The sequence below is a fragment of the Dipteris shenzhenensis genome, chromosome 7 (assembly GCF_047967505.1).
Source record: "Dipteris shenzhenensis isolate YYH24624 ecotype China chromosome 7, Dip_SZ_1.0, whole genome shotgun sequence".
In the NCBI taxonomy this organism is placed as follows: Eukaryota; Viridiplantae; Streptophyta; class Polypodiopsida; order Gleicheniales; family Dipteridaceae; genus Dipteris; species Dipteris shenzhenensis.
The window spans coordinates 861,677-1,094,108 of record NC_141602.1 but is presented as its reverse complement, the minus strand read 5'-3'; the positions used below and the strand labels follow the sequence as shown (position 1 = coordinate 1,094,108).

Sequence of the window (232,432 nt, the reverse complement as noted above, 5' to 3'; positions counted from 1 at the left end):
CCTCTCTTTATAGATCAATTCATAGTCAGGTTTGTGTCTAGGCTGCTAAAAGAGCCACCTTCATATTTTTAGATCGGTCTAGTAGGGATATCTTCTTGCTCTTCTTTTGTGGTAGAGGCCATGAGTCTCTATCTTAGATCCTAGTTTTATGTCCTTGTTTGAGACTATCCTTACACATCCGGATGTCTTTTTGGATGCCTTCACAAATATCGAGATGCCTTCTTTGAAGCCCCAAATCTTTGGTGTTGCACATCATGCGAAAGAAGCACGAGCAAGGAGAGAATCCCACCCAGGAGAGAGACATGAAAAGATGCGCCATGGGGGGCTATGGAGAGGAGGGGACAAATCGGTGCACTATCAGGCTGAAGCTCAACAGGTTGTAGCCACAGGTTGAATCTTAGTGGGCCATAGTAGCAGCAAGGCTACTGTTCCACTTGCAATACTTGTCCACATGAGATGCATAGCCCCTCTTTAGATGTTTTAGTTTGATGATATTTAATCTCTAGATGATGTTTCCCCTTCTGCTTACAAACGTGCACATGCCTTGATGGATACTTTTTGGGAGATCTTAGCTAGCATTTCAACGTGGCATATATGGAGATCCACATGCAGAGATGCACTCGATGGCTCAAAGTCCATCGATCGCACACTTGGGCCTGTATTTGGATAAGACACTATACACACTCTGATGGCCATTTGGTTGAGCATGCATGGGTCTTCCCAAGTGGCCTCTATTAGGAGGACTATCTTCCTCAAGGAGTGGAGAGGCTCCCCTTTTTTGTTGACCATAGGTTTGAGGCAGCACTTTGAGCGTCAACCTTGGAGCTTTACTAGTTCTTCTTGATGAGCAAGTTTGTGACCCACTCAAGGTATTTTGTCTTTCATGCTATGCATGATGTACTCTTGCCATGAGCATTTGTACTTACGGGCCTTTTCCCTACTTAATAGAAATCTTTTCATTGGAAAAAAGAAAGATTCTTTACCACTTATGGATGCCATTGTGAGAGTTTGTGCAATTTTAGGGATTCAATATGGAGGATTCTCTACATTCCGTAGGATGAGATTGATAGACAACTAACTATGCGGAAGGAATCTATATTAGATGATCATGGTAGACCTCATGGTGTCTATGTACAATGGTTGAGAATGGGAGATAGGTCATGCTTCTTCTGTGGGATCTTAGAAGGCTTTTAAGAACCGTCTTGAATCTACTTTTCTATAGTACAAACCTACACATGCATCAGTGGACGCAAATTGGGTCTATCACTGCCCAAGTCCACCCAGCTCATACCATGGCTATAGCATCTAGACAAAATTATGCGTACCTTGATGGCCATTTGGTTAAGGATGTAGGGGACTTTTGGGTGTGCTTCATCCAAAAGGAAAATTTTTCTTAGAGAGTAGACCGCTAGTCCTTTCTTCTTTCAGTTTATTACTAGCATGGTGCATGGTGTGGCACTTTCGAGTGGTTTCTCTTAGTATTTGCATATGTTTAGATATTATGAGTGGTATTTTACTAGTTTTTCTTATGCTTAGCGTGATGTATTTCTGTCTAGAGTGCGTTGAGCTTAGTCGTTTTCTTCATACTTGAAAGAAGTCTACCTAGTTGCCAATGTTATTGTCATCCAATTTGCTATTTTGTTCAAGAAACATTACATTATGATAATTGACATCTTAAATTGAATTGAAATTCATTAAATTAGTGTGTGAAAATGAGTTGGCAATAATATTGAAGTACTTTGAAAAATGGACTTTGGTGTTAAAACTTCATATGAAATCCCATCAGAAAGCTCAAGTTATGACCTCGAGTTGATTTCAAAAATGACTAGTGTTGACTATTATTGTGAGATATAGTTTGAGTACATGATTTAAACTTGCAAAAAAGTTGATAGGATGGTTTCAATTTTTAAGTGTACCACACTTGAGATTAAAAAGTTATCAAAAAATGGCCATATAGAACTAAAACTCTGTCTCTCTAAAGTTTGTAGAGATTTCAACCTTTGAAGAGGATGAAAATTGACTGAATGTTCGATTCTATGAAACTATGGCAAATATATATGATACAAAAAATATTCTTTAAATTTGAAGAGGATCCAAATAGATGATTTTCTTGAACCTAGTTGTGATATTAACTCATTTACTTGAGTTGAAGTTGATATAGAAAATTTTGCTTTTGAACTCACAATCTTACATGTGTGATAAATTGAGTACATGCTAGATTTATAGCTCATAAATAAATTACCTTTCCAAATATCTTGTATGTTGATCAAACTTTATGCAAATTGATACAATTGTTTGATTTGCATGACAAGGTGTGAAGAGATCTCTTGGCAGATACTTGGGACACCACTTACAAGCTAGAGGGATGACCAAATCGACTACGTGTTTGATTTGCGATGAAGATCAAATAAGAAATGTTCTTGTACTAAATAAATGAGCCAATTTGGAGGCTTGATTGAGGAATCAATTAGATATGAGATTAGTGATGGTTTCAAAAATTAAACTTTAGATGGTGATAATAAGACAATACATGTCAATCGATTGTTGATCTTCTCCAAAGCTCTATTTGGCTCATTGCTTTCATTCAACCTGAAAAACCATTAGAAATGAAGCTCTTACCACAAAGACAACACTCCTAATGCCTTTTGCTTGCATTATGCTTCTAGATTATAGGTTTAAGGTGAACAAAAGCTCTAAAGGCTAAAAAGAAATTGGATACATGAATTGTGAGCACCTTCCTTATGATGGCATTGACCTTTCAAACTAAAGGAAATCCATTGGAGTGTTTGGCATCTGCCATTTTTTAGAGATGGAGTCCAGCTCTTAAAAAGAGAGATTATGTCAAGATGGATAATGTAGTTGAATTATCTTCAAAGTCCCATCATATTTGTAACATCCCTAATACGGATGCAATCTAACTAAGGTGAGGGTAACCTAAGGTTGAGATTGGAGCTAACATAATGAGATTTAGATCCCATGGATGGAGCTAATCCAAGTAAAGCAAGGCTGATTAGGAAAAGTGAGGCTATATGGAGAAGCAAGCTATTTAGGATATCATTTACATGTCAGAGTCAAATGTTAAGGGGTATACCTATTAATACAAGGTAGAGGTTAGTTCATGGGTGTCTTGGGAGGAGTATCCAGCGACCAAAGATCTATTGGACTAAGGTCGACCTCCCCACTAGTAACTCTCTCTCTCCAGCTCCCTCATTTCCAAAATAGCGGCATATTTGTCTCTATATCCTCCTCGTTGGGCTTCCTTTTTTATCTCTTAACATTGGATATGTCCAAAGAAAATACAGCCAACAACAACCTTACCTGTTTCCTATCATGTGTGCCATCTTTGCCAGCATTGACCCTCAACCACATGAATCTCCAAGTCAAAATCTCATTGTTGTACTTGTGAGTAGCTTTTTGCATTCGGAGGAGCACATACAAGTGGACGGAATCCATGCCTAGCATGATCTATGCTCCTTTTGGAGTTTTTCCTAGACGTAGGAAGAAAACACAAGCAACAGATTGATTATTCAGACCTGTAGGTTGTTTATTGTCTCTTTAGTGCCACTCTCATCTACCTTTGGAAAATTAAGTAGCTGTTGCAATATGTTTTTGAAGAAGCGATAGTATCTTTAATCTATATGTTTGCTTTGTCAACAGAACGTGTGCATGCTAGTGATGCTGTCAATTGTTCTTGTGTTAACACCAGAGTTTGTTGAATATTTTTCATAGCTTCGAACATCATCTAAGTGCTCATGTTCTTAATCTTTGCCTCCTACAAGTGTGTAGAGACATATTGCATGTGTGAGCTTGCCTTAGAAAACACATTTTCAATGCATTGCACCTTATCCAAGACCAGTTCTTTTTTTTTAAAACACTCCACAATCAACATTCTAGGAATTGTGCTCGGTCGAAATCATCCGATATTTCATCACATTTTTCCAAGGCCTCTTGCATGTCCCCATAGATTGGCAAATGGTTTTCTTCATTATTGGCCTTCCACTTTAGCATTTAGCACAATAATTAGCCTTTTTCTTGTAGGTCTTAGACATGGTGCTTGTTGGCACATATCCCATGTGATACATTCTTGTGCCTTCTCCTCATGCTTTTGGTTAGCTCCACACTTTTCCAGCACATAGGCTCCAACGAATGTTGTTTGTGCACATGCAACCTCTTATACACCATGTGATGGAAGAGCATCATGTCTTGATAGACATCTTTGTTGATAGAGCTGCACTTCACTCTATGGTGGGAGGTATCCCTCAGGTGTTTGAAAGCAGTCAACCATTGACATTTAGTGAAGCTCTCATCCTTGTGGGTATGTGGATCTAGTCCCTTGAAACTAATCTTGAATTCACCATGGAAATTTGATAAATTTATGTAGAGTTTTTTTTGCTTCGATTATTTGATCTGTGGTATCTTCTAATGGCCTGCAAAAAAAGAAAAGCAATTCACAAGGCAACTACAACATGCATTGATTGCAAAAATTGCATGAAATAATAAACAAACACACGCGCACGCACGCATGCACACACACATATATATAAATAAATAAATAAATATAAATAAATAAAATAACACACACACACACACACACGCACACACACACACACACACACACACACACACACACACACACACATATAGAGGGGGAGAGAGAGAGAGAGAGAGAGCTACATTAGAAGATCATGTAATTGATTATGGCTTACATGAAGGAGACATTTTCTCAATGTGTCTTCTCTTCTTCATATGTTGTGTGAATGGCTTGATCTTCTTTGCATGTGGTGGCAATGGTGGTCTACTCATTCCATTTTTCTCATCATTGAATGTGATGGCCATAGGCCCATAGATCTTTTGTTGTTTCCTTGATGATTACCTCACACAGTGTGTACTTCAAATGGTGAAATGATGCACTAATTTCCTTTGTCCTTTTGTACATTACAATTTGAACTTTATGTTTGTCACTTCATTAGCTTTTTAAATATCACCCTCCAGATCACCAAATTTAAAAAACATAAAAAGGAGGTTCCATTATGCTTTGATGGTACTAACAAGTCACCACCTTGTAATACTAGTAGTGTAGCATGCTAGCATGCTTACATGCAGAGATCATGGGCTATTGATTGACATGATTCCATGAAGGTAGAATGGAGACAAGTTATGGATTTCTTTCTACTATCCACTCCATGAGTGGATAGTTGACGTGATGAGATATATTAGGCTCTTGAAGGTAGAGTAGAGACAATTTAAGGATTGCTCCCTACTAAATACTCTCATACTATCTAATCCATGAGATCTTGATAGACTTGGTGGTGAGTCCATAAAATGTATGGAATTTTGCCATACTATCTATGTAAATATGGGCTCTTAACGGAATGCGCTTGTGAAAGCAGAATGGAGGTAAGATTGCTCTCCACCAGATATCTACTCCATGTTCTCTCTAGTTTCTAATGTTGACATCGATCATTTGTACATATTCATCGCATAAGGCAATTTTGGTGATTGCAACTTCTATAGTGAGGGTATTTATGGTTTCTTATGCTTTTTTGGTTCTTAAAAGTATTTATTCGTTCAATTTCTTTTGTTAGCATTGCCCTGCTAGGGGCAAGCTATAGCAACATGAAAGTAGTTGTTTTAGGGTGCATCTAAAGCAGACTTGCTAAGGTGAATTTTTATATTGTTTTCAAGACTTTCCAAAAAGAAAAGGTTAATTGGGATGATCCCTCTCTTCCTCTCTTCTTTTGGCTATGAGGGTCCATTCTCGTTTCTTTTGACATCCCATCTCCTGCAGGTGCTTCCTCTTGTTTCTTTTGACATCATCATCATCATCGTCGTCATCCTCCTTCCCCAGCTTGCAAGGGCAGTGCCCTCGACATCCTATGCCTCTTGTTGAATTTTGTATTAGGTTACATGTGAGTCTTCATCATGGTTTGATCGGTCTTCTTCATCTTTCCTTGATTGCTTTTGGTGGAGTTGCCTTTGTCTTCTTCATCTTCTTGGTTAACTACCCCTAATAGGTTATTATACATCAACCTTTTTGTTATTTTGTCTATTATTTATCTTCTTCTTTTCATCAATAGTTGATTCCTTTTTTTAATTTGGCTCTATTGGATTTATGGTTCCTTATGATTGTGTGACCACATTTGTTTTGGCCTTTGCCAGCACCAATCCCATTGATGGGGCATTGTCATCTTTGTCACATGATTTTTGAAACATTTTCATATTCTTCTTCTAGAGACAACACACTCTTCATGTGTCCTTTTTGCCATAGAGCTACTCAGTTATTCTCTTTGGTCTTTCATTTCTTTGTGTCTTCTTTGTCTATGTGGATTATTTCCATATCTTGTTGTTTTTATTAAAAGAAAAATCATTTGTATAATGTATCACATACCTTGCAATATGCATACCATGGAATTTGTGTCCATAGTTTGAACACCACATCCCACTTTTCCCCAGTGTACTATTGCTTTTATTTTAAGAGTTTTTGGAGCCCTTCCTTGTCAACTTTGAGTAACTCCTTTTTGGTAGTTAGTACCAATTCGTGTTATTTTCTTTTAAATAAAGACTATATTTTCTTTCTTTTTAGAGTTTTTATCGCTCCTTTTTCCAATGCTATCACCTTGTGTAATAGTCATACTTGGTTGTCCAATTGGTGATTCCTATATTTTGCAACTATGGTTCATTTTTCAACTCACTCAGCAGCCATGGATAATGTGCTATGTCACATGGGGTTGATGAGAGTTTGTTCTTCAAATCTCTCTTTACAGAGAAAAATCATACATTTTCACCTATTTGTTGCTTTAGCTTGTTTAGGTTAAATTATTCAACATCTTCTTTAGTGAATTCATATTGGAATATCTTTTGGCCACATCTTTGAATGTTTTAATGAGTATCGATCAAACCATTCCCAAGAATTTAGGAAAAGATGGTGGGAAAATGCATCAAATGCATGCATTTATGTAGAAATTCTATATCTCACACTGTTGTTAAGACTTCACAGTTGCAATTGAGGGTTTTTGCCTTTTGTACCTAAACACGTTTGGACTTGGAACTTTAATTTTATTATGGCCATGTTTGGTTTTCTATCATCTGCTTCTTTGTGGATGGTGGCTCAAGAGTTAATATCATCTCGAAGGAGGTGGCCAAGCAATTGAAGCTTAAATACTTGAAACCTTATCCCTTTGGAGTATGTATGCTTGATCAGTGGTTGAGCCCAAGGTATGGCAGATCAATAGGTATGGATGATCAATGATCAGTTGAGCCAAAGGTATGCTCGAAGATGTCACATCACCATTAGAGGAATAAATTACACAGTAAGTTTGATTGGCAGTTATTTGGAGATGAACACCTATCCAATTTTATTGGGTAGACCTTGGTTGAAAATTGCCAAAGTATTGCATGATTTGGGATATGATACTATGATAGTCAAAATTATGGATACCGAGGTGAAAATCCCAACCAATCCAAGTAAGGTACCAAGTAGTTGCCCACCCAAGGACTTAGAGATCAAAGATCAGTTTCCATAGGATGTTGAATCTCGGCTGATGAGAATGCAAATCTTATCTATGGGAGAGATCGACGTATTCCACATGGCTACCAACCTTAAGTGAAATATGAAGGATGAAAAGCTAGCCGAGAAATTAAATCTTCTAGCTATGTAATGCCAAGTTAGGGCCACTCAAGACCAATCTCAAACTTGGATGGAATGGACCCAGGCTAGCAAGGTCTTTAGCAATAGTCATAGATCTACAAGGGTTATACTTGAGCTCTTCAATGAAAGCCGAGTACAGCTATACCGAGCATCTACTTGCTTTGTTATAGTGTACAAGCCGGTGGTGTTGCCATGTGGAGAAAAAGCTCTTAAGGGAGCCTTAACTAGTCATCATGATAAAGTGGACATGGAGTTCACTCTAGGTTAGGTGTCATGTGCAATAATCAATTTGACAGTGCATTTTCCTAAAATATATGTTGATGCATGGGGACTAAAAGAGCATTTTATATTGTATTGCCTTACACATTTTAGTGCACTTTCTCATTTTTAATGTCCCCACTCCCTTATTGCACCTTCAAGCTTCTATCATCTCGATCGCCCTTATCTAGACTTTGCCATGGCTTCATCCTGCCCCAAGCTTTAAAGAACGACCTACCCTAGCCTAGGTGATGATCTCCAGCTTGAGTCTTCAAGAGGACGTCAATAGAAATGAGCAAGTCTCTTCCTCCATCAAGATAAACTACATCATTCGATGCCGGAAGGTATAGTAGGTAAAAAACACGTAGGTTGCGAGAGGAATGTGATCGGGCTGCAGGCAGGTTTGTCAAAGTGGCTCTGATACTCACATGATGGAAACAAATATGGGGCACATAACAACTTAGTGTACACCAACAAGAGCAATTCGCCAACGTAGACAGCTTAGGCGATGATCTCCAGCTTGAGTCTTCAAGAGAACGTCAATAGAAATAAGCAAGTCTCTTCCTCCATGAAAATAAACTACATCATTCGATGTAGGAAGGTATAGTAGATCAAAAACATGTAGGTTGCGAGAGGAATGCGATTGGGCTGTAGGCAGGAGTTTCAAAGTGGCTCTGATACCACATGAAGGAACTAGGGAGCAATCACATGGATGGAAATAGATATCGAGCACATAACAACTTGATGTGATTGCTAGATGACATGAAGTACAATGCCCATTTTATAGGCTGCGAAGCCTCATCTTTTGACATCACACGTGAGATCACTAGCCTCCACCTCACACACCTAACTCACTTAACTCTAGGAGGTGGCACTTATTGCTCACCTACTAGACACATTCACACCCACACAACTGTAGGACACCCTCACACTTGACTTCATGTTCTAACAGAACCAACTTGCCTCTCCATTTATTCTTAAGCTTGTTGAGCCTGTCATACTGCCTTCTAAGCCAGTTTTGCCTACTCTCGAGCCAACCAAGCTAGTCCCCCTTGTTAAAAAGCCAATGAAGATCCTCCAAGAGTAAAATTTATTTTCAAATTAGTCCAAACTCTATCCTTATCTCATACCAATTCTTCTCTACTTGGTTATGAGTAGGCTAAACCCTTGGTTGGGAAATGCTTAATGGAAAGGGGGATCCTCCCTAAATTACTAGAAAGAATTCAATTGGGTGGGTTTCACTCACTTACTCTCTATCCCCACTCTTTTTAATGACATTGAAGAGCCTCCCTCCTTCCTCTCCCCTCCTTCTCCAGCTGCCCTACTCCCTCTCCTCTGCTCCTCCCTCCTGCAGCAGCTCTCCCCTTCTCCTCCCTCCTGTAGTCGCTCTCCCCTCCTCCGCGCTTCCCTCCCTTCTACACTAGTCACCCTACTCTCCTCCTCCTCTTCCTCGCTACTCTCTCCCTCTCACTGCTCCATCTTTGCCAGTGCTCCCCTGCATTTGAGCCTGCATCACTGATACCTCTCCTTGAGTACTCAAGGCCCATTTGAGGACATATCCAACAAGTACCATGTGAACTTACAACTGGAGGTTGAATATGCATGCACACGCCGTTTGGGATTTAGTGGAACTCCTCAAAGTGTGCTCCACAATCTTCGATTGTAAGGAAAGAAGCATCTTGACCTTTGGGTGGATGGAACCTTGTATCCTTTAGAACCTGCTACCCAAAAGAGCCCTCCTTTTCATACAGTGCATGATGCCATTCGGTTTGTTGGCAACGGACATGCTGGATTGCTTAGTTATTACAATCGATTGAACTATTCTCAGACATTGGCTATGGAAGCAAGCGAGGTGCAGAGAGACCAAGCAGAAGAACTAGCACATTTGGGAAATATTACTATTGTGGCAATGCATAGTAGTATGCAGGATCTCCAATTGCAAAACAAGGAGCTCATTGACAAAGCACGTGCACTGCACTTAGAGCGACAAGAATTGGAAGAATCAATCCATAAGCTCGCTGAAAGCAAACAAGATTTGGAAAGGTCTATCTATGACCAAGTTCAATGTGATGTGGAGAACATTAGGAGAAAGAGTTTCTTGCAATAAATTTTCCTTCTCATTACTCAGACCTTTGTATTGACATCCTCTGTCCCTTCTGCAGCTTGAGCATATTTTTGGATCTCAACCACATTGTGTGTTAGGAGTAAGTTTGCATTAATGTGTCATTCACGATCGCCAATTTTGGTCCAAAATTGTGTGAGAATAACATTATCACATTGGCAACTTGGAAAAATCACCAATGAATTGGATAAATATATTGGTAGAAATATCCTTAATATCGAGCTTTAAGAACCCAACTACTCTTCATTCGGCAAGATTATAGTCCATAGTTGTTGCACCTAGCATGGTGGGGTAATGTGAATCATAGTTTTGTCATGATTGGAAGAGGGTGAGGGGAGAGAGTGTTCATTGTTCTTGTGGAAGCAGTCGACTTCTTTGATATCCAGCATATGTGAGGGAGGGTCAACCATAACTTCAAGCCAATGAATGTGAGAGATTATGTGATGTAGTGATATCTACAAGAGGTTATTTTTCTCCAATCTTTTGAATTGGGGAGATGGTGCAACTTGCCTTTTTATTATGTGAAGTGCCCATTCTCTTTAGAGAGATTATATTGATGCGCGTTTATGCATTTGAACTCTTTGTTTGAAAACCAAATTTGCATTTGGTGCCACTTTTATTGTGTTCTATTTACTATGTTTCCAATAGCCCCCACCCGAAGCTAAAAGTTGCATTCTAACATGATGCATGATGATGCAACATGATATGATGCATGATAATGCTACATTCAACATTTGCAAACTTCAGGAAAGCAAACTCAATAGGCTTACAAATGAGACTCAAAAAGTGATATTTATTACATTATTGTAATAAATGGATATACAAAGATGCCTTTGATTATAATTTACTACTCTGCAAGCCTTAGAGCACCATTCATCTCTTCAATAGACTGCATAGCCAACTCCCCATCATAAAAAAACATGTGGTCCAGGAGTTCTTGCATTGCATCTTCACGGATAAGCCTAATCGATGGAATTTTTGTCATCATCTTACAATATCGCTCTTTTTGTGCAAAAACCCACAACTTTGGTGCAAATCAATGTTTTTGAGCATGTCTTGCTCACAATGCAAAATCCATCGTTGCCAATCTTCTGAGTTGGCTTTCTGAAACCGCTTCATCTTTCTAAAAGCCTTTTCTACACTCCTTTAAAATATCTTATGTCTTTTTCCAATCAATGATTTCAACACGACATGCACCATTTGGAGCAAGATATCCAGGGTGTAATTCCATGTGGAACTATTTGGCCTAATGCAATTTTGTTACTCTAGCTAAGAGATCATAGATAAGATGACGCACATTGGCACAAAAAAAGGTAATTCTCTATAGCATGTCCATTAGGGGAGAATTAGGGTCTCCAAAGGGCCCCCAATTAATGTTTCCTGATTTCAAGGGATTAGTGAGGTATTTGAGGTGTGCCAATGGGAGTGCTCCTTTTTGTGGGGCAATGACATGTTGAGGTGGAGGGTGGGCAGACCTGCAAACAGCCCCTATTGGCTACTGCTCTTACACCATGGACCACTCAAACCATCCCCCCCCCTCAACCCTCCTCCCATATGCACCTTCCCCAAATAATCCTACAAGTCTTTCAAGAGGTGGTGGGCCATTCTGGGCAAAATTTTCCCCCCTCTCAGCTTGTTGCAAGCCTACCCCCTCCTCTTGTCCATTCTCCCTTCATTTTTCAAATGTGGGAACTCATTTGGCAACTTCTCCACCCCCTCCTGCTTTGGTCCACTGTCTTTCTCCCTCTCCAGCACCTTCTGTAGCAGCTGCTCGTTCTCTCTCCATTCCTAGCTATAGCACCTCCTATAGCAGCTGCTCATCCCCCTCTGCTCTTTCTCCCTCTATTCCTAGCTACAGTTTCTCCTGTAGTGGTTGCTCATCCCCCTTTGTTCTTTCTCCTCCATTCCTAGCTAACAACACCTTCTAGAGCACCTGTTGTTGATCCCCCTCTACTCTTTCTCCCTCCATTCCTAGCTACAACACCTCTTGGAGGTGCACTCTAGTGCCACTTTTATCCTTCCTGCAATATTGAAGATGGTAAACAATGTGGGGTGGAACAATTGTGGATTTTGACATTTTCCAATTCATAGTGGTGCAATTAATTTTGATGTTTTGAATGGTTTTGTTTCATGTCAATATCAAGTTTTGCCCCAAAAAATATAATTCATTTTATTATTTTTATTTAGAACATTTGGGTATATATAGGCTATAAAGTTACTTTAGTTTCAAAGTTTCACTATCATAGCCATAGTTCTCATAGCTACCAAACTGCCATGGATTCTGCTAGGTTTGCCTTCCACAATTTCATCTCTTGTACTCCATTAGTTGATAGAGAGGAGGAGTTATTTTTAGTCTTTTATAAGAGCATAGATGTCGTAGGCACCTACTTGGGAGCCCAAGACAATTTTAAATACCTCATCAAGCACATGCAAGACCACATCGCGAGTTTTGCATATCAACTTGATGAGTCTACAAAAAGATGGGTCCCAATTGATTATTTGAAGTACTTGTTCAATCAAGAACCTAGGTTCGTGAAGCATTTAGATCTCTTTCGATCCCAACTCACACCCCTAGGGTTTAGGGAGGTGGACACTTATGACGTCCTAGCATGTGGAGTCGTCGAAAACATAGGAAATAGGTTCCTATCCTGGGAAATGACCTTTATATTCCTTCTCCAAGAGGGACAAATGGAAGAGGAGGCCTCAACCTCAAGCCCTGGCTCTGCCCTACCCTTGCTGATCCTCTTATTTCTGTAAATGAGCCCAACATCTACAATGAAGAGCCCATTGATAAAGAAGATGAGGAGTGGGAAGCTGCGTTGGCCCTGGAAGTGCTCCAGAGACGTCTTGAACCCCATTCTACTTCTCAAATTCCATCCACCTCGAGCACCACCTTTGTTGACCCCGCAACAGTGATATGGTTTCTTGCTCCCCTTCTTGTCGATGGAGAATAGTACCTCTTTCTCCATGACATCGAGGTTATGTTTGGTCTCCAAGAGGACGAAGATCTTGGTGTCCTGTGTGGATACGAGGTGGACACGACTATGCAAGAACCTGGGTTTTTGGGAGCAGATGATTCAACAGAAGAGGTTCTTGCTTTCACACTCGTCAAAATCAAAGATGCAGACAAATTGATCCACTCCGACCTACCTGATGTTCCAGAAGAAGCCTCCACATCTCACTCTAGATAGTAGGAGGCCTCTGGATCCATACTCATTGACAAAGAGAAAGGGATTGAGCATGACGACTCGTGGTAAGAAACTATGAGCTTTAAATAATTTTGCTTTATCGGCATTCTAATGTATTGTTGGACTATTGCAGGAGGCATTTGAGGTCGACCCCTTCTAATCTTGGCAATGCCTTGTTCACAGTAGCTTCGGTCGAGATCACTCACTGGCACATTACCTTGGCCAAGGAAAAGGGCACTTTGTGGTTATCCAGAAAAAGTTTTTGCCACAAGGAACTGATGACCTCTTGAACTGCAAGGCCTTGTCATGAGTGATTGGTCATACTGACATCAATCGGAATGTTGACAAGGTCATTTTGGTGAACCATATGGCTGCCCTCAATGCTTTTGGAACCAATTTTCAAGGTATGGCATTGACGACAGCTGCAGCCATGTCCCTGGCCAGCAAATGACAATAGCGTTGACAATCTATTAACTAGGTTTAGAGCTAGGAGTCTATTTGGGAAGTCAAAGCTTGATATGCTCAATGTTTTAGAGAAGAGAGAAAGGCTGTGAAGCCTTATTGTACATAACTTTTATTTTATATGAATACAAATATACTTTTCCTGCAGTGTCCCATTTTGTGTTCTTTTAGAAAATGTATTTTATACTATCATTGGAGTTTGTAACTTTAATTGTTGTTGGCATTAATATTTTCATTCACTATTTTGTTCAAAAGCATGCTATCAGATAACTTTTTATGCTATAATGGTCATTTTTGAGAGCAATCCAGTAAGAACCTCACCCTGGTGCAGAAGGGGAAAGTGTTCAGCATCACGTTGGAAGCCCAGAAAGGTCAAAACCCTCTATGACGCATTATTTGACTTGGTCAAACAGGCTCCATATGTGCCATAGAGGGTTGTGATCTTTTTGGGCTCCCCGCACGATGGTGAAGACTTTTCCCTTCTGCACCACGTCAAAAAAACATCATTTGACCACTCAAATTCAAACCAAACTTGCATAAAATGATGGAAAGCAGTACATAACATGTATAATAACATGGAAGCAATAATAGAACATAAAAATATCTTTTATTCATTGGTCTCAAATGGCAGAGATTTACAAAGTGATTCAAATTACACCAAGTGAACCTAAACAACATCTAGGGCCTAAGGGGGGGATCGAAGCGGGTGCGCTTGGCGAGTGCAAGGTCCTTGTCCATCACTACTACTCTTTTGGTGTGGATTGCGCATAAGTTCACATCTTTAAAAAGACCTACTGCCATCTACTTTGTCGCCTCCTGAATTGCTCCCATAGCATGTGAAGTGGAATGCACATCATCCTTGTAATGCTGTGCTATTTCACGTATAACACGCTGGAAGGGTGCACGGGGAATGAGATTGTCCACAGTGGTCTAGAACTTGCGGATCTCTTGAAGTGCCTTCACGCCTGATTTCTTGCATCTCTTAATCTTGGGGGGACCCTACACAGGCCTCTGGACATGGCTCCATGGCCGTTTGTTTGCTTTGAACTTCTTTCACCTCTCCTCCCGTGCAACCTCCTCTTCAGGCTCCTCTTCAGGCTCCTCTTCCTGTGTCTGGTGGGTCTGTTGAGGTGGCCTCTCGCACCTAGGGCCCTGCTTTGTCCTTGTTCCCTTTCCCTTTTGATGAGGATGTGAGTCAAGCTGAGCCTCTTGCTTAGCTCGTACTAGAGGCTCCTCATATGTGATAATCTCAAGGCACAGAGGGTTGATGGTGCTCTTTTGTGCGGTCTGCTTGGTTAGAGGATTGGGGCCAAGGTTCATGATATCTGTGAGCTCGCCAAATACTTCCTCTTGTTGTGGCCCCTTTAATCTCTCCATCTCCTCGCTTTGCCTTTCTTGCTCCCCTTGTTGGTGTAGATGCTCCATGCCAAGACCCCACAGAGGAGGGAGGGGCAATTGATTGGACTATTTTGTCCCTCTTGGGAGATGTCTCTACTTCCACAGTTAGTTGTGTGGAAGGATTGAGAGGAACCCTAATCGTGCTAGGATCCCTCATCGTGCTGGGACCCCTCATCATGTTGAGATCCCTAGGATCCCCTATGAGAGTCGAATGGTGGGGACTTGCATTGCTAGGATCCTAATGATGAGAACCGCATTTAGATCCTTGTTGATCATTGCCCTGTTAGCCACTGGGGCTCGCAGTGTGTTCGGAGGAAATGGAGTTGTGAGGAGGAGAGTGGGTAACATCTAAACGGCATCCAGTGGGTCTAGCAATTTGTTTAACTTGTACCATAGAAATGAGGGATTTTAGGGTTTTGAAGTGATTTATATAGTCTTTTGTAAAGCACTTTAGGATTTTTATTTGTAGGACCTTCTAAATTAGTGTTTTTTGAGTGCACCTCCTCCTCCCCCCTCGTCTTTCATCTCGATAATGCTAGATCTTCACCACCCTCCCTTCCAACCCACCCACCCCTCCACCCTGCGATGTGCATGCAACTTTGCAATTTCCAAACAAATCTGTGAATTTTGGAATCTATAATTGACTCAAAATAGTGTTAACTTTATTCATCAAACATTTTACATTTGGGGTTCTCTTAGGACCCAATGCCTCCCTTGTCTGACTCTACGTTGCAACCAAAGTGCAACCGCTTAACTCCCTGTTGAGAAATTCCAAGCAACATATCTCCTCCGTCTTCTTGACATGTTGAACCGCTTTGGCAAGACTTGAGAGCTCTACCCATGCTCTTTGGGGCATTGTGTTGAGTTCTACTTTGGTATTCCAAGCAATTGTCTCAAGTGTCCATGCTTCCTTGCACTCCACGTCCAAAAGCAAGTTTTAACCTTGCAACTCCTCCTCCCCTCTCCTCCAACCTTGCAACCCATCCTCTCCCTCTCCTCCTCCCTCCTCCTCCTCCTCCTCCTCCCTCCTCCTCCTCCTCCTCCTCCTCCTCCTTCTCCCTCCTCCCTCCTCCTCCCTTCTCCTCCTCCCTCTTCCTCCTCCTCCTCCTCCTCCTTCTCCCTCCTCCTCCTCCTCCTCTCTCTTCTTTCCCCCATGCTCTTACACCTTCTCTCTCTCCCACTCCTATTCTCCCCCTAATGCCTTAGTTCCTCAACCCTTAACCTCCATGATCTACGAGGGAGACGAATTCTCAACCATGTACTCTACCCTGAACCTTCAATACTCCTTCTAACCCTGGAACCTCTTCTAAACTCTGGAACCTCCTTTAGACTCTGGAACCTCTCTCTAAACCTTGGACCCTCCTTCTAAACCTTGGACCTCCTTCTAAATGCTGAAACCTCCTTCTAAACCTTGAAACCTTCTTCTAAACCCTGAACTTCCCTCCAACCCTTAAACTCCTCCTCGCGCTCCTATTTATGGTTTTGTTGAATTGGACTCTGTCCAATGTTTCTAAGCAGCACAGCTTGGACTTTAGATTCTTTTAGTGGTCTTGGCATTGCTATGGGGACACTGCCACTTGTGTAATTCTTGAAGTACTCCAGCACTTCTTGAAGATCAGCCTTTGATGGTGTTGAACTAGCTTGACATGTGCCATGTGTACGGCGTGACATAGTATTATAACCAATTTGTTTGGCTCTTGGAGACCTTTTTTCTTTTCTTTTCTTTTCTTTTTTCTTTTTTTCTTTGGGGTGAATTCTCTTGATCGATCATATGCACATGTGGCTTATACTTTCTAAACTTCTTAGGCTAGGAACTGTGGGGTAACTTTTCCATTGGTAAGGTGTTCCCAAGTAAGGGTTCATTTGCTGCACATACTCCTTCCAGTCCCTCAAGGGACCATTCAAGAGGTAGTGGCTCAAATTTTGAGGGAGCTAGCTTTGCAAGATACAATTCGACAATCCTTGTTTGGACTCGTTCAAATTCATTAAAGTATTCGGGCTTGGTTTTTCTACGATTTCCTCCTTCAGATTTTTTGCGGGACCTTCTGCTACCAGGTTCAACTTTTGGGAGCTCGACTACCATTAGGGCATGCAGAATGGCTAAGTCATTATCAAAGATTTGATGTTCAATTTCAGCATTCTCAGCCTCAGTTTCAAGGTCCCAAGGAAAATTTGAGTCATCATTGGTATTGGTACCTTCTTCACGTTCATTATACCACTCGAGGTCAACCATAAAGGATGGCACCTTTAGATCGATTGGTTCTTCATGTGTGAGTGGAGGATCTACTTGTAGCACCTTAGCATCTATTTGTGAGAAGATGGGGTCTAATGAATGGCAGTTGTCGATGGTTGCCGATATTTGTATCCAGTTATTGACATTGCTTTATGAATCGCCCGCTATGGTATGCTGTTGCAAGGGAGCTGATTTGCTTGAGATTGTCGTTGAAGATGTGTCATCTAATGCTCTAGGCACAATTGGTTTTATAGCTCCTGTCCCCACATTCACCCTGACTACGGTGTCACGATTTTGGATTGTCAGTCTATCAGTTCCCCAGTCATGGAGGACTGATGCTTCACGTAACCAAGGATGTCCCAATAAGATTTGATAGATTTTTTTGGGAGATCCAAGATTGTGAATTGAAGGGAAAAGCGGACTCTTGCGACCTTTGTGGACACGCCATTCACTATTCCCAAGGGTTTAGCCCATGAATCATCAGCAAGGTGTATGTTGAAATTAGCCTTTTGCATTGGTGGGAGACCCCATTCATCGTAGAGCTCCTTTGATAGGACATTTACACCTGCTCCACCATCCACTATGGCTTGGACTTCATTATATGCCTTGTGGATCAAAGGCATAGTAATGCATGAGTAGCACTAAATGTTTCATATCTGCTAATCTTTTTCATATCCTTTCGGATTTTTTTCCTTAGTCCTGTAATGAACTAGGCCGTGAGGTACTTTGCATCGGGGCGTGGGTCACATTTGGCGATTAATCTTTTCATCTTGCCTAGGTACGTGCGTACATCTTCTCGACGGCCTTGTTCGATCTTGCTTAGTTAGAGAGCGGGATCATCTTGTACCCTCTCCGTTTGAAAGTGTCTTTTAAATTCTGCTTGAAGCAGGTCCCATGTGGCTCGCTCTTCCTCTAGAAGGTCTAGGTACCATTCAGATGCTTCATCAGTTAAGGCCATGGGAAACCAGGCTACCTTAGTTTCATGGGATTGATCTCCACCTGCTCGGCATGCGGCATCAAAATGCTAGAGGAATCGGGCTAGATCTCCCCTACCATTATATTTGGGAAGTTCTAGTTTTCCCAAGGGGTGCTTGCCTTGATTGTTATTATATCTGTGATTAAAGAAATTGTCAGCCTCTGCATCGAGGTCAATATCTCCATCATCGTCGTTGCGACGGCATCCAGCCATGTTGTGGTGTGGAGGAGTTAAATGGATTTCCTGAATTTTAGGGGGGGTATCGGGGTAGAGGATTATCGGAGGTGGTGGTTGTAGCGGAGTTGTATGCAGATTTGGCAAGCATTGGATTTGGAGGCGTTGAAAATTTTGAAGTTTGGTTGAATCAAGAATTGTTTGAATTGTAGCTAAACAAAGATTTAAACCTAGGAGAGCATATGAATTGCATGCAAGCCATAATGCCACACTTTAATACTCTTGGGGCCAAGATTGATGAGGATGATGCCAAACTAATCCTACTTTTTGAGTCTACAACATAATGTGTAGATGTATTGAGCATTGAATGTAGGGAACAAAGAATATCAGGCAACATATGCGATTATCATTGAGGTTTGATAGTCAAGAAAAGTTGATAGAGATTTATGGATGTGAAGCTTTTGTGGCCAAAAATGTCATGTAAAGAACAAGTGATTCAAGAAGGTCTATGATGCACACTAGAACAAATACATGCAACCAAGTAATCATTCAAAGTACACTACATGAGTTTCTCCTTGACCAAAGGACACACCTAATTGAGAACCTTACATGTGTTTTAAGCTAAAAAAGATGCTCATGGCTTCAACCACACGAATAAGTACAAGAGAGTGGATGCCATATTTCTTCTTAATATTTTGTCTAAAGGCAACTCCACCATGTAGAAGTCACATCCAATAATCCATGAGTTTGCAATTGGGGCCCTACAAGTAGTTCCTTCCAAAAAAGGACATTTTTACTCTACTATGGGGGTGTAAAGGTTGATAAGGCCAACCTTACATCCACCAATATGAGCTAAAATCCATTGTGCACTAGAGGGTGTGATCACCTAGTTCCCAACGAGGGAGACAAAAAAGCATCACCAAAATGTCAATGAGACCCCAAATGCCACCTACATGAAGCTTATTATGGATCAACTTACTTCAATTGAGATGAGAAACATTGCCAAGGCCCTAAATACTCTAGCTAGTAATCCTCATCGACTAGAAAACCTTACCCTAAACTAGTGGCAAAAACACTTCCCTCTTATGAAGTAGAACTTCTAGAGTAGTGGAGGGGAGGAAAGTTGATAGGGGAAAGGACTTACAAACCTGTGGAATGGGTGCTCTATCAATATGATCTAGAAGAATAGTGTTAAGGAACGTGGAGGGGCAAACCTTGCCAAGTCTCCACAGTTAACTAGAGGGGAGAAAGAGTTCATGTGAACCAAAAGCCCAACAAGGGACAACAGGTGGGGCTACACTAGGAGGATTCTTGGGGCTTTTCTTTTCCGTTGGAAATCGCTATCAAAATGCCCAAAGATCCTCCAAATTTGACATCTATCTTTGCCTGCTTGCAACCTCAACTTTGTGCCAAAAGAGAGAGTCAGCATGATGCTAGAGCATAAAAGACCCAATGGTGCAACACTCCATTTTGCACCTTGGCAATATAGCTAGCCACCAATAAAGGTATATTTCTAGGCTTTCAAAGCCAACTAGATCCACTTGTCTCAAGGAGTGTGTTCAAGTAATGTGCCGTGTGAGAACTATTGAAGCATTTCATCATACTTATAGCAGACAATTGGTCATTAGGGAGCTTAGTTTTCATTCCTTGTCTTTCATCTGAGGCAGGCAACTGTGACAAACAATTTTCTCCTACATGGGACTTTTTTTGGCTTGTAAATGATCTTGAAATTTTAATTCCTATAGCAATAGCATCCATCTCGCCAAACATCCAGAATAGTTGTTTTGTTAATTAGTTATAGTAAAGCGTGGTGATCCACATGGAAGGTAAATGGATTGCCAAGCAAATAGTGCCTAAATTTTTGGACAAGATAACCATCCCAAGACTTCATGCTTGGTAGTGTTGTAGTTGTACTAGGGTGGTTTCATCAACCAACTAGTATAATAGACTAGATAGTCCATTATGCCATCTAGAAGTGCCAAGATAATGCCAATTGTATAGCCTAATGCATCCACATGGATATGAAAAATCACATCCCACCTGGGTTGTTAGAGAATCGATGTCTTAGTTTCTTGTTTCTTCAAGTCATGAAACACTTTTGACAACTCCTCGGTCCATTGGAACTTGGTATCCTTCTCAATCATTTCATATAGCAGGGTTGCTATTTTAGCAAAATATTTCACAAACCTTCTAAGCTCTATAGAAGCTAATGAATCCAACAAAGAATCTAAGCTTTGCTAGATTCTATGGATTTGGCATTTTCTCAAGTGCTTGGATCTTACTTGGCTTGGTTCAAATGCCTTCCCTGGAAATCACATGGCCAAATAACACACCAATCTTTACATAAAAGAGAGAATTTGAGTTCAAAGAGATATTTGTCTACTTGCACCTTGTAAAAGCTTTTTCAAGGAAAGCCAAATGTATGGATACCAGTGAGTGTACACAAAAATCATCCAAGTATATGGCAATAAACTGGGTTAAAATCTTGGAAAGTCTCAACCATGAACCTCTAAAAATTTGATGGTGCATTCACAGACCAAATGACATGAATTTATAGACATATGTGCCCCCTTCTATAATAAATGGAGTCTTCTAGTGATCCTAGGGCACCAAAGAAATCTAGTTGTCCTTAGTCCTTAGGCTACTCATCTTCCATCATCATTGCATGTGTTCTTCCCATTCAACATGCCGGTGTCCTTACCAAGCTCTTGGTTGTTGATAGACTCAAGAAGGGTGTGAGACTCTTCTCCAGTGTCCTTACGCTTTGTCTCTTTCATTGGAGGAGGAGGAATGGCAATGTTTTCCTTGATCATAGGAGGAAGAAGAAAAGTGTGGTGATGAGAATTTGAAAATTTTTTATTTGGGCAAAGAAAATATTTATATTACTTTTATATGAAATATATTACAATCCAACTCCCAGTACAATCAACCCCCCATAAGTAAAGAGCTCCCAAATAAAAGAGTGAGTGCCAACATAGATTACTAAACTTCTCTTCTACCTCACAACGCTAGAGTGGGTTAGTGGTAACACCAGCACAGGACAAAAGAGACTAGTCATCAAAACCCTTAAACTTGACTTGAAAGAAACTATCATCCTGCTATGCCTCCAAGTATTTAGGACGTTGGGTGTATGGCTTGTCATGATCATCCTTTTCATTGTGTAACTAAAATAGTACTTCATTAAAGTTTACTTTATCCAGTTTCAACTATTCTTGGGCCTATTCAGAGCACACATATACCAAAGTAGCAAGAATAACGCTAAGTTAGATAAAATTATCATATAGCTAGCTGGTGTCTAAAAGGGAAAATCTGTTGAACCATTTCAGAAAAGCTTCCTAAGCACACATGATAAAACTATTAAATTGCTAGTTATTTCTTGAGATCCAAATATACCAAAGAGCATGAGCCTAACTTTAATCCAAGTGTCCTATTTTGTTTTAGTAGAGCCCCCTAAAAAAGTAGCTTTCCAATTGAATGGTTCTCCAACATGTAGCTGAACACACTTCCACACTTTTTTCCATGAGGGCAAGAGACAAACAAGTGAAAGATGTCTTCTTGTTGGTTTTGGCATCTCTTACATTTTCCATCTCCTTTGTCAATCACATCACCCCTACTATTAGTCCACATTACCTTATGAAGAATCAATCACAGCAAAGTTGAGTAGTCAACCTCTGAGTCCATATTTGCTTAAACCTCCTTTTCCAAACAAAATTTCTATTAGCAAGATTCCATCTTACAAAAGGAGGGGGAGGGGAGAGGAGGAAGGGAGGGAGATTCGAAATTTGAAATTCAAATATAAAAAAGTAGCCCCCTCCCCTCATTGATGGGGGAGCTTAACACACCTAAGTTAGGCCGATTAGGCCTCTTTGGGACCCTCAACCCACTAAGTATTCCCTAATCCATTCCTTATGAGGCCCTTTTGAGACTCCAATTATCCCTTAATGTTCTGAGCCTCTAATTATATCCTCTAGTTTTCCTTTTGCTTGCTACCCTCTTCTCTGCTATGCCTAAAGGGCCCTTCATTAAATGGCAACTAGAGAAAAAATTGTGGCAAGCTCCCACCAATGTGCATAAGCAGTAATAACTCTCATGAGGACAAGGTGTGCTCCTTGCGTTGACACCCCTCTTCGTGTCTCTTGTCTATGAGCACTAGCATTGTCCTTATACTACTTGCCAAATACCGACTTTGTTGTAAAACCTAGGACAACCTATTAGATGAATTTGATAGATGATTCCTATGCATTCTAAGTCTAATCTATTCACCTAGAAAGATCTCTTGCTTTAAATGATAAATGTCAGAAAAGTTGCATTTCTTATGTAACCAGCTCGTTGCTTTGCAACTTTGTGTGATACCATGAAGCATCCTTCTTGGAGTGCCTCCTTCCTCATCTTGCTTAGCTTACTCCTTTGTGATTTCAAACCTTAATTAAGGTTGACTCTTCTCCCAACACTTAACATTGTGGTTCTTCTTGTCTAATAGTAGGGCTTTACTTTTATGCACAACCCATAATGCATCCCATTGTTTCATTTGTAGTGCATACATTTGCACAAACCGTATGTGGACATTACTAGTTTAAAATTCAAGCCAAAGAAGTGTGGGCGTAATGTTTTAGCATCCTCTTTGTGTCCGATATAAAACTGGTCTTGAAATCATGCAACCTATCTTGAAGCTCTCTATGGTGGTCTCCATCTTCTTTTTCTTGTAAGTTATTTATTCTCTCTAGTAACTACTCTTAAAACGAGGCTAACTTGCTTGTTTTACGTGGTTATTAACTCCATCTTTAAAAAAAATGCACAAATCAAATATAATAGGTATTCAAAATCACTTGCATTATGAAAAATAATTTCTTGTTGAAATCATGTAAGGCATGGTGTATGGGAATACCAATGCTCTCCATGTGGTGGTAGTCCCAAGTCCCATTATGATGAGATTGCAGTGAATGCAAGTCGATTAGTTTCGTTTGGACAAGGCGGCGGAAAAGAATGAAAAGAGTAGGAAGAATGTACAAGGTTGATTCAGGAGGAGGAGAGGAAGCGGGTGAACCAGCGGGCGGAGGCCTTGGGATATCGCTTCAAATCGTGCGCGTAATCTACAAACACCAGCCCAAACCGCAGCGTGTACCCGAAGCTCCACTCGAAGTTGTCCAGCAGCGACCACACGAAGTAGCCTCTCACGTCCGATCCCGCTCTGCCAATCAAAGCAAACAACACCGCAGGCCTCAGCTGCTGCAGCTTTCGATCCACGCCTGGCAGCAGCTCATGCCTGCTTATTTTTGTATGCGTTTTGCGAGAAGCGAAGACAAGAGGAACTTAACTGGATCGCATCCCATACGCTGGACAAGTAGAGTCGATGGTAGTTGATCCTGGCGTCATCCTGCAGAGCCGTTTCTAGCGGTGCCGATCGATCGTTGTGATCCGGATACCCTGCGCACCTCTCAATTCAATACTTTACTTCTCAACTCGATTCTTCTTCTCATCAGCACTTGAGGACGACGTCTCACCGTTCTCTGTGACGAATACAGCCGGATTATTATAGCGCACCCGGATATAATCCAAAAGCTTCTTCATCCCCCATGGCACAACCTTCAGCCACATAGCCGGTGTCTGCAGCACAAGGGAAATTCCAATCTCGCCATCACAAGGGAGAGAAGCCCCTTTCCAAATCATAAGGTCCTCACTATTAGCGCCATACACTTACCGGGTCTCCGATCGGTTGTCCATGTCGCGACGCTGTAAATCCCGCATCGATTGCCGCGCCATAGCGCTCCACCGACGAGACAGGGCGATTTCAAATTAGCACAAACACGAAATCACAATGATTTAGACCCAGCCTTGCTTATCAGTTTAGTAAAGGAACCGGGGACCAATTTACATGGAGTGATGGTGCCTGAGTCTGGATTATCGTTAAAGAGAGCGGCGATGAAGGAAAAGTTGGAGGCGCGAGCATAATTGGTTGTGTAGTGATTGATTCCCACAAAGTCCAGCGAGCCCTTGATTGCATCTCGTTCCTCGATGGAAAATTTGGGCAGCCGATCCCCCACTCTGTTGCGCATAACCTCAGGGTACTCACCAAACATGATGGGATCTAAGAACCTGCGTTCACCACATCTTTTGTGAGCGCACCTGAGCTCCAACATTTGGGCACTAAAAACAGATTAAGGACTCACCAGCCCAGATCGAATTCGAGAACCCGCTGGGCCGCAGCCCTGTCGTTGGCGGAGTCTGAAAAAGGCTCGTACCACTTACAGTCCAGAGCTATACCAATGCAACCATTTTGTTCTACCTGCAATTCGGTCCGCAAGGCTAACATTATGGCTATTCCTCGCACCGTTTCTCGAATAACAAGTTTCTCGAGCCAAGAATTCACGAATTCTTAATTCACAACGGTGCACTGCTAAATTGTCTTCAATTGTGTTCGAATCGCTGGAGCCAGTTTGGGCCTAAAGTTTATCCAGAAATCAACTGGCAGCAAGCCAAAACCTGATACTTTTGTTTGTAGATGCCAACTGCGGCCGCATGAGCAAGCAACAAATTGTGTGCAACGATGTACGGTTCCCTTTTGGATCGCTCCCGGTTAAACAATAGCCCGGCACGTCTTCCGGGTGCAAGCACGCCAAAGCCCGAGTAGCCCTCCGAAGCGAATGTGTGCGGCTCGTTGATGGTTATCCAGTGCTGGATCCTGTCTCCGAACGCTTTGAAGCATGTCTCGGCAAACACTGCATAATCTTTCCTGCAAATCCAAATTGAGCAGCGATTTGGATGGGACCCAAAGAAGCATCCTTCACCATCGAATGGTAAATTTCAGAAGTAAATTTCAGAAATAATGCGACTACATAGGGTGCTACAATGGCCTTCTTACACGATCTCAGAGCCCAGCCATCCCTGATAAGCATCTTCAAGGGCCTGTGGCAAGTCCCAATGATAGATTGTCGCGTACGGCTGAATGCCTGCTCCTCAAGAATTAAGTAAAGAAGACTTAGAAGAGATCTGTTCAAGTAATGGGCTCGCACTTGAGATAAGTTACTAAGACACCGCCGTGGCCCGTTACCTTTGGCAAGCAGAGCATTAATTACGGAATTGTAGTGATCTATCCCTGCTTGATTGACAGTTCCGTTGCCCTCTGTATCGTCGGAATCAACCAGCAGTGATTAAAAATGTGCTAATCTGAATACAGCCCTGTTATCTTGAGTGTTTAAAAATGTGCTAATCTGAACATAGCCCTGTTATCTTGAGTGTGTGTGACTGTGTGAGGACTTTACCCGGATAAATGCGAGGCCATGAGATTGAGAACCTGTAAGCATCCATTCCCATATCTGCTAGCAGCTGTATATCCTCCTGCATTCTCAATTGGGCGTTAGCTTCAACACACCTAGTTGGACAAATTATATGTCGGGACTCTGCGTGATCTCACGTGACACGGATATCGTTTGTTTGGCCGGGGTATTCGTGAATAGTGCATGCAGACCTCGTAGCGGTAGTAATGATTGGTTGCAATGTCGCCATTGCTGAAGTCGATAATGCGCCCTGCAGTACGATTGTCGATAGCAGATTGGCCGCAAGTTTCTATGACAACTTAGGACTGAACATTGCAATACTCGTCACGTATAGATCGATGCATAAGGATGCAGAGAACGTTGCAAGTTCACTAACCGAGTCTATGGCAGAAGGTATCCCAAATGCTGAGTCCGCGTCCCTGCTCCTTGATTGCACCTTCGACCTGTGGATATGTAGCTGATATAATAAGAGATCCAGGCAGGACAGCAAGAGTAGCCTGATGGCGAGCCAGAACAGCACCATCGTAGGCTAGCCGATCTATGTGCTACAAACGATCTTGGTGGATCTAAACGTCTGGGCGGTGGGCAATTTTGTGGATCGAGATCCGAATATGGTGATTTTCGACCGATCTTGTTGAAGGGCGCGGACAGAGTTGTGTTTGTCCTAGAGGGGAGGAAGCGTGCATCTTCCTGGCTTATTAGGTTTTATGAGATCCGATCATAATAAAGGGGGGAAGGCGAGAATGCAAAGAACCTGATAAGCGGAGGTGGCAGCGCCAAATACAAATCCAGGAGGGAAGCTGTGTCTGGAGAAGAGAGGGGTACTACTGCCACCATCGTCGTCCATTGTGTGTGACTCCGGACTCCGGAGGATGGAGGGGAGGCCGAGGGGAGGTCTCGCAGGGGAAGTGGGAGTATTATTATTATTAGATTATTTGTATACAAGATGGGGAATGGATGGATGGTAGCTGGCTGATGACGACCATACCGTCCCTAACATCATCATGATTTAAATCTTCTCTCATCTCATCAGGCAGGTTGGTTGGCTGGTCTCCATCTTCACCCTCCTACTTCTATCTTGAAACATCCCCATCCAAAGTAAAGGTTCGTTGGTTGGTCCACATCTTCACCCTCCCACTTCTGTCTTTAAATATCCCCATGCAAACGAACCCCCAATCAACCTCCTCTTTCATCACGTGTCCTACCAGGTTTATAGTTGCCAAACCCCGGGCCCCCATCTCACAATGTTGCAACTTTGCCTCAATAATAAAATCCCGCGTGTTTTTATATCAAAGCTTTCCGTCATACTCATCCTTCTTGTGTATGTCACCATGCATAAACATTCTTGCCATGTCTCATCACCCAAGGGTTTCATCAACCACCACGTCATTCTTGTGTGTATCACTAACATCAAACATTGTGCCCAATCTCACATTTCCATCCCAACACCATTCTCAAAGGGCATGCTTCCACACCTGCTAGGTGCGATGGCAGTGCGAGCGCCTAGCCGAGGCAATTGGCGAAACCATCCAGGCCACATGGTAGCCAAGAAAATGTGGTGATTTGACAAAAGCAATTAATACTTCAGTGGCGGAAGAAGATTGGATGGAGGAGCTTGGCACGAGTGATGGAGACTGGCGCACTTGAAGTGCGAGGTTGAATCCACCCAAAAATTGTGGATTCATTCTCGCACCTAGTTGCTAGAAAGGCCACCGCACCCCAAATAATATGGTGCATGAGAACCAAATAAATGCCAGCACCCGCACCCAGATGCGTGCATCTGGGCTGCGAGGAAATAGGCCCAAAGAGCCTCCACTCCTTGACACCATTCCAAAGAGCCTCCACGCAAGACATTCAATCCCAACACCATTCCCAAAGAGACTCCATTTGAGATGTAATTAGTAGCTTACCACATAATCTTTATAAAAAATTCAATGGCATCTAACTAAATAAAAGGTGTTTTTAATGTGCATCATGCTACACTTCAATGGCACCATTCATCCTTTACATCATAATTATTTTGTACGCTTGCCAGAGTGTAAAGGAGACATCTAACTAAAAATGCAATATTGCCATGATGTGCCTCACTTCTCAGGGAATTGTTTTGTAATATGCATGCTCAAAATGTCAGAAAAATGCAAATGGGAGGTAAGTGGTGAGAAATAGGGCTAAGCTTTAGCCCATTAGGTTAAGGTGAAAAGGTGAATCCCTCATCTTCTCCTCTACCACACATTGGTCATGCTTCTCTTACTTAATGCAAATTTGTCTTATATAGTTGTGAGAGAGTCAAGAAGGGATTTCATCCTCCTCTCTATACCCTCATCTCCTACACTCTACTCATCTCCTTCCATCACCTTGTCCTTAGAATTGACAACTCCCATGTGCTGCTACATGGTTTTTTGTGCAACTTTGCTCTCATCCCTCTTTCTACATTGCATTCTATAATTCCCATGTTGAGCTATGAACTTTTGCGTAAGTGTGACCCAAAGATACATAGCTCCAAAAGTAATAAATTAGATCACTAAGCTTCACTCTTATCAAGCAAAAAGTATTTGGAGAGATGTGATTCTTTTCAATGGATGTTAGTAGTAAGCAATAACAAAATGCTATTAGAAAAGGATGGTCTAAAATAGGAATTAGAGACTAAGAGTCGCATCATATGCATTGTGTGAGTGAATTCAAATCCATAGCCCATTAAAGATCCATAACCTCATCCATTTGGCAAAGATTCTAGATATGTGATGGCATCCCATTACCTTTACTTGAATTCACCTTGTCAATGAGGAGATTCCCTAGCTTATACATGTTATTCAAATGATAATACTTTACTCTATTTCATTTAAATGTGAAGGGGTGTGATAAGAATTTCTTAGGAGAACTAGCACACATAATTTCATTGTTTTATATTATTGATGTACACATTCATTAGCTCTTATCAAATGGACGATCAAAACAAATTTTCATAGTTTACCATGATGAAATTGAGTAGCATTGTTAACCGCCACATCGGTTAACAATGAAAGTGGAAATGTAAGAGAGAGTGTGAGGAGCAGCAGGTGATAATTCCCTTGGAGACAAATGGGCCCAAGTGGTTGTAAAATGAGAGAAGAGAGATACAAGAGAGTGCAAGGGTTAGCCCTCCCTTCAAAAGGTGGATATGTATAGTTTGACTTTGGGGGAAGCGATGGAGGACGGTGATGGAGATGGTGATGGTGACCTGTGTCCCTCCCAATCTAGGCTCCCTCTCCTTCCTCTCAAACCCGAGTATGGATCCCTTCCCTCGACGTTTTTGTCGCACTCAACGTTCACTTCGCTGCATGCGACACTCATAGAGAATCCTTTGTTCCTCATACATGATGTGACAGTGTCCTCACCTCTTCAACCTTCTTTCGAAAAGGAATACAGGGGCCTTGACTTCTTGAAGGGTGGAGTCCTTGCTTCCTTCCCTCCACTAGTCGACAACTTTCCAGCTCCACCTCAGCAGCATGTCCACGACACCCGAAGCAGAGAAATTTGGTCAACTTTTGTTGATTCCCAAGGAACAACCATTGAACGATGTAACTCCTTTACCATCTCAGGTTGGGGAGGGAGCAGGTTGGGCAAGTCATCAGTAGGTCGTGGTGCTTTCCACACTGGAACACCAACTACTGGCCACGCTAGACAAGCTATAGCATTCGGCTCCTCGTATGTGGAGGCTCTTCAACAAAGCAGAGGGGGATTCTTCTCAGCTCCTTTCAGAGAACGACAAAACCTTCTAGCAACTCCCAGACAAGAGGGAGTACAAGAAGGAAAGCATGGTCCCAGACTAAACCTATGAAGCTAACCCAAGAAAATGGGGCATCGTCCTCCGAGAACTCCCACAGAGGCAACTTTGATGCCCCTACCTTCGATAGCCCAATGATTGGAGTCCAAATCCTTGAAGCTCCACGAGAATTTCAAGAGGCATGCTCAGGCCTTCTAGGAGAGAGGGCACCTGCTAAACCAGGTAAAGTTGTATTTGCACACGTTGATGAATGCCTTCTTGAAGAATCTGTTGAATGGCTTGAATCATATGCACTCATCAGATACCTGTGCAGTTTGCATCCTTCGGCTGATTATCACATGCACTCACCAGATACCTGTGCAGTCCACGTCCTTTGGCTGATTTCCTTGAGAACTAGTTTTGAACCAACTGGAGTAGGAGAGATCACATAGTCACCAATGTCTGCTTCCTTCGATGATGGTACTTCATTTTTATTTTTGAAAGAGCTGAGCTTTCACTCAGAGTTCTACTGTATGGTCTCTAGACAGCACGCAATCAACCACTGTATCTTGATAGATGGTCTCCATCCTTCAACCCAGATAATCCTACGTCCACTATTCTTTCGATCTAGGTAGAGTTGCCTAACTTGCCATTTTCATTGTGTAATCAAGCTGCATTAATATGCAGCAACTTAGGAGAAGTGGTAAGTGTGAAAAGAGAGTAGTTCATTAATCCTAGGGGGAACTACAAGTGCGCATCTAGCTAGATTTTGTGGAAGAGCTCCCTGAAACTATTGTAATCCTCAATCTCACGGGTGGAGTGATCAGAGAACAAAAAGTACTATATAAGAAATTGCCAAATTCTTGTTTTCTGTGTGGCCTTTCTGACCATACAGTTAAGAACTGTCCCTTGAAGAGAACCAAGCCCAAAGCGAACACTGAACCTCCTCAGCTTCCTAAGGAAAAGTGGATACCCAAATAGTCAGAAGCTCCTGAGCACCCAAGTAGTCCGTCTAAACCGAAAGATGTCAAAATCCCTCAATCCGAGCCCAAGCTTACTCCTGACATCCTGATGAAAAATGCCTTCGAGGCTTTGTCAGAGCCACTTCCTGAACCCAACCTCCAGCTCATTCCCAAGCATGAACCAGGAGAGGAATGGGCCAAGGATTTTGAAGATGAAGTCAACAAGAGCGATGATAAGTTGACTAAGGACTTTGGCAACTCTGAGGAAGATCTTCCTCTTCCTCCTCAAGCGGATAAAGATATAGCAGTCAAAGGTAAACCGATTGTCATGGCACACAGTAAGAGGAGCTTGTCGACAGCAAAAGGTCTTGCTCATGCAAGTAGCCCAAACCCCAGGTCTAAAATGAGGCAAAAAAGGGGCAAAAAAGGCATGGTAAGTAAACCCGTTTTCTTTCTGTGCCTGAACATATGTGGTCTCACGGACCCCAATAGGGCAGGTATTTTGGCCACTTGGCTAAGAGAAAACTCTCTTTCTCCTAAGTTTCTAGTTGTACAAGAGGTTAAAACTATAAGCGATGTTTTAGTCGCAAGACTCAGATGTATTGATAAGAGGAGGACATGGTATACCACTTCCCACGACGATGGTAGAGGAGGGAGTGCTATTAGAATTTTGTCGCACTACTCCCAGAGTGTTCTAGATGTTGTGGTTGACTCAGGCAATAGATGGATCGCATTGAAATGTCTTCTCAAAGGAATCAGGTTCTCTTCAGTGTTAGTTTATGCCCCCACAAGTTGTTATGAAAGAGGTACAACTTGGCTATCTTGTCTCTATGATGAGGTTGTAATGATAGGTGATTTTAACACGGTAGAAAGCAACATGGACAGATGGTTGGGAAAAGGGACTACGATAAGAGAATCTGAGCTCTAATCATGGAGCGACCTTAAAGAATCTCTTCAATTCGTTGAGATGAATTGTGCATGAGACCTAACATGGTCTAACAGGTAGATAGGGGAGCTAAGGAGACAAGCAAGGCTTGACAGAGCTTATCTCTTTCAGAATCTCTCCAAACCACCTTTAATTCTAGAGTTACTGTCTTTTCTACTCTTGCAATTTTTGACCACAAACCTCTACCGGTTACATGCAACTTTGGATCAGGAAGCAAGGCCTTGTCTTGGTTTAAGGCTACCCCAGTCTTTTCCAACTAGGAATTGTTCAAAGCAAAGTTAAAGAGCTATGGACGGTCGCCAGATGCACTGATGAAACAACAACAGAATTTTGGTTACAGAATGTTCTTGAAACTCAAGAAATTTTAAAATAGGCTAGAAAACTCAGATATAAAGTTTGCCACAAGAGGCTAGATGCTGTCAACAAGAGACTCAATGTTTTGGAGACGTGGGGATCTTCAAGCACAGACTGACCTTTGCCTTGCCAAGAGTGAGCTGGCCAGAGGCTAGAGCTCATAAAATACTCTTCAACTAGACTGTACACTAGAAGAGGGTGGGTAGGCAAACTGGATAGACATATGGGCATAGTCAAACACTGAAAACAATGATTTTATGTGTGATTATTTTAAGAAATTCATGTCCATTACTATACAGTCAAATGAAGAAGTGGTACGAAGGAGGAACAGATGCCAAGCTGCAAGACAAGAAGTAGTCACTAGTCTAGATCTTCATAGTTTGGAGGCCCCTCTCTCTGTCAAGGAACTCAAGTGGTGCTAGTCATGAAGGACGACAAAATCCCAGGAGAGGACAATCAATCTGTTGAGTTTTACAAATCGTTTTGGGATTGTATAGGCCCCTGACTCCTTGAGGTTTGGCAGGAAAGTGTATCTACCTTGTCTCTTCTTGAGCATATGAATAGTGGTATAATTAAGCTGATTACCAAAGAAGGCAGGAAGGATGTGATTAAAAATTGGAGACCTCTAACCATCCTTAACTGCAGCTACAAAATCTTTACCAAAGCTTTGGCCCTAAGGATTCAACACAAGATGGACGGATGGATCTTGTAGGAATAGAAGGGTTTTATAAAAGGGAGGCACCTCCTGGAGGCTATTGTCAACATCTAGGAAGGTTGTGAACACACTAGGGAGTCAGGTCAAGATATCTGTTTTATCAAAGTAGATTTTGATAAAGCCTATGACAAGCTTGATTTGGAATTCCTAACCCAATCCATGAGAGATATGGGACTTGGTCCAAATTTCATCTCTTCTATCAAACTTTTGCTTTCAATGCCTAAGCCAAGGTGTGCATCAATGGTGAGAGGTCTTCACCCTTCATGTTGAAAAGATCTATTAGACAAGGCTGCCCCATTGCCCCTCTCCTCTATGCCATTACTACTGGTGATGCTTTGGGTTGGTTGCTCATCCACAAAATGCGAGATGGCATGGTCAAAGGAATTGAAATGCCTTCTGGAAAGCAACTAGTCACGCAACAATTTATAGACGACACTAATCTCATGCCTAGGAAGACCTCTCAAGACATGCGAGAGGTAATGGAGTGTCTTGAAACTTACTGTTGTACAACTTCAGGCTCTCTCATCGACCACAACAAAACGAGATACTACACTTAGTGGAAGGTTACAAGATGGCCTAGAACGCCTAGGCTTGTCAGGTGATTCCTAAAGGCACGGCTTTCAGATTGTTAGGCATACCCATGGGTTTCGAAGTTTCCATGAAGGAATGGTGGGACTGGGTGTTAAACATATTCAGTGCCGCCAAGCTCGAGAAGTGGAGAGGATTTTAAGCCAACCTGGCTGGAAGGCAAATGGTTCTTAATCATTGCCTGTAGCCTATTACTATTTTTTACTTATCTTGTTGGCACCCAAGTCAGGCAAGGTTGGATAAACTGATCTCCACGTCCATATCATTTCTTTGGGGTGGAACAAACACGATCGCTAAAGTCAGATGGAGCTTCTGTTCTAGACCTAAGAGTGAAGGAGGACTAGGAATAGTGGACATCAAACAGGCAGGTGGCAAAATTGGCTGCAACTTGGATAATCAAAGTACTTCTAAGCCCTGATCTTGATTGGGCGATGCTACTAGCAAGGAATTTTAAACACATCAAACCAATCAAAGCCAAGGGGTGGAAAAGATACCTAATTCTATGTGCAATTTTTTGCCCAAAACCCTACTCTAGAAAGGGAAGTGCCATATGGAAATCTCTTTGGATTGCTCTCGATTCAATCAAAGCACAGCTCCAGTTTTTCGAGAAAGGTTCTTTTATGTGCCTTGATTCCATTTGGACCACCTCAATACAACGCTATACTAAGCAATGAAGACTTCCCCAGAGCTTGCTTTCTATTTAACAAGGGCCTACAATCTTAGGGATAGTTGTGGCGCAGTGATAACTTCATATGGTAAAGTATGCTCGAAATCAGAAGTGAATTCAGACTCACAAATTAAAATGCTATGTTCATCACTACTAGATTAGCTCTCTGGGAAGGAGACATACAGTGGAAGGGGGGGGTTCGGTTCTTAACTATGCCTTAGAGTTTAGTTGGAGCCTTTCCCCTCACCTGCTACCTGTACCTACCCCTTTTGAGGATATAGGAGACATGATCTCAATCTTGAATGCTCATTGGAATACCTCTGACTCCGCTTAGTGTTGGAAGCAGAGATTTATGTATATCTGGTCAAAAGCCATTCCGAAGAAGATGTCAACCCTACTCTAGCTTATCATGGATAAGGTGGTGTGGACCAATGTAGGGGGGCTAAGGATTGGAAAAGGTGACGACAAATGTAGGTGCTGCCCAGGGTCCCAAGAAGATGTCTTTCATCTATTCATGGCATGCCCATCTGCAAGGAAACTCTTGAAAAGGATGCAGATGCAACTAGGAGAGTCAATGAATTAGAAAGCAATTCTTTTGGGGATGCAACAAAAGTCAAACAATCACACTGGGCACTTGTTTGGGCATATGCCTTGTGGTTTGTTTGGATTTCAAAAAATGAATTTCAGTTTAACTCGAATATTACCAAGGCAGAATATATTTTTCCTAAATGGCTAGCAGGCCTCCCGGATCTATGATAGTGATTGATACGCTTCTTTTCAAAGATTCAAGATCACAAAAGGAGCACCTCAAGTCTTTTAATGAAGAATGCCAGTTCAAAGGGTCCATTTACTCAGGTTGATCTCTTCATCTCCTTTTGATAGTTATCTTGATGTTAGACTGCAATACTTCTGCCATAACTATATTTTTGGACATGATTGTATATCTTCTGAACCGTATACAATATAGTCACTTTTTTTTCTCAAAAAAGTTTGACTTTGGTCTTCATTGTGTACTTTAAGAATTGGAATAGAAGCTTCTTCTTATTCTCTTGTATTGAGTCTTCTTGTTGTTCTTTCTTATGAGTTGGTCTTGTGATTGCCACTATTCCCCTACCCCCATCTCCTCTCCCTCATGCTCTCATTCCCCTCTCCCTCCCTTCTCCCCTCTCTCCCCTCCCCTTGTGGAATCACTTGCACATGATCCGATAGACGCTGGAGTGACACAAGCAGATGATTTGCGCATACGAAGCTCCCACAAGGAGTTGTTCAAGAGTAGAGGCTTCCACGAAATCCCCCCAAGATCCCCATGACACTTGAGTCACCACCAAAGACTACACATTTTTGGCACTGCCACTGAGGAGTTCGAGGTATGCTTTCGTGTTGCACTAGCTTTCTATCCTTATCCACCCATTACACAATGCTTCTAGCTTATCTAGAGGTACTGTTGGTGGAGTATAGGCTGGTTTGGAAGGAGAAAGGTATGACTTTGGAGTAGAAGCTACCATTTCCATCCATAGAGTAAGTTTTGCTCATTTGAGCTTGTTTTTTGATGTTTTTTGTTGCCACATTGTAGGAGTAGCTAGTAGGGATGATTGCTAAGGTGTGTATGAAGTCACATTTCACTTGCAAACACCAAAAAATGAATTTGAATCAGTTCAACTTGGCACAGGAGTGTGTTCTTAGACACCACCTTAAAAAATCTTCATCTTGATGCTTTTAAGTTTTGTTTTTTGTGTTTTTTTGTTGGAGTAGGTAGAATAGGCAGTGTAGCTTCCATTTATGCTCACAAATTTTGAACAAAAGCTTCAAAATTCTCAGAGAGACCAAAACCAATCAGCGGATTGTGTTAGACTAGGTGTCGTTGCTATAAAATTAACGCAGCGACTTAGTCAGTCGTCGCTACTATATAAAGCAACTACTGACATGTGGACTACCAGTTGGCTGTCCACCCCACCTCAACTAACACCATGTGGTAGTTAATGACCTCACAACTGTCACTTCAAAGTTCAATCCCCGCTTTAATGCTGATGCAAAGATTTTTGACTCATTGCTTTATTGCTAACATAGCAACTTGGATTGAGAATTGTGGTGCCATGAGCACATGTAGAGCAAAGGTATGAGTAAAGGGCAAGCTGCCACATGGCATGGAGGAGATATCCCACATGTGAGCAAGCATATGGATGTAAGTACCCTCACCTATAAAAGGGAGGCTCATTTGAAGTAATATAAAAAAATCAAGCACTTTGCACTATCTCAAGATTCTCTTTATGACTCCAAGCTAATCTATCTTGGAGCCTAATTGACTTGAGGTACATGTCATGAGCACTCTCTTCATCATGTCTCCACATAGGTTCCATCCACCTTAGAGTGCTCCATAGATCCTGAGGCATGCATGTTTTGTCATGGTATCAGAGCCTAGGTCTAGTCTCCTAGATTAGTTATAGGTCTTAGGAGCTCATGTTTTTCTCCTAGGTTAGTTTTAGTTTTAGATTGAGAACAAATTTCCATCCCATGAGAGAGAAATTTTCGGTCCATCCATTTCATGAGAGATTCATTGTGAGCTTGAGTGTTCCTTATTGTGTGAGAGCAAGAGAGTCCCTTTAGTATTTTCTTTGAGAGTTTTCTGCCATTTGGAAACTCCATCACTTGGAGGCATTTCATGGGCCGAGGTTTCGATAGTCATTGAGGCCTCTCTTCCTGTGAAGCTAAAAATTCTGCATCTACATCCGCATCTGCTCGATTCTCATGGCTTGCTGAGCAAAATTGTGGCAAAGCTACAAAATTTCTTCGTAGAAGTCGAGGGGGGAGGAGAAGAGCACGGTCACTGAAGCATCTTCTTCTACATCAGGCTATGGCCCCAATGAAAGGTGGCCTCTCCAATAGAACCAACGCTTCACAACCAAGTGCTCAAAGTTGCAATCTTCTGCTCCAACCATTCATGACCTTCTGCAAAGCATCTTCCAAGTGGCTCACCTTCAATGCGAACTATAGCATCTCTCCAAACGCAGCCATTTGAGTTGTGAGATTCTCTCGGCTGAGTCGAGCTCCAAAGCCATCATCGAGAAGGCTCTTCCATAGCTTCAATGCCATCCAAGAGCCCTCGGGTCCCTATATCTCAAACGACTAGCCTACAAGGTGCACTCCTATCCATGACAACCACAACTCTAACGATGGGCATCCAACTATGACTTGCAACAACACGGACGACAACAGCTTACGAAGAAAGCAGAGGTGGCTCCCTCCAACAAAGACACTCGACTCCCCACCAACGTGATGGTCAACACGAAGGTAGCCGCAAGCAGCAAAAACAATCTCCGTGATGCAAAATTTGTAGAAGTAAGTAATACAAACTATCATCGCCTCACAGAGATGGTCACAGCAATGAAACAACCATCTGCGATCCCCCTCTTTCACACGAAGCTGCATCAAAATTACTTCATTGGACCATCATATCCAACTGCATCAAATCGTCCAGCAAGCAGAATCAAAGGTTCCAGCCAAGGTTCCCCTTCACTGACACATGTCAAGATTAGATGTGGTCAGGGTTAGGTTTGTTTAAACTTTGGGTTAACTCATTTGGTTAAAAGTATGCCACATGGCAGATAAAGCCTGACTCTAGTAACGTTAAACATAGCCATGGTTAGGTTAAGGGGTTAGTTAAAAGTGCCACATCACCCATAGTGCCACCTAAGCACACAGAAGCTCTTACTAAGCATAGTGTGGAATTCAGCATATGAATCCCTGTGCCACATCATCAAGCCCCCTCTTCTTCACAAAAACTTCAACAAGGCGTAACTTCCAATCCAGGAAGAATTTGGACACGCTCCAAAAAGAGAAAGTGATAATCTTTTTGAGCTCTACCTGCCTATCAGATCAAAATCATTATTAGTAATTAGACACTGCCATTGAAGTAAAACAAAGCTCATGGTAAGACCTTTGCAACAAATGACAAATCAAAGCATGAATGCACACATCATTGTCATAAGCATGCCAAAAGCACAAGTGCATGAGATGACCATAGCATAAAGCATGGCATCCATACATAAAGCATAAGGCACATGGAAGAACAAAGCACCATTGCAAGAAGCTGGGACACAAGGAAGAAGATTGCAGATTGGAGAACCAGCAGGCCAACTACATAGCATCGTCATCAAGCCATGAGCCAAAAGGTGACATCAATGGAATGTATTGAGAAACAAAAACCTTGCCAACCTTGCCTATATTTTGTAAATCAAACCTGACCACCTGAGAGTAGCTATGAAAGCGCCCAGGGGAGGATTTGATCTTGTAACTCACATCTGACCACCTTGCAGTAGCCAAAGAATCATGGCACCAAGGGGAGGTGTTGAGAGTTGTGGTGCCATGAGCACATGTAGAGAAAAGGTATGAGTAAAGGGCAAGCTGCCACATGGCATGGAGGAGATATCCCACATGTGAGCAAGCATATGGATGTAAGTACCTCACCTATAAAAGGAGGTTCATTTGAAGTAATATAAAAAAATCAAGCACTTTGCACTATCTCAAGATTCTCTTTATGAGTCCAAGCTAATCTATCTTGGAACCTAATTGTCTTGAGGTACATGTCATGAGCACTCTCTTCATCATGTCTCCACATAGGTTCCATCCACCTTAGAGTGCTCCATAGATCCTGAGGCATGCATGTTTTGTTAACTTGTGACCTGCTGCTTTAATCAATCGTTGCTATAACTACCCGCTACTTTAATCAGTCATCTGCTATAATCAGTTGTCACTACTTTATTCACTCATTGCGTTATTTAATCCCATCTTTAAGAGTCATTGCTATATTGCTAATGTAACTATCGTTGCTTTATTGTAACATAGCACTTACAATGCAGTGACTCATCAAGTCGTTACTTTAAGGTTAACGTAACAACTACTGCTTTAAGGGTCAGAAAGACACATAGACTGATTTTGATTGGGCAACTAGGTGGAGTACGCAATACATGCACCTAAGGTATGTGAGGGTGATACGTGTTGAATCCAAATCAGAGGATAGCGCTTCCAACAACATCCTAACTGGCATATATAGTGCCGTACTATCAAAACTATATGGGATCTCAAGTTTCAACCTTGAGCTCATATTTGGTATATGATCCCACATACACAAAGTCCTGAAGTTCAGAGGATGCTATGAGTTTTGATGCTGAAATGGGGAAAACTTGAAGTTGAATCTAGGAGCCTCCATGGTTCCCACAACTCTAGCTCTATAAGGCCCCAATCCCCCCCCTTCCACTATAGCCTTGCATTCGAGGGAGTCGTTCTCCAATCTCATGTGATAGTTTGGCTTGGTTGACCTCGACCAAATCAATCCATTTGCTAGGCAAAATAGGGTGGTTGGGGATTAGCAAGACCCACCACCATTTGCAGTATATGGTAATGCACCAAGCAACCCCGTGTCCGCATTAGTTGAGGGACCCTAAAGACCGCATGTATAGTTTTACAAGGGAGAACCATCCTTCACAAGGACTTATGAGCCCTGGGTACTCAAGTATTGGCCTCCTTGTCCCGAGGGACAAAGGACTGATCAGATGGACTTTGGGAATAATACCTTCCCACAATCAATGGTCCCTTGTCCCAATCTGTTCGCAACCTGTGGGGAGCTCCAAAGAGAACCTCCTTTCCCACGATTCCATTCTATAGGCCGGTTTGAAACGTGAACATACCCATACCAAGTCCCATACCATTAAGACTAGTAGACTCAATCCCACCGCGTATGCTGGCTCCAGGTCCCATGAGGCCAGGACCGTCCATCCCGATTCCTATCAGATCGATAAACTTGTATAATTGACCCTTAGGACTACCCATCTTTGGTATTGTGCCAATCCCTCAAGCACCTCCACCCATGCAACAAACAGTACTCACTGATGAGACAATGAAGATCCTAATGCAAGCGCTAGGAAGGGGGGTCGCAAAACAAGTAGTCATGGGGAGGGACACTGATGCCTCATGCAGTCACCCGCTCATCACTAAGTTCTTAGGTGAAGAAGATCTTGTCTCCCACATTGAAAGGTTTGAGTAGATCTGCAAGACCTTTGGAGACATTGGTGACATGGACAAAGTGAATGCATTTGGGCTTAGCCTTGATGGCAAGGCAAGCCAGTGGTATAGAGCCTTAGGGCTTGAACAAAAGATCAACTAGGAGAACTTAAGACTTTATAGTGGGATTTGCTCCATAGGCCCAAAGTGGAGTTCGATCAACTAGTTGTATGAAGTTAAGCAAAAGGAGCATGAAACCATTGCCAATATATTGCAAGAATCAAACATCTAAATTCCTGTTGTGAACCACACATGAGAATGAGTGATAAGTAGATGTTGCTGCTACTGTTGCCTTGATTCCTCATTAGATTTAGGATGCTAAGCTGCATGATCATCTATTCACCCTCAATCTCACATCCTTCGAGTTGTGTAGTAAGATTGCCATGCTCGTGGATGACAACATGAATGATAAGGCACATCCCGAGAAACCACATGTTGCCCCCTTAGTAGTGTCTCATTCAGACAAAACCATTAGCACTATTGAGGCCAAGGATGCCACCCAAGTGACTAAGGGCTCAAACATATTTGAGGTAGCCATTAAACCAAGTAGACCAATAGCAACTTAATGGTGGGTTGGGTAGGGAAGTCCCAAGTAACCTACACTTGTTTTCAAGGTGAGAAAACATGTGGTGTGGAATATGCACGGGCAACCCCCCAATGAATGTGTGTCCTCGCCTTTATGGATAGTGCAAGCGCTCTACTGCACCCATTATGCTAGGTGGGGAAATCATGAAACTTCACAATGTTGATACCCCAAGCCAATGCCCTCACCCATTTACCAACAAAGGTATCCATTGTCCTTGCCACCAGTGCCACCTAATCAATACAATCAAGGATAGTTAGACTTACAAGGAGCCCCATAGGTCAACCAAGGGCCATTACAGGCTCAAAATCTCTTCTAGTTCTAGGTCCACAACCCCCACCATTATGGATTACTCCCATAAATCAAGTAATCATCGAGGAGCCACCAAGTGAGAGGACCCTGACTATGCCTTACTGGCATCTAAGCCAATTCCCTATGAGAGCCCTATGTATAAAACCAGCCAGATTAGCCATTCATGATGTTGGACGAGTAGTACATTTTGATGTATCAGACAGCTCCTGCAATGTAATGAGAAAGAGACATGAACACCGTGAATCGCAAATCAGCCATTCAACGTTATACTTGCTAAGGTCTGCATTGTGCTAGTGAGTGTCCATACAAAGCAACTACCAACCAAGACATAGCCTATTATAAATGTCAAGGACCTTACTTTCTTAAAGACTACCCATGTAAGGATGATCAACCCGGACGCTGGCCTACCACAACCAATTCAAGCACTCCATTGTGTGCTAGTTGTGGGGTGGATCATCTGCATAAATATTGCCCATATAAGGATGATCAACCTGCACTTGGGCCTACCACAACTAATTCAAGCACTCCGTTGTGTTTCGGTTGTGGGGTGGATCATCTGTATAAATATTGCCCTATGAGAAGAACTCCTAGATCGGCTCTTGATTCAGCATTAACTTGTTGAGTATTGAGAAAGACTAGGTGTCCTCAGTATCATTGAATGTGATCACAAGGGCCCAAGCTAAGGCCATGAGTAAGGAGCTCTACAAACAAGCAAGCTAATAGGAAGAATGCAACCGCCTCCCAGTCCAAGGGCAAGCTAATAAGGAGAAGGCAACTGCCTCCCAGTCCAAGGGCAAAGGTCAAGCTAGTGCAGTTAAGGTAGGGAAAGGTTTCGGATTGGGTTGTCAACCAGAGTGGTTCAAATGAAGAGGCTGCAATGGTCTCCACCTCGACCATGCCATCGCCTAAGGATAAGGGTAGGGTAGGTGAAACATAGCACCATAGATGGGACATAAGCACACTCGGTCAAAATGAATACCCCAACCCAGCCATGGAAAAGCAATGCTTAGCAAAGGCATAGCAGTTAGTCTGAGAATGCCAGGAGAGATTTGAGTAGTAGCTTAGGACCAAAAAAGGCATGGATACTATCCACCCCAACCATCTCAATCTGAAAGGAACCTTAAAGCCCCTACCTACCCTGGATAAGGTGGATGAAATAGTCACAAATAGCACCTCATCGGGGAACTCCCTCCACTACATCATAAGATGTTTGACGAGGACCCTAGTTGGCAGAAGGAGGTTATATATGAGGACCTTGCATCCTTTTATGGGTTTAAGGAAGCCCAATTAGAAGGTCGAGAACCAATTTGCCAACCACAAGATGTCATCGAGTTGTGGCTACATTCTTATCCACATAGATAAAGATGCCCATAGCTACCCTACTAAGAGGAAATCCCATCCTTTGGAGAGATCTCTCCAATTGGATGAATGGGAAAATGGTCGACCCTAAAGAAGTGGACATTGAGGTCGTTGATGCTCCGCACAAGGAGGCAAATGTGCTAAATATACCAGCTAATAAGCTGGGCTAGTACTTTAAGAGCAGTGATATGAATGTTGTAATTCTCATATTTTGCCAAAAGAAGGAGGCCACAACTATCTTGGATGGCAAAGTGGATGTCAGCATCATCACAAAGCAATGGTGGGCAAAGTGGGTGAAGCCCGAAGTGGAAAGCACCAATCTGATTGTAAAATTAGGTGATGGTGCAACAACTCAGCCAATGGGAGTCCTAAAGGATATACAGATCAAAACCTTTGATCTCACCTATCATGTGTGGTTTGTGGTGATGGAATTCCCCAGGCAACCGGATGGCTAAGATGTAATCCTAAGCAAGCCTTTCATGCACGCCATAGGCCTAGTACATGACATCCAATAGAATTTAATTGCACAAGGGTGGGCACATTATAAGGGTCAAACTACAAACCTGGAAGGCACACCCCATGATTGGCAATCTATTCGCAGCTGAGTCGAACACTACTTAGAGAACCACTCCCGTGAATGTGTTCCAAGCCTGCAATGAAAAAGATAAATGTGAGGACCGGGATGAGCACTATATGTTGCGTTGCTAGAGCCTCTGAGTTCTCCTAGAATCAGATGCATATCTTGGCGACCATAGAGACGATCAAAAAGATAGGAACCAAGATGGCAACGTATGATCCCAAAGGGTCGGGTATAGTAGTTTCCCTTAACATGATAAATATCTAAAGCGCCCCAACGAAGGACCAAGGGGTAAGAAAAGTAAGGATGACATACCTTCACTGGCTAAGGTATGTGGGTGCCATGATGGTACATCATGAGTTCTCATTAAACTAGGGAGCTAGATTGAATATAATAAAGGCTCCCCTTGGTTCCCTTAAGGTAGAAGAGGCCTCTCCTATAGAGATGCCTCCTATGGAGGATAAACCACTCTAAAAGATCAGAGCATCCAAGGCCAAAGACACTAAGACCTCCTACAAGGGAGAAAAATTGCTCTAGAAGCTGTAGAAGATGATAGGGGCAAGGAAGAGACCGATCTGTGTCAAGTACCTAGCCTGTCCCTAGGAACTTTAAGGCTTACACAGTACAGGACCGTAGAGTCCTATTAGAACAGGCTGTTGAGAGATCATGCTCAACATCATGTGATCATATGTGCATAGCACTAACCCAATAGAGTGCTATAAAGGAAAGGGTTAGATGCCCTATCCCTAACCCTAAATGGGTTTGTATATATTCTACATTTTCAACTAAATCTAGTGTACACTTAGTCATTTGTGGTGTGCTCTCTAGCTATGCCCTCTCTTCTCATCTCCACTCTTCTCCTCTCTCCTCTTCATATTTTGTCATGGTATTAGAGTTCCCTTGCCTCTCGCTGAGGCATTACGATTCTTGAGAGTGCGAGAGAGATTGTGAGATTGAGAGTTCTTGAGTGTGCTCTTCCATAAGAGAATTTCCATCATCACTTTCTTGAGTGTTTGTGAAATATTTCTATTCTGCTGCAAGAGAATCTCGTTCTTGAGAGATTGAGAGATCTATGGTGAGAGAGAGTGTTCTTCTTCCTTTGTACTTCGAGTGAGAAAACAAAGATAGAGATAGGGAGAGTTTTGTGATATTTCTGAGAGGAAATATTTTCTTGAGAGACTCCTAAGAGAGAGAGCAAGCAACTATCTCCAACTACAAGTAGGCCCGGTCACATCAACACAAGGTAGTAAGCCATGCAAGATGTGACATAGTCAACAAGAAGACTACGAGCTCCTTCAAGCATGCCATAGCAAGTCTGCCTCAATGACTCCTCAACATGACCAACAAGCCAACATTGCAAGCTTTTCATGCAAATGCTCCAATAAGCCACAAGGCAACCTCCAACCTTGCAAGGCTAGCTCGGTGGGCTATGAGATCCCACTTATTTTTCTTCTACCACAGCAAACGTTCATAGTTATTCTAGCTGCATGCAAAGTGCTTGAGTATTGAAATGGCTCAGACCAAGCACTCCCACAGACGAACTCAACCACGGGAACCTCTACGATCATCTACACTACTCCAACTACTAGTCGAGCTACTGGCTCCATATTGCAGCCTCAAACCAACTCAATGACAAATGCGATAGCATCAAGACAGCTCTTCAATGACTCGGACACGCTCACCACCAGCTCCTTTGACCCACATAGATAGCACCTTATGCCAAGCCAAGTCTCCATTGCCAGCAATGAGCTCACGAGCTACAGAAATAGTCGCCGCCACCATCAATAGGCTGCTCCAAAGCTTGCAAGCCGACTACCAAAGAAGGTGCCCTACACTATTGACTTCGCATCAAAAATGCCATCCACCTTCACCGACGGACTGTGCAAGCTCACAGTCAAGCTTGCACTTAGCTCCACACATCTAAGGAGCTCACGGCTCCCTCCTCGATCAATGCCTTCTCCGCCTGCTCCAACCTACAGCTGTGCATCTAATGACCTCGCAGGCCAAGCTTGGAGACGCGTTGCTACGTCCCATCACTTAGCCCATAGTGCTATCGCCAGCAAGCTCCAAGCCTCGCCATCGTCAAACGACCTCTCTAGACCTCCCTCTGAGAGATTAACTGCCATGTGGCAGATAAGGCCACGTGGCTCTCCACAAACCACACCTAGGGGTGCGGTTAAGTCAGGACAATGTTGGCTTAAAAATTGACACGTGGTGCTCCATAGACCCTCAAAGGTGTGGATAAGGTTGGGTCAAACTGACCTAGGTAAGGTTACCCTAGGTCATTCTTTTGGATAGGGTTAGTTAGCCTTTTAACATGTGGCAAGTAAGATTTAACCTCGGTAAAGTGAAGGAGATCCAAGGTTAAGCGGTTGGTTAGTTTTTTGCCATGTGGTAGCCTCATCCATGTCATCACCTTCCACGTAGACACGTCTAGTCAGCACTACCACATCAGCATCCTAGTCAACAATGCCACATCATTAGACCAATCAGCTGCCACCTCATCAGTGCCTCATCAGTGCCAAGTGGCACTTTGACCCCCTACCAGACACACTTACCCCTTGCAAGGCACCCACAGCACCTTGCATGTGCACACAGGTGCCACCTCACACAATGCTCCACAGGCACTACCCCTTCATACGCATAGTTCATCATCACTACATGTGACTCCACTTGCCACATCATCACTGTGCATTTTCACTCTTTTTTGCCCCTCCACCTAGATCAATTCTTAATCCAAAAGGAATTTGAGGGTGCTATAAAAAGGTGAAACAATTGATTTTTTGTGCTATACGTGCTCGTCACATCATGTGCACATTTTGGTGCAAGTATCACTCACTTTTGAGCCTCATCGAGACAATTTACTTCCTACATGCACATCAGCCTCTACATCGATGCATCTGACCTAGCATATATAAAGAACCAAAGAAAAGAAATTATTTTCTGTTCTTTCATCGATCGATAGTTGGTATAGATCTAGATCAGAGTAGACTAGATCGCCATAGAGGGGATGCTTTAAATTTCCCTAAGTTGCCAATCTAAGCCATGCCCAAAATTCTTGACTAGTTCCTACTCGGAGTCAATCCATACGCTCACATATGGTTTCACATTATCACATTACCTGAGACCTGATGTTCATGAGTTCAGTGAGTAGACTTTAGATTGTTCAAAGGCATTGCCGATTGATCAGTGGTGGGTAGATAGCACATGATTTGATTTCACACACACATGCCATCATTGTAAAGCCTATTTGGCTATTTTCACAGCATTGTGCACATCATTTCAGCCTTGTAAAGCCTCTTGGCTATTCCCGACATCATTTGCCACAAGCCTTGTAATAGATCAGATGATATATATTGCAGTTCTACCCTCACCGACAGTTCAAATTTCACTTGCCACAGTCAATGTTTTGCTGTTGATTCAGATAGTGATTTTCACGACACTTTGAGTACATTTCTTGCACCATGTCTACGACTAGCAACCTCAATCTAGAGGCATTTGCTAAGCTAGACAACTCCAATTACGACACATGGAAATACCGAATGGAGACCATTCTTGTACTTCAAGACAAATGGGAGTATGTCAATGGATCTACACCTAGACCATTGGACGATTGAGCTAGTAGTAGCTCTACTCCACCTGTTGTCATAGCACCAGCAGTGGGATCTACAATGGGATCTCTAGCTAGACAAATAGTTTCTGCACCTGTAGCAGATCCTACCATTGCCTGAGCACATGCAGAATGGGATAAGAAAGATAAGTATGCATATCATTTGATCAAGCAAAATGTGCAAGATGTCATGCTAGGATAGCTAAACACCGTCAAGACATCAAAAGAAACAGGGATATGTTCGCAGCTCTATAGAGTCCCAGAACACTTCTAGGATTCTCACATTGAGAAAGCAAATCAACGAGAGTTTCCACAACAACAACGAAACCAGTCATGCTTATGTACTCTAGATCAAAGACTACAACAATCAACTTACAGCAGCAGCAGGAGAGACTATGAATCCAGTAGAAATGGTTCAAGTCATCCTGAATGGACTAGGAGAGGGATATGAGAATCTAGTCCACAGTATTACCATTCAACGATAAATACCAACACTGGAAGTACTTCAATCAGTGCTACTTGGTGAAGAGCTCAGGACGCAAGCCATTCATGCACACAAAGGTCATTCTAATGATCAAGCATTCACAACTTTAGACAGAAGCAGAGGCAGAGGCAGAGGCAGAGGTAGATCATTCCAGTGAAGTGGTCATCATCATCAGCAACAAAGGCATCAGCACAGTCAGCATCAACATCAGCATCATCCTCAGCAACATCAGAATCAGCAAAGAGGAAATCATTCCAATCGAGGAAGATTCCAAGGACGAGGGAATGCATCCACCAACGTGTCAAATATTCAGTGCAACTACTGTCATAAGTTTGGACACTATGAAAGAGATGTTAGATATCAATGCTCCACTCTCATGTAACTACGCGGGAACTAGCTAACTCTACTTATAAGCCACCCCATATGAGAAGAAGGTATTTGAGTAGCTCGGTTATCCGGTAGGTCCTGGTTTGGACACCAGATGGGGGCCATGTGTGGCCTAATGGCTGGACAGCTTTAGATAGAGTTGGCACACTGCTAACTAGGCTACATGCAAGTGCAAGAAGGCATCCCTTGACTAACCGCACTGAGGTTAGACGGAGCATTTCTCGGGGTAGCCCACTCTCAGGTTACGGGGCCCGTTTGGAGCCTCAGATGATCCCAGATGGCTCTGGGCTGAACGGTGACCATAGGTTGGTTGCTCTATTTTGTGCACCGGTTCTATCAGATGGTCGGTGGCCTATTTTGGGACCAACCCCCAGTCGACCGTTTTGGGTGGACTGGGTCGGTCACCCAATTAAGCCTAACTGACTACAACTGGTGGCTATATAAGAGCAAGCCCACGAAGCCCATTTCATCACTAGCTACAGCAACCCTGATTCCTCAGCATCCAGTCTCCTTCTTCTACTGTTTCCAGCACACCATCGAAGCTTCTTTCATAGGAGCACACGGTTGGGAGGCAGTGCCATCTATTGTATCAGTTCTACAGTAATTAAATTTTTTATTCTCCATACTATCTTGTTTTCTCTCTTGCGTACGAGATCTTGTTATCTGTTGAGCACAAACGTTGTATTATTTTCTTACATGGTATTAGAGCCTGGACTCTAGCAAGAAGATTTGGTGGTGTGTTTCTGTTTGCGAGCAGATTGTGAGAGATGGCCAAACCCGCAAGACTGCGAATCCCACTGTTCGATGAAAGCGAAAAGTTGGACGGCTCTAACTATCCACTCTGGAAGTTCAAGATGAAGGCCATCCTAAGTGCATACGAGCTTTGGGACACTAATACTGGGGTGGATGTGAGGCCGATTGCGAGATCGGATCCAGCCAATGCAGGATAACAAATAGTACCAGTTGCGGATGAGATTCTTGTGTGGACAAGAAGAAGTGCAGATGCACTATGTTCTATTGTCTGCAGTGTTAGTGATTCCATCATGGCATTAATTCAACATGTCACCATAGTGGAGGAGGCATGGACGGTCTTGAAAAATCAGTACGAGACCATGAATCAGATGCGGATTCAAAATCTAGAGACTCAACTCGCGAACGAGAAGTTGTTTGAGTCTGAAGCGGCAGAGAAGTTCATCACCGGGGTGAAGAATCTACGTGATTAGATGACTGCGATTGGCATCATCATCACCAGCAAGAATCTAGCACGAAGGTGCATACGGATTCTCCCACCAAAGTACGATGGTCTTGTTATAGCGCTGAATACGCAGAACAGAAATCCACCCCTCAACTTTGAGGATTTCAACGTGTTGCTTCTGGAGGAGGAGATGCGTCAAAAGACGAGGACTGTGGAGAAGATTCGGCTTTCTAGACCGGATCAAAGAAAGGTCAGGATAAGGACTCTAGTAACCCATCTTCTTCTGATGATAAAAAGAGAAAGAAGAAGATCAAGTGCTTCTATTACAACAAGGCAGGGCAAAGCAGAATGAGTGCTGAAAGAAGATTGCAGATGAGAAGAACGGAGTAAAGAAAGAGTCCAGCAATAGCGCGTAGGCAGTACCAATAGAGCTGTTCATCGCAATTGAGGAGATTTGCACAGAGGCAGTTCATGTACCTGCAGATGAACCGTGGATCATTGACAGTGGTGCATCATGCCACATGACCAGTCGAAAGGATTGGTATACCTCTCTAAAGCTAGTAGGGAATGACATCCTAGTAGCACTCAGCAATGATGCAAAATGTCTAGCAAAAGGAAAAGGTACGATTGCTCTCAAATCAGATGGAGTTGTAAAACAGTTATCCGATGTTCTTTATGTGCCAGATATCAAGAGGAACTTGTTGTTCATTTCTATGATCACGGATCGAGACCTCAAAGTTCAATTCGATAAGAATGGTGCACAGACCTTGGATCTTCAAGGAAAGGTCATTGGTAAAGGTACACAGGGCAACAACATTTACGAACTCTCAGCTTTGAGTGCTCAAGCGGATGTGAAGAACACTAAGCTGTGGCATGAGAGGTTTGGTCATCTAAACCTTAGTTCTTTGAAGGAGATGCATAAAAGTTGATTGTAGACCTACCAGAAATTTTAGATCTACCCGATGTATGTGAAGGTTGCATGATGGGCAAGCAGCATTGGTAGCCCTTTCCTAAAGAGGCCAGCAGGGCAAAGGCTCCTCTAGAGCTCGTTCACACGGACCTCTATGGAAAGATGGAGATGGAAGCCTTGGGTGGTTCCTAATACTTCATGACGCTGATCGACGACTACAGTAGAAGGATATGGATATACTTCCTGAAGACAAAAGACGAGACTTTCAGTAGGTTCAAGGAATGGCATGTAATGGTCGAGAAAGAATCGGGGAGGAAGGTGAAGAAGCTGAGATCAAACAAAGGTGGAGAGTTCACATCGACTGAATTCAAAAGTTAATACAAAAGTCGTGGGATCAAGAGGCAGAAACCCCCACCCCATACATCATAGCAAAATGGAGCAGCAGAATGCAAGATGCGCATCATCTATGAAATGGGCCTGAGTATGATGAAAGGGAAAGATTTGCCAAAGACTTTCTTGGCTGAAGCATGTAACACTGCAATTTACATCCTCAATCGTAGCTACACGAAGGCTGTGAATGGGATGACTCCACTACAAGCCTTTTCTGGTAAGAAACCTTCAGCTGCACATTTCAAAGTTTTTGGATGTGACTGTTTTGTGCATGTCCCTGATGCTACTAGGACCAAATGGGAACCGAAGAGCCGAAAGTGTATTTTCTTGGGCTATAGTGAAGAGGCAAAGGGTTACTGTCTCTATAACCCTATTACCAAGAAGGTAATTATAAGTCGTGATGTGGTCTTCTCAGAACAGCCGCATCAATTTGAAACGGCAATTCTCGAAGTGGGTAAAGCAGCTTTTTGATGGCAGAGAACCTCCAGCCATTGAGGAGGAACCATCTGAACACCACCGGTCCAAGAGAGTTAAGAGCAAGGGTGTGCTATCACCAAAAAGAGTGGAGCTCATGTGATCCTTGGCCAAATGCTGCTGTAGACCGAGGTCCAAGAAGAGGGGCATCGAAAGTAGTCCATCGCCAACCAGGAATGACAACTATGTAGCTTCACATCTACCAAGTTTTTCAAGCAGCCACCATGTCATGGTAGAAAAGTTGATAACCACAAATTCGACGTCCATTTCTTCGTAGTTCTCCTTGCTGAGACGTGAACCTTTCCTCTAGATTGTTATTATTGATATGGCAACATCGCCATTCAATCACAGCTTGTTTGGACCAAGCGCTTATTGTTATGTCTCATTTGCATTCTGCAAGTGACTTCTAGCATCCATCTCCAAAGAAATGGTCCTTGTTTTTTTCTTTATCTCAATCAACCTCCACTGCTTCAACTACCAACACATTTGAAACCAGGTCTTCTAATCATTGCTCCCATCTTGTAGCTACTTGTATGGAGTTAATTGATTCTCCATAAGTCTTGCTTTTAAGATTGGTTTGGCTTAAAGATTTTTGTTATGGATTTCCTGGAGCATTAAAGTAGGCAGAGAATCACCGAGTCAAGCTATTGACATACAATTAAAATCTCTGCATATCTCAATTCACCCTTGATTTTGGACAATAAGGCACCCTTTGAAGAGACAAAAATGACCAAACCAATTGACTCAAGGTGGCTTTGGATGAGGAGGATGAAGTGGATGAACATGGGTAGGATGGGGACTAGTGAGATGAAGGAGAGAGTGTATTTGAGGTAAAGTCTACGAAGCTCATAGGCTGGCACTAAAGGGAGGCAAGAGTTAGTAAGGTGAAATAAAGGCATCATCCTACCTCATTAAGGATGCATTTTCCTTAATGACAAAAGAGTTTCTCATGCAACATAAGAAGTCCATGACTTACTTTCCAAGAACAAATGGTCATGCCAATGAGTGCGATCACTAGTTGCATACAACAATTTGGACATACCAAACCGCATACAATGTCACAACGATGCATACTCCATTCCAACTCGCTTTTGTTCTCAAAGCAGTGGTACAACTCCTTATGCCGAGTTTATTTGTGGTGGTACAACACATGAATGGCCAAGAAGAAGCTATCAAAAAATGATTGGATGACTTTCCAAGATTAATGAAGGCAGCCTAGACACATGACATAATCCAACAAAGGAGGAAGGCATGGCATGATTGCCACATCAATAAGCTAGCATTTAAAGATGGCAAGTCAGTGCTGATCTACAATTCACCATTGGGAGCAACAAAACAAAACCTCCAGCATCGAGAATAGGTTGAACTCTAGCAAATTAAAAGATTCTTCAACAATAGAACAGTGACATTGGAAGACCTTGGAGGAACCCAATTCCCAAAGGCAACACCGAATCAAAGAATAGTGGACAATACAAGACAACAATTACAAGTCAAACCAAGATTAATGGATGGAATTGCATGCATGATTCAGAGGGTGCACAAAGTTTTAGAAGAGTGGAGTCTAAAAAGAGAGCAAATCTCTGAGAGAGGTGGCAATGGTGGCACAAACTGGCCATTAAGAGATGCCTTAATCAAGGGACAACCCTAAAAACAATGGTATATAAACACATTACTGACATTTTTTACAATGTATAAGAAGCCTCTAGCTCCCCATCCATCATCTCCATAGCCACCAAACCTTCTCCATCCTCGAAAAGCTTCACATCCTCAACCCTAACGGTGGCAGAGTAGAATAGAAGAAGAAGAGGAAGATAGAGATAATGACAATGAAGTTCAAGCACTTCAAAGTAGACAAGCCAAAGGGGCTAGGGCTAATTTCCCCCCAGATCAAGAGTACCGCTAGCGATAATGACATGGTTTTAGCACATGGGCTTGGTCAATTACCAAGCCTTCTCTTAGGTATAGTTCTATAATAGAGATCTGACAATTAAGGCCATCATCTTATATGTCCCAATGACAATAACATTTGAAGAAATAGAGAAAAAAATCATAGCCCCCAAAGGAAAGCAGCTTTAAAGTTGCCAAACCTGAAGTAGACAACCACGGATCCTTTTGTTGATGATTGCAAGGAGCTGTTTAGCAAGACCTGAACATGGGTATTTCACGAGCAAGGCAAATGACCCCGATGCCAATACTTTTTTAGAGTCCCTTTCTAAACGAGTGCAAATGGACACTTGCATGACCCAAAGGTAGCAAAGGGTGAGGGTATCAACTATGGAAGGACTGTCATTAGTGCCATCACTGAACAAGTCACAAAACTTCAGTGTGAGAGGATCAAGAGTGGATGAGTGGGGGAACAACAATGCATCCAAAACACTGACATCGTCTCACCCCAAGAGCATTATCAATGTTCTCTTTGATGAGTCATTGTAGCCCAAAGCATAGACATGAGACAATACCAACATCCACAAATCAATAAACATAAGAGTAAAAGGAAAGGAGATGAAGGTGAAGGAGCCAGAGTCGTAGGGGAAACCGACGCCCACACAAATGCCTGACGAGCACCAACATGAAAACCAAAGCCGATAAGAAAAGACAAGAGGACTAGTTTGGCCAGCCCCATGCAAATGTGGCAAGCCTACGATGTGCTATGCTTCATGGCATAAAACTTTGTCCCAAAAAAGGTGGCCAACTTGGGCAAATGAGAACGACCTGCTAAAAGCACAAATCGTGTCTCTAGAAGCTGACCAAAAAGAGGAGGCGGCAAAAACAACACAGCATTGTTTTGAGAACTCAAGTGGGCAAGTCACCACCACCAGGGACAAGGTCTCATTGTCAAAATCCAATGGAGGTGAGGATAACACAACAAGACTCAAAAATATTCAAGGGGATGCAAGTGCAGCAAGAACAATTGCAAGAACAAATTGAGAAACCAGTCCGAGAGCTCAACTGACCCCAGGACCCCAAAAGATTCAAGAAGAGGGACAAGGACAAGGATGATAATGACAAAGTCAACACAAGTACCAGAGTGGGACCTCATCAACCCCAAGTACGTCTAGATAGGTGACCTCGAAGCAAAGGAGGCAACATGCCCATTGAAGGACCAAGGAAATGGGAAGGACAAAGGAGGTGGAGGAGCACCCCTTCAAAAGCATTAAAAAAATGAAGCAAAGAGGAAGAAGAATAGCATCCAAAAGTAGGCATCCCACCAAACACCCATATGGCCAAAATGCAATTAGACATAAGTGAAGCAGATGAGAGAAGCACAAAACATACAAGGAGTTGAAAGTGGATGAAGACAAAGTGTCTCCCCGCCTCTATCGTGACCATTTATTGAGAGTATTAGAGGAGGGATTCAACATTAGACTCCAGTATCTCAAGAACAGAGGAGTCTCACATGTATTGAGGATCGCCATTGGACAGATGTCCCATCAGTTAAGGATTGAGAGAGAGAGAGTAGCATATATTCCAAGAGAGTAGAGGATCTAGTCACGACAGAGCTCATCTATGTAGTCACTCAATCCTCCTTCCTTGCCATGGAAAAACATTTTGCTAACTAAAGGCATGCCACTAGGAAGTCTAAACCAATGGCTCGGTCTAGAAACAAGGACAAATAGCGTATCCATTACCTGTAAGTCAAAAGCCCTTTTTCTCTTTGGATGATATAACTACATGATGTCCATCAAGGTGACTACTACTCATCAACTTTCCTACCTCCACATTCAAGAGACTGCTAGATCTCAAAAGTCTCACCCAAGCTTTGCTTTACATAATCTGCTCGTTGCAGTAGTGTAAAACCCCAATCATCTCGGTCAAAGTTTTTCCTTCTAAACAATCACTCCAAAAATATCTTCTCATGGTGGGGACAGGGCTTTCAATGCTCTACCATACTCTTATAGTATACTACCACCCCCCAATGGGCTCTTCCTACTCCTTGTTATCCCATTAGGTGGAATACTCTAAAAATCTTCCTTTCCTTTCCATGATTTTTTCATGGGCTTAATGTTCGATATGCCAACTCATGGCACCTTGCCATTATTGTTTTCCTCCATTTCCTTTCTCCTACCTTGATATCATGGTACTTACTAGCCATAGGGTGACATAGTAGTACTTGCTAGCCATTCCATCCATTTTTTCCTAGGGGTCACCGCAAGGGGATGCTTCTGTGTGTCTATGCAAAGTGTGTGCGTCCCTAACTAAACCCCATAAAGCATCCACTTGGACCCCCGCTGCGTTTGGTGCACTCCTATGGAATATTTTGCCATAGTCACACGACTAAGAGAAAATAATTTTCATAGCTAGAAATATTAGAAATACAATTCCATAGCATCCCTCTTGCTTAGATTGCAAGTGACCTCAGTTGTGTATATGACCTTCCGAGTCAACGAGTAGAGTTGTGAAGAGTACTCTCTTGGATATTATCAAGTATCATCATAGTTAAAAAATTTCTCCAAGAGATCTTAAGCTCTCATTAACCCTGAGACAATGAACTTAGCCAATTCGAAACTTATAAAAGATTATCTTTTTTCTTGTCCTGTACAAGAGAAAGTACTATACTACATCCATTCATTGCTTATGTTATTTTCGTACAAACCCAAGCATTATATTTGTCATATTCCTCAATATCTATACCATCCCATACTAGTATGATATTGAGAAATAATAACAAATACAAAGCATAATTCTTCTTCCTTATGATGCGAGTAGTAATAAGTGACATATACTATTCTGTAATCAGCAAAAGGGTACATGTATGTCACTGCCTAATCACATGTTAAAGTTTTTTATTTAACTTAGTAGCAATGATCCAATCTGTATTTTCTTCAATTGCTAGAAAATACATAGAAGATATTATCTGACAGACCAATTGTTTTTCATGATTTATAACATTAATTTCATAAAGAAATTACCAAAGAAAAAAAGCTTGCCCCAACGAACAATCATGCCTTCCCTCTTGCTTAGCAAAAATGCCATATCATTTTTCTTCTCTTTAATTTTCTCCAATTCAGCTCACTTTAGCCAAACACTTTATCGAAGCATACCACATGTATCACACAACAATAATAATTTTGTTATCTACAACTAAGCTAGGATTGGCAGATACTCAAGCAAGCTATGAGGATACAAGCCCTCTAAGTAATTGCATTTCTTATTTCATACATACCAAATGATATGTGTCTTCTCATCCTTATTAATGCACATAATCATGCTTATTTAATCATTAAAAAACCTCTTAGCTCACCTTATCATATTTTATTCTCCTTTTCATGATATTTTAATATGATCTATCACTCTTCTTCAGATTCAATTATTCCCTTCCATAGCCATACCATTTTTCTTGTCTCTATATGAGTACTTCTACGAGAGCAAGAAAATATAGGAAAATAAAAATATGGGAATAGATACATATCTCCGACATCCTTCCAAATCTTTGCTTGCTTGGTTGAGGCCCAATCAACTTTCTTTTTCTTCCTATTCAATCGTCGGTCTGATAACTTTGTGGTTCAAAAGAGATTCCTTGTAGAGCCTCTCTTTCATAGTGACCTCATCATATGCAACTTAAGAAAAGCAATTAAGTAAAAGGAAAGAAGGATAAAAGATGTATCTAGAGATGCCTTGGCCGTCTCTTCACAATGCTTGTATGCTTGATTGTGTCTACTAAGCTGACAACAGAAACTGCCAATTGTTGTTGAAACAATAACATGCATATAGTGCATCTATTTGTCCCTGTTTCATCTGCAGCTCTCAATTCTGGATTTAATCCTATTTCTTTCTTCCAAGTTAAATAGCCATGGTCTTTTGCTTAGGAAAGCGACATCCTTGTTGCGATTTTCATACAACTTCCATTCTTGAAATCACATGATGTTACTGTTTTTTCAAATATCATTCATAGATTGAGGAGCATAAATAGATGCAAATTCAAGTATTTCATCCTGAATTAGACACTGAATGATGATCCACCTGCCTTCTTTGTCATTTAAAGACACAATTGGGTGAAAAGCATGCTTGACAAGAAAAGAAACACCTGAAAAAGAGTGTTCTCTAGCATAGAAGATATCATAACTAGCATAATGAGTTATCCTTCCTACATACATATGTTGATTGTGCTCTTCTAAAGCCACTATATCAGGCTGCAACTAATTAACATATGCCCACACAAGCTTATATTTATGAGTGTTACACAAATTCCGTACAATGAAGGTCAAGCACTTGATTTGTTTAAGCATATTTATAGATGTTTTATACAGCTATATATAGCTGAGAATATTCTAAAAAAGAAAATACATTAAGTTTGCGTGTCCATCTCATGATCTAGGCCTTGTCCCTAAGGTTACACAACAGCATAATGAGAGAACAACTAACCAGCAACTTCTTCTTTTGGTGGAAACAGAGTACTACCCAGGTAATGCCAATTTGAGTATTCTATAGGAGTATACCATTGAAAGAACCACTATTCCATGTTCGAGGAGGTAAAGGTCTTCTAGTTGAGACTTGATCCTTTTCCTTATCCGGTGCTACAATTGCAAGTTTATTGCCTTTATTCTTGATCCCATAAGGCCCAGGGGCATCCTTATTTTGCATTGGAGAAAGCATTGCATCCGAGCGCATTTTATGCAAAACCAAGAGACATTGTGAAGCCATATGCCCAAATTTTTTGCACTCAAAGCATGCTCCTACAAAAAGACCCCATTTCAACCTATAAAAGACACTTCCCATAGCCACATCATTAGCTGTGACAGAGTAAGATTCTGGAGTGGACATACCCGTGTCCCAAAGAATGCAAAACTTGTTGGAATTTCCATGTGGTTAAGGTGGACATACCACCTTTTCTAATGGTGCTGCAATTGGCAAAAGTGAAGCCAAGCATTGGGGAAAATGTTACGGAATTGTATTTCTGATATTTTTTGCTATTGAAATTATTTTATTTTAGCCAAGTGTGACTATGGCAAAGTATTTCATAGGAGTGCACCAGACACGGTGGGAGTCCTAGTGGATGCTTTGTGGGGTTTAGTTGGCAAGGCCTAACTAGTTGTGTTTTGCTAGGCTATATGGTTAGTATTGTGGGTGCTTCCATGTTAATACTAATGTCACTAGTGTTATTGGTGTTATTGCAATTGGTTGCAAGGTGTGTATTTTGATGTCTGTATATCAAGCGTACAATTATGTTAGGATTAGTTGGTGTGATCATTCATCAATTGATTGTAACAACTAACACAATTGGTGGCTTGAGTATAGATGTCAATGAAGATGCTTAATTAAAAGAGTGGGCACGAGTGGAGCCTCATACTATCGAAGTCATTGCATTATGTCATTACTCAACAAGGAGTTAGGATGACAAGAAAATGTTTCCAAGTTATCAAGTCTAGATTAACAGGGACTTGTTTACAATTATTGAAAGATGAGGGCATCTGGATGCAATTCTTAGGAGGTATTGCAGATGACCATCGACCACTACTTTTTGCAATACCATGCTCCAAGATGAGCTCCAAGCCTTGAGTTGAAGAGGCTAGAGGGAAGATCTAGTACTACGTTGCTAGGTCCCACAGTAGTCAATACAAACAACTAGAACCTCACTTTACTAATGATGAGATGCTCGAGCTTGTAAGACCTCGCCAACATAGAATTGTTCGAGAGAGGATGGCCACACCCATATCTTCTTCTAACTCTTTTAAGACACTTGACCCCACTTTGACTTACTTTCAAGAGGATTTTCATGCAAGAACAAAGCAGTTGTTTGTAGCCCATGGCTGAATTGTCTTATCCCCAAAGGGAGGGATAGAGCCAATACATGACAATAATGCCCAATTCCACCCTTGCATACAACAATATGCTGCTAGTAAACATTTTGATTCTTCGACTTTGATCACGACTCCGACCAAATTCATGTTATGTAGGCATGTTTTCATCAAGAACTCAATATCCTTACAAATATCTCCATTTTTTGGGCGGCCACAGCACCACTCCAAGCCTCTCATAGTCCTCCTAGACTTCAATGAGGTTTACATCCCCTATCCAGGTCTGGTAAGCCCCAGACCCTAGTAAGGTAGAACTTCAACCCAAAGTCCTATCAAACCACGGGACGTACCTACATGCAACCCATAAGGGTTAGAGGTAGCAGCTCACCTCCCAGCTATAGGTTCAGTATGCCGGGCCACCCTTGAGCTAGAGGTCTAGACCACCTTAGAGAGCCAAGCATGAAGTAATCTAACTTTACTTTGCGGCCACGTTTTGCCAAGTACAGCTCAGCCATGCCTTGCTTTAGCAAGCTAGCTCTAGGTCTCACCCCTAGGTTATTCCTAACCTCGGGTTAGACCTTGTTCTAACCTTAGATCTGTTCCTAGATCCCAGACTAGTTAGGCTGAGGCTTTGATAAGCCTATACCCTAGTTAGTCCAGTCATGGACGTAGCATTCTCATTCCCTTAAAATAAGACTTATGCTGGCATAGATCGAGATAGGAGAGTTAAATCAATATTTCTTAGACTATACTTCTCAATCCTTCATTTAATTCCAAATGCTAGTATTGTAAGGTATCCCTTCAAAGGAATCTTGAAATAAGTCATTTTTAACATGCATGGTAAATGGAGAAATATCAGTTTCAAAAATTTCTAAATAATTTTAAAAATTATGAATTCACTAATCAATTCTCATCCGAGATTTGAGTACACTGCATTCAACATGAATCAATAGACAATTAGCATGAAATTTTTGCTCTATAATCAAGTAGTGTATATACATATAGCCTGGGTCCACACTTGCTGAGATGGTGTTAGAACCCTTGCAAGTATGTGAGGTGTTCCAAGCCTTGGGGAGGGAGTGGAGCAAAGAAACTTTCCAAATAGAGTGAAAGGGAGTAGAATTTAAAAGAAGCCTCAAAGGAAAACAATTGTCAAGATGAATAAATGATTACCTATGATGGAAGCCCGTGTATTCCTAGGAAAGTTCGAATGATTTGCAAACTCCGTGTGTGTGTGTGTGTGTGTGTGTGTTGAGAGAGAGAGGGTCTACTTCTGGCTCTACTTCTCAGTGCATTCTTAGGGGTCATCTATCCCAGTCATGGACATTGGGTAGATCAGTTAGACAGGGCTGCCCTCTTAGTGCCCTCTTCTATGCCATTGCGACCCATCCCCTCTTAATGTATCTTGATCATCTTACAACCACATGACAGATGACTGGTCTTAAAATCCCTGGGGCTACATCTTTTTTGGCACAAGCATATGCTGATGATTCCTTCTTTATGCCACAGAACTCTCCCCGAGAAGTTCACATGCTTATGACCACTCTATCATTGTATGGATTGGCAGTGGGATTGCATGTTAATTTTGACAAATCTAAATTGCTTCCCCTGAAACAATGTGGCTGGCATTCTATTCTCTAGGTCAGGTGGTGCATTCCAAAGATGTAGCCAGGCATTGGGATATCCTATAGGATGGCATATCACCAGGAAGCAGCAGTTAAAATGGATCTTCCAAAGACTTCAACATAAACTGGAATACTGGAAAATTTCTACTTGGCCACTTCATGTCAGAGTACAGTCCATTGTAATGTCCTATGTCCAGTTCTTTTTGCCGTTGCTGCATTGGTCCTCCAGAGATATTTCAACCTTTATGTCTTAAGCTATGGAGATGTTATGGAGGACAAAAACTGCTGTGAAAGCATTGAGACTGATGAAGATAGAAATGGTGTGCTCTCCTAGGATGCATGGTGGACTAAATATCCTCAATATAAGATATCATGTACTTGTAAGGAAGGCGAATATGCTCCATACTTTTTTCTGCCAACAGCAGCCATGGACTTGTATGATAGCATCCATGTCTGTCAACATGAGGACTTCTGCATATGGACATTGGATTATTGATCATTGGGAGATTTGTAGGAAAGATACCTGGCTGTTCTTTCTCTACTGCTCTGATACTTGATTGGAAACAAGTACTTTCTAAGATCAAATGGGCTCCTGATAATTGCTCAGCGACAAACTCAATGAGGAAAGAAAGTATTCATTGGAGTGCCATCTTTGACATTCCACTTGCTTTATAGGAACTTGTTCGGACATACAATCTTATGAAATTGGGAATCAGATACATACATGATGTGGTAGATAATCAGGGCTACGTTTTATCTTTTCCTCAAGCTACTGCTTCCTACGCATTGGAAATGCACCATAGGTCGATATGGAAGAAAATTGCTGATTTGTTACATCCTTTTCTACCTGTTCCCCCTGTGGCTGACACAGACAGGCTATTGGATTGGCAATTGCAACCCTCTTCTACATGCTCTCATCCTGTCTCCCCCTGCCTTGACCTCCATCAAAGTATACAGGCTTCTTCAGCCTACTCCATGGATTCAGCAATATGCTAATACTTTGTGGCATATCAGGAGCCCCTCTCATGGTGGCAGAAGAATCTCATGATATTATGGAAGTGTAAAATGCCTTTGAAACAAAGACTTTTTCTTTAGAGATGCATGACAGGCACATTGTCAGTGGGAGTCACACTTGCCAAACGTTGCATTGCACCTTCCACATGTCTAAGATGTCAGGCTCCTTCAGAGACTGGCGTCTCTCATTCGCTTTGGCAATTCGCTTTGGCACTGCCTGTGTTCTCGGAACCTCCTCGGGAGGATTTCAGATCATCTTCCGCTCCGTTTCCCGAGTCACAGTTTTGGGAAACATTTCTGGCTATTTGGCTGATTTATGAGGTCTTTGTCTCAATACTCACTATTTCTCTCTTGGGTGAGATATTGGGCTCTTTGGACAATCTGGAGTGAGCATAATTTGGCATACTTGGGTCGGCAGATTCACAAGTCGTATGAATCTTTCCGAGCCTCATTGCGACAATCCTTATATGATGCCTGCCATGAGGGTGATATAGATGCTTCTTGCATAGAGCTTTTCTTTTTATGTTTTTGATCTTTGGGATACTCTCCCTTTCTGGAGACTTCTCATCTTGTAAATTTATGAGCATATAAATACAACAGTGGATATTACTCTGAGAGAGAGAGAGAGAGAGAGAGAGAGAGATTCTTAAAAAAAGAAAGTGTGTGTGAATGAGTGTGTGTGAGAAAGAGAGAGAGAACCAAAATAGAAGGGGGCCACGTGGCAACAAAGTGTGTGGGACACTTTTTAACAAAAGTGTAACTAGAGCGCTGCCTGGAAGGCAGTGCTAAAAAACCCAATAGTGGTTACATGCACACAGCATTAGCTACACAAATGCACATTACTGTCTTGATACTTTCTGAACCACCATAAATTAAAACCAAGAAGGCCATTAAAGGGAAATTACGCAGACACAAACCCAAGCTTTTGATCATCTCACAAATAAGCGCAGATGCAACCATTGAATGCACACACAAAACTTGTTTCTATAGAAGAAATTGGGCCAAAGAGTCTTGAAGACTCCCTTTCATATTATCATTTAAGCTTCTTGGCAGACATTTTTTTGCTTGCATTGTGATCTTTACATGGGGCCTGCCATAGACCCCACAAGAGGCTCAAATGGCATAATAAGAGGACCAAGGATGAGGTAGCCGTTGATGGGAATACATTCCAACATAACTCTATGACTCCAAAAATAATCAACCTGCACATATAGGAACCATAAGCTCTGTACCAAACTCCAAATCAAATGAAAACAAGAGGAAAAAAAATCAACAGCTTCAAATCGCCAGAAATCAAAACAGCTCATTCAAACAATCCAATACTCCCACGTTTTCAATACACAAAACTTCTTCAATTCATTTTGTCCTTCCCAATTAACTATGCAACAAATCCATCACCCTACTTTGCTCGCAGATTGCTCCAAAACCTCTTCATCAATGCCTTCCATCATAACCCCAGAGCGCATAAGTTGGCTTTTCCTCCAAGGTCAGCTCTTTATACAATTCCATATGCCTTATTTTTCTCTAGTTTGGGTAAGGGTAAACTTCCTTCAATCAAAGTTCCATCATCTCATGTTACTGACTTCTTTTTTACTCACCTCCCGAAAATGCTTAAATCACAACTCTGTAAAACAAAATCGCAGGCATCTCAATCGTCTACCTAACCTTAGATACGAAGATCAGGAATTTTAGAATGGTGAGCATTATAATGCACAGTAGATGCTCTTCAATGCTGCATACCATCCAATACAAATCTTTAAATCATAGATAACTCAATTTCTCAGATGCTGTAAAGTTGGAAGCTGATTACTAATAGAGACAGTCGTCCAGACATTTTGTCTTTTGCATTGAGTGATGATACTCGATTATAGTTGTGAAGCCAGGGTGAGTCTGTCTACAAAGATTCAAGGACTAAAGAATCTGCACTAGACTTTTTTACCTTCCTTACATTACACTAAATAACAAAAAAATTATCATACATAACATGCTTACAACGATCTCCAGCATGAAGGTGCCAGGGCATACACCATATCTAGCTTCTACACAAGAAATACACCACTATATGATCACTTTCCACACAAATTCCCCTCAGTATCAAAATCTTGATGAATCAAAGCGATCAATAAAGGGCTACCCAAAAGAATTGCCAGCTTTAGTATCTTCAGATTGTACAGAGCTACCTTTAGCTCAGCAGTATAGAATATGGAGCATGGGGTCTTGAAAGCTATAGATGAGCCCTCTCCTAAGAAATCCACATATTGCAGCAATTTCCAATTTGTCATTGAGCCCCCTTAAACTGGAAATCGCATCACTACAAAACAGGCGATCTATTTCTTCCAGATTACGATCAGCCCACCTTTTCCAGCAAACAATCCTTCTTGAGATCAGAGTCCATCTTATCATTCTCATAACTCTTAGAAAGGGTCTTGATGAGACCAGCTAGTACCAACCTTTGAATTTCTTGCTCTTTCTTCCCCTTTTTGGAAAGATTAAGGACTATAAGCGAAAAACTGCTGCCTTGGTGGCACACACCTTGACTTCTATGGTGAAAGAAAACCTCAGGAGTAACCTTCCTTGGTTGGTATAGGTCCAAGCAACCTAAGGAACGAAAGCCTAGCCAAAATCAGACCTACAAGCATAATGTCCAGTAATACATCTCGAAGAGGGAAATCCATCTATGTCCACACAGTTCTAAGCCAGTTATCCTCAAACATCCACAATCGACAGCCATGTCCCCATGGCAAAATCTGTCTGCCTACCAATCTCAATCCTATAGCTTAAAAAATCAGAGGGTCAAAGGGATGTGCAACACCACAGAGAAGAAGAACAAGGAAAATAGTCTTTTGCAATGTGAAGAGTATGAGACAAGCAGATTGGTTAACCACTTGAGGCCAGAGATTCCTCGCAACTTATTAGTGAAGCCACCCAACCAGCTTCACACCTTGCATCAAAGAAGTTCTAGATTGTTTTTTGCTTTTTAGAAAGTGAAGCCTAGTCCATCCAATGCTGTTTGTTCGAAATAATGCAATAGGGCAAAAATTTCAGAGCTTTTTACCTTCATTCAACTCTTTTGTCCAGGCGAGGACGACAGGTGTGACAGTTGCAGTTTTCTGTCTCAGGGCCATGGCTAGGAGACCACAGCAAACCACGCATGCTTAATTAATGGCATCAGCGCTCTATCATGTATATTATGCCGCCGCAGAGCCTCTCTGACCGAGACCCTCTTATCCATTCTCATCTGCCACATGGACTTGGTTCCTCAAACAACATAAGAGGCCCACCATAGTAATGCCACACCACAGTTCCCATCCTCTCCATGGGCTCAAACACTTTGTCCTAGATGCTTATGTTTATGTTGTATTTGTCTTGGGTGCATATGCCTGCTTAGATGCTGCACCCATTCAGTTCATTGTATATGTTTTTTCAGTCTCGTAGACCCTTTGGTCTTTCAAAGACTTTAATAAACTCTCTCTCTCTCTCTCTCTCTCTCTCTCTCTGTCTCTCTCTCCCTCCCAGCATCCAAGCTGTGTTGCACGCTCTTTTACTCACCATATATTCGAGGCATGCTAAACAAAAATACATGAAGAAGGATGCATCTCTAGGTGTCAATTAAGTAAACTAAAGTCGGTAAATGCTTGAGGTAGCAGTTACAGCAGCCCAGTTTCCCAGTTTAAGAGAGAACTTGCGTAAGTAAAATTAAGGGTTGGGTCTCATGACGTAGAAACAGGGGATAATATAAGAAGATAGGAATCCAAAGATCTGCAGCATCAAAGAGGCTGAAACAAGGAATATGGTTTTTTCAATGCATGAAATTTTGGTGATCTAAGAAAGACAAAGAGATCATCTGAGACTACCAAAAACTGTTTTTCATCATTGTAGGGATGCATTAGAGAAAGAGAAAAGACAGAGCGGCAAATCACTTAATGTGCTGGTAAGAGACCTGGCAGTGGGCGACACCCCGATGGTGGATGCAAAGGCACTCATGACCAAGAGGGGTCAACCTCACCTTTGAGGCTGACGTACCTTTTTTTTTTTCCCAAAAAAGAGACTTCTATTAAGTATTAAAGAAAACCGTTAGAGCAAGCTCCATACGGAAATACGGGATACACCATGCAATGCATGAAAAGCTCAAGAGCCAAAAAGAAAGGATTGGGGCTGATAGTGCCATCTCAATCCGGTAGCAACCTCGGAGAAAAAGGGAGAACCCCTCCAAACTCGAAGAAATATAGTCCTCCTAGAAGAGGCTGCCCGTGAAGGGCCCTACATGTTAGCCCATATGGCTATCAAAGTGTGAACCGTGTCACTCCAAATACCCGTGAGCACCTGTGATGGGTGTATCTGGGTGCCATCCAAGGCCTCTGTGCATCTGGCTCTCCAAATGTGCCAAGAGGAAATGCTAGCCAAAATCTCCCAAGAGGTGTCCACTGAAACATGTGAAGCTCTGAAAGCAATATGTGGTACCTCCTGAACAGAGCAGGGCTCTATCACCTGTCGGCGGACCGAGAGTGCCCAAGAAGAAGGCTCACCCTCATAAAACACCTGGGGCCCAATAAGAGATAACCATGCGACCGAGCCCCAAGTCATGAAGAAAGGGGAAGTATGAAAAATGCTGAGTATCGGAGCAACTCCTTTCCAAACAATCCTCGCTTGATTGCAGTCCCAAAGGCAATGTCGCAGTGACTCCTCTGCAAAATGACAACGAGGGCAAGTGGAATCAGCCCCAAATCGTGATCTCCTCCTGGGTCCCACTGCAAGCACCTGATAGGTGCACCTCCATATAACCACAACCTCCAGGATCCTAGGGCCAAGAGCGGAGGGTCGGGGTCCAAGTACCACTGCAAACCCGCTCCATGGTCCACAAAACCAGCAATCTTGACAGGCTGAAAGGCAACCTCTAGAAGAATATCATCCGTGGATCTAGAGAGTATACCTCCATCCCCAACGTCAAAGACTAGAGCATCTTCCCCGAGACCTCGAAGAGCGATCACCTGTAGAGGAACTGCTGTCCTCGATAAAGCTCCCATCCAAGTGGTGGAAGTAATAGGCATCTCAACTGTCCATTCCACCGGGGTCCGGGATGGCTGCATCTATCTACTGAATCCTGCATGCTACCCCTCTGAGGTGACTCACGGACTGTAGCCTCTGATCCTCAGGTACCCTGATAAAAGCCTTCCAAGTGCCTACTGTGTAGGCGGGGCCTCTCTCCCATCCAGACCACTGCATATAATGGGAAGTGCCAAGAGGTCTGCCATGCTCATCAAGTATACTATCGTTCCAAATGATCGGCTGCCTATCAATCTCTTCAAGGGTAGAGGGCAGAACCCTTTGAAGAGTGTTCATGAAGCTCCCCCAAGCTTTTAGGATGGCAGTCATGAGAGGAGAGGCAGGAGACCTGAGAGGGGCGGAAGGAAAAATCCAGCGAGGGCTGTCCACCCAATCATCTCCTAAGGTAGGTGTGCAAGCCTGAATGCGTCCAAAAAAGAAATCCTTCCAAGGTTCCTGCCTAGGCATGAGTCCCCTCACCACCACCTTACAAAGCAATGCCCTGCACTGCAAGTCCGGGTCAATGATATTAAGGCCCCCTTCCCATGTAGGGAGAATAATGGTCTCCCAGGCCACCCTCACTGTAACATCTGCCGTGCCATCAAGTCCACTCCATAAAAAATTCCTGACTGGTCTAATTAGCTGAGTGATGCCAATCCCTAGACCGGCACCAGCAAGAACACACAAACCAGGCGGTGGCCAAGAGAACTTGGTTCACTACCACAACTCTAGAGGCGAGGTCGAGTTTGGCTGAGCTCCAAAAAAGGAGCTTTTTCCTTATACTTTCTAGTACTGTGGCAAACTGTTGTTCTGGAGAGATGCCCAATTCTACTTGGCATCCCAAATATCTGACAGGAACACCCCTGGGAATCGAAGAAAAGCCAATGTCAACTCCCCAGCCTAGAGTGTCCTCATCACTGATCCAAAAGCCAAAGGATTTATGCCAATTAATGTGTGGCCCTGCAGCAGAGCAAAAAATATCCAAGGCTGTCCGGAAAGAATCAAGTGACTGCGAAGAGGCCTCGATAAAAATAGCAGTGTCATCAGCCAACTCATAATTGAGAAGCTCCTGCTCCTGTCTCAAGGGCAATCTCAACCCATAAAGCTCAGCTTGAGATCTAAGGAAGATACTCATAGCTTCTGCCACAAAGAGAAAGAGGAAGGGGGCTAAAGGACATCCCTGACGAACTGATCTGGAAATCTGAAACCTGTCACCCCTTACCCCTCCAATCAAAACCTGGCTGTGGGCTGATCTGTAAAGGGAGGCCACCCCTCTAATCCATGCATCTGAAAATCCAAACTGTAGAAGAGTGCCCTCAAGAAAACCCCAATCTACTCTGTCATAGGCTTTCTCAAAGTCCAGGAGTAGAACTGCCAGCCTCTGCCCGCTCTGCATAGCCCACTCTGTGGCTTCCCAAAAGGAAAAAATATTATCAAATATGCTCCTGCCATGCACAAAGCCTGTCTGAGTATCATGGATGAGGTCTGGAAGAAGGGACTGCAACCGGATGCTGATCGCCTTGGCCAGGATTTTGTACAGAGTGCCCAAAAGAGTGATGGGTCTCCAATGGGATACAAAGTTCCTGTTGCCACCTTTCGGGATAAGGTGTATGAGTCCCTCGGTCAGTGAGTCAGGCATCTCACCCGAGTCCCAAATGCCCTGCACGGCTGAAGTAATATGATCACCTATCATCTCCCAAAAGGCTGTAAAAAAAGGAGTAAGACCATCGGAACCAGAGCATTTGCCCTTATGAAGGGCGAAGAGAGCACTCTTGAACTCTGTGTTGGTAAAGCGTGCATCAAGTGAGCATATCATCTCTGGTGTGACCAACACAGGTAAACTCTGCCAAACCTCATCTCTAGCCATATCTCTAGCCTGTGTGTCAGGATCTGCGAAAAGAAGGGAGACATAGAAAGTTGTTGCTAAGTGCATGACGGAATCCGGATGAGACTGCAAAACGCCGTCAAAATCAATAAGCTGCCTGACACTCTCTCTACTATGTCTGGGACCAAGTGTAGAGAAAAAGTGTTTATTGACTCTCCCTCCCATCTGTATCCAAAAGGACTCCCGTGCATGGAAGGCATACTTTTCTCTCTGATCAAGCAATGTCTGCAAGTGAGCCCTTGCCGTAGGAAGGCGCTCCTGTACCCAAGCATCAGATGGTCGTTTCTACTCCCTCTGCAAGGCTGCCAATTGCCGGCGGATACCAATCTCTCGCCTGAGTATCTCACCTCGCCGAGCACTAGCAACGGAGTGATAAAAGTCGCTGATATTGGCAAGTGCTGTGGCCACATGTGAAGGACCGGCCACCCCCCCTGCATGTGAGAAACCCAGATCTCCAAGACTGCCTCTGTGAGGGTCTCATCCGTGTATAAGCCATCGGCAATCCTGATACTGTGAGACCGCCGTCTTCTCAGATGGGGCTCTGAGATGGACAAAACAACCGAAAAATGGTCGGAAGTGGAAACACCAAGTGCAATGCAAACTGTCCCCCCTCTATCAAGAGCCCAGTCATCCACATAGAATCTGTCAATACGGGCATGGATAGGCATCTGCACCCTATGGTTCGACCAGAAAAACAAAAGTGACTGAGACTGAACATGAAATGCATCATCTGACCAAACATCTCTGCCACTGAATCTGAACAAGAAGGCATCCCAAGATGCTCTCTCGAGGGAATGAATACCACCTTCTCTGCCTCCTTGCTTATCAAAAGGTTTGAGGCACCTCCAATAATCCACGAATCTGCAATGTCAGCCCATGAGAGCAACTCTTTTCAAAATAGAACACGGTCTCCTCTGTTGTTCGGAGCATAGAGGTTGAGAAAACCAACCTTACGTCCGTCAATCAGAAGTAAAACCCACTGGGCCCTGGAGGGGGTTATGGTACCGTGTCCAATGATCAGAGGGAGAATAGAATCTGAAATAGATATGCATGTACCTCCTCTGGTTCCCAAGGCAGGAAGCCAAAAAGTTCAGCCAGAAAGTAGCTTACCTGACTTGGAGCAATCTCTGACATCCAGTTTGTGTTCCTGAAGAAAAAGCATGTCTAGGGAACCACATGAAACACCTGGATGGAGCTGATTCCTAATCAGCTGTCTGCGACGACAATGAGGGATGCCGCCCAATCCCTGTATATTCCAACTAGCTATCCTCATCGGTGGGAGGAAGCGGGTTGGAATACCTTACCCAACCTGGTGGCAGAAAAAGAACCTTCCACCGGAGCTGGCCTCCTACCATACACACGAGGTCCAAGGGGAGGAAAGTCCATAGGTGAGAGAGAGAGAAAGATCTCTCAAAAGGAATGCCGATAGCTGGCTCTCCGAAAGTGGAAGGTACCAAACCATCATCTAGGAGGTCAGAGAGATCCTCCAGAGCGAAAAAGGAGTTCCGCTGAGCCAGTCCTGGGGAGGGGGTACGAAGGATTCCTACCGAAGCAGGGAGAGAATGTAAGAACCCCTTCCCTCTATCCACAGAGAGAGGCACCTGTACTGAGTCATGATCAAGAAGTGCTACGGATGAGGTGCCAACAACTTGGGCTGCTGAGGAAGGTGCAGCCTGATCCTGGGGTGGAGTTGAACAAAGCTCCTGAACACTAGTCTCCTCCCGAGGCTCCAAGGGGGTAGCCTCCGAAGCGGTGGATGTGTGTCATATGAAATATTAGGGTCCTCAACAATGACCCTAATCCTGGGTACCCCATCCATTCTGACCGCCTCGGCAACCGAAGAGGGCTCGCCAGGAAGAGGGGGGATCTCTGCTACCACACCAAACCTCTCGCCAAGAACTAAAAGAAGCCGGTGATAAACTGAGGGGAGACCAGGAAACTTGATGAAAACAAAAACTCCCTGCTTGTCCTCTTCAACTGGGTCAAAGCCCAGTTGAAAGGGAAACAAAAAAATCCTCTTGTAGCCTAGAAATAGAAACCCGGCCTGTAGCAGGTCTCTCGTGACGTCCGGGGAATCTAGGCACACCTGACAGAAACCTCGTCCCAACAAATGAACATCCTTAAGGTGGGGGTCCTGGGGAAGTGCCGCAAGCATCTAATCTCTAGCTTGTGACCTGGAGGGGTGGGAGCCATGGATACGTGTGAAGAGAGTCATGGAACACTCATGCTCCAAATCCTTTTGCAATTGCTGTAGCTCATCTTTTGAAAAAGTGACGGTTCTCGCGGCCGGTGTGGGCGGTAATGGATTGACTGAGTGGGAGCCCATTCGTCAATTGAGGTGGAAAAGGCCGATTCAAACACAAGAAAGAACTCCATCCGCTTTCCTGAAGCCCAGGAGACCCCTAACAGAGAGTAGGGTACTCCAAATGAAGGGAGAGAGTGAAAGGAAGGAGGGAGAGAGAGGATGAGCAGAGGATAGGGGGGGCAGCAAGAGGAGAGGAGGGAGAGGAGAGGAGAGGGGTAGAGAGGAGAGGAGGAGTGAAGGAGAGGGAGGGGGGGGGAGGAGAGGAGGGGAGGATAGAGGAGAGGAGGAGTGGAGGAGAGGGGGGGAGCAGCAGGTAGGAGGGAGGGGAGGGGAGAGGCAGCGCGCGGGGGGAGGAGGCAGCGCGCAGGGGGGGGCTGCAACAGCGAGGGAGGGGAGTAGGGGGGGGAGTCGGGGGGAGCAGAAGAAGAAAGGAGGGGAGGGAGGAGCAGCAGGTAGGAGGGAGGGGAGGGGAGAGGCAGCGCGCAGGGAGGAGGCAGCACGCAGGGGGGGGCTGCAGCAGCACGAGGGGGCTGCAGCAGCATGAGAGAGGGGGGAGGGGAGGGGAGAGGCAGCACGTGGGGAGGAGGCAGCGCGCAGGGGGGGGGCTGCAGCAGCACGGGGGGGCTGCAGCAGCGAGGGAGGGGAGTAGGGGGGGGAGGCAGGGTGAGCAGAAGGTATGGGGGAGGGGAGAGAAAGCAAGGAGGGGAGGGAGGGGGCAGCAAGGAGGGGAGCAGGAAAGAGGGCAGCAGGAGCAGCGGGGAGCAGCAGCCGGCTGACGCACCTACAAGGCCACTGATTATTAAATTCAGGACTGCCATGGATAGATCCACTGTCATGAGTATGAGAGCCACGCTGAAAGGGACCGAAACATATCTCAATGATGATCTTACACTTTTGCAGCAGGAGCATCGAAGAGAAGGTATGACACATGTCATAGCAGCCAGAAAAGAAGGAAAGTGGGCTGTCTACAGAGATGGGAACACGATCATCTGGGAGTACCACCACCATTGTGCTGATACACAAAGCAGGAGATCGCATGGATACTGGGAACTACTACACCCTCACGTTTGGTCAACTCCTGCTTTGTAGACGTTCAGAAGGCCTTTGACACAGTCCCACGAGCTCGCATGATTAGACGACTACATGAGATGCAGATTCTAGATGTCATGATTTGGGGGGTGAGATGAGTCTATATGAGTCAGTGAGAGAGAGAGAGTACGTGCCCCTGGAGGCCTGTGAGGTTGGGTCGAGAGCACGATAGGGTGAAATGGTATTTTACTAAACCAGACAGGTGGTTAGAACATCATGTAGCTGTGGTTGATTCAGTTATTTGGGCTATATATTGATGAAAACACGACATTCATTGATCACCTAGGAGGTGAGGGATCACGACTGGCCGACTTGATGATACAGATATTATTGTATGCAGATGACAGTCCTTCTATCCTCCTCCACGGCAGGCAGTTAACCTTGGCATGACCAAGGTCATGGTTTTTAACACCTCACGGCTGGCACTTCATCAACACAGCTTCACCTACTGAGGAGAGCTAGTGGAGATTGTACAATCCTACAACTACTTAGGGACAGTCTTTCAGGGCGTCTTCACAATGACCCATGCAGCTAGGACACGTGGCAAGGAGCTCTAGCTCGACTAGAATGGCAGTGCTTTTAGGCACATTTTCAGGATCCCTGACGAAGGGTGGCTATTTGACACGGTAGTGAAGCTGACGGCCATGTACACATCACCATTCTAGGGGTGTGACCTGACTGTGACTGAGTAGCAACACTTCGAGCGGCTGCACGTGATCTAACTGTGACTGAGCGGCGACACTTCGAGAAGCTGAACGTAACTATAGAAAAAAGGATGATTAGGAGCAAGCCCTCCATCCCCAATAGATCATATAGGCATAGTTTGCCATGACACCGCTCGAGATTGATGCCATTTTTCAGGTGGTCACCTATCTTCACAAGGTTTGGTCTTTGCCTAGAGGGGCGGCTACCAAGGGTGGCACTGGTGTCATCCATACGACTAGTCAAGAGTGGTTTGCGTGGCCTGGTATGCACCATTTCCACATGGTTTGATACACAGAGTATCCAGATGGATCGTCTTCCTTCCTCTCAGTACAACTTGGTGGTCTTGATCCCTGGTCCCGCGAGATGAGATCAACCATATTATACGGTTGGACGTACTCTAGCTTTAGACGTCACGGCTTGGGGGAGAGGACCAGGAGCTCCCCACCAAGACCCACGGTTCCCCTGCGACCACTTCTTGAGATTGTTAGAGGATGGAGTGATCATCAGACCCCAGTATCTGGAGTCTCACATGCCCTCAAGATTGCCATTGGACAGATGCGGGTCCCATCCCATTAACTGAGGATTGAGACGGGGAGAGCCACAGGTACACCCAGGGAGCAGCGGATTTGCAGATTGTGCACTTTGGGGGAGCTAGAGACGGAGAAGCATTTCTTATGTACCTATCTGGTCTACTATGAGATCCGAGGACAATATCACTGCCTCTTCTGGGAGGGATATGGCTTCAGAGCTTTCTCTCGAGTGATTCACTTCTAGGACCAGGTCTGTGTTGGGCTCTATCTCATGGAGATGGGACAACATAGAAAGAACATTCTGCGTCAGCTCACAGAGCAAGAGAGGGCCGTGCCACAAGACACAGGGTAGATTGAGCCTAGCGACACATCACAGATTTCTACACATTTGAGTCTGCTCTTGGGCATGTCGGGATAGAGGAGGAGGAGATCGACAACATGAGAGCAGCATGGATCATTGAGATGGAGACGAGGACGAGGAGGGATGCAGCCAGACACAAGAGCCACACATGATACATCAAATGGACCAGAGCACGCAAGGTTCAATCCATCACAACTCTACTCAGTGGAGACCGTCCAACCACAGGCGTCGCTATCAATATGGTTCACAAGACACAGAGACCACACACCCCGCCACAGCGTGAGACGACTAGATAGACTCAAATATGAGACATTTTCACAGCTCACAGGAGAGCTACCATGGCACCTCACTATGTATTCTGACTCCCACTCTGAGTCTGTGTCTTGCTACATGTCCCTAGTTTTGGACTTCGAGTTTGCTTTCTATATATTTGGGTTTAGTTTAGTTTAGTCCAGCACTCAGCAAAGGGTCTTAGTGAGCCCTTTGCGTTGGCCCATAACGGGTTGTATAGCATGTGTCACACTCTGATATTGTACTTTGTCTCATAGGCCCGTGAGGGCCCATTGAAGACGTTAATACATTTTTCTTTCTTTCTTTCTTTCTCTCTCTCTACAATCAATCAATACCTCATACTCCCTCGTGCAATGCTAGCTCCCATGCTGAGCTGACTGAGAAAAGGCTATGCCACACTCGCCAAACTTGAGTAACTGTGTTTCTAGTCACACTTTCAGGTTCCATGAACTAAGTCTCTTCTCTTTGATTCTCTGGTTCATCCAACTAGTATAAAAGGTTGCCCCTTGTCGGGCTGACTTATCAGAGGCAAACTCCTCTTAGATAGAGAGGCTACTGTTAGATCTAGACCCTAGTACAATTAGTTATAGGATAGTTAGGTCAGTTACTAAATGTATGACTATCAGGATCTTTAGTTGTACCATATCCCTACACTAGGGTTAGCTATTACTCCAGCCCACCCTGTAATTCCCTGCTCAACTTCAAACGGTGAACGGTTTTGTACAGCGTGTGTGCGAAGTGAAAAAGACTCCTTTTGGCTTCAAGCAGTCACCCAAGGCAGGGTATGCTATAATAGATGTGCATTTTGTTCACACACGGTTCAAAACTCTATTACTTTGAAAAAGGAAATGGTCTGCTGCTTGTGATTTTGTATGTGGATGATATCCTGATTACTGGTAGCAATGATCCACTGTATTCAATGGTAAACTAAGATTGGCATCATTGGAAATATGACGAATTTCAATCTTGAAAACATAATATGACAAATTTCAATCTTGAAAACATAATATAGCTTAAGGTGTGATTCTCTTATCTTCTTTTTTAAAGTACCTCATGAAAGTGCACAAAAGTTACCTTGAAAGAGTCGAAAAAGGAGATTTCCACAAGAGATAAGGCAATGTGTAAAAATACCTGAAGTTGGACCAAAACCCTCTTCTTTAAGGGAGAACTTGAAACAATAATGAACCTTCTAAAAACTACCTATTATGTGTGATATTTAGGACGTACCAAGAGTAAAACTGGTAATGAAGAGAGCGTGCACAAAGAATGCCGATAAAATTCCCAGTAAAAAGCACCGTAGTAACGTCTGATACATTGGTTGATACGTGAAACATTAGCAACTGCACAGGCAAAGATGTTCATATGTATAGCACCAAATGACTAACAAAGTAGAAAGTATATAGCCGTACACTCGGGTTCCAACAACTGTTGGGTGTCATCTTCTTTTAAGAAGAGCTTCGGGGGGGAAAAACTCAAGAAATGCCTTAGTTGATGCAGCTTGAGCTTCAACTTCATTGCCTGAACCACACCACCTTCATGTCTGAACAAACAACGTTCAAAGCAAGGCCACATGATCATAAAGTGGAAAGCTGTTACATACATATAGAGAATTTGAAGTGAGAACTACTTTCTCCCCTTAAATTCATTGATTAAAACAAATGCATTCCTGTCAATTCCATTTCAATGCCTTTTTCTTCAATTTTTTGTCTATTGAAGGATTTCATTTTTCTCAGATCTGGGATCTTACAAGAAACAAAAGTGTTCAAATTTTGGTTAAATCAATAAAAGTGATGGCTTTACGAGGTGAAATGCAAATTCATACTTGCACCATTTATATTGTGCAAACAGAAAGAGCAAGCTTAGATGAACCAGTAGCAAAACCAATGCAAGTTTTTTGGACAGAAATATATCCTCCCGAATAAACTTGAAATTGACGGACCTGCAACACATCACAGCAAAAACTGCTCCGTGAATCCATGTCATTTGAATTCTTTATAAAAGTGGAATATCTAATTCTTAAAAACAAACATTAAAAGAATAGTTTTACTAATTCGACTATAAAGCATGGGGGCCCTCAAGCATATTGTAGAAAAAGAAAGCAAACTGAGGCACATGATGCATGAAACACAGCCTGCTATTGAAAAGGAAAGACAATAGGCATGATAGTAAAAAGAGCCAAAACATAGAAGTTCATTTTCTCTGTAAAAAAAGAAAAAAGACCCAAAACAACCATTTTTACTGATCGAGCCCCCCCCCCCCTCCCCCCCTTCTCCCCTTTCCCCCCTTTTTAAAAATAAATAAACAAACAACGTCACGACCACCACAACCAGAAATATTAGATTGAAGCCACAGCAGCAACTAATCTGTACTAGGTCTCACCATGCATTCAAAGGCGTCAAGGGCTAGCTTAAAAGAGTACTGTCCATCCTGAAAGAGAACTATCCTAAGCTCTCACTTCTGTGTAGCCCCAAAATCTACACTTTTATTTTGCGTAGGACACGCGAACAACTCCATTTAGTAGCTAAATCATATGTGGTGACTACAAACCATGGATGTTTGCAAACAAGCAAGTAAACCTCTAATCTTAAGAGCACTCTCAATGAATACTTTCAGTGCCTTGAATTATATCTACTCAAAACGGCCTGCTCCATGCACATATAGTAGTCACTAGTCATGTGAAGGGTTATACAGCATGTTACAAGGGATCCAGGCACATTGCAACACCTTGTATTTTTCAGAGTCGTTAAAAGGCATTCTGTTGGTAGCATCCCTTCCTTGCAAGGGGGAGGAGATATTCAAAATTAAACAAACACAAAACATAAACAAAAATAAAACGTTTGAAGTTAACATATGAACTTAAACTTGAAAAGTTCAGGCTTAACAGCCTGATAGCCAATAAACTATTCAAGCTTAACTAGATAGACCAAACTTGAATTGAAAAAGCAGAGATCTATATTAAATTTACTGAGCTGAAAATTGAAAAGCCAATGTCAAAAGGCCGAACCCACACACCTATATAGGTGATACTAAGACTCCAGTTCATTGAAGAACCAACTGAAAACGTGCAACTAAGGATATATATTTTGAGGTCTATGTCTAAATACAAACTGGAAAGTGTGTGTCTAAGGATAAATATATTGAGGTCTATGTCTACATACAAACTGGAAAGTCCCACATGGAGTCTCCACAACAAGTGCATGGGATCTTTCAAGTCTTCTAGTTGTGTACATGTTGGTTTTTCCCTGGTTGGAGCTCCTTTTCTCTTTTGTAAGGTTGGGGCCTTCAACAACATTCTTTGTTTCCTTGTAAACAAATCTCACTTTTCAACACATGCATGCAATGATCATTATGGCCTTGAGGCTTGATGTGCACTGGGTCATCAAGTATTTTAGTTGCACTATCGGGACCATTGTAGGGAACTGATTTTCAAGGTGAGCATGACTTACGCATGATGGTAATCAGTCTTCAAGTGGTTGAGAGGCCTGTGTTTGGCTAGCTTTGTATGTGCCTATTGGATTCTTAGCTAGCTTGCTCAATGTTTTCAAGACTTGTCAAGACGTGTCTTTAACTCAATTGTGTGCAGCTAGGGTTGTTGAGCAAGATTAAAATGAACCTGGGTATTTTTGTACAATAGAGTAATACAAAAGCATCATCCTTCACCATCATTCTTATGCATAGCTTGCAAATCCTCTCTTCTCAATTCTTGTTCCTTTTTGGGACAGCTTCAACTTAACTAGCCCATCATTTGTCTTTTGGGGTAATGAGCTAACAACCACAATGGATTGGGGATTGGACAATACCCACATGCATTGCAATACCGATTCAAAACTATGACTGGTGTTTACGATCCTAGTCTATTTTTGGCACCCTACATGTGGCAGTATGACACATGTCACTCTAGGAATTAATCTTAGTCCATTGTTTAGGATTTCCTACAAAACCTACATTGCTTCCCTTAGGAAATTGTCAGTGATAGAGATGCAAAATTTATGGGTCACTTTTGGCAGGAGTTATTCACAACAATGGGTACTCTCCTCACACCTAGCACTGCTTACCACCCTAAGACGGATGGACGGTCAGAAAAGGGTGAACAAATGGGTAGAGGAATACTTGAGGCACTTTTTCTTCTCCAAGGCAAGGGTCCTAGTGGATGCTTTCCATGGTTTACTTATGGACGCCTAACTAGACCTGTGTTTTTCCAAGCTAGATAGTTAGTATTGTGGGTGATTTCATGATACTAATGTCACTAGTGAATTGCAACTGGATCACTATTACTTTGATGTAGGTACTTGGGGAGCAATGTTGGGAAATCCCTCAATTGTGGATAAGGGATACATCTAGATGTACTATAGTGGCTCTTTGATTTTTCAAATATACAATTTGCTTTCCTAGGGCCCTTGGTCCCTTTGATCCCTTTGTCCATCGTTTTCTTTGTTTTTTTAAATCATGATTTAAGTGACTCATTAATTGTGGGTATGGTTAATCTTTTCTCAGTTTTCATAACATACAATCAAAAACTTTTTCTAAGTTTTAAAAGTTTAGAGCTATTGTAGAATTAGAAAGATTTGAGAGTTTAGCCCTATTGCAGAAGTAGAAAAATGAAAAATCTTTAAAAATGACAAAGAAGGTGAGAATAAAAGTAGGATTTCAAGTCATTACACAGCAAAAATGGAATCATGCCCTGCACTGCAAGTCCGGTTCAATGATATTAAGGCCCCCTTCCCATGTAGGGAGAAAAATGGTCTCCCAGGCCACCCTCGCTACAACATCTACCGTGCCATCAAGTCCACTCCATAAAAAATTCCTGACTGTTCTAATTAGCTGAGTGATGCAATCCCTAGACCGGCACCAGCAAGAACACACAAACTAGGCGGTGGCCAAGAGAACCTGGTTCACTACCACAACTCTAGAGGCAAGGTCGAGTTTGGCTGACCTCCAAAAAAGGAGCTTTTTCCTTATACTTTCTAGTACTGGGGCAAACTGCTCTCAATAGAGTGTGCTCTAGTTCTCCCCGCAAGTGGTCTCTGCGTCCCTCTCTCAATGATCCAGGCTGCCCGTATATCAGCTATCTCCTCCTCCTCCATCCTGTTGTGTCCTAGAGAGGACTCAAATGCAGAGAAGTCTGTGACGTGTCGCTGTGCTCTATCAGCCTCTATACCCAATGGTTTGGTCCCCTCCTACTGCCCTCTAATCTATCGTAGTAGGGTCTCCTTGGGTCGGCGCATCTCAAGTAGATATACGCCAACGTCATGGAAGTGGATCAATCATGAGAGTGGGCCAAAGCCGCTCCCCTCCTAGTAGAGGCAATGGTGGTATCGTCCCCTGCTCTCATAATAGGCTGGGCAGGCACATAGAAAATGCTCCTTTGTCTCAACCACTCCCAATGTGCATAGCATACAAATCTGCTACTCTCTAGGTATGCCTCTTGCTCTCCCCGTCTCAATCCTCAACTGATCAGATGAAACACGCATCTGTCCAATGGCAATCCTCAGTGCTTGCGAGACTCCTTTGTCCTCGAGATACTGGGGTCTAATGATGAATCCCTCCTCCGATACTCTTAGGAAGTAGTCGCGATAGAACTGGGACTTGGTGGGGAGCTCCTGGCGCCCCCCCCCCCCCCCCCCCGTCCGAGATGTATGGAGCTGGAGGAGATCTAGCCGTATCATACGGTTAGTCTCGTCTCGCGGGATCGACTCAAGGGGTGCGTCCATGCTGTACTAAAAAGGGGCCTTCGGTAGATCACTCCCTCAACAGGGTGCTGCATACGTGGCAATTAGTCACACTAGTGTGTTAAAGAGGCAGCTATTTGTCGGTGGGTCCTACAAGTGTGCCTGAAAGCACTGTCTCTCTAGCCGAGCCAAGTCCTCATGATCCTATGCTTTTCGATTGTGTAGTCATCATAGAGGGAACATGCAGATGTGTGCCACACATCTGGGTTAATGATGGGGATAGGTGGCTTCCCCTCCAATAGAAACCCCCACCCAGTAGTTGGGTCTCCTCCTCGAAAAGATCTGACAATCTCATCCATCCTGTGTGTGAGAAAGGCTCACCTCTTGCGGCATCTCAATCGTCGAAAGATCCTCTGCGCCTCAGATGACCCAAGGCTTGCACTCGTGTGAGGTGGGCTCTCGCCTCTCTGCACTCATTATTGAACCAAGGGTTTGGAGGCATCTTGCCATCTCGAACTTGCGTGGATCGGGTCTCATCGGAAAGGATTTGGTGTCAGCATCTTGTACCACTGAGAAAAGAGTATCCAAGGACTGATCGAGGTCTATATCATCACCGAGCAGGGCCGGAAGCGCCCTGGCTAAGTGACTCACATACAGTGAGTCAAGGAAGTGGATTTGGACACGTGCAGGCGCGGGGGGGGCTGTTCTGTGGTTGGCATAATAGTAGAGATATGGAAGGCCAGGTATGAGTGGTTGGATCCACAGGAGCGGGGGTACAACGAAGTCGTGTACCCGCGAGACAAAGGCTAGTGGGCCTAGTAGGTAGTCCACTATACTTGACCCACTGCCATGTGGGAAACAAGTGAGTCCTCCAGATAATGGCCATTTCTGACACACACACACACACACACATTTTTTGTGGAATCTCTGAGTCATTATATTACAAAAAAAAGCTATCCTAGAAAGGGAGAGCTATACATTAAGAGAAAATCTCATTGTAGGACAAATATACATCATCATCAAAGACACGAGATTATAAGCAATCAAAAAGCGATTGCTGCAAAGAAAGAAAGAAAGAAAGAAATTTTATTAGAGTCTTCGGAAGACCGATGGGTCTATGAGACTGAAAGAAAACCTGATACAAATCACAGTAAGGGTGGAGCTACTAAAACGAGCATCATCACCCGTGCTGAATCCTAAGTCTGATCATACATAATCAAATACATCTGGATATGACAATGAAAAGAAAAAAAGATTGGAGTGGAGCGGAATCTTCGGTATGTCATGTCGCCCTAGCTGGTGCATAGCCGGTGATGGGACGTTGGCGTCCGTCAAGGGGTCTTGTGCGTCTCGGTCTCCTGGAGGAGGCTCGACGTAAGACCAAAGCTACCGTGACTCCCGTGGGGCATATCCCGGGACGGGAGGTCCCCCAGAGTGATCTGTGTGTCCCCTCGATGTCTCGTGTGTCGTGTTGCGGTTATCGGGTTGGGGTCTCTGTCACATCTGCGGCTAGACACTGGACGATCAATGTCACTCGATGGAAAGAACTCTGTGATCCTGCTCTGAGAGGTGTTTGATGGTGTGGTCAAGCCCCGTCGCTAGATGCAATGAAGGAACCGGCTGAAAAGGCTGGAGCATCAAAGTAATCTTATGCCAAAGTGGACGATAATGCATTCCAAGGCCAAATATGGCAGCATCCAAAGGAAAAGAAAGGGGAATTCCAGCATCATCAACAACATCCTGAACCAAACAAATCCCCTTGAGACTCAGAAAATACAACGTCGAGGCTCCTGCAAAGCCAAAGGAAAGGCAAACACTCTGGACCAATGTGTATTTCAGCTCTGAAAGAGTTGCCCTGCAATGAATCACTGCCATGCCAATCCAAGTGAGAAAGGATATGTTTCCAATCCATTAACAAATGGGAAACCAAAGGACAGCCAGGGATTTTGCTTGTCATAGAACAAAAAAGAAACTCCCACTGGGAAAGCTGCCAATGACCAAAAGTTGGAGATTCAACATGCAAGAGTAAATGACCAATCATGGCAGCCCATGGTTGAGAACCTTGCAAAAACTGCAGCATGAGTTTCCCCTTATGAGCAAGAATGTGCAGATGGATATTAAGAATATTAAGACCTCCATGCATCTTTGGAGAACAAAGCTGCTGTACCGGAAGCAAACACGCTCTTTTTTTGCCATGGCGAGAACACCAGAAGATTTCCAGCACCTCAGACGTAAAAGAGGCAAGATCAGCCTTGCTGAACATAATAAGAGGCAAGTAGAATTGAATATACACCATCAGAATAGATTGCACAATTTGAAGACGAACATGCAGAGGCCAAGTTGCCAATTTCCAATACTCCAGCTTTTTCTTGAGAGCTGCAAGAATCCAATCAGATTGTTGACAAGGAGAAAGTGTCCAACTCAAAGAATAGCACGCACACACACACACATACATATATATAGAGAGAGAAAAGAAACTAGATACAATGAGCTTAATGGGTGGAGCCTCTAAGCGGGCATCTGCACCCAAGAAAAATACAAACACAAAAATACTGGTACAAATTATTTGAGCCCATGGAGAGGATGGGAATTGTGGTGGTATCACTATGGTGGTCCTCTGTATGCTGTTGCAGCTAAGAATGTAGAAGAGGGTCTTGATAGGAGAGAGGCTCTAGTGATGGTGGGTGTTGCAAAGGCATGCAACCCTTGATAGAGTGGTGACGTCGGTCGGTCCGCATGGTCCGCTGTAGTCTCCTAACCATGGCTCTCCGTCGGACAAGTGCCACTATCACCCTTGTTGGTTGAGCCCCTATTTTAGCAAACATGGAGTTAAGATCCCCGAGAGTAATCTCTGCATCAACACACTAACGGGTCTATCGTGTCTCTCGCTTCCAACCATTAACAATGCCATCTCCCTAGTGACTGCTGGTCCATGCTATCTGATTTGGAAAAACTCAATGATCACCCTCTATGTGCAATTTACCTGAGCACCCTAATCTCATTTGTGTCCTATGCAATTCATCTCTATATTGCATGGCCTCATGAACGAAGATCACCAAACGTTTCTAATCTAGGTGAATCAAGAGGCTAGAGAGAGATCCGAATACATCTCTGAAAAGACAGTGGTGCCAACCTTGGATCACATATTACACAGGGCATCTGAAAGCAAATTGCTCCTCTAACTCAATCTCTTCTAGATCACGTAAGTCGGTGTGAGGAAACAAGAAATTGCTCGATCGAGATTCTCAAAGAGTGAGGGAGGTAGATCCGTGTGTAGCCTAGCGGATCGATGAAGCCCTCCTCTGATATCCGTGAGCAATGATCTCTATAGAAGCTGAGCTTCATAGGAAGCTTGCTAGGGCCAAACCAAGTCTTGCATGCGTGTAGTTGATCCTCTTGGATAACCTAGTTAGCCTCGTGATAAGTGAGCAAGATAGAGGGGGCCTCAAGGATATACTGAAAAGGGGGAAATTTGTCCATGTGAAGTCCCAGGATCTCGAACCATTTGCATGTACGAGCATACCAACAACTTTGATCGCCATTGGCTGCTAATGTCATGGACCTAAGGTCAAGAAACCAAATTTCCTGACTCAATGAAGATATGTGCTTACCTAGAATGCTGCATCGAATTCGAGTGGGGGGACCCCAAACTTAGCCAAAATGATCGAGTATAAAGATGATGCTTAGAGAACCTAAAGCCTCTCCACTCAAGTTCAGTCTATCTCTGATAGATCGCCCCGGCAAGGATTGTCATCCATGCCTGTTGGACGGACAAAAGAGTAAAAAAGAAGAGACTCGGTCTGGGGTTCCTGAAAAATGAGAGTAAAAGCATTGCCGCTCAAGCCTAGCAACGCAGTATATCCATGTTCATTTGGGCTTGCATCAATGGTCTCATCCTAGAAATTGAGCCAAAGAAAAGATCTCCCAGGTATGTATAGGATGAGATGAAGATCGTAACCTTGGTTTTACCAAGGTTGACTGTGTCTTGCAGAAAATATGGAGTGCACCCAAGTGTTGCTAGAGGCCCTCAGCTAAAGAGGAGAGTAAGACCACATCGTCTACACAAAGGAGAATCTAATTCAAGGAGTATGCAAGAGAGGAGCCTTCCCCTCTTATTGTCCCGATGAAGGCCTCAAGCTTTGTGATGTCGAGGAGAATCGGAATCAAGGAGAAAATATGGAGTGCATCTACGTCTCATTAGAGGCACTCAGCTGAGGAAGAGAGTAAGACCACATCGTCTGCATAGAGGAGAATTTGTTCAAGGAGCCGCGGCGGCGGCGAGAGAGGAGCATGTCCCTCCTAGTGTCCCAATGAAAGTCTCAAGCTCCTCCAAACAGAGTTGGTGATAGTGGACTACCCTCTTTCAACCTAATAGTGCTCCTGATCTCCTCTGTCCACCCTTTAGCCATCCGAACCTTGCCAAAGACCCTCTCATAAAGATCCAATGAATGCCCAAATGATATCCTGATTGTACCCCCGATCTTGCAAGTGTCTAATGAGGCAAGCTCTCAGCACTATGTCAAAAGCCTTGCTGAAATTCACAAAGCAGCAGTAGACCCTCTATCTCTATGCTCTTGCCTCCTCAATGACACCTCAGGGTATAAAGATGTACTAAGAGTCGCATGATCAGCATGGAGGCCTACCTGTCCATCATCTCCAAGTCCCTAGATCTCTACAAATTGGCTGGCATGTGTATCAAGCACCGAGGCGTATACCTTGGACATGATGTTGCCTAGTTTTTCAAGCTCAAGCGATCCCTTCCCTTGTAACATGGGACTCATGATGTTATGTCAGCCAGGTGGCAACCATGTCTCAGCCAGGTGACAACCATGTGACCATTGACAACTATGACAACCATGTCACCCATGGTAACAACTATGTCAAGTGACCACAATCATGAGACAAATTGTGCCCCTTGCCAACTAGGAGGCACAAGCGCGAAGAGGTGTAGGTGGAGCAAAGAGAACAATCACGAGCTGCACATGGAGAAGTTAAGTCCGCACCAACTGGGAGTCAAAAGGCTAAGCGGTGCACATGCAGCAGTCAACCAACTGGAAGGTGCACATAGGGTAGTTATGTACCAACTGGGAGGAGGCTGGCGAGTCAGAAGTGGTTGAAGCCATCAAGAGTCAAAGCGGTGGAACAGCTAAGGGAGATAGAGACACCACCAATTGGGAGAAGGGAAGAAGATTCTCAGCAAGGAGAAGGGACCCTCCAGAGGTAGCAAAGGGGATGAAGGGGAGGGGAAGAAGGGGGATGGGTATTCGATGATTAAGGAAAGGAGAGTGGAAGGAAGGCTTGAGTCACAAGGTCGCCTAGTGTATCATGGTGGTGTCCTGTTGGTGTATTCTCTTTGTTCAGCTCTTATACACTATGCTTGAGTTCTATTTCATTCATGTTGAAGGTCCGGCTTTTAAGATTGCGCTCCTCTTTAGCATCTTGCTCATTTTCAGGTGCCCAGTATACTACGAGATCCGAGGTCGCTACCACTGCCTCTTCAGAGACGGCTCCGAGCTCCTTTCCAAATTACTCGCCTACCTAGATCATAGATGCCTCGCGGCCTTCATTCACGAGGGGGTCCGACACAGAGAGTCCTTACTCAAGCGACGGGGCTTGGCCACATCATCAGACACCTCTCAAAGCAGGATCACACAGTTCTTCCCATCGAGTGACATTGATCGTCCAGAGTCTCTAGCCGCAGACGTGACAGAGACCTCGACCCAACGACCGCAGCACGACACACGAGACATCAAGGGGACACACAGATCACTCTGGGTGACCTCCTGTCATTGTTTAGACCCGGGATACGCCCCACGGGAGTCACACTAGCTCTAGTCTTGTGTCAAGCCTCGTCCAGGAGACCGAGACGCACGACACCCCTTGATGGGCGCCAGCGTCCCATCACCGGCTATGCACCAGCCAGGGCGACATGACATACGGAGGATTCCGCTCCGCTCCAGTCCTTTTCTTTTCATTGTTACATCCAGATGTATTTGATTATGTATGATCAGACTTAGGGTTCAACACGGGTGATGATGCTCATTTCAGTAGCTCCACCCTTACTATGATTTGTATCAGGTTTTCTTTAAGTCTCATAGACCCATCGATCTTCCAAAGACTCTAATAAAATTTCTTTCTTTCTTTCTTTCTTGCACTCGTATCCTGCTCACACCATAGGTGACACCATCGTCCAACACTCGCACCATTGGTGACACCATCGTTCCCTGCTCGTTCCATGCTTTCATCAGGGAGAGGCGCATATGCACACTGTGTGACATGCAGGAGGTTGAGACAGGAGCATTTCATCTTCAGGTGTCCTGTTTACTATGAGATCCAAGGGCGTTTCTACTGCCTCTTCAAAGATAGTTATGGGGTTTTGGCCCATCTCCTCTCCTACCCAGACTAGCGGTGTTTGGCTGGTTTCATTCATGAGATGCTTAGACACCGTGAGAGGATACTCCGAGCACGGAGACAGGAGCAGACATCTTCCTCGATTGATACCTCTCAGAGCTCTATCACAGAGTTCTTTCAGCCACCGAGCCATCAGATACATGTGCTTAATAGTGATATTATTCAATGCTCTGTAATCTATACAGAGGCAAAAAGTATCATCTTTCTTCCTCTTTTATATCACTGGCGAAGCAAAAGGTGAAAAACTGGGTTGAATCTGCCCCAGCTTGAGGTATTCTTCCAGTTGTCTTCGCATCTCAGCTTCATCTGTAAAGCTTAATCTATAGGGAGGTCTATTTACAGGTTCTGCCCCCGGGATAAGCTCAATTTTATGCTGAACATTCCGCTCTGGAGGTAACCCATAAGGTAACTCATCCCTAAAACAATCAGAGAACTTCTCCGATATCTCTTTAGCCAACTCGGCCATTTCTCCATCTTGGGTAGCCTTAATGCTAGCCGATGCATCATCAATCGACTCTACCGATGCTATACACAGACACAGAAACTCTTTCGGAGTCTTCCGAATTTCCATGGCTGAAATCAATGGTCCTCAAGGTAAATCCTTTTCACCTCGCAAAACATATTCTACCCCGTTCATCTTGAACTGGTAAATATGCTTTTTCCAATCAATGGCTGGATTTTTCCAAAAATGCCAAGCCATACCTAGGGCTATATCTGCGTGAGCAAGCCTGGTCAAACTCAAAGTCCAGCTTCTCAAGATAGTCCTGAATTCGAAGTTCCAACTGGGTAACCCTCTGGTCCCATACTTCAGTTGAACTTCTGTCCACCATCCTGACCGTATAAGCATAGTCACACGGACTAGTTTTCAACTTGAGCCTCTTAATAAGCTTCGAGTTAATTACATTGTGCGTTGACGCTGAGTCAAACAACACAATCACATCATGATTGGCTACTTGCCCTTTCATTTTAATCAACTTGGACTCATCGAATACCGTATACCCCGTTGCTGCCGGCTTTGAAAGGATGTTATCAGGTGCACCGCTTACTAACTTAGTAACAGACACACTTAACAACACAGGTACTAACCTCTGAGAAGGTCCCGCCAATTGCATCTGCATATGTTCCGCATTGGGACTCTCCTGCATTTCCGCGTCGCATTCAGATATTATCATATTGGCCGTGTGACGGTCTTTGTTCAGTGGACAATCTTTCCACTGATGTCGCTGAAGGTAGCCGAAGCACGATCCTTCTTTTCTAGCTTTCTCTTTTTGCTCGGGGGTCAACGAGGACTTTGACCAAGCCCGAGCTGCCATTGGAGTTACTTTTCTTTTCACCCCAACAGTGGTACTTGTCTTTGCTTGTCCCTCAACCGACTTCACCTGCTTGGTTTGGCCACTTGGCTGCGAGACACTTGTCTTTGAAGTCCATTTCCTCTGAAATCCCCCTTTTCTCGGGTACTCATGCTGAGTCCCTGCCTGCACAAACCCACTAGGTCTGCCTCTGGCATCCTCATAGTTCAGGGCTACTGCAATAGATTCATCTAATGTAGTCACATATTTAGCCCGAACTTCCATTTTAATCTTGTCGTTCAGTCCATAAATATAGTCTTTCAATTGAACCGACATAGGGAGAGGGTCTGTTGTTTTCATAACACATTCCCTGAACTTGTCAGTGTACTCTGCCACCGACAAATTCCTCTGGCGAAGGTTTCTATAAGCATCCCAAGCTCGGGACTCTTCGTCAGGTGGAAGAAAGTGTTTCTTAAATTCAGCCTTAAACCCTTCCCAGGTGGTAAGGGCAACCTGATCTTTCTGTTGCTTTATCCACCACCTATCCGCTGCCTCAATAAACAAGTGAGTGGTCTCGCGGATTTTCTTTAGACCAGATCTGATTTCACAAATGGCGAAGGCTTCTTCCCACTTGTGTAACCAAACCTCGATCACATCAGAACTGCGCTCAGTCATCCGACCAGTGTACTTTTCCGGTCTATAATTAGCAATATTAGATACCTTGACCTTTGCACGTTCTGATGAGTGTATACCGGGCTCTGGCTCTGCCGGAGCTTTGCCCTTTTCATTTCTAGATGGTCTAGCAATGGTAGGGGCAACCTGATCTTTCTGTTGCTTTATCCACCACCTATCCGCTGCCTCAATAAACAGGTGAGTGGTCTCGCGGATTTTCTTTAGATCAGCTCTGATACCAAATGACACAATCGCTGACTAATCTCTCATTCTTTCCACCGATTCACAGACGAAATTCACAGGCGCTGGCATCCCGAATATCCTCCCAACCTATCTCATGGATGGCTTGCTCACAAAGATACGTAACTTTATTTCCTTCATGCCTACCCACAAGCCCTCAGTTCCCTAGATGGTTCCCTCTACCACATGTCATCATTCTAGACCTTTAGCTTGGTACACCATTTACCCCTCTCTTGGGGCACAATTAAAACATTTGCCCCTTGGCATTTTTACACATTTAGGTGCACCTAGGCCTGAGCACTCAGAACCACCTAGTCGATGCCAATACACCCTCACCTAGGACCTTGGCAGTTACTTCCCTTGACCATTTTATTTACGCACATAAAATATTACAAAAGTCGGTCATCTAAGAGAAAATGCCCACCGATCTTTCCGAGGTCACGCTATCTCGGCTAGAGCATAACAATCTCCCTGGAACATAGAGCGAAGAAGCATGTTTTGGATGTCAAACTAAAGGGAGAGTCAGTCCCTGTTGTATCTGCTTCAGCTATATGCTCAGTAATGAAACATCATTTTTTTGCATACTTAGTTTTTGCAAAGGATACTAAGTCTGATGATCCACAATTTGTAATCTCTAAGCTTGATAAAGAGCGGGCATGTTTCCTAAATCAGTTTAGGAGAAGTTTTTTTGACTCGTTGAGAGGCTTGAGGATCATGCAATTGATATAGTGCAATGCAGTAGTCCACCAAACAGGGCACCTTGTAGGGTGATTGCAGCTCAGCAAGAAGAAATCGTGAGCCAAGTGAAGGACCTTTTGGATAAGGGGCTGATTCAACCCAGGTCTTCCCCTTATTATTCACCGGTTTTGTTGGTGCAAAAGAGTGATGGTTCTTGGAGAATGTGCATTGATTATCATGCACTCAACAAGATAAACATAAAAACATATTTCCAATTCCAAGGATTGATGATATCATGGATAGATTGGAAGGGTCAGCCATTTTCAGTCGCATAGATCTTAAGAGTGGGTATCATCCGATACGCATTCATCCAGAGGATGTGTCCAAGACAGCTTTCAGAACTAGCTTTGGGTTGTATGAGTTCTTAATTATGCCATTTGGGCTTACGAATGCTCCTGCCACTTTTAATCCGATGATGGATAGAATCTTCCGTATGCATAGGACTTTTGTGGGCATTTTCTTTGATGACATGATTGTGTACTCAAAAGATGAGACAGAGCACAGGAAGCATCTGGCAATTGTGTTTGCAGAACTCAGCAAGCATAGGCTGATTGTAAATGCAAAGAAAACTGAATTCTTCATGCCTGAGATTCACTTTCTGGGGCACATTATTCTAAGGATGGAGTGCACATGGATCCCACAAAGATTGAAGCAATTCGCAGCTGGCCACAGCTTAAGAATTTGCATGAAGTACGAATCTTTTTGGGCTTGTGCTCGTACTACATGCGATTTATACGCGATTTTGCTGAAATTGCTTCACCACTCTATGCTATGCAAAAAAAGGGAGCATCCTTCGTGTGGGCTGAAAAACAAATTGCATCGTTTGAGATGCTAAAAGAAGGCGTGAGTTTTAATACTCGCATGTGGCCTCGACCCCGGAAATCAAGTGGTAAGGACATAGCATGTGGGTGTGCAAGTTCCCCCTAGGAAATTGTGCCTTGAGGGCAATTGAAAGGTTTAGGGGTTCAAGAGGGCCCCAAAAACCTTAGGGCTTTTAAGTTGGTCATTGGTGGGCTTTTAAAAAGGCTCCACTACAGGGGCCTGGGGGCAAATGAGGCCCTTGGGGGCAACCCAAGGCATGGACTGCCACGTGGCAAGCCCATGCAGCTCCCTTTTGGAAAGGAAGGCCAAGGAAGGCCTTGGGAAGAGATTGGACGGGAAAGAATGGAGCAAGGGGGCATAACGTAGGAAAGGAGGCGTCACGGAGGTTGGCGCCTACACAGAGAAGAGACGACGTTGTAGAGTGTCCATGTCCGTACAACAGTACAGATGGCTGCTCAGGAATAAATGCAACAGTATAGATGGCTGCATAGGCAACAGTACAGATGGCTGCGCAGGCAATAAATGCGACTGTACGGATGGGCTGCACAGACAATAAATGCTGGTATGGAACACTTTTTGGATGGGAGCCCTGGGTCCCTTATCAATCGACATGGTGGAGTTATGTCCCCCAAATGATTCTAAAGACCATTTTTTCAGTCCAAGGACACCTGCAAAAAGTAACCCATGAAGCATCTACTTCACCAACTTTAGGTGAACTAGTTTATGGAACAATGCCTTTTGGTCTCTGTAACAATCCCCACATGTATTGCAAGATGGTGGCTAAAAGTATCGGTCAAGGTGGTGGTCACGTCAACCGTGTGACTCAGGAAAATAACTAGGATGAGGCAATGGAGACACATGACATGGATAGTTCGAACTGAACTGAGGACCATCAGGCAACAAAGAGGAACAAGACACTGAGGGTGTCACGGAGTCAAGTGACCATTATGATCTCTATGATACAGAAGAGGAAGATGATCATAAAATACATATAGAGGGAGTGGACACCGAGAATACTAAAGGGGCAGCTAACCATAATGATCTCTATGTTACTGAAGAGGAGGATGACCACCCGATGACTAATGTCACCCGAGGACGGGTGGTGCACTAGATGTGACTACTGAAAGGACAACTGACACCATTGTGCAACCTGATGGCCTTAGAGGAAAACCAGGAGCAGACTGGACAACTAAGAATAGTAGTACACATCCGAACTGGAGTCATGGACCTTCATGCAATGGAGCAGACCACACCCCATATGAGAACGACCTATGGGGTGGACTACTGAGGAAGGTCCATAAAGGCAAAAAGAAAATGGCGTTGAGTGCGGCCTCTACATCTCAACCACTTCAACAAAACGCTCTCCGCAGTCATGGTTGAGGACAATGAAGGAGGATTTTCCTCTAGAATAATACTCCGGCACATGAAGGATTGGGAGCAGGGGAGGCAAGTAACCTCATATCAACACGCATGCCCCAAGTCAATCATGCACGGAACTAGCATCACCTCAACTTCGGGGCTGAGGACCAACCTTGGCATCTGAAGGTAGCTAGTTGGGTTAGGAAGCATGCTTATCTTCTTGCTCACGGTTGCTCACCGGCGTGGTCCTGTGTCGTCTCCTGGTCATAGATCTGTGTCTACCAAGGGCTATAGTGACCACTATGCTTATCTACAGCTTTCTTATGTTTCTCCTGAGATCTTTCTATTGATGTTTGGACTCCGGTGAATGCTGTCGAGAGATCTCTGATATATTGATCAGTTGCAAATATCTCATCTTTGGTCCTCAGGATTGGTGGTAGAATCACCTTTTCATATATGACATCAAATGGGGCTTTTTTTGTGGCACTACGAACTGTATTATTATATGCAAACTCCATGAGCAAAAGGTACTTTTCCCAATCTGATATCAGCCACATACCATTTCAAAATATCTAAGACAGTTGAATTTGCACCTCACGTTGACCATCTGTCTGGGGGTGGAAAGAAGAGAAATTCAGACTCGTCCCCATATTCTCGAATAAATCTCTCTAGAACACACTCGTTATTCTGGGGTCTCGGTCACTAACAATGGACTTTGGCATTCCATGGTGCTTAAAGATCTGGGCCATGAAAACTTTGGCCATATGGTCTGCCTTAATGGTCTTACACACTAGAATAAAATGGGCCTGTTTGCTGAATCTATCTATAATAGTCCAATATCCCATCATTCCCTGTATTTGATCATGGCAAATCAAAGATAAAGTCCATTGCTATACTCTCCCAAGGTACCTGGGATACACGAAGAAGCATAAGTAGGCCAGGTGCCTTCCATATGTCATATTTAACCTTCTGACAAGTAAGGCATTCTGTTATCCTTGCGTATGGCTGGCCAGTAAAAATACCTCTCCAAGGCTAGAGTAGTAGCTGCAATGTCTCTATGTCCAGATGCATGACGTTCTTCCAGAATTTTCTGTCTCGTGGCTCTTGTAATGGACACGCAGTCATCCTTCCTTATGTACCCATCTTTCATGGCATATTGACTTGTAGACTGCCCCTCCTGTTACAAAAAGAGAGAGTGAGAGAGCAGGAAGCAAGAGAGCTGAACGTAGTGACAAAACCTTATCCTTCACTAACCGTAGTTAGTGAACTAACTGTGGTTAGGGGGAAAAATCTCTAACTGAGGGAAAAGTGCCCCTAACCTACTTATTACATTACATTGGTCACTGCTGAATTATAATAATAATTCTAACACCCCCCTGCAGTGCCAATGTCATGTACAAGGAAATGATCAATCACCAAAAGGAGATAAGTTCAGGGCACTGCGAAATGCCTCAAACTTTTCACGTGGAAATGCTTTGGTGAAGATGTCTGCAACATTGTCATGTGTTGACACATAGATCATACTGATCTCTCCTGCATGCAACTTCTCTCTGACATAGAGATAGTGAACCTCAATGTGCTTCGTGCGAGCATGAAACACAGGATTCTTTGCCACTGCTATAGCACTCTGACTATAAGTGAGAATCAGAAAAGGACCATAAAATGAAAGATGAAGATCAGCAAATAAACGATGTAGCCAAACACATTCAACTGTCGCTGTGAAAGCTACCCTGTACTCAGCTTCACATGAGGAGGTAGCCACTGTAGACTGTTTCTTGCTCAACCAAGAAATGCAAGCATGTCCTAGAAAGAAACAATTCCCACTGGTGGACTGCCTAGTATCATAGTCTCCAGCCCAATCTGAGTCACTGTAAGCATGCATCTGCAAGTCACCCCCCCTGGGAAACATCAAGCCAAAAGACTTTGTACCTTGCAAGTAACGGAAGATGCATTTTACAGCCTGCCAATGCATAATCTTTGGGCTGTGCATAAACCTGCTCACCTGAGAAACTGAAAATTGAATATCAGGTCGTGTATTGCAGAGATAAATGAGGCATCCAACAGCCTGACTATAGAGTGTGACATCAATTGATTCACCCGCATCATGCATTGTAAGCTTCAGCCCCCGCTCCATGGGAGTGGACATAGGCTTGCAATCATGCATGTTGAATCTGTCCAAGAGCTTTTGAACATACTTGGACTGAGACATAACAATGCCACCTTTCTCTTGAATAAACTGGATCCCCAAAAAGAAATGTAACAAGCCCAAGTCTGACATCTCAAATGTAGCTTTCAATTGGGCCTTGAAATCTACAATTACTTCCTCATTTGATCCGGTGAGCAGCATGTCATCTACATAAAAAATGATGACCAGAATATCCCCCCCATCCTTCTTGATGTAGAGGGTGCTCTCAGTTGGACTATTGTGCAGCACCTTGCTGATCAGAAAGGCATCAATTTTGGCATACCATGCACGTGGGGCTTGTTTCAGCCCATACAAAGCTTTATTCAGCTTGCATACCTGAAGTGCATTTCCTGAAATTTCAAAGCCCGGAGGTTGTTTGACATAAACTTCTTCCAACAAGTCTCCATTAAGGAAAGCTGTTTTAATGTCCAACTGATGAACATTCCATTCAAAATTTGCAGCCATGGCTATAACTGACCTGATGGTTGTCATCCTGGATGTAGGAGCAAAAGTCTCCTCATAATCTATGCCCTTTTTCTGAGCATATCCTTTTGCAACCATCCTTGCCTTGTACTGATCAATGGACCCATCTGGTTTTCTTTTGACTTTGAAAACCCACCGTGTACCTATGGCATTCTTACCTGGTGGCAAATCCACAACATCCCAAGTCTGATTTTTATGAATGGACTGCAACTCATCGTGCATGGCATTCATCCGATGCACATTATCTTTTGCTTCTTCAAATGTCTCAGGCTCCTCCTCATCAAGAAGAGTACCTGCATAAGCTGATTCAACTGAATGAGCTCCCTCCATGTGCCTTGCTGCACTACGAGTTCTGCCAGGCAATGGAGCTTCAAGCCTACTCTCCCTGAGAGTCTAAAGCAACCGATGCGGGACTGTTTTGGCTGTGTGTATCTCTTGAATTTCTTGCCTGACAACTTAGTCCACACCCTAAGGTTGTACCAATTCAGCTAGGGGCTGAATCTGTACTTGTGGAGCTGGCGGAGGTTGCTGTAAATTCTGATTTTCAGCGGGGGAACCAAATGCTATAGGAAGCATCCCCTCAAACACATCATCTGAAGAGGCCGGAATCTGAAATTCAGCATTTGTATGTGCAGAATTTTCAGAGAATATGACATCTCTACTAACAAAAATCTTGCATGTAGCAGGATTGTAGAGATGATAGCCTTTGCTTTGTGAACTATATCCCACAAAAATGCATTTTCGTGCCTTATCTAACAACTTATGTCTGAACTCCACAAGCACGTGGGCATATGCAACACAACCAAAAACTCTGAAGTGATCCACTGAAGGCTTTCTCCCATGCCATGCCTCATAGGGAGTGATTGTCTTCAAAGCCTCTGTAGGAGCTCGATCTAAAATATAGTTTGCACACACAAGGCCTTCCAACCAAAACCTGTGAGGCAACTTCTTACTTGTGAGCATGCATCTATCCGTTTCCATGGTGGTGTGATTCTTCCGCTCAGCTTTTCTATTCTGTTGAGGTGTAAGCCTCACTGTAAGCTGATGCATAATGCCTTTTTCTTTCAGAAATGTCTCAAATTCATGAGACATGTACTCCCCCCCCTCGATCTGTGCGAAGTGTCTGCACCTTGAGTCCTGTCTCATTTTCAACCATAGCCACAAAGTGTTTGAAATGCATCTGATTTTGCCTTGAGACCATAAATCCAAGTGTAGTTGGTAAAGTCATCTATGAATGTAACAAAATAGAGATAACCGCCAAAAGCAGGTGTCCTCATGGGACCGCAGACATCACTCTGAATAAGCTGCAATTTTCTTGTAGCTTTCACTGCACCATCCTTTTTAAAGAAAAGCCTATGCATTTTGCCAAGAATGCAACCTTCACATGCATGAGGAGGAGGTGACTCCAAAGGAGGTAATGCATCAACCATATCATGCCTCTGAAGTGTCATTAAGCTGCCATAGCTCATGTGCCCATACCTGGCATGCCATAACTCCGCATTGTGCATCGTAGCAGTGGGAGTGCTAACTGATAATGCAAGATGGGATCTTTTTTCATATAAATCAAGCTGAAAAGGACCCCGATACAAAGTGCCAGACAACCTCAAAGCATATTCATTTTCTTTGTCTCTGACTGCACACTTGTCATCATCAGAAACAACCTGAAATCCTCCTCTATTGAGTGAGGAAACTGAAGGCAAATTCTTCTTTATACCTGGCACATAGAGTACATCTGATATTCTGAAATCTGTGCCATCAATGATGTGAGAATAATGTCTCCCACTCCACACACTGAATGAGAAGAATTATTTGCACAAGTTACCGTCTTCTTGGTGGGTGAAGAATGCAAAGTTACAAACAGATTTTTCTTGGAAGTGATGTGCTTTGAAGCACCACTATCAAAATACCAAGTATGTAGTGTCTCATCAACACTGAAAGAGCATTCATCCTTTGAAGCATCGTTACTGCAAGTCAAAAAAGCATATGGGTCATCATCATTAGTGGCTGTAGGATCTGAACTACCCACTAAAAAATCTGAAGTGCAAGTCAAAAAGGCATAGTGCTCTTCAACCAAGTTGGCTGCAACATCTCCTCCATCATGGCAATGTGGACCTGATGCATCTGATACAGCCATACCGGAATCCCTTTTCTTTTCTTTGGCTATGCGCTTCTTGCACTCTCCAATATAATGACCTGGCTTCTTGCAATAATGACAGATGCCCTTCTTTTTCTGCTTGTTTGTATCACCCTGTGCTTTATAAGAAGGCTGTCTAGAATCAGCTTTATGCTGATGTGTGGGCTGATGGACATGTGGCTTATGCTGCCCTTTACCCTTGGGCTTGAACTTAGAGAGCATAGCATGCTCGCCAGCCCGGGTTGCCATATTTTTGCGTGTTTGTTCCTCCTGCAACAGAAGTCCTACCAACTCGTGAAAGGAGAGAGGATTGCTGCCCCCCCTGGGTTTTGTCTAAGTGACAAAACCTTATCCTTCACTAACCGTAGTTAGTGAACTGACTGTGCTTAGGGTAAAAAACCTCTAACTGAGGGAAAAGTGCCCCTAACCTACTTATTACATTACATTGGTCACTGCTGAATTATAATACTAATTCTAACACCTCTTGCATTTGCGGCATTATTTCTTCAAAGTCTGAGTCATTGGCATATTGCTCTCTCATCTCTTCAATATCCCTATGGTAAGAAATGGTAACATTATTGACTTGGGGTCTTAGAGATAGGGCATCTGCCACTCTATTCTGAGCTCCCGTGTATGAACTATCTGAAAATGAAGCATGGACAGCAAATTTGCCTATTTTGTGTGCCTTTCTAAGAGAGTTGTCTATGTCAAGATAGCTCAGACTTAGGTGATCAGTTTTAACAATAGAATATGCACCCAAGGTAATATAAGTATTTATTTGTTGGTATCACTCCTTCATGACTAGAGCCACTCTATAACAATAATTTAGATCTTTGAAGGTTCCTATAATATCAATTAATCCTTGTATCTTGAAATTAGCATGAATTGCAACATAACCAACAATTAAAATAAGGTTTGAATTTGATGTCCTACATGATATTAGGTCCCCTAAAAACTCATACTACTCCATAATATCACATTGAAGAAACATACAAAGAATGGTTGAGTTTGAAACTTGTTATACATGTCGAAGTATAAGCTGACAACTAACTTGAAATTTCGGCTGACAGCTCGACCTTAAAATTTTAGATAAAACTCAAAGTCATAAGTGTGAATTACAATCCATAATAATTCCAAGTTTTTTTCAGCATATTAACTGATATTGTCAATAATCAAAACCCCAAAATACCTTATCAACATTAGAACAATTCTAGAAAGTGGCTAAGTTAACAGGACATGAAAGTGTCCTAGGACATTTTCATGTCTTGTTACCAAACTAATGTTAAGGAGCAAAGGGTCGAATAAATCTATGCATTTGCTAGGTCCTTCATTTCCATACTTGGGGTGTGGCCTTTTGTCTGTTACAAGTCCACCATCAAATGATAGACCATACCAATCTACTCCTTATCTTTTATGTAAAATAAACCTTTGCATAATTTTTGGCAAGCATACTAAATCTCACTATTTATACGAAATTACCAAGCCTATGGATAGATTTTGCAAAGACATGTGACAAAATGCCATTTAACCTAGTACATCAATTGTGCTCCTTGGCTTGTACGGCTCATTTGAGCCACCATGCCATTAATCTTAGGATTCGTCCTCTAAGCGTTTATTTGTGCAAACCTTAGGCCATGCAAATACACATTCATGTTGCAAATGGTGTTAAGAGTTTCTAAGAATAATGATTATACATCAAACCCACAACCTACTTTCCTTTTCTTGAAAAAGGTGATCTACTAAAGAAAAAATTATGCGTTCATAAAGGCTGAACTGAAAAGTACATAAGCCACATGATGCTAATGGATTCCAACAAGATGACCCCCACAAATTCACAAGGTCGGAATTATTTCAACCAAATTCAAAATAAACACCTAGTGTCTTGATTAATAGTCACCAGCAACATGTTAGATTTGAACCCGAAACCTAATAATAAAAGCATTCCACTAATTTTCACACAAGATATACATGATGTTCTACAAAGTCAACTTGCAATAAAGCATTCCTTATCCTCTTTGTCAGTGTAAAAGCCTAGTTGTTGGACGTTGGGTACAATCCTCTTGTTCAAGCAAAGTTTATATTGAGGCTCATTGATCTTCAAAAATCTCTAGCTCACTCATCTTCAAAAATCTTCAGCTCACAGACCACTCACGCTTTGAACTCGAATCAGTTGCAAAACAATCCTAATTTCGCAAAGGAAATTCCTAGCACTAAAGCTCTGCCCCCCTCTTTGCGCCTCACCAGCTCTCTCTCCTTCTCCCTCGCTCCGCCTCTCTCGCTCCCTCAATGCAATTAACCTATTAACCTAAGCTATACTAACCTATTAAGCTAATGGATAGGAAGAGTATCTAATGGCCGAAGAGGCTGCAAGATGGTGGAGTGAGTCACTGCTGCTCCTTCCGCTCCACCTCTCCGCCCTAAGCTTTGGAATCAATAGTGATGCTGATGCTGATGCTGCAAGGGCCCCAATCTTAACACCAACGAAGCAAGTTGGCACAAGGAAGTATTCGGGCACAAGGCTTGGCTATGGCGAAGGTTTGGGTGGGAGGATGATGATGATGATGATGATGATGGTTATGGTGATGCCGACGATGATGCTGAGATGGATATATATATAGTCGGGATATGACTATGTTGTACTTAGGACTTAGTACTGCCATTTTGTATTTTTTTGCATTTTGCATTGGTATGGATGCTCGTTTAGTAGCTCCACTACCACAGCTGATTGTATCAGGTTTTTCAATCTCATAGACCCATCGGTCTTCCGAAGACTTTAATAAACTTTCTTTCTTTCTTTCTTTCTTCCCCTCTCTACCTCCGCCTCTCCCTAGTCTCCTACCTCTCCCCCTCTCTCCCTTCGCCTTACCCCCTGCACCCTTGGGGCTTGCCCTCTCCAGTGCTTTATCCGTGCGTGAGGTGGTGGAGAAGCATCTAGAACGTGGCAAAGAAGATTTTCATTTCGTGATAGGATTTTGTCTCGCGTTCCTGTTTTTTGTGTGGTCTATATATTATCTTTTGCCATCGAATAGTCACGATTTTTCAACCAATAATGCTGATATATAAACTCACCAAAAATGTATAAATACGCGGCCAAGATCAAAAGCCCTTGACACATACTCGAATGGATAAGACAACAAAAACGGCATTCCGACAAGAATCTGCACAATATTAAACCACCAATAATTGTTTTAAAATTCATTCATCATAGCCCCATTTGCAGAAGAACTAATTCTAGAACTTACAAATTTCTAGGTTTTGTTAAGGTACAAAAACAAGAAGGATGGGACCTAGTGGAATCCCTCGAAACAAAAAGAAAATTTCTAATAACATAATTGCAAGAGATCTCAAAACAACTAAATAATAACATTGGGGACCAAAGTTTATGATCTCATACATGGCCAAATACAAGATGCTACATTAAATCAAGTTTGAAGTCTATTTAGTACACCTACACAATAACTTAAGAAACAAAGCCAATGGCATCTAATATCAAAACACACCCACACAAAAGAAACATTAAGAGATACAAGTTTATTTACGATTGCAAAAGTCAATACAATGCAATATGTGTATTTCCAAAATTGAAACGAGAGTTAAAAATTATGATGCAAAAGCAATACGATCAAGATCTCTAGTACAAAATCATGTCCTCATCTACTAAAGACAAAACTTGTTCGTGAGACTACCAATGTGCCACTTGGTATAATAAGATGTGTATACAAGGCTACAAGCATCCAAGATGGAGCCTAATATCATTGTCAAAAAACCTCTACAAGCCAATCCTCCTCAAATCTACATATCTTCCTATGCCAGAAACACTTATGCAAAAGCAAGAAAGGCAGGTGATATATTGGCTCAATGAAGATGGTCACATACTTGAAGGAAAGATGAGATACCCAAGTGGGACCAAACATCTCAACTAGATAGCAGCTGTATCTTAAGCAACAAGGTGACAATTTTTGTCTCATATGCCAAAAGAATTGTTGCTCTCGTGGGAGCCTTATAATCAATTAAAGGACGGCACACATCAGATTAATCATGCTTGTTGTGGCAAAGTAGAGCTATTGCTCACCTCCTACGCTTGTGTAGCTCCTTGGCTTGATACACAAACATTGAGAAACCTAAGAGCAATACAATCAGCACACGAGAGATGGGTCAAGCCATCTAGAACCTCAAATTTTCCCCTAAGGTGGAAGCTATCTAGGTCTTCCAACTTATTACCTCAAGTAGTTTGTGTCTGATCATTAGTGCTTGGAAGCAACATAATACCTGGGCATATCAGGCTTCAGCACATCATGTCCCCTTGGCAATAGCTCTATCTAACAACCTAACACACTAGCAAAAGAAGTCAGAAGCACCCCTCACCATATCACCAACCAAAATAGCTTATGCAGACAACTCAACATTTCAAAGGCTTTCCCAAGCTAAGCTGCCATCATCACAAACTTGCCCAACATAATCTCATATTGGATCCACACTTTTCCTCCTAATAAGATGACAAACAAGGAGAGATTAGTGTACAAGGAATAAGCAGACAAGGACTCATTGGAGAGTATCGTTGGATTGGTAGTTAGTGACTTTATTCTGAGAAGTGTAGCCACAATGGATGCAAAATGAGATAGGAAGACAGAGTTATGACAGTGTTGTGATCAAACACAGAGGTACTGTAGAGTCTTGTGTGTGTATACATCTCGTCTTCATCCAAAGCTAAGCCAACTCAGTTCCGAATCATCCAATATAGAATGAACACTAGCATTTGAAGTTTTCTGGGACATCAGATCTAGGTTTTGGTTTTTTTCAAGTTTCACAAAGGCGATTCTAGATAAGTGTTCCCATGATGGTTTGACTACTGAGAATTGAAGGGCATCTTCGAAAGGTTTACAATTACCTTAATGGAGTATCGAAGGTGCCACTAGCCACTAGTTTTGGTAATCTCAAAGTGCAACCAATCATTAACAATCTTCGTCCCCAAAATAGGGCTCGCATGCAATACGGCTTGCTTCACCAATGTATCAAAGAGATAGGATTTATCCTTAACACTAGCACATTCGCATTCTAGCATGAAGAGAGAGCATATCCCTTCCCTACTAAATACTCCAATCCAATTAAGCTACATGTCACAATCTGCACCTCCTATCCTTTAGAGAAGCAACCATATCACTAAAAAATTCACAAGATGTGTTGAAGTTATCAATAGAGGGCCCACTAGTGTTGCATAAAACTTTACAAATGTTCAAGTGTGCCTAAACAGTCAGTGAGGCAAAGATCATCATTATGTTATCCATAAAGGGGAGCGTGGGACCCTTGCCAAGGATCAAGAAGAAGCTTGAAAGTTGAGTATGAGTAGGTTGCTTGACGATTGCCACATCACACTAAAGCAATTATGAAATCAACAAAGATCCCAAGTTTTCTTCACAAAGTTAGCCAGTCAAAAGATGGGCCCCAAGCCTAAGTATGATGTGGCATATGATCGAGAATTTATTGTGACTAATATCTTAGAGCCCTCCTTCTTACTGGTGATGAAAGCCCTGGTATTGCAATGGATCAACCATCTATGCTCTTACCCTATTTAATTGATAGATAGCATACTTTGCATTTTCTTCTGAAGGAGCTTTCTTTGTAGGATTTCCAAAGATAGCATGCTCTTACCCTATTTAATTGATAGATAGCATACTTTGCGAGCATTGTAAGGGCTTGTGTGATGGAAGTGTCTTTGGCTTTTATTGAGGGAGAATGTAGATATCTACTTTACGAATAGATAGGTTAGCATTATAGATGATATAACATTATCAGTGTCTATAGAAGATTGGACAGTGTACAGTATAGATTAGTAGCGCAATAGTGTAGAGTACCTAGTGATTGGTGAGGGAGAGGAGGAAAGATCACCGAGTACGGATATTTACCAACTATGTAGTTTATCATTGTAGATCACAAGATGTGCTAGTGTAGAAAAAAGATTGATGTGCCATAGTGGTGGATGGCTTTTGTGATGGAGATGCATTTGAAAATGTAAGAAAATGATTGCTTTGCAGCACTTCGGATTGGTGTGATGGAGTTTGTTTTTGACTCTCATGAGACAAAGTCTATTCGCGAAAACTGTGAGAGTCACCATCAATGTAACACAATCAAAAGCTGGCTCGTGCTGCCTACGTGAACTGTCAAGATGTCTAGTATCCACGGTGGTCAAAAACCAAGTCTACTCATGGTGGCCTTCAAGAAATCCCACTCTACTCCATCCTAAGGCTTCTCAAAACCCAAGAGGAGGATTTCAAAAGGCTACAAAAGTTTAATAACCAACTAATGGCTTCCAAGAAAGTAAAATGTTGTCCAAGATGCTACGTTCTTTAATAAATCCGGTTTACATGTCATGGATCACATGTGGAAGGAGAGACCATAGGCATAGAGTCAGGAACTTGGCTAAGATCTTCAATAGAGTCATTGGATGCCACCAACAAATATCGAGGGGTATCGTCTTCCCCCACTTTAGGATAAAGCATTGTCACAAGGGTGTGCCATTGGGAAAACTAATTGGGCAGGGATGTGGGTGTGAAAAGTTTCCCCTAGAAATTGGTGCCTTGGGGGGTAAATTTGGGGATTGGTCCAAAGAGGTACAAAGTACCCTTAGAAATCAAGTTGGGCCATTGGTCCAATCCTAAAAATTGCCCTACTAGAGGGAGCAATGCGGGCAAATGAAGAGGGGGATGCCACGTGGCATTTCCCATGCCTTGGATGAAATTAGCATGGTTACCTGTGGAAGGTCCCAGAAAAATCCACGTAAGGCAAGCAGGCTGGTCGATGACGGGGAGTTCACAACGGATCTCCTATTGCGTGATCTATACGGACCGGTACGACTGAGTACGGGCTGGCTGTACACTTGTGTACGAAACTGCAAACTGGCTGCACAAATTGTGAGATTTTGTATGGACCTCCTACGGACAACTGGCATACGGGCTATTGTTGGAAAGGTCACCTCCCCATCTGTAAGCCCCCATACGAGGAGAGCATGGGGGGGGTGGACCTAGGTTCTGAGAGAAGGCACTTCGGCTGCCATGGGGGCAGAGATCAGAGAAAGAGAAGAGAAAATAAGGGTACCTGGCTGTTAGGTAGGATCTATAGGAGCATAACTTATAAGGCAAAGCAGAGCACAGCGGCAGGAACCCAAGAGCAGAGGCACTGAACTGACGATGACATCAGCCAGGTGTACGGACCTGTACGGAGGCTGGAGTATGGCTTGCAGGGCTGGATCAGATCCGCCGGGACAGAGGTGGACACATGGCAGGATGTGTAGGATGGATAGGCGCATATGTGGAGCAGGTTTTGGGCCTGTTTTGAGGCCCTAGATTAGGGCTGGACAGTGGGCACCCAGGTGGCCAGGAGCAGCAGCAAGTAGGGCTGCAAGGGACTGGCCCTGGGGACATATTTATAGCCCATACAAGTTGGCCAGGCAGGCCTGCATAGGGGCTAGACCTCTGCAATGAAATGAGGGCCAAAGGCTGTAGACATGGAGCACCAAGAGGAGCCAAACCAGTCAGCCAGGAGGGGAAATCGAACCGACCAGCAGTCGGCCATTTAGGATGCTGGGTCGGTGGGTCCTGCCAGCCCTTGGGCCTATATAAGAGGTCCATTGTAGCCTCATTACTCATCCAGCAGGTCAGTGCACAGGGGAGCAGAAGGAGCAGCCAGAGCAAAGGTGCTGCAGACTTGACTCCACGCAGGGCTAAACCCTGGGCTGTCTACAAGGGCAGCAAGGAACTGAGATCTGGACAGAGACTATACATACGCTCGAGGTGGAGCACGCGGGCTCAAGTCTAGAGATAGAAGATAGTAGAAGTATGTGGTGGTAAGATCAAAGGACCACGCTCTAGTAGGCCTTTGGATCTATCACTCATTTGTATTGTGTGCATAGCTTGGACAGAAATATATATTCTTTTGGTAGCTTCTATATCTGGCTGGTTCATTGTTTATTGATCAGTCTGCACATCTATTTGATGCACATTAAGTAAAGAAGTTTGAGATTCCACTCCCCACACACACTGTGTGAGATCCTGGGCTATTCTATCAGTCTTCCGCTGTGCGTACCCTCTGTTAGTCGATTTCTAACATGGTATCAAAGCCGAAGTAGGAGGCTCACAAGTGTGGGAGCCTAAAGGCAGGGACCTTGCTAAAGGACGACCATGATTCAAAGGCTCTTGGGAATCGACTTCCACGACTGGAGGACAGTGCCCTTCCGAGAAGGAGGGTGACTCAGGTTCAGTCAGGTGCGTACGGAATTCTGGTTCAGTCAGGTGCGTACAAAGTTCTAGTCTACAGAAGGTTGAGTTTGTTCAATTTTGTTGTGTGGTTTAGCAACTGAGATGTCGATGTCAGAAGACTCTTCAGCCCCTTCTCTCCCTTCCTTCTCCCCCAGATTTCTTTCTTTCCCATCCCTAACTTTGGAGTGTCTGGGAAACTCGATGGGACAAATTACCCTATTTGGAAGGTGAAGATCCGGAGTCATTTAGTGGCTTGGAAACTGTGGAACTGACAACGAAAGCTGAGACAAAGCTGGAGGATGTGATAGAAAAAAATGCGAGGATACTCATACCAATAGATGGAGAGGAGCTCGAAGCATGGGAAGACAGAGATGCCCACGCCTTGCATCGATCATAGGGACTACGGCAGACTCTATGCTTCCTAACATCCAAATGACCAACACATTAGTAGAGGCGTGAGCCATTCTGAAGGAGTTGTACGAGACAGATAGCACATCACGAATCTTGCTTCTTCAGCATCAGCTCTACAACATTGGAGATTCGGTGCATGACCAATGACGAAGGTCAAGGTGGTAAGGAATAAACTAGCATCGGTTGGTCAGACTCCTCCCATTTGGCCTTGATGGCACTGAGGAGGCTACCTCGGAGTTTCAAAAGCTTCGTTACGACTATGACAGCAGGAGAGAGGACCAAACCTCTAACTTATGAGGAGTTGGCTCCATTACTACTCCAGGAAGCTAGGGAGAAGCTCTACAACTGTGAAAACGATGACAAGGCGTTGCTGGCAAAGGATTACGCTGGCAAAGTAAAGGGCAAGCCTAATGGTGGCAAGCCCAAGAAGGATGACTCTAATGACGAGGACACTTCCAACAAGAGGAAGCATAAGAAGAAAGTGCTTCTATTGTGACACGCTAGGCCATTTTGCGAAGGATTGCAGAAAGAAGAATGCGGATCAGAAAACAAGAGTAAGGTATCCGACTCAAATTCAGAGGGTGACACAAAAGCCAAAGCTAATGTGGCAATCCGAGAACTGTTCTTGGTGACATCTCCATGTGTTACTGAGGTACGATATGCCGCCCTAGAAACCACAGTGATGATGTCTAACATTGAGGTGTGGGCCACTGGGAGTCAGAATCCTTTGTGAAGGACAGCATGGAGTGCTTGGAATCTTCCAAGTGTGTGGCTGTTGATACTGACACGACGGTGGATTCCATTGAGTGCCCTAGGGTTTCATGTTCAGATGGTGGTTGTAAAGGGGATAGTATAGGATTGCACAGGTTATTGGTATGTGCCTCAATATTTATAGCCCATACAAGTTGGCCAGGCAAGCTTGCATAGGGGCTAGGCCAAAGGCCGTAGATACGGAGCACCAGGAGGGGCCAAACCAGTCGGCCCCAGGAGGGGGAATTGAACCGACCAGCAATCGGCCATTTAGGATGCTAGGTCAATGGGTTCTGCCAGCCCTTGGGCCTATATAACAGGTCCATTGTGGACTCATTACTCATCCAGCAGGTCAGTGCACAAGGACATCCAAGGGTAAAGGAAGACCAACAATGCTGCAGACTCATCTCCACACAGGGCTGAACCCTAGGCTGTCTACAAGGGCAGCAAGGAGCTGAGATCTGGACAGAGTGTCTACATACGCTCGAGGTGGAGCACGCAGTCTCAAGTCTAGAGATATCCGGCAGATAGTAGAAGTACGTGGTGGTAAGATCAAAGGACCATGCTCTGGTGGGACTTTGGATCTATCTCTTTTGTATTGTGTCCATAGCTTTGGACAGAAATATATATCCTTTTGGTAGCTTCTATATCTGGCTGGTTTATCGTCTATTGATGAGTCTGCACATCTACTTTATAGCACATAAGTTTAAGAAGTTCGTGATTCCACTCGCCACACACACTGTGTGAGCTTCTGGGCTATTCTATCAGTCTTCCGCTGTGCGTACCCTTTGTTGGTCGTTTTCTAATAGCTGTACGGGTGGAGGGTAGGTATTTCAATGATCCCGTGGACACTTGCGGCAGCGAGGGGAGTTGTGTGACCCTGCATGGGTTGCTAGCAACACCTTTAAGTTTTATGCAAGTTTTTGAAACAGAGATGGATGCCTATTGTCTTTGGGGAGTGAGAGCAGAGCCCATCATGGTTATTGCTTGGGACACTAATGCCTACTGAGAGGGGTGTGCATTTAATGCAAGTGTGGTTGATTCCACTATGTATCTTGTCTACAAGGTTCTCCAAATAACAAGCCAATCTGTGTCCTTGTTCTTGAGTAGGGGCACTCTAGCTCCCAATTTGGTTTTTGGGATATTTGCAGAATATTTTAATGTGAAAGCATTGGCTGGTTAGTTGTCTATTACCGCCCTCTGGTTGGCCTTGAGGCCGGTTTCGTGGTTCCATTGCCGAAACATCACCATCTTTCTTAAGGAGATGGGCATGTGATTGTCTCTAGTGAAGTATTGCCAACTGTAATTGGATTACAGCAAAGAGAAATTCAGCAAATATGTCTCTTATGGATGATGATTGGGACAAGGAAGAGGAGTCCTCTCAGGATGAACAGGATGCATAGCCATTGAGGGAACTTCTCAGGATGCTCAAAATGATGATGGGCAGCTAGCTGTAAATGCTCTTGGTGTGAATGAAACACAGCCCGGAGGGTCTAATGATGCTGAGGATGTAGAGGAGGCTGATGCAGTGTTTAGGTGCAGTGGGAGCAATGTTCATCCTCATGCAGGACCCAAGGTTTGCTGAGTTTTGTGCAAACTCCTTTTAAGTCAAAAAAGGAGGTCATTCACATCCAAGGGAAACTAGTGGGGCTCAAAAGCAGCCCAATGGTTCCATGCCATTCAATCGATAGCCTTCAAGAATGCCAAATGTACAGGGTGCTCCATTGCAGCAATCTATTTATGTTTATGGTCCTGGTGAGGAGTTACATGCTCAAGGGAATAATTTTCAGAATGCAAATCAGGGACAGTAAGCTCTGCCCCAGTCCTTGATGCATCCAAGATATTTTGGTGTGATTCGGTGTTCTAGGCTATGGCTAGTCACACTGTAGATATTCCTGGAACGCTTGGAAACTATCCAATGGTTCTCAGTCTGGTATGCAAGGTATCCAAGGGAATATGTTTGGGGGTATGCAGCCATGGGAATATTGGCATGCAGCCAGGAATGCAAGGTGGAATGCAATTTTGGAGCTCCAACGGGTATGTTTGGAATGCCTAGGGCTGGGTTGGCAAACCCTTCAATGGGTAGTCGTATTGCAGGACAGGGCTGGAGGTAATGCTATGCATCCTCCATTTTTAAAGCCACCTGTTTATGACAATCTGAAACCCAAAGGTAAGGTAAAGGATTACAAGGAAGGTGGGGCAGCAGTGAAGTTTGAGACCTTCAATGGGGCTCAAGATAGGCTAAAGGCTTTAACTTTTGTGCAACAGTTTGATGCATCCTTCTCGGGAGGAAACTTCACCGAGTCCTCTAAAATGTTTAAGGCAACAACTTTCCTGAAGGAAAATGCTTTATAGTGGTGGACCAATTTGTTGCTACAAAACAAAGCACCAACCAGTTGGGTTCAATTCATACATGTATTATCAGCTGCTTGGTTGACCACTACGTTTGAGGTCGATATTATGACAGCATGGCACAAGTTGGATGCAGCCAATTGTTATAGCTTGGAAGAGTATAATTTAAAAGTTTTGGGAAGCCCTATTGCTGGTTAATTCTTATCGGCATGTGCCTTTGTCGGAGCAAATTCAAAAGTATTGCTGTGGGCTGCCCAAGGAAATTAGAGACTAGTGCACAAAGACAAGGGTAACTAACATGTCTCAGATTATTGAAAATGCTACCACAGCTGATGCATTGTTGCTTGGAAAGACCAGCGGGTACAAGAGCAGTAAATCTGATAGCTTTAAGAAAGCAGGGAAGCCAAGGAATGCTTCCAAGGCTCCATTCAATAAAAGGAAGAAGTGTTACACTCAAGTCGAAGTAACATGACCTCGGAAGGGTCAGTCGGCATTTTCCTTTAAAGGATCAATGTTTGTATTATATTTGTTTGGGCTTCATGTAAATGATAAAAAAGGAATCAAGGTCAAGGTCCTTGGTGAGGGTGACATGGCACTATACTAGGTGGATCTAAGGCTAAGGGACCTAAATGCATGAAATGTGCCAAGAGGCAAATGGTTTTAATGATATCCCAAGAGAGGGGTAAATGATGCATTAAGGAGGGACCCTAGAATGAAGACATGTGGCATACTAGATCCATCTAGGGATTTTTGGGGCTTGGTGGAATTTTGTAAGCAAGAGCTTTTACGTAACGAATTTGGAAGAGAGAGCTTACTACCACTGAGGTTGGCTGGGAGGTGAATTCGTGTGCCTGTGCTCGTGATTTAATGAAAGGCTAGGAGTTAGCAGTTTTGGATGTGTCGTTTTGGTATCAGAGCGTGCAGGTGGATCACGAGAGTTGGAGCGTGACTAGCTGGAAGAGCTATGGCCGTGTGTAGGTGTGATGTGGTGCGTCGTTGCAGAAGTCGCTAAAGAGCGGCATGTAGAGGCAATTGGCTGAGCTCGATGGCAAGACTTTGGTGAGGTTGTGCACGTTGCTTAGGATCGTCGTCTTTGGGCTCGTCGCTGAAGAGCAGTTGTTGGAGTTGCCCGTTGTATTGCTCGCAAGGTCGTTTGTTAGTAGACGTTGTCGTAGGTTTGGTGATTGTCATGGTCTGAAGCTGTACGTCGAGTTGACAGACCAACGATGAATTGAGGAAGGATTTGGTGTTATCTATCCACATTATTTGTGAGTATGTGGTATATCGCGGCAATTTATTAATCAAAGGGCTGTGTGATGTCCAAATTTGACGACGAATAACACGAAGCACAGATTGTATTTTGGTATTATATGTTCACGGACGTCATCGCAATTGGAGGATATCAGGATCGCACATGGTCGAAAGTTCATATTTGGTACCTTCAGGGCTCCTTGGTATCTCGAAAGGGAGACGTGAAGCGACTTTCGTCGAAGCTGTACACGAAACGCGAGGTGACACCAGCAGAGTCGTATGAATTTAGAAGGCGGACACATCTCCTCTATCGACTTATGGATCAATAATTAAAGAACGACGTCCTTTCTATTTAAAAGAGCATCATCGATCATGTTGAGTATACTATCGTCAAGTCGCAGGTCAAGTCGCAGTTTAGATTCAACGATTTTGAAGCTTACTAGTAACTGATTCGCGGAGCTTTGATTTTTTATTTTTAATTTTTTTTTAAAGGCTGTAGCTTAACGGTTGCTTTGCAAAGTTCAGACTTGTGACAGTATATATGGCTTGTTAGTCGTGGACTCGACTATTGGACCTGGTAGCCCGCAGAGCTAGGCCTTTATTGGTTGTGCTTGGTCGTGAGCTCGTGGAAAGGGGTAGATAGTACAGTATGTTCGTAGTCACAAGGCAGGTCATCAGTGCTTGGAACAACCTTACAGGGACAAGTTGATCTCTCCATGCTACATGAATGACTAGGAAGCTCTCTATGCCTTCTAAAGTTCGTTGGAATATGTACTTGTTTATTTGCATCTGTGTTTGAGTTATTTCAGATTGCAAGAGTTTTCCCTAGCCTAAGGAAAGTGGATATATGCTTGGTCAGCTGCAAATTTGGAAGTTGGGCTTTCGAATTGTAAATACAGTTTCAAGTGGTGTTTTATTTTTAGAAAAAAAAAAAACACTCAACGACCTAAATGGAAGTAGAAGAAGAAGCTTCTAGGGTGGATCCCGTAGAGTCGGGAGTCCAGCCGACCCCGCAGGTGTCGCGCCCAACAGGTCATACACTATCTAGCAAAATTGCAATGTTAGAGGGTGCCTTGCAACAGATTTTAGCGCAACAGTTACAAGCAAATGTAGGGCAATTTGAGCTCAGGAAAATGGTGCATAGTATGTCTGCTAGACCATCCCGTGAAGAGAAAGGTAAATCTCCAATGGAACCGGAGTCCAGTGTTCATACGGTCGAGCCTAGGAGGGCTAAGGTGCCTAATATTGCCAATTAAAGGCCAGAAAAGTATTTTGGTCGGATGTCTAACCATAGTTCCGATATCATTGAGACCTGGTTACACAAATGGGACAAGGCCTTCGCCATTTCTGAAATCAGGAATGATATGAAGAAAATCCGCAAGGCCACCTATTTTTTGTTTCTTTGTACAACATCGATAGAGCCAATTGATGATTCTTCGGCTAGCACTGATGTTGCTCAAAATGGAGAGATGGCCAAGCTGGCTGATCAAAAAGCAGAGGAGTTCTCTGATTGTTTTGGGGATGAGCTACCTTATGGGTTACCTCTAGAGCAGAATGTCCAGCATAAGATTGAACTAATCCTGAGGGCAAAACCTGTAAATAGTCCTCCCTATAGGTTGCGTTTTATTGAAGAAGCGGAGGTACGAAGACAACTGGAAGAATACCTCAAGTTGGGGCAGATTCAACCAAGTTCCTCACCTTTTGCTTCGCCAATCATATTAAAGAAGAAGAAAGATGATACTTTTCGCCTCTGTATGCACGTGATGTTACCCTCTATCAGCAGGCAGTTGGTTGTTTGATTTACTTATGCCATACGAGACCCGATCTTCAGTATGTTGTCTCACAGTTGAGTAGATATATGCACAACCCTCCATGGATTCACTGATAGTGATTGGGCTGGCTGTTCGAACACCCGTGTGTCACATAGTGGTAACTGTTTCATGCTTGGTCCTTCATGCATTTCTTGGTTCAGCAAGAAGCAGAGTACAGTTGCTACTTCTAGTCGTGAAGCTGAGTACATAGCAGCTTTTACAGCTACAGTGGAGTGTGTTTGGCTCTGGAAGTTACTTACAAATCTTTATGCATGTCAGACTGCTCCTACCATCATCTTCACTGATAGTCAGAGTGCTTTGGCTGTTGTGATATTCAGTTGTCTTATGTTCCCGCTGAAGACAACTTGGCATATCTTTTTACGAAGGCTCTACCTCAACCTAAGTTTGAAGCTTGCGGCAAACTTTAAACTTAGTACCTTTTGTGACTTGATCTGTTGTACTCTGTACAGTCATAGGTTGCTATATCCCTACAGGATGAACATGTGCAACCATGACATTAGATATTCAGGTATCCTGAGCCGTGTCTAGGATACTTCAGCCCATACCATGAAGGGGGGTTTGTAGGCCATTCTATGGACTATCCATAGGTGCCACTCATTACTTGGTATTTGCCTTGTAGGCCTAGTTACAATTAGTTAGGTCAGTTGGTACAGTTAGTACATGTACCACTTAGGACAGTTAAGACATTTAGTCCAGTTAGGGGATTTAGCCCTAGGGTTATTGTTATGTTGGCTCTCTCTTGAGCCTCCATTTATTGTTGCATCAATTCATTATGTAGCTCGTTTTTGTCTCCTAGGACGGGCACAGAGCAGGAGATGCAAGAAAACACCTTCGAAATGCCGGCACGAGCTTCGAGGCACCAAATGCGCGCGCAGCAAGTCCAAATAACAATATATGAGAGCGCAGAAGGTCTGTGCAGTCTCAGGACGGCGGATCCATACAGTCATTAATGGGCTGTCCGGACAGCAATGAATGCCCTGTTTGCAGGTCCGTACAGCCTCGAAAACCTTATCAACAGTTCCGTAGTGCACCATACAGCATTAAATGATGTCTGTTAGAATCCATACAGCCTGTCCGGACTGTACGGCTCACACATGTGAAGCCACCTGTAGAAAAAGTTATGTACACAAGGTCAGATGCACTGAAATGAAGGTTCCTATGCAGCAACAGCTCCGAGATGAAGTTTTTGGCGACGCAAAGGCTCTAACAGCTCACAAAAGCTCACACATGTGACAAAGAACTCCCGTACAGCTTCGAACCAGGCTGCCACACAGCTTCAAATGAGAGGACTAGGGATCAGGGAGGCTGCCAATGGCTAGAGGGTGAAACCTCGATCTGCTCTGATACCAATGTAGGCTAGGGCAAGCAATGAAAGCTCAAGAAATGAAGGGGAGAAGACAAAAACGAGCTGCTGTAATGAATTGCTGCAACAATAAATGGAGGCTCAAGAGAGAGCCAACATAACAAAACCCTAGGGCTAAAGCCCTAACTGGACTAAGTGGTACATGTACTAACTGTACCAACTGACCTAGCTGACTATAACTAGGCCTACAAGTCACATACCAGGGAATAAGCGGCACCTATGGATAGCCCATAGAATGGCCTACATGATGTGATAAGTGAGTAGCCCAATGGGATGCTATGGAGCTATGCAAGGCGTGGGGCAACATGAGAGATCACATGTCATTGACCTTCTTTGACCTAGGGGCTCGTGCAAACTTTGTCCCCGGAGTTGTGCACACAAACTTGGAATCTGTGCAAAAGAGATGGGGTCTATAAGGGAGGCAGGCTTGGCTTGTCACGAGGACATGAAACTACCGGACTTTTGATTTGCGACTCCCGTAATTTGCATGTGACTGCCTTGAGTCTCTAGGGCGCGAGGGTCCGGCCATGGGGCGGGACTTGGGGAATTAAAATTCTCTAGTGGGCCCTTGGGAATTGTGAATGTGCGCCCAGTTACTAGGCAATTAATTCCCAGGGCCAAATTGTGCAACAGGGGGGGCAAAAGAGTGGTGCAATTAAAAATTGCTAATTTTAGCACAGGATTCCAAAAAGAGTAGAGAGGCCCGTTTTTGGGGCCAAAAGGCCAAAATCAGTTCTAGAGGAGCTAGATCTGTGCAACGACCCCTGTTTTTGGGGGCATAAGGCCAAAATCAGTCTAGAGGAGCCAAGTCTTCAGTTGCGAGCTATCAGAGCCAAATCGCCATCTGTCGGGAGCATCTAGAGCCTGCCAAGGGAAATCGCCATCAGCCAGGGCCAATTCCACTTCATCTAGAGCCTACCAAAAGAAATTGCACCTGATCCAAGCGCTTGTCGCAGATTGCGATTTCTGCAAGGGTGTCTTCTTCATATTGCAATTTGAACAACAGCTCTTTCGGGCTATTCCAGGTGACTGCGACTTGTTCCAAGGCTGTTCCAGGTGATTGCGACTTGTTCGGCTACTGTTGGAGATTGTGATTTGCTTTCCAGGCTGTCCAGGCTCTGCAGGGAACTTGCGATTTGATTCTGGAGAGCTTCTAGGTTTTTGGTAACTTTCCAAGCGTGGGTATTCTCTTCTAAGCTGCTTTTGGGGCTGTGCTAGAGCAGAATCAGCTTTTCTCTACAAGATCTAGGCTTTTTCAGCCCCAGTGACCTATTTTCTGTGGATAATGGGTAGAAGAAGGCTTGCTTTTTGCCTACTTTTACCGTTCCCTGATTGGTTGCTCGCTAGTTATTGCGTTTGGGTTTCTTTTCTCGCGAAGAAAAGTTTATGTATGATGTTGGGCAATGGCTAGAGAGGCTATAGATTGAGGCAACCTGTTTGGAAGTGCGTTGTTGATTGATTGCACCAGTTTGGCTGTTGAGGGCTTGTCTTGCCGTTGTTCAGCCGTGTCTAGCTGGTTGGGCACTTGGTTGTGCAATTGCAAGTGTGGCACAGACTGTGGATGCTTTTCGGGTCTCTCTTGCATGCTCTAGTTGGCCGAGGACAGAGGATTGTCTAGTAATTGGATGCCAATTCACCATTTAGAGTTGAGCAGGGAATTACAGGGTGGGCTGGAGGGGGAGTTTGTGGGCGTTGTTGCCTATGGTGCAGCTTCCCAGAGACCTTTGTAATCAGCCGCTTGGCTTCGAATGAATGTTAAATAAATACCGCAAGGGGCGCCAACATTTGGGGCCAACCGGTGTCCCTGTATCTGAGTAGGAGCGCTCTATCTCCCTTGTGATTTAATCTGTGGTGCATAATTATTTGCCAATTTACTGTGTATGCTATAATTAACTAGATCCTACCACCCTTTACCTTGTTAAGGCTGGTTTCAGTGGTTCCATTTCCGAGATCCACCTAACTTGCCTGTTGCCTGTGGTTTGCTTGGTGCAAGTCCAGCAGACTAAGCAAACAAGACAGGATACTATTCAATAAAATGTCTCACAAGGAGAGATCTCTGAGTCTATGCTTATGCAAAACACCGCACCAAATACGTGGGTAAGTTAAAAAATATGTGTTTTCAGCTACGTGGCTTACCACGACTTTTGAGGTGGATATCATGATTGCTGGGCATGAGATGAATTCCAATAACTGCTGTAATTTACAGGGGTATAACAGCAAGTTTTGGGTGGCCTTGTTGCTTGTTAGCTCCTATTGGATTGTTCCTTTTGCTGAGCAACTTGAGAAATATTGCTGCAGGCTACCTAAGGAGTTGAGAGACTACTACACGAAGACTAAAGTCTCCAATATGTGCTTATCGAGAATGCTAGCACAGCATATTCTTTTATGCAGGGGAAGACTTCTGGGTTCAAAGGTGGACAGATGCAAAAATCTAAAAAGGATGACACAAACGAGATCTGGGTTCCGATTTTCCAAAATACAGAAGGCTAATTGTCAGAAGGCTGCGTTTGTTGCAGGGAGGTGACAAAACAATAAAAAGGCAGCTGTGTATTTGAGTCTAGAGAGGAGCGAAAACCTCTCTATGAAGAAAAGAAATGTTTTAAATGCAAAGAACTAGGTCATGTGTCTCGGGATTGCCCAAAGTGGAATGAGGAGAAGGCCGATGCAGGCAAAGGTGATCAGAAGGGGAAGAAACAGAAGACCATGGCTGGTTTGATGCCTGATGTGATCAGTGAACAGCCCCAGGGTGAGGAAACTCAGGTATGCAGAGCTTGGGGTAAGGTTCGGGATCAAAAAGCCCTTATTTTCTTTGATCCAGGTGCAAAGGCCAACTTTATTTCTCTAGAGATGGCAACGAGATTGGGCATTCGAGCCAAGGAGATGGGACCGAGCTGTGAAGCCGGTATGGCTAACCCCCTCCTCCTAACCTTCATGAGTTGAGCTCTCTCTTGTCTAATATTGCTCAACAAATCCAAGTTTTAGAAAGCAATCAAGCGGGAACTCACGATACGGGGCCCCAATCCCAAGGAAGAGGCCGTGCAGACAACCACAACTCCAACAGAGAGGAAAGGTCATACTCTTTCTCCCCTCCTCGAGGTAGACGGCGGCATCGAAGTCCATCTCCCTCTAGACATTCCAGGAGAGGACGCTACACAAAGCATAAGGTACCTCTGGGAGACGAGCTCTTCAAGTTTACCAAATACAAGGGAGAGGACAAGCTGGAAATCTTGCTGGCCTGGATCCGAGACCTCAAATATTTCTTTGAGGGGGACAAGTATGAAGAGAAGGCTAAGCTCCGATTTGCAGTCCTGCACCTGCAAGACCGTGCTTCAATGTGGTGGGCAGCCATGGTAAAAACTCGACAGCAGGCCCATACTTGGAGGCACTTCAAGAAGCATTTGATGAGGCACTTCCTGCCCAAAGAGTTCAAGAGAGACACGATGGTTCAATGGGACATACTCCGCCAACGACAAGAAGAGAAAGTCAGTGAGTATGTTGATCATTTTTGGGACACCTTGTTAAAAGTTCAAGCATTCAGTAGGAAAGATAAAAAGGAGCAGCAAAGAAAGTCCTTCGCTGGTCTAAGGTATTCCATCCAGATTGAGGCAGACATCAACGCTCCTACTTCTCTGGAAGATACCATCAATGTCGCTTTGAAGGTGGAAAGAAGCATCTCTTCTCCAACAATCGCAATGGCAGCAACAAACGGAAGTTCCAAGGACCCTCCTCCAGGGAGCAAAAGGGTAAGGACATGCCAAAGGAGCTGAAGACAGCCAGCCAACCTCCTCAAAAGAAAGCAGCCCGAACTTTCAGCTCTTTGTCCCCGCAACAAAATTAGAAGTACTACTCCGAGGGACGATGTTTCAAGTGTGGCAAGCAAGGCCACAACTTCTACGAATGCCCACAAGATGCCAAAAACAGCAGCAGCCAAGAAGCAGCCTCAAAGAAGACAACCCTGGTGGTCAACAAGGTGGAGGCACCTCCAGAAAAAGAAGTTGCAAATGATACTCATAGTTTGCTGAAAACATGGGGTCATGTAAAGGATCAATCTGCTCTTTTTCTCTTGGATAGTGGGGCTACTCACAATTTTATTTCTTATGAGATGGCACAGAATTTGGGGATAGCCCCAAAAGACAAAGGAGAGGCCCAGGAAGCATTGGCAGCTTTCAAGAATCAAGAAGAGAAGGTGTACCCCATCATCGGCAAGCTACAAGTACACATCCAAGGCTATTTGGATCATCTACCCTTCATGGTGGCACCACTCCAAGGGTCGGATGTAATTCTCGGTAAGCCCTTGCATAAGCAAGTCAACCCCCGGATCGATTATGTAAAGAATGTTCTAACCCTCCAACGTAAGGGTAGGGATGTTAGCATCGCAGCAGGAGTTTCAGGAAATACCATTCCTCTGAAAAGTCATGCACAATCTTCCAATTTACTTAAGAAAGGAGTATGCTCTTTACTTGTGTTTGTACGTTATACCAAAACAAGAGAAGAAAAGCTAGATCCTCTCACACAAGAAAGATTAGATGTTATTCAGGAATTCTCTAGCTGCTTCTCTCAAGAACTCCCTAGTCACCTCCCTCCTGAAAGACCAGAAGATCACACAATTGACATACTTTCTGGCACTTCACCTCCAAATAGACCTGCATATAGAGTCAGTCAATCCCAATAGGATGGAATTTTCAAACAAGTACAAGAACTCTTGGACAAGGGATTGATCCAACCCAGTAGTTGTCATTTCTACTCTCTTGTCTTGCTAGTTCAGAAGAAGGATAAAACCTTTAGGATGTGCATAGACTATAGAGCCTTAAACAAACAAACGGTTAAGAACTGCTTCCCAATTCCTCGAATAGATGACATTTTTTATCGTCTAGGAGGATTTGAAATTTTCAGCCGCATAGATCTCAAAAGTGGCTACCATCAAGTTCGAGCTGTACCTGAGGACATTCATAAAATAGTTTTCCGAACCCCTTGGGGCTGTATGAATACTTGGTAATGCTATTTGCCTCACCAATGCCCCAACCACTTTCAATTAGCTGATGGAACGATTCTTCAGAAACTCTAGAGGATTCTCAGTCGTCTTCTTTGATGATATCCTCATTTTCAGCTGAAATGAGGAAGAGCATAAAAAGCATTTAAAGATTGTATTCAAAGTCGTAGCTGAAAATGCTCTTCACATCAATGAGAAGAAAAGTGAGTTCTTTCTTCCTGAGATCCACTATCTTGGCCACATCATCTCACGTGAAGGTGTCCGTGTGGACCCGGCCAAGATACAGAACATTGTAGAATGGCCCGACCTAAGGAATGCTCATGAGGTAAGGCCCTTTTTGGGCCTATGCTCATATTACCGAAGGTTCATTTGGCACTTTACTGAAATTGCAGCCCCTCTACATGACCTCACTAAGAAAAATCTGAAGTTTAGATGGACCCAGAAAGAAAAGAATTCCTTTCGTGCTCTAAAGGTTGCCCTAACTACAGCTCATGTACTTATCATTCTTGATTTCAGGAAACCCTTTCTAGTAGCAGCTAATGCCAGTGGCAATTGCCTTGGGGCTTCCTTACCCAAGATGGTCATGCAGTGGCCTTCGAAAGCTGACGGCTAAGAGATGTTGAGCTTCACTATGACATCTATGAAAAAGAACTCCTGGCTGTTATTCATGCTCTAAAGCTGTGGAAACACTATCTTTTAGGGATAGATTTCCTAGTAAATACCGATCATGAAAGTCTCAAATATTTTGTAACTCAACCACTGATTAGAGAGAGACATATGAAGTGGTCTACTTTTTGCAATCATTTCATTTTTAGATCCAATACACTCCTAGAAAAGAGAATGTAGTGGCGGACGTCCGCTCTCGTAGACCACGACTTCATAATAATTCAGTCCCCTATCATGATGAGCTAACAGCCCTCAGGATTTCTATGAGGGAGATGCTGATTTTTCTCAGCCATGGGCACATCTAAAAGCTGGAGGCACCCATCATACCTACCGCCTCAAGGATGGATATTTATTCATGGAGGACAAGCTATGCATCACAAAGAAACTTCGATCCAAAGTGATAGAAGAAAGCCATAATCCACCTTATGCTGGCCATAGGGGAATTGTGGCCACTTTTGCAACCATGGAAATACTTTTCTATTGGCGGCCTGATATGAAAAAGGACACTGCTGCCTACATTGCAGCTTGTCTAGCATGTCAAAAAACTAAATATGAGAGACGAAAACCCAAAGGTTTACTTCAGCCTCTACTCATTCCTGAAAGGCCATGGGAGCACATCACCATGGACTTTATTACAGGAATATCCAGGACAAATCAGGGCCATGACATGATTTGGGTAGTCGTAGATCGCTTTAGCAAGCAAGCCCATTTCATCCCCTGCAGAAAGAATCTTAAGGCAACCGAAGCTGCCCATTTATTTATCAGACAAATCTTTAGGCGCCATGGAATGCCCAAGTCTATAGTATCAGACCAAGACTCCAAATTCACCAATAACTTCTGGCAGGCTCTGTTTGAGAATCTGGAAACTCTCCTAAGTTTCTCCTCAGCCTTTCATCCTCAAACGGATGGCCAAACTGAAGTTACTTACAGTACTCTTGGATTTGCTGAAATTTTATGTGCATGATCAACAAACTTGGTGGGAGAAATTCCTTCCTCTGGTGGAGTTTGCTTATAATAACACTATCCATTCATCCACGGGAAAAGCTCCTTTTGAGATTGTTTATGGTAGATCCTTACCAACACCGCTCATGCAAACTAAAGAGAAAATCTTTGCCGCTAATCAATTTGTGAAGGACTATGACTCTGCTTATGCCACGATCCGAGCAGCCATCCAGAAAGCGCAAGAAAAACAAAGAAAAGCTGCAAATAAAAGACGGAGGGCATTTACAATAAAAGAGGGTCAATGGGTATTGCTGAAATTCGAAAAAGACAGGTTAAAAAACAAAGTGGGCCATAAGTGGATATACCTCAAGCTTTCTTTTCGGTATTATGGTCCTTTCAAGGTGTTACAAGTAATTCACGATGTTTCAGTTCGGTTGAGTCTTCCACCCCATTGAAAGATACATAATGTTTTCCACGTCAGTCTAGTGAAACCCTTCATCAGGGAACCACCCCAAGAGCCAACGTTGGAAGACCCACCTGAAGTGGAGGACAATGAGATCCTTTTGATCCCGGAGCAGATCATTCTCCACAACTTCACCACAAGGAGATGAGGAAAGACTCGCAAGCAGTACCTTCTGAAGTTCAAAGGACTCCCATCCACAGATGCCGAATGGATGGATAGAGCTATGTTTTAGGAGTTTCCTGAAATCCTGGATGCTTATGAGGAAGCATTTCAGTCAAGGACAACTGAATAAAAGACAGAGGGAATGTCACTCTGCTTCAATAACATGTAACAACTTGCTTGGTAATTTTTCTTTTAGATTTAGATTTGATATCTTTTGCAAAAGAATAAAAATATTTTCCTACTGTTCAGTTAGGTACATGGGGGCAAGGTCTAGCATTTGAAGGTGGACCCCCTTTGTTGGGGTTACAGGCATTAGTGTCCCACAGAGTTATGACCTCCTTTAGGAGGAACATTGGAAATCACACTCCTCTTGAGTACCCGACTCATGGGACCAATCAAATGCACAGATTGTATACCGACCTAGCAACCATTTAGGAGAATGTCTCCAGGATTTGGGTGTGAGCCTGGAAGCATGCCAAAGAGACATGGAGATACAAGATAAGACGACAAACTAATGAGCTCAGTTATGGCTCTTTTGTGACTTTAGAGTACGTCATTTGATAGTACAAGCTGCTAGGTACCCGATCGTGAAATCAGAACCACTTTGTATTTTTAGGGTTTTTGGGTGATGTGGCATGCTGACATTGCAGCCTTGACATGTGGCATAGCCACATGTGAGCACATGGGACACATGGCAGCCTATGGGACAAGTGGAGAGCCATGCATGGACCGTGGCACCACTTGTCACTGCAGCCCCATGCAGCCCACCAAAATCTGCTGCCAAGTGTCGCTCCTCCTATCCTCGGCTGAGGGGGGGGCTCAACCTATAGAAGAGGGCCCCTTCCCCCTCCCATTCTTGCATAGAAAAACTCGTTTTTAGCCTCTCTCCCTCTCTCCTTTGATGCAGCAGCCCCACCCTTTGGGACCAGCCAACTCCTCTCCAAGCTTTTATCTCTCTTGTTGCAGGCTTTCTCTCTCCTCTGCCAGTCTTTCTCTCTCTACTGTGCAGAAATTCTCTCTCTACAGTTTAGGCTCTTTCCCTCTGCAGAAATCAGCCTCTTCTCTGCATTTTTGAGACAGCAACAGCATCTCTTTCCCATATGCTAGCCTGGGAGCAGCCATGACACTCTCTTTCTAAAAGCATCACTCCTTTCAAATTTTCTCTCTCTAGCCTACAGGCCTCTTTTCTGAATTGTTCTCACTCCAGCCTCTTGTTCTCACTCTTCCCATCCAAGGGGGCTGCAAAAGCATCAAAGACTCCATCTCCAAAGGACTCAAGTCATAAGGGGAGTCTGTAATTTTAAGTTTGTCTCATTTGCAGCACATTTTCATGTTGGTATTGCTCTCTTTCTAGATAACTAGTCTTCCTAATATTGGATGGAAGTGGTGATTGTTGCAGGCTTCTTCCTTAAGGATTGGGATGTATAGGAGCTGAATCCGTTCTAGTCTCAGCAATGGAGTCATTCTCTCTACTGTTTATCTCTTTCTACAGTGTTCCTAAGTCTTCCGTCTAGGTCATAGTCATCAACTAAGTTCAAAGTTTGGGAGGTGCATTGCACCTTGGTCTTGTATCTCTTTTTCAAGAAATAAAGTGAGCCTGGATAAGGAGGCATCCCCGTCTTAGCCCCTCAACTTGTGAGCTGTCATCAAGTTTTGCAAAGTTCAATTGTGTATATCTCTTTATTGCTATTCATATTCAGCAAATTGTCAACCTTTGCAAGATCTCACATTCTCATGTAATCTCTTTATTGCTATTCATATTCAGCAAATTGTCAAGCTTTGCAAGATCTCGCACTCTTATTCAATCTCTTCCAAAATGCATCCGTGAGCACCTTATAAAATTCTAAATAAAAAGTTTGTAACTCCCTATCTCCAAGTGTCAGAAAGCACCGAGGAGTTTACAAAGACCCATGTAATTGATGCAAAATTAAAAGGGGAGTCTGTCCCAGTTGTAACTGTTGGAACACTGAAAGGAAAGAGTAGAGTGGACACAAAATCAGAATACTTGCTTATAGAATGAAGAAGAAAGAGGTCCTTAAGTAGGCACCTCATACAACTATGGAGATGACAAGATAATTGTTCTCATGAAGGATATGACTTTCAGATCCACTTGTTCTATCATAGTACCATCTTATAAGGCACTAGACACTGCCCATGTGGTAAGACCTTGCCTTGACATGGATATTTTGCCTCCACAAGATGAGGCATCCCATGAAGATTATGCATTTTAATCATCTCTATGTATGCTCCAGATCTCTCTTTTTATGTCAAGGTACTCAGCCTGGATAGTCCTCCAAAATGAATGAAAATAAACTATTGTGTTGTGTGTGTTTTGTAAACACCTCTGGTCACCTTATGATGTAGGCCATGTGTATGTTTTGTTCCATGGTACCTCCTGCAGACATTGTGTGCATGTACATGCAGGGGTGATAACCATTGGAAGGTCTTTTCTGTATCCCTTTCTGTTTACCTTACACCCAAGGGAACCCTTGCTAGCATGAGAACCTAGCCATAGATTAATCCTTGACCACCATGAGATGGCATGAGAAACTATGAGACTAGATGTATCCTTGACATAGCCTGAGGCATTTCCTTGAGGGGGGGTTTGTTGGGATATCTCAAAGTGTATGCCTCAGGCACACCTTATGTTTCTATGTGTGAGTGCTAGAGGCACAGTTAGGTGCCCACAAGCACAGTTAGGTGGTGGAAAAGCCACATAGGATGATTGAGTGAATCTGGGAGCAGATTGAGGAGATGATTGTGGAGCTTTGAGGTCATCAGTGATGTCAGTGACCTTGTGTAGAGAAGCATATCTTAGGTGCCTGACCTTCATCTTTTTCTTGTACTTGGAGTCAAATAAAAGTGCCATGAGAGTGTAGATCTCTGTATTTGCTTCCTTTTTGGCAACCATCGTTTTGGCAATCTTCAACAAGGAAGTCAGATTGGCATTTTCATCCTTTGTAGCATAACAAGACATTGCTTGATGTTTTGGCTTTTCACATATTTGGCATAAGCAAGCCATGAGAGGCTCTAACCCAAGTATTGGGTAGTGTCTTCTCTCTTACAGGTGAAAAGAACTGAAATACTTCCAAAGTATAAGCACTTGATGTAGCAAATAGTAGTGACTAGTTTTCAAACAATGATGCTACTTTTTGCATGCTTCATAGAAGTGGATGAAATAAACACTTTCCAATCACAACCAGGTCTAGCAAGTCAAAACAAAACTGAAGCAACACTTGTAGTGAAGTTATTGAAAACTTCAAAGGACCAGAAATGCTAGAGTAGCATTTTATGTAGCATCATTTTCAAAAGTATGTCAAAACTGTCAAAACTAGAGAGCTGAACTTGGAGGGCTCATATCACACTCTTCAAAGCAAAAGAAAGGGGGCTTTCTGAGGCAAAAGAAAGCTGGTATACCACAGTAGATCCTTTGGGAAGAAGAGGCGAAAATATGCGTCAGGTCGCCTTCACCTTCTTGAACAAAGTCGACTGGTTTTTCTCTGTTTTCTCCTTCAATATGCAGCCATTGCTGCTCAGATTTCAGCACAAGGTAGCTCTAGGTATGGAGAAGCTTGCCCTGAAAGGAATTAGACAAAGACGGAGCAGGCGCAGAGAAATCGCAGGAAGAAGAATCGACGATTTTCGTGCAATGGCGACCAGCAGAGTGCATATTTCGTCAATTCCTTCCAGCCCGAAATTCGCCCCAACAAGAGGGATCTCCAGCAGAAAGGGCATGGGAAATGGGTGAGAATCAGAGGAGAACAAGCTCAAGCAAATTTTTGGAAGAAGAGGGAGAGATGGTGAAGAAGAAGAAGAGGAAGAAGATGATGATGTGGCAGAAATGGGCTCAAGGGGGATCAAATGGCTCTGATACCATGTTGGAACACTGAAAGGAAAGAGTAGAGTGGACACAAAATCAGAATACTTGCTTATAGAATGAAGAAGAAAGAGGTCCTTAAGTAGGCACCTCATACAAGGTCACTGACATCACTGATGACCTCAAAGCTCCACAATCATCTCCTCAATCTGCTCCTAGATTCACTCAATCATCCTATGTGGCTTTTCCACCACCTAACTGTGCTTGTGGGCACCTAACTGTGCCTCTAGCACTCACACATAGAAACATAAGGTGTGCCTGAGGCATACACCTTGAGATATCCCAACAGTAACGGCTCCTACAATTAATTCTATACTGAAAAGCCATATTTTTGCGTACATGGTTTTTGCTAGAGAGATACCCCCTATAAATGAAGAGCATATTCTTTTCCGTTTGGAAAAACAAAGGGCTGTTTTTCTAAATGAATTTTCAGATTGCTTTTCTAATTAGTTGCCTAGTGAGCTTCCACCAGAAAGGCCGGAGGACCATGTAACTGAATTTTCAGATTGCTTTTCTAATGGGTTGCCTAGTGAGCTTCCACCAGAAAGGCTGGAGGACCATGGGATTGCCATCATACCTGGCAGTAGTCGACCCAATAAACCACCTTACAGAGTTAGTGCGGCACAACAGGAGGAGATCATGAGCAAGGTAAATGAAATTTTGGAGAAGGGACTGATTAAGCCTAGTTCATCGCCTTATTGCTCTCCAATTCTGTTGGTTCAGAAGAAGGATGGTTCTTGGCATGTGTATTGATTACCGCGCCTTGAATAAGATCACCATTAAGAATCACTTCCCTATACCCAAGATAGATGATATTCTGGATAGGTTGAAGAGGGGAGCTGTTTTCAGCTGCATTGATCTAAAGAGTGGGTATCATCAGGTGTTGGGGTAAAGGCACATTGCCACCCCTTTATTAAAGATATGACACCTATGACTGTCTTAAGACAGTCATAGGGGGAAAACCTAATCCTAATAAAACTTAAGAGTTTGTGGTGTGGCTCATCACTTCACACCCGCATATTTTGAGTCTCACTCTCTCCCTCTTGTACTTCTCCCACTCACCTTCCCCCTTCAACTGGTATCAGAGCCTATTCTACCTCGACCTCCTCGACCTCTACCTAGCCTCTGCAAGGGCAGGCAGCGCAGCAAGGGCCAGCGGGACAGCACGGGCAGCGCACCGTACTGCCCACGCGGGTGAGCAGCTGATCTGTGAGCAGAGTAAGGCGGCGCAGGACGGCGCCGGACAGTGGCACCGCGCAGGTGCACTGCGCAAGCAGTGTGGGCAACGAGGCGGCGCATAGGCGCGCCCGCAGGTAGCGCGGGGCAGCCGGCCTTCGTTGCAGCAGCAGCTAGCTGCTGCTAGCTGCGTGTGCGCAACACTGTACAGCTACTGTACGTACGTACGGCCGTCTGTACCGCCATACGGTAGCCGTACAGGCGTCCGTACAGTACGGACGACGCCGTACTGTTTCCTTGGAAACTGCGATAGGGAGGCGTTCTTTTTTTTTTTGGGAGCAGCGTCAGGCATCTAGGCACGCAGGCCTAGGTGGCATTCGAGGAGGAAGAAGAAGAAAATCTCGATTTTCTTCAAAAGTACAGCAGGTACAGCGAGGAGATTTGGTTTTTTACCCGAGGTGCATTGCATTGCATGAAGTACAGCAAGTACTTTCTCAGTTATCTCCCTTCTGCGTGGAGAACAGATATCGGGATTTATGCATCTGACAGAGGATATATGCCTTTACTGGGTTTGAATCTCAGTTTACGGGTGAGCAGATCATAGGGCTTTTGCCCGGCAGTTGATGCTTTGTATGCCTTGAGGTGTGTGGTGCCAGAGTGCACACATTTGTCTCGATTTCTGCAGTGTGGAGGTGACATTTTCTTGCAGGTCACATTTCTTGTGCAACACTCAGAGAACCTCAGTTGAGCCACGCTTGGCCAGGGCGCATCGAGTTTACTCGGTCCCTAACTGTCCATCGTTGACAGTGCTTAAAAGGTTCCTCATTGAGTGTTTGTACGTTGGGATCTGTGTATGTCATTTCTACACAGGGCAGTATTTGCATTACACTGTTAGTTGATTTTGTCAGAGAGATTTGCACATTGTATGCCTTATCCCTCATTGTTGAGGTTGTTTTCACTTGGTACAAGTGTCAGATCAAGGGGCTTTTGCCCAGATTTTGCTTGAGAGCACTTGGGTTACTGTCAGAGATCTTCAGATGCATTTTATTCCCTTGGCAGGAGGGTAATTGCTTGGGATTTATCCCATTTTCTGTTGCAGGTTTTGTGACAGGCTGAAGTGTCTGGAGCTCTTTTTTTTTCGGTAAACAAAACAGTATATGCCAAGTGGTTTATGCATATTAAATCAGTGCAATACCTCATCTGAGGTGGGAGAAGTGATCAGGACAGCAGTGCAGCAGTGTTTACAGCAGTGTTTTGTGCCTTGTCAGCTGATGATGCACTGTTAAAGCACTTGTGGAGCAGCTGCAGCATTTTGAAATTACTGTTTTTTATGCCTATTTTAGCACGGTACAGTGTGTCAGAAGGTACAGTAACTGGAGAGAAATTTTCTGTTGTGCTGCAGATTTTCTGACAGTAAAAAAAACAGCACTATTGTGAGTGCTCCTGGCTCTTGATAGAGCAGGTTTTTTCTGAGAAATCAGAATTTTATTCAGTCTTTCTTGACTTACAGGGAGTCAGGTACTTTCCTTATCTGATATGGCATCAGGGGGAAGTGAATCATCAATTCTGAACATAAAGAAGTTGGAAGGGGCACACAATTATGCATTATGGGCAGAACAGTGTTTGAATGTACTTCTGCTTAAGAAGATTTCTAAGCCCATAAGGGTGAAGGGTGTCAAGCCATCTGGGATGTCAGATGATGAATGGGAGGAGCTAGATCTGTCCGCAAGGGCTGCTATCATGCTTACTCTCAGTGATTCTCTTGTGTACAATGTTCAGGCTGAAAAGACCTCTTATGGTGTATGGCAGAGGCTAGCAGAGTTGTATGCCCAAAAGAGTTCAGCCAGTAAGGTGTATTGGTTGAAGAAGCTGGTTGATCTTCGCATGAAGGAAGGTACAGCTATGACCTCACACTTGAGTGAGTTCAATGCCATCTTTACACAGCTGATTGCACAGGGGTTGAACCTTGATGAGGAGTTCAAGGCTACTTTCTTGTTGTGTACCCTTCCTGAGAGTTGGGACACTTTCAAGACCACCTTGTCTAATTCGAATGTCACTCTTATATATGCTGATGTAGAGAGCTCTCTCCTCATGGAGGAGATGAGCAGGAAAAATAATGCGGGCAGCAAGTCTTCAAATGCTTTGCAGGTACAGGAAAGAGGCAGGACTCAGCAGAAGGGGAGATCTGCTAGTAAGTCCAAATCCCGAAGTCAGTCCAGTGGTAAAAAGGATATTGAATGCTTTTATTGTGGCAAGAAGGGACATGTGAAGTCTAAGTGCTTCAAGTTTATACGGGATCAGAAAGCCAAGAAGGCTGAAGTAAAGGATGCAGGCAGTGGAAGTAAAGGCAAAGGCAAGACCAAGGTAGATGACTTGGATGCAGTGAATGTTGCAGCAGAGGACAGTGACAGTGACAGACATGAGGTATTATGTTCTTCTGCTGTAATTGCACATACCTTGGTTATTGATGGCCATGACATGCACACCTGGCTCTTGGATTCAGGTGCTTCTTTTCATGTTACTCCTCATAGGGAGTGGTTTACTTCCTACACAGGTACTCATGGAGTTGTTCACCTTGGGAACAACTATGCATGTCAGATTGCAGGGATTGGCGGTATACAGATAGTGTTCCCTGATGGACGCACTTTTATGCTTGATGGTGTTCACCATGTGCCGCAAATCAAGAAAAATCTGATTAGCACTGGCTTATTGAATGACAGTGGTTACCACACCACATTTGGGGATTCCAAATGGGTGATTACTGATGGCCAGGTTGTAGTGGCTGAGGGTTTTAAGAGTGATACCTTGTACCCTCTTTATGTTTCCAGTGTAGGTAATCATGTTGTTGCCATAACCGAGCTGCCAAAGGTTTCATTGTGGCATAGTCAGTTGGGACACATGTCTGTTAAAGGAATGCAAGAACTGTCACGTTTGGGTTATCTGCCGTCTCTTTCTTTTTCAGATTTGCCTACTTGTGATTATTGCATATTTGGCAAGCATTCTGTGACTCCTCATAAGAGGAGAACTCCCCAAAATAGAGCACCGCTTGATCTAGTGCACACTGATTACTGATGGCCAGGTTGTAGTGGCTGAGGGTTTTAAGAGTGATACCTTGTACCCTCTTTATGTTTCCAGTGTAGGTAATCATGTTGTTGCCATAACCGAGCTGCCAAAGGTTTCATTGTGGCATAGTCGGTTGGGACACATGTCTGTTAAAGGAATGCAAGAACTGTCACGTTTGGGTTATCTGCCGTCTCTTTCTTTTTCAGATTTGCCTACTTGTGATTATTGCATATTTGGCAAGCATTCTGTGACTCCTCATAAGAGGAGAACTCCTCAGAATAAAGCACCGCTTGATCTAGTGCACACTGATTTGTGTGAGATGCCACAGTTATCACTAGGGGGTGCAAAGTATTTCATTACTTTTATTGATGATGCCACACGCAGAGTGTGGGTCTATTTCTTGAAGCATAAAAGCGATGCCTTAGCTGCTTTCAAGAAGTTTGTCGCTCAGGTTGAGAATCGGACAGGTCGCAGGCTGAAATGCCTCAGATCCGATAATGGGGGTGAGTATGTGTCACATGCTTTTGTGCAGTTTTGCGAAGCTAAGGGCATCATACAGGAACTCACAGCCCCTCATAATGCATCTCAAAATGGTGTAAGTGAGCGAATGAATCGAACTATTCAGGAGAAGGTTCGATGTATGTTGTCTTATGTTGCATTGCCCCATGGCTTTTGGGCAGAAGCCGTGCAAACAGCAGTTCACATTATTAACAGGTCGCCAAACAAGGCTTTGGAGTTGAAAGTGCCAGAGGAGGTGTGGTCTGGCAAGCCACCCTCATATAAGCACTTACGTGTATTTGGCTGCGAGTGCTTTGCTCATGTACGCAAAGAACTGCGCACCAAACTGGAGCCAAAGTCTTTCAGATGCATCTTCATGGGTTATGGTGACGAAGGTGAAATGGGGTACAGGTTATGGGATCCCGTTAAACGGAAGATTATACGCAGCAATGATGTCATCTTTAAAGAGGATAGTGTACACAAGGAACCCGTGCAACCTGTGGAATACAGGAGGGTTATTTATGATGATGTTGGACAGCAAAGAATGCCCTTTTATTTGCAGCAGCAAGCTGCTGCAGATAACCCTGTTCAAGAGGGTATACAGGCTGGAAATCAGCCAGATAATTTTGCCAATGATGCACCACTGGATATGCCAGCAGATAGGGCTGTAGAACAGCCAGATATGGTGGTACAGCCACCCGTCATGCATGACGAACAGGCTGGACAGCAGCCTAATCCGGAACATTTTGTTAGGAGGAGCACCCGTGTACAACGGCCTCCTGACAGGTTTGTTCCAGGAGCCAACAATGTGGCTGATTTTATCATGTTGACAGATTGTGGTGAGCCTTCCAGCTTCAAGGAAGCTATGGGAAGAACAGAGAAAAGGAAGTGGGAGAAAGCCATGCAGTCTGAAATGGACTCTCTACTTCAAAATGATACATGGGACTTGGTGCAGCTACCTGCAGGCAGAAAGGTTTTGCCATGCAAGTGGGTTTACAAAGTCAAAGTGGATTCAAATGCTTTACCGAGGTATAAAGCCAGATTGGTTGCCAAGGGATTTAAGCAGGAGAAAGGTATTGACTTTGATGAGATCTTTTCCCCTGTAGTCAAGATGACTACTTTGAGAGCAGTGTTAGCTCTTGTTGCTCATGAGGACATGGATTTATGTCAGATGGATGTGAAGACTGCTTTTCTTCACGGAGATCTCCATGATGAGATCTATATGAGTCAGCCAGAGGGATATGCTGTTAAAGGGAAAGAGCAGCTTGTGTGTAAGCTCAAGAGGAGCTTGTATGGACTCAAGCAGGCACCAAGAGAATGGTACAAGAAGTTTGATGTCTTCATGCAATCCCAAGGGTATCATAGGTGTGAAACCGATCATTGCTTGTACACCAAACGGGCAAAGGATGGCAGTTTGATGCTACTCATTCTATATGTGGATGACATGCTGATTGCCAGTAAATCTCAGCATGAGATTAGTGCTTTAAAGAAACAACTGCATAAGTCTTTTGACATGAAAGACTTGGGTGATGCCAACCATATTCTTGGCATGCGGATTACTCGTGACAGGTCCAAGGGACTTTTGTTTCTGTCACAGAAGGAGTACATTGACAAAGTACTGCAGAGGTTTAAAATGGAGGGGGGGAAGTCTATTAGTACCCCGTTGCCTCCACATTTAAAACTCAGCAGTAAGGACAGCCCCAGATCAGATGATGATAAGGCTGAAATGGCCAAGGTTCCGTATGCATCTGCAGTTGGTTCTTTGATGTATGCCATGGTTGCCACTCGTCCGGATATTGCTTTTGCGGTGGGAGTCATCAGCAGGTATATGGCAAATCCAGGCAAGCGGCACTGGGAAGCAGTGAAAGGTGTCTTGAGGTATCTCAAGGGTACCAAAGACTTGTGCATATGCTATGGTAGGCAGGATGCATTGGTGCATGGTTTTACAGATTCAGACTATGCAGGGAATGCAGATAACCAGAAGTCTACTACCGGTTATATTTTCACATTTGCAGGAGGTGCTATATCATGGGTGTCTCGGTTGCAGAAATGTGTTACACTGTCAACTACTGAAGCTGAATATGTTGCAGCCATTGAGGCTTGCAAGGAAGCAATATGGCTTACTCGGCTGATGGGAGACTTGGGCATTACAGGAGATATGCCAGTTTTGCATTGTGATAGTCAGAGTGCTATCATGTTGGCAAAGAATCCGGTCTTTCATCAGAAGACCAAGCACATAGATGTGAAATATCATTTCATCAGGGAGGTATTGGAAGACAAGCGACTTGAGCTTGTGAAGGTACATACTGATGATAATCCTGCAGATTTGCTCACTAAGAGCTTGCCTACAGAGCGGTTTGCACATTGCCGCCACATCATGGGATTAGGATGAGACCACTCTTATTTTATGGTCTTGTATACAGTAACTGTATATTGCTGTAACTTTTATTCTTTTCTCCCCTTTAGGCATATTGGCCTTTAGGTGGGAGGTTGTTGGGCTAAAGGCACATTGCCACCCCTTTATTAAAGATATGACACCTATGACTGTCTTAAGACAGTCATAGGGGGAAAACCTAATCCTAATAAAACTTAAGAGTTTGTGGTGTGGCTCATCACTTCACACCCGCATGTTTTGAGTCTCACTCTCTCCCTCTTGTACTTCTCCCACTCACCTTCCCCCTTCATCAGGTTCACATACGTCCATGTGCATAAGACGGCGTTCAGAACTTCTTTTGGGTTGAATGAGTTTTTGGTACCACCTTCAATCGCATGATGGACAGGATCTTTCAAGACCAGAGAGCCTTCGTGGTACATTCTTTGATGACAAGATTTAAAGAGTGGGTATCATCAGGTTCGCATACGTCCAGAAGATGTGCATAAGATGGCGTTCACGCCTTCTTTTGGGTTGTATGAGTTTTTGGTCATGCCTTTCAAACTCACTAATGCTCCTGCCACCTTCAATCGCATGATGGACAGGATCTTTCGAGACCACAGAGCCTTCCTGGATACATTCTTTGATGACATGATTGTGTTTTCGAAAGATGAGGAGGAGCATCGGGAGCATCTCGCGATTGTGTTCGCTTACATTTACAGATTTATGAGAAGGAGATGTTGCTTGTACTTCATGTGTTATCCACTTGGAAACATTATTTATTGGGAGCTGATTTTACAGTACAGACGGATCATCAGTCTGCACGCTACTTTCTAACGCAATCTAAGCTATCCGAGAAGCACATGAGGTGGGCAAACTTCTTGTCAATGTTTCATTTTCAGATTGTACATATTCAAGGCAAGAAGAATGTGGTTGCACTTGCTTTGTCTAGGAAGCCACAAGTTTCAGCTGTGACAATTGCTTATCACAATGAGTTAGATGTAATGAAGGATTACAATGCGGAAGATGAGAAATTTGCTGAAATATATGACCAGCTTAATGATGGACAGAGGCACGAGCATTATGTGCCTAAAGATGGGTTTATGATGATGCATGGCAGGCTGTGTGTATCTAAGCAGCTAAGGCAGAAGGTTATGAGTGAATGTCATGATACACCATACGCAGGACATCGTGGTATTGATGCCACAGTCAAGGCAATAGAGCATTTCTTTTATTGGCCTACACTGAGTCGCGATGTTGAGGAGTATGTTCGCACATGCATAACCTGTCAGAAGGTGAAGTATGATCGCAAGAAGACTCTTGGACTGTTACGTCCTTTTCCCATACCCGATGGACCATGGGAGAGCATAGCTATGGATTTTATTTTTGATTTGCCAAGGACAGCTACAGGTAATGATGGAATCGCTTCAGCAAGCAAGCGCACTTCATTCTTGTATGGAAGAAGATTGGGGCAGATCATATGACGAAGTTATTTCTGCAAAATATCTTCAAGTATCATGGTATGCCAAAGTCCATTGTGAGTAATAGAGACCCACGCATGACCAGCTTATTTTGGTGGGGACTTTTTGAGAATATGGGCACTACTCCCCTATTTTCTTATGCTTTTCATCCACAGACCGATGGGCAAGCGGAGAAGGCTAATTCCACAGCTCTAGATTTGTTCAAATTGTTGGAATATGGAAGCAAGAACTAGAACTAGAAACTGGAAATGAAATAACAAGATTGAAAGACAAGAAATACCTTGAGAAGAGTGTAGACAAGACACAAGCTAGACTGATTGATTACAATGATGTGACCCATGAATATATGGGCCAAAGTACAAGACATAAAGCAAGAGTGCTAATGGGATAATTGTAGAAGTGCCACATGGCACACACTCAAGACATAAAGACTAGACTTATACTTAGACAAATGTAGACTAGGAAATAGTACACTTAGTGTGCACTTATCTCCAACACCCTCCTTAAGTGGACACTAGGAGTAAGACAGAAAGACAAGACTAGAAGACAGACATAAAGACTGATAGACTGAGAGACAAGATAGAAAACATGACAGACAAAAGATCCTGAGACACCCCTCCTCAAGTGATATCCTCATATGGGTCCACAAGGGTAGGGACAAGATGGATAAAACACAGTCAGATTGATAGAGAAACAGATAGACAGACAAGACTAGATAGACAGAAGACTGATTGTAGACAAATAGAAAGACCAAGACACTAGAACCCCTTGACCTACATCATCGGTGGTCAAGGTGGTAGACAAGACATAGAAGTAATCAGAAAGCCCACTTCTCATCATGTGAGGAAGGAACAGCAGGATCAGCTGATGGAGATGTTGCAGCAACATGGGCTGAGGTAGATGCAGGGGCTGATGTAGAGGTTTTGGAGTAGCAGTCCCTCTCCCAGTGATTATCACGGCCACAAATGGTGCATGGATGAGCCTTGAAACAGTCCTTCTCCATATGATTAGTTTTGCCACAATGGGTGCAAGGCTTTCTTACCTTAGAACTTCCTTTCTTTGCTAAAAATGCAGTGTCAGTTACCTTTCGTTGTTGAGTTCTTTCTTCCTCTTGGAGAGCATGGATGATACCCTCAAGAGAAGGATTATTATGATACTTGAAGGTAGTGACAAGAGTAGCATAGTGTCAGGTAAGCTTTTGAGAAGCACAGCAATAGCAATGTCTTCGGAGATGGGAGACTTGACTGACGCAAGCTGAACCATAAGACTGCGAAGATAATTGACATGAGAGGCTATAGTAGCTCCTTCCTGCATATGTAGATCAAAGAATGAGATCATAAGTGCAATCTTAGAGTTTTTAGATCGGGCTCCAAAAAGGGTATCCAAAGTGATCCATGCTTCAGGAGCAGACTGTATGTCGGAGATGTGATGAATGTAATCATCTCCAAGGCCGAGCAATATGATAGCATAGGCTTTGTCGTTCTTGGCAGTGACAACTTGCTCAGAGGGACCTTCGGGAGCAGCACGGTGAACAATGTCCCAAAGACCTTCTTTCATAAGATGGCACTTGATTTTGATTTGCCAAGTATGAAAGTTGGACCCATTGAATTTGTCGATAGATATGAGAGAATGAGAGGAAGCTGCCATGTGGGAAGGTCTTACCTCTTGCTAGGATGCAAGGGCAGTGTCTATTCCCTTACAATATTTGCAGAAATAAATGAGAGGAGAGATCCAAGAAGCCGGTTCTCTCACCACTTTGTCAAGGCCATAGCATATGACAGCCCATCGAAGCAGGAGGAACCAGGAAAAAAGAGAGACTGCTCAGCAAACTGAAAGAGGCGAAGCACAGTACCTTAATCCCAAGCAGAGGTAGAGGTGCAAAAAAGGGCGCACTTTAGGAGGTCGAACAGATGGCGCAGATCTCCGTGAAGATGGAGCAGATTTCGAACAGCAGCTGGAGAAGTCGGTCTGTGCAGGTACGGATTCCGTACAGTCGTACGGACTGTACGGACATCTGAGTACGGACGGCGTGCGGCGTACGGAGTACGGCCAGCGTACGGACCACGTACGGAAAGCAGGTACGTTGATGCAGGAGCGGGTGCAGAAGTGACAGCAGGACTGCGCAGATCTGTCACTCAGATCTGGCAGAAATGGCGCTCAGATCTGTGGCTGAACTGCGCAGATCTGGCGCTCAGATCTGGCAGAAATGGTGCGCAGATCTGGAGCGCAGATCTGACGCAGATCTGGAGCGGGAATACACAGATCTGGCGCGCAGATCTGGAGCGCAATGGCAAGGCAGAAAGAGGGAGAAAACTGAGAAGAGGGGCAGATCTGCAGCGGGGGAGAGATCTGAGAAGAGGCAGACTGAGGGGAGAGAAGAGGGATCAACCTAGCTCTGATACCATGTTGGAATATGGAAGCAAGAACTAGAACTAGAAACTCGAAATGAAATAACAAGATTGAAAGACAAGAAATACCTTGAGAAGAGTGTAGACAAGACACAAGCTAGACTGATTGATTACAATGATGTGACCCATGAATATATGGGCCAAAGTACAAGACATAAAGCAAGAGTGCTTATGGGATAATTGTAGAAGTGCCACATGGCACACACTCAAGACATAAAGACTAGACTTAGACTTAGACAAATGTAGACTAGGAAATAGTACACTTAGTGTGCACTTATCTCCAACACAAATACTATGTTTCGGAGCACCAGTCATGGTGGGAGAAGTTTTTACCATTAGTGCAGTATGCATACAATAACACGGTACATTCTTCCACACGTAAAGCTCCATTTGAGATAGTGGAGGGCCGACCTTAGATTCCACCCATCTTGCAGACGAAAGATAAAAATTTTGAGGCTGATAAGTATGTGGAGAGCTTGGACATAGCTTATTAGAAGGTGAAACAAGCAATGCAGAAGTCATAGGAGAAGCAAAAAAAGGCAGCAGACAAGCACACGCGTGACATTGTCATCAAGGAGGAAGGTGATTATGTCTTGCTGTGTTTTCAGAAAGCAAGGCTGAAAAGTACACGGGGTCGTACTCGGCTATTTCCTAAGCTGAATATGAGGTACTATGGGCCTTTCAAGGTAACTCAGCAAATTAATGATGTAGCATTTTGCTTACAGTTACCTGACCATTGGAAGATTCACAATGCTTTCCATGTGAGTCTCCTTAAGCCTTTTCAAGGTGATGTGCCTATGGATCTGCCTCCGGAGATCCAGCCAAAGGTGGAAGACATGGATGAGATCCTTGTACTCGAGCAAATTCTAGCACATAGGGAAAGGAAGGTAAGAGGTAAAGTTGCATGACGCTACTAGGTGAAATTTTGCAAATATTCATCATTGAATGCGAAGTGGATGGACGAGGAAGAGTTAGCAGATACTCCCCAGGTGTTATAGCTTTACCTTGAAGCTTTCGAGTTGGAGCCTACTTTGCTAGCACTCATTCACGTTCAGTAGAGCGCCATGTGTCTGTAGCATTACCTGATGCACAGGGGGGGAGTTAGCAGATACTCCCCAGGTGTTATAGCTTTACCTTGAAGCTTTCGAGTTGGAGCCTACTTTGCTAGCACTCATTCACGTTCAGTAGAGCGCCATGTGTCTGTAGCATTACCTGATGCACAGGGGGGGAGTTAGCACTTCCATTCCTTTTGTACAGACCCGCTCATGTATCTAGAGGACACTTGGTGTTGCATTTTGTTTCACCCAAGGTACTGGTTGCTAACAGTATCTTCGCCGCGTGAGGGCCTCTATGATTGGTGTGCTAGCCACTTGGTTATGATGCACCTTATGTGCAAAGTATTTTGTATTTGTTACAATGGCTCTACATATACATATTCATTGTTGGTTGACTTGTTGGCAGCATTGGTACGCTGTCCTTTCAGGTTTGGTTGGTCTGTTGGGTCGTTCCCATTTCAAACTTGGTTGATCTGTTGGCGGCATTGTTGGCTGTCTTTCAACGGGTAGTGCTATGAGAGTAGGGTTTTGCAGGATGATGAAAGACATCTAGGCATTTTATGAGAAGGAATTGCTGGCTGTAATTCATGCACTTGCTACATGGAAGCCCTGTTTACTTGGGGCTGATTTCACAGTGCAGACAGATCATCAGTCTTTGAGATATTTCCTCACTCAGACGAAGTTATCTCAAAAGCATATGCTTTGGGCCAATTACTTATCCATATTTCAATTTCAGATATTGCATGTGGAGGTCAAAGGTTATGATATAAATCCATGCTCCACCATAGGCACGGCATAGAGGCATTCATGCCGCAATCAAGGCAGTGGAGCACTTTTTCTATTGGCCAGCTTTGAGATAGGATGTGGATGCCTTTGCTAGAACATGTATCATCTGTCAAAAGGTCAAGTTTGACCAACAGAAAACACTTGGATTGTTGCAACCATTGCCAATCCCAGATAGACCGTGGGAGAGCATTGCCATGGATTTTATATTTGATCTGTTCCTAGGACACCTACGGGGAATGATGGCCTTTGAACTATTATATGCCGGTTCAACAAGCAAGCACATTTCATTCCGGCAAGGAAGAAAATTACAGCAGATCACATGGCAAGATTGTTCATGCAGAACATCTTTAAATATCATGGGATGCCTCAATCTACCGTAGTGACACAGATCCGCGCATGACAAGTTTGCTTTGGAGAGGGCTCTCAAGAATATGGGCACTACAGACCAGAGCCTAGCACCCCTCTAGACAGGAGCAGCACGAATCCCAGACACCCTAGGAGACACCTTTAGAGGGAGAGTGGACCCAGGTGGGAAAAAAGAAAAAGAAACGAAATAAATTGGCTCGAAAGCGCCGTATACAATGAGCTAGACGTAGGGAGAAAGAGAGCAAGATGACGGGCACCCATGGAGGAGCAGCCGCCGCAGGAGCCTCTCGTTGGAGACCCCTCCCCCCCATTAGTAGGGGCCACGGTTCAGCCTGGTGATCCTCCAATAGTGGAGGTACAACGACCATAGTCACCCTTGCGTCAGTAGCGTGCCTCAAGAGCTTGTGATGTTGCGATGGCAGAAGCTGTAGAGGGTAGCCTGACAACGGTTGAGGAGAAGAGGATTCAGAGCCTTGCTGAAATGTTGTGTCTGAGCATAAGACACAATGGGAGCAGTATTTGCCCTTAGTGGAGTTTGCCTACAAGATTACTGTGCATACTTCCACCAGGAAAGCTCCATTTGAAATAGTGGAAGAAGGGAGGAAAGTCCCACCTATCTTGCACACTAAGGGTAAGATTTTTGAGGCTGATAAGTACGTTGAGAGCATGGATGTGGCATATCAGAAGGTAAAGCAAGCTCTCCAAAAGACTCAAGCAAAGCAAAAGAAGGCAGGTGATCATCACCACCATGAACTAGTGTTTAAAGAAGGTGATTGGGCTCTTTTGTGTTTTGAAAAGGCAAGGTTGAAGAGGGGAAAAGATCGGTTGTTCCCCAAGTTGAGTATGAGATACTACGGGAATTTCCAAATTTCACAAAGATCATCGATGTAGCTTACAGGTTTAGCTACCAAATCATTGAAGGATCCACATTGCTTTCCATGTGAGTCTGAAACCGACCTTCGGGAAGTCCATGGTTGTGGCACCTTCAAGCTTAGCACAGTGTAGGTCTAGAGCATTGCCTGATGCTCAAGAGAGGGGTAGTACCTCCGTTGCTTTGATACAGAAAGTCTCTTATATCTAGAGGTTGCTTGCTGACATTGTATGTTCACTCGAGGTATTGCTTGCTGATAGTATATCTACTTGAGACTTCTATGATCAATGTACTAGTCACTATGAGATAGGGCTTTGAACAATCATATGCTATGTCAATTTTGTAATACATGTTTCTATGATGGTAGAATCACATGTATTTCAGTTATTGCATATCCTTGTAACGTCCACATGCAATCGAGGTCGGTTGCCGTGTTTCAATAGATGGGTATGTCACGAGGGCGTGAGTTTTTGAACTTGCATGTGGAAAGGACCCTAGAAAACTAAGTGGGCAAGGCCATGGATGTGGGTGTGCAAAGTTTCTCCTAGGGATTGGTGCCTTGGGGGTAAATTTGAGGATTCGTCCAAAAAGGGGGCAAAGTACCCTTAGAAATCAAGCTGGGCCATTGGTTAGGTCCTAAAATTTTCCCACTAGAGGGGGCAATGGGGGCAAATGAAGAGGGGGATCCCACGTGGCATTTCCCACGACTTGGATGGAATTAGCATGGTTGCCTGTGGAAAGTCCCAAGAAAATTCACGTAAGGCAAGCAAGCTGGTCGACGACGAGGAGTTCACGATAGATCTGTGGCTACGTGATCTGTACAGACAGGTGTTCTTCCACGTACTCCTTATCTTTAGCTTTGGCATCTTGATGTTCTCTTTAGCCAATTGTAGAAGAGCCTCCATCCTTTCAGAGCCATCATGTGTTTGCTTGATTTTTACAGCCATGTTTGAAATTGTGGAAGGCATCCCAACTTTTCACCCATACATTGCCTCAAACAAGTTCTTCCCAATATATAAACGCTTAGTATTATTGTAGTGAAATTCAGCCAGCCTAGGCGATTTATCCCAAGACCTTTGAGTGCCATGGTAGAAGTGCCTTACGTATTCCTCCACCCATTAGTCTCACGATCGTATGCAATACGACTAGAAGTGTTGTCCCATCCTCTATCTGTAGAAGGCAGCCCAATGATGAAATCCATAGCTATGTGTGTTCATTTACCTTATAAATGAGCAATGGAAGCAATAAAACCAACTAGAAGTTTACTGTCCACTTTATTTTGCTGACATGGCAAGCATTCTGAACTTCCTTATGCTTTCATAGGTCTTTGTGATGCCCGTAAGTCCTACCATAGGGGAAGAGTGCAACTCCCTCCACACCAACATTCTGAGTCTCAAACTAAGTGATTTTGTCCCAAAAGCACAATAAGCCATTATCCAAATAAGACTGCATGGCTGTGTCCATTCTCCCACGCATTTCGCCTTTGAGGGATCCACTCAAAAATCCCATTTTGCCCACAATGTGCTTGAGGTATTCGACCTATTTTGCCATAAAAGTGTACTTGCTAGCCTTAGCAGAGAGCTGATGCAGCCACAAGCTTTCCAAAACCTGTTTGACACGCTCAATGTGCCCTTGTTTGATCTTGCTGTAAATGAAGATGTGATTTTAAAAAATGATGTAACGGAATAGAAGTGGCTGCAATCTCGTGCTCATCGCCAATGCATTAGTCAATCCAAAGGAATCAATTTGGACATATACAAGCCCCTTTCTATGCAGAAGGTTGTCTTGTGCTCATCACTCTCTTTCACCTTGCTTTGGTGGCATCTTGACCTCAGATCTACCTTAGTGAAAAGTAAGCACTTGGAGTTCGTCCAATAAGTCGTCAATCTTCGGGATCGGAAACCAGTTTTTAATAGTGAAATCGTTGAGAACCCTGTAACCAATGTACATGCGGTACAAGCTATCTTTCATTTTAGCAAAAGGCATTGGAGAGGCAAAAGAGAACTGCTATGAGAAGTTCTCAAGCAACTCTTCTCCGCTACTTCCTCCATTTAGCCTTGTCGATGGGCTTGCAATTTGGCTCCAAGACTATATAGCATGGTCAATATCTCTCTTCGGAGGTAGCTGATGTGGCATATCAAGAAATTCTGAGAGTAATTGCTGCATATCAACATCCTCCACCCGATGGACACTCCATGTATGAGGCTAAATCATATGCAATGCATTCAGGACACTACGTGAGATCAGCAACACTTTTGGGGCTGTCCCTGCAACAACATTGTTTTGTCTTTCCGTGCAAAGAAGAGAGTCGTGGCATTCATATCGATAATAAAAATCCCCAATGATTTCATCCAATCACATCCCAAAACAATGTCAACGGGACCCATGGTCCAAGACAAAGAGATCTTCTGTAAAGGCATAATCATGAATCCATGCATCCTGGCAACATAGCTTGCTAATCATGAGTTGTCCATTGGAAACCTCGACTCTCAATCCATGGTCAATCTCCATAGCTGCATGCCTGACTTTTTGTATGGTCTTAGTGTTGATCAAACTATGGATGTTCCCGCTATCTGAAACATAAATTGGCCCTATTTTTTATGTCCATGATGGCCCTGGTCGCATATGTAGGAACAAGAATGGAGAAGAGTTGTGAACACCAGAGAACAAGAAGTGAACACAAGTGAACTCCAACTCAAATGTCCAACCAAATGAAGTACAAGTACTTGGTATATATAGTCCAAGTGCTAGACCACACAAAAACTCTAAAATAGACTAAGTAGTCTATCCTACACCACCATATCATTGTATATATCTCTACAAATCCCCCCTCAATGATATCGCTGAAATGCTATGGAATGATCTCAGAAGCACCTGCAGTACCTAAAGTACCATGGCTGCACAAATTCATCCACATGTGGATTTAGCAACCTATGGGAGTACAAAAGAAAACAATGTCATTTTACAACCCCCTTGACATTGTTTGAATGTCTTGTATCCCCAAGCCATGTCAATGTTGTGTGAAGAGAGGCATTGACAGGTTTTTTGTAAAGATATATGCCACATTATCTTCAATGGAACAATTTGTGAGATCAATGAAGCCATCTGTGATACAATCCCACACATAATGATAGTGAGTTTCTATGTGTTTCATGCAAGCATGAAATACAAGATTGTTTCCAATAGCAATGCAACTCTGACTGTCACAGAAGATCGGAGTTGTGTCACCATCCTGAACATGATAGTCATCCAGAAGCTTCCTTAACCACATACATTCCATAGTGGCTATGAATTTGCAGCTTTGTATTCTGCTTCACTGGAGGAAAGAGGCACGCGGTCTTGCTTCTTATTGAGCCATGAGATGCACGCCTGATCCCAATGAGAAGGAATAGCCGGAAGTGGACCTGCGATCATCGATGTCCCCTGACCAATCTCGGTGAAGCCACTCAGAGAAATGTCACCATCTGAAGCATAATGCAGCCTTTAGGAAAGTGTACCCTGTACATATCTAAGAACCCTCTTCGCTGCATTCCAATGCGTGACTGTGGGACAATGCATGAACTGGCTAAGAAGCCCTATGGCATAGGCAATGTCTGGTCGAGTGGAGCATAAGTAGATCAAACTGCCCACCAACTGCCTGTACAATGTGCCATCAAACTTTTCAGCTATATCATGCTTACTTAGCTTAATTCCTTTTTCCAATGGAGTGGTCACAGGCTTACAGTTCTCCATCTTAAATTTCTGTAACAACCCCTTCGAATATTTTGTCTGTGACATAGAAATCCCCCCTTGGGTTTGCCAAAATTCAATGCCACGGAAGTAGTGTAAGAGGCCCAAATCTGTCATGCCAAAAGTTTGACACAAGACGGACTGCACTGCTGCAATTTGCTGCAAATTGTGGCTGGATCATAAAGCCTAAAGCCTTGACTTTCAATGCTATACCCCACAAAGATGCATTTAATGATTTTATCATCAAGCTTGGATCGATTTTCAGCTGATAACAAAGCATATGCAACAGACCCAAAGACTTTGAAATGATTCACCTTGGGCTTGTACCCATAAAAGGCCTCAAAGGCGTCTTGTCAACCAATGCTTGTGTAGGGCAGCGATTCTAAATATATGTGGTTGTAACAATTGCTTCACCCAAAATGCTTTTAACATTCTCTTAAATTTCAGCATACACCATGTCATCTCCATGAGAGTCCTATTCTTCCTCTCTGTAATCGGATAATGCTGAGGCATGTATGGCACCGTTTTGTGATGCCTTATCCCATGCTCTTTCATATATCCCTCAAAAGCATGTGAAGTATACTCTCTCCCATTGTCAGAATTAAGTGTTCCAATTCTAGAATTGGTTTGGTTCTCAGCCAATGCTTTGAACTCCTTAAACTAATTGAACACTTTAAATTTGCTTTTCATGAGAAAGAGCCAAGTGAACCTAGAATTATCATCAATGAATGTGACAAAATACCAATAGTCTCTATGGGTTGTGACATTCATTGGTCCACAAACATCACTATGCACAATCTACAACACCCTGTGTGCTCTTACTGAACCTGGACCATCCTTTTGGAATGCTACGTGATGCAACTTTCCAAGAGCACAAGCTTCACACACCTCTTGAGCGGGCTGCTGTAATTTTGGCAAACCTTCAACCATATTATGATAATGCAAATATGCCAAAGCTCTGTGATGTGCATGACCAGACCTGGCATGCCATAAATCATCCGAAGTAGCAGAAGAGACAGCCATAGAATGTTGATTATATAGCTGAGCATCAAGCTTGTAAGGACCCATGTTGGCCTCATAAGAACCTGTAGCCACAATCTCATACCCTTTCTTTGGATCCTTGATCCTGCATTGATCATCCTAAAATTCCACAAGCATATGCTGATCATGAGCCATGGATGGAATGTAAACAATATTTTTCCTCAAGTCTGAAACATACCAGACATCACGCATATACTTTTTCTTTCATGAATTCAGAAGGATAGGAACATCTCCCACTCCTGTAATGTCATGAGTGGCATAATTGGCACAAGTAACCAGTCCAAACCACTCTTTTCTGTGAGTCATGTGCTTTGATGCACCACTATCTAGATACCAAGTATCTATGGCAAAAAATGAAGAATCACTAGATGAAGCAAGAGAAGCATCATGTCCAACTAAATCCCCGTGGCACCAAAGCTGTCCTGAAATGCAGTAAACACATAATCCTTTCCCTCTTCTGCAGAGTTTGCATGAGATGGTGAAGCATTGGCATTTTCAGCTGGTGCCACATAATTACTACTTGTGCCTTGCCTCTTTTTCTCATTGGCAATCCTTTTCTGGCAAGCTGCAATGTAATGACCAGGCTTCTTGCAATAATTGCATCTCTCTTTCTTCACCTTTGCATCTTTATCTGCATTCCCTGCATTTGTATTTGCATTACCCCCCTTCATGGGCTGATAAGCATGGCTGGTCTTTTTCTGAAATTTACCCTTTCCATGAGTTGGCAAGTGCTTGCTCACTCTGAAAAGAGGAACCGGCTGACTTGGAAGTCCGCGTTTCTTCCTGTAAGAGCAAGCCAACTAAATCCTCAAAACTGAGTGGAGCAGCACTGAGCATAATGGTCAAGGAAGTAACAAACGTATCATATGAGGGTGCTTGACTATTAAGGGTGATAGAGACAAATTTATTGTCTTCTATATCCTCATTAATAGCTGCGAGCTCATCCCGAATGTCAGTCATCTTTGCAATATGAGCTGAAATAGTTTGACTTTCCTGCATGGACAAGTCATTGAGCTTATTATTCAAAGCAATGCTTCATGCTTCAATCTTCACATTCCACATACTTTTCACTCTATCCCAAGCTGCCTTTGAAGTCTTGCAAGACTTTATAGTGGACTTAATGTGTGTCTCCACAGACAACGCAATCAAAGACAAAGCTTGGGTATCCCTTCAATCAAACCTCCTCTGATCTTCTGTGGAAGCGACATGAGTAGTGGTAGTAGTGGTAGTGGAAGATGCACTAGAGCTAGGAGCACCAGGTCTAGTCTCATCCCCATTCACAATGTCCCATAAGCCCTTTCCAACCAAGATATTCTTCAATGTAAACGACCACAAAGCATAGTTGGGTCCATCCAACTTATCTGCATTAGTCATGTGCCGAAATTCTCACTAAGAGACATAATTGCAAGCTCAAGAATAAATGCAAGTGTACCTGCAAAGGAAAAGACAGCAAATGGACAACTGAAAGACCACAGACTACTATGTGATCACTGCAATGGCTTCCACTGACAGTGACTGCTCTGCAATAGCAATAAATCCGCCCCAAAAATTCTGCTAAAACCTCAATCCCTTCCGGGATACAATGCAATCAAGCACAAGTGTCACTGCCCACAGTAATCCTCAAGCTTAGCCAATCAATGGCTCAAAATGCATTAGCAAACTCTTGCTCAATAGCCATCCAAAAGTGCATCAACTTACAGCCAACACCTGGCTTCAAAATACACAACACCTAAGCAATGATTTGCACTTAATGTGCAGCCCAAAACTGTCCCAAATGCACAGACACCTATGCAATGCAATCTACAAGACACCTGTGCAATGCTATCTATAGGAACCAACTGAGAGAGGCTGAAAATGAGCTCAAACAAAGATCAAGAGCTGGAGCAAAAGAAATAGCTGAGCTAGGAATGCAAATGGTGATCTGGAGAGGCAAATGGTGAGCTGAAGAGGCGATGGGCAGCAATGTCAAGGTGTACGGTTAGCAAGAGCTGGTCTTGGACTGCAAAGCCGAGGTGTACGGCTGTATGGATGGCGAGGCTAGCTGTTCGAGGCTATGGGCAGGCGAAATGTACGGAAATCAGTAAAAATCAGCAAAATGTAAATGATATTGCGGGTATCTTCTGATCTATTGCTCAGAATGAAATTCTGAGAACACGAACAGCTCCTAAAGGGGGGTAAACCTCCAGCACAACTACTCAAACTCCTACGGGTTGCCCGACGCAGCTACTAAACTTCTGAGATCCAAAATTGCCTAAAACAATGCGTGCGCGACGCAAAACGAAGTTGCCCAACTGAGGGGTGCTTCTTGGTGCAAAATCTTGCAACAAAACTGAAGCTCGAGATCACACGAAGCTTGTGGGAGCTCAAGATAGCCAAAAGAGAAGTCGACCAGCAACAAGAACTAACTTCTTCTCCGCGATAGAAGTGCAACAGGAGCACGCGGGAGAACGGGGAAGCAAGTGACAGGGCTCGAAGGACTAGCTTTGATACCACATGTAGGAACAAGAATGGAGAAGAATCGTGAACACCAGAGAACAAGAAGTGAACACAAGTGAACTCCAACTGAAATGTTCAACCAAATGAAATACAAGCACTTGGTATATATAGTCCAAGTACTAGAGCACACAAAAACTCTAAAAAAGACTAAGTCCTACCTCCACAACCATATCATTGTACATATCTCTATAGCATAAGTATTCTACTACCAGACATTGTCAAATGCCTAAGTGGGGCTGCTACAGCTTTCTTGTCATCCTACTCAAGCATTCTAGGCTTCTTCTCAGCCTCCAATGCATTCCCATAGGCTCCGGCACCAATTTTGTTGTCTTTACTAGCATGCTTTGGCTCATATATCTCAGCAAGCTTGGCAGCAAACTCGATAGTTTGGAGCTCGTGGGCCGTCACATTAGATGTCAACGAAGGGTGCAACCGCTACATAAAATGAAGCAACTTTCCTCTCTCCAATATGTCATGCACAAAGAGGAAAAGTTCCAAAGTGTTTCGAATCTCAGTAAAGGACCTACGAGGGAGACACCATTAGAAGAAAGATGTTAAGGGATGGGTTTCAACAAAATCTACATAATTTGATTGCCTACCTTATCTCTTTTTGCATTCTTCACTAACACACATAGATACCATGTGTACCGAGATTATGATATTTTTGCATTTAAGGACTATGATAAGCTCTATAATCTCAAATTTGCTCAACATGGGAGAATCTCAAGGTCTTCATTCAAATAAGAAAAAATATGGTGTCCACATTAGTTGCAGACTGTGTAGCTCCACTACATTATTCACCAAGCGCCCACAAGAACATGAGCCTCTCCTAACACCTTCTTAAGTTCATTGAAAGCATGCAGGGCAAACAAGAAATACCTGCACTGATGCGGCCAGCCAAATTGCCACAGCTACTTCCAATAAGCACGATCCCTGCATCAGATTGGGAAATGCAAAACGATCCATTTTCTCAAGTAAGCTTGTTTCTAAAGTGCAATGAATGAGTAGCGAATGTAAAAATAAAAGCTAAAAGCATAATTTCACTTGAGCACTGTCTAACAAAGGCATAAGGCTATAAGGTTACCTGAATCATCAATAACAAGAGTGGTGGTGCATACAGCAAAACACTCATCTTCACGGAAACCGCAAAACTGTGTGAAAACCAATGTACAATCTTGTGAGGGCTTCTTTGGGTGAAGGAACAAAAAATCTAAAGCAATGTATGGTTGTTGCTGAATGCAAGGATCCTCCAGGTCGATGATGCTAGAAATTTATTTCTCATTGCTATAAAATTTGAAAATTTCCTTGTAAGAACTCACCTGAAAACAACCAATCCAGACTTCCATTTGTTGCTCTGGAAAAAGAGAATGGCTAGATGAGCCAGAGTTGTAGCGATGCAATCATTGAACAGTCTCAGCACGAATATAGAATGCACCCTTTTTGATAGGCAAAGCAGACAGAGGGCCCACGGTGGTAGCTACAAGACAACAAGAAAATATTAACAAGAGGCTTCGCACCACAAATCGACTAACATTTTGTGATTGACTATCAGCAGTCCAGAAGTTGAAATGCTCAAAGCAAAAAGCTTAAAGGTGCAGCAATAAGCCAATTCTTAAGATTACAATGCCAAATTTTCCATTTTAATACCTGAACTATGCAATATCAGTAATTACAGGACATATTCTAGGGAAAAGAACCCTGGAATAGCTTGTCAAATATAGTAACATCCTCAAGTCATTGATACACCATAAAAACTGAAACTTTCAAAGAGAGAGAAGGAAAGAAAGAAGATAAGTATATTAAATAAAGCGGAAGACTGAGGTCTACGAGACTGAAGAAACCAGATACAAGAAGGCTAGGGGTGAAGCCATTTGAGTGGAAAACCACACCCATGATTTAAAAAGAAAAATAAAATACTACTACTACTGAGCTACATCAGTTATAGACTTGAGGGTCTTTAAGTTTAAATTTGGGCTCTTTAATCAGGGCCTTGCCCTCACGATAAACTGTGTCCTTTCGGGCTCCCTTTACCTTGCTAACTCTGTTTCTTTTTGGCTCAATTGGAGCGAGCCCCTGGGCTATCCACTTTGTATCTTTCAGTTTGCTAGATTGTTTGAGTATATGGACTCTATTAGTGTCAAGAGCTCATGAGTACGGCATGAATGCCATCTAGCTAGACCTTTGTTTTACAGTCTTCTAGCCACTCAATGGCTGGTAGTGCTCTCTAAATCCATCTGTAGGTCTCATCAAATATCTCTTCATCTTATACCACCCCTTAGGTAAGCTCCCTATCTTGATTTTTCATTCCTTTGTCTCTCAGCTTGCTCTTTGGTCTCTCAGCTTCCTCTTTGATCTCTTCTCTTACTCGTGTGACCACTTTACTAGTTACATTCTCTACCATTGTGGATTGTACTTCCGTTATCTGAGTAATGATCGTCCTATTGACGGAAGAGGCAAACTCATGAGGTTTGGAAGCAATGGATTCAGGTAGTACCTTTTGTGGGGTGCCTTGCTTCTCTCTGTTTTCCATTTCAACAGCCTTATCTTCAGCTCCAGATTCTCTTGCTGCAAAATATTGAGTATTGATCAAGCTATTAATGGAAGAAACGAACAATGAGGCTTGGAAGCAATGTATTCATGTAGTACCTTCTGTGGGGTGACTTGCTTCTCTCTGTTTTCCACTGCAAGAGACGGCCTCTAAGTACGAGCTTGCCTTGTTTCTCATATGGCTTCCCATGGGTCTTCATGCTTCACACGAGGTCTTCTTTAAATGGCAGGTTATCCTCATACAGAAGAGGCACAGATGTTGCGGAGGGAATCTATCACGGGGGTGTAATTCTAATTATTAGAATTTGTGTGTGACAGCCCAAGCCCTAGAGTGGTAAAAAGGCTAACCTAGTGCATTAATTTCTAGGGCCAAGGGCAAGGGGCAATTGGGTTAGAGAGGGGTAAAAATCCCTATCGCTAAAAATAGCTCCAGGAGCCACGTTCAGCTAGCTGGCTTGGAAAGCAAGCAGAAAAGGTGAAATTTGCTTTGAGGCTTGTTTCTGGACCACAAAAGAGCAGGGAGAGGCAAGTCGCAGGCTGGGAGAGTGCTCCAAGGGTATTCTATCACATCGCCTTGCTGATTTTCGACTACCAGGGTAGAGTGTGGGCTGTTGGTGGGCTGCCACAGGATATGCCACTTGAAGAGCAACTTGAAGTTGATGAGCAAGATGAGGTCTTGAGATTGTGACACATAAGGATCGGGAGGTTAATGGTAGAGTTGCCAAACGCTATCAAGTGAAGTGCAAGAATTATCCTGCGAACGATGCGATCTAGATGAAGAGAGTGAATTGGCAGATTCACCTCAGGTTTTACAGCTCTACCTTGAGGCATTTGGTCTCGAGCCTACTGCGGTAGCGACTCATGCCAGTTCAGCGGGACACACGTCTGGAGTATTACCGGATGCTCATGGGGGGGGTAGCACCTCCGCACCCACAGTGCAGACAGGCTCACAGGTAGAGGTTGCTTGGTGACACTGCGGTTTCACCCGAGGCACTGATGCTGATAGTGTTTCTGCCGTGAGACTTCTATGATGAGTGATCATGACACTCTAGTTGGTTGATACACTGCCATACGGATGGATCTGCAGTCCTCCTGTCTGTACATTGTATTTTTGGTACTTCATGTGATGTTGTACTATTGATTATGCGTTGTTTATGCCTATTGTGACACCCTATTCTATTTGCTATAATTTTGGGACAGCAAACAAGATAGTTTGTTGTTTCAAGAGGGTGGGGTATGTCACGGGGACGTGGTGGTGATGGTGAAGTGTCTAAACTAACTGTCACTGAATTTAGCCTAGGGTACCAGGCTAGGGGCCTTAGTTAATGCCCAAAAGGTACCTACGATTTCATGTGCAATAAGTGCAACTCCTAGTGCTATTAGAGTGGTTCCAATTTCTAAGGTCATTGGTTAGGTTCAGTGGGGTCATTCTTTAAAAACTGACCCCCTAGAGATCCTACAAACTAGGGTCATTGGTTCCCAAGCATTAGGGTCATAGTGTGCCATCTGCCCCCTAGGGGCATTAAAATCCCACGCCTCATTTTGTACATGTGTCTGCATGTGGCTTCTCTGCTTGCCTTGTGGCACCTAGGTGTCACCCCTGGAAGCCCCTGGAAGGCCCTGGAGCCCTTCTTTTCCCTTCCTTGCTAATTTGAGACTTCTCCCCTACCAGAGCAGCCTCATTCTCTTCATGGCAGATTTTTGCAGCCTCCCTCTTGCTGGCTGAAGTGGATTTTTGAGCTTTCTTCGCGACAGTTCTCCTCCCCTTGGTGCTCTATGCTGCTGGCATGCTTCCTCGACTTGGACGCCTCCATTCTAGGCCATTTTTGAAGCTTTGCTCGACTTTCTTTGCGACATAAGTTCTTTCCTGCATCTGAAGCCATATTCTTAGACGCCTTACTCCTGGCCTCTGTCTGGTGCAAGGCGCACTGAGTTTTAAGGTGTTTGTGGGCTGAAAACTCCATTCTGGTGGACGCATTCATGGCGGATTTGCTACAGCTTGCTGGACGCTCTCTTTTCTGATCTTTTCTGGTGCTGGAAGATACTCACAGGCAGCTCCCTCCTACCAGAGTTTGCTGTCTGCTTTTCAACCTACTTCTGGAGCTGCTTTGGGCTGAAACAGCCTCTTTCTATTCGCTGAATTCTCATCTTCTCTTCCTACTCTATGCTACTGCCATTCCTACTGAGTTTCTGCAAGGTTTGATGCCCTGCCATTGGCCCGGGAGAGGATTGGGGCATTGGTTGTGATACTCTCTTCTTGGGGGTGCAGTGGCTAGCCTTGGGCTCAATAATGGCTTGGATATGTGTGAATGCATTGCTGGGCATGCTGTCAGATTGGTCTACTTGTGTTATGCATGACTTCTAAAAGGAACCAAAGGAATAGCACTGGGAGTTGGTCACTAGCACGACCACAGGTTGGCATTGTACTGGGTTGCACCTGCAGGTGAGCTCTTGGAGGGAATCCCTTTGTATTTTGAGCTAACCAGTAATTAAATAAATACCGCAATGGGCGCCAAGTGTTGGACCCAATAGGTGTCACTCTTTATGCTTTTGAGTTGTCTAAGATGGTTCCATGATGCTATGCCGTGAAGTTTTACGCTCTGAGTTTTGTTTGTGGACAAAGGCAATGTTTCAAGTCGGCTGTATTTTCAGTTTTGTGAGATAGTAGAGACAGTTACACTGCCCTTTGTGATCAAAGGCCGATTACACCTTGTCATCCCTGTGACAACCTTGTCACCTCGTCGTCTCAGTGACCACCTTGTCACATTGTCATCTTAGTGACAACCTTGTCACCTCGTTATTCCAATGACAACGTTGTCACCCCCTTTGACCATGTTCAACTTGGTCACTTCCTTCTCAATCGATCCTCCTCTAACAATCTGGTCATTCCAATGACACCCTTGTCACCCTGGGTACATCATGGTCACCCGCCGTCATGTCTATGACACCCTTGTCACCCTGGGGTACATCGTGCGGCACGTCTGGAACAACTTTCACTATTTACACATGCCCCCCCTCCCTCCCTTACCTCTCCTAAGCAGCCCCCTCCTCTCTCAACCTCCTTCCTCTCTCGCCTCTCCAACAGCTCCCCCCTCTCTCGCCTCTCCATCGTACCCCCCTCCCTCCCTCACCTCTCCATCGCCCCCCCTCTCTCGCCTCTCCTTCGCAACCCCCTCCCTCCCTAACCTCTGCATCGCAACCCCTCCTCCCCTCGCCTCTCCACCGGACAGCCCCCCTCCCTCCCTCACCTCTCCATCAAATAGCCCCGCTCTCCCCCCCTCATCTCTCCATCGAACAGCCCCGCTCTCGCCTCTCCATCAACAGGTCCCCTCCTCTCTCGTCGCCTCTCCATTGACAGCCCCCACCTTCCTTTCCCTATTCCTATGGTGCATCACGGAGCCGCTTCTGCTCAGGCAAATTCATGCCACAATCACATCATAAGTACAAACCTCGCCTACCGAAGGACACTCCCTTCTACACCATGAGCTCCAAGGCTCCTCCGGATCCCACCCCCAGGTCTTCTCCTCTTCCCACTTCTCTCCTTCCCATGCAGGATTCCCAGAGCACGGCTTCTAGGGACTCCCCTGGAGACATTCCATGTCCAAAACGCCCTCGAGTAGATACTCGACCAGACACCACAGTGATTTTGTATGAGGATCGTGTCCATCCCTCACAGCGGGCTTCACCCACCTCTTCTCGCAGTGCTTCAGCATCAGTTATGATCACGGTGGTTCGGACTACTCTCCTCCAGCAGGATCTCATGCCCTCGTGACACCTCCCCTTCTCACCCCACATCAACTCATTCAAGGGTGAAGGTGGCCTACAAACTTCTGCTAGATCCCAATTTCTCACTCTCATCTGTCTTGTCCACCTCGGAGATTGAGGCATTATTCCTTTCAGAGTTTGACAAAGTGGTTTTTCCCTCCGTGGATGGGAAGATGTCCACGACCTTCATCCGGTCTTACGACACGGGTAGCCACACTTTTGAGTTCCTCGGTTCATGACACACTCTTACACCAGCTCTAGTGTCAGCTTACCTGCACCTTCCCACCCTCCTAGTACAGCCCACTTTTGGGGAGTCACAGTTGCTTCTTTCCTTCCTTGCACAGTGCAAATCTCAATGGAGGGGACACGAGTGTCATAAAGCAATAGATGCTACAAGCAACGAAGCCATCATCACTCGTTACTTCTTTTCGCACATATATTCCGCACGAGGGCATTGTTTCATCACTAACGGTATTCGGCCAGCCCTCAATGCCCTCTTCATCACTCAGCCATACGACTTTGCTGCATTCTTCTACTCCTCCTTTCGAAGTACGGTCCGCAAGCATCAAGGTACACATACTTGCACATGTGGCCCTCATCTCACGTACTTTTTGCATCAGTGGAGTGCAGCCTGCCCCTCCCCTCCGACACGGCTTCTTCCTTCACCTCCAACCTCTACATCTCCAACAGCTATTGCCACTCCCTCATGTTCCTCACTTACTGTTCCTTCCACCTCTTCAGCTTCCCCCACTCTTCCATCTTACTTCCCTACTCTCCATCCTACCTCTGCCCTGCCCCCTACCTCCTCCCCTTTGACATCCCCCACTTCTTCCACTACTGGGGTGTCTCAGCAAGTTATCGATGTTCCAGATACTCCTCCAGCGGGGTCAGAAGGGCAGGTGCTACCAGTTCTTTCCACAGGCATAGGATCAGGATCAGAGGCGACTGTACTACCATTTCGCATCACTTCCCCTATATGTACAGTCAATGATCCCATCATCGACTCCTCCATCCATGATGATTGCCTACAACTTGTTGAGTCTGTGGAGGTACTCTCCCCCTAAAGGGCACCATTGTCTCAGGCATCTGGTGGTTTTGATCTTTCGTTGGCATTGGGTCTCCGGTCTCCTCTCAGTGCGGTGGTTGGCCCCTCATCAAGAGAGCGGGTTCCTTCTCTCCCCACGGGCAATTCCTCAGCTCCTATAGTTCTCCCTCCTCGGCGACATCAGACAGGTCCCTCCTCAGGACAGCAGGCTCCTTCTATCCCCATGGTCAATTCCTCAACTCCTATAGTTATTTCCCCTCGGCGACATCGGATGGGACCACCTGCCACAGCTCCACCTCGAGTAGGTCCCACTGTTTTTGTAGCTACTTCCTTGCCCCTTGAAGCTGACTGTGCTCCTCTCAAAGCGAACGACATACTGGACCACTATATTGCAGCATCCTCGGGACAGTCATTCTCCATTGATGCACAGTGGAAGGCACAGAATCAAGATTACGACAAACTCCTTCGTGAGCTCAAGTGCACACGCTCTCCCATGGATATGGAGGAGGATGTTGACCAGGTTGTGACCATTCCGTTGCACAATGCCTTGACCACCGGTGCTATCAGATCTACAGCTCTTGCACGCGCGCGTAGTATGGATGACCTCGCCCCGGTGGAGGATTTGGACAAATTGGAAGATCGTTCCATGGCAGGGGTTTTTGAGGAGTTTGGTCAAATCCTTGAAAAGGGAGACAGGTTGAGCTACGGGGACCGCTATGCTTGGGCGAAGCAATCCATCCACATGGCGTAGAGGATCCTCTACGACACATTCACTCAGCTTGGTGCAGCGCTTCTCAATTCCACGGGACATACTCAACGCATACTATCCCAGATGCAACACCTTCGACTAGAGCATGAGCGTCTCACGTGCACACAGCAGCAGGGATGGGAGTCACAGCTTGCAGCAAAGGAGGGACTCTAGCACAAAGACCGAGAAAAGCTTCACAGGCAACACCACATGGAGCACGAGGGATGGGGAAATGAGACACGGACACTCACATCTCAGCTTACAGCTTTGCAGGAGGAGTATGCTATGCTCCAGAAGCGCCATACATCAGACCATGCGACTGCTGAAAATCAGATCAGCGTGGTCAAAACAGAGCTTGTAGACATGACAGCGCGCAATGCCTCTCTTGAGACATCACATCAATCCATGCAGCAAAACCTTTCCTCTCTGCAAGATGAAGTCGCCCTTCTCCAATCGCGCCATGATCATTACCAGTCGGCCTATCATCGATATAAGGGAAAGTATGAGAATTGAAGGAATATCATGGACACTATTGAGCAGGAGAAGCAGGGCGATACACGATCAGGAGGATCTACACCTCCATGAGGCTCTCTTGGTGTGAGACTTGATCTCCCTTCTGGAGAGCTCCCACTTTTGTATACAGCAGTTTTTGGTTTACTGTTCTCTTGATCGGGCTCTCACTTTAGTGCATAGCAGTTTTTGGTTTACCACTCTCTTGATCCAGCAAGCAGTTGCTCTTGGACATGTTTTTCTTCTTCAGAGATGTATGGTCTTTTTCTCGGTGATGTACATGGACCTTACTACTACATGGCAGATGTGCATAGCGTAGTGTCATCTTTTGATCTTGAGTTGTTTTCATCCACTGTAAGGCCATGAGTATACTTTGGATACTCTTTTATTTCAGGTTGTGTTTCCTCTATCAGGCCGTGAGACATTGTTTTATTATGTTTGGTGCTATGGGGCCACGAGCTCTTGTAATTATTTTTATTAAAAAAATCGCAACATTGTACTCTCCTTCACTTATGGGACAGCCTTGTACTACTACTCTACTACTACTCTTCCGGAAAAGCTTGGCCTCTGCATCATCCATTCACCCCCATTCACCGGGACGGTGAATGATAGTGGCAAGGGAACTGTTGTAGATATTCAAGTTCAAGCATTCATTAAAGATATTCAAGTTTCAAGCCGATCTGTCCAGGTGACAACTATGTCAGCGAGCTGACCAGGTGACAACTATGCCAAACAGTTGACCAGATGACAACCATATCACCGAGCTGACCAAGTGACAACTATGTCAACGAGCTGACCAGATGACAACTATGTCTGACAGTTGACCAGGTGACAACCATGTCACCGAGCTGACCAAGTAACAACTGCGTCAGCAAGCTAACCAGATGACAACTATGTCGGTGAGTGAACAAGGTGACAACCATGTCACCATGTCAAACAGGTGACAACTATGTCAACTAGAGATAGAAATAACCGTGGTCACTTGCGTACTTGGGCGAGATCTCTCGTGAATCCACCTGTCATAACTATGTCAATGGTGGTGCAGGGGCAGCCAGCCAGGAGCTCACATGGAGAAGATAAATGCACACCAAAGGAGTCAGAGGGCTAAACAGCGCACAGAGAGGTATATCACCAACTGGGAGGAGGCTGGCGAGTCAGAAGTGGTTGAAGCCATGAAGAGTTCAAGGGGTGGAAAGGCTAAGAGACCGAGAGCCACCACCAATGGGAAGGAGGGAATAGATAAATGCACACCAAAGGAGTCAGAGGGCTAAACAGCGCACAGAGAGGTATATCACCAATTGGGAGGAGGCTGGCGAGTCAGAAGTGGTTGAAGCCATGAAGAGTTCGAGGGGTGGAAAGGCTAAGAGACCGAGAGCCACCACCAATGGGAAGGAGGGAATAGATTTTCAAGGGGATGGGGAAAGGAGGGAGGGGGGCATTCTATGATTGTAAGGGGAACTGAGGTTTTGGGTGAGCTCTCCTAGTGTAACGTTGTGGTGTCCTACTAGTGTACTTCTCTTCTACTCTGAATACTATGCTTCTCCCCGTCTCTGTTCACAACTGTAGCTCCCCTTTACCCCGTGTATTCCCCTCTTTATCCCCCTTCACTTAGTATAACCGTCCTTGTGTCATGTGGCTTAAGTTCTCTTGTGTTCACGTTGAAGGATGGCTCTTGTAACTTCATTTCATTAGGCTTGCATCACTCATGTGGCTTGAGGTCTCTTGTGTTCATGTTGAAGGATGGCTCCTGTAACTTCGTTTAGTTAGGCTTGCAGCAATCTTGCGCTCACTCGCACCTTCGGTGACACCATTGTTCTCATGCGTTTCGTCATTGACAACATCATTCTGCATGCACCATCGGTGACACCAGTGGCCCTCCCTTACTTGCTCCTCGCACCAGTGGCCCTAGGCCTCCGGTAACACTTCCGAAAGTGTTAGGAACCCCCCCCTAAGACAGTACAGCATATTTTCTTGATTGAACAACCCATTCTGAAGCTGTACGGGCTATTCAACACCTCCAGAGATCCTGTTGCAGATGTTTTAGCCATTCTCTCCTGTCTCTAGCTTCTAGACCTGTGAGCCTTTCTCTTCCTTCTCTTTTCAGCTCTGAGAATCTTTATCCTCACTTTCTCTCTCTTTTTTCCTTGATTGGAAGCCAATTCTACACCTCGGACAGAGGATAGGTGCAAGACAGAGCTTGCCTCTCTGCCATGGACAAATGACTTCCTTTTGGAGTTCATTTGTCGTTTTTGAAGTTTATTATTGCTTTTTGTTGTTGGAAGCCCCCTCTTGGCCATTCTGGCGGTGAATGGACACCCAATTACAAAGGGTGTAATCAGATTGGAGTTAGAGGGGCAGTGTGGAATTCTTCCTATATCGAGGTCATTTGCTCAGTGTGAGAACTGTATTGATGCATTGCCGCCCTGGGAGGCCGATTAGTGGATTGTGGGATTGCCAGACCCTTAGAGGGACAGTTTGGATGCATTTCAAGCCTTGAGGCTGTCTAAGCATTTGTTTTGGACTTGTGGAATGCATTGCCACTCTTGGTTGGACATAGTTGCGAGGAAATGCCTTCGCCTTGCCTAGCAGTTGGGTGTTAGTGGGTGCACTGGAATTAGATGCATTTTGAAGCCAAGTGCTGGCTTGTGCAGTGGACTGCTGGTGTAGTAGAGTGCAAGGGTGAGCCCTTGGTGTAAGAACACTATTTTCCATTGCCAAAGGAACTAAATAAATACCAAAAGGGGCGCCAAGGTATTTGGGGCCAGTGTGGTGTCTCATGTTTGATTTCATTGAGCAGGGGCACTCTAGCCTTCATTCAGTTTCTTTTTCAAAGTTGTTTCTAAGTGGTTTTGTACTTAATGAAGTGGTTGAAAGATATGCAATGTGGCTGTGAATGACATGGATGCTAAGCTAGTTACAGTTTACTGCCCTTTAGTTTACTGAAGGCTGGTTTCAGACATCAATCCTATTCTAACTGTTTTTTCTTCGGATCTGTGCATTCTTGAATTTACGCTTTCCCCCAAAGCATCAGGATTCCACACACATAGAAGCTGGCTATGATACGATATGAAACACCCCTTATCCAGGTCTAGTAACCAACTGGCCCTGGTAGGGTGCAACCTCAAACCAGAGTCCACAAGTACCACGGGACGCACCCGCAAACGAGCCATAAGGGAGCAACTCACCTCCTAGCCATAGGCTCAGTATGTCGAGCCACCCCCGAACCTGAGGTCTAGACCACCGCGAGAGCCAACCAGCCTCGAGGTTCAAACGTGCGTCCCATACCACATGCCCTTTCCTCTAGCTGCTGCTCCCAGGCCAGCAGGTCTATGTACCAAGAAGTGTCACTCTTGGGGACCACTAATATCGAGCCCCTAGCCCATACTTATAGACCATGCACTAGCTATCCTTAGAAGTGAGCCCTAAACCTTAGCATGCATGCCCAGAGTAGTTTAGCATACTTGGGGGCCACACTTGGCCTTATTTACCTCAGCTATGCCAAGACTTTTTGCACTCCTTGGGAGCTGTCATGTGCCCTCCCTAAAGCAGATGTACTAGAGGGTTTCTTGCTGTCCCATAGACCTTTTGGTCTCGAGTGGACCTTAATAGACTTTCTTTCTTTCTTTCTTTCTCATAGACCCTTCTGTCTTTTGAAGACTTTAATAAACTTCCCTTATTTTCTTTCTCACACTCAGCTCCTTTGCACTCACATACTCTCTCTAGTCCTATGCGATTTCAGCTCAATTGGATGAATATACAGCTGCTCACAATCGTTTGTAGCAATCTCGATTTTTTTCCTTCCAACTTGTAGGATAAAAATTGTTCTCAACCCCACACTCAGAACGTGCCCCCTGTTTCTTTGTCCAATGGCCTTATCCTCTTTGGAAGGCTGCCAAAAAGCTTCTCTACTCAAGACAGCTTCACCAACTTGGAACATGGTGAATCTACTGTGATCTTCAGAAATTCTCTAGTTACTATATATATATATATATATATATATATATATATAGAGAGAGAGAGAGAGAGAGATGAATCCAGGACCATGCCCAAACTCATCCTCTAAAAACTCAGTTTTCTTTGGAGCTTTTATACTTCTCACCTTCGATTATCCTAGCATTGAACAGGCTGTAACTGAGTTATCCATGGGAGTGTTCAAAGAGATTTCTTGAAAAAGGTTCTCACTTGTAACTTATTTTCTACTCTTTTGATGAAAGGACGCTCACAGATAACGGCTACTCTGAAATTTGACTTTCTATTTACACTCTAGAGGTGATAAACAAATCAAAGGCTGCTGCTGTTTCGATTTTCCAGCCTGTTCATCAATTTCAAGACTAAGATTCTCTGTGTGATTGCAGGAAGAGCTTCTGGAACTATTCGCTCTCTTTCTCAGAGCCTATTGTCTCTTTCTTCAAAACCCAAGCCTCTGCAAGCTGCCAGTGGCCTGAAGGAGAATTCAGCACTGTCTCTTCCTCTTTTAGATGTTTGCATGGAGTTTTCCAGTTGAAGAGTTCTCTTTTGTAAATAAAGGGCAGGCTCACCCTTGTTGAGCTAAGCGTCTTGTCTTTTCTTAGTTCACCACACCAGTATTTGCTTGACATTATGAACACCAGTATTTGCTTGACAAGTTGTTTTGTCTTACTTCATGATGTGTATGACATGTAGTTTGATTCCAATCTTTGTTCCAATGGTCTGCTGTTTCCTCTGTAAACGTATAGGACAGGAAAGAGTCCAATTGGTAGATGGTGACTTTGGAAAGTTCATATCGAGAGAAGAAATGCTAGACCTTGGGAGGTTTCCAAGTCTTGAGGAATGATTGCTCAGGCCTAGGGGCAATTCCAAGACTGAAGGAAGATCTAGATTGATGTCTCCTTTTATATGGATATAAGTTTGACATCGAATGTTAATAGAAGAAAAGAAAGAAAGAAAGATGTATTATGTCCGCGGGAGGCCTCGGGAGGTTATGGGACAAAGTGCACAAAAAGAAGACTCATACAGCCTCAATGGGCTGGAGCAAAGGGCGTGCTAGGGCCCTTGCTGAGTACTAATCTATGCTGATCTACTCAGCAAAGGGCGTGCTAGGGCCCATGCTGAGTACTAATCTATGTTGATCTACTGAGCTCAAGAGCTCTAGCAAAATCACAATCAATAAAGCATATTGGCCCCTCCATAAAGCATTTATAAGCTCGTATGTTTAAGCTTTCAAAGAATGCCTTGAAAGCATTCAAACTAGAACTTAAGTAGTGCTATTTCTAACTATGCACTAGTTGTTTAGAGTCTTATTTAAGATTCATTTGTCTTTTCTCAAATGTTCAGTTATAAACAAGGCTTGCTAAGAATGTCCGAGTTGGTTTCAATGTTGAAACTCTATCTGGGTCTCTCAATTTACTGGCAAGTCAACCCTGCTCATTAAGGTATAATCTTCTACAAATTCAAACATCGAAGGATAACAAGAGTTGAGAAAGAGTACCACATGTGTCATTCAAGCCCAATAAAATATTACAATTTGGAGAGCTTTCATCAAACTTGGAAAATAAAATATTGAGCATGATAGAAAATTTTATGGAGACACTTCTTGAAGAGATAGGCACCACGCTCAGCTCAAGGCTCATACGAATGATGCTAGATCAATTGGAAGACAAGATGCTTCTCCTTGTCTCAAGAATTCAAAGTCTACCACATCAAAAAGGAGGAGTACGAGAAGTGGCCATCTGGTTTTCAGGCATCGAGCTGCTGCTCCTCCCCGCTCTAGGCTGCCCTCCCCCTCCCCTTCCCCTCTCAGCCAGCCCCTCCCCCTACTCTCAGCCCCTTCCCCGCCCTCTCCTGCTGCCCCCCTCCCCCGTCTTCTCCCTCTCCCCTCCCGGCTCTCCTCCCCGCTCCTCTCCCCCGCCTGCCCACAGCCCTCTCCCCCGCCCTCCACAGCCTGTCCCCTGCCCCCTCTTCCACCCCCCTCAGCCCCTCCCCCTACTCTCAGCCCCTTCCCCGCCCTCTCCTGCTGCCCCCCTCCCCCGTCTTCTCCCTCTCCCCTCCGGCTCTCCTCCCCGCTCCTCTCCCCCGCCTGCCCACAGCCCTCTCCCCCGCCCTCCACAGCCCTGTCCCCTGCCCCCTCTTCCACCCCCCTCAGCCCTCTCCACCACCTCCCCTGCCCCTCCCCGTACCCCTCAGCCTCCTTTCCTGTCCACCCTCCACCTCCCCAGCCCCTTCTTTTTCCTCTGCCGGCCTCCCTCCCTGTCCCCTGTCCCCCTCCCCTTGCCTCCCTCTGCCTCCCTTTCTCTTGCGCTTCTTGGGCTTCTTATGGCAGCAATTTCTAGAGCAGACTTTTTGTTATTGTGTTTGAGTCGGCCTTCTCACCACGATTGGCAATGGACCCTCCTTCAGCCAATCCTCGTTCGCTTCCACCGGCCGCGAGAACTGTTACGTTCTCAAAAGACGAGTTGCAGCAGCTCAGAAAAGATACAAAGCGGGAGAGTTCGACATCACTCTTTGCTCGCATCCATAGGTCCCATCCTTCCACGTTACAGGCCAAGGGCTGGATGCTCGCAGGTTTACTTGGAGACCTCACAGATATTCGTCTGCTTAGTCGAGGTTTCTTCCAGGTTGTTTCTGACTCCCCAGATGCAGCAGGTACAGTGCTTCAGGCCAGTCCCTTAGCACTGAGCTCCTAGAGGATTTTTTTGATGCCCATCTCATAAGCCTTCTTCGGCAGCAGATGCAGTCAGGTCGGACGGGGTACCGCTTTGTTAGGCCCAGGGTCATTGTCTCTTACCCTTACATTACGGATGACCACATCATGCTCCAGTGTCCAAATGGCTCATTCTTCAGGCAGAGAGTCGAGATTGCTGGGAGACATGATCAATGTAGGATTTGCAGGACCCCTGGGCACTTTGCCAAAGATTGCCCAAGGAAGAGAAAAAAGAAAAGGCCTAAAAGGTCCATGGGTGTGACGCCTCATAGCACCACCTCGGCTGGACCTACTTCACGATCTACTGCACATCCTACCACTTTTCGTGCAACTGGACCTTCCACCTCTCGCCCAAGACCGTCGACTACAGCCTCTCATCCTGGACCTTCTTCTACATTGCAACCAAGACTGTCATCATGTCATGTTCCAGTCGTCCCATATGGTGGGTGCCAATCAAAGTTGGTGAGCCAGTTCCACCTCAGGAGGCTCCTGATGGCGCCATCATCCCTTCCTTACAGGCAGGAGACATTCATGTTCTAGTTCCTTGTGCTCATGAGGTTGCTCCTGTCCCCTTGGACATTCATGTGGAGGAGCTTCTATCTGTGGAGCAACTCATTGCCGAAACCCGTGCCTTACTCGATGTTAATCCTACTTTTATGGCTTCGCTCCCCCGTTATCAGCAGCCCCCTTCCTCTTCCGCTCCTCTTTCTTCACCTCTTGACAGAGGCAAGGGGGTTATTGCTTCCACTACACCATCCGCAGGGATCCTGCGCCAAAAGCTTCACTCAGGAATTCTTTTGCAATTCTGGCAGACATGGCAGAGTTTGAGTTAGAGGAGTTTGTACCCTCTACCTTTGGGGAGCAGGTTGTTCAAATCACCGTAAACAAAGCTTCCCCTTTTACAGGCGCGGGAGTGCTTTCCCCGGTTGACTTCCCTCCTCTTGATAGCAAGAATTTTTCCCAAAAGAAGGTTGTCTCTGCTACTAGGTCGGGTAAGGTTTTTCATCGGGCCTCTTCTTCTCACAGATGAGGATTGTCAATTGGAACGTTTAGGGCCTCGGAGGTGTACCTCACCGCCGCTGTAGGCAACTGATTCGTAACCAACTTCATCCATGTATTACTAGGGGCCCCATTGATATTCTTATGATTCAAGAACACAAACTGGATGTCAGGAATTGTGCCAAGTCCGTTAAGCTTCTCTCAAGCCATACTTTTTTGTCACCCACCTTGGGGCACTAAGGGAGGTACTTGCATTTATGTTTCTTCTTTGATGCTCCCCTTGGTGATTGGACATGGGATCATAGTTCCCTCTAGAGCTCAGTGGATCATTCTTTTGATTGGTGGACGTAAGGTTGGTTTCTTAAATCTCTATGTCCCCAATTCTAGAGGGGACCGTGTCCTTCAATGGAAGGAGCTGCTTTCTTGGTCGTGCATTGCAGAGTCTTGAATCATTGGGGGTGATTTCAACATGGTTGAAATGCCCATAGACAAAAGAGAAGATAGGGAAGGTGGTATCCATTCCCTAGAGAGACCAACCTGGGATGCCTTCCTTTTTCAGTACAGTGGTAGAGATGCTTGGCATGATGATGCTTTCCACACTCAACCACAGTCACTCATGTTTTCTTGGTCGAACAGAAGATTGTAGATGTCTATCTAGGCACAGATTGAGAAATTTTATGTGAATGATTGGGCTCTGGACCAGAGGGGAACAGTATGCATTACACCTGCGGTGTCTACTTTAGATCATTTTCCAATTGTTGTGTTGGTTTCAGATCCTCAGGTGAAGATCCGCTCTGCCAGTATCAGGATTCCTAATGCCTTCTATGCAGACGAGGGCCTCACAAAGGCAGTGTTGCGGACTTCGGTATCTCACATGCACGATGGGCAGCCTTCCCCGTCAGATGTAGCTGCAGCCCTCTCAGATATTAGCGACTTTTATCATTCAGTTGCTCGTATCAAGAGAGGTGAGATCCTCATACGAGAGTAGGTATCTGCCAACAATTGGCTGCTCTTCAGAGGAAAGAGCAGAAGAGGCCTACAGATGCTTGGGTACAGGAGCGCCTTGCTACAGCAAGGGCTCAGCAGCAGTCACTATTATATCAGAGAGCAGAGTATGCCTTTCATGCCAGAGAGTCATTTTGAACTTAGACGAGAGGTAGGGTCAACAAGCAGGTAGGGTCAACTAGCAGTTCTTCTCTACACTTGGCCCAAGACATAGTAAGGAGAGCGTTTCACAGCTTGTTGACTCAGACAAAGTTTTATAGACACATCCAGATGCCGTCTTGTAGGTAGCCACAGATTTCTATGCCTCCCTTCTTACAATAGATCCTGACACACAGGCCAGAGATGATGCTCAAGTTGTTATCTGGCAGCACTTACCTATGTTGGTGACTGGAGATATGATAGTCTCACTTGATGTACCCTTCACCAACATAGAGTTCAAGACTGCTCTCTCTGCCCTTCACAAGCACAAGTGTCCTATCTTTCGTTACACAGTCAGAAATGCCAGGAAATTTCAGCTTACCAATAGAGGTTGGAGGCCCTCCAGAGCTCCTCATTGGGATAGTTTTTAGATTTCTGCAGAGGTGCAAAAAACGTTTGGAGGAGGCTCTAGAAATCCCTCAGGAATAGATCGATCACGCTTCTATTCATGGAGGGATTGCAGTGAACCTGTGGAGATCCAGGTTTGGGGCTGACCCTACTTGTCCTCGATGCCACGCAGATGTTGAGTCAATTCAGCATTCCCTTTGGGAGTGCAGATAGGCGAGGACGACCTAGAAGGGTGTTGCTATGATGCTTAGCATATTTCATAGAGCACCCTTCTTCATGACTTGGGGATCAATGGCATGGTTATCTCTTACTGGCCCTCAGGTGTTTTTTGAGGGACATGACTCAGACTCAGCCTTCATTATACGACGACACTCTGTGGAGTCATGTTCTCTCCAAGATGTTCCCTTCACTCCTTTTAGAGCTGCTCGTGCCTCGGTAGAGGCATCATGGGAGATTCTGGCTAGGATTGTAGCTTGGCATATTTGGAGGGCCAGATGTACGGAGGCAATGGAGGATAGTTCACCCTTCCCAATCTATGGCCAATATATGGACTGATACTATACACACACTGATGGCCATCTAGGCGAGTATGCAAGGATCCTCCAGAGCAGCTATAGCCAGGAGAGATACTTTTTTCAGAGTTTGGAGAGGATCTCTTTTCTTCTCTGAGTCTCCTTCAGGGTTGAGGTGGCATTTTCAACCTCCACCTCGGATTTTTGTAAGCTCTTTTTGAGTTGGTTTTTTCCTCATGCATGGCATGATATACTCCCGCAATAGAGCTTGCTCTTGCGGTTTTCATTCATACTTAATGAAGTAATCTTTTTTACAAAAAAAAAAGGAATACGTTACGCTCTCCACATCCGGAAAGAGAGCTACGCCAGATCAAAGACGTTGCCAATCTACAAGAAGTCCTTCTTGATCATCTCCTTCACAAATAAAAGGAGGACAAGAGGGCATAGATCTTCACTACCGGCACCCATTCCATCCAAGAGAAATTGAAGATGTTGTAAAGATTAGGAATAAGCTGTTGAAAAATCAAGAAATACAAGGGCGACGACAAGCCTTGGGTATCCAAAAAATGACCATGATGCAAAACTAGCAAGTAACACTATTTCCAATATTTTAACACAAAGATACGAAATTCCCAAAAACGCTAGCCAAGATAATCGGGGCACTTAGTCAACAAAGCGCTTTCCAACAGAGTGTCCATGAACACCAATATTTGATGCTTTTTTACAAGAGGAGAATTCCATACTTTCCTTGCTTACCCAAAACATATGCAATACCTATAGTAGTAAGATCACGAAAATCCGCCACCTGCAAGAGCCTTTTTCAAGGACAATGGTATAAAGGATTGCATTTTGGCTTGCACACATCCACGGAGGCATCTATAGACTGAATGTGGACCTTCATGGCGGTACCCGACACATTATTGATGAGGGACATGTGAACTCTTTAAATCAAGGACTTGTTGGAGGGTCAAGGCTAGACCATCTGGACTTCAACAGCAAAAATCAAATACAGATATAACCATGACCACCAATTTCAGAGTACTTTGGCACCCTCTATTTGTGCATGTAACATCGCCCAACCCTCCATGTGAAAGTCACCTTGAGACATCATAGCTCGTATTACCATGGATCCATATTGCAAAGCAAATTATCAAAAGGATCGGATTCACTAGAAAGAGAAAGTGCTACAAACTTGGATGACAATTGTATAGAGCTTTGCAGCAAATATGCTAGATGCACATCATCCCCAAAGTTACCAACGATCAAGCCTTTATTTCTTCTGATGTGAGATTGTGAGCTTTCTTCTCTCTGAAAGTATGACTTCATCGTTATAGCAGTGCTACGCACAAATGCATACGGGCCATGTCTACCAATTGGTCTCAAGTTTAAGTCCCCCATCTAAGCAGCTTAGGTTACAGTAAATATGATATTATATTTACAGCTTCATTAGACTTTCCCCCCTTCACACAGGTAAACCTATCTTTTCTTGCCTTAACTTAAAAATCCAAAGGGTTTTGCCCATTGGCATTCATGGTAAAGGCTAAACCCATCACTTTCTCCACATAAGAGAGTGAAATCTTGGCATGCGAGAAACAGCAATCATGAAAGATTCACCAATTGAGAAGGCTATTATACACTCTTTCTTAGTTCCATGGCCAGAGAAGGGGGAAAAGGAAGTGGGGATCCTTATCTAGATTTATTCCCAACATAAACTTTTGCTTATTTCGGATGTATTTTTTATGGAACCCGGACGAGAAGTGGAAAGGCTCTTCCACAACGTGCAATAGCATCCACCTGAAAAAGCACCAGCCCACTAAGAATCGGGAATGGCCAATAGATAATTTATCTTATCCCATCTTGGGAAAGCACCATCAAATCTTACAAATTAAGGTTTTCTAAAAGACCAACCAAAAAAAAAACACAAAGAAAGAAAGAGAAAAGAAAGAAAGTCTATTCATGTCCACGGGAGACCAACAGGTCTGTGGGACAGCAAAAGAACCATCTACATCTACTTCAAGAAGGCACATGGCAGCTCCCAGGGAGTGCAAAAGCAACCCCAATTATTTAGAGTACCTACATAATAGTATGAAAGAGTAATCAGCCATACATCCGTTTAAGACTGAGAGTCTTTTGGTTTGGATTTAAACTCTTTGATTAGTGCTATGCATTCACAGTAAACTGCCCATTTTCCATCCTTCCTAGCAACCCTGACTTTAGCTAATTCCATTGCCTTATTCTTCAATTGAGCTCGTGTAAGTTCCTCAGCTATCCACATCTTGGTCCCTTTCAACTTGTAAGATTGTCGAAGAAGCTTGATCCGTAAATCTCGTGACTTAAGTGTAAAGATAGCATGTCCTCTCGAGTGCCGGATATTAGTTGCTCCGTCATCATCATCATCAACTTTCCATTCAATATTAGGCATGGCTGCTTTGACATGTGCTAAAGTCTCATTGAAAGAGTCATCATCTTTGAACCATCCTTCAAGGAGCCCCCCCACTCTAATCTTCAATGCATTATCGCGTCTGGCTTCATGTTCTTTGATCTCTTCTTGGATATCAGTCTTGTTTGCCTTTGTGTTGAACTCCTCATTCACTTCTTCCTTGATTGATTGTACTTCAGTATGAACCATATCTTTGACTATAGGTAGAGACTAGTTGAGGAGTAGGAGCAGAATTCTTACATGAGTTCACAACCTCATTATTGCCTGCTTGCCAGGTCCCTCTAGAGCTTGAAGTCAGGCTTTTACTTCTACCAACTCAAGCCTTAACTCTTTGACTTCTTGTTGCAAATAATAAATCTATTCATGTTGCCCAATGAAGTGTCATTTGGACCCTTCTTGTTGGTAATTGCGTGCATACGAAGAGGGTGTCATGGCTGCAACTGTAGAGAACCGAGTCCTGATAGTTGAGGCTGATGAAGTTGAGGGGGATTTGGAGGAGAGGGTAGGCCATTCCATATTGGCTATTTCTGTATAACCCCCTAGCTGAACCTAACCCCCAGGTTGGGCTGGGGTTTAGCCCAACTCGGGGTTAGAGAAGTTAGAAGCTTGCTGCGAAGTGAGCAAGGAGCAGAGAACAAGTGATCAAGGAAGGACTGTCGGAGATGTGAAGTGAAGGAGGAGGTGTTGTTGGCGACGGCGCTGCTGGTGGCGGTTCTACTGTTGGTGGCGACGTTGGCTAGCTGCTAGTGGCGCAGCCAGCTAGTTAGCTGGCTAGCTAGCTAAGGCGGCGGGTAGAGCAAGGGGAGCGACGGGCGGATGAAGCAGGCGACGGGCGGACGACATTCCATTTTCAAACAATCCAAAGGAAGTAAAACATGAATAAAGATCATGCTTTTTAATAATTAAGTCTAAAAAGAAAACACAAAATCATCATCATATAAATAGCTAGAGCACATTGGGATCCGCCAATCTTCTCTCTCTATGATTGCATCTAAAACGTCCTATTGTCATCAAATCTTAGACATTGCAATCTGCCATGAAGTCACAAGAAACTCACCAATCTTGTTCGGTTGTAGATTGTTAAGACAATGCCTATATTTAAAATATAGAGTAGCCCAAACAGTACCTAAGAAATGGACAAGAAGAGATAGTAAGAGACATCTAGGACATTACCTAGAAATATTGTTTCAAAGCACTTTCCCACACAAGTCCAAACACACAAAATATTTAATATTCAAAACACCATCCAATTATCAAACAAAAAGAGTGTCTTTACTCAATTGTCATACAAAAAAGGTGCCTAACATGCCCATTTGAAGGTGTGGCCTATGAAAAAATAGAAAATTAAAATATTTTCTCATAGTCCATGAGGAATGCTTCTAAACTACCACATAGTAGAATCAAGGTGGACTAAGGAAAAATAAGCAATGGACTATGGATTTATCCCATTGGATTGCCCTGGAGCAATTTGGTGTTTAGGATTACGAAAAAGGTTCCAAGAGTGATAGGTAAACCTTAGGGCCTAGAAAGTCTTAGTTACAATTTCAACCCATAACATTGTTAGCTATTTTATAGTGGCCAACACGCTAACGTACCTTGTGGATAAAAAGAATAGGTCACATGATACTATCTCATTCGTTAATCATATGTGGGGTTGCCATGTCTCAAATGCACCCACCACTATACATTTTACAGCAGCCAATCATGTGAGACCTCTCACCAATGCACGTGCTTTAATCCATTCTGATTGGGCAAACCGTGTGAGCACCACATAGGGGTTGCTCAAACCCTGCTTCTTCATGAAGGCTCAAGCTGGCACTGGCTTCTTCCTCACACCTCCCACCTCTTTAGATTAGGTTTTCATACCTATGTTCATGCTATTTTAGTCATCGTAATTTTCATTGTGTGCACTTTTCTTGTCCAAGAAGCTTATAGCCAGTAATTGGAATGGCATTTCAGACTATAGTAATTCATTCAATTGTGTGCATCTAACTATAGCTATATATAGGGATCCTACCATCTAGTAAGCCTTCCCCACTGTCAGAGATCCAAGGCCCAATGCAACACTATATTCCAAATTATCTACAAAGGATCTTTAAACAACTTGCTAAGTCACATGTGACTAGCTGATTCAATCTGCCGAACATGAAATTGAATGATATATTCATTGTCTTGCTAATACATAAATCTAACATTCAACTAGCTTGTGAACCAAACAGTGAGTTGGATGCTGGTTCAAGTGGACACTAGTGTAAATAATAGCATTACATTTGGAATCACAACATTAGATCAAAATGATAACTAAAAGGAATCTTTTCAAAACACATTGACCTAGTGTTTGCGCAGCAAAACATTTGATATTTTGATGATTTTGCTTACTTGTAACTTGACAATTTGAATCTTATAAATCCAAACTTGATATTTGGGACAAACAACGCAATACATTCAGCTTCTACTAAATCTTAAAGTTTTATATAAGATCCATATAAATGTTTCCTTTCAAAATTCCTCAAAGGAATCGGCACCCAGACCCTCCTCGCTTCTGGTGCTATCTAGGGTGGAAGTGGTTGATCTCTTCTCTTCCTTGCTATTCACATCTAATCATCATCACAATAAACAAAAGATGGCCTTCGGCTCCTTGTGGATGGTCCCTTTCTACCACTTCCCTCTGTGCAGGACCCAACAAAGAAGTATGTAGCTTTTTGAGAAATGATATGATATGTTTTCTTGGGAAATTCTCAAGCAACTTAGCAGTATACCAGGAGCCAATATCGATTCCCTGCACTGCAGAAGCTCATAGAACATTGTTGTTTCAAACAAATAGTCACTGTCACATGATTAAACTCTCTCTATGCTTGACATGCTTGCAGAGAAGCACTAGTCCAGACTCGATTTATCTTTCCAAAACTTAAAATGTAAATTGAAATTCAGAAAAAAAAGATTGTATCATTATATCTCTATAGCATTCCTAATAGCCTTCTGATTTGAAACTACAGAAAATATAAACAATTAACTTTTCTCGGGCATTCAATGCTTCCAATGTAGCTGTGTGGTGATTGTCTAGACAGTAGCATATAGTAGCCAATAGCCATAATCCAATCTTTATGGCTATGTAAGTCCTAGACCATCCTACAAGTGCAAAAAGGAGGGTAACCTTCATTTATGCCTTGCTCTTTGCCCTCAGTAAAACAGTCTTAGCAAAGGCAGTCATGAGGGTTAAACATTAGTAACTTGAACCACATCAAACATGCAACCAGCGTGTAGAGGTCCTACAATAGCAGCACGACAGCAGCCTGGACAAGTGCAGCAGTAGGAGAGAGTGCAGGTGCTTATGCAAACAGCACTTGGCATAGTATAGCAGCCCATGAAGACTCTGGATAGCTCCTGGGATGTATTTGCACTCTATGTAACCCATGGGAGAGAACATGCACCTCTTTGCAACTCATGAACAAGTGATGCTGCTGCTTGCAGCCCACGGGAGTGTGCGCTAGTTGTGTTGCAGCTCAAGGTAAAGCATGGGCAGATCTGGGTGGTAGGGTAGCAGCTCAATGAAAGTATATGCACCACCAGGGTGTAGCTCTCCTGGAACTTGGAGGAAAGATGTAGCAGCCAATCTGCTAGGGAGCTTATGGGGAGTTGGGAATAGCCAACCCTTGAGCTCTCTAAGAACCCTCTTCTTATACAAGAGAGGATGGCGATCAGAGAGGAAGGAGATGCAGACTCCAATTCAAGCTGGTAAGGATTGGCCAAGTGGTAGGTGAAGATACCAATGGTGCATGGACCAAGGACAAACATGTCCTTAGGATGGCAAACGTTTAAAAGCTTGAGGCAAGTGGTCGAAGGCCTAATGAGTGGAAATCCCATCTTGACAAGAGCTGTAGGAAGAAACAAGTGTGGAAAAGCAAGGACTAAAGGAAGCTCTTCCACATGTCATGTAAAATCTCTTCCCTCAACCAAATGCATTTGTCGGGAGGACTTCCACATGGCATGGAGGGGTAAGATTGCCACATGTCACAGATAATCCACGGGTCACTTTTGCCACATGCCACTTCTAAGGGTCACTTTTATGATGTGGCACTACTTAAATCTAGAGATTTCAACCTTCTTTGAAGGCTAATCTCTCTACAACTCTGTGTGTAACTCAATTTTCATTAGCCTTACTAATCCCAGATTTAGCTCTACCATGCATGTCAAAGTCGTGCTATACCACAATCTCTGATGACTAACTGAAATAAACTTGGAATCCAAATAACCTTTCAAAGTGCACTTAAACTTTCACACATCTAATTCGAATTCACACAAGGGATAGTGTTTACAAAGGAAAAATAAAATAGACGCCAGCATTCGATGGGGTGTGAATGACATGCACCGCCTACCAAGGCTAAGCCCTGGTATACCCAGATTTTCCGGTGGAACAAATCAACCTAGAAGCCCTATCACACATAATTGCATTCGATACACTGATTCCTCCTCAAACAATTGATGGGTTGTGAATGAGATGCACCCCTACCAAGACTAAGCCCTGGTATATTTCATTATTACAATGATGATTGCCTTAATTACAATAGCAACCAGATTTTCGGGCAGAACAAATCAACCTGGAAGTCCTATCACACATAATTGCACTAGATAAAATGATTCCTCAAACAAGAATCGGAAACTGAATATTGGATAGTGTCCAGATACGAAATAGCTTCCAAAACTCCCAAAAAATGCCAACTTAGCAAATCTCCAAAGCTGGGTTCAGTCTATCTCTTAAGTTGTCAAGCGCATCAATTCCACATTAGTAACAGTAGGTCATAGCAGTTCTGGTTTAGAAAAACTTAACCAAATTGATTGAAACTAGACTAGAACGCATAACCAAGAAGTAGAGTTACAAATATATTAGAACTCAGCCAATCTATCTTTGAATAAGCACAAAAACAAAAAACAATAGCAAGAAGGAGCCAGTGAAACCAAAACTGAATTTACAAGTTGAAAATAAGGCTCTAGAAGAAATCGCAATTTACCTTGGCCTCCTCTAGAATTTGAAACAATGACTCTGCATGTGTCTAGATCGCCAATCTGAGCATAAACTCCTCCTCATAATGCAAATCGCTGATAGCTGAGCAGTCCTGGACTGCCTAGGTCAGTCAAAATTGAGATAGGAAGCCAGGCAAGGTTTGCTAAATATTCTAGTGCCAGTATGGATTCAAATAGCAAGTGATCTGTTGCTACGCTCAAGTTGAGGCAACATGACCTCAGAAGGGTCAATCGACATTTTCCTTTAAAGGATCAATGTTTGTATTATATTTGTTGGGCTTTACGTAAATGATCAAAAAGGAATTAAAGTCAAGGTCCTTGGTGAGGGGGACATGGCACTAGACTAGGTGGATCTAAGGCTAAGGGGCCTAAATGCATGAAATGTGCCAAGGGGCAAATGGTTTCAATGATGTCCCAAGAGAGGGGTAAATGATGCATTAAGGAGGGACCCTAGAATGAAGACATGTGGCATACTAGATCCATCTAGGGAATTTTGGGGCTTGGTGGAATTTGGTAGGCAGAGGCCTTCACGTAACGAAAATATATAGAGAGCTTACTACCACCAAGGTTGGCTGGGAGGATAATCCAGGTGCCTATGCCCGTGATTGAAGAAAAAGTTAGGTTTAAACAGATTTTACGTATTATTTGGTATCAGAGCTGCAGGCGATTGGGAAAAGGGGAATTGAGAGAGATCTTGGGCTTTGGTGTTCAGCAGGCAGAGCGTTGCGGAACGTTGAGCTGTTGATCCGAATCTTCGTTAAGCCATAGCGTGCTACCACCGGGAAGCCAATAAAGGAACGGGGATCTTGTTTTACGAGATTTAGAGAAAAGGCTAAGAGTGGCGCACACGCTGGTTTACGGATTGTTACCCTCAGGACTAGCTGACCGTAATATTTAGGTGATTTTCATCGTTGAATGAAGATGTGGAAGACGGGATTACGGGAGCCGGTGAGCACGGGCTAGTTGTGTAATTATATCGTGATTTCGGTGGTATCAGTTTGCGTAAAACAGTTTGGTGATAGAAGAAATAGTGAAGCGATTGCGTACAGCTGCAGGTTCATAATTTGGTACCTTCAGGGCTTTTTGGCATCGCGTGAAGAACCAGTTGTTGCACGCAGATTGATGGGCTGGCGGAATATTATATGGTTGGAAGCATTCGATTCGTGGTTCAATTACTGTGCGAAGTCCGTGCGTTACAATAGCTGCATAGGTTGTCTTCTTCGCCATCGGATTGACCACCTTGGTATTGCCTTTGATTGCGTTTAACTATCACGGAGATTGTGTGAAGAAGCCATATCATAATCCTTCACGACACCTATGTAGGGAGGTTATGAAGCTTTACGTAGGGAGGCAAGAACACTTTCCCTGCTGCAGTTGGTTTCTGGTGAGGTTACTGGAGTTACGACTACCTGCAGAGGATTACTGTGTGGTCACGGGACTTGTTTGTGATAATTGTTATTTGGGGATCTGGGTTATCAACGAGTACTATGCAGATAGCAGACGATAACTATTGAAGTGGGAGCTGGGGTGTTTTGGGTTCCCAACGAGGGTGTAGCTGAGCCACAGCAGGAATATTCATCTGGTTTAAATACAGGAAAAACTTCATCTCTCTATGCTACATGAATGGCCAGGGAGTTTTCTATGCCTTCTGAGTTTATTTGCATCCGTGTTTAAGTTAATTCAGATTGCAAGAGTTTCCCTAGCATAGGGAAAAGTGGTTTTGGTTACATTGTGATATATGCCTGGTTAACTGTAAATTTGGAAGTTGGACTTCCGATTTGTAAATACAGTTTCAAGCGGTGTTTTTTTTATTTTTTATTTTTTTTATTTTTTTTAAAATAAATAAACACCCATCAACCTAAATGGAAATAGAAGAAGAGACTTCTAGGATGGATCCCGTAGAGTCGGAAGTCCGGCCGACCCCGCAGGTGTCGTGCCCAGCAGGCCATACATTGTCTGGTAGAATCGCCTTATTGGAGGATGCCTTGCAACAGATTTTAGTGCAACAGTTACAAGCAAATGTAGGGCAATCCGAGCTCAGGAAAATGGTACATAGTATGTCTACCAGACCATCTCGTGAAGAGAAAGGTAAAGATCCAAAGGAGCCTGAATCCAGTGTTCATACGGTCGAGCCTAGGAGGGCTAAGCTTAGTGCCTAATATTGCCAATTATATACCAGAAAAGTATTTTGGTCGGATGTCTGACCATAGTTCCGATATCATAGAGACCTGGTTACACAAATGGGACGAGACCTTCGCCATTTGTGAAATCAGGAATGATATGAAGAAAATTCGCGAGGCCACCAATATGTTTAATGAGGCAGCGGATAGATGGTGGATAAAACAGCAAAAAGATGGAGTGGCATCCACTACTTGGGAGGGGTTTTAAAAAAATTTTAGAAAACAACTCTTACCTCTTGACGAAGCATCCCGAGCTTGGGATCAGTATCGAAACCTTCGTCAGAGAAATTTATCAGTGGCAGAATACACTGATAAGTTCAGAGAAAGTGTAATGAAAGTTGAAGAACCTCCATCTCAGTCAATCCAGGTAAAAGATTTTATCTTTGGATTGAATGATCGGATCAAGATGGAAGTTCGGACTAAGTATGCAAACACGCTAGATGAAGCAATTGCCATAGCCTTGAACTATGAGGATGCAAAGGGGAACAGACCAAGTGGGTTTGTGCAGGTTGGGACTCGGTATGAGTACCCGAAGAAAACTGGGTTTAAGAAGAAGTGGATTAGCAAAGGGAGTGCCTCACAGCCTAGTGGTCAAGCCAAGCAGGCGAAACCAGTTGAGACTCCTAAATCAAGTACCACCATTGCAATGAAAAGAAAAGTAACACCAATGGCAGCCCGGGCTTGGTGAAAGTCTTCTTTGAACCCAGAGCAAAGAGAAAAAGCGAGGAGAGAAGGCTTGTGTTTTGGATGCCTTCAACCTCATCAGTGGAAAGATTGTCCACGAAACAAAGATCGTCGGATGGCTGAGATGGTGATCTCAGAATGCAACGTGGAAATGGAGGGCAGAACAGATGCAGATTCAGCTAGTGGGATCTTCTCAAAGGTCAGTACCTATTTTGTTATGTATGTCTATTGCTAAGTTAGTAAATAGTGCACCTGATAATGTCATGTCAAAGCCCGAAGCAACGGAATATACAGCCTTTAATGATACGGAGTTAATTAAGATGAAAGGGCAAGTAGCTAATCATGATGTCATTGTGTTGTTTGACTCAGCGTCAATGCACAATGTAATTAACTCCAAGCTCGTAAAGAGGCTGAAACTAAAGACTAGCCCATCTGACTATGCATATACAATCAGAATGGCAAACCAAAGGGTTACCCAGTTGGAGCTTCGAATTCAGGACTATGCTGAGAAGCTTGATTTTGAAATGACAAAGCTTGCTCATGCAAACATAGCCCTGGGTAAGGCTTGGCATTCTAGGAAGAATCCAGCCATAGATTGGAAAAAGCACATTCATCAATTCAAGATGAATGATGTGATGTATGTCTTACGAGGTGAAAAAGATATACCTCAAGGACCGTTGGTTTCTGTACTGGAAATTCGAAAAGCTCAAGAAGAGTTTTTGTTTCTTTGTACAACATCGGTAGAGCCGATTGATGATTCTTCGGCTAGCACTGATGTTGCCCAAAATGGAGAGATGGCCAAGCTGGCTGATTAAATAACAGAGCAGTTCTCTGATTGTTTTAGGGATGAGTTACCTTATAGGTTACCTCTAGAGCGGAATGTTCAGCATAAGATTGAACTAATCCTGAAGGCAGAACCTGTAAATAGACCTCCCTATAGGTTGAGTTTTATCGAAGAAGCGGAGGTACGAAGATAATTGGAAGAATACCTCAAGTTGGGGTAGATTCAACCAAGTTTCTCACCTTTTGCTTCGCCAGTGATATTAAAGAAGAAGAAAGATGATACTTTTCGCCTCTGTATAGATTACAAAGCATTGAATAATATCACTATTAAGCACAGGTATCCGATGGCTCGGATCGATGATTTGCTAGATGCATTACATGGGGCCGTAATTTTCAGTAAGATAGACCTTAAATGTGGCTACCATCGAATCCGTATTAGAGCCGAGGATGTGCATAAAACCGCTTTCAGGAGCAGGTTTGGACATTAGGAGTTTTTGGTAATGCACTTTGGACTTACCAATGCTCCAGCTACATTCGTCATGCTTATGAACGATTTACTACGTCCGTATATCGAAAAGTTTGTAGTACACTTTATTGACGATATTCTTATATTTAGCAAAAGTGTTGCTGAGCATTACGAACACTTAAGAATAGTGTTCAGTACTTTGAGGAAAGCTAGTCTTTATGTAAATAAAAAGAAAACTATACTGTGTATGGTAAGACTTGAATATTTAGGATTCATAATTACTCCTGAGGGGGTGGAAATGGATCCAAAGAAAGTGGCTGCGATACTGACTTGGCCAATCCCTCAGAGTTTCACCACTTTGCAATCATTCTTGGAATTTCTCCAATTTTATCGAAGGCATATCAAAGGATATTCCGAAATAGTATCGCCATTGACTGATCTGAAGTACCTTTTATATGGGGACAGAATCAACAGGAAAGTTTCAACACCATAAAACAAGCTGTGGTCTCAGGACCGGCTTAAAAAATAGTTGATCCCCAGAAACCGTTTTTCCTTGAAACCGATGCAAGTGACATTGCGGTAGGAGCAGTTCTCCTCCAAGAGGGAAGGCCAGTAGCCTTTGAAAGCAAGAAGCTTCCTCCCTCTCAACGAAATTGGCCAACTCATGAATTAGAGTTGTATGCTGTTGTCCATGCTCTGAAAACATGGAGACATTATTTATATGGGTCAGAGTTTGTTGATCATGATACTTTGAAACATTTTTGTAAACAACCTCACCTGAGAGGCCGCCAAGCTAGGTGGGCAGAACTCATGCAGGAGTTTAACTTGACGATTCGGTACCGAAGAGGGAAGGATAATAAAGTTGTTGATGCGTTGTCACGCATTATGCATAATGAGTTTCACGGTATTAGAGAGTGCTCTAATGACCGAGATTAGAGAAACTCAAAAGGTAGACGAGTTCGTCCAGAGCCTTTGGCCTAAGGCTCATGTGTTCCAATCTGGGAAAAAGGATGACCTGGCATCCAAAAAAGGCCAAACCTATGCAAGATATGCCATAAGGGATGGTATGCTGAAAAGAAATGGAAAGATAGTAGTATCTAATCAGAATAATCTCAGGCAGAGAGTCATTCAACAATGCCATGATAGCCCATGTGCGGGACATCCAGGAGTCGAGAAGACATATGATCTTGTGAGACGAGATTTCTTTTGGCCAAAGATGAAAAAGCATATTCATGAATATGTGACACGTTGTTTTTCGTGTCAGGTAAGTAAGGCAGAGCGGGTGAAGGACTTTATTATAGGTCTGCCTACGACACAAGGTGGATATGATTCTATCCTTGTGGTGGTTGATCGTCTTACCAAGATGGCTCACTTCATTCCAACTAGAGAGTCTGTTAGTGCCCCACAAGTGGCGGATTTGTTTATTAAACATCTATTTCGTTTGCATAAATTACCCAAATCCATAGTGTCAAACAGGGATGTCAAATTTACCGGTCATTTTTACACTGCGGCGTTTGAGACACTAAGGACTGAGTTGGGAATGAGTAGTGGGGATCATCCAAAAACGGATGGTCAGACGGAAAGAATCAACCAAATTTTAGAGGATATGCTTAGAGCATATGTGTCATTGAGGCAACATACATGGGACAAGTGGTTGCCATTGTTAGAATTTGCCTACAATGATAGAAAACATTCCTCTACAGGGTTTAGTCCGTTTGAGTTGAACTATGGTTATAGACCAGCGAATCCAACTACAGTTGGAGTACCTCAAAAAGTGCTTAGTGCTGCGAACTTTGTGGTTCAGATGCGGGAGATGCTAGCACTTGCGAGAGCTAACATCCGCCAAGCTATGGATAGAGCTAAGGCGTATGCGGATGAAAACAGATCCGTTAGAAAATTTAAAAAAGGAGAAAAAGTTTTTATCAGAGTTCCTTCGCACTCTAAGTCTTTGACTGTAGGAGAGTGCGCTAAGTTATCACCTCGATATTGTGGGCCATGGTTAATTCTAAAAAGAATAGGCAAGGTAGCCTATAAATTAGAATTGCCACAGGGTTGTAAGGTGCACCCAATGTTTCATGTTTCTCGTTTAAAGAAATTTTTGCATACAGGTGACTCACTAATCGAGGGTGTTGTTTGTTTCAGGAGATAGAGGATAATGCAAGATGCAAACCAACAGGAATCATGGACCGAGAAACAATGCAAGTACGCAATCGAAAGATACCCACGGTGTTGGTTGCATGGCATGGTTTACCTCTATTAGAAGCTACCTGGGAATCCGTATACCAGTTACGGAGAGTGTTCCTAGACTTTATCATCGAGGACGCTGATGCCTGAAGAGGGAAGGAATGTTACGCTCAAGTTGAGGCAACATGACCTCGGAAGGGTCAGTCGACATTTTCCTTTAAAGAATCAATGTTTGTATTATATTTGTTGGGCTTTACGTAAATGATCAAAAAGGAATTAAAGTCAAGGTCCTTGGTGAGGGGGACATGGCACTAGACTAGGTGGATCTAAGGCCAAGGGGCCTAAATGCATGAAATGTGCCAAGGGGCAAATGGTTTCAATGATATCCCAAGAGAGGGGTAAATGATGCACTAAGGAGGGACCCTAGAATGAAGACATGTGGCATACTAGATCCATCTAGGGAATTTTGGGGCTTGGTGGAATTTGGTAAGCAGGGGCCTTCACGTAACGAAAATATATAGAGAGCTTACTACCACCGAGGTTGGCTGGGAGGATAATCCAGGTGCCTATGCCCGTGATTGAAGAAAAAGTTAGGTTTAAACAGATTTTACGTATCATCTGTGGTTTCAAAGTAAGCTGAAATACCTGAAAGGTATATGACTGCACTGGAGCAAGAGAAGGTAAGCAAGAGAGTAGAAAACTATGTGTACAAAACTCTCTAGAAACAAATCACAATCGGTGAAGCAAGAGGCTAGGAGCTAGTTCAAGTGTCGGAGATGAAATAGGTGAAACAGCAAGAGAGGGTAGCATGAGAGTGGGAGCAGTATGGAGGCTAGAGCTCAAATAGCAATTGCAGATCATGGCCAAAAATACTGAGCAAGACAGTCTTCATAGGAGGAGAAAAGCTCAGGGAAATAAGGCTTTAAAAACTAGAAAGTTCAAAAGCAACAAAACTGAAAAATCAAAAAGCAAGAAAACTGGTTTTTAATACAAAGCTAATAAAATATATGAAGAGTTATTATAACCTAAATAATATAATTAATTCATTGGTTCTTGACTATCATATAAATATTTTGCCCCATGACATCCATAGAGATTAATAACATATTAGGCCTAGAACAACAAATTATTACCCTATGCTTGCTAGGCTCATAACTTGACCTAGACAACTCGAACCAATTGGTTATAGCTTGCATGCTCTATCTAATATGCAATGTCAGTGATCAATAGCATAACAAGAATACACTCAAAAGATTAACGATTCCAAAGATCAAATCTGTCTCACAGATAAACTCCAAGTAATCTTAATCTGTCCTCATTAAGCCAACTTCATCCCTAGCACACCAAGGCGTACCCCAAAGCAAGGTTAAAGGTGTTAAATGAAGTAATGAATATTTTAGACCCTATGTGTGTTAGGAAACCCTTGTGGATGTGTGAAGCATCACCACTCTTGTATGGCATGTTGATATTCTAATATCAAGTGGAGGGTGATCCAATAAACAATAGTCAAAAGACTCGTCATCTCACTAATATGAAGTCTACCAATGCTCTAGCTTTCCAGCATCTTCTCGCTGGATGTGCTAACTATGGATACTGAAGATCCATCACCATGTTGATAATCTAATATCAAGTGGAGGGTCATCCAATGAACAATAGTCAAAAGACTGATCACCTCACTAATGTGAGGTCCACCACATGCTCTAGCTTTGGCTCTAACCATGGATACTGAAGATCCATCACCATGTTGTAGATCGTGAACCATACTAAACATGGTATAATCATGACCATACTGAGTCGGCAACAACCAACATGTTATTCTAGATGGTAAAGTCATACCAAAGATGACAAGTGACCATACTGGAGATGGCATAGCTATACTAAAGATAGCATACATGGTTATCAGCCATTATAAGTAGGGTCTCTAGCCCTTATGTCTTCCTCATATGGGGGCACACAGGTGGCATAGTGGCATCCAACAGGTTCATCACAACCACATCGGCTTCAGCATCTGCTCTTGAAGCATCAAGATATCCACCACTCTGCCTATCAAAGGCCTCCAAAGCTCCTGGTGAAGAATCAACCCCTGTATTTTGATATCATTCCTACGAGGAGAAAGCAAGAGTAGTGCAGCAACTATAAACAAACCAACTTACCTCAGGCATTCAATGCTTGAATATAGCTGTGTGGTGACTGTCTGAACATCAGCATTTAGTCTTTAATATATGGAATGCAATCTTTATGGTTGTGTGAGTCTTGGAGCATTCTGAGACTGCAAAAAGGAGGACAGCCTTTAGCTATAGCTCCTTATGCAAGCAGTCACACAGTCTTAGCAAGGGAAATCATGTGGTTTGCACGTCTGTAACAATAACAAGGGCATGAGGGGTAGCAGCCTGAAGAAGTGCAGCAGGAGAGAGTGCAGCTTGAAGAGGTAGGGAGCAGCTCTTGGCGAGAGAGTAAACAGCTCTAGACAGCTTGTGGGAGAGTATTTGCACCACTATGCCCCACTTCAATAAATCTAGTCAATGAATTCACAATACTTGTTAATTTTGATCGATATTTGAGCCTAAAATGGATGTGAGAGAAGTACAAAAACAAAAACAAAATCAAGACGACAAGTTAGAAGTCTACAAGCCCAGAAAGAGGTAGTTGTAATAGAGATCTTCGATTGTAACAGACCTACATCTTTCTTTACAGATCTTCATTTTCATTGGGCCGAGATATGTTGGTGAGAGGGGGTGTTGGAAAGGTCACCTCCCCATATGTAAGCCCCCATATGAGGAGAACATGGGGGAGGAAGACCCGGGGCAGGATATGCCCAAGAGAAAAGAAAGAGAGGGGGCTGCCACATGGGCAGCACCTCACATCAAAGAAGAGAGAGATCATGTACCTGGAGGCATCAAAGTGGCTGCAACAGATGTTGCCTTTGTGCAGGGGAGATGGCCGGGGCAGTATGCCTTGGATCTGCTGCCCTGGCAAGAGGATTCTGATGAGCAGCAAGATGGCAAGGTATCCCGGGGTACAGAAGCCTACATGGCGAGCTACTTGGCGAGGTTTGTGGAAATGGCTCTGGAAATGGCACAATGAAGGCAGGTGTGCAGCAGCAGGGTCAGCTTGTGTAGATAGGCTGATTGGGCTGGGTATAGTCAGCCGACCAGGCCTGGTTATGGGCTGTCCAATGGACTGGCCCCTGCATAAGAAAATGGGCATGGCCCTGCCCTTAAATAGGGCTGGGCTGGCTGGTCGGCTGGGCAACCAGGTCGGCCAGCACACAGCCCTAGAGAAGTGCCCACAGCCCTATAAACAGGGGCGTGTGGGTTGGCTGGTGGACAGACAAAGTCGGCCAGGAGGCCCCTTCAAGTCGGTCAGTTTTGAGCCCCTTTGGGGCCCTTAAAAGGAGCCCTTTGGCAGGGCATTTTGCATCCAACAGCTCAGCAGAAATAGGAGCAGACAGGAGCAGCCAGAAGACACTTTATTGGGCCTCATCCTGGAGGTGAAGAAGAGTAGAAGGTGTGCTGCAGACCAAGTTCTCAAGGGCTGAACCTTGGCTGTCTCTCAGGGCAGCAAGGTGTTGTGATTTGGACGGAGAGTCTACATACGCTCGAGGTGGAGCACGCGGGCTCAAGTCTAGAGATATCCAGCAGATAGTATAAGTACCTTCTGGTAAGATCAAAGGACCACAAAATGCTTTGATGCAGCTGAAGATGGAGGAGCTGCCCGGTGAGCTCCCCCCCTCTGCCCGCGGCGACCTGTAGGCTGCCCGCGGCCTGTTTGCTCTCCCACTGCCCGCCCTGCCTCCTTGCCTCGCCCTCGCCCTTGCCCTCACTCCGCCTCACCCCTCCCTCTCCGCTCCGCCCTATGTTCCCCGCTCCACCTCCACCCCCCGCTCCACCTCCGCCCTCGCCCATACCCTCCACCCGCTCTGCCTCCGCCCGCTCCACCTCCGCCCACCTCTGCCCCTTGCTCTGCCTGCCTCCCCCGCTCCTCCTCCCTCTCCACCTCCGCCATCTCCCCCGCTCCCCCGCCCTGCTTTCTCCCCCACTCCACCTCCGCCTCCCCCCCCCGCTGCCTTCCCCGCTCCACCCCCCTCCTTCCACCTCCTCGCCTCCCCTCCTTGCCGCCTCGCACCTCTTCCCGCCCTTCTACCCTCCCGCCAACGCGCCCCCCCCGTCATTCTGCCTACTCCCACCTTCTTCTCCTCTTCTCCCGCCTCTCCTGCCTCCTTCCATTTCTTCATTCCTTCCTCCTCCTCCTCCCCTTGCTCCCTCCTTCCTCCCCTGCCCTCTCCTTCTCTCTCCTCCGCCTCTCCGCTTCATCCCTTTTTCATTTGCCTCCCTGCAGCGGGAGCACTCGTGTTTGTTACAGTGAAAGAAAATCTTGGTGGTGACCTTTGGTCTAGCCAGAGGGGCTCTATGGCAGCACGCTCGACTCCCACAACCGTTAAGGTTCTTCTTTCCCCAGTTGACAAACAACAGGTACAGCAGGCAGTCCAATCCCTCCTGAACAAGGCGCTTGTGGGCAGAATTGTGGGCCTCACGCCTACACGGAGACAGGTGCAAGAGTGGATCCAAGCGAGCTTGACATTAGAGGGCGACCACATCCAGGAGGTCACCATCTATGGACGAGGTGTTTTCCTCATCCAGTTGAGCTCCCCTGACACCGCCTCGACACTTGTGGAGCAGAGCCCCATTCTCCTTGACCCGCACCTTGTCTACCTCTTTCCTTGGTATCATGAGTTCACAGTGGAGGACGTGGATACGACACACCATGTTCCACGATTTCCGGTTACACTCTGCTTCCCAGGGCTCCCCAAGGATTATCGAGCCATCCTCCCTTCCATTGGCCGAGCATTTGGCACAGTGCTCGAGTCCTCGCCAGAGACGGCCACCTCTGTCTAGCAGATGATGGAGTCCCCAGGATCATACTGGTGGTGGAGAGCCCGGAGTCCCTCCCAAAGCTGATCCTTCTCGAGACCCTAGAAGGGGGCACACTTCACCAGAGGGTGGAGATCTCCGGGCTACCAAGCCAATGTCTTCGTTGCAAACAGATGGGTCACCTCGCCTGAGATTGCCCCCGTGGCCACCCTCATGCGCCTCCCCCCCCCTCCTCCACAAAGTAGGCAGAGTCAGCAGGCCTGAGTTCAGCGCCCTCTCAGGCAGGAGCAGCAGGAGTCCCAGACCCCATGGGTTACCCCCTCAAAAGGGAACTGGACACAGGTTAAAAAGGAAAAGAAACCAAGCAAGCAGGCGCGTAAACGCCGTAGACAGAGGGCCAACTGCAGGGAGAGGGAGAGGGTTGACCGAGAGGCCTCAAAAGAGGAACAGCAGGAGTCACCTCCCCCAGCAGCAGAGGCCACTGTCCATCCAGTCGATCCTCTAGCTTCGGAAGTTCAGCCTCCGCACCCACCCTTGCAGTAGCAGAGAGCCCCAGGAGCTCCAGATGCGGCAATGGCGAAAGCCGCAGACACTAGCCCGACGAGGTCCGTGAAGGAGCCGATCCACAGCCCCGACGAGCTTGATCAACAGGGGGGGCCTGTGGACGCCCCTTTCCCTCCTCCCCCTCCCCCCCCTCCCCCAGACCCCTCCCCCTCCTCCTCTTCACTTCCCCCTCCCTCCCCAGGGTTCCCCCCACCCCCCCCCCCTCAGCCCCCCCTTCTATGGTCACCCTCTTTACCCACCCCCCGCCCTCTGTCCCCCACGTCCCTACCTCTCTCTCCCGCTGCCCCCCTCTCCGCTTCAATAGCAGCCTCTTCCTCTTTGACACCCCTGCCATCAGGCAAGGGAACGACAACACCCCATTCTGCTTCCTCATCGCAACAGCAGGTCTGCTCAGAGAGGGATCCTGAGGGACGAGGCTTGTCTTCGGCCAGTAGCTCCCAACTTCCAACCTGGGCGTCCCTTACCACGAGACTTCTGGAGGTTAGGACCCTAGAACTATCTAGAGATTCCGAACTCATACCTCTACCATTGGAGGTCACCCTCATGGTCCTTCAGCCCCGAAAGGGGGGTTCGATCAGTGCATTGGGATCTCAGACACACCTCGTTTGGAGATTTCTATTTGCCTCCACAGGGTTGGAGAAGTGGTCCCCAGAGGTGTTTTATGCTATTTTGGGTAATCAGATTATGCTCATGATGGACTTGTAGATGGGACCACAGGGACTAGATCTTCGGTACGCCCATGGCGCAGAGGTGAACTTTCAGTTGAGCTCCACGCACGAGGAGCCGATGTGTGGTTTGGCGACAGGAGTTATCAGATTGCCGATGCAGGCAAAGGTGGAGTAGGCACACTTATGGCCCCTCCAGACGTGCGCCGAGTTGCTCGGGGTGGAAGCCTCCTTCATGATGAAGTGGGCACGGAAGATCAGTATTGAGCCGGTATCCACCCTAGTACAACGCCGCCAAGACACTGACTACTCGCTCTCCAAACCCCTGGCAAAATCACACAAGGCAGTCTTTCTAGGACAAGCACCCACTCACAGGAGAGCCTTGTTCCTGACTCCCCCGTCCTCATGAGCTGGAACGTACACAGGCTCCACGACCGTGTTCGTAGTCAGCCGCAGTACCTGATGCTCCGGTAGGAGTTGCAGAGGACAGTGGTAGGGCGGGCAATGGACATCCTTATGATTCAGGAGCACATGTTTTCAGCAGCAGACAAGGAGAGGTCTAGAGGAGTGGTCTCCCAGAGTAGGACAGAGCGGAGGGGTCTGCATCTCAGTCTCACAGACTTTGGCTTTAGAGGTCTACGATCAAGGCGAGCTCATTCGGGCAGTTTGGATGGGAGTTCGGACGGGAGAGTCCAGGATTGGAATCCTGAACATGTATGCCCCAGCGTGTAGACAGCATCGCCCGGCCTTTTGGAGGAGGCTGTCAGAGTGTCTTCCAAATGTTGACTCCTGGATTGTTGGAGGGGACTTCAACAACCTAGAGTTTAGGGAAGACAAGCAGGGCGGCGCCTCGTTCTCAGAGATGCCAGCAGCAAAGCGTAGCACCTGGGAGCAGTTCATTTTCATGATCAGTGGCAGAGACCCGTGGAGAGAGCCTGAGTTCAGCAGGACTCCTGGCAGCCTTCTCTTCTCCTTTGGACAGAGGAGACACGATGAATTGCTCGAGAGATTAGACCGCTTCTATGTTGGGGACTGGGCATTACACAGAGACAGTTCTACCGGGATTCTGGAAGGTACCACGATGTCCGACTACTCTCCAGTGGTACTTCACTTGGATCAGCCCCGCCGAGGTCTCCCCCATAAGGGAATCCTCATTCCAGAGGACCTCTTGCAGGACGAGGTGATTTAGCAGGTTATGGCAGAGATATGGGAGCACTCAGAGATGGCACCAAGTGAGGGCTGGGCTGCGTGGGTGGCTGATGCGATTCAGAGGAGCAGTGTAGAGCTGCAGGCTCACGCCCTTAGGCGGAGGAGGACCCTTCAGGAGCGAGAGCGGGCTTTTAGGAGAGACCTCGCCTCCATCGAGAGGCTCAGGGAGCAGGACTCAATTTCACAATGGCTTAGTGACAAATTGGAGAGCGCTCGTCTCGAGCTTCAGCACACAGAGCTGCAGCGGGCTGAGTTCTACTACCATTCCTCCCGAGCCCGATGGGTACAGCAGGGGGACAAAATAACGAAGCATTTCTTTCAGACCACTGGGCCTTAATCGACCGGCACACAGCTACAGCGTCTTCAGGACTCACAGGGCATCATGCACACTGACCCGCAGGAGATTCTTGACATGACCACCGAATTTTATAGCCAGCTCTTTCAAACAGAGAGGATGACCCCAGCTGGTCTTGTGGCCCGAGAGCTAGTTTGGGATCATGTTCCAACAGTAGTCTCGCGGGACTTATGCAACAAACTTGAGGAGCCTTTCACATATGAGGAGCTTGACTCCGGCCTTCTTCCGGAACTTCTAGGAGATTATCTCTACCCCCTTACATTTAGCTTGCCAGGAGATTTTCGACACACGCCTTCTCCCTCAGTCCTTGTGCAGGGGGTGGATCTGTTTGATCCCGAAAGGGGGAGATAGGTCAGATATTCGACAGTGGAGGCTGATCACTCTGCTTGATACTGCATACAAGATCCTCGCCAAGGTCTTGAGTTTGCGGTTACGGCCTCATCTTACCAACATCATCCATGACACACAGACTGGGTTTGTCCAGGAGCACAGCATCCTGGACAACATCTTCACGTTCTGGGAGGCAGTGGATTAGTCCAGGGAGGAGTCACAGCCACTGGCCATCCTTCTCTTGGACTTTGAGAAGGCCTACGACAGGGTGGAGTGGTCTTTCCTGGAGGGCACTATGAGGAGATTGGGTTTCTCACACAGATGCGTCAGAGGAGTTTCAGCGCTATACGCAGGGAGCTCTAGTTAGATGATTGTCGAAGGACACACAAGCGAGGCCTTTCCTCTCTCTCGCTCGGTTCGCCAAGGCTGCCCACTAGCTCCCTTCCTCTTCCTGTTTGTAGCGGAGGCTCTGGGCTACTATTTGAGATCACAAGTGGCGGATCTCACAAGGTTGAGGCTCCCAATCAGGCAGGAGGAGGAGCTCCTTGACTCGGAGTTTGCAGATGACACAGCCTTGTATGTTGAGGGCACCACAGCGAGTCTAGAGAGAGTCAGAGGCGCCTTGGCTATCTATTGTGAGGCCTCGGGGGCACGGATCAACTGGACGAAATCCATAGGCTTCTTCACGGGCTTTGAGGAGACACTGGAGATCCGTGAGTGGGGGAGTGACTTTGGTTTCAGATGGATACCGCAGGGCCAGACAGCGAGATACCTCGAATGCCAAGTGGGTATTGACATTACAGCAGAGCAGTAGATTGCCCCGGTCCTTGAGAGTGTTCGGTGCAAGCTTCTTTATTGGAGCTCGGCCAAACTCTCCCTCACAGGTCGCGCCTTAGTGGCAAACCAGGTCCTCCTTGCCACTGCCTGGTATATTGCCTCCTGTTGGTGCTTTCACAGAGGGTGCATTGGGCAGCTCCGACGGTTGGTATGGAACTTCCTCTGGGCAGGTTCAGACAGCACGAGGAACACTAGGGCCCGAGTAGCTTAGCAGACAGTGATCATGCCGCAAGCACTGGGAGGCTTGGGTATCATTGATCCGGAGATGCAGAGCAGGGCCCTTCTGGGCAAGCTGGTGGTTCGTGGCCTCACCCCAGGTGCCGAGCCTTGGAAGTTCCTCTTACAAAGAGGGCTTCTGAGGAACACCCCACGCACTGGGGGATAGTGGCAGCCTTCACATAGATGGATCTTCTCAAAGGCCCCCCTTACGAGGAAGGGCTCCCCCCTGATGAGGAGTCTTCACAGGCTTTGGCAAAGACTGGTAGGGGGTCTCATCCGTGCTCCGCCCAGATGCAGAGAGGAGTTCAAGCGTCAGCCCCTTATGTGGCACCCAGAGGTCAAAGATCAGGAGGGACGTATGCTTGGGCAGCGGACTCACATTGGTTGGGCACAGTGGGACAGTGGTCCAGCAGGGTCTTTTGGTCGCTGGAGCAGACTACCTATGGAGGCACAGGCAAGGCTTGACGCCCTAGCGCATCTGAGAGGGGCAGGGCAGCGGATGGGCGAGATCGACTTAGCCATTCCTAAGTCCTGGTGGGAAGGACTTCACATTTGGAGAGACAACATATGGCTGGGGCAGTTTTCCCGTACTGGTGTTCCCTTGAGGATTTTGATGCAGCGCAGCAGCACGAACCCCGGCTTCTTCCGTGTAGGACCTAGAGGCCTACTGCAGCCCCTCACTGGGAGTGACCTTGAGATGGATGGGAGTCTTGATGGGATACACTGGCAGATGATCAGAGTGGTAGGACGCTTGGGGAAGGAGTGGCACATCGATCCTCCCAGTATCTCAGAGCAGGACGCCTCTAGATGGCACCTCAAGCTATGGGAGGGTAGACCCCTGAGAGAGGTCCAGTGGGACCCGGGGGATGGTTTTGGCCCTCCAGGGGCGGCCTAGCTGAGACGATAGATGAGGTGCCTTTCTTTTCCTACACCACACAGATTGGCAGGAGACTTCAGATGGACTCCCTCGAGGGAGAGACATTGGGAAACCCAAAGAGTGCCCCGGGATGTTTGCTCCAGGTTTTGGATGCGGTTGTGGTCCACCAGCTTGCGGCCGAGGAAGATTTCTTACTTCTTCTGGCTGGCAACCCACAGAGGCTTGCCCATCGGCCCATGGTTGGAGCAGATGCAAGTGGAGGGGCAGTGCCATTGCTGCTCAGATGGTGTCCTGGAGACTATCCCACACTACCTATGGAGCTGTTGTAGCGCAGCGAGGATCTGGATGAGAGCCCTCAGGATCATGACACGCATGCAGAGTCTTCACAGAGACTACACCTAGGGGATGGTGGCTTGGTTGACAGAGGGAGGACACGCGTTCCAGATTGATGAGATTTCCCCAACCTACCAGATACAGGGTCAGAGCATTCAGAGGATTGCACTCCACGAGGCAGCCCCCCTGGACGCCCTAGCTCATCCTTCCCCTAGGGAAGACAGTGTTTGGGAGGTGGTAGCCAGCATCACGGCTTGGAACATTTGGGTGGCTTGCTGCACTCTTGTGATGGGAGAGCACCCGGTTCACACCCTCTGCTACCTTGGTTGCCATCTGGCAGGATATCATTTACACTATACCGTCCACCTGAGAGCGTGGGACTCCAGGCTCTAGGGCGACTATTGAGAGGCATGCTCGTTTCTGCAAGGCTTGGCTTGCAAGTGTTTTCTACATCTTCACTCCGCAAGGGATTCGCTGGCTGTATAGTCCCCCCACTTGGTTGTTAGCCCCAGTTCCCAAGACCCCCTAGGTAGTGAGCTGGGCTTCTCTCAAACAAGCCGGTTTTTCTTTCAGCCTTTTCCGGTTTTTTCATACTCGGCACCTTTGGGGCTGTTGTCTTGTATGAAATCTTTCAAGCATTAATAGAAGGTTCCTTTCTTTGGAAAAAAAAAAATCAAAGGACCACACTCTGGTGGGACTTTGGATCTCTCTCTCTTTTGTTGTGTCCATAGTTTTGAACGGAAATATGTAGCTTCTATATCTGGCTGGTTCATTGTCTATTGATGAGTCTGCACATCTATTTGATGCACATTAAGTAAAGAAGTTTGTGATTCCACTCCCCACACACATTGTGTGAGCTCCTGGGCTATTCTATCAGTCTTCCGCTGTGCATACCCTATGTTGGTCGATTTCTAACATGGTATCAGAGCCCAAGCAGGAGGCTCACAAGTGTGGGAGCCTGAAGGCAAAGACGTTGCTGAAGGACGACCCCGATTCAAAATCTCTAGGGAATCGACTTCCACGACTAGAGGACAGTGCCCTTGCAACGAGGAGGGTGACTCAGGTTCAGTCAGGTGCGTACAGAGTTCTAGTCTACGGAAGGTTGAGTTTGTTCGACTTTGTTGTGTGGTTTAGCAGCAAAGATGTCGATTTCAAAAGCCTCTTCAACCCCTTCTCTCCCTTCCTCCTCCCCCAGATTTCTTTCTTTCACCATCCCTAACTTTGGAGAGTCTTGGAAACTGGATGGGACAAATTACCCTATCTGGAAGGTGAAGATCCGGAGTCATTTAGTGGCTCGGAAATTGTGGAAATTGACAACAGGAGCTAAGGTGAAGCCGGAGGATATGGTGGACAACAAGGGGGAGATACTCATACCAGTGGATGGAAAGGAGCTCGAAGCTTGAGAAGATAGAGATGCCCATGCCCTGGCATTGATCAAAGGGACTACAGCAAACTTTGTGTTTCCTCACATCCAGATGACCGACACGTCAGTAGAGGCGTGGGCCATTCTGAAGGATTTGTACGAGACCGATAACACATCTCGAATCTTGCTTCTTCACCATCAACTCTACAGCTTGGATATGGATGAGGGAGATTCGGTACATGACCACTTCACGAAGGTCAAGGTGGTGAGGGATCCACTACCATCAATTGGTCAGAAGGTGGACTCGTGCCAATTGGCCTTGATGTTACTGAGGAGGCTACCTCAGAGTTTCAAAAGCTTCGTTACAACTATGACAGCAGGATAGAGGACCAAACCTCTCACTTTTGAGGAGTTGGGTCCATTACTACTCCAGGAAGAAGCTAGGGAGAAGCTCTACAACAACGACAACGATGACAAGGCGTTGTTGGCAAAGGATTACGCTGGCAAAGGAAAGGGCAAGCCTAACGGTGGCAAGTCCAAGAAGGATGACTTTGATGACGAGGACAATTACAATAAGCAGCAGAAGAAGAAGTGCATCTATTGTGACACGCCATACCATTTTGCGAAGGATTGCAGAAAGAAGGCGGCGGATCAGAAAAACAAGGAGTCCGACTCAAATTCAAAGGTTGTCACAAAAGCCAAAGCTAATGTGGTAATCGAAGAACTGTTCTTGGTGACATCTCCATGTGTTACTAGGGTCAGATATGCCGACCTAGAAGCCATAGTGAAGATGTCTGACATTGAAATGTGGGTCAACGAGGAGTCAGAAACCTTTGTGAAGGTGAAGGACAGCATGGAGTGCTTGGAATCTTCCAAGTGTGTGGCTGTTGATACTGACACAAGGGTGGATTCCATGGAGTGCCCTAGGGTTTCATGTTCAGATAGTTGCTGTAATTCAGAAGGGGACAATACAAGATTACACAAGTTATTGGTATGTGCCTCGATGAGGTGCATGGCTTGCTTTCAGAGCAAGCACACACGCAGTACGACGATCTGGTATGTACTTGATTTAAGCCTTTATAGCATGCTGTGGAGAGAATCTGCTCTTCATTTGTCTCAAGTAATGCGAGATTGGAAGGAATAGGCCTTCTTCGAAGGCAAAAGGGGAAGTGTGGGTGCTTCTTCAAATCTTAGACACAGATTGCTAGAACGTGATGCAAAAGGTGTACTGAAGCCAGAAGAGTACCTGCTTGAGAGCTCAGTGAGGGTTCGTGGTCCAAATTATTTTGAAATATTCTTGGGATCTCATTTCTCAAGATGGTTCTTTTGTTGCAAACCTTGCCAAAGGAAGGAAGGGTTGCGACAAACCCTTAGAGCATATTGCTTGGAAGACTCCAGGTTGTTCACTCATTATGAGGGGGACAACTCGAAAATCGTGGTGTATGGATTGCTCGAGTTCAAAGGTGGGAACGTGACTAAAGGTGGTGGTGCCAGGAGGTGCTATCAGTTTTGGACCTGTGTGCCAGGATGGTGTGCAGAAGTGGAACCAGACCTGGTGAAGCAAGAGCCACTGGATGAAAAGCCAAGAATAGATTTCGACATCGAAATGTTCCAGAGGACTCTACCAGGGAATTACTAGAGCATCGTCATCGACGTGTTGGCATTGGGCTGAGATGTGTCGGTGAGAGGGGGTGTTGGAAAAGTAACCTCCCCATCTGTAAGCCCCCATATGAGGAGAGCATGAGGGAGGGAGACCTAGGGCAGGATGTGCCCAAGAGAAAAGAAAGAGAGGGCGCTGCACACGGGCAGCACCTCACATCAAAGAAGAGAGAGATCATGTACCTAGAGGCATCAAAGTGGCTGCAGCAGATGTTGCCTTTGTGCGAGGGAGATGGCGGAGGCAGCATGCCTTGGATCTGCCCTGGCAAGAGGATTCTAATGAGCAGCAAGATGGCAGGGTATCCTGGGGTACAAAAGCCTACATGTCGAGCTATTTGGCGAGGTTTGTGGATAGGCACAAGACCTGCAACATGCTCTGGAAATGGCACAATGAAGGCAGGTGTGCAGCAGCAGGGTCGGCTTGTGTAGATAGGCTGATTGGGCTGGGTATAGCCAACCAACCAGGCCTGGTTATGGGCTGGACAATGGACTGGCCCGTGCATAAGCAAATGGGCATGGCCCTGCCCTTAAATAGGGCTGGGCTGGCTGGTCGGCTGGGCAACCAGGTTGGCCAGCACACAGCCCTAGAGAAGTGCCCACAGCCCTATAAACAGCGGCCTGTGGGGTCGGCTGGTGGACAGACAAAGTCGGCCAGGAGGCCCCTTCAAGTCGGTCAGTTTTGAGCCCCTTTGGGGCCCTTAAAAGGAGCCCTTTGGCAGGGCATTTTGCATCCAACAGCTCAGCAGAAATAGGAGCAGACAGGAGCAGCCAGAAGACACTTTATTGGGCCTCATCCTGGAGGTGAAGAAGAGTAGAAGGTGTGCTGCAGACCGAGTTCTCAAGGGCTGAACCTTGGCTGTCTCTCAGGGCAGCAAGGTGTTGTGATCTAGACGGAGAGTCTACATAGGCTCGAGGTGGAGCACGCGGGCTCAAGTCTAGAGATATCCGGCAGATAGTATAAGTACCTTGTGGTAAGATCAAAGGACCACACTCTGGTGAAACGCTCTTGTCGCCGCCCAGCCCGTCGCTCAGCCAGCCCAGCCCGCCCAACCCAGACCGTCGTTAGCCCAGCCCATCGTTTTTTCTCTCAGCCAGCCCGTCGTCGCCGCCCAGCCCGTCGCTCAGCCAGCCCAGCCCGCCCAACCCAGCCCGTCGTCTCCCGCCCAGCCCGTCGTCGTCACTCAGCCAGCCCGTCGTCGCCGCCCAGCCCGTCGTAGCCGCTCAGCCGTCGTTTTCTCTCCCCACTCTTGGCTGGGCTGTACCCCAGGCCCAGCCAAGGGGTTAGTTCAGCCAAAAGGGGGACAGTCGATATGGCCAGCCCATCCTCCCCTCACCCCCCCAAGCTTTACTCTGCCATGGCAGCCACAACCCCTGCTCCCTTCGACAGGACGTACTCTAGGTATAAGATTCAACCTCCCCCGACGCCGACCAAGCCGCAAGAGCAGATTTACCATCTCCAGCAAGAAGTACGAGACCTGAGGTCCCAGCTCACCCAAGCCCTAGCTCGTATTGCAGCTTTGCAAGGCCCAGGGAAGCAGAAGATTATTGCAGCAGCCGTACAAACATGTAAATCTGAGCCCCCAACATCACAGCTGATTTCCACGGTTAGAGACCTCATCCAGGTGAAAGTGACAGCTGAACCCAAGGTTGACATCCAAACAGAGATCCAAGAACATCACCTTCGGAAAGAGAATGCTATGAAGATTCGAATAGGGGGAATACCAGATTGGCAGCATGAGAATGACACTTTCGATGAGGCAATCGAAAGAATCAAGGCAGCAGTCCCAGCCATTGACTGGCCAGCAAGCCCAACTGATGACAAGAATGATGATGAAGAAGATTCTTCCCCAGTTTATTTATCACCCAGGAATGGACACGCTGTCATCACCTTCAACTCGAAGACACTCAGGAAGAGGATTCTACAACAATCCTATGAGCTGAAGGGGACAAAGATATGGATTGCTGAGGAGCTTACAAGAACCCAACTGAAGGACAAAGCTACCGAGCTTGCTAAGGTTCGGGCAGCCAGGGAAGCAGGAAAATGGGCAGTCTATCGTGACGGTCTTGCAGTGATTAGAGAATTTAAGACAAAACCTAAAGACCCTCAGTCTTAAACTGATGTAATGGCCACCCCATAGCCTAGTACCTAGTTTTATGTTCTATGTTTTTAGGTTCTATGTGTTTTTGTTTTTTGGAGGAACCTGATGATAATCCCAGGGAGGTTGCCTATGGCCCTCTCTATACTGATGTATAAGCAGGTCTCTTTTGTCCCATAGACCTTTTAGGTCTCCAGTGGACATTAATAAACTTTCTTTCTTTCTTTCTCTTTTGTTGTGTCCATAGTTTTGGATGGAAATATATTGTTTTGGTAGCTTCTATATCTAGCTGGTTCATTGTCTATTGATGAGTCTGCACATCTATTTGATGCACATTAAGTAAAGAAGTTTGTGATTCCACTCCCCACACACACTGTGTGAGCTTCTGGGCTATTCTACCAGTCTTCCACTGTGCATACCCTCTGTTGGTCGACTTCTAACAAGGACTTCATACACTTCATACACAAGCCGGTTAACTTCTTCAACGAGTCCTGCGCATAGGTCATCATGGTTTCAATGATTACCGGGTAGCTAGAGGACTGTTTACTAATGCAGATGGCTGCAATTTGCAGCAGTTCTTCAGCAGGGCCTCCGGCTATTTTATAGGCCTAGCAACAAGGCCAAGAGAGGGGTCAGCTAGCCCAATTTTAGGTCAGAAGGTTGATAGACAGATAGGCTCCGATTAGGTTTGGTTGTGGACCCAAACCAAGTTGGTTTATACCCTACCTACCTTGCCTATACCTATAAATCTCAATCGAAGGCAAATAGGAGCAAAGGAAAGCAAGCTTTAGCCCTTCAATTAAAGAGGCCCGAGCACAAAAGCAGAGAGTCTACTATTGCTTTGTGGATTTCTGCAAGCCTTTTGACACATTGCCATGGGCCCGGCTTTTCAAACAATTACTTGATCTAGGGTACATTTAGACATCATCTAGGCAGTCCAGACACTTTATGGGTGGGTATCAAGCAAAGTTGAGACATCAGCTGGGTGGCAGACGAGATCATGAGCACGATTGGTGTCAAACGAGGTTGCCCTTTATCACCAACCTCACTTGGCCTATACATTGATGAGCTTGAGTCCTTCATCACGACATTAGGCGTCTTAGAAATTTACCCAACAGAGGGTACGCACAACGGAAGACTGATAGTAATGCCCAAGAGCTCACACAATGTGCGTGTGGGGTGTGGAATCACAAACTTCTTAGCTTATGTGCATAAAATAGATGTGCAGACTCATCAATAGACAATGAACCAGCTAGATAGAGAAACCACCAAAATAATATATTTCCGTCCAAAACTATGGACACAATACAAAAGAGATAGATCCAGAGTCCCACCAATGGTGTGGTCCTCTGATCTTACCACAAGGTACTTCTCCTATCTGCTGCTATCTCTAGACTCGAGCCCGCGTGCTCCACCTCGAGCTTCTGTAGACTTTCTGTCTAGTGTGTTCTTCTCCACCTTACTGCCTGTGAATCAGCCTAGGTGGGCAGCCCTTGCCAAGCTTTGTCTGCAGCACACAGGTCCCCGTGGTTCTCCTGAATGTAGGCCCCAAGATAGCTGTTCCACTGCTCCAACTTGCTTGTGAATGGCTGCTCCACAGGGTATGATGATCACAACACCTTGCTGCCCTAGAAGACAGCCAAGGTCCAGCCTCTAGGGAACTCAGTCTGCAGCACACCTTCCAATCTCCTTCACCCCCAATGTGAGGCCCAAGGGAGTGGATTCTGGCTGCTCCTATCTGCTCCTTTCCTTGCTGACTGTTGGATATTAAATGAGGCCAAGAGCCTCTGCTTTTATAGGGCTCAAGGCACCCTTGAACCAACCGACCAGCCAGCCCTAAATGGGCCGACTGGCTGGTCTGCTAGGTTGGCTGGCCAACCGACCTGGTTGGCTCAGCCCAACCAGCCCTACAAGGGCCCTCTTGCTGGCCCATCTGTACCCGCCTTTCCACGTGGCACTGCGCCACTGGCCCAGGCCATATGCGCCCTATTGCGGGCCTTCCTGCAGGCTCCAGCCTGCCCTGTTTGCAGCGCCATGGTTGCACCTCTCTGCTGCAGCATCCTTGCCTCCTGCCAGGTCTATACCAGCCCCGTACAGCCACGTATGCATCCCGTACCTTTTCTGTACTGAAGCGCCGTCTGTCCTTGCTTGAAATCCCTGCGCAATCAGGCTGCTGCAGGTCCCTGATGTCCACGTGTCTGCCCCGTACATCAGGAGCTCCACAACTTGCCAGGTACCCTCCTTTCTTTGTGTGAGGTGCTGCCCATGTGGCAGCCCCCTCCCTCTTTCTTCTCTGGGCATGTTCTGCCCTAGGTCTCCCTCCCCCATGCTCTCCTCATATGGGGGCTTACAGATGGGGAGGTGACCATTCCAACACCCCCTCTCACCGACACATCCAGGCCCAATGCCAACACATCGATGAAGATGCTCCAGTAACTCCCTGGTCGTAGTCCTCTGGAACTTTTCGATGTCGAAATCTTTTCCTGGCTTTTCATCCAGTGGCTCCTGCTCCACCAGGTCTGGTTCCGCTTCCACACACCATCCTAGTACTCAAGTCCATCTTTGGTAGCACCTCCTGGCACCACCAACTTCAGTCACGTTCCCGCCTTCGAACTCGAGCAACCCAGCCTAGACTCATCGATAGACAATAAACCAGCCAGACAGAGAAACAACCAAAATAATATATTTCCGTCCAAAACTATGGACACAATACAAAAGAGATAGATCCAGAGTCCCACCAATGGTGTGGTCCTCTGATCTTACCACAAGGTACTTCTCCTATCTGCTGGCTTTCTCTAGACTCGAGCCCGCGTGCTCCACCTCGAGCTTCTGTAGACTTTCCGTCTAGTGTGTTCTTCTCCACCTTACTACCTATGAATCAGCCTAGGTGGGCAGCCCCTGCCAAGCTTTGTCTGCAGCACACAGGTCCCCTTGGTCCTCCTGAATGTAGGCCCCAAGATAGCTGTTCCACTGCTCCAACTTGCTTGTGAATGGCTGCTCCACAGGGCAACTTGCTTGTGAATGGCTGCTCCACAGGGTATGATGATCACAACACCTTGCTGCCCTAGAAGACAGCCAAGGTCCAGCCTCTAGGGAACTCAGTCTGCAGCACACCTTCCAATCTCCTTCACCCCCAATGTGAGGCCCAAGGGAGTGGCTTCTATCTGCTCCTATCTGCTCCTTTCCTTGTTGACTGTTGGATATTAAATGAGGCCAAGAGCCTCTGCTTTTATAGGGCTCAAGGCCCCCTTGAACCAACCGACCAGCCATCCCTAAATGGGCCGACTGGCTGGTCTGCTAGGTTGGCTGGCCAACCGACCTGGTTGGCTCAGCCCAACCAGCCCTACAAGGGCCCTCTTGCTGGCCCATCTGAACCCGCCTTGCCATGTGGCACTGCGCCACTGGCCCAGGCCATATGCGCCCTATTGCGGGCCTTCCTGCAGGCTCCAGCCTGTGCCTGCCCTGTTTGCAGCGTCATGGTTGCGCCTCTCTGCTGCAGCATCCTTGCCTCCTGCCAGGTCTATACCAGCCCCGTACAGCCACGTATGCATCCCATACCTTCTCCATACTGAAGTGCCATCTGTCCTTGCTCGAAATCCCTACGCAATCAAGCTGCTGCAGGTCCCTGATGTCCACGACTTGCCAAGTACCCTCCTTTCTTTGTGTGAGGTGCTGCCCATGTGGCAGCCCCCTCCCTCTTTCTTCTCTGGGCATCTTCTGCCTTAGGTCTCCCTCCCCCACGCTCTCCTCGTATGGGGGCTTACAGATGGGGAGGTGACCATTCCAACAAGGTGGAGCAGGCTCACCCTTAGCCAGTTCTTTGATCCCAATGTGGTTCTACTCTCCTCATCAGCCGAGGCTCTCCATCGACACTTGGATGCTAGGGTCAACCCAGGCTATGAGCGTCTGGTCGGCCAGATGGAGGGCTCCCTAGCCCTACAAACGGTGGGGGGGGCATTTGGCAGTTCAACCTGCAGCTATTTGGGGCTCTCTTGTCCGCAAATCACCACCCAATAGAGGAGGAGCAGAGAAGCCCATGAGCATAGTGGGGAGCAGGGCTCTCCCTTGATCAGCAACGGAAGCTTAAGAAGAGGCGCATGGCAGTTTGGAAGAGATCCTCAGCAGACTTTGCTTCAGGTGTTGATACAATTTTGGAGTTCCTTGTGCTGATTTCTACATGTATTTTAGAGATGTTTTATGAGTGTTCTGTCTCCCAGGTCTGCAAGTGCTTTCTAACTTCTTGTATGTGCACATGTCGAAATGAGATACAGTGGGTGTTGTACCTTGGCATATCTTTTGCACTTTGGTTATCCACATGTTGTATTAGATGTGCTATGCTAAATCGTTGGAAGGGTGCATTCAGCCTTGTTTCATTCTATGTTTTGTTGCTTAAATGGAAAGAGAATATGGCCTTTCTTGTGGTTGTTGCTCGTCTGTGTTATGTTCTGTGGGCATATGACATTGATGGCCAAAGCTTTTGTAAACTGTGCTCAGATTTTCTATGGGGGTGCTGCATGGCCAGCTGGAAACGGCTTTGACACAAGTTGTCTGACAGTTAATGATGAAAAACCCAAACATGTACGGTTCTCGTTGAAAAATGAACAACGCGGGCAAAGTGAGAAAAGCTAATTCAGACATTGTTGAAGCCAAGTGACTCCTAAGGTCAACATTAACTCCTAAAAATGAATCCCTGCGCAGGTAGCAATGGTAATTGTGGGACTCGCCTGCGCTGGAAAGACAGCACCGCCGGTCACGTACTGAACGGCAGCGTAAAAGTACAGAAATCCTGCTGGGTACACGAGAGGGCCCGTGTCTCCTCCAAGATTTGTATAATTTCGCTCTCCTTCGAGGTAACCGCTCACCTATTGGTAGGTCATTAACCATTTTTCCTCAAAGTTCTAAAAAGTGGGGAAAAACTGAATAAAAATTACCTGAGACATGTAGGCATCCCAATCGATCTTGGTATCTGCAGAATTGCAAGATTGTGAGCTGCGCTGGAGCTCCTAGAATAACCCAAAAAAAAACATGAAGAGAAAGGTAATCTCGAATGTACACGGCACACGCCAAACGATGAGAGCGGTGAGCAGAGAATCGGCCACCAGAAGCATAATGGAGATCGTGACAGCTTTTCTGAATAGCGCCATGTGGTCACCTAGTGCGAAGACGAGGATACCAGATCGATATTACTGTCATTTATCTGAGTTTAAGGGGACATACTGAATTTTACTCCGCTATTTAACACAAAAAAGAAATGGATGCCGATTTAGCTTGGGTAACTTAGTTTAAGGGCCAAAGAGGGATGTGGCAAACTCCTTTTGGGTGAGAATACACAACAAAGAAGGTGTCCAAATTGTAGGATATGCTCTATTATTAGCATTGCCCTCCCTGTTTAGAGGGCAGGCTATAGCAACGGTTTAGATTCCCGTGGAGTTCGAGATGCTAGCGAGTCCTCTTGAGTTCTCTCAAGTTGTGTGGCATCCATGCAGCTAGCCTCCCTTGTCATGGCTCCTGAGTTTCCACGTCTCATTTGAGTGATTTGTTGATCAATGATTTGGTCTGGCTCTAAGAGCTGGGTCTCTCCTTGAAGCAACAATGCAACGTCTAAAATACGTCGAACTGGTGGGTCTCCATGGAAAGGTTTCAGGAGGTGCACATGAAAAGAATTATGAATTTTCCAATCGGGTGGTAATTCAAGCCGATAGGCATTGTCATTAATGTGCTCCAAAACTTTAAAGGGACCATATGATTTAGGGGCAAACTTAACTACAGGGTGTGTCTCAATACTCTTAAGTCTGTGCTTCTCAATATGTAACATAACTAGGTCAGCTTTAACAAATACAACTTTCTTTCTATCCTTGTTTGCATGTGCAGTATACACAGCTTGAGCATGCTCGATATTCTTTTTGACAGTAGTCAAAATGCCAGAGAAATCTTCAGTAAATCGATCAGCAGCCTCTACTTGGTGCTGCTTAAGGTGGGTCAATGGAGTAGAAATAGTCTTTCCATAGACAATTTGGAATTGAGATTTGCCTATAGCAAAGTGCTTAGTGTTGTTGTAGGCAAATTGTAATATGTGTATAAATTTGTCCCATTTGCCTGACTGACCAGACATGTAAGCACGTAACATGTCACAAATAGTATTTTGTGTGACCTCGGTTTGGCCATTAGACTCGGCTTGAAAAGCAGTGGAAAAATCTAACTTCGTACCAAGATTGTCAAAGAGTGTGGTCCAGAAGTTACTACAAAATTTACTATCCCAGTCTGACACGACTACTTTTGGAAGGCCATGGTGTATAAAGATGTGCTTAATGAACAAATGAGCAGCCTGAACTGCGGTCAAGGTCTTCTTACAAGGAATAAAGTAAGCCTACTTGCTAAATCTATCAATGATAGTCCAAATCATATCAAAACCTGAGCTAGTTGTAGGAAATCCAATAATAAAGTCCATAGAAATCTGCTCCCACGGGCCATCAGGAATTGGTAAAGGCATAAGTAAACCTTGATATTTACCCTTGTAGCTCTTGACTTTTTGACAAATAAGACATTGTGCAACAAAAGTTGCAACATCAACTTTAAGCTTAGGCCATAAAAAATCTTGAATTATAGTCTTATACGTAGCAGTGACGCCTCTATGTCCCATGTAGGGTGGCTGATGTACCTCTTCTAGTACCAAGCGTCGAAATGGTACAATGACACACAAGTGCTTTTCGTAGAATAGATAGTCATTATGAATGGAATACGAGGCCATAGGGGTGCTATTAGCTTGCTTAATCTTATGCCAAGTTTCTCAAAAGTCTCGATCAGTAGAATAGTCCACCTTCATAGGCTCAAAAGGGTCTCCCTCGATTGCTGAGATATTATTTATGCTAGGTCGATGGCTCAGTGCATCGGCAACTACATTGACTTTGCCTGGTTGATATTGGATCATCGGTTTAAAGCTATCAATAAAGGAAGCCCATTTAATGTGCCGATCCAAGATCATCGGCTGAGTAAGGAGATGTCTAAGACTCTGGTGATTAGTCTTAATGAGTAAAACTCGGAACCCACAAGATAGTGTTTCCAGAGTTTAAGAGCATGCACCACAGCGGCTAGTTCTTTATCATACGTGGAATAGTTTAGCTCTGTTGGTTTTAATTTACGTGACTCGAATGCAATTGGATGGTTATCTCGCATGAGCACAGCCCCAAAACCTTGTCCACTAGCATCAGTAACCATGACAAAGAAGGGTCTCGTAAAGTCCGGCATGGTCAAAACTGGTGTGTGCGCCATTACACCCTTAAGTCATTGAAAAGCTAAAGTGTGCTACTCACCCCAAGAGAAAGCACAAGCCTTATGCAGTAGATCGATCAATGGATGTGCCTTGTGTGCAAAATTTATAACAAATCTATGATATTTCGAAACTACATAGACCTAGAAAAGATCGTAACTCATGGATATCTCTAGGCTTTGGCCAATTTACTATCACTTTTACCTTCTTGGGATCTACTCGAATGCCTTCGGCTGAAACAATGTGTCCAAGATATTCAATTTCAGGCTAGAAAAAAGAACTTTTCTCTGGGTTGGCATATAGTTGGTTCTCAGGTAAGAGAGAGAAAACAAGATTCAAGTGTTTCTCATGTTCCTCTTGACTCTTGCTATAAATCATGATATCATCAAAGAAAACTCCCACAAAGTCTTGATAGGGTAGGAAGATACGATTCATCATCCGACTAAATGTGGCAGGTGCATTGGTCAATCCAAAAGGCATAACAAGAAATTCATAGTGACCAATTTGGGTTCTAAAAGCACTCTTGAAAATATCGGGCTCGATCACTCTCACTTAATGATATCCTGACTTAAGATCGATCTTGCTAAAGATTGTGGATCCTTTCAACTTGTTGAGTAGATCATCAACTCTCGGAATGGGGTATCGATTTTTCACTGTGATTTTACTTAAGGAACGATAATCGATGCACATTCGGAGAGTTCCATTCTTGAGAAGAAGAACGGGTGCCCCAAATGGTGAGCTACTAGGTTGAATTAGGCCTCTAGCCAAAAGATCTTCTATTTGGGATTGAATCTCTTGCTGCTCAATAGGATTGTGCCTATATGGTGATTTACACGGTGGTACGCTACCTGGGATAAGGTCAATCTTAAGGTCCTCAGGTCTAGATTGAGGTAGGCCAGGGGGTAAGTCTTCCATAAAGTAGTCGTCATAGGTAGCTAGAAAAGGATCCAAAGGCTCTTGCTTAGTTTTCTTAGTCTCAGAACTAGCCTCAATCTTATTGAGCATAACCAGATATGTCTTCTCACGTTTGCGCAAAGCTCTTTTAGCTTGGGTATGTATTAATATAGGCCAAGAGGGAAGATTCTTGTCACATTCTAGAGTCATAGTCTCAGTACTTTGAGTCAAGTAATGGTGCATTCAAGATAATCAAGTTTGGCATTATGATTGACTCGCCAGGGCATCCCTAGAATGAGATCTTACTCATGCAAAGAAGCGACTAAGAAATCACGGCTCTCAACTAATGGCCCTAAAGTCACCCCAAGATCCTTAATTATTTGCAAACAATTATAATTCAATCCTTGAAAAGCTAATTTGACTTTATATTTTGTTTTGATGGTTGCGAGCCCTAACTTTTCAACTAAACGTTGCGAAATGAAATCATGGGTGCTTCCATTATCAAATAAGACAGTATGTTATTTTTTGTGCAATAGTGCAGTCATATGTAACAAAGAAGTACAAAAATAAGATGCACTTTTACCTGAATAACACTTACCTGAAGGGGTGTAGTCGGCATCTTCAGTGTCGTTGTCCTCATCCTTGCCCTCTTGCTTGAAAGATTTATCATGAGATCCATCATCAATGTAGTTGATCTGTATGGAGTTGTTGCGCTGACTATTACCATTGGTATGTCCATTTGTTCTCCCTCCATTGCCTCCATTATTGTTGGTAGCATTCTTTGCTTGGGTACTTGTCTTGTGTGTAGCAAGTGGATTCTTTGGACATTCATAAGAGTAGTGTCCCTTCTCTTTGATTAATACGTGACTTAGCAAGTTTCCAATTAGACTTACCATCATATCTACCAACTTTACCTCTTACACTCTCCTACTTGAAGTATGAAGGATGCTTCTTTGCTCGAGGGGTGCAAGTAGCAAAGCTTCTTCCCTGCTTTCTTTATGATTCTAATGCCAAATCCATAGCATCAAAAGCTGTAGATGGTCGAAGCATATGTACATCAGCATGAATAGTAGGGCGTAAACCCTCAACAAAGGTACAACATTGCTCCTTTCGGGACACTTTCTCAATAGTTTGCAATTGAAGTAGAGAGGAAAGATATTTCTCGGTGTATGCATCCACACTCTCATTATCCAACTGCCTCAATCTTCGCCATTGCCAAGTATCCTCTTGAAATTGTGTAGGTAGGAAGCGCCTTTTGATTTTATCTTTGAATGCTTCCCATGTCTTTGGAACATGAGTGCTTTCGGCAACCACACCACCATTATTGTGCATTGCTTGTCATGTGATTCGCAGCAAGTTTTACCTTCTTGATCTCTTTGTACCGTTCTCCCAAAAAGTATTGATTGAAAGAACTTATCCACGCAAGTAAAGCTTGTCCATCTCTTTTACCATCATATTTTGGAAAAGAAAAAGTGTTGCGATTAATCTTACCAGACTTCTTCTTATCATGAAGCTTAAGTGCTTTCAAGATGGCCTTTCCCACGTTGTCTTCACCGCTAGACTCATGTGAAGGAGTAGTGCCATGATGTCGTCATAATGAAGTCTTCACATGTCGCTTCTTCTTCCTTTGATGTCTCATCTTGCTTCTTCCATGCTCACTATCATTGATGTCTGATGATTTGTTGCTTTCACTTTTTTCATCATCTCTGTCCTTCATACGCTTCTTTGTGACTTTAGTCATCTCTTTTAACACTTGACTTGCGCGTTCTTCGTTGGCTATATGCGTGTCGCACATGTTGCGCATGTACTCAAGTTCTTGCTCAAGGTCCCGTGCATGATGTTTCCATGCATCCAGTGAATCTGATGCATGCATAGGTTCCTTGTCCTCAATTGATATAGGTGGCTTCCAAGTTGTCACCACTTGGCATAGAGCATCTTCAATCTCGACATTGTTGCTTCTCATGCTGATAGCGTTCTCGCCATTCTTCCTCATTAAGTGTCATCGGTGTTGAACTTATTCTTAACTGATGGTGATCATTTTTCACATCCTCATCATGATGTAAATCTTTAGGATAACCTATCTCTGATGGAATACGCCTTCCAGACATAGTTAAGTATGTGCATGGTGCAAAGAAGAAATCACTATGAAGGGAAATACACACAAACACAAGACTTATCTCAATTCGGTTTCCAAGCTTTGAAAGCGGCTATTTGTCGAATACTATCTCTGTGGGCTCTCAAACTCACACAATTCCAACAAGTGAATCCACGTTGCAAGGTACAAAGCAAAGCTCACTTCCGATAGCACTTGTAGACTGCCTCCTGCTCTTGTGAACACTTGCTTTTGAGATTCTCCTCTTCCAAAATCCATTGGGTTGCTCCCTTGTTTGCACTTTTGCCTTGAAGGATATCTTTATGACTAGGAACTTCAAAGAATAGAGCAACAAAGTGACTTGATCTAGTGGACAGTCACGAATTGTTAAGGGGACTTGAGCTAGAATAGTACTGGGATGGGGGACCTCCCGGGAAGTTTTAAGAGCAATCTCCCAAGGCTTCCTTGCACGTAGCCAACGGTGCCTTCAGTGCCAGGTATGCTAAGGACTATGCCTTGGTCATACGCTTGGAGAGCTAAGGTGCGGGTGTGCGTTCGCAAGCTTCGACCTGTCTATGTACAACTCACTTCTTTTGCTGCAATTTAAAAAAAAAACCTTCGTCGCACGTTTTCCTACCTACGCTTGGAGAGCTAAGGTGCGGGTGTGCATTCGCAAGCTTCGACCTGTCTACGTACAACTCACTTCTTTTGCTGCAATTTAAAAAAAAAACCTTCTCGCACGTTTTCTTGCCTATGAGCCGTTTTGCGCGGTTTGCTTCTGTTGCTTCGAACTTCGTTGCACTCTTGTATGCGGTGTCTGCAATCTGATGCGTGCTGTGGTTTCTTATTTGAAGACGCGTGGTGCATGTGCTTCCCGTGCTATGGACGATGAATCTTGGCTCTGATACCACTAAGATGGGAAACGCTCACGGAACTTGCAAATCCTTGAAAAACCACATCAACACTCTTCGAAAATACGCACAAACTCTCAAAACTCGCAAATGGAAGAGACAGAACAAGCGTGCTGGGTACAATCTCCCCCCATAGGAGTGGTGCTCTCCTTCCACCTCCTATGTATTTATGTATAGCTTCCAAGCAAAAATCATACCAAAGCCCCTGTGCTTTTCTCCATGCACCCTTTTACAAAAAGCCCATCCACCTTTTAGAATAGCTGACTTTTACTAAAAATAAAGCTTTTTTCTAACTTTAGTTTATACACTTTGCCAAGCCACTACTATTCCAAAATTCAAATATGTACATAAGATTTTGTAATATCAAAAATTAGGCATAAGCCTTATTCATCCCCGCATCATTGGAGTTACACCTACGTGCCCAAAATATGGTGGATCATGCTTGCCAGATGCCATCACCCTATCAATTACTCTTCCCTTGGATTCACATGATCAATAGTAATGAAGTATTTCAAGCATAAGATAACATTAGAATTAATCACCACAATCAATCAACCTTTTAGTATTATAGCAACATGAAATCAATAAATCACATATGAATGGTGCACACATGCGACACATACCATCTATTGGTGCACCTAATGCTACACATGAATAAAATCATACGGATGGTGCACACATGCTACACATACCGTCATCGTGTGAGTGGTGCACACAATGCTACACACTCATACAACCATAGCCGTATATCCAACCATGTAGGAGCACACATGCATCACTACAGAACAGCGAGCACACATGCATCAGCTGCATGATAAAAATGTTGGATCTCACTAAACTAAATACTGAAGGATTAAATTAATGGGATTATTCCAATTCTCGTAACAAAGACTTCTACATGTGAAGCTGCTTTCGATTCTGTGAAGTTCTGAAGTTATGGTGAAGCTCTGTCTACTCTAATGTCTTCATTTTAGCATTTCCTGTGTGAGTGGGATCTCAACATTCGAGCCTCCATTTGCAGAGCTATCTGTCTCATTGGATCTGGGACTGCCTGAAACATCTATCTACAAAGTTGCTTGCCATTCTGTGAAGAATCGAGGGAGTTGTTATTCTCTATGTTTTTTCATCTTCTCTTTGCAATAAATTTCTCAAAGGTTGCAAGACCTTCTCATTGATTGCCATGTGGTAGATAAGGCTACCCCTTATGTTTTAATATGCTAAGGTTCATTTTTTCAAGTAAATGCAAGCATTAACTGGCTCTTACTCGATCCTTAGATGAGATTTTGGAGTTATGGCAGAAAAGAGATATTTGCAAATTATCTTGCTGAGTTTGATTATGTAGTGACACCCATGTTTCGAGGCATTCCAAGTTCTATTTTCATTAGCAATCATTGTTGTGGGCCATGATTTCTTGGATATACCTTATGCAAATCACTTTGGTTGTAGTCTAAGCCATGTGTGCTCATTCATGGTTTGCATTGGGTTGTAGTGGATGCTTTATAGGCCATTTGGATGCATTGTGATCCTTGTTGGATGCACTGATAGGCCCATATTGCCTTGTGGGATACTTTTTTGATGGATGTTTAGCACACAGATGCTATTTTATGCTGAGAGATAGCTTTAACATATTGCAGTGGATGCACAGGTTGTGCTATGATCTCTTGGATTAGATTTTGTTGATGCTTATGCCCATGGATGGTGTTTATTCTTGAGGCATTTGGCTCTTATTGGAATTGGGTTTGCCATTGTTTTGCCAGTGCAGGTTGACAATTTTCTTTTGGGCCAGATTTGCTCATATGGATGCATAGTATATGCACATGAGTCCAATGCATTTTGATGCTTTGAGCCTTTGAGGTTTGGTGATATTACCTTCCATTTTGGCATACACATTTGGGTGCAAATGGTATTTGGTGTGATTTCTCTCTTATAGGTACTAGCATTTGGGATTTTGTTTCATTTGCATCATGGCATCCTCTTACATGTCTAAAAAGGAGTTTTTTAGCATTAAAAAAGTTCGATGGGACAAGCTTTTCTTAGTGGAAAGAACAGATAAGGGATGTGCTTATTCAAAAGAATCCTTGGCAAGGATCAGAGCTAAGCCTGCAAATATGTCTAAAAAATTATTGGAATGAGTTGGATGCATTAGCAAAATCTACTGTTAGACTTCATCTTGCTGAGTCAGTTCATTTCACAATAGTAAATGAGCAAACTACGGAAGATTTGTGAAATAAATTATATGCCACTTATGAGAAGGAAACTGCCTCTAATAAAGTTTACCTCATGAAGAGGGAGGTTGAGCTGCAGATGAAGGAAGGGGTCTCCATTGCTTCTCACTTAAATGAATTCAATATTATTTTCAGCCAGCTTCAAGCTTAGAAGATGAATTTTGATGTGGAGACTAAGGCAATATTTCTATTGTTTTCATTGCCATCCTCATGGGATACTTTCTGTACAGCGGCGGTCAATAACTCTACACTTGGTGGAGTACTGAAGTTTGACGATGTTTTGGGTAGCTTCTTGGCCGACGAGATTAGACAGAAGTCTATGGAAGGTAACACGCAGGATGTAGCCTTAAATATACAAAGGGGAAAATGACAATTTAGAGGGAAGTCCCAAGAAAGAGGGAAGTCTCATAGCAAACCCAGGGCATGGAACATTATGGGTTACAATTGTGGCAAGAAAGGCCACATGAAAAAGAATTGCTGCAAGCTGAAAAGAGAACAAAAGGATAAGAAAAAGAATGCAAATTGAGGTGCAAATAAGAAGAAAGAGAGTCCAAGGGAGGACAAAGAAAAAATGAAGATCGAGGAGATCAATTCAGTCACTAATAAGAGTGACAATGACATTCTCTTCATGTCTAGTCCACCTACAGACTTGCTTACCACTTTAGATGATGCATATTCCTAGGATTGGATTTTGGATTCTGGTGCTTCATTCCATGTTACTCCCCATAGGGAATGGTTCTCCACTTATGACAATGGAAAGAGAGGTCGTGTGCATCTTGGAAATAACCATGCATGTGACATAGTGGGAGCAGGTGACATAAAGTTTTATTTTGCAAATGGGTCTGCATTTGTTTTGAAAAATGTGAGACGTGTGCCTAAGCTGACCAAGAGTCTCATTTCAGCAAATCAACTAGATGATTGTGGTTTTCAGACCACTTTTGGCTTTTAGAGTTGGAAAATTCAGAAGGGCTCTATGGTTTTGGCCAGGGGTGCCAATTGTGGGACTTTGTATCCCTTACATGTATCAGGGGTGTCTAATTATCTTGTTGCAATAATCGAGCAGCCAAGTACTTCTTTGTGGCATTGTAGGTTGGGGCACTTGAGCCAAAATGGAATGAAACTCTTATGTCATTTGGGTTATGTACCGCATTTGAGTTTTTCTGACTTTGAATTTTGTTAGTAGTATCTCTATGGGAAGCATACTAACTTAGCCCATAAAAGAAGGGGAAAGAAAGAGCTTAAAAGGCTTGATTTGGTGCATTCAAACGTATGTGTACACAGTCATTCAGTGGGGCTAAATACTATGTGGCATTCATTGATGATGCAACCAGGAAAGTATGGGCTTATGCTATAGCTCAGAAGAGCGATGTATTCCAGGTATTTCAGATATAGCTGGCTTTGGTTGAAAATCAATCAGGTAGAACGCTTAAATGCCTACGGATTGAGAATGGGGGGGAGTATCTCTCTCATGTCTTTCAACATTTATGTGATACACGCGGCATCAAGAGGGAGCTCATGTCCCCTCGTACTCCATAGCAAAATCCAATTGCAGAGAATAGATGAACCGCACCATTCAGAAAAGGTTACAATGTATGCTTTCCAATGCAAGTCTTTCTGGTGGTTTTTGGGCCGAGGTAATGAAGACTATAGTGCATGTGATCAATAGATCACCTAGTAAGAGTTTGGATGGTGGTATTCCTAAAGAGGGATGGAGTGGCAAGAAGCCCTCTCACTCTCATCTATGTATGTTTAGGTGTGAGGCATATGCACATGTGCCCAAAGAGCTTCGAAAGAAGCTAGATCCTAAGTCTAGGAAATGCATCTTTTTGGGTTATGGTGAAAGTGGAGAGAGGGGCTATCATCTCTAGGATCCAAAAGCAAAGAAATCATACGAAGCCATGATGTGGCCTTCAATGAGAAGAATATGCATAAGACACCCATGAGGGATGTGGAAATGAGAAGAATCACTTTCCAGGATGTGAATCCACTCGCATATGTTGATAGACAGCAAGCTGTCCATGCACCAAATGTGTAGGAACTGGTGCCCCAGGTACTCCCACATGTACACAAATCAAGGGCAGATGATGGATCATCTATTGGTGGAAATGATGAGCCAAATGTGGCTGATATGCAGGTGGGACAGCAAACTAAAAGGCCCTTGAGAAGATCAGCTAGAGTGTCTAGACCGCCTGAGAGATTTGTTCTAGGGCAAACTATGTGATGCGTACTGATTGCAAGGAGCCTTCTTGCTAAAGGGAGGCTATGATGCACGAGGATCAACGCAAGTGGGAGTATGCTATGCAATTAGAGATGAATTCACTCATGAAAAATAAGACTTGGGACTTGGTTTCTTTGCCACATGGAAAGAAAACATTGCCATGTAAATGGGTCTACAAGATGAAGGTCACAGGTGATGATGTGCCTAAGTACAAGGTACGTTTGGTTGTGCTAAAGGTTCAAGCAAGAGAAGGCTATGGACTTTGATGAGATCTTCTCTCCAGTTGTGAAGATGACCACACTTAGATGTGTACTTGGACTTGTGGCAGTAGAGGATATGGAGCTTATGCAGATGGATGTCAAGACAGCTTTCTTGCATGGGAGTTTGCATGAGGAAATTTACATGGTACAGCCAGAAGGCTTTGAAAAAAATGTCAAAGAGCATTTTGTTTGTAAGCTAAAAAAGAGTCTCTATGGCCTTAAGCAAGCACCTAGAGAATGGTATCATAAGTTTGATGCTTTCATTCCATCTCAGGGTTTCAGAAGAAGTGAGATTGATCACTGCCTCTACAAGGGCTAAGGATAATAGCTTGATACTCTTGGCACTTTATGTGGATGATATCCTATTGGCTAGCAAGAACACTTATGAGCTAGATGCATTGAAGGCCAAGTTGCATGAGGCCTTTGACATGAAGGATTGGGGACCTACAGGTCATATTCTTGGTATGTGCATCATACGTGACCAGAGTAGGAAACTCCTTTGGCTTTCATAGGAGTATGTTACAAAAGTGTTGCAATGTTTCAATATGGAGGGGGGAAGGCCGTAAGTACTCCATTGCCTCCATATGTGAAATTGAGTCCGGCAGATACTCCCAAGTCACATGAGGAGAGGGCCATCAAGTATATCTGTAGGGTTATCATATGTATGAACCTTGATAAGCTCTATGCATTTGTCCTCAAGTATCTCCCTGATGAAATGGTACCTGATCTCAACGTGTTTGATTTTTGCATGAAAGACCAGATTCCGTGCTAGCTGAATAGCACTCATGGAATCATTATGCAATGTCGGTACACTTGTATGAATCCCCAAATCTCTCACTAGCCTATCAAGCCATATAGCCTCCTTGAAACCCTCTATGGCTACAACATACTCGGCCTTTGTGGTAGACAAAGCAATGCACTTTATTGCATGAGACATCCACAACACTACACCACCTGCAAAGGTGTACACATAACCAGAAGTGGATCTCGTGCTATCCACATGCCCTGCATAGTCTGAATCTGTGTACCCAAGTACACGCATCTTTCCTCTACCAAAGCAGATACACATCTCCTTGGTACCCTTCATGTACCGGCTAACAATGCCCACTGCAAATGAAATGTCCGGTCTAGTATTTACCATAGCATACATAAGACTCCCAACCAATTGACAAAGAGTCCTAGTCAGAAATTTGAGTATTGTCGTGTATTGATGGGCATTGGATAGTATGTCCACTGGTTTTTCTCCCTTAAAGGCACATTGGCCTTTAAGTGGGAGGCTGTGGGGGTTAAAGGCGACTTTACCTTAACTCGAGTTAATACTCAAACACATATTTTCATTGTTTTCATTGATTACCACGATTTTATGAGCTTAGGCTCTTGCTATTTTATGCTACCTCAGCTCGAGGTGATGTTGTAAGGAAATGAATGGAAATGTTTTTGATATAATATATACATTAACACTTTTTTTGCCCAAAAAAAGAAAGGCGTAGGATGCATGAGCCTTATTGACTAAGTCACCTGGCAAACCACCATTCTCAGGGTAGACACAAATCATTGTGGTCTTCAACATATGGAGGTAGGTGGCTAGAGTGTCCATGAAGTTTCAAGGCCCCCAACTTTCTAGTGAGTCCTCATAGACTGACTTCCCTAGTAAGGGAATGAGTGAAGATGTCAAAGAAGCTAGGGTGGAAGGTTGGAGGGCTTCAAAGAGAGCCTAAGAGACTATTGCCTTGTGGGAGATGAGGCAAAGAGGAGCTAAGAGAAACTAGAGCGGGGGAAGGGGTGACAAGCTACCAAGTTGGAGGCATGGGCATGGTGGTTTAGAGGGGGTGGAGGGGAAAGGTTATGTGAAGGGTTGGTGTGGCCAAAGTCAATGGGATGAAGGAGGTAGAAGGCGAAAGGTCATTGGAGGAATGTCAAGGGGAGTTAATATAGACTCTAAACGCGAGGTCAAGAGCGAAACAAAAGGAGGAGGAGGAGGAGGAGGAGGAGGGAGTTATGAGTAGCAATTGGGATCATTGAAGAAGTCACTTGTGTGTTGGTGGTGGGAAGAGGATCCAAGCCAAGTGCACTAGTTGCTCTAGAGGCTAAGGAACATATGGATGGGTGGGCTTTGGTGCATGTGGCCCCACTATAGATGAGGGAGGGCTCTTAGCAAAAGACTACCCATCCTCATTCCTACCGTACTCCTGATGGGGATTTCTCTCCATAGGAATACCTGATTGCTTACTTGCGTATTATAGCTGTTTCAGTCTCTACAATCTTCTTCCCATAATGTTGCTTCCTCTAGTTTTAAACTATAACCCAAGAGATACTCAAAGGGACAAGTGAGGGTTTGCTCACATAGCAGGGACTAGGGGCCAAGAGGCTAAGTGGGCTCTATTTTGGTTCAGGTGTTGCACCCCCTTCCCCCCCTCTCCAAAGCGACCAACAAACTTTGGGCAAGTCTTGGTCTAAGATTAAGATCCCTATAATGGGTGCACTATTTTGGAATTCCTATGACCTAAGTGAGCTTGCATGTACCAAATCTTTGACTTGTCACCTAGTGGGGGGAGACTTCAATGATTACTCTACTATTGAGCTTGTATACTACTTAACCTACTTTTTATTCATAAGGTTTAAAAAATTTATATTAGCTAAGGGATTTGAGGATACTAGCATTGAGCTCCTTTGGCCAAACTTGATGGGCCACCTATAGAATTAAAATTTTTGAAACACAATATAGTACTAGCTCCACAAGGAAGGATGGGATGCATAGAGGAGGGAAAGGAAAGAGGGAAGGAAGGAGAGGAAAAAACTAAATCAAGAAAAAAGCTAAGGACATAAGGAATGGCATAGAGGAAACGGAGAAAAGCATGTGGGGAGAAGCAAAGTTAAGGAGCTCAAGTAGGAGTGGATATAGAGCAGCACTCTTGAAATCCACGAGGAAAAGTGGCCCAATTGAGACCAAAAGGGGCCCAAAGTTAGGCACAAAAAATAAAGGTGGAAATAAAAAGAAGACATGGAAAGAAAACCTAGCAAGTTAGTTCCATTTACATGATATAAGAAAGTGTAGTCAACATGCAAAATGTTATAATCACTCTTGAATATTTTATGCATTTATAGTTAGAATATGTTATACAAAGATGTAGCTATATTGCAATTTTTTACAACATATTCTAAGTGATCACAACATTTAGACAAATTTAGAAATAGTTCAAAAACAAATTTACCAGCATAATTCAAAAGCTTAATAAATTCTTCAAATGTTTGAACCATTAGGCAACTAAAAATGACCATGCCAATATTGTTTTATGATTCTCTACTCATGCAATAATTCGGATTATATAATTTGACTTCAAATTTGTCATCTTTTCTTTTGTGTATGTAATGGTCTTGAGGATTACCAAAAAGTGAGTGACAAAAAGCAAGTGAGCCAAAAAAAGCAAGCAATATAAAACAATAAAAGATGTTAAAAGCCCTTATTCGAGTAGCAACAAAATATAATTTATTCAAAAGTCCAGATGTCTCCTCATTGCTAGAAGGTTAAATATGCATATAAGTTTAAAGCCACTAACAATGATGTCACATCATCCATAAGAGAGTTGGTATGTTTTATTGCCAAGTCATCATTAGTTCAAAGACAAACCCTATTGCAATCAAGCTCTCTCTTTCCACCATAGTAATTGAGATCATCAATGCAACCTTAGACACAAGTGGGATGTTTCCAAGGACTCCTTGAATGGATTAGTATAGATTCCATGGATATGTAAATGCTTAGCTTTTTAAACTCTATTCACTCTTAGAAAAAAACCCATATTTCTTTGTTCATTGCAAAAATATCCCTCTCCAACGATTCACTCTTACATCCCACTAATCCAACTAGTGCAACAATTTGACGACAAATTCATATTTTGGTGCACAAAATTTTACTAGATGGTTCAAAAAGACATGATAACCATCTAAATTATCCCTTTCCATTCATTTTGATATGTAACATGACCCCATTTGGACTTGTAAATCAAAAGATATAGGGATGTGAAAATGTCATCTTTTGGAGCAAAACAGGGAGTGCATTAATGTGCTCCATGTTTTGGCCCAAAAGATGATATTTTCACATCCTTATATCTTTGCACGTTGTCAAAATTTGGTTGTTTTAGCTCAAAAGATGAGTTTTTAACATCCATGCATCTTTTCATTGTCAAATCCAATCTTCCAATGCGGGATTTCAATTGGCCAAAGAGAATCTTCCATTCTAGCCTTAACTAGAGCTAACCTAAGAGACCTTAGTTGGATAACCCAAGGGAAGGACCTGTCTCACTGGAGAGTAGATACTTGTTGGTAGTTCGATCAGGTTTGATGGTTGGTCAGCTTTTTGTTTTTTTGGTGCTGCTTGCAGTGTGGGCCTTGGGTAGGTAGCCCCTTTTTAGGCCAATTTTTGTATAAGGGTCCTTCTTTTTGTGAGGGTTGACCAACCTGTTTATACAATTAGCATTTTCCTTCCAAGAAAAAAACATCTTTTTATCTAAACCAATGTTGAGCATTGAGGGAGGAGTAGGAGGAGGATGAGATGAGAGAAAAGTGGATTAATTGGAGGAGGAGGAGGGGGTAGTAGAGTATCTTACCAATTTGACCCACTTGACTCCCTCCTGTAACACCGTGGTGTTCACTCAACCCTAGTTGGACACCTCACTGGAGTTAGGAAGAGAGTGGAGGTGGAGTTAGCCACATTAGGATAGGTATCTCCACATTGGAGTGGTATCCTAGGGGAAGCATCTGCATTTATTAGGGCCACCTACTTGTGCAAGTGGATGGAATGAGCCATTGAGTAGAACATTAGAACCTCCTACTATTTGTATGTTCACCCATTTTTATCGTGCAGATAGTGAGAGAGAAAATTTCCGATTTTTGAAAATTTCAAATTCCAAACTTTATGTATTTATTTCATTGGTACATGCACAGGTGAGAAGCCCTCCGATGGAGCAATAGCTATAGGCTGGTCTTCAAAGTCAACAACTTGTTGGCTACTATGTATTCCATTTACCAATGTGTCTGTCTATAGCTCATCATCATTAATCATATCCATGCCGTCTAGTTGTGCTACCATTTGATGGTTGTCAGAGCTTTGCAATGTGTGTATGTGATCCATCCAAGCAGGATTTATCTCAACTTTGGTGTCTCTATAAAGAGGGGTATCCAGCAACTCGTATATGGCATGCATTGTTAAAAATTGGTCAAACTATACCACTCATATAATTATGCCTATATTGTAATGTTTGCTTTATGGCAACCATCACTGTAGCATTGTCACTTAGGAAATGAGGCATAACATTTGGCTTGTTCCATGAAGAACGTCTCTCCTCATCTTGTACAATGGAATGCCTTGCATGAGGTAGTTGTCTAAAGTAGAGCATCGCAATGTCTTTTGTGGGTAATGTGTTGCTACTCATCATGACATATGATAATCTCACTTCTTCATCTGGAGTCTAGGTGATATATTGTCTTATGTGTTGGGCTTGCAGCATTGGAGTGATAGTGGTGGGGAAGGAGGTCTCATTTAAGAAATGGCATGTTGTGGGGCTTTGAGTGGTTCACCTTGAACAATTCAATGACTCTCTTATTACAATATGAGAAGACAGGCCCTCTATTATTATCCACCCATTACACAATTCTCCTAAATTATCTAGACGTGTTGTTAGTGGAGTGTACACTGAGTTTGAAGGAGTAATTGTTAGTTTGGTAGGAAAAGTAGAAACTATGACTTCTATTCCTATAGCATTTTTCACCCATTTGAGCTTGTTTTTTGAGGTGTTTTGTTGTTACATTGTAGGAATAGCTAGTAAGGATGATTATTAAAGTGTGTGTGGTGTCACATCTCACTTACAAACACTGAAAAATAAGTTTGTATCAGATTGAGTTGACACAAGAGAGTTCTCAGCCACCCTCTTCAAAATTCTCTCGTTTGATGGTGTGAAATTGTTATTGTTTATGCTTTTTTGAATTGTGTAGGTAGAATAGGTAGTATAGCACCCATTTGTGCTTTTAAAAAACTCAAATTACACCAAAAACCAATCGATGATGACTTCGCCAAACTGTGAGTCGGTGCTCTACAGATAGTGCAACAACTTGGCCAATCGTTGTCACTGCTTTATAATGTAGCGATTGACGCGTGCACTGCCAGCTAGCCACCCACCCCCCCCACATCACCTAACACCATGTGACAATTAATGAGCTCACAATTGTCACTTTAGAGGTCAACCCTCACCTTAAGGCTAATGCAGCATCTTGTAACCCATTGCTTCATCACTCGTTGCTATATTTACTCATTGGATTTTCCATTTATGAATAGACACACCCAAGGAATGTCATTCTCACATGAATGAGATGTTTTTTGCGATGCACACCACAACCCCATCATCGATGAACTCTTGCACAAGTCATGAAAATGTATTTATTCTTTCCGCCATGAATGAGAGCTGGAGGCATTTAATTTAGTGAAGCACAAGTATGATAATAGTGTGGTACTCTATATTAAAGCCAGAGTGTGCTTACCGTTGTTTGATGCTTGGCATTAGACCCGTTTACAATGATGATCTTGTCTAAGAAAGGGCTGTCAGGTCAACCTTGACAATAATATCTAAAGCAAGTTCAAACATAGCTAATGGTGGATAAAGATCTTTTGTTTGAGCCATTTTTGTCATGAAATCATATTCAAATGAGTGCAAATATAGATTACACCAAGCTTGGGGAGCATGCAAGACCCATTGGAATGCCATTTGTCTGAGTAAAGTAAGATTGAATAGTTGAATGTGAATGTTGTCAATGAGCCAATTATTCATTTGAGTTGCTTGCTCGTAGCTAAAAGAAAAACCACTTTTATACATGTGGTTGGTCCAATTTCCCAGTATTCATTTCTAAGGGAACTACTTGAGACTAATGTATTGAAATCTAGCAATTTTGAAAGCCATTTTTACTATCTTGGTGATTATGGTCTTGACGCCATATTCCCCTTGGTCGGGGATAGTCTCATAAATCTTTTTAATATTCAGTGTAGCATTGCACATGTATATATGTATGCATATATAATGAAAATTTTATTTCGTAGGTATGTATGTACACGCAGACACACATATACACTTTATTTTTTGGTGTGTGTGTGTGTGTAGGTCTACCCACTTATGCAAGTGGATGGAAGGAACTATTGAGAAGAACCTTAGAGTCTCCTCCTATTCTTACGTTCACCCATTTTTGGATTTTTCATGGATTGATGGATTGATTGAGGAGGATTTATGCTTTGAGTTGATGCTTGGCTTGTTGGCTCCCCCCCATTTCATGGGTCTCTCTCTCCCTCAACATCTTTCAATACGCTTTTCAATAGAGATTGAGAGAGAGCAAAGATCAATTAGAGCACTTATAGTGGAGTTTCAATATCTCTCAACTTTACTTGGATGTGACCATCAAACATGAGGAGTTACCATTGACATGGCTTGATGCATATAAAGGACATGTCATCCACCATGTCTAAAGATGACTCGATAGCAATAGATCCATGATATCCAAACATCACATCGGAGGAACTCATCACCCTGATATAGTTGTGCCCATGGGAAGGGGCTCCTCGACTACTCAATGTTTAGCTCTAGGATCTTAGAGTACCTTTGGTAAAACAATGGCAAACCCAATGCCAATAAGAGCCAAATGCCTCAAGAATAAACACCATCCATGGGCATAAGCATCATCAATGTCTCATCCAGAAAAGAATAGCACAATTAGTATGTTAACTACAATGTGTCAAAGCTATCCCTTAGCATAAAATAGCATCCATGTGCAAAGTGTCCCATCAAAATAACATCCCATAAGGAAATCTGGGCACATTAATGCATCCAAAAAGGACCGCAACGCATCCAAATAGCCAATACAGAATCCACTGTAACTCAATGCAAACCACGAATGAGCACACACAGCTCAAACTGCAACCAGAATGATATGCATAAGATATGTCCCAAAAATCATGGCCCCATGGCAATGAGCATCACTGTGCATAATCAGACTCAGCAAGATAATCTATAAATATCTCTTTTTTACTAGAACTCCAAAATCCCAACCGGTGAATGCGAAATGGGGAGTCAACCCTTGCAATTAAATTGTAGTAAAAAAAACAAAGGTTTGAACCTTTGAATAGATTTTTTAAAGAGAAATAGACGATTCAACCTCTTAGAGAGACGAAAATTTTCCAAATCTCCACGGAATCGTGCAAGAACTAATAGGTAGGGGTTTTTGGGCCTCTAGAATGCAACGGAAGAGACGATTTTAGAAACTGTGGTCCCAATCACCAGGTCAAACACATGGATTGAAAAACGTTTTGCAAACCGATATGTTTGTAAACTCCACCAGAGTGCGAATAATGAGCAACACAAAAGTTTTATGACCTCTTGAGTCCACCGAAACTGACAGATTTGCAAATGGTTGCTTCAAACTTGAGTTCCAACATGCTTGCAAAAAAACATCGAAGCAGAGAAAGTGAGTTAGAAATCCAATGAAATGATCCCAAATTCAATAATGAAGGGGTTTTTGAAGTCCTGAAGTGCAATGGACACCAAAAGCAGGCAATGGTTGCCTCTACAAGTCATTCCAAACTCTCAATCATTGAAAGGAACATGGGAATCATCAAAAAATGTCTTTTTGCTCCAAAACCACCTGCAAGCTTGCAAAAAACCACTCAAAGATTGCCAAAAACCACTTGTAGGCTTCTACAAAGTCCAATATCATCTCAAACAAGCATCCACAGACTTGCTCCATCCTCCCATAAAGTTGCAACAACAGACTACAGGCTCCAGGCACACACATGGGCTCAGCTAGACCACCCACAAGCATAAGATAAACCACTCGAGCTCTGACACTAGTTGAGAAATCTCAGCAATGAAAGCAAAACGATATATGTGTTTGAGAATTGCACATAACTGGGGTTAAGGCATAGTGGCCTTTAACCCCACATGCAAGTGGTGAAGGAATGTTTTAACAGTCCGACAACAACTGAATAGGCCCAACTTTAGGATGAGATGTGCTTGCCGCCGCCGCAGGACAAAAAACTATTGGAAGCAAATCACAAGAAGAGGCTTCATGAAGAAAAACATAATCCTTCTACCTCGACGAGGGGTCGGGGGGGTAAGCAACTAAGTCTTTCAAATCGTAGCCTCTCACAGAGGATCAAAGAGGTGATGCGCTAGGCTAGTGGGGGCAAGGAGAATCCATTCAATTTCTTTAAGGATGCCTACAAAGCATTATCCCATTAGGCCCATTAGGGAGAAGAAGGCAAGCGATTCATTGGTTGAATTTATGATTGTGTCGTGGAATGTGCAAGGAGTGTGCAATCCATTAAAACAAAAAAGATGCTTATTTATTATCAAGAAGATTTGTCTTATTATAGGAATTCAAATGTGGTGAAGGAGATTGGTTTTGGGAGTCTTGTAGGAATTTAAAGTTTAATACTTTTGTCCATTTCTTGGAGGGAGGCAGGGGGGTCAACAACAATGGTTTCGGATAAGTTTGGTTCCAAGGAATTGTTTAGGGATCATGAATTGTTTAGGTTCTAGGTAATTATTTAGGGATTAGGAGGGATGGGTTCTAGTGGTGAAAGTGATGGTAGAAGGTGTCAAGTGAAGTCTAGGTAGCATCTACACCCCTCATTCTCCTCAGGATAGCAGGGTCTACTGGGATAATTTGTGTGGCGGAATGAGTGAGGGTAAGTGGGATTTGGGTGGGGATTGGAACTTCACAGAGAAAGATGTTGATAGGTCCCACCTCTCTTAGCCGTTAACTGGCCATGAACAAGAAGCTTGGGACAAACTTTGCCTAACCTATGGCCTAATTGACTATGTAGAGATTGATCGGGAAGGGCTTGGTGGCTTAATCAGATGGAGCCTCTGTCTTCCATAGCTCATGCATTGGTCAAGAGACATTCCCTTTAAGTTCAATAAGTGGCTCCTATCCTCAATGCAGTTTTACTTCGAGATCATAAAATGCTACGAGGAGGCGTGAGATGGCATATCAAATCCAGTACTAAATACAAGTCTATTCCTAACGTGGTGCAACTCACGAAACACTGGGACAATTAGTACAAGCGACAGTGAAAGGAAGTTGCAGGTACCCTTTCGTATGCTAAGCAGTCTCTCTGAGAAGCAATGCTATTGTGAAATTATCTTTGTGCATGAATGCTTAGGATATGTTGAAGGTTAGGACCTTGATTTTACCAAGGTTGACCTTCAAATCATGTGTCTCACAAAAGTTATAAAGTGTGTCCAAGTGTCATTGGAGGCCCTTTATTGAGGATGAGAGTAAGACCACATTGTCTATGCATAGGATGATCAAGGAGCTAGTGAAAGAGCAACTTGCACCCCTAGTGTCCCAATGTAGGACTTGATCTCATCTATATAAAGTCCAAACAAGGTTGGTGACAATGGACAACCTTGTTTAACCTTGATAGTGCTCATGATCTGCTCTATCCTCCATGCACCTATTCAAATGTTGCTTGACACTCTCTCATAAGTGCCAAAACTACCCAGATGATCTCTTGATCATACCGTAGCTCTTGCAAACATTTGTTGACGAGTTGAGATCTTGGAACTTTGGAAAAAGCTTCACAAATATCCACAAAGTGCTTGATAAACCCTACATATAATAGAGTCTCTAATGCAATGGAATTCCTCTATACCTTCACTTTGGGAAGCTAGGGATGATCCAAGCATTGAAGGGAATTTGGTAGAAGGAAAAGCCATCCAAAGAAAGATGAATGCTCCATTGGAATTAAAGGAGCATTTCCAACAGTTTTGAAACACTAGCCTCTTCCTCCACTAAGCAACTAGGATGTCATGTGTGAACAATTGTGTGACAAATTGGGTGCCGTTCGACAAACTTAGACCACGAATTAGACCTTTCGAGACCACCCTTTTGATCATCTAGATGAGGGGGGCCGTCCCTATGGCAAACAATGGAGGGGCCAGGGGGCATCCTTGCCTCACCGATCTTCTAAAAGTAGAAATTCCCTACTACACCACCATTGAGTAGAGTACAATTGAAGCATTCCCAAACAAATAGGCCACCATACACAAGAAGCCTGTGAGCCAAAACCAAGCTTTCCATTACCTTGAGAAGAAAATCCCAGCAAACCCTATCATAAGCTTTATCAAGGTTAAATAATGTTACCTTTTGAGTTGACTCTACTGCACAGTCGATGGCCACTGAAATATTCAGGATATTTTTGAAAATATCTCTGCCCTTCAACGAAACCATTTTGCTCCTAATCAACAATGTTTGAGTAGATGTCTCTTATTTTGAGTGCCCAAGCACTTGCCACAATGTTACAAGAAGTGTTGAGCATGGTAATTGGTCTCCAATCCCTAACCTTGAGACAATTTTGCCTTTTTAGGAAGAGCTTCATTAAGCCCACATAAATGTCTTCTAATAGAGACCCCACATCCATTGCTTTGTTGGCCATTTCAATTAAATCATCACCAAAATTCCCAATAAAATTTGGCTATCAAGCGGTTAGGTCCAGAGAGATTTTTCCTTTGCCAAAATCTTAAGGCGGTCCACCAATTCCATCTTGGTGTAAGGCCACTCCAACAATACTCTTTGGTAGTCAGAGATTCTATCATTAATGCCAGTCAGCACATCCTCCAAGCTCACAGCCCAAGCCATGTCCTGCACCGCTGCCTCACCTATAATTGCCCCTAGTTCCTTTAAGAACATGTCTGCCACATGCCAAAAATTAGTAATGACATTACCATGAGCATCTTGGACCCTATCAATTGTTTCCGTGATCTGCTTCTTTTGAATCTGCTGGGAAAACACTTTTGATGGGCAATCTCCCATCGCTAGCCAGGTTTGTCTGCTTCAGATTCTTGTATCCTCTATCTCTTCTAGCTCTCCCTCCTACATGGCCACCTCATCTCCATCAGCAGTGTAGCTATCCAACTGACCATGAGGGGTTAGGTGTAGGTCGTTGCATCCCATACATTCTTGGGGGTTCTTTTCTCTCGCTTGATTTTCACAATGTGTCTAGCCCCAAATGAATAAGGGACACATTGCAATTTTTTTGCAAAGAGAGGGACATGTTGCACTTGCTACACCTACATAGGAATGCTTTAACCCTTATTTCTAGGATCCCTAGATTATGTCTCTTTGCTTTGACTCCTTGGTCCACCCTTGGGTATGTGCAACTCATATGAAATTGATTGTTTGAAATATCCACTCACACCTAGCAATCTCAATATCTCACCATCTAGCCTTTGGGTGTATGTATACATGTATGCATGTACGTATGCTTATATGTACATACACTATGTATGTGTGCGTGTGTGTATGTTGCATTCTCTCCTACCCTCACTTCATCACCACATCCACCCTGCTCACTTTGCCCTCTTTTTTCCTTCCATAACCTCTGTAATTTTTGTTTATACCCTATCTACCTACTAGGGTTAGCTTTGCCCTTTTTTATTTATAACTTATAGGTATACTTGGTACCTCTATTGGTATACATCTTAGTCCCTTTCTCCTTGTACTCTGTTTACAGTGTGTGTTTTCCTTTGCTAAGAGGTTTTCTCATATAATCTTGTCTATATTCTAGACCGGATAATATGCCTTATTTCCTCTCTTTAAATCTAGGTTTTTAGAGACATTTGGTGCTACGCTAAAGCTTGGAGATCCTTATTGCTGAGAGGATGGTTGTTGACTAGTATGATAAGACCTTCAATAAGGGAAGACTAGCTTAGAATAAGAAGCAAAAGTAGGCCATGGGTAAGGATGACCCTTGAAATGTTATCTCATGAGGCACAATTAATGGATTAAGTTATGCATGAGGGGTTTGAAGATACCAGAAAGAACTAGAAGCAACCTACTCTAACAATTGGTATTACAAGTGGATGATATGTGGATACTGGGAGGGAAATTGTCAAGAATGTAGTCAATATTTTCTTCCTTGGATGAATGGCGCTTGATGTAGATGTAGGAAACTAACTCATGCATACTCTGGGTGGATGCTTTGTTCAAAAGGTTCATTATGTAGCCCAAGGTTTTTTTTAAGTAATAATGATGGAGAAACTTCATAAACAAATGCTTTTAGATCATTTTTCCCTCTACTATGGGGAAAAAAATGGTGCAAGTTTTGCCTTGTTCTCCCACACGAGACTATCCTAATTAACTGTCCACTATTGTCCAATTTGAATTGAAGTGGTGGGTTTTCCCCAATGCATGGAAATTTTTAAAAACCTGCATTATAAGAGGAAATTTGCCAATATATGTTGGATTAAAATTTTGGATAGTACTTAGACTAATTCCAGAGCATAACTTGCTAAGGCTCATGTCTCTCATTTTGCTCAATATTTTGGATAGGCTAATTCTCCATCCACGATGTGATTTTAGCCCTGCAGAAACTCCTTTGTTATGTCACTCAGATTCAATCTCCTCAATAGCTATGCAAGCTTGAACTTCCTTGCTAAGATGATCATGGCTTGATTGAAAGTTAGAGGAAAATAATTATATGGACAATGTATACTATTTAGTGGATGCCAAATAGTATAAATTTATTGTTATTAACTCATTAAAACCAAAGCTACTTGTTTGGCTATATTTTTTTTATTGACTTCATATGAAGAGTTAGCTAGTAAGACATGTGATGTCAATAAGAAAAAGCATTGCCCTTGGTCAAATGGCTGATAAGGTTTAGTAATATCAGGTGGATGAAGTCTGTGACACTACACCAACAAAGGATGTAAGATCCAAGAACCCAAAAGTTGTGGAGATAATGTACAAAAGATAAAGGAGAATACCATGGAGAGCACCATGCAAGGTACTAGCACTAGCACTTTTTGGTTCTCCTATTTTATTGTCAAAGGATGCTTAAAAAGTAGTATAATTGATCAGTGGCATTGATGTGGAGAACTTCATGATGAGCAATGATGGTTGAGAGAAGCTATGTGTTAGGGGAGTGTTAAGGATTGTTGACCTTATACAATTTGTTATGGAAGGTCCAACAAAGATAAGTTTTTGGTCCTTTTTTATCTTGAAAGCACAAAGGGATCTATTATATGTAGTCTAACATGTGCATTTGGGGATATACATGCAAAAAGTGTTTCATAGTATGGTGTTACAGAATGACCTAAACTATCAAGCAAGCATTGGTATTGGGATCTTACAACCCATATGATTAGAATTTTGCATGGGGAAGTGGTCCTCCAATCAAACTTCCAAAGAAGGTCTTGAGCTCTCATTCCAAGAGCGAGGAAAGGTTGAATTGAGTGCAGCATGTGTGCACTATCAAAAGCCAAAGCATTGGTCACCTAGATAAAAGATATGGTAAAAGTACATGGATGGACAATATCATTATACCGAATGGGTTGTATTGCTAAAGCATTGCTATAGAAGGGTATTCATGTGAACATTATCGATACTAAAATTTTAACACATACTTAATTGCACAAAGTATTTTGAAGATGAAATTTTAGGGTAAATTGAGAGCAATGTTCAAGAGAAGAGATTGAAGCACATCAATGGAAGAAAAGAATTGGGAAAAGATCAAGATGTTGAAATGGAAGAGAGAGGCAAACCAAGAATGTTGCTCTAACTTGAGTGATGAGGATGGTACCTGTACATTGGATGGATCTATTGAAGATCAACTCATAGAAATCTGCACAAATATGTGGGGGGATCAAGCATTGCAAAGATCCATTGAGGACTGCTTGTCATATGGGAAGGCCAAAGTCAACTAGCAATATTGATTCTCATAGTCAAAGGGAAAGGGAAGGCTATAAGATGAAAAGATAAATGAAAACCCAAAATGGTATCTAGAGTCCTTTTTAAAAGCTTGGTCTTATTATAATCATGGAAATCCTATTCTTGGACACTATGTGCCCGAGTATCATCCCATGTTTCACCCAAAATTGGCACTTTAAGGGATTGAGGGAGATTCAATAGAGATAACATCTCTTGAATACAAGTCTTAAATATTTGAGTTGATCGTCTCATTTAGAGTGAAGCATAGATCATCTAAGAAAACCTCTAGAAAATCCATTGGGTATTCCTTGAAGGTGGTGATCTCATAATCCATAGTGCTGGAATGTTGCGAGAGTGTTAGTGAGTCCAAAGATCATCACTTTTGAAGCATAAAATTCCCATTCTGTGGAGAACGCAGTTTTATGTTGATCTTGAGGTGCTATAGACACCTGATTGTATCATGAGAACCCATCTAAGAAGCTATATTCGTCTTTGCCTATGACCGTTTCCAAGATGTGCTCTGTGAAGGGAAATGGGTAATGATCCTTACGTGTTGTGGCATTTGCTTTCTTGAGATCAATGCATACCCTAACCTTGCCGTTCTTTTTCAACACTATGACTATGGGCAACACCTAGTCTATATTCTCAATCGCATAAATGAATCCTACATTGATTTGTTGTTGTATCTCCTCTCGAATGATCATCACATATTTTGGGTTCATGGGATAGGGCCATTGTTGTACCGGTCTAATGTCATCCATCGTAGGGATGGTATGTTGCACTACCTTTGCCGGCATGCCCTTCATGTCCATTTACTTCCAGATGAATCAATCTTCAAACTCACACAACAAGGCAAGCAAGGCCTATTCTTGCTTAGGAGTTAAATCATCAACTATGTAAACTAGCTTAGGGTCTTCTTCTGTACTAGCCGAGTTCAACTCCTTGACCTTGGCGGGACTGTTATACCCATTTTGATCTCCTTGTTTGGCTGACCTTTTAGCTTGTGACAAAATATGAAGAGGCAAGAGGAGAAGAGTGGAGATGAGGAGAGAGGGCACAGCTAGAGAGCACACCACAAATGATTAACTGTACACTAGATTTAGTTGAAAATGTAGAATATGTACAAACCCATTTAGGGTTAGGGTTAGGGTTAGGGAATCTAACCCTTTCCTTTATAGCGCTCTATTGGGTTAGTGCTATGCACATATTATCACATGATGGTGCTATGCACATATGATCACATGATGTTGAGCGTGATCTCTCAACACCTTCGCTCAAGATCAACATCATGAAGTAGTCCTTCCCTCAAGATGATGATTCTGGGGAATGGAATAAGGACTAAGCATTACATTCCATCACACCCATTTAATGGGAATGTCCTTCCTCTGCATCAAACCAAGAGCTAGTCAATGTTTCTCGAAAAGCTCTTTACCGAGTGGTTTGGTAAAGATGTTTGCAACATTTTCTTTGCTATCACAATGCTGCAGCATGATGTCACCAAGTAACACTCTTTCTCTAATGAAGTGCTCTTTGACATCAACGTCCTTTGTCCTGGAGTGATATACAGATTCTTGGCCAATGCTTGAGTTAATTGATTATCACAGTATATTGTTGTTAGTTTTGACTCATCAAAGTAATCTTTTTTTGACAATAGTCTTCTGAGCCATATAGCCTCAGATTCACCTGTAGTGAGTGCCCTATATTCTACTTCAGTCAAAGACAAAGAAACAATTGGCAATTTGTTTGACAAACATGATATAGCACCTTGACCAAGGAAAAATGCATATCCCTATGTGGATCTCCTAGTCTCATAATCTTCGGCATAGTCACTATCACAATATCCCATACAACCGTGGATAACTTCCTCTCTATTCTATTCCAAACTGTCTTGTACCTCTGATGTATCTGAAGACTCTTTTGGCTGCATTCTAGTGAGACTATTTTGGATTTGCCATAATTGTGTAAGTGAGCTTACTGCATAACAAATATCTAGCCATGTGATAGTCAGATATATAAGAGATCGCATGAGCTACCTCTAGTATCTATCATTGACTGTAGGATTTTTTGAATCTTTGGTAAGTTTCAAAGTCTATTCCATGGGAGTGACTGCAATCTTGCAATTTGCCATGCGAAGCTTCTTCAAGAGACTGTCAACATACTTGAGCTGACTCACGAAGGTGCTATCTGAATCTCTCTAGAACTCAATACCAAGACAATAGTGCATAAGTCCAAGATCTTTCATGTCGAACTCTATAGATAAGTCTTGTTTTAGCTTTTTGATGAAGCTATCCTTGCTTCCTGTCACAATCAGATCATCTACATATAAAAGTGCAATAGTAATGTTTTCTCTTGAACTTTGTACTAGAGAGTATGATCTGCATTGGACTTCATGTATCCCAGATCAGCAAAATACTTGTCGATTCTGCTGTACCTACTTTTGGGTGCTTGCTTTAAGACGTAGAGACTTTTCTTGAGATGGCAAACCTTATTCTCCTTTCCTGGTTTGACATTTTGCTGCTTGTTGCATGTAGACTTCCTCGTCTAGATAACCATTGAGAAATGCATTCTTGACATCGAGCTGATACACATTCTAGCTATTGAGTATCACTAGTTATATCAAGAACTGTATGGAATCCATCTTTGCTACTGGAGCATAAGTCTCATCATAATCTTGACCATATTGATGTGCAAATCCTTGTGCAGCTAGTCTGGCTTTGTATCTTTGAATACTTCCATGTGGATTGTACTTCACTTTGTATTCCCATTTGTTTGCTATGGCCTTCTTTCCTGGTGGAAGCTTGCATAATTCCCAAGTATTATTCTTATACAAAGCATCCATTTCTTCACTCATAGTAGTTTTTCATTCTAGCTTGTCTACTCCATCTTCGAAGTACACTAGCTCTTCTATAGGCATGATGGTAGTTATAAGAGCATAGTTGGTGGTTTCAGCCTGGATTGCTTTGCCTTTCTGAGCATATGTCAATCTGGCTGGAGGTCTGCTTTCCCTAGTAGACCATCTGAGTTGCTGTGGCTTTGCTTGGGGTGTTTTTGGCAATTCTTGCTCTTCTTCATCGACCATTTCTATAGATGACTGTGAAGTCGGTGCGTCTATCTCCTATGTGTTTGAGGTTTTCCTTTCTGATTCCTCATCAAAGATTACATCTCTAGAGACAATGACCTTGTGATTGATGGGATCATACAACTTGTATGCTTTGCTTTCTTCACTGTAGCCAACCATGTTGCATTTGCATGACTTCGCATCCAATTTCCTACCGATGATCATCATGTATGTGGGCATATGCTATGCAACCAAATATGTGGAGATGCTCATTACCCAATGTGTGGCTTGTGTCCAGTGAATGCTTCATAAGGTGTCATACCCTGAATCGGTTTGGTAGGAAGTCGATTAAGCAAATAGTTCATAGTGGCTATTGCTTCTGCCCAATACTGATTTGGAAGATGCTTCTCACTAAGAATTGCTCTAGCATTGTCTGCTAAAGTACCATTCTTCCTTTTAGCTCTTGCATTCTTTTGCTGAGTATTTGCACAAGTGAATTGTCTTAGAATGCTGTGACTTTTGCAAAGGTTCATGAATGGTGAAGACATGTGTTCACCTCCTCTATTTGATCTCATGACTTTGATCTTTCTGCTTGTTTGGTTTTCTACCATGGCTTTGAATTCTTGAAATCTGCAAAACAGTTTAGATATCTCTTTGAGAAAGTAGACTCAACAATATCTATTATACTCATCGATGAAAGTCAAGTAGTAAAGTGAACCATTGATGTTCCAGGTCTGGGCATAACCCCATACATCTGTATGTATCAAATCAAGAATACCATATGCTTGAGAGGTGCTTCTACCAAAGTTGGATCGCTTTTGTTTGTCGAAGTAGCATGCTTCACAAACTTTTCCAAGAAATTGTAGCTTAGGAATCTCGATTGCCATATTTTGATTCCTGAGATCTAAGGAGTATTATTATAAGCAAACCGTAAGAGATGAATGTATTTGTCCCAAGTCTTTGGTTGACTTCTCGCATAAGCTTTTATCATATCCAGAATAGTACTGTTTGTAACCTCAGTTTGTCCATTCGATTCTGGATGAAAACCTGATGAGAAGTCTAGCTTATTGCCTAGATTATGATATAATGCAGTCCAAAACTTACTGCAAAACTTTAAATCTCGATCAGATACTATAGTCTTTGGCAAGCCATGATGAACAAAGATATGCTTGATGAATAAATGTGCAGCTTGCTGAGTTGTTAAATTCTTCTTGCATGGGATGAAATAAGCTTGCTTACTAAAGCGAGCTATAATAATCCAAATCATATCATTTTGGTTCATTGTAGTAAGAAAACCTGTTATGAAATCCATAGATATTTATTCCCAAGGTTGTATAGGAATAGGCAAAGGCATTAGCAATCCTGGGGTCTTTCCTTTATAACTCTTGATCTTCTAACAAGTGATGCATTCGGCTACATACTTAGCCACATCTTTTCTTATAGTAGGTTAATGAAATTCCCTTGCTATCACTTGTAAAGTGACAGTCACTCCCCTATGTCCCATATATGGTGGTTGGTGCATTTCCTCCATCACAATTTGTCTAGGGTCGAGTGATGCATAATTTCTTTTGATAAAAGAGGTATTTATCATTGCATGAATAATCCAACATAGGATTCTAATTATTATTCTCTAATTTGTTCCATATATCAGAAAAGTCTGGATCCCCTTGATAAGAATTCTTCATACCTTCGAAAGGTTGGGTCTCTACAGTAGTGATGTGATTAATACTTGGCTTTTTGCTAAGAACATCAGCAACTACATTCTCTTTTCCAGGTTGATACTGAATCATGGGCTGAAAACTTTGTATAAACGATGCCCACTTAATATGCGTATCGGATATTAGAGGCTGAGTCAACAAATGCTTGATACTTTGCTGATCGGTTTTGATAAGAAACTCAAATCCCATCAAATAATGTTTCCACATTCGTAAGGCATGCACAACAGCAGTTAATTCTTTATCATATGTACTATAATTGCATTAGGTTGGTTTTAATTTTTGGCTCTCATATGCTATTGGATGTCCATCTTGCATAAGTACGGCTCCAATTCCATATCCACTAGCATCAGTTACAACTACAAAGAATGGTCTAGAGAAATCAGGTAGTTGCAACACGTGTTTAGTAGAGATGTTGAGGAGCATAAGGAACATCTAAAGCTAGTCTTTTCACTCTTGAAAGAGAATCAATTGTACATAAACCATGAAAAGAGTAGTTTCTTTCAAGATCGGATAGAGTATTTGGGACACATTGTATCTGCCGATTGGATTCGAGTAGATCCAAAGAAGATTGAGTGCATAGTCACATGGCCTAAACCCCGAGATATACATGAATTAAGATCATTCTTGGGATTGTGTAGCTTTTACAGAAAGTTTGTCAAGAATTTTGCATGCATTGCACATCCATTGACAGACCTTCTTAGGAAAGCTAAGCATTTCTTATGGATCGAGCATCAAGATAAATCTTTTATAGCTTTGAAAGAAGCTCTCACACAAGCTCTAGAATATCATCAAAAAATACTACCACACAACCTCGGTGTTTAAGAAAGATTCGGTTCATCATTCTACTAAAAGTAGCTGGAGCATTAGCTAGCCCAAAATGCATAACTAGGAACTCATAATGTCTCGTTTGAGTTCTAAAGGCAGTCTTGTATATATCCTCTTCTACCATATGAACTTGATGATAGCCAGATTTGAGATCTATCTTACTAAAAACCTTGGCCCCTTTCAATTTGTCCAAAAGATCATCAATCCTAGGGACTGGATATTTATTCTTCACTGTGATTTTGTTTAATGCACGATAGTCTATGCACATTTGATAGGCTCCATTTTTCTTTTTGACTGATAAGACAAGTGCTCCATAAGGAGAACTAGTGGGTCTTATCAATCCTCTCTTTATCAGTTCCTTCACTTGCTTTTGAATTTCCTTTTGTTCTAGCTGATTCACTCTATAAGGAGCTTTGCAAGGTGGAGTATTGCCCAGTAGGATTTCTATCCTATGATCTTCAGGTCGAGAACATGGTAGTCCAGGCAGTAAATCCTCTAAGAAACAATCAAAAATTTGAGAAAGAAACTTTTGGTGTGTAGGCTTAGTGTTTGGCTAAGTAGCCGTAACCATATTCACCAAAATTAGATAAGTCTTCTCACATTTTCTAATTGCTCTTTTGGCTTGTGTGTGGTTGAGTAAAGGACTAATCTCAGGTCTCATTGAGCTTTTCAGACATATTTCTTGTCTGTTCTTCTCAATCCACATCTGATGTGAATCATAATCTATCTTAGGATTATATTGGTGCCTCCATGGCATTCCTAAGATGTGACTATTTCTTTGGGATCTTTTAACGATGATTCCTTAATGGGATCATATTGGGTGAGGTCCATGCATTGTAGTTAAAGTTTCATTTAATTTGGTTGTGCATGCTTTTGGTGATGGATCTCTAATTTTTGAGTTTGGTTGTATGAGTTTGTTGGCATTCTTACTTCTCAAGCCTTTCTTGTGTAGAAAAACAATTTAGTTTTATGTGGGTTAGACCTTAGTTGGTATTTTTCTCTTTGTTTCTTTAAAAAAGCTGAACAGATCTACACTAGACATAACATCGTTAATTGCCTTTTTTGTTTTAGTTAATTGTGACATGGATAACAACTGGGGAGATGCGTTCTAAGACTTCCTTCCTAATGTAATATAATTTGTTCTAAGAAAATGTTATATTGATTAGTGGTAGGTTAGTATCTCTCCTTCAATTAAATGACAAATTTCACAAAGTTCGACAAGTATATTGGGATATTTATATTATCAAGATTATTTGATAGCTACATTTTTGAATTTTTTTGTAAAGACAATACTAGAAAAAGAAATTTACAATTCAATTGAAATACTGCATGATAATTTGAAGCATTGTACTTTTGATTTGTATTGAATCAATTTGTTGAATCAAAGTTCAATAGTGTAGAGAATTGGTTTGCATATATTTTGTAAACACACACACACACACAAACATATTGTGTGTGTGTGTGTGTGTGTACACATATATTTGTATATGATAAAAATTTCCTAGTGATTGCATTAATTTAATTATAATGGATTTCAGCCTTTACATACTTTAAAAAAACACGTGAGATTAATTAAAAGTATACATTAAATTACTCAATTATTAAATACATGTTCACCTCATATAATCACAATTAATTGTGAAACCTATGTTCACTTCATCACAAAGTGCAATGCAAATTAAATTGTCTTAAAATAGTGCAAAGACAAAAAAAACATATATATTATTTTCTTTGAATGTATACACTTGTATTATGAAAATAGAGCTTGGTTCTCCTTCACACTAGATTATCTTTCTTTGCAGCATCAATCTTTGTGAAAGTTTCATCTCTCCTCCTAGGTGCTAAGGTAGTTGGCAATGCAAATATATTAACAATCTCCATTGCATCAAGGACACCGAAGGTCGCACCTAAAGCAACAACTACCAACATTTGTCTTGTGAGATTTTCCCCATACATGAAAAATGACCATCTCTAATGTTATTGATTCATCTAGTTCTACTATATGTTTTCCTCTCTCCAATGTCATGCTGTACCATTGAAGAGAAAATTTTCATTGAATAGCCACATTGATATTTTCTTCAACATCTAGATTTGGTGCAAGCAAAGCTAGGACGTCTGGTATGAATCTGGGTGTAGGGGGATCTTTCATCTCTAAAATGGCTATGTAGTATGCCATTTTGATTGGTGCAAAGAGTGTTTCTATGGGCCCCATTTTATTATTCCTTTCCTCATTTGGTATTCATCTATAATTCTTGGGACCTAAAATCTTAAAGATCTTATGTAGTCTATGTCTAAATGTAGGATTCTACCTCTGACACTACAAGAGCAAATTGCAAGGTACCCATTGTGCTCTACCAGTGTCTAATGGGATAAGTTATTCGTTGATGTAGCCATCCATAAGCAATGTCCTAATCAATTCAATCTAACCATAAAAAATGGCTATCTCAAAATTGTGGTATGCTTCACTAAAGGTGGCCGTCAGAGGCATTAATGAAAGGTGGCATGAGATGAAGAAAGTGGAAGGTATTGCATAAGTAAAGAATGTGATAAAGGTTATGCTAAGCCATTTATATATACTTTGGTTCATCAAATGTTTGAAAAAGTCAAAAGAGACTAAAAATATACAATTTATTTCTTATTTTTGTAGTAGTTTGTATCTACTTTAGAAATTTAAATACCTCTATAGAAAATTATTTAAATGTATTATTGTAGCTTATGCACACACAGAGATATAGGAATGAATATGTTTATTGATGATGAAATGTTTTACATAGTTTCAATTACAATACTCCAAGATCCTAATTATCTAGCTCTATTCTTTGTAAGTCCTAAATTAATACAACGCATTAGGGGAGAATTGGGGTCTTAAAAGGGCCTCGTAAGGAATGGATTAAGCTAAGACCAAGTGAACCCACTACGGTGACCCATGGGCTAAGGGTCCCCTAGCATTCACTCAACTAACATGGGTACCTTTACTTTGAAATTGATCAACCTTAGCCTTTGAATGGAGGTGGATGGTAGATGGATCAAAGGCCTAGGATGATTAAATTGGTTGGAGGCACCTTTGGTGGGCTCTAAATTGTAAAAGGTTGACAAAATAGAGGTGCAATAAAGAGGGAGAGTCATCATTTGTTGTGGACCATTAGATCTTGGATAGATCTAATGGTGGAGATCAAAGGATCAAATGAAAGCCTAGATTTAGGTGGATTTTGGAGAGTGGAGATGGAGGCACTTGAGGTTGAGATTAAGCCCATAATGGATGGTGCGGATTTAAGTGCCTTTTTCTTGCATGTCCACCCTTGGATCTCCTTGAGATCAATGGCCCGGATTCCAACGCCTTTTCCTTGCATCTCCACTCTTGGATCTATTTGTAGATGGATGGCTTAAAATGAGCCCCCTTCTCTTTTGATCTCATCCATTAGATCCTTGTCATTCTCAAGGGTATATATTTGATCCCTCTATCCTTTGATGATATCCATTGGATCTACACCTTGATCTAATGTCTTGGAGGTCTCTACCACAAAATTTGAATGTGTCCCTTGGATTGTAGATGAAAACAATGGCTAGGAGTGAAGATTATGGCTCTAAACCATGGGTGAGAGGTCTCCCCACCCACAACTGCTCAACATGTCCTTCTGTACACCTCAATGTACCATTGCCCCACACAAAGGAGCAATCTCATTGGGACACCTCAAATCCCTTTCTAATCCCTTGAAATTATGGAACACTAATTGGAGGCCCTTTTGAGACCCCAAATCTCCCCTAATGTGATTCATGTTTTTGAGTTGGTAGCAACTCCGTGAGGAAATCTTCCCACATCAAATCTAGCGATGCATGAACTGCTTGTCTTCGATCATTTCTCGGGTGAAATGATACTTTAGATCAACATGCTTTGTCTTTGTCGAGGGCTTGCTTGTGAGGTATATACATGAGATTGTTGCAATACAATCCTAATAGTAACTTTAGAAGTAGCTGTAGTTCTTCCAGTAACATTTGTATCCATATTTCTTCCTTGTGTGCATGCCGCATCTTGATCTAGTTCCCGCATGAAGGTGTTGAAAGATGGCAGTGCAAATGAGTGGCACGTCGAGCATTTTAAAAAATGGTCGACTTATTCAAGCACCTAGGTGCTTGAACTTTGAAAGACACAATTCTGATACCTTGCTGAAGCTTTCGAGCTGCCTAAGCCTACCTCTGTTCCCTCTGTTGGCCCCTGTTATTCACGTTCTAGGTGCCTCTTCTCCCTTCCCTCCACATCATGTGGCCCAAATGCTCATCAACATGCTCAGTCTCGCAGTGTCTAAATGGTCACTGCATCAATAAACAATAGAAACATGCCCTGAAAAGACAAACATGATTCTTCATTGCTTTGATGCCATGTGGTCACCATATCCAATAAATATGTTTTGATTTCATGGTCTTGCAACTTGTTTCAATGTGTAGGTGGAACAAAGACATAAGCGATCGTGCAAATATGCAAAGGGTGGCATAATTTTGTGGCTTATTGTGCCACAAATTGTACAATATTGCACCAATAATACCATGGTAGACTCAATTATTGATGTAGCATGCGGTTGTGTGGTGGATAAAAGAATCACTCAATCCAAGAGCAATTATGGCTAGTGCTTTTTCATCCTTAGGAAGCCATAAAGCTCCTCCTTCCCTAGTTGTAGGTTTAATTTCTTTTCCGTTAGCCACCTTCCAGATCCCCTTTTCATGAGAATAAATTTTAGTTTGGTCTGCCACAAGTGTGAAAACCCTCTCCCTCAAACTTATCTATCTTGATTTTGGAGGCCATTTGGGAAGGTCTTACCAATTTAATGGCAGTGTCTAATCCCTTTACAAAAGATCAATCCTTCTGAACAAAGAAATCACCTTCACCATATAGATGCAAATTGCTAGATAAAAATTTAGAAAAACCTAGTTGTTTGGCATATGCATAACCAGTTGGCTTCTCCCACAACCTCTTAACTAGGGAAGGAAGGTAGGAGAGAAACTCCATTTGGGGAAGAAGAGGGAATCTTCTTGGAATCTCGTGGATACTCTTCCTAGGCACTAAGATTCTTAGCAAGCTTTGATACCACTCATAGATTGAACAACGAGGCAAAGATGAATCACAATGAACACTTCTTTATTCATGAGTGGTTACATATATAGCCAACTGCCTCCATGTTGGTAGATCCTAGATCCACAATCATCTCCATCATTATCTCAATCAGTCACCTCCTATGATCACTCCAAATCCACACATCACACCAACCTGACATACCTAACTGCCAAGTCACTAGAACCTTCTAGCACACCTACACTCACACACTCCTTGCATAGGACTCCTAGCCCATAGGCACACACACACACACATACATCAATTTGTCCTTCAAACCATGCATAGTGCGTACTTGTAGTATGGCAAGTATGAGTGTAGGTATTGTTAGATTGG

At 43.8% G+C, this 232,432-nt stretch overlaps 2 protein-coding genes across 7 annotated transcripts; both read right to left on the bottom strand.

Moving 5' to 3' along the window:
• Window positions 1–23,353: 23,353 nt before the first annotated feature.
• LOC147899789 (beta-glucosidase 6-like) lies at window positions 23,354–26,602 on the bottom strand. Of its 2 annotated transcripts, XM_087376788.1 has the most exons (13): window positions 26,488–26,602; window positions 26,110–26,176; window positions 25,925–25,983; window positions 25,719–25,794; window positions 25,508–25,579; window positions 25,319–25,406; window positions 24,940–25,189; window positions 24,627–24,742; window positions 24,332–24,552; window positions 24,158–24,189; window positions 23,961–24,063; window positions 23,775–23,883; window positions 23,354–23,647 (listed from the first exon to the last, which is right to left on the bottom strand). In XM_087376788.1, the coding sequence occupies exons 1-13, from the start codon at window positions 26,578–26,580 to the stop codon at window positions 23,476–23,478; spliced, it is 1,458 nt and encodes a 485-aa protein (XP_087232914.1). In that variant the 5' UTR covers window positions 26,581–26,602; the 3' UTR covers window positions 23,354–23,475. The 2 variants fall into 2 exon arrangements, with proteins under 2 accessions (XP_087232914.1, XP_087232915.1); XM_087376789.1 differs by lacking the exon at window positions 23,354–23,647 and having other exon boundaries at window positions 24,158–24,223.
• Window positions 26,603–61,333: 34,731 nt separating this feature from the next.
• Window positions 61,334–196,050, bottom strand: ALG3 (asparagine-linked glycosylation 3). 5 transcript variants are annotated; one of them, XM_087376878.1, is made up of 13 exons: window positions 195,830–196,050; window positions 195,708–195,742; window positions 195,501–195,638; window positions 165,137–165,205; window positions 144,603–144,760; window positions 144,368–144,434; window positions 144,163–144,216; window positions 97,701–97,789; window positions 74,452–74,568; window positions 74,039–74,169; window positions 73,857–73,935; window positions 73,704–73,760; window positions 61,344–61,622 (listed from the first exon to the last, which is right to left on the bottom strand). In XM_087376878.1, the coding sequence occupies exons 1-13, from the start codon at window positions 195,918–195,920 to the stop codon at window positions 61,454–61,456; spliced, it is 1,254 nt and encodes a 417-aa protein (XP_087233004.1). In that variant the 5' UTR covers window positions 195,921–196,050; the 3' UTR covers window positions 61,344–61,453. The 5 variants fall into 5 exon arrangements, with proteins under 5 accessions (XP_087233007.1, XP_087233005.1, XP_087233004.1 ...); XM_087376880.1 differs by lacking the exon at window positions 61,344–61,622 and adding an exon at window positions 63,548–63,800; XM_087376882.1 differs by lacking the exon at window positions 61,344–61,622 and adding an exon at window positions 63,779–63,811.
• Window positions 196,051–232,432: the final 36,382 nt, after the last annotated feature.

What these genes read in the sequence shown, in the direction of transcription:
- LOC147899789 (XM_087376788.1), bottom strand. Translation starts at nt 26,580, where the DNA reads ATGGACGACGATGGTGGCAGTAGTACCCCTCTCTTCTCCAGACACAGC. An exon ending in TACCTTCTGCCATAGACTCG is followed by an intron (nt 25,984 to 26,109) that starts GTTAGTGAACTT and finishes ATCGTACTGCAG; the next exon opens with GGCGCATTATCGACTTCAGC. An exon ending in GACAACCGATCGGAGACCCG is followed by an intron (nt 24,064 to 24,157) that starts GTAAGTGTATGG and finishes CTTGTGCTGCAG; the next exon opens with ACACCGGCTATGTGGCTGAA.
- ALG3 (XM_087376878.1), bottom strand. Translation starts at nt 195,920, where the DNA reads ATGGCGCTATTCAGAAAAGCTGTCACGATCTCCATTATGCTTCTGGTG. An exon ending in TCTTGTTATTGATGATTCAG is followed by an intron (nt 144,217 to 144,367) that starts GTAACCTTATAG and finishes AATCTGATGCAG; the next exon opens with GGATCGTGCTTATTGGAAGT. An exon ending in GCACAATATAAATGGTGCAA is followed by an intron (nt 74,170 to 74,451) that starts GTATGAATTTGC and finishes TTGTTTGTTCAG; the next exon opens with ACATGAAGGTGGTGTGGTTC.